Raw genomic sequence first — 288358 nt, forward strand, 5'->3', positions numbered from 1 at the left:
AACACATGGATGCTTTGTGCCGTTCAAATTTGTTATTTGATTTATCTGTCAGGAAACTATCTTGCTGAGTTGTGAATGAGTGGTGGATGATTTTGTCGAACTGTAAATCATAGAGTTAAATGTAGGCTTTCTGGAGCTATACTGCCTGGATGCAAATGACTGGCTCTGTACAACCTTGGATGAGTTACTTAACTTCTCTGAGCCTCAATTTCCTCATCTGTAGAACAGGTCTAGTGATAGTAATGCATACCTATAGTGCTTTTCTAAGGATTAAATGAGTTAGTTTAGCATAGTGCATGGCATAGTAAGGACTCAGTAAATATTACCTAATATTAATTTTTAATTCATGAATAACTCATATTATTTCCTATTCAAAAAATCAGTAGCCAAGAGAAAATAAAAAATGATGTAAATAGCTTTTAATAGATATTTGAATATGCTGTACGTTAGGAAATAAGTGAATTTAAATTATCTTAAAAGTTCCCCTTTGATGAAACTAATATATTTATGCAGAAAAATCATTGGTTCAACAAAATATTAGAAGTCACATCCAACAATGTATAAAAAGAATTATATACCATGACCCAGTGGGATTTATTCAAGGTATGAAACACTGGTTTAACATTTAAAAATCAATTTATGTAATTCATCACATCAGCAGGCCAAAAAAGAAAAAGGGCATAATAATATCAATAGAGGCTGAAAAAGCACTTGATGAAATCCAACACCCTTTCATGATAAAAACTTTCAGTTAAATTAGAAATAGAGGGGAACTTCCTCATTTTGATACATAAATAATATTTACAAACAACTCTACAACTCAAATCATACTTAATAGTGAGAAACTAAAAGGTTGTCCACTAAGACCAGGAACTAAACAAGGATGTCCCCTCTTAACACTCCGTTTGAGCATCATACTGGAAATCCTAATTAATGAAATTAGATAAGAAAAGGAAATAAAAGTATACTTACTGGGAAGGAAGAAATAAAACTGTATTTGTTTGAAGATGATATGATTGTCTATGAGGAAAATTCAAAAGAATCAACAAAAATCCTCCTGGAACTAACAAGGGATTATAGCAAGGTTGTGGGATACAATGTTAATATATGAAAGTCAACTGCTTTCCTACTTACCAGCAATTAGTAAGTGGAGGTTGAAATAAAAATGCAATACTAAAAAATACTTAGGTATATAGCTAAATCTAAAAAAATGCACAAAATCTATATGAGGAAAACTAAAAATATGATGAAAAAAATCAAAAAGGAACTAAATAAATGGAACACCATTCCATGTTCTTGGATAGGAAGACTTAATACCATCAACATGTCAGTTCTCCCTAACTTTGATCCATAAATTCAGTTAACTTTAAATCATAATCCCAGCAAGTTATTCTAAAGTTTATTTAAAGAGGCAAAAGACCCAGAATAACAACACAATATTGAGGGAGAAGACACTCAATAGTCTGACACTACTTGACTTCAAGATTTACTGTAAAGATAACAATAATTAAGACAGTGTGATAGTGACAAAAGAATAGGCAGATAGATCAATGCAGCAGAATGGAGATCCCAGAAATAGACTTATGTAAATAAAGCCAACCGATCTTTGACACAGGAGCAAAGGCAATACAATGGAGCAAAGATAGTCTTTTCAACAAATGGTGCACAAACAACTGGACTGCCACATTAAACAAGTGAGTCTAGACACAGACCTCACACAAACATGAAATCAAAATGGATTACAGACCTAAATGTAAAATGCAAAACTATAAACTCCTAGAAGACAATGTAGGAGAAAATCTAGATGACCTTGGATATGGTGATGACTTCTTATCTATAACACCAAAGACATGATCCATGAAAGAAAGAATTGATAAAGCTGAACTTCATTAAAATGAAAAATCACTTCTCTGTGAAAGACAATATCAAGGGAATGAAAAGACAAGCCACAGACTGGGAGAAAATATTTGCAAAACACATATCTGATAAAGGACTATTATCCAAAACACAGAGAACCCTTAAAACTCAACAATAAGAAAACAAACAACCCAACTAACAAATGGTCCAAAGACGTTAACAGATACCTCACCAAAGAAGATATACAGATGGCAAGTAAGCATGTGAAAAGATGCTCCACATCATATGTCATCAGGAGAATTCAAATTAGAACATCAATGAGATACCTTTACACACCTGTTAGAGTGGCTGAAATCCAGAACACTGACAACATCAAATGCTGGCGAGGATGTGGAGAAACAGGAACTCTTATTCATTGCTGTTGGGAATGCAAAATGGTACAGTCACTTTGGAAAAGGATTTTCTATTACAAGTTTGACAGTTTCCTACAAAAACTAAACATACTCTTACCATAAAATCCACAATCATGCTCCTTGATATTTACCCCAAAAAAGCTGAAAACGTATGTCCACACTAAAACCTGCACTTGGGTGTTTATGGTACCTTTTTTCATAATTGCCAAAACTTGGAAGCAAGCAAGATGTCCTTCAGTAGGTGAATGGATAAATAAGGTGTGGTACATCCAGACAGTGGAATATTATTCAGTGCTAAAATGAAAAGAACTGTCAAGCCATGGAAAGACATGGAGAAAACTTAAATTCATATTACTAAGTGAAGGAAGCTAATCTGAAAAGGCTACACACTGTGTGATTCCAACTATAACATAACATTCTGGAAAAGGCAAATATATGGAGACAGTAAAAAGATCAGTAATTGCTAAGGGTTAGGGGTCAGGCAGGAAAGAATAGGCAGAGCACAGATAATTCTTAAGACAATGAAAATACTCTGTATGAAGCTATAAAGGTAGACACATGTCATTATGCATGTATTTAAACTCATAGAATGTACAACACCAAGAATAAACCCTAATGTTAGCTATGGACTCTGAGTGATAATGATGTGTCAATGTAGGTTCATCACTTGTAACAAATAATGGGGGAGGCTGTGGAGGCAAGGTGTATATGGGAAATCTCTGTACCTTCTACTCAATTTTGCTATGCATCTAAAACTTCTCCAGAAGAGAGAGTCTATTAAAAGAAAAAAGATTATGGGCTCTCTGACTTCAGCTTTAAGATGAAATCACTGTAATTTTCTGAAAACTCTAATGGTGTCTGGCAATGTCCCATAAATGGCCAGTGCATAAAATTAAACTGATGATTAGGAAAACCATTTGGAAAATATTGTTAAAGCTTCCAATGGAGAAGTTTTTCCATAAAGGTGCATTTATCTTGCTCAAAAGAAAGTACTTGAGAGAGGCTTATCTTACAAACTGACTAGGTTTAAAATGTTAACACTCTGTGAAGAAATAATTGCATATGCCTCTTTAAAACTTGTTCTACTATATGTAAATCATTGTTTTAAGTTGTGCAGAGTGAATTAGGACTTGTTTTTTAAGAAAAGAAAGTCATTAATACTAGTCATCAGAATGTTACTACAAATCTTAATATTAGAGTAAAACATAATCATTAGCATTCAGCACAAACTTGTTTTCAAAATAGTTTCCAGTTTCAAAATTAAAGGAAGAAGTGAAAGCTAATGCTTTGTCACCAGGGGAGCCTTCCAACTTACTTAGGTTTTATTCTTTTTCTTTTTTGGGAATACAAGAAGAAAAGACCGAGGTACCATTTAGGACACAACCCTTGGGCAAAAAGGGTTTTCTATTACAAGTCTATATTGAAATTCAAGTGGGCTCAGAAAGTCAATGCTTGTTTTCTGAAAAGGCAGACAAAACGGTTCCTGGTGGCCTGCCCAGCATTCAGACTCTGGCCTCAGCCTCACAGCAGAGCAGCCTCAAATCTCAAGAGTACTACAGGTGCAAGACCAAGCTCTACTTAGCTGAATAGGTGTTGAAGAGGTTTGCAGCAATATGCATTACCACAGCCTGGACAAAGGGAGCAGGAAGAAGATGGTAACTATGCAGAGATTTCCAAGCAATTGAAAATAATAAAAATGTATATAAACTTTTTAAGTTCAGTGGTACCTAGTGTTGATATAGGAGTTAATAAGAAATCATTTAGGCAGATAGTAAGAGTATGGGAGTCCTCGATAAGGCTTTCCTTTTTAGTGAAAAGCAGCTCAAAATCATTTTCCAACAAAGAGCAGCCTGTAACGTTGGGCTGCAGACGTAAGACAAGCAAGCTGGGAGCTTTCACAGGTGAATGTCAGGCAGAAACTAAGGACTAGACACGTTCAAGATGGTGGCTCCATCTTCCCTTCTCTTTGTCAGCCACGTATACAGTAAGAAGCAGACAAGATGGTGCAGATCAACTGGAAAGCCCATTTGCATAATAAGATTAGGGTGGAGTGGCCAGCCTTCCTTGTGCTATGTTAACGTCATACCTGATCAAACCAATCTGTGAGCCCTATGTAAATCAGACACCACTTCCTCAGACCTGACTATAAAATTCGGGTGCATCTACCACCTGCTGGTCCTTTCCACTTGGAGACTGCTCTTTCTATAGAGAGAGCTATTTCTCTTTCTCTTCTGCCTGTTAAACCTCTGCTCCTAAACTCCTCGTGTGTGTCCGTGTCCTAAATTTTACTGGTGTATGATGATGAACCCCAGGGTATCTACCCAGACAATGGAGCTGCTTTAGTGTTAACATAATTTTTATTGTGTAGAAAATATGTCCTCCTATGGTTACATAAATTGTGTAACCATGAGATGCATGTAGCATTATAATCGCTATTTTATATATGTAAAAACTGAGACCCATATTAATTTTGCAAAGATCTGGCTGCTGTAGGATTTGAACATATTCTTTTTCTTACTGAGGTATCATTAACACACAGTAAACATTTCAAATCTTAAGTATGTAGCCCTGAAACTTTTTATAAATATAACTTTCTAACATTGTAACCATGAGTAAAACCATCACCTTGAAAGCAATAAAAACTGAGTTCATTTGCTAAAGATAGAACACTCATAATGAAAAGAAAATTATATTTTAATCATTTACCTAAGGACAATTATTTTTGTGCATAATTTCCATTGCCTTATGCATTAACAGAATGTATGCAGTAAACATTGCAAGCCACATTAGTAATGTGGATGAAGAAACTGATCAGGTGTGAAACTCTCTTTGTTCTTATCTCCTTATTAAAGATATTCATTAAGCTCCTTTTTCAGATCAAGTCCTTTTTTTTTTTTTGTCAAAGGATTTTGAGAGACCAAATTTGATGGATGTGAGTGGTTCCTAAATGGTACTTCATATTAATGTGACCAAAGATCTGAGCATACTGAACTTTAAGCAACAGAGAAAAAAACAGAACTAATTTGTTCAAAGAAATGCAGGTATTCACTAGGTGTATGGATTGACTAGGAGCTACTAGAAAGCTGAATTTTCTTTCATCACTTGAATGTTCTACCTCCAATGGAACAAAAGATTTTGGAAAAATTCAACAGTTTCCAGTGAAAACAAAGCCACAGTTTCAAAGATGATTCAAAGTTTCTGAGTGTCAATTATCTTCAATTTTTTGCAGGTGTATTTCTTGAGCTAGAAGCTGTCTGAATTCTCAGATATCCATCTTTGAAGGAAGAAAGGAAAATGAATCTTTAAATTCCTAGAATTTTACTTTTTGAAATGAGTGCATCAATCCTAGGAATATCCTTATGTTTTTGGAACATATGACCAGACTATAGACCTAAGTCCATGGCTTACATGTTCTCTTGCATGAAATTGCTGAAATCAAAGTAAAAGTTAATATGACTTATTAAAAAAACCTTGAGTCACAAATGAGATATTCTCTAATAGAACTCGTTTCTTTCTACCTGCCACTAGGCCTCAAAAGTATTAAACTTTTTTTTTTATTCTGGGTGACGTGGTCTCGCTCTGCTACCCAGGATGGAATGCAGTGGTGCAATCCTAGCTAACATAACCTCCAACTCCTGGGCTTGGGATCCTCCACATCAGCCTCCCAAATAGCTGGGACTACAGGTATGTGCTGCCAAGCCTGGCTAATTTTTTTTTCTTTCTCTCTCTCTTTTTTTTTTAAATTATACTTTAAGTTTTAGAGTACATGTGCACAATGTGCAGGTTTGTTACATATGTATACATGTGCCATGTTGGTGTGCTGCACCCAGTAACTTGTCATTTAACATTAGGTGTATCTCCTAATGCTGTCCCTCCCCCCTCCCCCCACCCCACAACAGGTCCCAGTGTGTGATGTTCCCCTTCCTGTGTCCAGGTGTTCTCATTGTTCAATTCCCACCTATGAGTGAGAACATGCGGTGTTTGGTTTTTTGTCGTTGCGATAGTTTGCTGAGAAGTCTCACTATGTTGCCCAGGCTGGTCTTGCAATCCTGGCCTCAAGTAATCCTCCTACCTCAGCCTCAGGAAGCAGTGAGATTGCAAGCATGAACCGCTGCACCTGGCCTAATGTTTTCAATAAACTTTATCAGTGTTAAATTATGAATAATATTGGTCCTATACGGTAAACTTTTGTATACATAAATTCAATTAAACTTTTGGAACCACTTTGCATTATTTATAAAATTCTATCATCAAGTAAATGAAAACATCCAAGAGGCTCTGCTGAAAAAGGATTTTTGGTTGGGTAGCTCACTGTGAAAGACATTTGTCTGTCTTCAGTGAGAAACTGTTTTTCCTTTGATAAGTTGCTTTATATATTCAATAAAATTTAAGTCATCACACATTATACAGTTCTTTGTCCACAAGAACCGGTATATGTTGTTCTAATTAAGAAACGCCACTGAAGAGCTTCGAGGAAGTTTCTGCATTTTAGCAACCTTGAAACAAGAATACCTACATTTAGTGAAACATGAGTACAATGCCCTGAGTTGGGGAAAACATCCTGTAACCTATAACATGAAGATTAATTTTGAGTAGTACAAGGGAAACGTAAAATTGGAACAAAGCAGTATCAGGAACTTGAGGAAAGAATCATTTAAGCAGCTGTAGCCAGTGATCAAAGAAACAAAACTCTCTAAAAGAACAATGAATAATGCATACTCAATCTCAAGCTAACTATAAGCATAAATTAGTTTGCAGATAAATCCCAGATTTTCAGTCTATGTGAACACAACAGAATAGCTGCTTCTAAAAATGAATCATTTATTTATTTTCCGTACTTAAAGACTCACAACCCAATGAATATCATATTACTAAAGTAAAATAAAATTTCTACAAATGCATTTTGAGAATATTTTTGTTTATATCTTTGTAGTTTTTAAAGGCAATTTTATATGAATCTTGGGTGAATAAATTGTTCACTATTGAATCTTTTTATAAATTTGCCCCTTTTTCCTTGAATAGTTTTTCTAAATGTCATAACCCTGCATTCATTTATTCTGTAAATGTTTACTGAGCACTTACTAAAAGCTAGTACCTATGTGTTAAGATTACAGTGATAAACCGCCGGGCACGGTGGCTCACACCTGTAATCCCAGCACTTTGGGAGGCCAAGGCAGGCAGATCATGAGGTCAGCAGATTGAGACCATCCTGGCGAACATGGTGAAACCCCATCTCTACTAAAAACATAAAAAATTGGCCGGGCGTGGTGGCAGGCGCCTGTAGTCCCAGCTACTTGGGAGGCCGAGGCAGGAGAATGGCGTGAATCCGGGAGGCGGAGCTTGCAGTGAGCCGAGATCGCGCCACTGCACTCCAGCCTGGGTGACAGAGCGAGACTCTGTCTCAAAAAAAAAAAAAAATTACAGTGATAAACCAAGTAAATTTTATTCTTGTAGTTATAGAATTTGGTTTGGTGTGGTTTTGTTTAACCTGCTCTGACAAATGCTGAAGGTTTTAGGAGATCCCTCAAGGGACAATTGGTAGAAGTAAATGAGATGGGAGGAGATGGGCTGCAGTTCCTGTTCTGTCTCTTCTCCAAACTTCAATCAATTGCCCATTTGCTTTTCACCCATTAGCTACTTTGGAAGATTTCAGTCGCATGAAAGATCCTGATGCCAACCCAGTGTAAAATTCACAATCTAGTTAGTCTAACTATTCCCAGTAAGTCCTACCTTCCCCAGTCTCTTTCATTTTTCACTTATTTATTCAATAAACATTCCACATTAGGGATTGTGTTGAATGTTACAATGGATTATAAGACATTGTCATTGCATTCTTGAAGTTTAAAAATCAAACAGTATTTTATGTGGTTTCAACTACCATATGACTAGGGATACTGGGGTGACCCCTGCCAGGTTACAGCTATTCTGTGAAACCACTTGCAAAATTTCTGTGCTACTGAATTAAAGAGCATACTCCTGGGCCAGTGGAGGGAATTTTGGGAACAGTAGTTGCTGTGCACACAGGAGAATTATGGAGTATTTCCTACCTTGCCAATCAGTGGTACTCAACTTTTGTCATGTAGTGCCATCTATTCACACATAATACATGCCAGGGATTTACTGAGATTTTGGCCATCGAGACGAAGATGAACTAAAATTAGTTTCCAGAGATGAGCATTTCCTTTTGTATTAGTCATAACTCCATCTTTTTCCCATGGTTGTGTGTCCAGAATTGGTGGGTTCTTGGGTTCTTGGTCTCACTGACTTCAGGAGTGAAGCTGCAGACCTTCGGGTGAGTGTTACAGCTCTTAAAAGCGGCAAGTCTGGAGTTGTCCATTCCTCCCGTCCGGAGTTGTTTGTCCCTCCCAGTGGGTTCGTGGTCTCGCTGGCTTCAGCAGTGAAGCTGCAGACCTTCGCGGTGTTATAGCTCATAAAGGCAGCGCAGTTATCAGCTGTAGCTATGTTTACATTAGGAAAATAGTTACCCGAAACAGATAAACTTACCTTTGGGAGTTTCCAACTCACTTGAAGAGTCTACTCTAGGAGATCTAAATTTAGCAATCACCTTAAGATAGTTTTCATTTCCCTAGTTCTTGATTTGTATAGATTACTGCATCTCCCACAAATTGATTCTATGTAGGTTTATTGCCTAAAATTGGCTTTCTCAAAAGTAACTGCTTTTACTAAGTTTACTTAAAAAACATTTGTTAAGTTACATGACAATAATCATTCTTTCAATTTTATCTTCACTTGTAGAATGACTCAGGATTAATAATAGAATTTAGGTATCTAATTGAAAAACCAATGTGTGAAATTCTGGTAAACAAGCAATAAAAATAGTAAAGTGGTAATGTTGATTTTGGTGATGGTGTTTGTGTGTTTGGAAGGACTGTATACAAAAGCAACATTTAAATTATTAATATTTTTGGTACATATCTTATTAAGGAAATAATTTTCAGTTGTTATAAAAGTAATCACTTAGATATAAAACAAAAATTATTTTTTAAAGAGTTCCACCTGTTATAGATTTTAAAAAGTCGTTGTTTAGCCAATGTTTTAAAGTCTATTTATTTGAATAAATGAATTATGAAGCTTTTGAAGTCTATCAATTGATATTGATATCAATGTATTAAAAGCTCTAGACATTCTATTGTCTTATCATACTCGGTTTTAATACCAATTTCTGATTGATATAGGACAGATGTCATTTTTATAACAATTTGTAGTTTAGGAAGCTATAGTCAATTATCTTTATAGGTATATATAACGTATCATTTCAATTCCAGAAAGTATCTTAGGCTCCAAGTTTAATTCATTTCTCAGTCTGTAGTAAAATAACCTACATTTGAATCTTGGCTTTTGCTCTTACTTAGTTAATATTATTGTGACTTCAAATAAGCTAAACTGTGGCTAATGTGTTCTCATCTATAAAATAGTTGACAAGAGTACCTATTTCATAGGCTTACTGTGAGGACTAAATGTATTAATTAGAATTAAGTCTAAATTTTTGAGTACCATGCCGGGTACATAGCAAGAGGGCATTAAAGATTAACTGTTATTATTATTTGATTATAGTGAATGTATTACTGAATAATGCTGGAGGCAGAGAGATTTAATTCCTAATCCTGGATTTAATTCCTAGTCCTGGAATTTTTTAGTTAATGATGTTGAGTACGTTAGTTAACTTGTTTGAGCTCAATCTTAACAGAAATCTAATAGAATTGTTGTGCTGAATAAGCTAGTTATTTAATTTAACTTAGTACATATTTTGTCATTATTAGATGTGTGATAAATGATAGGCCAAAAAAGATTGTAATTAATGACAGAGAAGTAAAGTAGTTGCAGATAACAACTGTAAAATACTGGACTGAAAAGACACTGAAAACCATTGAAAAGCAAACAGAAGCCTGCAACTGGAATGGCTTTGAACACTTGGCAATTGCAACGGTTTTGAATTGTGAATTTGCAGATTATGGGCCAAGAATGATGATCAATTATCACAGATATGGCTGTGAAAAATGGTGGTGAAAATAAACTGCAGCCTTACCAGCTAATGATGCTGAGATCAATATGGGACTAGGTAAGTAGCCAGAAATTTAAAGGAAAATCCTGACAGCATAAAATCCCCAGAAAAAGTAAGACACAAATTCAGAACATAAGCTGTGTAAATTCATGGTTCACTACTGAGCTACATATGTACAGAGAGGAGGCTTAATGAAAAAGCAAGCAGATGCTAAAGAGAAATCCAATTTAAAAAATATAGGTATACAGATTTGAGTGGGAAACTTTTCTTAACTGAATGCATTTCTTGGCTGTGCACAGCACAAATGGTAGAAAGCTGAATCTGGGTGGATTTGGAATATCATTATATAGAGTACAAAGCCAGGAGAGCTGTTTAAAATTAGAGAGGAATTAATAGAAGCACCAAACCAGAGAGTGACTGAGAATCATCTCTGCTCAAATCCTTGACTTACCACAGAACTTTGCAGGAACCTAAAGACTTACAGAGATCAGTAGTCCTAGCTACTCGGGAGGCTGAAGCAGGAGAATGGCGTGAACTCAGGAGGTGGAGCTTGCAGTGAGCTGAGATAGCGCCACTGCACTCCAGCCTGGGTGACAGGGTGAGACTGTCTCAAAACAAAAAACAAAACAAAACAAAAAACCAATAAACAAAAAACTGCTGCTATAAGACGCCATAGGCTACCTAACATAGGATGATGCAATATTTTTAGTTTGAATCTAGGCAAGTTAACTGTGTACTAGAATAACACCCCAATAATTCTCAGAAGAACAATACAGAATTATAAGTAGCTATAACATACTATATACAATGTCCAGTTTTCTACCAAAATTTCTAAGACATGCAAAACCAAAACCAAACCTAAACAAAAAACCCCAGGAAATTGTGGCCCATGCTTAGGGAAAAAAGGTAGTTGATAGAAACTGACTCTGAGTTGGCCCAGGTATTGAATTTACTAGAAAAAGACTTCTAAGCAGTGATTATACATTTTAAAATTAAAGAAAATATGGTCAAATATTTAAAAGAATTGTTTCTAAACAGAGAAACGGTAACTTCATCAAAATGCAAAATTTTAGAGCTGAAAAATACAGTAACTGATACTTTTTAAATGCTAGATAATCTTAACAGAAGATTGAAAGTAAAAGAAGACAAAAATTGTGAATTTGAAAAATGATTAATAGAATTTACACAATCCAGGAACAGAGAAAAGTAAAAAATATAAACAGAACATCATAAAGTTCTGGGACATTATGGAGCAGTCTAAGATAGGTGTAATTGGAATTCCAGAAGAAGAGAAAAGAAGGGAATTAGAAAAATACTTGACTAAACAATGCCCCAAACACCACAGTTTAAGCAAACATTAATCTACAGTTTCAAGAAACTCCACAAACTTGAAGATGGATAAACAGAGAATGTTACTCCTGGACACATAATAATCAAAATGCCAAAACAAAAATACTGAAAGCAGCCAGTCCAGAAAAAAAATGGGAGATACAAATAGGGAAATTACTGACAAGATAATGATTTCTAGGTGTAGTGGCTCATACCTGTAATCCTAGCTACTTGAGAGGCTGAGATGGGTGATTACTTGAGGCCAGGACTTTGAGAACAGCCGGGGCAACATAAAGTGATCCCTCCAAAAAAATAAAGAATATTAGCTGGCGTGGTGCATACCTGTAGTTCCAGCAACTCAGGAGGCTGAGGTGGGAGGATTTCTTGAGCACAGGAGTTCTAAGCTGCAGTGAACTATGATTATGCTACTGCACTCCAGCTTGGGCCCAGAGTGAGACCCTGTCTCTTAAAATAATAATAACAGCGACTGATTTCTTGGTATACTATGGAATCCAGAAGACATTGAAACAATAGATTCAAAGTGCAGAAGGAAAACAAAAAGCTGCCAAACAAGAACTATTGTTCAGTGAAGCTATTCCTCAAAAATAAAGACATCTAAACAATGAAATTTTCTACACACCAGCACTACAAGATATGCTAAAATGAAGTTCTTTAATTTGAAGTGAAATAATATGGGGATGCCAACTTGTATCTACAGGAAGAAATGAAGAGCACTAGAAAGAGGAAGTATGTTAAAAAATATATAACATATTTATATATATTTCTCTTAATTTTTAAAAATATATATGCCTGCTTAAGGGAAAATTATTATATTTTATTGATGGTTTTATATTGTATGTAGATGTAATATAGGTGTCAACATTTGTACTAAGAATGAAGGGTACATGGAAAAAAATGGAAGGATGGGGATAAATTTCTATTTGTCCACATGCCTTTCACTAGTTTCCTTATGTCCAAGCCAACTGCTATTTGTGAGCCAGCTGGTGACATTTAGGGTGTAAATACCAGGAGGCTAATTTTGGAGTCATTGCCTCATTTACATCAAATATTAATTAGCTAAAGTCAACTCCTCTCTCTTTGTACACACACATATATACAAATATATGTGTGCCTGCATTTTTGGTAGACTTTAAAACTTATGATGATTTCTTAAATTGTGGAGGAAATTTGTACATATATTTACAATGTTTATATGTATATATATACACACACATTTTCTGTATAATTTAAGAAATTATCACAATTTCTAAAATCTACCAAAAATGTGATAATGCTATTAAAGAAAATTTGAAACACTCAGCAAAAAAAAAAAAAAAAAAATCTGTGAAAGGCTGATAAGCCATTATCTAAATTGTAGTGATTGTAAATATATGACTGTATAAAAAAAACAAGTAAAAATCCTGACCATAATAGTGCGTGTGTATATATGACCTAAGGTTTAAAAAATTTTTAATTGACAATAATATTATATATATTTATGGGGTACAATGTGGTGTTTCAATACCTGCATACATTGTGGAATAATCAAATCAAGCTGATTGAGATATCCTCCACCTCCTGTACTTATTATTTCTTTGTAGTGAGAACATCTAAAATCTACTCTTGTAGCAAGTACATTGTTATTAACTATAGTCCCTATGCTGTGCAATGGATCATCAGAAGTTATTCTTCCTGTATAACTGAAACTTTATACCTGCTGACTAAAGTCTCCTCTTTCCCTGGTCAGCCCCTTCTCCCAGCCTGGTAACCATCATTCTGTTACCAGTAGAGGGTCTTGACTGCAAATTGTCCAAGTTCACGGCATTTTGAACAAAAAATTGGACAAAACGCACAGCAAAGCAAAGCAACAATGAAGCAACGAAAGAACGATAACAGAGATTTATTGAAAATGAAAGTACACTCCACATTGTGGGAGCCGCCGAACAGCCGGCTCAAGGGCCCAGATACAGAATACTGGCTAGAGGTTTCCCATTGGCAACGTGGTGTTTAATCTCATGTAAATGAAGTAGTTGCCGGCAATCAGTTTGATTGGTTGTAGACAGCAACCAAAGAGGCTGAAGTGAAGTTACAAAGTTAAACTCCTATGCAAACCTCTGATTGGTTGCTTTTTGCAACCAATCAGAGGTACTTTCAATTTCCCATCTGCCCCGCGGAAAAGGTGGGGGTTTGCAAAGGGAGTAGCTTCTGGTTCCTTTGTTACTTAGGTATGGAAAGTTAGGGTTTTCCTTTCACTTTAGTTCTAGGAAGTCAGCGTGAAACGCCTGAAGTTTCCTGCCTCCAGACTCCACTCTCCTACCTCAATTCTACTCCCTACTTTTATGAGCTCGACTCACATGTAAGTGGGATCATGCAGTATTTGTCTTTTTGTGCCTGGCTTATTTCACTTAGCGTAATGTCCTCTGGATTCATCCAGCTTGTTGCAAATGACAGAATTTCCTTTTTTAAAAAAGCCGATTTGTGTATATATATGTGTATATATATATGTATATACATGTATATGTGGATATATATATATAAACACATTTAAAAAATCAATTCATCTGTCAATTTGCAGTTCAGTTACAACCTAAAGTTATAAATGTGATAAGGGGTTTTTTAAAAAAACCTAGGGGTACTAGTGCAACAAATTTAAATATTTTTTTAAACTGAAATAGAACAATATTTAAATAAATATCAATTCTTAGGGATAATTAGTACTCTTTTCTTGCTAACTGTAACGTTTTCCAACAAATATTTAATATTGCCTTATATGAGAGGATACTGTGCCAGATTCTTGGGAGCAACACAACCTATAAATTGTGATTTTTGTTTTTAAGCTCATTAAATATATGGTGGAAAGAACATGCACTTAAAACAAAAAGGTTAAAAAATGTGTTTACTTAAGCATTTGTTTCAGTATGAAGTTCTTAGAGCACCTGCATTAAATTCACCTTGGGCATTTATTAAAAATGCAAGTTTCTTGTCTCCAATCTATACCAATTGAATCTCAGTCTCTGGGGGGATGGTTTTGGAATTGGAAATGGTTTAAAGCACCCCAGGTGATTCCAATGTTCACCAAAGTGCTAATACCCTTGGGGTCGAGCAGTGCGAAATGACCTCCAGCTGGGACTGTTTCATAGTCACGGTTGTACTTCACCCGGACCTTAATTGGTGGTTTGGATCTTCAGAGGTTGAGATGAGAGCAGGGGATATTACAAAAGGATGCAGGATATAAACAGTATGCCATCTTATCTTCTTTTGGAAGAGTGAGTGTTTTGGTTTGTCTCAGGTGTGTTGTTTAAAAACTACTGGAAAATTAAGTTGGTGTCATTTTTGAGACGTGTCCTTGGTTTCTTTCTATGGATAAAAAAGAAAAGTATTTTTTATACCTGTTAACAATAAACGCTCAGGTTAATGAAGTAATTTTAGAGCTACTTGAGCACCTTTGCTTTCGGGAGCTTCTTTCCCAGTGTATATATACCATAAATTTTGGCTACCTTTGCTTTTTCTTTGTTAAGATATTTAAAAGTAAATATTAAACATCCTACTTTTTATTCCAAATACTTCGCTATACAGATCTAAGAAGAATGCTTTCTTACATAACTTTAGTATCATTATCAAAACAACAAAATTAATACAATTGTCTCATATTGTCTAGTACCCAGCACATAATTCAAATTCCCCCACTTGTCCCATATTGCTTTATACAGCTGCTTCAAAAAAAAAAAAACAAGATCTAATTAAGCACCACTTTGCATTTGCTTTTGAAGTTGCTTTTAATCTAGAACACTACTTCCCTGCCCAAGTTTTAATCTGGAACACTACTCTTTCTCCCTTCTTCTTTTTTTTTTTTTTTTAAATCCCCTGTGTGGTAACTTTTGAATTACAACTAATAAAATCAAGATTTTACGTCTCCCCCACCCCCATTCATCCATTCATTTCATTCATCAGCTCATTCCCTTTTTAGATGATTATTTGTTGAGCCACTTCTGTGTGCCACACATTGCACTTAGAGCTGGACAAGCAAGAGGATAACACAGTGTCTTCTCTATGATACACCAGGAATTATTTTGAAGAAAACATTGTTCTTTGGATGAAAATACAAGTTCCAAGAATGTCATTAAAAAATACACGCAAAGATGCACACACATACCCACATGTTTAACAGATTGCAGCATGTTTTTAGACAGCATATAAAGGGGTTTTTGTTTATTAAAACCCCATTTCTGAGTTTATAATACACAGCCATAACATTTCAGCTACAGTCCTGTCCCAAGTGCTGGAAAGTGTCAGGAAGTTGAGAGATGTTCTTTTGCTCCTGGAGTCTTATCAAGCTTGAGGAGAACAGCTAATTGAGGAAAGCTAGCAGAGGGAGAACTTTATTTTTGCCCTTAAATTATCTTGTTTATATGTCAAAACATTTTTACTGATGTTGAAGAGTGCTCTGGAATACCCTGCAGCCCTCATCACATTGGGAGCTGTTCCTTTCCTCATCCATCTGGACCTTGGGGAGCTGCCTCAGGAATAAGCAATAGGAGGCCTTCCCGGGGAAGGCGCTGTCACTCATCACATAAGGACATTTCGGTTCATGACAAACTGCAAATACAACAGTGGTCCCATAAGATGATAATGCTATATTTTTGCTGTACCTTTTCTATGTTTATATATATTTAGAGATACAAATACTTATTCTGTTATAGTTGCCTGTAGTATTCAGTGTAGTATCATGCTATACATAATTGTAGTTTAGGATTGGTAGGCTATGCCATATAGCCTAGGCGTGTAACAGGCTATACCATCTAGGTTTGTGTGAATATACTCTGTGACGTCACACAGAAATGGAATTGCCAAATGATACATTTCTTAGAACACATTCCCCATTGTTAACCAATATATGACTATATTTTAACTAGAACTGAGAAAAGTATACCAGTCTCTGAGTTCACAGAATATGGAATGTAAGGCTCTTGGTATGCCAGCCCCATTTTTCTAGTTAAAATTTCAGAGAGGAAGAAACCACTTTGCAAAGAAAAAGAGAAATGAAGCTGATGTTGAAGAGAGTGATGGAGAGAGGATGATGGTATTTGAATTGTTCTTGGTTTCACTGTTTACTGAGGCTAATCCATGAGACACATAACTTCCTCAAGTTCTCTAAGCATAATTTCCTTTTTTAAAAAAGCCAGTCTCAACCGGGCATGGTGGCTCATGACTCAGCACTTTGGGAGGCCGAGGTGGGCAGATCACGAGGTCAGGGATTCGAGACCAGCCTGGCCAACATGGTGAAACCCTGCCTCTACTAAAAATACAAAAATTAGCCAGGCATGGTGGCAGGCCTTTAGTTACAGCTACTCAGGAGGCTGAGGCAGGAGAATTGCTTGAAACTGGAAGGTGGAGGTTGCAGTGAGCTGAGATCGCACCACTGCACTCCAGCCTGGGCGAAAGAGTGAAATTCTGTCTCAGAAAAGAAAAAAAAAAAAAGAAAAAAAGCCAGTCTCAGTTGGGTTTCTGTCCCTTACAAGTCAGGGCACAAATTATCTCATATCTACCTATTTTTTTCTAATTATTTGAATGTTAAATCCAAATTAATATAAAAGAAATATTAGAACAATAATAGCTAGAACTTACATAATGCTGTGCTATGTCAGGCACTATTCTTTGCACCTTACTTATGTTAACTTATTTAATCCTCAAAATGATGTTGTAAAGTAGGTGTTGGTATGATCTGCATTTTATAAATGAAACACAGATTAAGTATTTTTTCTAAGTTTATCTGTAAACGTTGGAACCAACATTCAAACACAAACAGTCTGGCTCTGCCATGCCATTACGACTATACTCTCTGCCACTGATTGGTATGTTTTTTTCTTCATATATTTCTGTCTGTGACTGCCACACCATGTCACAATTATTAAATGAGCAAATGAAACAGAAGTGCCTGTTTTGAAAGCAACAGCCCTGTTTCATTAGTTTATATGCTTGAGTTCAGCATTGGGCTTGTTCTTTGCATTACTAATTCTGTTTACATCTCAACCAACAAAAGTTTGATAAAGGCTCTGCACTGTGGGAGATCCAAACATAAATTAGGAACAAGAACTCACTCTGAAATCAGTGCCAAGTAGCTGTGTGAGTACCCTCAGAATTTTAAGGTAAGCCCATCAACTCGGAATTAGAGTTTAGTGGAAGAGCATGTTTTAAACAATTTAGAACATTTTTAAATCTGGAAATGATCAGTCCCATGCCGATATTTTCTAGATTAAGAAATTTTCTAAATTGTTTAAAAAATTTTAGCCTCTCAAAAAACTCATTGTTTCTCTCTCTCTCTCCCCCCCATCTCCCTCTCCATCTCTCTCCCTCTCTCCCTCCCTCCCTCTCTCTCTCTTTCTGTCTCTCTCTCACACACACACACACACACACACACACACACACACACACACACACACACACACAGTTATCCCCTCCTCAAATCTAACAACTGGGAATTGTCACAATTCATGCATCACCAGAAATTTGCTACAATGACCCTGCCTGCCGTCATCTGGTAAAATCTGCATAACTCCATCTATACCTTGTGGGCTGTCCTTTTGTGGCCTGGTGAATTTACACCATTATTATGTGATGCTCCCTAAGAAAACCATTCTACAATTTTTATAATGGCCATTGATTTAAAAATATATGAGCATAAAAGATTTGTTTCAAATGATTTTGTTCCTTGAATATTAAAGTTTTTACACTCCAGGTAGATAGTTACAATAATATAATGGATGATGTAATGGTTGAGAAGTTTTCTTTGGCAGTGATCTTCTAGGCGGGGTTTATTTGTGATGGTGGTGGTAGAAATCAAGTACCTGTTGAGTGAATTATTTTAGGAACTGTTAAGGGGTCTGTTTTGTCTGGGAATTCATTTCTTTAAAAGTCAACAAATTATTATTGCCATCTTGTTCTAAAATATCACATTCATAGTATAGTGAATTCTTATGTTTGGATAGTTTATAGAGTTGCGTTTTATTATAGAGTGTATAAGGTCAGGTGCAGTGGCTCACGCCCGTAATCCCAGCACTTTGGGAGGACAAGGTGGTCGGATCACCTGAGGTCAGGAGTTCGAGACCAGCCTGGCCAACATGGTGAAACCCCGACTCTACTAAAAATACAAAAATTAGCTGGGCGTGTTGGTGCATGACTGTAATCCCAGCTACTTGGGGGGCTGAGGTAGAAGAATTGCTTGAACCTGGGAGGCGGAGGTTGCAGTGAGCAAAGATCGCGCCGTTGCACTCCAGCCTGGGCAGCAAGAGTGAAACTCTGTCTCAAAAAAAAAAAAGAAAGTGTCTATGTAAAAAAAAAAAACAATCTGCTGAGATCTTTCTCTCAGTTAAGTCATATTAAGAGTAAGCGTTTTTATTATAAGGCTATGTAGTGAGAAGAGTTACTGACGGGAATGGGTTGTTTAGGAAAAAAAGGTTGAAAAACAGTATTTTAGGGAATAAGATAATTCCTAATGAGAAGTGGAAGATAAGGGCCTTGATGAAATTTAATTAAGGCAAGGTTTAGCCTGAAGTAGTAAAATATCATTAATACGTAAAAGAATCTATAATTTATCAATTGTATGGGAATCTAATTAAAGAAAGAATTTATGAACAAAAGGGATACAAAGGGGAATGACGATGCTTTTGAGGGTGGTGAACATATATGTTCACTACTTTGATTGTGTTGCTGGTTTCTCAGTAGAATAAATATGTCAAAGCATGTAATTCTACATTTTAAATGCATGCAGCTTATTGCATGCCCATTATACTTCAATAAAGTTGTTGAACTGTCAGAGAAGAGACAAGGAAAGTTAAAAAAAAAGAAAAAATAGTAAGCACTAATGTCCTAGTGCCTTCAAGTAAAATGCTCATCTGTGAGTCCTAACCAAGTAGCCAGAGGGTCTTCCCTCTGCCATCTAGTTTGTGAAATGTGCCTTGTTATACAAGGTAGACTTTTTATTGATTCCACATAGGGGAACATATGAAATGTAATGGGAGAAGAGGGGGATTTCTTAGACCATGGAACATGAGGACTGGGGCGGGGGAGGGGATCACTGGGAAACGAGTGAATCTCTAACTCAAGGGGGAAATAGTTTTAAGTTTTAGTGACGTTTCCAAGAGCGCACCATTATCAAATGGAAAAATAAATTGGCTTTGGAGAAGGGGTCATTGAGCAATTCTTGAAGGGCCTGTGGGCTTAAACATGTGTTGCTGTGAAAAAGGGCCTTGCAGCCAGAAGAGGCAGGTGACCAACATAAAAGCAAAAAAGGACAAGAAATGTATGGACAACAACATATTTAGTGAAAATAGACAACATGAAGAACAGCTGTGAGAAATACAATTAGAAACTTTTTTTAAAATGAAAGACTAATAGACTGAATGAACTTTTCCCTATGACCAAGATTCTACAGGGTGGATGATTGTTTTCTTACTTGACACAGATCATTTTCTATCCAAGGGTTCTTGTTATTTAATATGGAGGCATGGATCCATATGAGGAGTGTTATAAACTGAACATTTGTGGCCTCAAAATTCATAAATTGAAGTCCCAATCCTCCACATGATGATATTTGAAGGTGGGGCTTTTAGGAGCTAATTAGGATTAGATTAGGTCACTAAGGTGAGGCTATTATATAATAGAGTTGGTGCCCTTGTAAAGAGGAGGAGGCATAGAATTTCTCTCTCTCTCTGTTCTTTGCCAGGTGAGGATACAAGGAGAAGCCAGCCATTTGCAAACAGGAAGTGGCCCTCACCAGAAACTGGATCTACTGCCATCTTGGTTATAGTGGCAGATTTCAGAACTGTGAGGAATAAATGTTGTTTAAGCCACCTAGTCCTGTGATATTTTATTATAGCACCCCAAACTGACTAAGATAAGCAGTTTGTATTTTGACTTGAATAAACCAAGTTGCAACATACTATGAAATGCTAGCATAAATGTTTCATATAAGAAATTAAATATTCCTCCAAGTATACTTACATAACTCTAAATGTATTTTTAAAAGGCCTGGAAGTATTCACACCAGATTACTTCTAAGGAAGACAGTAATATTGGATAAGGTCACAGGATATCTATTAAAAAATGTTTTAACACAGGAAATATCTTTATATGTTAATTATGTATTTTAAAATAAGTTTCAACAAGATGCAAAAAAAGATACAATGAGAAACATTAAATATTTTAAGGCCTTGCAGCAATAAAGTAGAAATTAGGAGTGACTGGATTAAAACTATTATAAATTGAATTAGCTAATAAATGAAATTATAAAATAATGTTGGTGACCAAATTTTTATAGTGGTAGCAAGGTTTAAAACACAAATGTGTTAATAAAGAATTTAAATAAATCCACATATAGAAGACCTATCCTGGCTTATAAAGGAAAATAATATTTGGGTTGTATTCCTAAGTTTGGGGGTTACCAAAGAAAATGACATTATTTTCAGAGATAAAATACTAGATCACATGATACATGAGTATTCTCCAGGACAGGGTTATCCTTGTTCTTCCGTGTGACCTTCTTGGGCTTTTCTCTAAGTACTTGGGGGTGTGTCTTCTCAGCCCTAAAATAACAGGAGATTCAGTTTCACCATTGGACATTTTGGGCTTAGCTCTTTTGCTTTCTTTTCTCAAACCAGAATTCATGTTATCAGATTTTATTTATTTATTTATTTTTGAGACAGGGTCTCACTCTGTCACCCAGGCTGGAGTGCAGTGGTGCTGTCATAGCTCACTGCAGACTTGAATTCCTGGGCTCAAGCAGTCCTCCCACCTCAGCTTCCTGAGTAGCTGGGACTAAAGTTGTGACCCACTGCACCCAGCCCTTTTTGTGATTTTAGTGTATCTAGTCCTAATGGCTTCCACAGCTCTTCCACATATATAAAGGTATAATATTTGTTAACTTATCTGGCTTTTTCTAATTACTGAAGTGTTACCTTGCCATGACCTACTACATCCTTCATGGTGTGGATACTTTAAGTTGTGCACACTTAAAACCTCATTTTGATGTTGTGTGTTATTACCAATAATGTATCTGACATGAAGTATTTTGCAAGTGATTTTTATTTTCCTGCAACTCAGAACATAATCACACTGCCTATGAGTTGAATTTCCTCCCAGAGAATGTGCTGTTAGCATCCTGTTTCTTGTAGGGTTAGTTAGGCACATACTTTCTCTGGGACCTGCCTTTTCTCTTTTTGCCAGAGGCCTTACCGCATCTCTGTTGTTTTTATCTCTGGCTGAATCCATAGTCTCTGTTACCTACCTGGATCCTGTAGTCACTTGTCTGCGATCCTCATCCACTGCAGCCCTGAGAAAATAAAATCAATCCTGTCTTTGTTTCAGCATCTTCTGAAGATGATCCTGTCGTCTCGAAGCACTTGGAATATTTAAGTTGTCATTTTGGTCTATCTGTGTAGAAACTTTCTGGTTAATGTTTTGAAAATTATTCAAAGGGGCTTTAAGAATATGTTTCTTTTTTATTCAGCAATTCCCTTCCCTTTGCCCATAACTTTTGATTTAAATTTAGTGCCAGAAAAGAATTCTTCTCTGAAGGGTTAATATATTTCTTCCTATGCAACAATGGTATAAGAACAGGCATACGATTTACTATGTTCTATCTCTGTCTGTCTGTCTGTGTCTGTCTGTCTGTCTGTCTGTCTATCTATCTATCTATCTATCTATCTATCTATCTATGTGTTTGACCTTATTAAGAAAATGTGCAGAGCCAATTTAAATTCCAGTGGCAGCGATGATGTTATTTGTAGTCAAAATATTTGCATCTTCTTTTAATTTTTTGCCTGGACATTTTCTATTTTTCTTTGTTATATCTTTTGTTGCAATCTATTTTAAATTCTTTTAGAACGATGAGGGATATGTCATTTGACACATAAAAGTAAGTTTTTAGAAAAATAAAAATTACACTATTAATATGAATTTGGGCTTTGCATAATTAGCTTGCAGAGCACCAACCGTAATGCATCTCTTTAAATGCTAATCAGCTGAACATTTTCTTATGGCACATTTCATTATAATATTGAATTCTACTCTATAAACACAGTTTATAATTCCTGAGGTAAACTTTTATTTCTATAACAAAACAAATAGAGCCAACATTTATCATCTGTTTATCTATGAATGTATCATTTATTTGTCTTATTCTTTGAAATAATCTTGGGAAATAAAAAATATCCATAAGAAAACTGAATAGTGTATGTTGGGTTCAGGGCTCCACAGTTTGTTGCATTACACTTTAAATGAAGCCAAGATTATTTGCTATTTATACCTTTGTGGAGGGACAGAAATTGCTTCCTATCATCATTTGTTCAGAAACAGAAGACATCTGGTAGTAGATTGTGTTGAAATCATTTGGCTGGAAAAAAGAAAAAAACAAAAAAAGCATCCATTTAACAGCTTACCAGATGGTTGACAAAACACGCCTTTACTGATTTGTGAGACAATTTTTCTTAAATATTACACTGTTCTTGAGAACATAACGCTCAATGAACAGAGAGCTTCAGACAAAAAAAAAAAAAAAAAGCCATTCTGCAATAACTCAGTAGGTGTTACTGAACTTTTTAGCTCTCAGTGATTTCACTTCAGAGCACAGGTTTTCTGAGAGCAGGGCGAACAGAGTGCTGTGCATTTCAAATCTAAAATCTGTGAAATGTATTGTTATTCAATTTAAAGCATTAAAGCATTCCCAGTTTTCACATTTACCTGAAAGGGATTGTGATTTAAGATTATCCTTGATCATACAAAGTCCCCTCCAGAATCTTTTGAGATTGGCTGCAATATCCAAGTCCAACTTTGATGCTATCTTTTTATTCACATTGGATTAATTCAAAAAGGACAATCATTTCACAAATAAGAAGCTGCTATTTTCCTTTGTCTTGGCAGGAGCTAAAAATAAGTGCCCTGTTGTTTTTTTCTGGAAGCCTTGAATCTAGGCTTTGTTTGCTGAGTTTCTACCTGCTATATTTCAGCAGTCCTGGAAGCTTTGCTACAAAAGTCCTGCCTTACCACCTGCTGCATGATGCTAGAGTGGAGTCAGGGGATTTGGAGTCATAGCTGGGGTTGACTCTGTCAGCCAGTTACTGCTGTGTGCTCTGGGGAAATTACCTAGTCTCTCTAGATTTCAGCTTCTCATAGGATTGTTTTGAGGACTAAATGAGAAAACGTTGTGTTAAATATTAGTAATTGGTAGCAATAGTAATATGATAATTATTATCTGTACACTAAACCTTCTCTATTAAAGGGCATAAGTATTTCTATATAGGATCTTTATATACAACTTCTTCATCCTGTCTGAATTGCTTTCATGAACCCAGATATACGTGTCTGTCCTGTCCTATCTAAGTCAGTGTCTATCTAAGTCAGCTCAGGCTACCATAGCAATATACCATAGACTGGGTGGCTTAAACAACAGAAATTAGTTTTTTTTCACAGTTTGTAGACTAGAAGTCCAAGGCATGGACATGGTCAGTTTCTGGAGAGGCCTCTCTCCCTAGGTTGCTGACAGCTGCCTTCTTGCTTCGTCCTTATATGGCACAAGGAGAGACAGAGTGAGGAAGCTTTCTGGTATCTCTTCTTATAAGGGCACTAATCCCATCATGGGGGTCCCACCCTTAGGAGCTCATCTAAACCTAATTACCTTCCAAAGGCTCCATCCCAGTTCTCATCACATTGGGAATTAGGGCTTCAACTTACAGATTTTTGCAGGGATACAATTGCATCTACAGCTGTGTCTGAGCACAAGGACCTCTCTCCCTTTACCTTTGTAAGTTATTGGCACTCAGTGCAGTGCTTCCTACAGAAAATCTCATCAAAACTGTACTGATGCCTAAGTAGTGACCAGTTCAATCTTTGAACTGCATGGAGTCACACAATAACTCGGTGAATTGCAGACACTGCAAATCTGAAAAATCCTTAGGCCCCCAGGTCCTCAGAAATGGTAAAACTTTCTCTGGTGACACTTCAGGGGAAATGATTTGAGGAGGGCCTTCCAACTGGTATCATTCTTGGGTAAATGTCCACTCTAGGTGGTAGGGTATAGTGGTTAAAAGCACAGACTCCAAAGCTCAGATGGCCCGAGTTTAAATGTCAGCTTTGCCATTTTTAAGCTGTGTGACCTAGGGGCCTTAATTTTCCAATTTTCCAATCTGTAAAGATGGGAATTAATAGCAACTTTCTCACAGACTTGTCAAGATTATATGATACACACTCATTCACACACACACACACACACTTCTTCGAGCAATGCCTGGCACACAGTAAGTGTTATGTAAGTGTGAGCTGTTATTATTATTATTATTATTATATTTTATGCATTTTGTGAAACAGAGCTGTGGGTATGTGTCCTTGTTATCCATTTTCTTCTGTATCTCCAGAGTGGACCAGAGCCTGGAATGCTGATGCCAGTTAGATTCCAATTGATTAAGCATATTTTATTATTGAGTACCTTCTGTCTTCCAGTCTATTTGGACAAATGAAAGGGAGTTAGGATTCAGCCTCTAGACCTAGGATTAAAAGAAGTGTGTGGTCTTCTGTTTTGGTTGTGAGGGACCGAGGAGGGTATATACAAGCTATAAGCCTTTGATTTCAGTTTATCCTACCTTTATGAGCTTTGCCTTTTTCTTTTCTTTTTCGAGAATCTTTAGAGGCAGAACAGTTCTGCTTACTGAGAAAAATACACACTGTTATCATTTTATGTTATTAGTCAACACATTATGGTTGTGTACTTGCAAAAGGAAAATTTAGAGATGGGGAAAAATAGAAAGAATTTAACTTGGACTATTATAAAAGTCTGTGTTGTACTGACCTCAGCTCTGATTTTTCAATTAATACGTAGGAGGCTAATGAAAGAGAACTAAATGCTGATTGCCATTCTACGTGGTTATTCCTATATCCAGTTAGGGAGCTGCCCAGCAGAAACTGCACACTGTGCTATTATGTTTCTAATAACAATAACTACCTTTTGTTGAACACGTGTGTGATGTGCAGGACATTTTATATATATTGTCTTTGAAAAAGCCATTTTAGCTGCGCCAGCATATCTGCTTAGAATGTAGGGAGCAGATTTTACTCCACTTCTCTGGTACCTGTTGGACTATAGGGTTTAGTTGCTTCCTGGGGGGCACTGGAAGAAACCCTCCATTCTAGAATCTGTCTGTATCCATAAATTTATAGAAATGTAGAGGAGCTTTTTCCAAGGAAAGGGGCCCACACTGATGTAATCCTTTTGAAATTCAAAGTTATTTAACATTTTTAATGAACTCATGTAAACTTTATTGCAGCTTGATTGTAAGAAAGAGCAGTGAGGATCCTGAGAGTGAATTTATCCTTGGACTGGATGTGGCCAGTGGGCGAGGCTCTGCCCCACCAGCTTCAGGTAGAAAGGAAGCACTGGTTCTGAGGTGATGAGTGTCTTTGATAGTGAATCAAAGACCTTATCACACTTTGTACTCAGGCCAATTTTGTCATGAAATGCTCCTGTCTGAACCTGTCTTTTAGAGAAGGAGCATTTATCAAACCTTGAGGAATTACTATATCCTGAGGAAATTGCTAGGTGCTGCCTCCCAGCTGTTGGAGAAGTGACCAGGACCCCAGCTTCAGTGACTGTGACCACAGGCCACAGCGGCTATTGTTCTGATAAACCCACACCTCTGAGGCTTCCCAAATTTTAACAAATGATGACACTCGGCTTCTATTTTAGGGACAATGAAATGGGAGGCACCGAGAGATGTTCTTTGCCAAGCCTCATCTTCATGGCAGATGGTCACTGTAGCAACAGCCATGTCATTACACAGCACTAAGGTCACTTTGGGCCACAAATGACCTTGTTCCTAGATCACCAACCTCTCCTCTTGTTACTCTTGGCTCTTTTTTTTTTTTTTTTTTTTAACAGATTACAACTCAGAGCTCTCTCCTTTCTCTGTGGGAGCAATTGCTGGACCTCAGGATTGGACCCCCACAGCAAAATGGAGATGTGCTAATTCCCAGGTTGCAGGAAAATATGGTAGTTCATGGGAAGCCTGCTTCTGGAGTGGTCAGTATTTGAGCAAGAAGTTAAGTCCTCCACCCAGAATATCATACATCTCAGTTTCTGCTTTTTTTTTTTTTTTTTTAAGAGGGAGTTTCACTCTTATTGCTCAGGCTGGAGTACAATGGTGCAATCTCTGCAACCCCTGCCTCCTGGGTTCAAGTGATTCTCCTGATTCAGCCTCCTCAGTAGCTGGAATTATAGGCACCCACCACTACAGCTGGCTAATTTTTGTATTTTTAAGTAGAGACAGGGTTTCACCATGTTGGCCAGGCTGGTCTCAAACTCCTGACCTCAGGTGATCTACCACCTTGGCCTCCCAAAGTGCTGGCACTACAGGCGTGAGCCACCACGCCTGGTGATGCAGTTTCTGCTCTTTTTGCAGCTGTCAACAATAACCAGCATCAACCCTGGGATATGAACAAGTAACTCTGAAGATGCTGAAGCTTAAAGGGCTAAAAGAGTTGGAGCCTGAAGAAAAGAAGGTTTCTTTTCACTGGAACACACAAGTGCTCAGTGTTTCATTTGGAATATCATATGATACTGTTTCCCAAGTTTATGAAAACTAGATGTTTTGGCTGTATTTCTAAACTTTATAACTGTTACATAAAATGTGTACCTATTTTACCTATAGGGAAACTTAGATTAAGCAAGGTGAAATGATTTACCCTTTGCTGGTAAGTAGTAAAGCCAGACTTGAAATCAGCTGCTACAAACCCATGCTTTTGCTACCATACTGTCTGTTGTTTACCTGTTTTTTCCCTTCATACATACATTTGATATGTTAGAATAAGACATTGACAAAACAACCAAAAAAGAAAATGAGAATTTTCACACCTGCAACTTGAGATCCAAATCCCTGGCCCAGAAAACATTTTCATATTAAGCTAATTCTGTATTCTCTTATGTCATTTTCCTGTGAAATAGAACTGTAATCAGTAAAATTTAGAAATTAAATACTCCTTCCAGGAAATGCTGGAAGATAATATTTACAGAAAGCAGGAAACAACAAGATTATTTTATATCATATTACATTATAGATAGATAGCCAAAATGCCAATTTGTTACTTTAAAAATAAATATCCTTAAATGGCAATTTTTTACAATGCAGCATTACAACTCTTGGGGTCATTGGTAAGAATAAAGAGCTCTTAGGAGAACATCATGCAATGATATGGTTGGTAACAGAGACGTGTTATAGAGGGAATGAAAATGTTCTAAGAAAATTGACAGTAATATTTTACATTTGTACAACACAATTTTCAAATGTATACGTGATTTGAAAATAAATATATACTTGAAATATATATATTTGAAAATAAATTAAATGTGATTTATTATATTTAATTTGGTCAACAACCAGGTGCAGTAGTAGGACAAGTACTATAATGTTCGCCTTTTAAGATAGGGAAGTTGAGGTACAGCAAGGTCAGGTGCTTTTACTCAATGTCACTCATCAAGTTCATAATAAACTGGGATTAGAATTTGAACTTTCGGTCTTTTAGTCTCATGCTCTTTTCATAATATGGAATTTGTTACATTATTTTTTTCATGAAAAATATGAATGAGCCTCTGTAGGTTTCATTGTATTAGAATTTTGCAGAACATTTGACCATGCTGTTAATTTGGAAAGGGTTGTGGTAATCTTTAAGCAGGGAGTGCCATGATTCTTGAGTTCATCATTTGTATGCGTTGCAGTTTGGGGAGAGGGTCAGACATGTGATTATGTAGTGTCTTAGGAGGAATTTGGCTTGGCCTTAATTCTCAGTCGTGAAGCTACAGTAACTCAGGGATCTGCTGGAACAATGACATGGAATTTACTCATCAATGGGCCATTACAAATTAGACACACATAGCTGGGTGCAGTGGCATGCCTGTAGTTCCAGCTAGTTGGGAGGCTGAGGCAGGAGGATTACTTGATCCCAGGAGTTCAAGTCTGTAATAGGCTGTGATCACATCTGTGAATATCCATAGCACTCCAGCCTGGGCAACAAAGTGAGACCCCCACCTCTAAAAAAAAAAAAAATAGACAAGTAACTGATATTTTAGTGTATTTATTATAGGTTGACAGTATACTATATTTTTCCTTATTTTAATGATTGTTATAATTTAGTAAGATTTAAGTATCACACCTCATGTAAAGGAGAAAGAGCTTCTATTGAATTAATGCCAGAATAATTAGGATGTTGAAATTAAACTGGTACATAAGTGAATGATTGTCTTGGTAAGCACATGGCTCATATTGTCTATTGTTTAAATAATAGAGGGCTTTTCAAAGCTGATTTATTGAAAATACGCTGCAAAAATTGATTTAGGATACCACATAACATACAAATGTTTTCTCTGACTTTTGAGAAAAGCATTATTGAATGCATCATTTCTCCCAGTATGTCTGAGCATCCTGAAGCATTCTGTTAGCTCCAGTACACACAGAAGGAAGCAGTTGCTTTTGCCCCTTAGGGTTCCTCCATAGACAGTACACTTTGGTGTTTGTTTAAAAGAACCAAATTAGTTAAGAATCATGCAGATTTTGCCTCCTCTAGTTTGCCAATTTAACCACATACAACATAACTTGAGTTGTACATCTTGTATTCCATGGATTTTACAGCAAGACTTGTAGAATAAAAATGAAAAAGATACGTGAGGGAGAAACATTGAGCTGTTTCAGTCACTTTACTAATGGTTTTATGTGGGCAATTTCATTTAATTTTCAGAACAGTTCCATTATGGTCCTCATTTTCCCATACATTTGGAAGAACCAAGGTATGGAGACTAAAGAGCTTCCTCATGGTCACAGAGCTGGTCATTTTCTGAGCCAGGATTTGAACTAGGCAGCCTGACTCCAGAGGATGGCTTTGTGCCTAGGCCTGTGCAAGCCTAAGCCCTTCAACTGTACACTATCTGGATACTTTCTTGGAGTATGGAAAGAGAGGGTACACTGGGCCACAGTCTGAATATGAATTCTGGAGAATGTCATTTTAAAAGTTAGTGAAATTATCAGGCTGGGAATTTACTCTCTATTTTTCTTGTGGGGATTTAATCGACGATAGAAAACAACAACTTTATGAAGTTTTTCAACAGGAACTCTGACCATAACTCTATAGTAAACTTGTGAGAAAGGGCCATGGTGTAAGTTGACACTAGCTTGAATACATTTTGGATGGTTGTCTGGTTCTGAGGAATAAGCCCCATTTGTCAGTGTGTGCCTCAAAAGGTGCGCATAGCAGCTTGGTGTCCATGCTGCATCCATTCACAGGGAGGATAAGAAAACAATTTTGGGCCAGGCGTGGTGGCTCATGCCTGTAATCCCAGCACTTTGGGAGGCTGAGGCGGGCAGATCATGAGGTCAAGAGATGGAGACATTGGAAACTCTGTCTCTACTGAAAATACAAAAAATTAGCTGGGCGTGGTGGCGTGTGCCTGTAGTCCCAGCTACTCGGGAGGCTGAGGCAGGAGAATGGCATGAAACCTGGAGGCGGAGCTTGCAGTGAGCCGAGATCATGCCACTGCACTCCATCCTGGGCGACAGAGCGAGACTCCGTCTTGAAAAAAAAAAAAATTTTTTTGGAACAATATCAAGCATTGCCATGAATAGATTCTTCAATCTTTCCGAGCAGAAGTGAAGCTCAAAGAATAATTTAGCTCCCCTAATATTATGTCAAGACTGGTTCAATCTTGAACTGAGTTGGCTGGTAGGAATTAAAACCATGCAGTGTTTATGACAAAATGCATATTGTTGAGAGCTGACCCTTTTAGCACCTATTCGTGAGATCTAAATTTCTTGTGTGTGTTATTTATGTGGAGAGAATAAAAGGAGTAGAATAGGAGATGTAGATACTGTATTCTGATAAGTTCACTCTGTTCCGGCTCCTTGCAATGCCTGAAGCCGAGATTCCAAATGTGGTTGTTTATAATACAGCCTGACTGGGTACCAGGAAGCATTTTCAAATAGTAGTCTATTATTTCTTATTTCCTGAAAACAGATGCCTTATTTGAGACATATATTTAGATATCATTGTTATTTTATTTTCCTTCAAAGGAAATAATTAAAATTCAGTCTATTTTTGGATCTAGAGTGTCATTGTAATTCACATTCGCTAATTTTGGCAAGCAGTCTCTTACTGTTGTGATTTTCCATTTCCTTACTTGGTACTTTCTGACATGAGAAACAGAGGGAAAGTTTTGATATTAAGTAAATGTGTTCTTGAGTCACATGTACAGCAGCAAATAATCAGTGGAACTTTTAGATAAATGAAGGCTTCATAATTGGACTTGATCTACTACAACAGATGAAAAATGAAGCAATTTAAGGGCAAACACCAAAGGTGGGGCAACTTTTAGTCCATAACAAAGAACTTCTTCACATGTTTTGGGGAACATGTTGATATTTTGGGGAAGGCTGTCTGGTTTCTAGCTTATTACCTTATGGGCATGATAAAAAAAATCAGGGGAAAAACCAGATATTAATCACAAGTGACACTATTCATAGGTCATTTGGAATTATTTTCCATTATTGATTTGGAATTAGTGATGATATTTAGTTCAGCATTTTTATTACGTTACTTCCTCTGTTAAACAATTCTAACATTTGGCACAGTGTATTTAAAGATTAATTATAATAAGCTACAGGAAGCTGACATGATGATTAGTTTCAAGCTCGATTATATAATCTAGTATTGAATAATAGAAACTTGGGAAGTTAGTTTTATAAAAAAAGAATAAATAAAAATATTAAGCATTTGAAAATATTTAATTGGAAACCATAACAAATATTAATATTGAAAGCCTTCCATTAATTAAAACATTGTCATTATTTTAGAAATGTACCATTTTATAGAAGATTAATAAAAAGTATTAAAAATTGAGTTGTGATGTAGTTTTAAGATATTATGTACTCTAGGTCAAAATGTTCCTTTAAATCCTCGAGACAACATAAAGCTGATTCACAAAAATATTGTGTGCACTTTTGTGAAAAGGGTACTATTGTTAAAAAATATGAACTTTCTCTCTTCTGGCTGTTGTAACATTAAAATATAATTGAATTTTCTGGACACTTAATTTTCTTTATCTCAGATCCCTCGATTATTACTTTTTTTTTTTTTTTTTTTTTTTTGAGATGGAGTCTCGCTCCATCACCCAGGCTGGAGTGCAGTGGCGTGATCTCAACTCACTGCAAGCTCTGCCTTCCAGGTTTGCGCCATTCTCCTGCCTCAGCCTCCCGAGTAGCTGGGACTACAGGCGCCCGCCACCACGCCCAGCTAGTTTTTTTATATTTTTAGTAGAGACAAGGTTTCACTGTGTTAGCCAGGATGGTCTCCATCTCCTGACCGCATGATCCGCCCGCCTCGGCCTCCCAAAGTGCTGGGATTACAGGCATGAGCCACTGCGCCCATCTAGTTATTACTTATTTTTTATATTTTGTGTATTTACTATAGGTTTTTTGCTTTGTGGTTAATATGAGACTTAAAAATCATCTTGTTATAACAGGTTATTTGAAGCTGATAATACTTACCTGATTACATTAAAAAAAAAAACTCTATACTTTTACTCCACCCCCACCCCCACATTTAAATTTTTCAATTTTATAATTTATATGGTTGTATACTGTGTTACCCTTAACAAATTATTGCAGCTATTATTATTTTTAACATTTGTGTCTTTTATACTTTATACTAAAGACACAAGTGACTTACATACTTTCATTACAGTATCAGAGTATTCTGAATTTTATTGTGTACTTACTTTCACTAGTGAGTTCTGTACTTTCATGTGTTTTCATGTTACTTATTGGCATTCTTTTCTTTCGATTGAAGAATTCCTTTCAGCATTTCTTATAAGACAGGTTTGGTGGTGGTAGTGGTAAACTCCCTCAACTTCTGTTAGCCTGAGAAAGTCTGTATTTCTTCATTTCTGAAGGACAGTTTTCTGGGCACCAAATTCTTGGTTGGCAGTTTTTTCTTTAGCACTTTGAATATATCATCCCACTCTCGCCTGGCCTTTAACATCTCTGCGGAGAAACCCACTGCTAGCCCTATTGTTATCCCCTTATATGTTTTTACTTCCTTTCCCTTGGTGCTTTCAGTATCCTCTCATTGTCCTGATTTTGAACAGTTTGATTATTTTGGTGTAATCTTGTTTGGATTAAATCTGATTAGAGACCTTTGACCTTCATGTACCTGAATACTTATAACTTTTTCCAAATTTGGAAATTTTCTGCAATTATTTTTATAAAATAATTTTTTTACCCCTTTGTCCTTCTCTTCTTCACACACTCTTATAACTCAAACATTTGCTCTTTTAATGCTATCCCATGAATCCTATAAGCTTTCTTCATTCCTTTTCATATTTTCTCTCTGATTGCATATTTTCAAATAAATTGCCTTTTAGTTCACAGATTCTTTTCCAGCTTAATCAGTTCTGTAATTGATGCCTTCTATTTTTTTTAGTTCATTATTTATAATTTTTAGCTCCAGAATTATTGCTTTTTTTAAAAAAATTTTGATCTCTCTGCTAAATTTCTAATTTTGGTCATTTATTTTTTTTGATGTCATGAAATTGTTTCTCTGTATTTTTTGAGGTTCTCTGAATGCCCTTAAAACAATTATTTTAAATTTTTTTGTCAGATAGTTTACATATCTCCATTTACTTAGAGTCACCAAAGTCTTTTGATGGTGTTATATCTCCTTAGATTTTTATGTTTTTTGTTGCCTTACTTTGATGGCTGCACATCTGAAGAAGAAGAGACTTGTTTTAGTCTTTAAAGACTGACTTTGTGAGAGCTCTTACAAGTCGAGCCATCCTTGCATCTCTGGGATAAATCCCTCTTGCTCATGATGAATGATCTTTTAAATATGTTGTTGAGCTTGGTTTGCTAGTATTTTGTTGAAGATTTTTGTAACCAGATTCATCAGGGATATTAGTCTGTAGTTTTCTTTTTCCTGGTGTGTCTTTGATGGTTTTGGCATCAGGGTAATATAACCTCATAGAATGAGTTTGGAAGTATTCCCTCTTCCTTTATTTTTGAGAATAGTTTGAGTAGGATTGGTATTAGTTCTTTTTTAATCTTTTACCTGTTTAGAAAAAGAAAAGTTCAGCTCACTGCCAGTGTTCATTTAATTTTATTGTACATAAACATGCTTTCGGAGGCTGAAAACAATCTGACTAATTTTCAAGGTGAAAATAAAATATGTAACCTGTTCGTGGAGTTATTTGTAAACCGAACTAATATCAGAATAGTCTGAGTTGTCAGAATCATCTATTTCAGAATAATTAGATTCATCAAATAAATCTTCAGCCAACAACTGTTCAAGAATGATGTGAACATCATGCATAGGAATTCCACGTTTTCTAGGTTTTGACATTTTTAGCAGTCAAGAATTACTTTATTTTGTAAATGGAAATACCACTGCTAAAACCAGAATGCTATAAATAGAATGATGTTTTTTCTTTCCAAAGTTGATATGCTAGGTGTCACAAAAATAATAATGAAAGCAAGATATTTCATGGCAAAATTATTTCAGGGTAAACACTGTAGCTGCAGGTGCTGCTAATGAGTATTCTTTGGGCAAATGAATTAAATGGTTGGTAGAGTTTAGCAGTGAAGCCATCAGGTCCTGGGCTTTTCTTCACTGAGAGACTTTTTATTATGGCTTCAATCTTGTTTCTTGTTATTGGTCTGTTCAGGTTTGGGATTTCTTCATGCTTCAACCCTGGTTAGGTTTTATGTGTCTAGGAATTTATGCATTTCTTCTAGATTTTTCAACTTATTAGTATATAGTTGCTCATAGTAGGCAGAAATCCTTTGGATTTCTGTGTTATTGGTTTTAATGGCTTCTTTTTAAACTCTGATGTTATTCATTTGGGTCATCTCTTTTTTTTCTTAATCTGGCTAAAGGTTTGTCAATTTTGTTTATCTTTTATGAAAACAACTTTTCATTTCATTGATCTTTTGTATTGTTTTCTTTATATCAATTTCATTTATTTCTCCTCTGATCTTTAGTATTTATTTTCTTCTACTAATCTTGTTTTTGGTTTTATCTTGCTTTTCTAGTTCTTTAAGATGCATTGTTAGGCTATGTATTTGATGTTTTCCTTCTTTTTTTGCTGTAGGTGCTTATAAGTTTCTCTCTTAGTACTACTTTTGCTGTATCCTATAGGTTTTAGTATATTGCATTTCCATTATCATTTGTTTCAAGACATTTTTCAATTTCCTTCTTAATATCTTCATTGACCCACAGATCATTCAGGAACATATTGTTTAATTTCTGTGTGTTTGTATAGTTTCCTAAATTTCTCGTGTTATTGATTTGTAGTTTTATTCCATTTGTGGTCAGAGAAGAGGTTTGATATTATTTCAAATTTTTTGAATGCTTTAAGATATTTTTTGTGACTTAACATATGGCCTACTCTTGAGAATGACCCATGTGCTGAAGAGAAGAATGTGTAGCCTGCAGCTGATGGATGAAATGTTCGGTAAATATCAATTAAGCCCATTTGGTCTGTGGTGCAAATTAAGTTCAATATTTCTTTGTTAATTTTCTGTCTGGAAGATTTGTCCAATGCTGAAAATGAGGTGATGAAGTCACCAGCTGTTATTGTATTGGAGTCTCTCTCTCTTTCTCTGATAATATTTGCTTTATCTATCTGGGTGCTCCAGTGTTGGGTACATATATATATATATACACATATATATTTACAATTGTTATATCCTCTTGCTGAATTGACCCCTTTATCATTATATAATAACTTTCTTTGTCTCTCTTATAGTTTTTTGTCTTGAAATGTCTTTTGTCTGATATAAAGTGTAGTTACTCCTGCTCTTTTTTTGTGTGTGTTTGTTTCTGTTGGCATGGAATATCTATTTCTATCCCTTCATTTGCAGTCTATGTGTGTCTTTATAGGTGAAATGTGTTTCTTGTAGGCAACAGATCAGTGGGTCTTAGTTTTGTTTGTTTTTTTATTCATTCAGTCACTCTATGTCTTTTGAGAATTTTTTTTTTTTATTATTATACTTTAGGTTTTAGGGTACATGTGCACAATGTGCAGGTTTGTTACATATGTATACATGTGCCATGTTGATTTCCTGCCCCCATTAACTCGTCATTTAGCATTAGGTATATCTCCTAATGCTGTTGAGAATTTAGTTCATTTACATTCAACATTATTATTAAGTAAGGACTTACTCCTGCCATTTTGTTATTTATTTTCTGGTTGTTTTGTGGTCTTCCCTTTCTTCTTTTTTTCCTTCCTATCTTCCTTTAAGTGAAGGTGATTTTCTCTTGTGGTATGATTTAACTTTTTGCTTTCTATTTTTTGTGTATCTGTTTTATGTCTTTTTTTATTTGAGGTTACCATGAGGCTTGCAAATACTATCTTGTGATCCATTACTTTAAACTGATGAGAACTTAACACTAAGTGCATAGACAAACAAATGAAAAGAAAATTAATAAAAACTGTACATTTTGACTTTGTCCCCCCACTTTTAACTTTTTGTTGTTTCTATTTATAGTTTATTGTGCTGTTTGTGTTTTGAAAAGTTATTGTATTTATTATTTTTGATCGGTTCATTGTTTAGTCTTTCTACTTAAGAGTAGTTTATATACCACAATTACAGTGTTACAATATTCTGTGTACCATTACCAGTGAGTTGTGTACCTTCAGTTGATTCTTATTGATTATTAACATTTTTTTCCTTCTGATTGAAAAACTTCCTTTGGCATTTTTTTTGTAGGACAGGTCTAGTGTTGACGAAATCCCTCAATTTTTGTTTGGCAAAGTCTTTATTTATCCTCATATTTGAAGGATATTTTCAATGGATATATTATTTTAGAGTAAAAGTTTTTTTCCTTCAGCACTTTAAATTTTTCATGTGACTCTTCTGGCTCATAAGGTTTCCACTGAAACATCTGCTGCCAGAATTATTTGAGTGCCATTTTATGTTATTTGTTTATTTTTTCTTGCTGCTTTCAGGGTATTTTCTTTATCTTTGAATTTTTGGAGTTTGATTATTAAATGCATTGAGGTAGTCTTCTTTGGGTTAAATCTGCTTGGTGTTCTATAACGTTCTTGTACTTGGATATTTATATCTTTCTCTAGGTTTGGGGAGTTCTCTGTTATTATCCGTTTGAATAAACTTTCTACTCCTATATCTTTCTCTACCTCCTCTTTAAGGCCAATAACTCTTAGATTTGATTTTTTGAGTATTTTCTAGATCTTGTAGGTGTGCTTCATTGCTTTTTATTTTTTTCTTTTGTCTTCTCTGACTGTATTTTCAAACAGCCTGTCTTCAAGCTTACTAATTCTTCCTTCTGCTTCATCAATTCTGCTGTTAGGAGACTCTGATGCATTCTTTAGTATGTCATTTGCATTTTTCAATTCCAGAATTTCTGCTTGATTCTTTTTAATTATTTCAATCCCTTTGTTAAATTTATCTGATAAAATTCTGAATCCCTTCTCTGTGTTATCTTGAATTTCTTTGAGCTTCCTCAAAACAGCTATTTTCAATTCTGTTTGAAAGGTCACATATCTCTGTTTCTCCAGGATTGGTTCCTGGTGCCTTATTTAGTTCATTTGATGACATCATGTTTTCCTGGATGGTACTGATGCTTGTGGATGCTCTTCAGTGTCTGGGTATTGAAAGGTTAGGCATTTATTGTAGTCTTCACAGTCTGGGTCTATTTGTACCCATCCTTCTTGGGAAGGCTTTCCAGGCATTTGAAAGGACTTGGGTGTTGTGATCTATTCCATATCTGTATCAGTGGGTACTCCAAGTCCAGTAATGCTATGGTTCCTGCAGACTCATAGAGGTACCACTTTGTCAGTCTTGGATAAAGTTAGGAAGAATTCTCTGGACTCTTGTCCCCATCCATCCCTTGCTTTCTCCTGAAGAAACAAGGTCTCTCTCTCTGTTATGAGCCACCTGGAGCTGGGGTTGAAATGACACAAGCACTCCTGTGGCTACCAACACTGGGACTGTACTGGGTCATACCTAAAGCCAGCACAGCACTGTGCCTCACCTAAAGCCTGACATAACCACTCCCTGGCTACTGCCTATGTTTGCTGAAGGCCTTAAGCCTCTACAATCAGCAGGTGGTGAAGTCAGCTGGGCTCGTGTCCTTACCTTCAGGGTGGTGAGTTCTCCCAGGCTCCAGGTGGGTCCAGAGATGCCATATAGAAGCCAGGGACTAGAGTCAAAAACCTAAGATATCTACCTGCTTCTTCATTCTACCAAATAAGACGAAGTTCTTCCCACTCTTTCCTCTCCTTTCCATAGGCAGAGGAGCCTCTTGCCATGGTCACCACCACCGCAGACCAATGATAGGTATTGCTAGGCTATCGCCAACGTGCAGATGTGCACTTAAGGTCCAAGGCTCTTCAGTCAGCTTGTCATGAATGCTGCCAGGCCTGGGGCTTACCCTTCAGGGCAATGGGCTCCCTTCTCGCACAAGGGAAGTCCAGAAATGCCATCCAAGAGCCAAGGCCTGAAATTGGGAACCCTAAGAAACTGCATGGTGCTCTACCTCACTGTGGTTGAGATGGTACCTAAGGTGAAAGACCAAGTCTCTTTAAATTTTCCCTCTGCTTTTCTCAAGTAGAAGGAATCTCTCACAGTAGCCACCATACCTCAGAATGTGCTGGGTCTCACCTGAAGCCAGCACATCCCAGAGTCTCACCCCAGGCCCACGACATGCTACTTATGGTATTGCTGCTGGTTCTTCAGGGCTCAAGTGCTGTTTAGTCAGCAGGTAATGAATCCTGCCAGGACTAGGTCCTTTCCTTCAAGGCAATGGGTTCCTTCCTGGCCCAGGGTGTGTCTAGATATGTTATCCAAGAGGTAGGCTGCTCGACTCTGGTCTATTGCCATATTTTTCTGTGCTGAAGCTGATATCCAAGCTGCAAGACAAAGTCCTCTTTATTCTTCCCTCTCCTCTATTCAAGCAGAAAGAAAGAGACACCTTGTTGCTACAAGCTGTGCTGCTTAGGATTGGGGGAGGGATGGCACAAGCACTCCGTTAGCCTTCCTGGCTGCTTAAAACAAATGTCTCACTAGGTTGCATACCCCTGACATCCACTGGCTCTGAGCCCAGCATAGCACTAGGACTTGCCTCAGAATTGCAGTCCTTGTGGCCTAGACTTCCTTTTAAATTCATTTAGAACCCCAGAGCGCTTTAGCCCGCAGTGGTGAGGCTTGCCAAAACTCAAGTTCCGATCACCAGGATGAGCGGCAATTCCCCTCTGGCTAGGGCTGGTCTAAATGCTCTTCCCATGGGTGAGTTCTGCCTGAGTTTAGCTTAGTGTTGCTTTCTGCTGTGACAGGACAGCACTGAGTTCAATGCAAGGTCCCACACTCAATGCACTCTCCCTCCCCCAAATGCACAAATTTTCCATGCTACACGGCCACTGCTGGGGAATAGGGGCAGGATGTTGTTGGTGATTCGAGGCTGTCTTTCTTACCATCTTCAGTGGTTCTTTCAGTGATACAAAATTATCACAGCATCGGTGATCACAGCACCAATGATCTCAGGTGCTGTGAGATTGTTCACCTGATTTTTGGTTCTTAGGAAGGTGCTTTTGTGTGTGTGTAGATACTTGTTAAATTTACTGTTCCTGTGTATGTACGGGGTGGGGAGGCAATTGGTGAAGGCTTCTATTAGCCCATCTTGCTTTACCTTCTCTTTGTTTTTAATTTTTAAGAATAGAACTCAATTTATTGATAATGGAGTCAAGGAATTTTTAACTTTATTTTTTTCCTGCAGAATCAACTAAGTCAATAAAAAGAATTATAACTAGAGAATAAAATGACCTGAAAAATGGCCACAATTCCAAATTAGAAACCGTGAACTCTGATTATTGGTCATATATTGTGAAGATTATGTTGTGAGCCATCATATACTTGCTTGGACCTTGAGGAAGTTACGTATTTGTCCTAAAAAAGTAGTTACAATTCTGAAAAGAGCATTCAGTAATTTTCATGTAAGGAAAACTAGAATTGTTCCTAGAGTGACCCAATTTGACACCAAGGAATACCAAGTGAGGCAGATCCCAGGACAAATGACGTTTTATTACCTGGGAACTAGGCTTCTTGTTGAAAGTGAAATGGATGAAGGGGGTGCTAAAGAGGGTGTTTATTACACTAAGCCACACTATTTACTTGAGTGCTAAAAATTGAGGAAAGATGTGCCCCCAATGCAGAGAAAATAGCAGTTTTAGTGAGATGGTAAATATTGTTGGGGACAATGTATAATAATGGAGGCTGTCTTTTGATACATTTAGGCTGCTATAACAGAATACCATAGACTGGGTGGTTTCTAAACAACAGAAATGTATTATTCACAGTTCTAGAGGATGGAGAATCCTATATCAAGGTGCCAACGAATTCCATATGTGATGAGGGTCTGCTTCTTGGTTCATAAATGTCTTCTGTCTGTGGATGGAAACATGGTGGATGGAAAAGAGAACTCTTTGTAGTTCTTTGTATAAGAGCTGTCATCCCATTACATGAAGACTTCATCCTCATGACCTAATCACCTCCCAAAGACCTCACCCGCTAATATTATCACTGGGGGTTGGGATTTCAGTGTATGCATTTTGGGAGCACACATACTTTCAGTCTTAAATAGAGGCTATATAATGTCCCAGAACACTCATTGCCTATTACCTGTTCTAACCCCTCCTTCATATAGTTTAGAACAAATAGCAGACCCATTTATTAAAAAAGTAATAATTAGAAATGACTAGGACAGTACCTATGCATACAAATGCAAAAGAAGGAAATGAATATAATTAAAGCTAGATGAAGAATATATATTGCGAGGGGAGTTACCCAGAATAACAGAAAAAATAATTTTTGAATGATGTTAAGATAAAGAATTTTCTTGTATTTTAAACAAAGCAGAGAATACAATATCTCCAAAATAATATCATAAAGAAAACAGAATGAGGTAGAAGTAAGCTGGAAGAACTTATAAACAAAGTGGAATAAAAAAGAAAACATAATGGAGATGAAAAACATATTAGAAGCAATGAAAAGAACATATACACAGCTGAAAACAGAATCAGTAAAATGGTAAGTAGATTTAATGAAATGGAAAAAATAAGGATATAAAGATGATTATAGGGAGTCCAATCCATGCACACATTTCTATAAGAGATAGAATTTTAATTCAATGTTAATTATTTAATTCCAGTTTCTCATTTTAGGTTTTGATATACTGGATGATAGATTAGTTATCTGCTGCTATGTACCAAATTACACCAAACTTTAATGGCTTAAATAACATTTACCGTCTAGCAGCTTCTGTGGATTAGGAATTCAGGTGTAGTTTTGTTAAGTCCTTTGGCTCAGGGCCTCTCAGCCACAATCAAGGTGTTAGTTGGGGGCTGCAGTCATCTCAAGGCTCCAGTGGGGAAGGATCTGCTTCCAAGCTCAGTCACATGATGCTTGGCAGGATTCAGTTTCTCAAAAGTAATTGAACTTCCTGTTCATGGTACAAACTTTATGCCTTGTTTCTTCATGGCTTTGCCTGTTGAATCTCGAAGTCCAGATCATTGGAAAATGAAAAAACTCTTGTGTCTCTTAAGTGCCTTGCTCTTGAAACTAAAATATTTATCTTTCAAGAGAATTTTCCAGGCTGTAAGTTTAATATAAATTTACTTAGCAACTTGACTGACTTATCTTTTTAACAAGTGGAACAATCAATTATCTATATATATTTATACCTTTTCTTCTCTCTCTGTACATAAGAAAAATGTCCAGAGTGTTAATCAATAAACTTTCAGAAGATAATTTCTAAATGTTAAGATTTTAAGGGATTTAAGAATATTTTCTTTTGTACTACATTGTTTTATTTTTGGTTACTTATAATGAGCATATACAATTTTTATAGGGGTAATAATGTTATTATCCTTAGCTAAGAAAATCAAAATAAAACCGAAGGGACATGTGTACCAGAATATATTTATAGTATTCTTGATATGATAAAAACTCACACAAATAATAGCTGCATCATTACTATTTTTAAAATATCATATAAATATACACTTGAATTCATTAGAACTTTTGCTTTAATTAAGCAAGAATTTTATTTTTTTGGCTAAAACATATGAACACATATTTTTATCACAGATCATTTATTTCACTCAATCCATATAACATGATTGATTGAGTTTTAATTAAACCTCTGAGATGTGGTCCACACTCTGTAGTTTATTTTTGGTTCTATCTGATGAAGTTTTAAAAACTAACATTTATACAGGTGCCCACAATGACCACTTTCCCTTTGCTTAAGAATACAGAACTATTTAAAGTTACCTGATCTGTTAATGATAAAGAGAATGGTAGTTTAACGAATGTTTTGTGATTAGGAAGCCCAAGACAGAATTGAAGAATAAAAGGATAATAAGCAATGTACCTCCATCCTAAAAAATGCTCTCTGAGCCAAAATAACTCAAAGTTCCAACTTGTTAGCAAAATTCAGTAGGGCTGAGGAGTAAAAGAAACAAAATGTTATTCTGTTGCCCTTATAACAATTCTGCTATATTACAAGAATTTGAGTTTCCCAGGGAATCAAAACGCTTCTAAAGGGCTATGGTCACAAGTAGTCAATTTTTTTCCTTACTTGTTCCAAGTTATATAGCAAATGCTAAAATGATACGTACCCTTTGGATAAATGTAGAATGGCGATTCAGGCAACCACTTTTTTCTCCTTGCGAAAAATATTACTATCCAGGAAAGGATTGGAAACTTTTTCTTTAGATTATTAACCTGATTAACAGTTTTAAAAAAGAATTTCAAAATAAGGAATGACTGAAAAGAAGTATCTCTATTTGCCCACTGCACAGGTTTACCTATGTAACAAACCTACACATCCTGCACATGTACCCCTGAACTTAAAAGTTGAAGGAAAAAAAGAAATATTGTCATTTGCTTCTTTAATGAAGTATCATTTTAAAACTATCTTAATATTTAATTGGTACATAGTTTATTCTCGTGATTCTGAATTTTTCTCATGGTTAGGCTCTCATCATAAAGGGTATAGATAGAAGGAAAGTAGCAGTCATAATCTGATACTCTGTTGCTTTATTTGTTTCAAATGCTGAGAAGCTTAGTTTGTTGCAAAATGTTAGAAAATATAGGGCAGAGATTACTTCTTGATCTTTAATTTTGAGCAATCTTCAGATGATTAGTTTGTCATTGAGATATCTTTTTTGTCCACAAATTGCCTTTCTATTCTACTAATTTGTGAAATCAAAGTTTGACAGTTTAAGGTTTGGAAAATATTTAGAAGGTAAAATTTATCTTTTTAAAAAGTTAGTCATTCAATTTTTAAAATTACTTTCAATTGTTAATGTTTAAATCATGTTCAAAAGAATCCTATGGTTAAATTATTCATGAGTCACATTCTATTTAGATATTTGTTACACTGGATTCTAAGAATAGGTGGAATTTGTAGCATCATTCAAAGAAAATAGCGGCAGCCTCAGGGCTGAGAGGGCACAAGGGCTCCTTTGTGTGTTACTCAAAAGCACATCCTCTGGGCTCCCAAAGGCCAATAGATCCATGGCTTAGGGAGTAGGCTCAGGCTGGCTTTTAGCCCCCACTCACCAGATTGGCTTTGTGCCTATGTACAGAGAAAAACCTGTAGAACCCTTTGGAATGGCCCTGACCAGCTTCATTTAGAAATGGAGAAATGTGCGTCCCATGAATGTTCTTACTATTAGTTGACAGCTTAATTGGAAGGATCATCATCATTTGAACAAACTGCTTTAACTGCTAACCTGGTTTTATTTATACTGCTTTAATGACTGAGATAAATTAATGGTGTGGAAATTAAATCTGTTGCTTTATGCACAACTATTATAATTAAGAAAGGGAATTAACAGTCAATTCAGTGGTGCTAGGTTTGTTTGTTTTGTGTTTTCTTTAATAATTTATATCAACTAATGAATTTTGCAAAGTCAGTTGAGAATTTTGACAATGGTGTTTGCTGCTCATAAACATCTGTCCTGTGTAGCCAGGACATGGTGCTAATGAAGTTGTGGCCTCTGATTTGAACCTCATGAGTGAGTATGCCTCATTATTTTCAATGATCATAGACAGTGTCTAAGTCTAGTAGTTTGTCAAATCCTAATGGTAATTTAATATCATTCATTTGATAATTTATGTTTAATTTTATTTACAACTAATTTGTTATACTTTATATTTTGTTCACCGTAAGTAACATTGTTTAACATTCTTTCTATGGCATAGACTATAACAGGTTGTGCAATGAAGCAGTAGGTTTGTACTTATTTATTTAATTGAACAAGAAACCTGAAAGTTATGCATATATATTTTAAAAGGACATAGCAGGTCAGGTGCAGTGGTTCACGCCTGTAATCTCAGTAGTTTGGGAGTCTGAGGTGGGAGGATCACTTGAGGTCAGGAGTTCGAGACCAGCCTGGCCAACATGGCGAAAACTCGTCTCTACTAAAAATACAAAAATTAGCTGGATGTGGTGGTGTATGCCTGTAATCACAGCTATTTGGGAGGCTGAGGCATGAGAATCACTCAAACCTGGGAGGCAGAGGTTGCAGTGAGCTGAGATTGTGCTGCTGCACTCCAGCCTGGGCAACAGAGTGAGACCTGTCTAAAAAAGAAAAGATCATAGCAATAAAAAAATCTAATAATTATCATTGTATCATCAATTTAGGAAGATTTCGTGGGAATGTACTCTCAAAGTTCAAATTCAGATCTATGTAAAGTATAAATTTTAGTGGTCTGATGAGCTCAAACTGGAAACAAAGCATAAAACTATTCATAACTAAGAAAGTTACAAAAGGGGATGTTATTCAAGCTACTTCCAGTGTTTTAAAATGCCTACTAGAATGATGCATTTATCTACATTATGATGGCATAGATTAAATGAAATGTCAAGCTAATCTCACCTTGATGGAATGTACGGTCAAGTATACACATGCACGCGCGCGCACGCACACACACACACACACACACACATTTTCTACAGTATATGGGAAAATGATTTTTATTGTGTTTGTCAGATTAAGCAAACAAACACAATTAGCAACTTAAATACTTAGGGCCCAACGTAGGGAATAAATAACAAAGAAGTACATTGTGGCAAAATGATAGGGCTTTCCTGATACAGCCCATGTTTCAACATATACAATATCATAAGTCTCCTTTGTGGCTGTGTAAACTTCACCCAGTCAGAGGGTTAGATTTGCTTTTACAATGTATAGACCTATATAAATTAAATAGCCTATTTTTAAATTATGTTCTTATTTTCTAGATAGTTGTCTGTGTGTTAGTTTCACAATAGACATTTATTTTCTTCCAGTCTTGAGCCCAGAAGTCCAAGATCAAGGTGTTGGCAGGTTTGTTTTCTTCTGAGTCCTCTCTCCTTGGCTTGAAGATAGCTGCCTTCTTGCTGAGTCCTCGTCTAGTCTTCCTCTGTGTGCCACATCCCTGGTGTCTGTGTGTGTCCAAATTTCCACTTCTTCTAAAGTCACCAGTCAAACTGGATTAGGGCCCCACCTAATTTAACTTAATCACCTCTTTAATGACTGTCTCAGTTCAAGCAGTCAGGCAGAGCTAGAGATAGAGAGAGAAGAATTTAACCTTCTTTTGCCTTTTTCTTCTATTTGGGCTCTTGATGGGTTGGATGATGCCCACCCACATTGAAGGGGGGCATCTGCTTTACTCAGTCTACCAATTCAAATGTGAAATCCTAAAAAACCCATCCAATCCCTAGTAACTCAGAGTGTAGCTATCTCCAAATATAGTTATATCTCCAAATATAGTTATACTCTGAGGTACTAGGGATTGGGTGTTTTTTTTTTTTTTTTTTTTTTAGGATTTCAACATATGAAATTTGCAGGAATATAATTCAGTCTATAACATGCAGTAAATCTATTTTGATTTACTGAGTTAAAGAATTAGCATCAAAAAATATTTATACTGTGATATACACAATGGTTGTGGGGTGTGTGTGTGTGTGAGAGAGAGAGAGAGACAGAGAATGAGAAATGTTTTTTGACCTTTTGTGGAAAAGATAGACATAATAAAGATTTACTTCATTTAAGCCTTCACAGCACCTTGTTTGTATCTTTTTTATGGTGCAAAATCTGCCTGCCATAGTTTAGTGTTTAGTTTGTAAATTTTTGAGGCCAGACATTGTCTGACTCATTTTTTTCCTCCTAGTACTGGCCTGGTACAGAGGAAGCCATCAATGAATGTCTGTGAATTGAACTGGACCTCATATCATTTAAAATTGTATGTAAATAGGTACCATGGCAGAGGTGTAAATGAAGAGTAATGAAGAAAAGAGGAAAAGGACAATCGTTCTGACTCAAGAAATTGAGGAGAGTTTCTTAGATGACATTCTAGTTAGCTAGGATTTCAAAATGTGAGGATAAGAGAAAATGAATATATATATATAAACACACACACACACACACACACTCTTTATGTGTTCTCCTTAATCCCAGATCTATGTGTCTAGTTTCCAGCTGGACCTCCATAACATGAATATTCCCAGAAGCAGATCAAATGTCTCATATCCAGAATCAAAGTCCTCCTCTTCTCCCCATATCCACTCTTCCTCCTGTGTTTCACGTTTCATTTTATGGCACTATCATAGTCTCAACTGCACATGTCTGAAATCTCAGAATTCCAAATTCTCTGCTCTCCCTTCTTTCACTCTCCTCATCTAATCAGTTTCCAGTCTCATTACTTCTACTTCCACAGTGTTGCTTGCCTTCATTTTCTCACCATTTCCACTGTCACTTCCCTAATTCAGCCCTCACCATTTCCTGCCTCACTTCACCAAGTTTCCTACTATTCACCCACCTTGAGCGCAGGCCTCTTCCCCATTCCTTTATCCTTCATGATGTCATGGTTACATTCTATAAATTAAAATTTGGCTATTTCACTCTTCCCAAAACTTGCAATGGTCCCAACATCCAAAGCGTAAGATACAAATATCTTGTTTGAGTATTCAACTATCTTATTTTGGTATTCAAGAGCTTTCCCTATAGACTCAAAACAACTTCTCAGCTTTATCTAACAGTCTCCTGATTTTCCCTTGGTCTCTACTGTGAACTAATCATTATTCCTATTACACATGTTTTACCACCTGTATCAGATTCCTTCCTTCATCTTGCAAGGCATTACATTCATTCCCTATATCCATACATCTACTTTCTATCTATCTATCATCTATCTATCTATCTATCTATCTATCTATCATCTATCTATCTATCTGCCTACTTATCTACCTACCCACCTATCTATTATCTCTCTCTCTCTCTGTCTCTCTACTTTCTATCTACCTACCTACCTACCTACCTACCTGTCTATTATCTCTCTCTCTCTCTCTATATATATATATATATATATATGTACATACACATACGTCTGTGTGTTGAGTGAGATTTATTGCAAAGAATTCGCTCATGTGATTGTGGAGTCCGAGAGGTCCCATGATCTGCCATCTGCAAACTGGAGACTCAGGAAAGCCAAGAATGTAAATTCCAGTCTGGGTCTAAAGGCCTGAGAACTGGGAGCACTCATGGTGTAAGTCCCAGTCCAAGGGCAGGCAAAGACAAATGTCTCAGCTCAAGCAGGCAGGCAAAGAGAGAGAGAGAGAGAGAGAATGAATTTAATTTTCCTCTATCTTTTTGTTCTGTTTGGGCTCTGGATGGGTTGGATGTTGCCCACCCACATTGAGGAGAGCCATCTGCTTTACTCAGTTTACCAATTCAAATGTGAATCTCTTATGGAAAACACTCTCACAGACTCACCGAGAAATAATATTTAACCAGATATCTGGGCATCCTGTGGCTCGGTCAAGTTGACACAAAGTTAATCATCACACAAAGCAAGAGAAGTAGATTTAAAAGTAGAGGATGAAGATGTAACAATTGGAGATGAAACTGCTCAAAAAGAAGAAAGAAAAGTACTGAGGTTCAGATAAAATTGTTAGACAATTCAGCAGATTCCATGTGTGTAAACATACACATGAGTTTGTGGGACTATAGATGAGGTAGTTAATACAGAAGAGGTTAAAAAGGAGCAAACTGTGTAATTTCAAAGTACTAATTTGTGGCTTACTCAGACTGTTTCAGGTGTGAAAGAGAATAGATCCACCTGATATATTTTCAAAAATAAATTAAGTATATGTTTATTGCAGCAATATTCACATGAGCCAAGATATAAAATCTATCCAAGTGTTCATCAACAGATGAATGAATACAGAAAGCATAGTACATATGCAAATGGAATATTATTCAGCTATATAAAAAGGAGTGAAATCTTGCCATTTGCAGCAACATGGATGTAACAAGAGGTCATTATGTTAAGAGAAATAAGCTGGGCACAGAAAGACAAATGTTACAGGTTTTCACTTACATGTGGGAGTTTAAAAAGTGGATCTCATAAAGTTAAGAAATAGATTAGTGGTACCAGAGGCTAGAAATGATAGGGGTAGGAGGATGAAGAGAAGTTGGTTAATGTATACAAAATATCATTTTTATGAGTTAGATAGAATAAGTTCTAGTATTTGATAGTACAGTAGGGAGGTTATTGTTAACAATAATTTGTCATATGTTTCTAAATAGCTAGAAGAGAAAAGTCAGAATGTTCTCGACACAAAGAAAAGATAAATATTTGAGGCAATGGATATCTCAATTACCCTGATTTGATCATTATGCATTGTGTACATGTATAAAAATGTCATATATGCTCCCAAAATATGTACCAATATGTCAATAAAAGACATAAAGACATAAACAACAACAACAACCAAATAACAGGTAGTCAGTCATGCTGCATTTTACTGCAACAGCATCCTGTTAGTATCAATTAAAAATCAAATTGTTTAGGTTCATGGCATTCCAGAAATCTCCGTGTAAGGCCTAAATTCCATTATGTCAGTTTTGTAAAAATAAAAAGGCGGATAGACTACTGTGTTAATTTTATTGATGGATTTAGACTTTATTTAGACCTTGTGATATAGCTATTGCTAAAATATACCTAGAGATGGGGGAGAGTAGAATTACATATATTGCAATTGCAAAAACATTGCATATACAAAAAATTGCATATATAAAAAAAGATTTTTGCTAAAAATCTTAAGACAGGCCTTGTTTTTCTGCTTCTTCCATGGTCAATGACTACAGTAGCACTCTTTCACCTGTGGTTTTGCTTTTCATGATTTCACTTACCTGTGGTCGACTGTGGTCCAAAAATATTAAATGGAAAGATTCCAGAAATAACTTACAAGTTTCAAATTGTATGCCCTTAAGTGGCGTTTTGAAATTTTGTGTCATTCTGCTCTGTTCTCCCTGGGATGTAAATCATCCCTTTGTCCAGTATATCTATGCCATATATGCTAACCACCAAAGAGTCACTTGGTAACCATTTGGTCTATCAAATTGGACTGTCCTGGTATCCCAGTGCTTGTGTTCAAGTAGCCTTATTTTATTTCATAAGGGTCCCAAAGCACAAGAGTAGTGATGCTGACAATTCAAATATGCCAAAGATAAGCTGCAAAATGCTTCTTTTAAGAGAAAAGGTAAAAGTTCTCAATAAGCAAAGAAAACAAAATCATATACTGAGGTTGCTAAGATTACTAAGAACAAATCTTCTATCTGCGAAATAGTGATGAAAGCGAAAGAAATTCATGCTAGTTGTGCTATCGCACCTTAAACTACAAAAGTTTGCAGTGCATGCAGCCACAGTGCATGATACGTGCTTAGTTAAGATGGAACAGGCAGTAAATTTGTGGGTAGAAAATATGAACAGAAATGTGTTTTGATTGATTGACAGCAATTGGATTTGGTACTATGTTTTCAGGCATCTACTGGGGGTCTTGGAATGTATCACCTACTGTATTACTCAGCAATTATAAACTTTCAAATATGAGGGTAACATGTTTATCATTGAGACAGAAATCTATAAAGAGTGGAATTAAATCTGTTATTTAATAGAATTAATTATAACCAAACAGGCAAAACTTATTACTATTAGACTGGCATATGAAGAAATATGGGGATAATCTTGTTTTATAGAACCACAAAATAAGCATAAAATACAACGGCTGTGTTCCCTAAAGTGCAATTTGATTTGTGTCTTTATTGATTTATCTTCATTCTTAAGCAATGCTTTATGCTCCTTTTTGATGGGGCTTGCCTTAGAAAGTGCAAAGGATCTAGTCTGAGACCTGAGTTTAATTCCTGTGAAACACTTCAATTCTTTTTTTAAGACAGAGTCTCACTCTGTTGCCCAGGCTGGAGTGTGGTGGTGTGATCTTGGCTCACTGCAACCTCTGCCATGCGGGTTCAAGCGATTCTCCTGCCCCAGCCTCCCAAGTAGCTAGGATTACAGGTGCCCACCACTGCACCCAGCTAATTTTTGTATTTTTTAGTAGAGACAAGGTTTCACCATTTTGGCTGGGCTGGTCTTGAACTCTTGACCTCAAGTGATCCGCCTGCTTCAGCCTCCCAAAGTGCTGGGATTACAGCAATAAATCACCATGCCTGAACCACTTCGATTCTTTTAATTATTGTTTACTCCTTTATAAAGTAGATATAACAATAATACTCTCCTCAAGGAAGGCTATAAAGATGACATATATTCATGCATGAGAAAGACAATGTAAACTTGTAGGAGAACATTAAGTATTAGATTTATGCTATATGACACTTGCATTCAGTGCTTTGAAACCAAAGAAGAGAATTCTTTCTTTTTTATTAGAATACACTGAATTTCTGCTTTTTATCTTGTTTTGTCTATTACTCTATGATTATCCCTTTTAGCTAGTGAGTCAATTTTACTGATCTTTTTCAAGTTATGTAAATAGAAGTGGTTTGGAACTTGGAAAAGGTTGTGAAAGATACCATGATTACAAAAGTGCATTACAAAGTAACACACAGGAAGTATAGAATTTGAAAATGTAACAATTAACTAGTTTGTGATGGAAAGTTGCTATGCCTCCAATAATTTATACAGATATGATTTAATCTCCCAAATAAGATGGGGTTTCTCAATCTATATTTAGCATTTCTCTTCTTCCTGGCAGGGATTTTAGAAGATTGTCACTCTACTCACCCTATTTTTAAAAATAATATTAATACTTTATGTTCTAAAATGCCTTCCAGAACAGGAATCTCTCCAGGTAGAGGAAATATTTAACTGTAAATAGTAGATGTATTCATCCCTAGCCAAGTATGTACATTTTGGCTAAAGCATGCCCACATGTCTATTAAATGTTGTATTATGATAAATCCCTTATATGTGAATTCTAACATACTCCTTTATAAATATTTAGAGAAGAAAAATTGACCCAATATCCACTGGGTAAATTTCTACTGCAAACCCAATAATTATTGCATGATGATTCCTCTAGGCATATAGACTGTCAGACTAAATTTTTCTTGCTTTGAAAATTAGCTAGTATAGTTGGTTTTAGAAGGTGTTGAGAAAATTGAGTTTGTGAATTGGAGCTCAGGTAGGCCAGCTAGCTTCATAATATTTTAGGATTATATTTTTACAAGTGCCTGTCATTGCTTTCAGCAGGAACCAGGTGAGATATAGAGACAGATTAGCAAAATCATTCTCCCTCCTTTTTCTTGGGAAACTCGATATAGCATATTGAAAAGAGGTCACAGAAACTATCCTTGTACAATGAAATATTTTTCAGTATGCAAATTATAACATTTTCCATTAGAAGTTCAAATCACCACTTAAAGCATTTTTAGGGCTCTTTAACATCCTTCAATTTAGGACAAGTTGGACTTAAGGTGAAATTAAGTTCTATGTAACTCAGTTAATTTATTTTATATAGCTAAAATTATTTTACGTTATGCTCTTAAGGTGATGTTAGCTATGTAAGTTGTAGTACTTAATTAAATATATAAATTGTATAAAATATATACATTGATAAAACTGATAAATTAATAAAAATATAACCTCTATTTACATAGAACTAAGAATTAACTAAGAACCTCCCCTGAGCACTGTAATTGGAAAACATGTAATGCTGTGGTATAGGAAATACTTGCCCAATGAATCATCCATTTTCAAGTTAATCATTAATTTGGAAATTATGCTTTTCTCCATAGAAAACAGTATTAGCCTTATTTCCTTCAGAAAAAAACTGAATAAAACACTTTTTTTTTGTGGCACAGAGAATAGTTGCCTTACCCAGAGCTCAGAAAACCACATAAACAGAGGAAGAATGTAATCTTGGTTAGCATGTAAAGCATGCAGCTGACATTTTGCAAAGCTTGTTATTAGAACAACATTCCCTCCTCAGCTGTAAGGTGGTTGAGTATGCAGCTTAGAATTAGACAGGCTGCATCTGAATTACAGTTCACCATTTCCCAACTGTGTGAGTTTACAATTTACAAAATCCCCATAAGCTTGAGTTTTTTCAGCTACAAAAGGAAGTAAAAATATCTACCCTGCAAGGTTTTGTAAATAGGATATAAGATAGTAAATGCAGGATACTTAACATAGTGATTGGCAAATATTTTCATTATGAATAAATATTATTGCAATGTAATGATGGATCTCATACTTGAACTTTCAGCATGTGAAAAACTAGATTCTGAAAATAAGATCTGTGTACTCAAGAAATCAATGTTCATAGTAGATTAGGATTGCACAAAACCAGTGAATTACCCACCAAAGAAAAACAAGATGCTAAATAAAAGAGAAATTCACACTGGAACAGACTATTTTCTTAGCCATTAGTATGGCTAAGTGTTTTACTAGTTACTGTTTTACCAGCTAAAGTGTTTTACCAGTTCCACTGTGAGAAGGACATGGAAGTTTATTCAGATCCTCATTTTTAGCTACCGAATACTTATCATGAATGCTATGCATATGACCTATTTGTTTAATGCGTTCATATATATAGAAATATTTCTAAACATATCGATATGTACCTTATTAATACTTAGGATTATTTATTCTTTTCATTATCAATTAGAGTTTTGGGTATCTCATAAAATGCTGGAAAAGGGAATATTTGGGGTATTATTTAATATACAGATAACTGAACTAGGTGGACCCGACTGACCACTATAGGCAAGATTCTTTTGCAAAGAAGGAGAAAACTGATGACCAGTATGAGCAGTTCAAAAACCAAAGACTGGAGTCAGATATGCTTGAGTCGAATTCCACATTTTCCATTTAAGAGATTAGACAATATTCTTAAATTCTCTGAGACTTCATTTTTCTGTCTATAAACTGAATGTAATACTGCCTCTCTGATGATTATTGTAAGGTTATAAAAATTTTTGAAGGCCTCTTACATAGAACTGAACACAGTAGGCATATGATAAGTATTAAGTTCTTTTGTCCTTTCCTTTTCTTTTGAAAATGCCATATTATCTAAATGGAAATTTTCTCCTTTTGGGGCAGGGGGTGTATAGCTTTGCTGAAGCACTGTAAAATGTTTGATATAATCATAGAAAAAAGGAGAAGTAGAATTATTTCAGTTGGAAAACTAAAGGAGTGAGATAATCAATGGACATAATTTATATTTACAAAAATCCTGATAGTTAATAAAGATCTTTACACATATATGGACTTTCCTAATATATATAATTCAGTTTGGAAAGTGCTTTTTGTCCTGTTAAAAAACTTTTGAGATAAAATAAATATGAAGGTCATATCTTAATAAAGTATTGCTAAATTTTTATCTCAATTGTATTTTAGGGAAAACTAAAATCTTATAAACTAGACTCAGGTAGAATCTCTTTTAAATAGTTTAACCCACATTTATAAATATGCACAGATAATATCACTACATTTTCACTGTGCTTTACTAATCATTAATTTGTTATAACTCCTACTATGTTTATTGAGCCTTGCTGAGAACAGCCACTGTTCACCTAACTGTATTTTGCCAACATTTACTTATGATGTTCTTGATTTAATATGATAGGGTTTATTTTTAGGAACTAAAGAGAGTTAGAAAAAAAAAAAGAGTTAGTAGTTTACAGAAAAATCACCTGTATATACCCTTTGCCTATTACAAACAGGTTTATATCTGCTTTGTAAAAGAACACTCACACAAGAGTTGTTAAGAACCTTGTCTTTGGCTGGATGCGGTGGCTCATGCCTGTAATCCCAGCACTATGGGAGGCTGAGGCAGGTGGATCACTTGAGCCCAAGAGTTTGAGAGCAGCCTGGGCAACATGGCGAAACTCTGTCTACTAAAAATTAGCTGAGCGTGGTGGTATGTGCCTGTAGTCGCAGCTACTCAGGAGGCTGAGGTGGGAGGACTGCTTGAGCCCAGGAGACGAAATTGCAGCCCAGATTGCATCACTGCACTGCAGCCTGGGTGACACAGCAAGACACTCTCTTGAAAAAAAAAAAAAAAAAAAAGAACTCTGTTTTATGTGGTCTTTGGTCTTTCAAAAATTGCAGGATGGCTCATATTGACCCAGGTGAGCATTTTTTTTTTTTTTGCCAGTCTAATAACATGATTTCTGTGACTATTTTAAAGAATAGATGACTGTTTTAATACTCTGCTTCTGTTAACAGGAGCCATTAAGTTGTGAGAAATTTTAGTACTAGAGTTGTGTTGAATTTTTTTAGTTTTCTTCACAGCATAAAACTTCTCCTGAAAAGGAAGAAGTCAATATGGACATCATAATGGACAATTTCTTGGAAGGATGATTTAGCCTTATTATGAAGCTTATTAGGCTTATTATGAATTAAAACTTATTATTAAGTATTAATGTAAATTCTCATAGGGCCAGGCAGATAACATAAATGAGATAATTAGGAAGAATGAGAAAGTGTAATACCCTAGAGCTGTGAGGTCTATGGAAATCTGTAGCCCACATTTACGTGGACCAAATAAATCACTTCCGAGACCTTCATTTGCTTTTTGAAATTCTTGGTGCTGTCTTGTCTTAAAGCATGGGTCACATTTGAGTAGCACAGTGGAGAAGGTATCTTCTAAGACTGGGGACCACTATAGGTAAAATTAAGCAAGAAAAATATCCTGGTAAATGGGGACAGCTTTAGGGGGTCAGCCACACTGTAGGGCAGTCATATTCAACAAGGGGTGATTTTAAGAGCATGTGATACTTGTCAATGTCTGTAGACGTTTTGCTTATCACAACTGGGGAGAGAGGCTACTGGCATCTCGTGGATAGACACCAGCAGTGTGCTAAACACCTTATAATGCACAGGTCATCCCTTCACAACAGAGGATTATCCAGTCCAAAAGATCAGTAGTGCCCAGATTGAGAAACTCTGCTCTAGATGAATGTGTGTGTGGGGAAATAGGGGGAGGTAAAGTTAGATATTATATTCTGCAGTTTTTGGAGTTTTTTGAGACAGGGTCTCACTCTTTTGCCCAGGCTGGAGTGCAGTGGTACGATCTTGGCTAACCACAACCTTAACTTCCCTGGCTCAAGTGATTCTCCCCTCTTCAGCCCAAGTAGCTGGGAATACAGGCTCATGCCACCATGCCCAGATTTTTTTTTTTTTGAGATGAAGTCTTGCTCTGTCGCCCATGCTGGAGTGCCTTGGCTCAATCTCGGCACACTGCAACCTCCACCTCCTGGGTTCAAGTGACTCTCCTGCCTCAGCCTCCCAAGTAGCTGGGATTACAGGCATGTGCCACCATACTTGGCTAATTTTTTTTTTTTTTTTTTTGTATTTTTAGTAGAGACGTGGTTTCACCATATTGGCCAGGCTGGTCTTGAACTCCTGACCTCAAGTGATCCACCTGCCTCAGCCTCCCAAAATGCTGGGACTACAGGCGTGAGCCACTGTGCCTGGGTAATTTTTGTAATTTTTGTAGAGACAGGGTTTTGCTATGTTGCCCAGGCTGGTCTTGAACTCTTAAGTTCAAGTAATCTACCCACCTCAGCTTCCCAGAGTGCCGGCATTACAGGTGTGAGCCACCGTGCCTGGCCTGCAGTTTACTATTAAAACACCCAGCATAGAAGATGGTAATCAACTTAATCTATACTTTAAAGTCCATTAGTTAACATGTTAGGTACCTTAATCAGGAATATGCACTCCAGGGATGATTAGTTAGTACATGAAAATTTCTAAGTAGAGGCCCAAAGACCGGAGGCCTGGGCATTCAGAAGGTTTCAATATCTTTATTTTAATTAATATCAGTTGCCTTATTAATTAGTATAATGGGTGTTAGATATTACTTTTAATCTGTGAAATGAGGGCTGATCAGGCTAGAAATTTGTATAGGCTTGGGAACTGGTGCTTAAACAAGGCACAGCAATCTAGTAAGCCCAACAAACTACATCCTTTGGAAAGGCATCATAGGTTAGAATTCTGAATCTTTCCTGTGTTCTGTTGTTTATCAGAGGATATTGTTGTGAAACCCTGAACAGAAGGATAGTTAAATTTCTCTATTAGAATCTGCTTCAGGTGAATTTTCCACGCAGGCCACTATCTTAGTCCATTCAATTAAAGTACATTAGACTAAAATACTGTAAATTGGGTAGCTTATAAACAACAGAACTTATTTCTCACAGTTCTGGAGTCTGAGTGTACAAGATCAAGGAGCTGACAGATTTGGCATCTGGTGAGGGCCCCCTTTCTCACGGGTGGTGCCTTCTTCCTGTGTCCTCACGTGGTGGGAGGAGCAAGGAAGCTTTCTGGGGTCTCTTTTATATAGGCACCAATCTCACGTATGAGGGCTTTGCCTAAGGCCTTACTGACTCCCAAAAGGCCCCACTTCCTAATGCCATCACCTTAGGGGTTAGGATTTCAACATATGAATTTTGAGGGGCACAAACATTCAAACCACAGCAACCACTGTTGGGACACCTGAAAAGCTAAGAGAGATGAGCCTTCACGGAGCTTAAAGAACTGGTGGTATGGCAATTTAGGGGTCAAGTGACTATTTGCATAAGTAGCAGAGTCAGCTCTGAGTCTTGCTTTCACGTTGGTGTATTCTGAGTGGCCAGGCTGTGGGAGAGAAGACCCACAGGATACATCTTCTTCTAACCATTGGTTACAGCTGAAAGCTACCAAAATGAATCCAATACTTGTGAATTAACAATGTTCTTAGTTTAGTTTAGTTCATTCAGTTTACAAAAAACCTCGAAAGAGGGGTAGAAGAATGTGTATAAGCCAGGAAGTTGATATGATGGGAAGTTGGAGCAGGGAATACTTTATTACTTATGTTTAAGATTAAGAAGAGGGAAAACGAAGGGGTAAGAAAACCAGTGACAAAACTTTTAAAATAAAAGGTGTGAGGTGACAAAAGTCATGGTTCTGTTGGAGTCAGGAGCAATTGAGGAGAGACAAATTGGAGAGATGTGTTGAAGCAATGGTAATAACAATATAGCTAAAATTTATAGTTCTCTATTTTTTCGTTACTATGCTACACTCATTTCATGCATTTTCTCACCTAAATCTCAGAACAATTGTACAAGTTAGATACTATTGTTACCTCTATTTCATAGGTGAGAAAAATCAAGCACCAAAAATGTAAAGGGCTGACTTAGGGTCATAACGTTAGTAAGTGATGGGCCTAAGCATTCAAGACAGATTAGTGCAGGTTTACCCGGTGAGCCTTGTGTGATGGTGATTTCTAAAATGGGTATGCTGGAGATGAAGCCAGTTTTCATCAGGAAGGGAGAAGTATGCATGTGGACCTGCCTGATTTGAGATAGGAGAGGGAAGAATTTAGTAGGAGTTGTTGGCTCATGGAGGATCTGTGCTGAGGATCTGTCAAAGCTGAGCCACATAGACAGAGCCAAAACCATAATTCTATCAGTTAAACTGCCTTATTTTCCTAGACCTGTTTGAGTTTTCTTGGCAGATTTATTTAACTTTTACTACAATGATAATTCTTCAATAATTTAACTTTTACTACTACAAAAATTCTAGGTTACAACTCCTGATGATGTGGCTTGCCTGCACGGGCAGTGTAGGAGTCAGGCCCTTTAGTATCCAAAGGCTTGTATCAAGGAAATCACACAGGCATGATTTTTTTTTTTTTTTAAATAGATGGAGTTTTGCTCTTGTTGCCCAGGCTGGAGTGCAATGATGCAATCTTGGCTCACCACAACCTCCACCTCCCACGTTCAAGCAATTCTCCTGCCTCAGCCTCCTAAGTAGCTGGGATTACAGGCATGTGCCACCACACCTGGCTAATTTTGTATTTTAGGTGGAGACGGGGTTTCTCCATGTTGGTCAGGCTGGTCTTCAACTCCTGACCTCAGGTGATCCACCCACCTCAGCCTCCCAAAGTGTTGGGATTACAGGTGTGAGCCACTGCGCCCAGCCAGGCATAATTCTTAACATGAATCTCTGATATTCAAACCTACTAAGATGCAACATTTACAAAAACCAGGGCATAGATTTCTGCTGATTATAATCCTAGACAATTTGGGTTAAGTAGATTAATAATTTTTGATCATAACCTTGATAGCTTTTATTCCTTGATCTCACATTTGCCTTCACAAACTCAAGGGTGAGGCAGGGTCTTCCTGAAAATTTTTTGAAAGACTGCTGCAGTACCTCACTGGGTCTTAAAATTATCTGAGACACAATCTACAAATCCCTCCAAAGTCAATGAAAATGGGCTAAACTACCCCAACCCTACTTTTACCTTCAAGCCCTAACATTGGAAACCAGTGAATATTCTCAGGGATCCTTCCTGATGGTTTTAAAAAGAGGAGCTCCCCTGCACAAGTTCTCTCTTTTTGCCTGCCACCATCCATGTAATTTGTGACATGCTCCTCCTTGCCTTCTGCCATGATTGTGAGGCCTCTCCAGCCACGTGGAACTGTAAGTCCAATTAAACCTCTTTCTTTTGTAAATTGCCCAGTCTCAGGTAGTCATTATCAGCAGTGTGAAAATGGACTAATACAGTAAATTGGTACCAGGAGTGGGGAGCTGCTGAAAAGATACCTGAAACTGGAACAATAAGATCCAGGCTGAGGTGGTCTCAGATGGAGATGAGGAACTTGTTGGGAACTGGAGCAAATGTGACTCTTGTTATCTTTTAGCAAAGAGACTGGTGGCATTTTGCTCCTGCCCTAGAGATTTGTGGAACTTTGAACTTGAGAGAGATGATTTAGGGTATCTGGTGGATGAAATTTCTAAGCAGCAAAGTGTTCAAGAGATGACTTGGGTGCTGTTAAAGGCACTCTGTTTTATAAGTGGAGCAGAGCATAAAAGTTAGGAAAATTTGCAGCCTGACAGTGTGATACAAAAGAAAATCCCACTTTCTGAGGAGAAATTTAAGCCAGCTGCAGAAATTTGCATAAGTTACGAGGAGCCAAATGTTAATCCCCAAGACAATGGGGAAAATGTCTCCAGGACATGTCAGAGGTCTTCATGGCAGCCCCTCCCATCACAGACCCAGAAGTCTAGGAGAAAATGGTTTCATGGGCCAGGCCTCAGGTCCCCATGCTGTGTGCAGTCTAGGCACTTGATGCCCTGCATCCCAGCCACTCCAGCCGTGACTAAAAGGGGCCAAGGTACAGCCCTAGCTGTTGCTTCAGTGGGTGAAAGCCCCAAGCCTTGGCAGCTTCCATGTGGTGTTGAGCCTGTAGTTCCCTGCATAGAAGTCAATAACTGAGGTTTGGCCATCTTTGCCTAGATTTCAGAAGATATATGGAAATGCCTGTATGCCCAGGCAAAAGTTTGCTGCAGGGGTGGGCCCTCATGGAGAACCTCTGCTAGGGCAGTGCAGAAGGGAAATGTGGGGTCAGAACCCCACACAGAGTCCCTGTTGGGACACTGCCTAGTGTAGCTGCGAGAAGAGGGCCACTGTGCTCCAGACCCCAGAATGGTAGATCCACTGACAGCTTGCACTATGTGCCTGGAAAAGCTGCAGACCCTCAACGCCAGTTTGTGAAAGCAGCAGGGAGGGAGGCTGTACCCCACAAAACCACAGGGGTGGAGCTGCTCAAGACCATGGGAACCCACCTCTTGCATCAGTGTGACCTAGATGTGAGACATGGAGTCAAAGGAGATCATTTTAGAACTTTAAGGTTTGACTGTCCTGCTGGATTTCAGACTTGCACGGGGCCTGTAGCCCCTTTGTTTTGGCCAGTTTCTCCCATTTGGAATGGCAGTATTTACTCAATGCCTATACTACTCCCACTGTATCTAGGAAATAATTAATCTGCTTTTGATTTTACAGGCTCATAAGTGGAAGGTACTTGTCTTGGATGAGACTTTGGACTGTGGCCTTATGAGTTAATGCTGAAATGAGTTAAGATTTTGGGGAACTGGTGGGAAGACATGATTGGTTTTGAAACTTGAGGACATGAAATTTGGGAGGGGCCAGGGGTGGAAAGATATGGTTTGGCTGTGTCCCCACCCAAATCTCATCTTGAGTTCCCACATATTGTGGGAGGGACCTGGTGGGAGGTAATTGAATCATGGGGCAAGTCTTTTCTGTGCTGTTCTCGTGATAGTGAATAAGTCTCTTGAGATCTGATGGTTTTAGAAAGAGGAGTTCCCCTCCACAAGTTCTCTCTCTTTGCCTGCTGCCATCCATGTAAGATGTGACTTGCTTCTCCTTGCCTTCTGCCATGATTATGAGGCCTCCCTAGCTATGTGGAATTGTAAGTCCAATTAAACCTCTTTCTTTTGTAAATTGCCCAGTCTCAGGTATGTCTTTATCAGCAGCATTAAAATGAACTAATACAACCTCAAAATCATTCAGAATAGGTTCTATGACTCTATATACCCTTTTAAAATTTTCTTTCTTTGGATATTCTAAGACTTTGTAAAGACAATATTTTTGCTTGCTGCAGTAACTTTAAGAACCTCACCTTTTCTTGATCAGTAAATGCTTCTAGTTGTCTTCATGAGGACTTTCAAACTGAGCTAACACATATTTGTTGGTTGAATAGGTAAGAGATAACTTGATATTTCCCTTTAATAGATATGGACACTAAAACTCAGAAAAGTAAAGTACTTCACTAAAGTATGTAGATTGCAGGTTGAAATTCATTCAGTCTTTCTGCAAAGCACAATTTGTATGGTTCTTTTGAGATTTCTTTCTTTTTTTAAGATTGCCTTAATGTTGCTTGAGCCTGATTCAGCATGCATTAATTGGTGGGGGCTGGAGGGGTGAAGAAAAGGGATAAAGTGCATTTGTACTAGATGTGTTGTTGTGGGGTGGACTTAGACATGGTGGGGATGTGTGTGCCTATTTCACCAGATTATATGAGAAATATGAAATACAGAGAGATTGATGTATCTGAATGAGAATATGTAACTTAGACAATGATGAAGAGTCAGTAGAATGAAGACTCTAGTAAATGCATTCTCAAAAGGAGTGATACTGCCCCCAAGAAGTAAAAACTGGTTCTTGGAAAAGTAAAAAAACAAAAAAAAAAACCTTAGATGTTACAATGGTTTGTGGCCCTATGAAGGGCCATAGAACATAACCAGACATACAGTATATCCATGGTATTAACATTTCAAGGGGAAATGGCAATTAGGGAAAAAAACACTTAAAAAACTCCTTATGGGGACAATAAAAAAGTTGGAGAAACACTGCTATGGGGGTAATTTCCTGTAAATGGCTGTGATTTAAAACTCTTCACATTTTGTTCAAGGCTTTCAAATCTAATACTGCAAGTATTTTCAGTATTTCTGGTACAACCACTCATGGGCTCACGTAAAGGTATTTGGTTACTTAGAACAACAACCATGGTTTAAGGATATATTCTTAAGTAGAAAGATAACTATGTACATATGTAGCTAGGATTTATTTGTACCTTCATGGGTTTGGCTGTATATAAAACTGGGGGTTTGGGGTTGTGTGTGTCAAGTTTTCGGAGACAGAAAACTCTGTGAACTCACCTGACTTGATAATGGGTCTCCTAGTGTGATATTTACATGGAAATTCACTTGGTAAAGAGATTAACTTGGCTCTATCAACACACTTTGGCAGATTGCAGAGAAAGCTACAAATGGGGCAAGTCATTAGAGACCATGATTTCCTAGCCCTGGAACAAATAACAAGCCCTAATATTTACTGTACTCTATTACATTAGCAAGATGTACCAGTCAAAATTAATCAGTTAGAGCTGGTAGAAAGCAAATAATTAATGTGTCTCATTACATTATTTATCCTCTCAGCTGGCAGAAATACTTGATAATGGGTGTTGTGTGCTACATGACTTTGCATTTAATTTGAATTGTTATCAGAAAATGATCAGATACTTCAAACATTAGATGGCAAAAGACACTAACCTGGGCTTATTGACCCAGTGTCTACTCATTTCTTTCTAAATAATCAGAGCTTCCAGGAAATATTAAGTACTAAAGTAGATACTATCCACATAAACGTATTTACAGAAATAAAATTATCCTGAAAATTGGTCCTTGAAACACCTCAACATAGTCTAGGTGTGATATGGGTGTGAAGACTTAGTCCAGAACATAATGAAGCCCATAGTGATCTTGGTTTGTATGAGGTTATTTTATATTTTCTACACAACCCCAGGTATAGATGAACATCTAACATGATTATTTTTTAAAACATAAACTAAGAGGCCTATATTTGTTTCTCTTTCACTTTTCAGACTAAACAATATTGTGTTTGGTACCTGTCAGATGACAGTATTGAATGATCACATTCTCTAGGCAGCTGCAATTTTCCTTTTACAGAAAATAGAATGGGAACAATAGAAACAAAAATGTGTTTTTGTGAACATTTATTGAAGGCCATAATATGCTGGTTAGTTTGTTAGATACTTTACATATGTTACTGAGAACAATATAACTATAGCAACTGTGAACCCAAGAGTATCTGAGACAGTTCTCAATCAATTTAGAAAGTTTATTTTGCCAAAGTTAAGGACTTGCCTGTGGCACAGCCTCAGGAGGTCTTGATGACATGTGCCCAAGGTGGTCTGGATATGGGTTGGTTCTGTACATTTTAGGGGACCTGAGACATCAATTAATACATGTAAGATGTACATTGGTTTGGTTCAGAAAAACAGGGCAGCTTGAAGTGGGGGAATTACAGGTCATAGGTAGATTTAAAAATTTTCTTATTGGCAATTGGTTGAAAGATTTATTATCAATAGAAAGGATTATCTGGGTTATGATAAGAGGTTGTGGAAACCAATGTTTTATCATGCAGATGAAGCCTCTAGGTAGCAGGCTTCATAGAGAATAGATTGCAAATATTTCTTATCAGACTAAAAGAGTCTGTTCTATCAGTAATTCCAAAAGGGAAGAGGGTATAATGAGGCATGTGTAGCTCCCAGTTCCCATTGTGGCTTGAACTAGTTTTTTCAGGTTAACTTAGGAATGCCCTTGGCCAAGAGGGGTCCATTCAGATAGTTAGGGGGCCTTAGAATTTTATTTTTGGTTAACACAACTCTGTGAATTAATTTTAACCATGATTCCTACTTTTAATCCCTAGCCTTTCTCCTCATCAGTCCCAGTTCATTACATCCTTCACACTCCCTTTCTTTTCTAGTGATAAGAAAATGGAGGCTCACAGGCATTAATTTCCCTAAATTTGGCAAGTGTAAAAAAGTGTTACATTCCACATATACATGAGATTGTGCAACATTTTTCTTTCTGGGTTTGGCTTATTTCACTTAGCATATGTGGAATTTTTTTTTTTAAAGTTCAAATAGATGGAGATATAGAATAAAACAGTGGCTACCAGGAGCATGGGGAGGCAGAGATGAAATGGGAAGATATAGTTCAAAGGATACAAAGTAGGAGATATATAGAATGGACATGTCTAGAGATCATTAGTGCAATGTGAGAACTATAGTTAATAAAATTATAATAGAGACTTTTGTTAAATCAGTAGATTTTGGCTGCTCTAGTCACAAAAAAGTAACTATCTGAGATGATTAATTTGTTTCATTGTAGTAACTTTTATGATCTACTTATATCTTATACTATGTTATGAATCTCAAATATACACAATGAGATTTCCTTGAAAAAAGTTATAGAATACAAGTAAAAATCCAAATCTGGTTAACCAAAATCTATGCTCTTTTTACAGGGTTGTCCTAGTATTTTGGGGCTAAGGCTATTTTTTAAACATACACTTAGCTGGTCATTTTGCATACTTCCCAACAAAGTCTTGTTCTTGGGGAGATTGTATCTAATAGAGATTGACAGAAAATAAAAAAATAACGTGTTGGGAGTGATGAGTGTCTTGAAGAATAATAAGGCATGGAAGATAGAAAAAGGTGGCAGTAGCAATGTTGCTATATTATATAGGGTGATCAGAGAATGTCTCCCTAAGGCATGTGAGCAGAGAACTGAACTGAGAGCATTGCAGGCACAGGGATTGGCAAGTGCAAATGCCTTGTGGTAGAGAGGGAAGAAAATGATGAGTTTGGGGAGGTTCCAAGATGGCCGAATAGGAACAGCTCCAGTCTACAGCTCCCAGCTTGAGTGACGCAGAAGACTGGTGATTTCTGCATTTCCAACTGAGGTACCGGGATCATCTCGCTGGGGCTTGCCGGACAGTGGCTGCAGCCCACGGAGCAGGGAGGGGCATCACCTCACCTGAGAAGTGCAAGGGGCAAAGAATTCCCTTTCCTAGCCAAGGGAAGCCATGGCACATGGTACCTGGAAAATCGAGACACTCCTACCCTAATACTGCACTTTTCCAATGGTCTTAGCAAATGGCACACCAGGAGATTATATCCCGTGCCTGGCTTGGAGGGTCCCACGCCCATGGAGCCTCACTCACTGCTACCACAGCAGTATGAGATCTAACTGCAAGGTGGCAGTGAGGCTGGGGGAGGGGCGTCTGCCATTGCTGAGGCTTGAGTAGGTAAACAAAGTGGCCAGGAAGCTCGAACTGGGTGGAGCCCAACACAGCTCAAGGAGGCCTGCCTGCCTCTGTAGACTCCACCTCTGGGGCAGAGCATAGCTGAACAAAATGCAGCAGAAACTTCTGCAGACTTAAACGTCCCTGTCTGACAGCTTTGATGAGAGTAGTGGATCTCCCAGCATGGAGTTTGAGATCTGAGAATGGACAGACTGCCTCCTCAAGTGGGTCCCTGACCCCCGAGTAGCCTAATTGGGAGACATCTCCCAGTAGGGGCCGACTGGCACCTCATACAGCCAGGTGCCCCTCTGAGATGAAGCTTCCAGAGGAAGGATTAGGCAGCAACATTTGCCATTCTGCAATATTTGCTGTTCTGCAGCCTCCGCTGGTGATACCCAAGGAAAACAGGGTCTGGAGTGGACCTCCAGCAAACTCCAACAGACCTGCAGCTGAGGGTCTTGACTGTTAGAAGGAAAACTAACAAACAGAAAGGACTTCCACATGAAAACACGATCTGTATGTCACCATCATCAAAGATCAAAGGTAGATAAAACCACAAAGATGGGGAGAAAACAGAGCAGAAAAGCTGAAAATTCTAAAAATCAGAGCACCTCTTCTCCTCCAAAGGAATGCAGCTCCTCGCCAGCAACAGAACAAAGCTGGATGGAGAATGACTTTGACAAGCTGAGAGAAGTCTTCAGATGATCAGTAATAACAAACTTCTCTAAGCTAAAGGAGGATGTTCAAACCCATCACAAAGAAGCTAAAAACCTTGAAAAAAAATTAGATGAGTGGCTAACTAGAATAAACAGTGTAGGAAAGACCTTAAATGATCTGATGGAGCTGAAAACCATGGCATGAGAACTACATGATGCATGCACAAGCTTCAGTAGCCGATTTGATCATGTGGAAGAAAGGGTATCAGTGATTGAAGATCAAATCAATGAAATGAAGTGAGAAGAGAAGTTTAGAGAAAAAAGAGTAAAAAGAAACAAACAAAGCCTCCAAGAAATATGGGACAATGTGAACAGACCAAATCTACGTCTAATTGGTGTACATGAAAGTGATGCGGAGAATGGAACTAAGTTGGAAAACGGTCTTCAGGATATTATGCAGGAGAACTTCCCGAACCTAGCAAGGCAGGCCAACATTCAAATTCAGGAAATACAGATAATGACACAAAGATACTCCTCGAGAAGAGCAACTCCAAGACACATCATTGTCAGATTCACCAAAGTTGAAATGAAGGAAAAAATGTTAAGGGCAGCCAGAGAGAAATGTTGGGTTACCCATGAAGGGAATCCCATCAGACTAACAGCAGATCTCTCAGCAGAAACTCTACAAGCCAGAAGAGAGTGAGGGCCAATACTCAACATTCTTAAAGAAAAGAACTTTCAACTCAGAATTTCATATCCAGCCAAACTAAGCTTCATAAGTCACGGAGAAATGAAATCCTTTACAGACAAGCAAATGCTGAGAGATTTTGTCACCACCAGGCCTGCCTTACAAGAGCTCCTGAAGGAAGTAGAAAACATGGAAAGGAACAACCAGTACCAGCCACTGCAAAAACATGCCATATTGTAAAGACCATTGATGACAGGAAGAAAGTGCATCAACTAACCAGCAAAATAACCAGCTAACATCATAATGACAGGATCAAAGTCACACATAGCAATGTTAACCTTAAGTGTAAGTGGGCTAAATGCTCCAATTAAGAGACACAGACTGGCAAATTGGATAAAGAGTCAAGACCCATCAGTGTGCTGTATTCAGGAAACGCATCTCACATGCAGAGATACACGTAGGCTCAAAATAAAGGGATGAAAGAAGATCTACCAAGCAAATGGAAAACAAAAAAAAAAAGCAGGGGTGGCAATCCTAGTCTCTGTTAAAACAGATTTTAAACCAACATAGATCAGAAGAGACAAAGAAGGCCATTACATAATGGTAAAGGGATCAATTCAAGAAGAAGAGCTAACTATCCTAAATATATATGCACCCAATAGAGGAGCACCCAGATTCATAAAGCAAGCCCTTAGAGACCTACAGAGAGACTTAGACTCCCACACAATAATAATGGGAGACTTTAACACTCCACTGTCAACATTAGACAGATCAACAAGACAAAGTTAACAAGGATATCCAGGAATTGAACTGAGCTCTGCACAAAGTGGACCTAATAGACATCTGCAGAGCTCTCCACCCCAAATCAACAGAATATACATTCTTCTCAGCACCACATCACACTTATTCCAAAATTGACCACATAGTTGGAAGTGAAGCACTCCTCAGCAAATGTAAAAGAGCAGAAATTATAACAAACTCTCTCTCAGACCACAGTGCAATCAAACTAGAACTCAGGATTAAGAAACTCACTCAAAACCGCTCAACTACATGGAAACTGAACAACCTGCTCCTGAATGACTACTGGGTACATAACGAAATGAAGGCAGAAATAAAGATGTTCTTTGAAACCAATGAGAACAAAGACACAACATACCAGAATCTCTGGGACACATTTAAAGCAGTGTGTAGAGGGAAATTTATAGCACTAAATGCCCACAAGAGAAAGCAGGAAAGATCAAAAATTGACACCCTAACATCACAATTAAAAGAACAAGAGAAGCAAAAGCAAACACATTCAAAAGCTAGCAGAAGGCAAGAAATAACTAAGATCAGAGCAGAACTGAAAGAGAAAGAGAGACAAAAAACCCTTCAAAAAATCAATGAATCCAGGAACTTGTTTTTTGAAAAGATCAACAAAATTGATACACCCCTAGCAAGACTAATAAAGAAGAAAAGAGAGAAGAATCAAATAGACGCAATAAAAAATGATGAAGGGGATATCACCACCGATCCCACAGACGAGGTGGTACCATTCCTTCTGAAACTATTCCAATCAATAGAAAAAGAAGGAATTCTCCCTAACTCATTGTATGAGGCCAGCATCATCCTGATACCAAAGCATGGCAGAGACACAACAACAAAAAAGAGAATTTTAGACCAATATCCCTGATGAACATTGATGCAAAAATCCTCAATAAAATACTGGCAAACCGAATCCAGCAGCACATCAAAAAGCTTACCCACCACAATCAAGTTGGCTGCACTCCTGGGATGCAAGGCTGGTTCAACGTATGCAAATCAATAAACTTAATCCAGCATATAAACAGAAGCAAAGACAAAAACCACATGATTATCTCAATAGATGCAGAAAAGGCCTTTGACAAAATTCAACAACCCTTCATGCCAAAAACTCTCAATAAACTAGGGATTGATGGGATGTATCTCAAAATAATAACAGTTATTTGTGACAAACCCACAGCCAATATCATACTGAATGGGCAAAAACTGGAAGCATTCCCTTTGAAAACTGGCACAAGACAGGGATGCCCTCTCTCACCACTCCTATTCAACATAGTGTTGTAAGTTCTGGCCAGGGCAATCAGACAGGAGAAAGAAATAAGGGGTATTCAATTAGGAAAAGAGGAAGTCACATTGTTCCTGTTTGCAGATGACATGATTGTATATTTAGAAAACCCCATCGTCTCAGCCCGAAATCTCCTTAAGCTGAAAAGCAGCTTCAACAAAGTCTCAGGATACAAAATCAATGTGCCAAAATCACAAGCATTCCTATACCCCAATAAAAGACAAACAGAGTGCCAAGTCATGAGTGAACTCCCATTCACAATTGCTTCAAAGAGAATAAAATACCTAGGAATCCAACTTACAAGGCATGTGAAGGACCTCTTCAAGGAGAACCACAAACCACTGCTCAACGAAATAAAAGAGGACACAAACAAATGGAAGAACATTCCATGCACATGGATAGGAAGAATCAATATTGTGAAAATGGCCACACTGCCCAAGGCAATTTATAGATTCAATGCCATTGCCATCAAGCTACCAATGACTTTCTTCACAGAATTGGAAAAAACTACTTTAAAGTTCATATGGAACCAAAAAAGAGCCCACAGTGCCAATATAATCCTAAGCCAAAAGAACAAAGCTAGAGGCATCATGCTACCTGGCTTCAAACTATACTACAAGGCTACAGTAACCAAAACAGCATGGTACTGGTACCAAAACAGAGATATAGACTAATGGAACAGAACAGAGCCCTCAGATATAATACCACACACCTACAACCAACTGATCTTTGATGAACCTGACAAAACCAAGAAATGGGGAAAGGATTCCCTACTTAATAAATGGTGCTGGGAAAACTGGCTAGCCATAAGTAGAAAGCTGAAACTGGATCCCTTCCTTACACCTTATTTAAAAATTAATTCAAGATGGATTAAAGACTTAAATGTTAGACCTAAAACCATAAAAACCCTAGAAGAAAACTAGAAAATACCATTCAGGACATAGGCATGGGCAAAGACTTCATGACTAAAACACCAAAAGCAATGGCAACAAAAGCCAAAATTAAGAAATGGGATCTAATTAAACTAAAGAGCTTCTGCACAGCAAAAGAAACTACCATCAGAGTGAACAGGTAACCTACAGAATGGGAGGAAATTTTTGCAATCTACCCATCTGACAAATGGCTAATATCCAGGATCTACAAAGAACTTAAACAAATCTACAAGAAAAAATCAAACAACCCCATCAAAAAGTGAGCAAAGGATACGAACAGACACTTCTCAAAAGAAGACATTTATGCAGCCAATAGACACATGAAAAAATGTTCATCATCACTGGTCATCAGAGAAATGCAAATCAAAACCACAATGAGATACCATCTCACACCAGTTAGAATGGCTATCATTAAAAAGTCACGAAACAACAGGTGCTGGAGAGGATGTGGAGAAAGAGGAACACTTTTGCTCTGTTGGTGGGACTGTAACCTAGTTCAATAATTGTGGAAGACAGTGTGGCAATTCCTCAAGGATCTAGAACTAGAAATACCATTTGACCCAGCCATCCCATTACTCAGTATATACCCAAAGGATTATAAATCTTGCCCTTATAAAGACACATGCACATGTATGTTTATTGCGGCACTATTCACAATAGCAAAGATGGAACCAACCCAAATGTCCATCAATGACAGACTGGATTAAGAAAATGTGGCACATATACATCATGGAATACTATGCAGCCATAAAAAAGGATGAGGTCATGTCCTTTGTACGACACAGATGAAGCTGGAAACCATCATTCTGAGCAAACTATCGCAAGGACAGAAAACCAACCACCGCATGTTCTCACTCATAGGTGGGAATTGAACAATGAGAACAAATGGACTCAGGGTGGGAAACATCACACACTGGGGCCTGTCATGGGGATGGGGGACGGGCGGCGGGAAGGATAGCATTAGGAGATATACCTAATGTAAATGACAATTTAATGGGTGTAGCACACCAACATGGCACATGTATACATATGTAACAAACCTACAGGTTGTCCACATGTACCCTAGAACTTAAAGTATAATAATAAAAAAAAAAAGAAAATGATTAGTTCATGGAAGAAAAAGGAGGCCCCAGTGTTCAGAATAGAGGGAATGGGGATGGGTTGTTTTTGGTAGTGTTGGAGCAGGAGAGAGTGGTGGGAGATAAGACTAATTAGGTGGTGGTTGCAATGGGAAGTGAGGTGCTGATAGACCTAGTTGACTGTGGTAAGGATTTTTGATTTTTTTCCTTGAGTGAGATGGAAATCACTGGAAAATTTTGAAGGCTAATATAATCTGACACATTTTCAAATGAACACTCTGAATTGTGTATACCTGAGTATGCATGATGTTGGGGACGATTGGCAAGTAGGAAGTGGAAGGCCAGGTAGGAGCCTATTGCAGTGGTCCAGTCACAGTAAGACAGTGGCTCGGGGGTGGGTCAAGCTGTGAAAAGTGACAGGATTCAGGATGTATATCAAAGGAAGAGATGACAAGATTTACTGATTAATTGCATATGGGGCAAGACAGGAAGAGCAGAGTTCAGGAAAATTCCAAAGTTCATGGCCCAAATCACTGGCAGATAATGTTTCTTCAGATGAAAAAAACTGGAGAGAAATAGGTTTTGGCAAAGATCAAAAATTCATTTTTGTACACAGTAAGCTTAGCAATGACTTATTAGACATCCTATTTACAATTCCTCAACCATGCCATACTCCCTTCGTTTGTAAGAGTTCTTTGTTTTTCAGAAGCAGTAAATCAAGAGCAGATGGTACTGTACTTAAAGTACTTTATAATCTCTTTGTCCTTGTTTTATTTATGATTCATGTGTAGATGATTTTGCCAATTCCAGATTCTACTGGAAGATTTTTCAGAAACACTTACTCTGTCTTAGTGATTTACTCGATAATAATTCTTTCATACCATGTTGTACTTTTTAACTGCCTAGTTGTTTTTCAGGATCATTGCTAGCTCTGATATGCAGAAATCTTTGTCTAATGTTTATGAAATCATCATTATTTATTGTAGAGTTCTGATGCATTATATTTTCTTCTACTGTGATTTAGTTTTTCCCTTAAAATGTATATTACTTCATTAAAACCGTGAGCCAACTTCAACATCATCCACTTTTTTACTTTGTGAAACCTACGTCGGAAAGCCTTCTCTTTGCTCTTAGGTGACATAGTTACTTGAATGTAGATTCGTTATTGGTAAGGAATGCTTTTCCTAAAACAATGACATCAAGAAACAGATAATAAAATTTGTCTACCTGAGGATGTACTAGATTCCTACAAGTAAAAATTTAGTATGGAGGACCAAACTAAGTTCTGGGTTTTCCACTTGTAGCTGTGTGGCCTGGAATAAAGTACTTAACACCTCTAAAGTCTTAGTTTTATCAGCTATACATTAAAGGTAGTAATAGAACAGAATTTATTGGTTTGTTATGAGAATGAAATGTGATAATCCACATGAAGTGATTTGCACAGTGCTTGGTACATAGTAAATGCTTAATAAGTGATATAATTATTACTATATTGTTGTCATCACTAAAGGATACAATACCGTATCACATGGGCTTATAGCACTTACTCCTGGCAAACCATTGATGTGGTCTCTGGTGAATATAAAGATAAAAAACAGAGTCAGTTCTCTCCAAAAATTTAGAATCTATTTGCAGAATTAAGAGTACTATTCTTGAAAAGAATGTGATAATAAGAATATTATAAAGTAATTCAAGAAGGAAGAATTATGACAAAACAGCATGAGATTCATGGCCCGTGAACTGCATTGATAATGCTTGCTCCATGCATTCAGAGATGAAAGAGAGATGGTTTCCTAACTCAGAGTGATCAAGGAGGACTTTGAGAAAACATGATGGGATTTGAGATGGATATTTGGGGAGGAATAGAATTTATTTAAGCAAAGAGGGAGGAGGAGAAATTTCAGTTTGGGGAAATCTAATAAGGAATAGTACAGAATTGGAAGAGGCAAGTGTATTTATAGAAGCAGTTTTTATAAGAGTGCTAGGATCTCTATCAAAGCAAAGTAGATTTTTCTGATCAATTGTTTTCTAAAGTTCTGTTGGCAAAATAAAGTAGAAAAACTAGAAAGATAAATGAATAACTATGACCTAGAGGAAAAAAACTTAAAATTTACTTTGCAAAAGACAAAATGTTTAAAAAAATTTAGTAAAGACTACTTTGTAGTAATGTATCTCCTTATTATTAGAGATCTTTTAAAAATTAATTTTTCTAATGACACAAATTTTATGTGTGTTTTTTTAAGACAACCATTTTAAAGTACAGAAAACTTTTCTCTTGCAAACAAAAGGCTTTTAAGACCTTCCTCAGTTCTGTAAATTTTAAGACTTTATTTTGGAACTCAAAAGCCAAGACTTCGATCATTTGTTTTCTGGCCCATTTTTAAGTGCTCACTTGAGCTACTGTTTGCTCCAGACAAAATAGAAATGCAAGAAAAAAAACTTGATTAATATCACATATACTTTTTTCCTACAAATGCTTCCTATTTATAAGAATCAGATTGTCTGAATTACAAAAATAATAACAGATAAAATACTAGGTGATAATTTGTCCAATCCAGAAGTTTCCATATTTGGAATGTATGAAATTAGTTACACATATATTAATGATTAGAAGTTCTGTGTAGTGGTACAAATATTTGAAGACTGTGACTTTAAAGGGATGATAAATGATTAACTGTTGACTGGTCTTGTAATTAGTAATTTCTGAAGTGAATAAATTGAAAAAGGGCAGTGTAAACTGCACAGTGGAAAGAGGCCATGTGAATTTAAAGGGCTTGTAAATGTGTCTGAGTGAGAGAGACAGGAATGGAGAGAGGGAGGAACATTAGAGAGTGATCAAATAATGAGATTAGACTGGTAAACAAAACTAAGAGATTTGGAGAGACATATTCATCATGCTAGAGACATAGGAGTTCCTAAAGAGGTTTTAGCTCTAATCATATTTGGTAAACAATGTTATGGACGTGAGTTACCTTGGAGACAAGGAGTTTCCATCTTGCAGAAGGTAACTGAATCCAGGAAAGAATGAGGACAACTTCATGAGACATTTAGGATAGAACACATTGGACTTGGTTACTAATTGGTAATGGGGGCTGAAGGACAGGAGGGAATCTCAGGTGACTTCTAGGGTTCTGACTAAGGTGACTGGGTGACGTCATTTATTTAGCGACTAGTTATACATTAAGTGAGTTTTATACTATTTTTCAGGCCCTGTGATAGGTTCTGGGCACACACAGGTAATTGATAGTTTAGTATAAGAGACAGACAAGTGAGCATCCAATCATATTACAGTTGAGAAGTGATGCCATTCATTCTGATAAAGAATATATGATGGAAAGAAAGCAGAGATGTCAAATGAGGGAAAAAAATGTACTCAGCTCTAGACGTGAAAAACATTAAAGGAACATTAGGACCACAAGTGGGAATCAGGGCTTATACTGAGAGGCAGTGATGACTGGAGGAACAGGAATTATTAGCCTTAGGATCAGAAAGACCTGGGCTTGAATTGCTGCCTGGCTCCATCACTTCTTAGATTTGTAACTTCAGGGAAGTAACAATTACATTCAGGAAAGAAAACATCAAAGAATCTCATTGAAGAGAAATGAGATTCAGGTTACCTACCCTAAAGAGTTATTGAGGATGAGTGATGGTAACATATTACATATCTCAGCACAATAACTGGCAAAAAAAATAGCGTACAATAAATGGTGGTTCTGATATGTGGTAGTATTGCACAGTTTAGGTTGGAGTTCAGATAGGAGCTCTAGGCCAGGGAAACATAGATGATTGATGATGTTTCAGTGGGCAAGAGACTACTCTGAACAAGAGATGCTAGCAAGCAAGAGATGCCCTGATGATTTCTAAATGTCGTTTTGTTATCTGCATGATGATTCATTTCAGTGCTATCTGAAGTTTCCCTGCCTTTCGGTGATGACAGTAATCTCTTTTAAAATTAAGCCTTTATGATTTTTTTTCTTGGAATGTACATATCAATGCTGCTTGAATATTGCATAGAAAGAATTTTCTAACTTGCATATCCTTAAGATGATGACCGCAACCATCTTCATGATATCATTTGAATGTTGAAAATAGCTATTTAAAGATTTATCAAGAAAATCAGTATTAGTCATGCAAGTATCCACTCAATGTCAGAGGCTACCCTCTGTGCATGTGATTGAAAAAAACAGGTGCGATTAAAGCAAAAATCTCATTTGATTTATGGGAAAGGGTGACTTTTGGAGTCAGAAAGTTTAGTTTTAGTCTCAGCGTGGTTTCTTAGTTCTTTGAGTTTGGACAAGTTTTTAATCTCTCTGAATCTCAGTTTTTTCAAGATTAAAAAACGTACTTAATCATAACTTCTTTACATATTTATTGTGAAACTTAAATGAGATAAGAAAAGCAAAATGACTCTTCACTGTGCCTGGTACCTAGTAGCTTCCAAGTTTGTTCCTGCACATGAAACCTCAGAATCTTATTTTCTCTCTCTCACCTTTCAAAGAATAAGCATGTATAACACTTTTCACCAAACTTTTAAGCTAATAATAACATTAATTTGTGGCACCTCTAGATAGAAACTGCCAAACTGAGACATAAAAACTGTGCTAGCACATGCACTCCAATTTTAGATTGAGTTGCTTGGGATGTAACTTGCATATGAATCACCAAGGGGCTGGGGTGCTATCAGACAGCATTACAGCATAAAACAGACTATATTTACCTTAGCTGTCTTTTATTCTTTTCTCACCATAAGAGGCCTGTGAGAACTCAGTTACAAGTGCTGCCAGGGAAACATATCTAAGTGTCTAATAATATAGCAAAATGCATTATTAATTGGAAGCAGCAAGATGAGCTGTAATCCTGTCAAGCAGTCAAATTGCCAAGTAGATTTTCCCACCTCTTTCTTTACACGATTCCTTTTAAAGTATAAATTTCAAAGTAAGTATGTTTCTAGATCTGGCATATTCCTTTCTTGTATTGAAAAGTTTCCTTTCCTTATTAAGAATGAAAGTTCTCTAATGAAGGATATTTATCATTAAAAACATTGCTTATTTACCATCACAACACTCTCTGCATTGTGCTTATTTGTTCATTTATCTCCTCTCTTTTCTAATGTCTAAGCACATTGAGGGTTTGGGCCATATTTTATTTGCCTACTGCATATTGCCTGCAACTAGCCCTATACATCACACCTATTAAGTATTTAATGAAACGCTAAGGAAGCAATAAATAAATTTGAGCATAATAAATTGAGACACATTGGATCTGTGAATACTGTTTGACATCTAAGGCTGATACTCCTTTCAGCCTACTTTACTACATATTTCATTTTGTCTCTTGTATCCTAACGATTGTTTTCATCCATTTTGCTTCTTACAAGCCATTACTTTCTAAAATGTGCTCTCTTTCAATAACCATCTTTTTAGGATGACAATTATCTACCAGGTAATGTGGTCTGGGGATGCACGTCCATCAGCTTGCTGGATTGGTGCAGCACTCCCGCAGGGCAGGTTCTGTTTTCACCCTGTTACCAGATTTTTGTTTGTGTGCTTGAATCTTGCCACTCAGCCACTGGTCCATATAAATCAAAGGTCCTACTTGTTGGGTTTCATTACTCTCCTCCTCTATACATCAGGGATAAAAATGCCTTCCTACTAGGACTGTTTTGAGGCTCAAGTTAAATAATGTATATCAATATTCTTCATGAACTATGAAGACTTCATTGATTTGGGGAGGCACTCTGTCCTTAAACTGTTAAAATTTGAAAATGACCCTGGGAAAGTCCTTTTTATAAACATATTTGTTTATACTTAGATAAATTATGTAAGCCCAAAGTGGCTAGTTCTTCATTTTAAGCAAGATCATAGGACAAGGCACCAAGTGATAGGTGCCAGATACTGGGTAGTGTCTTTAGAAATTGGCAAATGCTGCTACCTCTGTGGCTGGCAGATAAAAATGACATCAGATGAGTAAGATGCTTCTTGTTAAAATTAAATAAAATAAGCTCATGATTTTCTACTTTATTTTCTCTAAATCCTTTGGCCATACATCCCAGATCCTTTCAGTATTTTTTTCTTTCACTTTTGGTGTTTCTAATGCTATTTATTGCTATTTGCTCACATCCATTCCTCCTCAAACTGAAGGTGAAGAAGCCAGTTGGGACTGACTGTCCACAGCCCTGACCCTGGATCTCCTCTGCTTACTTATTATCCAAGACAAAAGTGACATTCTGGGATGTTGCATGGTTTGGACCATGACCTCCAACCTCTTGAGAGGTGGTAGTTTGGCTCCTTTACCTTTGCCTCTTCTCCCTTTAATAAATATGTAACTGAGTACCCAATATGTGCTTTTCACTTCCTGGCTTAAGCAACCTATTTGCTAATTAAAGAGAAAGTGTTCCATTTTAGTACTGGAACTTGGGCATCATCACATCAGTTCCCAGTTAAATCTTCTGAGACCTACGCATCAATGATGTTTTGAACTAATTTGTGTAAGTTTATTAGCAGCAGTAACTGGAGACAGGTATAATAGCAAACATCCATATTAAATCAGTTTGTATAGGTAATGGCGTTTTAAATTTAAACACAGTTATTTATATTATATCATTATACATTTATTTTCCATTTAGTGTGTTTGTGGAAGGCAGTGCTTAATATAAGGGACTGGAATTATGAAAACTTTAGTTCTAGCTGAGAGTCATTAAAGAAGCTATTTATTCAAGTCCTTAGTTCATTTCCAAATCAGGCTATTAGTTTTTTTTTGCTATTGAGTTGTAGGATCTATCTATCTATCTATCTATCTATCTATCTATCTATCTATCTATATGATATTGAGTTGTAGGATATATGTATGTAGGATATATATATATATATATATATATTCAATCCCTTATGAGATATATGGTTTGTAAATATTTTCTCTCATTCTCTAGGTTACCTTTTCACTCTGTTGATTATTTGCTTTGCTTTGCAGAGATTTGTAGTTTTTTTTAGTTGAATTGTAAATATTATTAGGAGCTTACAATGGGAATTTAAGAGCCATTAATATGTTATGTTCTCTACTAAGATTGGATCCTTTGAGTTTCCACTTTCTATTGTGCACAGTTTCCTGATAAGATCTTATCTATTTTGGCTTTTGCTGCCTGTGCTTTTGGTGTCTTATCCATAAAATAATTGTCAGGACAATGTCAAGAAGATTTTCCCCTACGTTTTCTTCTTGGGGTTTTATAGTTTTAAGTCTTCTGTTTAAGTCTTTAATCCATTTTGAGTTGATTTTTGCGTATGGTAAAATATTAGGGTCCAATTTCATTATTTTGCATGTGGATATTAACCATTTGTTGAAGGGATCATTCTTTCTCCGTTGTGTGCCCTTGACAGCTTTGTCAAAGATCAGTTGACCATATATACATTGATTTCTTTTTGGGCTCCATATTCTGTTCCATTGTTCTAGATGTCTGTCTTTATTCCAGTATGATACTCTGAAGGAGACATGCAAATGACCAACAGGTATATGGAAAGATGCTCAGTGTTACTAATCATCAAGGAAATACAAATCAAAACCACTATAAAATCACCTCACATCTGTTAGGATGGCTAATATATACATAAAGAAGACAAGTGTTGTTGGGGATGTGAATAAATTGGAACCCTTGTATGTGTATACTGTTGGTGGGAATGATTATACGTGTATACTGTTGGCGGGAATGCTTGTACGTGTATACTGTTGGTCCTGCTGCTATGGAAAAGAGTATGGAAGTTCCTTAAAAATTAAAAACAGAACTATTATATGATCCAGCAATCCTCCTTCTGGACATTTATCCAAAAGAATTGAAATCAGGATCTCAAAGAGATATTAGCACTCCCACATTTTTGCAGCACTATTTACAAGAGCTAAGATGTGGAAACAACCTAAATGTCTATGTGGATAAATGGATAAAGGAAATGTGGTGTACACATACCATGGAATATTATTCATCCTTAATAAAAAAGAAAGTGGCTGGGTATGGTGGCTCATGCCTGTAATCCCAGCACTTTGGGAGGCTGAGGTGGGTGGTTCACTTGAGCTCAGGCATTTGAGACCAGCCTGGGCAACATGGTGAAACCCCATCTCTACAAAGAGTACAAAAATTAGCTGGGCATGGTGGTGCCTGCCTGTAGTCCCAGCAACCTGGGAGGCTGATGTGGGTGGGAGGATCGCTTGAGCCAGCGAGGTTGAGGCTGCAGTGAGCAGAGCCTACACCACTTCACTCCAGCCTGGGTGACAGAGTGAGTCTCTGTCTCAAAAACAAGAAGAATAAGTCCTGTAATATTTGACAACAAGGATGAATCTTGAGGACATTATGCTAAGTGAAATAAGCCAGTTACAGAAGAAGAAGAAATACTGCATGATTCTACTTATATGCTGTATCTAAAATAGTCAAACCTGTAGAAGCAAAGAATAGCAGAGTGGCTTCCAAAGGCTGTGGGGAGAGGGAAATAGGGAGTAGCTAATCAATAGGTATAAAATTTCGGTTATGCAAAAAGAATAATTTCTGAAGATCTACCATACAACATCGTACCTGTATTTAACAATACTGTATTGTACACGTAAAAAACCTGTTAAGAGACTAGTGCTCATGTTAAGTACACACACACACACACACACACACACATTATTTAACTTCTCAAAGCATGAGATTCCTCATTCTTGATCAGGGCTGTCAAGAGGAGAGGAGGATATGAACTACATAGAGAGGGCCCCCTGACTTCTTTCTCCAGTGAGTTCTCACTTACACCTGCCATTCTTTACTGTTTTATTTTATTTTCATTCTTTACAGCACTTATCATAATTGATGTGATTTTCTTTAGTTGAGTACCTTTTTTGTTACATAAAGGCAATTTAAACTCCAAGAGGGCAAACACGTGTTTTGCTTGGCTTGTTGGTGAATCCCCATCTCTGATAACCATGTCATCGTACAGCAGATGCTCAGTAACTATTTGTTGAATGAGTGAATGCTATATCAACACTTAGCTCAATACCTTTTACATGGTAAAATGTCATAAATGATCATTATAACTATAAATATCATGAAGAGTTTACAGTGAGAATTGAGGATTCATTATTATATTCTTTCATAAGCTTTTATTGAGTCCTTTGGATTTCCGCTTTATGTTCTGCACAGTTTCCTTGTAAGATCTCATCTGGCCGGTGCCTTGATCATGCCAACGGTTCCCAGTTCTGCATTTCTGGCCTTCACCTCTCTCTGGAATCCCACTTATGGCATGGCGGCACCTCACATGCAACATGCCCTCTGAATCCTGCTCATCCATCTGATCTCCTTTGCTCAGTTAATGGCACCTGTTCTTGCCCTGCTGCTTAAACTAGAAACTTTGGATCAACCTTGATCTCTCCCTTCTTGCTGAGCTCATAATTTCTCTTTCAAATTGTTTCTCTTTTCCTCATTTTCCTAGCTCAGACTATCATTTTCTCTCATTTGGGCTTTTGTGATAACTCATAATACAGTTAAATTATATTGAACACAGAGTCAAGACTTTATATGCACTTTTATATAAAGAAGCTATGAGGTAAGAGCAATTAATGCTATTTTTATATATTATTTTACTGATGAAGAAAAAGTTCAGTGAGATTAAGCAGTTTTCTTAAATTCTCATAGCTGTTAAGTGTTAAAGCCAGGCTTTGAACTTAGATCTATCTGATTTCAAAGCCTCTACCCTCTTTTAAATATTTCTAATTGTTACAAGATTCTCCCTTCTCCAGCTTTTGTTCCAATTTACACTGCTTTCCCCTTTCCTCTGAGTGATCTCTTAATTATTCAATTATTCTTCAGGAATCATCTCAAACATCACCTCTTCTCTTTCCAAATTCCACTGGGTAGAGTTAGATGCTTCTGCTGGGATTCCACAGCAGTCTTTACACAGGTCTACCTTGACTACTATTATTTTGTATTTTAATTATCAGCTTACATGCCCTTGAGAATAGAAACACCACCTAATTAATGTTTGTGTGTACAATATCTACACTCAGTAGGAGCTGGGTAGATTGTTATAAGGAATGCTTCTATAAATACTACTTAATGAGGAATTTAATACTTGCTCTTTTATTTTTATAGAAATCTTATTTTATTCTACAATGTATAATTATCAATTTAGAACACCTGATTGTTTAAACTAAGCCCTGTTTTGGTTTTCCATAAGCATCATAGGGAGATTTTTATAAGCAACCCCTTTCCATTTGTTCCCCAAGTCCTGTTCAGTACCTAATAACCTCCAGTTTCCCTACTATCTTTGTTCACTGAGCCTAGATATTTTCCTGTGCTCCCTAGATTCTTGTATTCTATTTTTCCAGGTTTTGCTTTCTGCTAGGCAACAGCTAAAGTGTTAGCACTAGTGTTTCACTTCTCATGATGTGGATTTTGATGCAATTTTTCACCTATGACAAGTGGTGAAAGTTGCAGCCCTACATATGGTGAAAATATTTTTGGGCAGTGGGGTGAAGAAAACAATAATTTTCTTCAAATTGCAACATTTTATGTCTTTGAAGAAAGCTTTATATATCTCTTTTTCATAGTACTTCTTCCAAAATTCATAAAAAGTTCTTTGCAATTGATGAAATCATGGCGTGACTGATGAATTATAAATAGAGAACTGTTCATATCTGCCAAGATGCTTGAATTCTGAATTGTACAAATCTCTATCACTATCTTATTTTGGAGAAGGTAAGATTTTATTTCTACGCAGGGACAATGAAGGCTTATCTTGCACATTTCTGGAGTCTGGAAGTATATATCAAAAATTTTTAAAAAATCATACGTATATTCAGGTTCCAATCTTGGTAGTCAAAGAATATGATTTTAACTCAAAAATATTAAAGTACTAAGGATAAAACAAATATGTCAAGATGCATTAATGTGAATATAGGCGTGTAGCCATTTGATAACTATCATTTAAAATTGTTTTAATGAAATAAAATATTTAATAATTAAAAAAATCCCCTGAGAAAAATTAGCAATATTTAGAGTATTATTAAGTTAAAATAATCTGAAACTATTTTAACTATTTGTAAAATGAAACACATACTTCCATACAGTATTCTTGGACAGACAGCACTTAAGTGCAGATACAATTTAAGTTTAACTTCTCTGTTTCTAAGTCAAATACTTCAGAAGAACTCTTATAATTAAGGGTAAATGCAAAATATAATAAATAGATCATTATTAAACTCCTCATGAAAACTTCACTTTTTGGAGAAATTATTCTTGAAAATGAGTCCAAGTTACAGAAAAGAAAATGATGAACACATTAGTAATGGGATGTAACAAAACATGGATAACACATGGCTTACTCAATCATCTCATCCTACTTTATTTTATAGATGAGGAAGCTGAAGCTTACTGGTCCTAAATGTACAAGAACATCAGGTGAATGAACAGATGCTAATCCAATTGCCTTGTACCTCAATCCAAAGCTTTTTGTTTCATGACACCACATGGCATCTTCTTTGTCCGCCATGATGTGGAGGTGCTGAGGGAGCAGGGCAGAAAGCCTGTATTTAGGAGGTAAAATCAGAATATTAAGCAAAACTGAAAACTCTAGACTTACTCTGTTTTGGAGTACAAATATCCATCTATTCAAGGGGAAAAATAAGTAGTAAAGAATGCTAATTATTCTGATATCATTTACTAGTTATGTCCATATTAGGCTGATTTCATATAATTTGAATGAGAAAGACCCACGGTGTTCTGAAAGTGCTTGAAGCATGTGTATTGTGGCCATGCATTTGTATTAGTTCGTTTTCATGCTACTGATAAAGACATATCTGAGACTGAGCAATTTACAAAAGAAATAGGTTTATTGGACTTACAGTTCCACTTGGCTGGGGAGGCCTCACAATCATGGTGGAAGGTGAAAGGCACGTCTCACATGGTGGCAGCAAGAGAGAGAGTGAGAGCCAAGCAAAACAGGTTTCCCTTTATCAAACCATCAGTTCTCATGAGACTTAGTCACTACCATGAGAACAGTATGGGGGAATCCGCCCCCATGATTCAATTATCTCCCACCAGGTCCCTCCCACAACATATGAGAATTATGGGAGTACAATTCAAGATGAGATTTGGGTGGGGACACAGAGCCAAACCATCTGTGTAACATTTCCTACTTGCCCATATATTTATGGGTGTGTGTGTGTGTGGATAGATAGATAGATAGATAGATAGATACTCATTCACTGATGGAGTGAGATGAGGAGAATTTGAAATGTGGAAATACTTTTTTTTCCGCTGATAGTGGCTAGAAATCATCAAGTTTAGATGTCTAGGACTTCAACCTGTATTTTTATACTGGCATTTTTAAGATAAAATAAATAAAATCAAGTGGCTTAGATAAAATTGGACTACTGTGGTAACATCTTCCGCAACTAACAACAGTTCACCTTAATCAATCATATACTTTTTAATGAAAATAATCTCTTTTACAGCTAATTCTCTATCTTGGAAATGAATCCCCCAATATTTATTGTGTGGAATATCACAAATAAAATTTCTCATATTTATATCAAGAATAATGGTAGTTTACTTTCAATATGGACAACATACCTATAATAATCCTTTTGCTTCTTAGTAGGAATTCTAGTTAATACTCATTTTCATATCATATAGTTTGTAAGCATTTCAAATTAGTAATGACATTTCAGTTGAATTTGAGACCCAAGAAACATTTTTCATAGTAGAACTAAATATCTTCAACAAAAATTTTCTACATTTAATTCTTTGGAAAAATAATTTTAAATATTTTAGGTATTTTATTTTTCATCAAAAGTATATTTATCCATTTTTACAGAACATTTATCCTGTGCTATGTGCTGAATAAAGAAAATGAAACAGATGTGAGTTTTTTCCTCTAAAATATTCTGACAAGTGCTAAGAATCTGCTATGATAGTGATGTTAAAAGCTGTCTTTCTGCAATTGATAGAAATATTAAATGGAAGTCAATTAAAAATTTAGAAGTTCAGCTTTTAGAAATTATTTTGAAAGAAAATTTGATAAGCACATTTATTCACCTATTCATTCAACTCACCTTTCTGACTTTGGAAAAGCAAACCAAGAACTCTTTTCATTGGAAAAGGAATTAGAAATTGTTAGAAAAATCAAGGGAAAATTTAATATATTTGTTAATAATGAAAACAACCAGAATTATCCCTGCTTTATTGATGAGATAACTGAGCCTTGCTTTAAAGCCTGCTCTCCCTTCAACTAGCGAACCATACTCACTAACTTATACGTTTTCCTGTCCCTATTTGGCTTGCATTGTCACACTGTTTCCAATATCAGCACTATTTAGTAGAATTAATCTTTTGTTTGTCCAGTCTTTCTATACATTGGATAGAAGATTTGCTCAGTTGTTAAAATTCAGATCATAAGGCTCTATTTTTTATACATGTATTATCCTGAAATTTTACATTTTTTGTGTGATCCAGGAATTACTTTTTAAAAGTTGGCAGTGCTAAGTTACAGAGTCAAGGAGATCTGACACCAGATTTATTCATTTCTCATTGATGATGAATTGACTGATTCATTTATTTACTCATTCACTCATTCATTTATCTATTTTTTTTGAGTGTCATACGTTTCATGTCCTCTACCTAGCAGTGAGGATGTGATGTAAAATAAGATATGACTGTAGTCTTAAGAAATTTATATTCTTCTGTTACCTTCTGGCCTCCGCAACAGTGAACAATATTACTCAGTGCTCCAAGAATCTTAATGATACCCTATTTTCTCCCATCCATTGTAAATCATACAGGTTCTAACACTTTATACATATTATCACTAAAGTTTAAATATAGTAAAGATACAAATACAAAGTTTATATACAGTGAAGTTTAAATACTGTAAAGAGTATTAATATTGCTCTGGCTTCCAAGACGGCCAAATTGGAACAGCTCTGGTCTACAGCTGCCGGCAGGATCAACGCAGAAGATGGGTGATTTCTGCATTTCCAACTGAGGTACCTGGTTCATCTCATTGGGACTGGTTGGACAGTAGGTGCAGCCCATGGAGGGTGAGCTGAAGCAGGGTGGGTTGTTGCCTCAGCTGGGAAGTGCAAGGGGTTGGGGGATTTCCCTTTCCTAGCCAGGGGAAGCTATGAGTAACTGTACTGGAGGAATGGTACACTCCTGCCCAAATACTGTGCTTTTCCCATGGTCTTAGCAACTGGCAGACCAGGAGATTCCCTCCCATGCCTGGCTTGGCAGGTCCCATGCTCATGGAGCCTTGCTTGCTGCTAGTGCAGTGGTCTGAGATCAACCTGGGACTCTGGAGCTTGGCGAGGGGAGGGGCATCCACCATTACTGAGGCTTGAGTAGACAGTTATATGCTCACAGTGTAAACAAAGCGGCAGGGAAGCTTGAACTGGGTGGAGCCCACTGCAGCTCAGCAAGGCTTACTGCCTCTATAGATTCCACCTCTGGGGGCAGGGCATAGCTGAACAAAAGGCAGCAGACAGCTTCTTCAGACTTAAACATCCTGCTGACAGCTCTGAAGAGAGAAGTGGCTCTCCCAGCATGGTGTTCAAGCTCCGATAATGGACAGACTGCCTCCTCAAGTCGGTCCCTGCCCTCCATGTAGCCTGACTGGGAGACACCACCCAGTAGGGGCTGAGAGACACCTCATACAGGCAGGTTCCCCTTTGGGACGAAGCTTCCAGAGGTAGGATCAGGCAGCAGTATTTGCTGTTCTGCAGCCTCTGCTGGTGATACCCAAGGAAAACGGTCTGGAGTGGACCTCTGGCAAACTCCAACAAACCTGCAGCTGAGGGGCCTGTCTGTCAGAAGGAAAACTAACAAACAGAAAGGAATAGCATCAACATCAACAAAAAGGACATCCATACCAAAACCCCATCCAGAGGTTATCAACATCAAAGACCAAAGGTAGATAAAACCACAAAGATGGGGAGAAACCAGAGCAGAAAGGCTGAAAGTTCCAAAAACCAGAAAGCCTCATCTCCTCCAAAGGAACACAACTCCTCACCAGCAAGGAATAAAGCTGGGTGGAGAATGAGTTTGATGAGTTGACAGAAGTAAGCTTCAGAAGGTTGGTAATAACAAACTTCTCCAAGCTAAAGAAGCATGTTCTAATCCATCACAAGGAAGCTAAAAACCTTGATAAAAGGTTAGATGAATGGCTAACTAGAATAAACAGTGTAGAGAAGAGCTTAAATGACCTGATGGAGCTGAAAACCACAGTATGAGAACTTCCAGAAGCATATACAAGCTTCAATAGCTGATTCAATCAAGTGGAAGAAAGGATATCAGTGATTGAATATCAAATTAATAAAATGAGAAGAAAAGATTAGAGAAAAAAGAGTGAAAAGAAACAAAGTGTGCAAGAAATTTGGGACTATGTGAAAAGACCAAATCTACGTTTGATTGGTGTACCTGAAAGTGATGGGGAGAATGGAACCAAGTTAGAAAACACTCTTCAGGATATCCAGGAGAATTTCCCCAACCTAGCAAGGCAGGCCAACATTCAAATTCAGGAAATACAGGGAACACCACAAAGATACTCCTCGAAAAGAGCAACCCCAAGACACATAATTGTCAGATTCATCAAGGCTGAAATGAAGGAAAAAATATTAAGGGCAGCCAGAGAGAAAGTTCAGGTTACTCACAAAGGGAAGCCCATCAGACTAACAGTGGATCTCTCAGCAGAAACTCTACAAGCCAGAAGAGAGTGGGGGCCAATATTCAACATTCTTTAAAAAAAGAATTTTCAACTCAGAACTTCATATCCAGCCAAACTAAGCTTCGTAAGTGAAGGAGAAATAAAATCCTTTACAGACAAGAAAATGCTGAGAGTTTTTGTCACCACCAGGCCTGCCTTACAAGAACTCCTGAAGGAAGCATTAAACATGGAAAGGAACAACCGGTAGCAGCCATTGCAAAAACATGCCAACTTGTAAAGATCATCGACCAGCTCCATCAGGTCATTTAAGCTCTTCTCTACACTGTTTATTCTAGTTAGCCATTCATCTAACCTTTTATCAAGGTTTTTAGCTTCCTTGTGATGGATTAGAACATGCTTCTTTAGCTTGGAGAAGTTTGTTATTACCAACCTTCTGAAGCTTACTTCTGTCAACTCATCAGGCAAAAAAACCAGCTAACTTAATAATGACAGGATCAAATTCACACATAACAATATTAACCTTAAATGTAAATGGGCTAAATGCCCCAATTAAAAGACACAGACTGGCAAATTGGATAGAGTCAGAACCCATTGGTGTGCTGTATTCAGGAGACCCATCTCACATGCAAAGATGACATAGGTTCAAAATAAAGGGATGGAGGAAGATCTATCAAGCAAATGGAAAGCAAAAAAAGCAGGGGTTGCAATCCTGGTCTCTGAGAAAACAGACTTTAAACCAACAAAGATCAAAAGAGACAAAGGAGGCCATTACATATAATGGTAAAGGGATCATTCAAGAAGAAGGGCTAACTATCCTAAATATATATGCACCCAATATAGGGGCACCCAGATTCATAAAGCAAGTTCTTACAGACCTACGAAGAGACTTATTCTCCCACACAATAATAATGGGAGACTTTAATACCCCACTGTCAATATTAGATCAATGAGACAGAAAATTAACAAGGATATCTAGGACTTGAGCTCAGCTCTGGACCAAGCGGACCTAATAGGCATCTACAGAACTCTCCACCCCAAATCAAAAGACTATACATTCTTCTCAGCACCACATCACACTTATTCAAAAATTGACCACATAATTGGAAGTAAAATATTCCTCAGCAAATGTAAAAGAACAGAAATCACAGCAAACTGTCTCTCAGACCACAGTGCAATCAAACTGGAACTCAGGATTAAAAAACTCACTCAAAACCAACCACCTACATGGAAACTGAACAACCTGCTCCTGAATGACTACTGGGTAAATAAAGAAATGAAGGCAGAAATAAAGATGTTCTTTGAAAGCAATGATAACAAAGACACAGCATACCAGAGTCTCTGGGACACATTTAAAGCAGTGTATGGAGGGAAATTTATAGCACTAAATGCCCACAACAGAAAGCAGGAAAGATAAAAAATTAACACCCTAACATCACAATTAAAAGAACTAGAGAAGCAAGAGCAAACACATTCAAAAGCTAGCAGAAGATAAGAAATAACCAAGATCAGAGCAGAACTGAAGGAGATAGAGACATAAAAAACCCTTCAAAAAATCAGTGAATCCAGAAGCTGGTTTTTTGAAAAGATCAACAAAATAGACCACTAGCAAGACTAATAAGAAAACAAAGAAGAATCAAATAGATGCAATAAAAAATGATAAAGGGGATATCACCACCAATCCCATAGAAATACAAACTACCATCAGAGAATACTATAAACACCTCTATGCAAATAGACTCGAAAATCTAGAAGAAATGGATACATTCCTGGACACATACACCCTCCCAAGACTAAACCAGGATGAAGTTGAATCCCTGAATAGACCAATAACAGGCTCTGAAATTGAGGCAATAATTAATAGCCTACCAACCAAAAAAAGTCCATGACCAGACGGATTCACAGCCAAATTCTACCAGAGGTACAAAGAGGAGCTGGTACCATTCCTTCTGAAACTATTCCAATCAATAGAAAAATAGGTAATCCTCCCTAATTCATTATATGAGGCCAGCATCATCCTGATACCAAAGCCTGGCAGAGGCACAACAAAAAAAAGAGAATTTTAGGCCAATATCCCTGATGAACATTGATGCGAAAATCCACAATAAAATACTGGCAAACCGAATCCAGCAGCACATCAAAAAGCTTATCCACCAAGATCAAGTTGGCTTCATCCCTGGGATGCAAGGCTGGTTCAACATATGCAAATCAATAAACGTAATCTACCACATAAACAGAATGAACGACAAAAACCACATGATTATCTCAATAGATGCAGTAAAGACCTTTGACAAAATTCAACAGCCTTTCATTCTAAAAACTCTCAATGAACTAGGTATTGATGGAACGTATCCAAAATAAATGACAGCTATTTGTGGCAAACCCATAGCCAATATCATACTGAATGGGAAAAAACTGGAAGCATTCCCTTTGAAAACCAGCACAAGACAAGGATGCCTTCTCTCCCCACTACTATTTAACACAGTGTTGCAAGTTCTGGCCAGGACAATCAGGCAAGAGAAAGAAATACAGGATATTTAATTAGGAAAAGAGGAAGTCAAATTGTCTCTGTTTGCAGATGACATGATTGTATGTTTAGAAAACCCTATCACCTCAGCCCAAAATCTCCTTAAGCTGATAAACAAATTCAGCAAAGTCTCAGGAAACAAAATCAATGTGCCAAAATCACAAGCATTCCTGTACACCAGTAACAGACAGAGAGCCAAATCATGAGTGAACTCCAATTCACAATTACTAAAAAGAGAATAAAATACCCAGGAATCCAACATACAAGGCATGTGAAGGACCTCTTCAAGGAGAACTACAAACCACTGCTCAATGAAATAAAAGAGGACACAAACAAATGGAAGAACAGTCCATGCACATGGATAGGAAGAATCAATATTGTGAAAATGGCCATACTGCCCAAGGCAATTTATAGATTCAATGCTATCCCCATCAAGCTTCCACTGACTTTCTTCACAGAATTGGGAAAAAACTCCTTTAAATTTCGTATGGAACCAAAAAAGAGCCCACACAGCCAAGACAATCCCAAGCAAAAAGAACAAAGCTGGAGGCATCATGCTACCTGACTTCAAACTATACTACAAGGCTACAGTAACCAAAACAGCATGGTACTGGTACCAAAACAGAGATATAGGCCAATGGAACAGAAAAGAGCCCTCAGAAATAACACCATACATCTACAACCATCTGAGCTTTGACAAACCTGACAAAAACAAGCAATGGGGAAAGGATTCCCTATTTAATAAATGGTGCTGGGAAAACTGGCTAGCCATATGTAGAAAGCTGAAACTGGGTCCCTTCCTTACACTATATACAAAAATTAACTCAAGATGGATTAAAGACTTAAATGTAAGACCTAAAACCATAAAAACCTTAGAAGAAAACCTAGGCAATACCATTCAGGACATAGTCATGGGCAAAGACTTCATAACTAAAACACAAAAGGCAATGGCAACAAAAGTCAAAATAGACAAATGGGATCTAATTAAACTAAAGAGCTTCTGCACAGCAAAAGAAACTATCAGCAGAGTGAACAGTCAACCTACAGAATGGGAGAAAATTTTTGCAATCTATCCGTCTGACAAAGGGCGAATATCCAGAATCTACAAAGAACTTAAACAAATTTACAAGAAAAAACAACCCCACCTAAAAGTGGGCAAAGGGTATGAACAGACACTTCTCAAAAGAAGACATTTATGCAGCCAATAGACACATGGAAAAATGCTCATCATCACTGGTCATCAGAGAAATGCAAATCAAAACCACAATTAGATACCATCTCACGCCAGTTAGAATGGCAAACATTAAAAGTCAGGAAACAACATATGCTCTAGAGGATGTGGAGAAATAACACTTTTACACCGTTGGTGGGAGTGTAAATTAGTTCAACCATTGTGGAAGACAGTGTGGCGATTCCTCAAGGATCTAGAAGTAGAAATACCATTTGACCCAGCCATCCCATTACTGGGTATATACCCAAAGGAATATAAATCATGCTGCTATAAAGACACATGCACACGTATGTTTATTGCGGCACTATTCACAATAGCAAAGACTTGGAACCAACCCAAATGTCCATCAATAATAGACTGGATAAAGAAAATGTGGCACATATATACCGTGGAATACTATGCAGCCATAGAAAAGGATGAGTTCATGTCGTTTGCAGGGACATGGATGAAGATGGAAACTGTCATTCTCAGCAAAGTACCACAAGGACAGAAAACCAAAAACCACATGTTCTCACTAAGTGGGAATTGATCAATGAGAACACATGGACACAGGGAGGGGAATAGCACACACCAGGGCCTGCTGGGGGGTGGGGCCTGGGGGAGGGATAGCATTAGGAGAAATACCTGATATAAATGATGAATTGATGGGTGCAGCAAACCAACATGGCACATATATACCTATGTAACAAACCTGCACTTTGTGCACATGTACCCTAGAACTTAAAGTATAATAATAAAAAAATTAATATTCTCATGAAACTTTTACATCTTATAATGATAGGATAGTCTACAAAGGCTTATTTCAACAGCTTTTGAGATATTGATATATAAAAATCGTGTATATTTAAGAGGTACAAGTTGCTGTTTTGATATATATATATATAGTGAAATGACCATCATAATTTAGTTAATTAACATATCTATCCCTCCACATAGTTACCATTTGTGTGTGTGTGCATGTGTGTGTTGAGAAGATTTAAAATCTATTCCCTTAGCAAATTTCAAGTATACGATACAGTATTGTTGACTATTGTCACCATGCTGTACATTAGATCTCCAAAACTCATTCATCGTGCATTACTGAAACTTTGTATCCCTTGACCAATATATCTTCATTTCCGTCTCCCTCCAGCCCTTGGCAACTGCCATCCTACTCTACTTTCATGAGTCTGACTCTTTAGATCCCACATACAATTCAGATCGTGGTGTTTTTTTTTTGTTTTTTTGTTTTTTTGTTTTTGTTTTTTTTTTTTTTTTTGAGATGGAGTCTCGCTCTTTCACCCAGGCTGGAGTGCAATGGTGTGATCTCGGTTCACTGCAACCTCCACCTCTCAGGTTCAAGCAATTCTCCTGCCCCAGCCTCCTGAGTAGCTGGGACTACAGGCACCCACCACCATGCCTGGCTAATTTTTGTATTTTTAATAGAGATGGGGTTTCACCATATTGGCCACGCTGGTCTCGAACTCCTGACCTTGTGATCTGCCTGCCTCGGCCTCCCAAAATGCTGGGATTACAGGCGTGAGCCACTGCACCCAGCCCAGATCATGGTGTCTTTTGTAAGGTCTTGCTTACTTGGTTTAGCAAAATGTCTTCCAGCTCCATCCATATTAGCACAAATGGCAGAATTTCCTTCTTTTTAAAGCTGAGTAATCCATTGAGTATGTGTGTATAACTTTTTCTTCATTCACTCATTTGTTGAAGGACATGTAGTTTGTGTCTAGTTCTTGGCTGTTATGAATAATGCTGCAGTGAACACGGGGGTATAGATATCTTTTTGAGATATTGTTTTCAATTCCTTTGGATAAATACAAAAAAATGGGATTACTGAATCATATGGTAGTTTAATTTTTTGAGGAACCTCCATACTGAGGTTCTTTTCTTGGAGGGCTACAATCTCTGAGGGCTTTTCTTGGAGCTAGAACACCAGCTTCAGCAGTGAATGGTGTGGGAAGGCCTAAGTTAAGGGAACAAGTGGGAAGGCCAGAGATAGTTCCCGATTTACAAACATCTGAACACATGATCTTAGAAGAGTGTTTTTGTGGCAAAATTCTGTTTTGAATATATGGCATTGCATTACATTTATGAAATCAGAGGAAAGGCAATGGAATATCACACAAAACCCCTCAGATACTGAAGACCTAAGTAATTTAAAAGTACTTTCTGGCCGGGTGCAGTGGCTCATGCCTGTAATCCCAGCACTTTGGGAGGCTGAGGTGGGCAGATCATGAGGTCAAGAGATCGAGATCATCCTGGCCAACATGGTGAAACCCTGTCTCTACTAAAAATAGGAAAATTAGCTGGGCATGGTGGCACGCACCTGTAGTCCCAGCTACTTGGGAGGCTGAGGCAGGAGAATCATTTGAACCCGGGAGGCAGAGGTTGCAGTGAGCCGAGATCGTGCCACTGCACTCCAGTTTGGTGACAGAGCAAACATCTGTCTCAAAAAAAAAAAAAAAAAAAAAGTACTGGCGGTAGTCAGGATTTTGAAGCTGGAAAGGAACTAAGGTATTATCTATTTCAATCACCTCATTTTAAAGGGGAGAAAACTGAGCAGCAGGGAGAATAAGTAATTTGTATAATTTTCTATAGTTTACCTAGACCTAAAGAAATTTATATAGCTAACCTGGGAAATCCAGAACTGAAACCCAACTTTCTTAACAATGAATTCAGTATTGTTTCCATTGTGCAGAATTAAGTGTATTTAAATTGTATCAGTGATGCTTCTTTGTTTATTCACTTTTTTTTTTTTTTTTTTTTTTTTTTTTTACTAGGCTTTTTTGGTTTCAGAGCTGGAGGCAAGGTGGTTTAGTGACTTAGCCCTCCTTAGCACCTATGCTATGATTGGCTGTGTAGTTACTCACATTGCTCATCTTTTAAAAGTGGACAGCTCTATGGAAAAACGCCTGTGATTTCATGAACTACAGAAGCATCTGACTCTAACTAAATTTACACTTCTAGGTAACAATAAAATGTAGTGACTCATGGAATAAATAATTCAGTGGTAAACCAATTAGTGAATCACTAGAAAGACAGAAAAAACTTTGCATCTGCAGAAGGGTAAAATAAGTCTATTTTAAGCCACTTTTCAAAACTAGGAGAAAATATGCATATTTTAAAATAGTTCCAAGAGGGAAAAATCATTTTTGAATGTTTTCTTCCTTCAGGAATACAAGACTTGAAATTTCTAATTTGTTCCCTTTTAATTACAAAATGGAACAGATCAACTTTTACACTTGTAAATATTACGATGAGCTTCTGATTATGGATGTTGAATCTGGATTGTTTTAATATTTTGAAGTCATAGGAAGGTAATATCCAATGAATGTGTTAAATTGTCTACACTTTCCAGGAAATCTATGGAAAATAAAAATATTATATATTCTCACTGTATAGCAAATTTAGGCCTTTTGAAATTTGTACTGAAAAATTATTTTGTCTTTGAAAAAAATAATGTAAGTCTTTAGTTGATGTTTGACTTTATTGATTTCCAAGACCACGATGAGTTCACATTGTAAGGAAAAAACATCTCAAAATATAGAAACCACATTTTATATCCTTATAGCAATGTAAATGCAAGAGCAAATGAAGAAATTAATACATTTTTTGTTAAAAAATCATCAGAAATGTTTTACATGTAGAAGATACATGTGATAAAGAAGTTTGTTTATGAACATAATTGTAGGAAAATTTTATAGATAAAATGTCTCTGAAGAACATCTTTTTGAGTTTCTCATGGTATAATACAATTGATTGTACTGTGAGAAGCATTCGTCTATAAATTCAAGTTATTTAGAGTACTCTATAGAACATATTCATGCTAGAAACACAATTCATATAACAACAATTTTTAAAGAACTAATTTGTAAATTATGACACCAAATTTCATTAACAAGGAAATATCCATTAATTGACTACTACAGTAAAAACTTCATAATGCTTGTATCATGAAGAAAGACCTTCCTTTTCCTTATGTATTTATTGAACTACATAGGTATGCTGTACATTTTGTTGTTCATGTTATAAGAATTCTAGATTCCATTGCTTTTGAGATATGTTTCTTTTTAGGAACTAAAAATCAACTTACAGTTTTTTTTTCTGTTTTATTTGTACTGTGTTCCTGATTTTGTGGGTTTCTAAATAAAAAGATCAAACCCACCTCTTTCAATATACCGTTTTCTATTTAAACTTTTGAGTTATATAGTCAGAAACTGTTGTTCGACTGCATAGTTTTCAAAAGTTTTTGGTACATTTCTGACTTAAGAAATCTGGGATAGGAATCCCTTTCCATATGCATATAGACTATTTTCTGAGCTTCTTCAAAACATGTTTCAGTGGGTTCCTGAATGTTCCTGATGATAGTCTCTCTTGTCGAGCTGTCAATGTTAATCTGAAAAGTGAAATTACATGTACAGCGTAAGTAAGCATAGTTGAAAAAAAGGCACCTATAATAGAAAGGTTTAATTTATTCCCTGCTCTCCTTTTCAGTGGAATAGGGTAATTTTCTTTGTAGTTTTATAGGCATCTAAGAAGATATATAAAAAATAAACATTTTGCTTTTTTAAAAGTAAATATCCAACTCCACATCCAAGAGGAACAAAAAAGAAAAATATGAGGCTCAAGGCCAGGGAAGTTTCCGAAACCCTTACTCAGGAAGATGCGGTGGTTTCTTCGTAGCAGTCTACAAATCAGGAAGTTTGTAAGACAAACGTCTTTTTAAAGAAAAGAGAAACTGATGCTTTTTAAAAATTTATCTCCCTTAATAGTCACAAATGTTGATTTAACTGAATATGCTCTGAAATGGGAAGAAAATGAAGAGAAGTGGATAAATAGAGGGGAGAAGTGGCTATTTCAATAAACCAAGTATTTTCCAGACAAGAGTTCTGGGGAATATGTCGACAATGTAGGCTTGCCCTGCACGATAGAAATCTCATGTACTGTCCTCTCTCTTTATTCCCTTAACAGACTTTTTATTTCTCATTGCCCAACAACACAGGATTCTCAAATGTCTCTTCATGGTATTTATAGTTCCTGCTGGGAAGGCCAATGCTTTTGCCACAGACTCCTTTTTTCTTTTTAAGTTTCCTAGAAATTAAGATAATTTAATGGGGAGAAGCTTTGGAGCCAGATAGATTTAATTTTGAATCTTAACTTTACCACTTAATGGCTGTGTGACACTGGACAAGTTCTCAGAGTCTCAGGTTTCTTATCTGTAAAATAAGGTTAGCGATACTGAATTTATAGCATTTTAGGAGATACTGGATGTAAAGTGCCCAGCACTTGTGGATGCTTGACAGATATTAGTGCCCTTGCAGGGATGAACTGATTTCCATTCCTGTCATTGTCAGGTAGTTACCTCTCTAGGCGACTGTGGCTGGATGTAAATCTTATAAAGCTTCTTTGCCCTAGAAATTCTGCTCCACCGTGAGGCAATTTTCTTATAGGTTTCACATGCCATCCAGAATTGAATATTCTCGTCGCTGTGCTCCATTTTTAAATATGCTGCATAGACTACTGGACCATCTAAAAGTAGAGGAGCAATCAGTTTATTTTCATGGGTCAAAATCACCAAAACAATCTAAGCAATACAGTTAAAAAAAAGCCTTATTAAAAACTCACAAATTATTTAACAAGTAAATATTTTATATCTATATATATCAATTTTCATGTCTATCACACACTTAGAGCTAACATCTGAAGCGTGCTTTGACAATGCTGATCACTGGTGAGGTCATCCCTTTATTCCGAATCGCTCAGAGCAAAATGCCCACCAGTGTGGATGAGTCTAGGATAGATAGGACAGGAGACATCAGAGAGCCCAGGAAAAGGACTTAAGCTGCTCAGGAGGACAGGGCTCTAATCATGAAGCTGACATGAAAAATCTAAGACCTCATGCCAAACTGTAGGGTAAGAGCAGGGTTTCAAATGTAAACTTGTAGGTCAAGGTCAGGTGAAAAATATCCAAGCCATGTAAGAGTGATACTCTAATTAGTTTGTACACCCTGGAGTGTTTCTCAATGTCCAATCAGAGCAGAACATAGATAGATGAAAAATTCGACTTCATATTCATGGTTTATGGTTCAAGCCAGAAATAAGGGACCAGACAAGGAATGAAAAATCAGACACGATGCTGGAAACTATCTCAGAATCTAGTACAGGACAGGGATTATGTGCAGCGTAACCATCACATGACACTTGATGCCAGAGATTCTTATCTTCAGCTCTGATCTTAAACTACCTTTCTGGAGTGCATAGATAAGGACAAGCCTAGGAGGAGCTTTTCCAATTGAGACACTACTTTGTAGGTACAAATATTTGAAGAAGAGGATTAGGTGAGCTCTCACAAATCTAACATATTAATTGGAATCTTTGGGAGGACCAAGTATTCTCAGTGTTCAAGATATTAATTTTTTTTGACTAGACTAGACTAGAAAGTCTCTTCACATATCCAAGGAATTGGATTGCTATATGATAAAACAACAATGTAACTTTCAATTGATAAATGTTAAAAGAAATGTTTGTGTAGACACACTGAGTAATAACCACCTAGAGACTGTTAGCATAGGATATTTTGTTTACAAAAAGATGTACATAATTTAATACACCTTGATGAATTTGGACATAAGTATACACCCAAGAAACCATCACCACAATCAATGCCATAAACATGTCTATCACCTCCAAAAGTATAGGATTTTGATTAACACTGTCTTGGTCAGTATCATTTACTATTATGAGAAATAATGGTAGCCAGATGGAATGGAAATGATGAGTAAGATCATATTTTCCTGGATCTTCATCTAAAAGATCAGATCAAATTTTCTAGCACTAGAAAGCCAGGCTCCTTGATAGCTTGGCTTTGTTAGCAGTGATATAGGAACAAAAATAAGGAAGTATTTTGTCTTCAAGCAAAAGAACTCAAATAGAAGATATCTCTTCTAGGGAGGCATTGGAGTTAGGGAAAGCTGAATATAAATATTGCATCCTAGGAATACTCAAAATTGGAACATGGACTATTATTATCACATGAGCAAATGCAGCCTTCAGGACATTGCATGGGATAGGATTCAACAAGGACATAACATGAGATGAGTTAAGAGGACAGATGAGATGGAGGCATTATATAAATGTAACATAGAAAATAATATAGATTAGATATTCCTATCCAATGTGAGGGGGATATATTTTAACTTAGATTTCAAACAGGAAGTTGATTTTCACACCGAAGTGACTCTAAGTTGTGTCTTGTCTTACCATAGGCACAGAAAGGTGGGAACAGAAAACACAGATGCAGGAATTGGTACTCCAATTCCTAAAGAGATAGCTGAATGGTGGCAAACCAAAAAACAAACAAACAAATGAACAAATAAAAAAAAACAGAATGAAAAGCTGTTTCTGGCTTAGCAAGTAAAGTTGGAAGCCAACGTTTATATGGTTTGTACTTAGCTATGGAACAGAAAGAAAATGAGATACCAGATAAAAACCTATGGATCATGGAATGAGAGTCAGTCATGCAGGCTACTTGGATGGGTTGAGTGGATGAGTAGGTAGAGGTAGGAAAATGATCTGGAAACTAATATTAGATTCCAAGCTAGTATTCTGAATTTGTGTTTATGTTTAGCTTAATTGTATAGTAAAATGTTTATAGGTTATCATTTTAGAACCAACTGTGTCTGTATCTGGCTTCTTTAACTTTCTTCCTGATGGATTGGAAGAAGTATCCCTGCTTCTTTTTGGGCTGGCCAAATGGTTCTACAATTCTTGTCATACCAAAGTCCTTTGCTAATGAAGCCATATATACATTGCCTTATCTGTCTATCTATCTGTCTGTCTATCTATCATCTATCTTTTTTCTGTCTTCACGATCTGTTTCCTCTATCTCTCCACACATAAATACACATATTATAGATCCCAAGTTGTATTATTCTGTATATACTGCATGGATATATGGTATTCTATATATACTGCATAGATATACAGTATTCTATATGTACTATTAAAAATATGGTATGTTTCAGATACTTGATGTGGCAGATTGTAGTATTGTTCCTCAGTTATTTCCTGATCTTTGTGTAAGGGGATTATATTTCCATGTCCTGTTTATATCAGCATTGGCCATTGAACTTGTGTTAGTCAATGAAATACATGAAAAAGTGCCATGGACACGTTCAAGCAGAAGGTTTACGAACTATCATGTGGTTCTATTTCCCATGTCCCACAGCCACCACAAGAAGGGCATATTCTAGAAAAGAGCTGCTCCTTTAGCCCAAAGGCTGGAATGAAGACATGGAATAGAGCTGGAGCTGACCCTAGCTGTTGTGTATCATGAAAAAGAAGTGAACCTTTATTACTGTAAATCTCTAGGATTTTATGTCACTTGTTACCGTGTGATGACTAGCAAATGCTGAACTGGACTACTTGAGCCTGTCTGACATTTCAGATATAATTCTAGTGTGCAGAATGAGTGGACTCATGTGATTGGCATACTTTACAGAATTCTGTCTTCATCAGGCTAACTTTTGTCTGAATATGCTGCAAGTTACTCAAGCTAGTGGCTGAAAATGCATTTGTGTAAAAGTGTTCCAGCAATCTTAGTAATTATTAAAGTCAGAACTGAATTGCTCTCTTTAGAATTTCAATTGATTCATACCACAAGTGAATTACAAGGTGGAAAAGCCTTTTCTAAATCAGGCAATGTAGGCTGTTCTGAAGTTTTAAATGATACTCATTCCTGAACATTCTGCTCAGAAGACTGCGATTCTGCCTGAACAGAGTGAATAAGTGATAAACAACAGAATTGCTCATTTAAATTGGGAGGATTGAAGAAATGGCTTATGTCATACATAGTGTATACTTTTTCCTTAAAAAGTGAGAGTGGTGCCTTTGGGAATCTCTAGCCTGTTCTTTTAAAACTAGTCACTAAAATTAGTATTTCTATGACACACAAGGTGACACATGCCAGTGTTCTTGATGCAGAAGGGAAATGTGGGCTTTCTCATGGCTGAGTCAGAACAGTGGCCCATCTATTCCAGAATTATTTTTTCTGTAAGACTGCAAGGCTTACACCAGGCAGGAAATCCCAAGGGTGCACTACGTAGCAGTATCATTAGAAATGCCTCTAAACCAATTTAAAATCCATTTTATTTTCAATCTTTACCACTGGGGATAAAGCATTTCATAATTCTACCATAATATGTGTGGAGTTTTACAGTGAAGCTTCAATTTTATTAAAATTCTCTGTTGTGGCTTCTATGCTGTTAATAATTTCTGATTTTTCTTCTACCTTTGTTATTAATATTAATATTACTAATAATATAAACGCAGCTTAAAGAGCTGTGGGTCGTTTTTTTTTTCAAATTTATGGTCCTTTAATAGTTTTTAAAAAAATTTTCTATTTAAATTAATATTTGTTATTTATGGCTGAAAATAAAATGTGTAAATATATTGTTGTCTTCAGAGGAAAATGTTCCATAATGGCATACAGTCAGCCCTCTGAATCCTTGAGTTCCATATCTATGGAATCAGTCCTCTGTGGATCAATAATTTTTTTTTAATTATACTTTAAGTTCTAGGGTACCTGTGCACAACATGCAGGTTTGTTACATATGTATACATGCGCCATGTTGGTGTGCTGCACCCATTAACTCGTCATTTACATTAGGTGTATCTCCTAATGCTATCCCTCACCGCTCCCTCTACCCCATGACAGGCCCTGGTGTGTGATGTTCCCCTTCCTGTGTCCAGGTGTTCTCATTGTTCAATTCTGTGGGTCATTTTTAATGCAGAAAACTTCTAGTAAAGTAATAACTACTGTTAACAATTTGGTATATTTCCTTTTATTCTTTTAATCCTTTGTTCATGAATAATTGCCTACCTAACTAGAATTCATTCATCTACACAAACACAGATACACACTGGAATGATCCTATGGGCATTATAATATGAAAGCAATTTGTATCATTCTTATTCTTTCATAGTTAATAGCACATAGCAAACACGTTCTCCTTTTCATTTTTAGTGATCATATAATAGTCTGTTGATGGGGTAGGCCATAACATATTTAGCTACTCTATTATTATTGTTTTAGATTGTTTCCCTTTTTCTTGGTTATAAGTTATCCCACATTGAATATTTTGGCTTATAAACTTTTTCACCTCTATTTTCTTAGGGAAAATAATTGATTTGAAATAGAATTTTTAGATTGAAGATGTAACATTTTTGGAGACTCTTGATACATATTGTAAAATTGCTTTCAGAAGGATTTCATTATTTTTCATTCCCATTGGCAGTGTCAGTGTTGACTTACTCCACCTTCTCCAATCTAATGGGGTGAAGTCAGTAACTTGTAATTGTTTAGATATGTATTTTTAAAATATAATGCTTAAACAGTTTTGCATTTTTACTGACCATTTCTTTTTTTCCTGTGTATTCCAAATCTTTTGTCTATTTTTTCTTTGCATTGCTAGTGTTTTCTTAAATTTTTCAGATCTCTTTATAAACTGAAGACACTATCTCTGTTACATTTATTGCGTTACCTTCTGTTCTCTTTTACGTATTATTTTTGTTTATGAATTTTGAGGTATATTTGTAAACCATTGAATCCGAAGAAGCCTCGATTCGTCTATCTGATCCTGCTTTCAATTTCCTCTGTACTTTTATTAGAGAAAAATCTTTAAAGCAAAAATCTATTATTTATCCCCCTCAACATTTCCCATTGCCCAAGTGACAAAGGCCACCCCTCTTTGCTGTGGTTTCCTTCCATTATCCTCCCATTCACCTGAGAACCCTTGGAGAATCAGGACTGCAGCTTATTCATCTTCATGTACCCCGTGCCTCAACACTGCTTGCTATATAGCAGGCACTGAATAAACATATGTCGATTTGGGCTTTTGGATCCCTCATGTTTCTGTTTTAAAATGACTCTCTATGGCTCTTGAAAAGTGAAGAAGCAGACTTTAGTTATTCAACATCTAGGAAGCACTAAAGACCACAGGTTTATATCTGAAATGCTATTGCTTTTTGGTTTTCTGAAAGCAATACCAAAAAAAAAGTACTAATTGGACAGTGATGTCTATTCCAGGCCAGGTTTTTTTTCCCCCTTTGCAAGGTGAAGAAGTGCATGAAAAGTTAAAAAAGACAAAAAGTGCTAAGTGGAAAGGGTAGAGGCAAGGCAGTGCAGGTAATATAAGGGTTGATGAAGGGAACCATGGCAACAGCAGTAGTTAGCAGAGATTAGAATAAGTGATAGTGTAGGAAACTGCCAATCACACTGTGCAGCAAAGGAGCTTGCACAGATGAAAAAAGCTGAGAGAATGACTCTGTCTTTGGGATCAGGATGTACAAAAGGGAGCAACAATAACCATCAGTAACTTCTACTGCCTGCTTTGTGCCATGATGCTGATGAAGATGCACCAGCCCACACAGATGGTTCATGATATGGAGCAGGCTTCATTGCCTTCAGCAGTATGACAACCCCACACTGTTTAACTGGCATTTCTAAGGTGGTCTGCATGGGATTGTGGTAATTTAGAAAGGGTGGAAAATAGTACATTCGAAGATGATTTTGATCAAAAGATTGAAGCAAACTCTGTGATTCAGAGCACTTGCTTATCCAGAATGGCTTAATATCTGCTCTGCGTGTGTGCTGGGGCAACCTGAACAAGCCAGAGAAAAATATACAACTGTGGTCTCACATTTGAAATCATAACTTCAGATTTTAAACAGACACTCAACACTGCCCAGTCATCCAATGAGCTTTCCATAGTATCGTGGTTCTCTAAATCTGCAGAAACTATTTTATGCCTCCTCCCCTGTTATGTTAAAACATACTAACACATCCTCTCCTGAGCAATCTACTGGCAACCTTGCCTCAAACTTCACTGAGAGCACAGATTAATCAGATGGGTATTCACTGTCTTCTCTCCAGAAATAACCAGAGTACTTCCATCTGTACTCCTCCTTTATAACCTCTCTCCTGAGAGGCAAGTGTCCCTGTTCCTTTTTGGGATGGCCAAACAATTTTTTTTCTGGTTCCCTCCTACTTTTGCTTTTTTCATCACTTTGCATTCCTCTATTGTTCTTATAAGTATCTCCACTCTCTTCTATGTCATCAGTTTCTTCCCCATGAATGGTTGCCATCATCCTACAAATATATTGCTGTATTTCCCAAATATAACTAGTAACAACTATTGACTCAAACTTTCGGTATTGACCTCATTCCCGCTTCCAGTCTCTGCTTTTTTCTCTGCAGAACTCCACAGCAAAACTTGTCAAGGATTCCTTATGCTGTGTATCGCTTCCTCTGGTTCTACCTGTCTCCACCATACCCATGAAACTGCTCTTGTCGAGGCACTGTTGACTTCCATATTGCCATGTCTAGTGGTCACTGTTCCTTCCTCACCTCGGCTGACTTCTCAGCAGTCTTTGACAATTCACAGCTTCCTTCCTGAAACACTCTCTTCTTTGGCTTCCACAAGAACACGCTATTTTTGTCATTCTTACCTCACTTTGTGCTCCTTTTCCATCCACTTTGCTGACCTCTCTGGTTACCTGGACTTGGAAGTAGCACACACCTAAGTTTCATCTCTGGGTGTGTTTTCCTCTATCTAACCCTCCCTCTCAGTGGTCTCATAGCCCTATGACTTTTGTTAGCATTTATATGCAAATTACCCCCAGCCTTGTCTTCCCCACTGAGTTCCCTAATTTTACCTGAGTTACTGTAGCAGACTTCTAGCTAGTCTCTCTACTTTAGTTCTATTTGAGTACATTATGTTTCATATAAATAACAAGGAAATCTTTGATATTTAAATATACAAATAAAAAATCTTTGATATTTAAAAAATTATTTGTGAATAATGTAGCATTAAATAGCATATCTAAAAGGTATCTAAGTTGCTAACATTCTTAATTTCTAATTAACTTTCGAATTTTGCCATAGTTCTGTTCTCAAACTGACGGTTTTCTTGGATCCCCTTTTCCCACTAAGATGTTGAGTTTAGTTGTGTTTTGATGACTATGACTTAATGGCTCCCCAAAACATCTCTAAACCAATTTCGGTTCATCTATTGAGACACAGGCTGATATGTTTCCTTTTCATGTGTGTGTCTGAGCTACATGTTCTTAGAAATAATGTTTTAATCTATGTAAAATATGCATCTGCATATCTCAGCTAGAGCATGCATTTTACTAATGTCCTTGGTTAATGTAAACACATTTTTATTCTCTGGCACATTTAATATTTGTATTTTTAGTTTTGTCTTACTGGTTGGATCATCCATAGAATGATTTGTTTTATTACTTATTATGTGATTGTTGAATTTTTACATGAACTTCATAGTAATATGATTTCTGGAAAGGTTCTTACCCTATTTTTGCTGGCTTTTATAAAGAGCAGTATGATGTTTTCCTATTCTCATCTTTGCTAGAGCCTTTGCTTATTCTCATGACACTAGAATTCTAAATTGCTGGTTCTAGCAAGGCAGATGACCACTTGAAATCCTTGCCAAATAATTAAGCCTATTCACTTTGTTTATGAGGCTTCCAGGACTGGCACAGAAACTTACATAATACAGCTTGGTGTTTTGAACTTTTCTCGCTAATATTTTTCTTGTGTTTATTCACGGGACATTTATTGCATGCTCATTGGGTACAAAGCACATTTTCAGTCTCTCAGAGGTTTGAAAGGTAAATGAGAGGCAAGCTGTGCTCTTAAGGAATTTATAATCTAGGGAGAAAGCCACTGTATAAACAACCCAATACGCAAACTAGCTACAATTAAAAGCAGAATAAATGTTGATACTAACAAAATAGAAGATAAAGGAAAAATTTCTAAGTAGTTTTCTGGAGAAAGTGGCACTTGAATTTGACTTTCAAAGATGAGCAGAGTAACTAGAGATGGAAAGGATTTTGAACAAAAGCCTGGAGCAGAAGAATCATAGATGTAGAAGCAGAAAATGAAGTGACCCACATTGCTGGAGGGCATGTTATGTGACAGGGCATAGCTAGAGACAAATTTTAGAAAATGTTTTAGGTTAGGGTGTAGAGAGCACTAAATACCAAGATTTTGGACTTGTTGGTAGGCAGCAGAGAAAAAAGAATGATATTCAAAGACGTGTACTTTATTACTATTAAAAGAAACTACCAATTATTGTGTGCTTAATCTATATTAGACATTGAGCTAGATGTTTTATATCTCACCTGCACAATAAACCTGAAAGGATAAGTGATATTCCCATTTTGTAGATGAAGAGTATGAAACTCCAGGCAAGAGATCAATCTAGCAAGGTGGCAAAATGTGTATTACACAGGATTGGGACAAAAATTTACAATATAGTTAACTGAATATACACTTTTGTCTGTTCATCCCATTTCAATGTTCTAAAATTGACCCAGAAGATATGTTTGTTTAAAATTCACATTCATGCTGGCAAATTGGATTATAAACTATGAGGAATACCTGAAAAGTGAAAGGCAGTGGTGATTGCATCAAAGAAAGAAACTATGGCCCCAAATGCCCATTGGAAAGGCATGCTACAAAAGATGAGAGCTCAGGTGGTGACCCAAGCCTATAGAGGTAGATCCAGCCCTAGGGATGGGGCAGAAGTAAGTGCCAGAATGGTTGATTAACGTGTTTCAGCAGGAGTAGCCAAGTATCTACACCTACTGCCATTACCCTCTGGGCTGGGCAGTGACAACTGAGTCCATACTAAAGAGGGTCTTGAGTCAGAAAGAGCAGGTAGTGCCTCAGGAGTATGGCAACCCCCATGAGGAACAGGAGGTACCTTGCCCAGAATAGCCACTGGTACACCCCACTAGTTAAAGCATGTAAGTAGCACAGCCAACTCTCCTTCATAGTCCATAGCTCTAAACAGATAAAACATTCACAGAGAGGCTAAAATGGGATCTTAAATAAAAAGATGGGTCTACAGGCAAAAATTAGCAAGCATTGAGGGGAACCAACTCCATTTAAAAAAAACTACCAAATTCAACAGGAGAATTTTCTGTGACTACACCCTACATTTTTTTTCTGTATCTGTCTTCTGGTTTTATCATTTTCTACAACGGGCCAGCTTTTCTGACTCCAAACGCAATTGACTATTCTCTTGAATGCACGTCCTCCTTTATTTTTCCTGCATTGAGCCCATGACTTTATCTCTGTCACATCCATTGCTAATATCTCTTATTTATACCATGTTAATGTCAATAATTACCTACAACTATATTCAGACCCATGTATAGTCCCACTTAAATCAGACACTGAAAAAGTTGAAACAAACTTTGGGGAGGAGTTTTAGAACAGCAAGACTCAAATTTATTCTTACTTTTGAAGGCAGCAACAACAGCGAGTTAAGTTTTTTTGTTTAATACTAACTTTAGAAGGCTATGGTATGCGTTACTATTTAAGCATATTTTCCAAGGGATTTTGTGTATATACTCGTGAAGAATATTCACAGTGACTAATCTTGTTTTAATTAACAACAGAGAAAATAATAGTGGTCGACACAACAAACTATTTTCAGGTTTTCTTTTTTTAACTGTGTCAGTTGCCAGTTAGAAGGCTGTGAGAAGAATAGCATACATTCATCATCTGGCACCCCCACCTTTACCTCTAAGAATGGAACTCGCTAGTTATTCAAAGATGACAGATACACAATACTCACATTTTGTAGCCATTAAATTTTCAAAAGACTGGGCCCACTGTAACACTTCCTCCAAAGTAAGGCTTTGAAAAGAAACAAAAAGCACTGATTGGGCTAAATATTCTCAAGGTTTTTGTTGAACTAAGTAAAATTATATTATCTTGAAAATGACACCAAAATATATTTACATTCCATTTGTCTGTGGTTTTGGTTGGAAAGCTATTTTCCTGTGATATTTTACATTTTATTTTTACTATTTAAAATTTTTAAATTATAAAAATTATGCAAATAGTATAGACTTGAAAATATAATTTAATAAATATTATACAGAACCATAGTCCTGTAATCTCCCTATTAATAAATTGCCACTATTAGTATTTTGATGTAGTTTTTTAAAGTCTTTTTGTTATGTTTGTATTTGTGTGTTTTTAATCAAGAAGTAATCACATTATGTGTGTGTGTACTTTATGCATTTTATGTCATAATTGTATTAATCATTTGTAGTGTTATAATTTATAATTACAAATGTATAATCATTGATAGTCATATTGTTTATGGTGATGGTGAAATATGCTACAAGGGGGGCATTCCATAGTTTACATAATTATTGTCAAACAGCATATTGATTTTCTCTCATTTTTCAACCATTAAAACTCAAATGTAGCCCAGCTGTGTTTAAGGCTTGCCATGGCAACATGATTAGAGTAATTCCAGGGCACTAGCAGTAGAATCAAAGTTGGTTAAAAGAGGCAGATTTTTATGGTTTTTGGTACAGACTGCCAAATTGCTTTTAATAGGGTTATGCACTGTTTGCTGCTGCCACCAGCCAAGTGTTTACCTATTTATCTCTTAGAATCTTAGAGTTAATCCACAAAACCTATTTGCATGCACTCACATAATACAGTTAGTAACCCTAAAGCTAGTATTTTCTCAGTCTCCTATTTGCTAGAATTTTTTCTTATCAGTTTTAATTTTTATTAAGGTGTATTATGTCAAGTTACATTTTACCTAAACAGTATAAACAAAGCCATTTACCATTTAGAAAATAGTTGTGAAAGATTCCAGAATTTGGTTCATTTTGGTGAGCTTCATGAGGTGAATTGGCAAATTACTGTATTCTCAAATACAAGTAACTTTATACACCATGGAATACTATGCAGCCATAAAAAGAAACAGTATCATGTCCTTTGCAGGGACATGAATGGAGCTGGAAGCCCGTATCCTCAGCAAACTAATGCAGGAACAGAAAACCAAATACTGCCTGTTCTCACTTATAAGTGGGAGCTGAATGATGGGAACATATGGACACATAGGGGAGAACGACACACACTGGGGCCTGTTGTAGGGTGGGGGTGTGGGAGGAGGGAGAGCATCAGGAATAATAGCTATTGGATGCTGGGCTTACTACCTAGGTGATAGGATGATCTGTGCAGCAAACCATCATGGCAGACATTTACCTATGTAACAAACCTGCACGTCCTGCGCATGTACCCATGAACTTACAATAAAAGTTGGAAATAAAACAGAAATAGCCAATGTGTTTATTGCCATTCAGTTTATGGTGCATTCTTAATTGTTCTGCTTTCAACAACTAGATAATTGAAGATGGCTATAGACACATGCAAGCACTGTCCATTGGCTATACCTAAAATTAGCAGGCTAAAAATTTGTGCTGCAGGAACAGCCATCAGCATTAGCAGGTTCTTAACACAATGAAGGAGGATTAGTTAAAGAGATTAAAAAATATCCTAGAACATGGAAAAATATTGGGAGTCCTTAAAAGGTCAGATATCTTTTGTTTTCTAAAAATTCAGATGGATCCTGCCAGTTCTGGATGGACTGCTTGCATCAGTACTGAGGCTTAACAGCGTACTGTGTTAAGATTGCTTTCAAAAAACATTTCCGTGAAACAGTATCGAGTCATTGTCCTTTCCTCTCGTTAAAACTTTAGAAAAAGTAACCTAAAATAACCTTTTCAATCTGGTGAAGTGGAAAGAGCTAGGCAAGGTTTACTGAATGCCTGTCCGTTCGAATCGTTCCCATTATATAGGGAAGAATAAAATCAACACGAGTGAAGAGTCATCAATGTGTTGGGTTAGCTCAAAATTAAGTGTCGATAATTGTTGGTAAGAGAGTTCTTTTGTCTCTAAGACTGATGAGATTTATGGGGAGAGATGATTGGAGTAATTATGGTTGGGGGTAAAAATGGGAAATACAATTTGTTTTTAATTGAACCCTATTTTTGCTTATAATTTTTTTCCGAGGTTCTCACAAGTTTAATGCTGGCCTATGGCTATCCGGGTGCCTTTATTAGGATTATTTGAAATACCTTTTTTCCTGATACAAGTTCTCCTTTGTGTCCTTTCCATTCTTCTGGGCGGATGGGCAGTGGATACCAAACAGATATGAAAGCATTTTAAGATACCATGATGTTGTAGACAAAGGAATGAAGAATGTTTGGAGTCTCTGACAGTCCTAGGTTCTAATCCCAGTGCTGTACTTAATTGTCCTTGGTCTTACTTAAAATCTTCAAACCCTAATTTTATTGTCTATATAATAGGGATAATAACGTCTATGGCACAATGTTATAATGAAAATTAAATTAGGTCATGAATGCCAAGCACTTATTAAATAACTGTTATCTGGCAGCTTTCCATGAATGTGATTTTTTATTTTTTTGGTCTTCCCCTTTTCTCCTGGTGAGTCTATAAGGCAGATAGAAGAAATGCGAGCTCTGACAGGGATCCTCTATGGGAATCATTAGAAGAAAGAAGAGCTGTCCCTTAATTAGCAGGTTATACCTTTGTCCTTGGATGCACCTGTGCAGTGCAGTAGCATTCACTGGTCATTTAAAATGCTGAGCTTTGGGTCTTACTATCTCCTCTGACCACCACTGCAGCATCCTCCTTGCCACACAGTAGCTTGTAAGCCTTTTTGGACATTTTGGTATTTTAGTGAAAGAGCATTCATGCCAGGGGCTCTGACCATACAGAAAGGTGTGGCCAGAACTGAGGGCCGAACATGGACTATGTTAGGCACTCATGGTTAATCTAACGGGGATTCTCAACTTTTGGGAATTCTTTCAGGTGAGGAAATCCAATGTAATGGTCTGTTACTTTTCTCGGGCGTTATTCTTTTCACTGTTCTCATCCAAATGGCTACATTTTGAGTTATAGAAAAGTGTGGAGAAAGGGACTTGGGAGCTTGGTTAACATTTGATTCCTCCTCCAGTCTCACCTTCTTTATCTAGGGATGAAGCTTTCTGGCACTTCGAATGTGGAGGGTTGGAACCAAGAAAATATTTTGGATTGAAGAATCTCATTTTAACACAAACAATATTCTTTGTTTTTTAAAAAGAACAGAGACTATTCATAATAGATTCTAAAGCATTTAACTTGCTGAATTCTCAAGTGTAAACCATGAATAATGAAAACAAGAATCTTAGTAACATATGACTGCTCTTCTGGTGAAATAACTCATGTGTAAATGCAAATTTTACTTTCTGAACAAAATATGTTACAATAGCAGTTTAATAAATATGTACCTATTTATCATCTGATAAATATGCTTTACAATTACCATAGAAACTTAAATGCTACTTACTTTGAAGGGGGCCTCTTAGATTCATCTCTGCACATCTTACAAATCCAACAATTCCGCCTGCTCATTTTTCTAAGGAAATACAGTATATATTTGTATAATTTAGCCATTTAAAATGATTATATGTTAGAGTCAGTTTCTAAGGAATATACAATATTATAAATCATAAAAAAAGATGGGTTCTTGAAGTTAATGGAATACAGTCACTGGGGGAGTTGGGAGGAGAGAGGAGAATAAAATGACTCATCTCTCATAAATATTTTATAAAAATACATGTGCTTAGATTTGTAAATGACTTTACTCAACTGGCCTATTTGTTAAACAATGAGGTTTAAAAAATACCAATCTCTGAAAAAGATCTTTTCATTTAGAGCTTACCGATAATGAATTTACCAACTCCCAAGGCTTCCCTTTTGGGACAATTTTTATTTTTATTTTTATTTTTTTGAGACAGGGTCTCACCCTGTCACCCAGCCTGGAGTGCAGTGGCATGATCATGGCTCACTGCGCCTTGACATCCCCGGTCTTAGGTGACCCTCCCACCTCAGCCTCTGGAGTAGCTGGCACTACAGGCATGCGCCACCATAACTGGCTAATTTTTGTTTATTTTTGGTAGAGAAGGGGTTTCACCACATTGCCCAGGTTGGTCTCAAACTCCTGGGCCCAAACAACCTGCCCACCTCAGCTTTCCGAACTGCTGGGATTGTAGGCATGAGCCACCGTGCCCAGCCACAATTCTTGTTTTTAGAAAGCTCTCTCAATGTATTAAAACAAAGCCTCATTTTAACTGGACAAGTAAAATAGTGTAAATAGCCAAATAAAAAATAAAGCACCTTCTGAGTGAATTTTAAGGGTGCTGCTTATCTGGTTTTATCTACTCTGGGCACAGTAACTTTGACTTTAAAATTCAGTTAGAGTTTATTCATCTCAGGCACCTTTACATAGCAATACATATCATAGAAGGTTTTTAACTCCGGACTTTAAAAAAACAACTAACAAATTTGTTGAGAGTTGTTAAATCCACATTTTAAAGCTGGAAATGGTTTGTTAAACATATATACATACATATATAATGAATTATTAAGGATAAACAGTGAATTTTTATATCAGTCTTTACGATTCATTCAACAGTCTGTTGAATACTTGTTATGTGCCAGGTTCTGGCTGCCTGTGATCAATATACATCTTGTCTCTCCTCTTCTGTCCTCACTGACAAGCAATTAAAATACATGTGATGGGCCAGGCACAATGGCTAATACTTGTAATCTCAGCACTTTGGGAGGCTGAAGGGGAGAGGATTGCTTGAGCCCAGGAGTTCTAGACTAGCCTGGGCAATATGGTGAGATTCTGTCTCTACAAAAAATAAAAAAATTAGCTGGTCATGTTGACTTATGCCTGTAGTCCCAACTACTTGGGATGCTGTAGTGGGACAATCACTTGAGCCCAGGAGATGGAGGCTGTAGCAAGCTGTGATTGCACCACTGTGCTGTAGCTGGGGCGACAGAGTGACACCCTATCTCAAAAACAGAAAACAAACACAAAAAAACCTGAAATGTGATGGGGACTTGGATACAGTAAGTACAGGGGTCGTAAATACACCTAGGAGAAGAACCTAACTAGACCTGAGGGGTTAGTGAAGGCAGCCAGTTAAGTATTACCTGAGCTGGAACCAGCAGGATATCCATGAGTGTGCTGAGTGAAGGAGGGGCAACTTGAGCAAAGATTAAGAGGCAATGAGTTATGTCCCATTGAGGAAATAAAAGGAATTTAGGCTCAGCACTGTGGCTCAGGCCTGTAATCCCAGCACTTTGCAAGGCTGAGGCAGGAGGCTCTCTTGAGCTCAGGAGTTTGAGACCAACCTGGGCAGCATAGAGAGACCCCGTCTCTCCAACAAAAAGAAAAAAAATTTAGCTGGGCATAGTGGTGTGCACTTGTAGTCCCAGCTACTCAGGAGGCTGAGGTGGGAGGATCACTTGAGCCCAGGGGGTTGAGGCTGCAGTGTGCCATGATCACACCATTGCACTCCAGTCTGGGTGACAAAGAAAGACCCTGTCTCAAAAAAAAAAAAAAAATAAAAAGAGGAATTATGTTCCACATGAATTTAGAGTGTGGCAGACAGAGTGAGACAGTGAGCTGAGAGGCTTAGAGAGTTAAGATTGAACCAATAATCATGTTTAAAAATGTTCACTGCAGCAAGAAAGTGGTGGGAGAATTTGTAATGCTAGGCAGAGGCCGAGCACGATGAACCATACAGGCCATGGATTTCACAGTAAGAAGCTGGGAAATCATTGCAGGATTTAAAATTCAGAATAGACATGTTAAGATTTGAAATGGGTTTATGAGTAGAATGAATTGCAGTGTGGCAAGAGTGTCATCAGGGAGGCAAGTTAGGGGGTGACTGCAGGAGTTCAGGTGAGGGATGATTAGGAAGGTGGCAGTGGAGATGGAGGGAAGGAGAGAGATTTTAGACATTTTGGAAGAACTATTAGAACTTGTTGACCCGTTGGATATGTAAGGTGAGACAGAAGAGAACAAGTTGAGGTGAGAGATTTGGCTTCAGGAAAAAGGTGGGCTATTTTCATAAAACACATAAGAGGAGCGCCCCGCCCCCCCCGACAAAAAAAATGACGAGATGGTCCAGGAAGAGAGTGTGAACTGTAAAAAGCAGACAGCCCAATATGAGTTTCTGAAGACAAATGTTTAAGAGAAAGGCTGTGTAAAAGGAGCTTGCATCAGAATAACACAGTATCACAGAAACCAAGGAATGAGTTTATCAAAAAGGAAAGAGTAGCCAATGGAGTGTTACAAGCTGGGAAGCAATTAAGACAGCAAAGGATCAGAAAATGTCAGATTTGTACACAAGATGCTCATTAATGACCTTGCTGAGAGTGGTTTCAGTGGAGCAGGGAGGAGAGAAACAAGAAGGAGGAAAGCAAGAGAAAATGAAGCCCAGGACAAATGAAAGGCTGCTTGTAATTTCTGTTTGCCCTCCCTCCCTGTCCTCCTTCCTCCCTCCCTGCTTTCCTCTTTCCCTTCCTCCCTCCCTTTTCCCTTCTCTGTCTCTCTCTCTTTCTCTCTTTCCTTCTTCCCTCCCTCCCTTCTTTCTTTCTTTTTTTGTTTTCTTTCTTTTCTTTCTTTCTTTCTTGCTTGCTTTCTCTCTCTCTCTCTCTTTTCCTTCCTTCCTTCCTTCCTTCCTTCCTTCCTTCCTTCCTTCCTTCCTTCCTTCCTCCCTCCCTCCCTCCCTCCCTCCCTCCCTCCCTCCCTTCCTTCTCTCTTTCTCTCTCTCTCTTTTTCTTTTTCTTTCTTTCTTGAAAGCTGTTGATAGAAAGACGTAATAATGACAGAGAGGCAGATTCTTGTCATTTGATGATTCTGTCCTGCATGTCTCTCTAGGAGGCATTGTTACAATAAAGTCAAGTTACAATGTGAGTGACATGCTCTAAAGCTGGCAAAAGGTACATAGACAGAGGTTGAAAACACAGAAGAAAGAAGGAAAACCAACAGAATTTCACGTTCCTGAAGAAAAACGAGGGGCTAGAATTCAGAATGTAGGAGTTGAGACATTGGAGAAGTGGAAATACAGGAAATAGTTACTATTCTCTTGTAACTAGTGAAAATATAGGTATAGATTCAAGTTCATTTGCAGGTTTGGAGATAAGAACATATGAGAAATGTGGTCTGATTAACTTCATTTTCTATGTAGGTCTCTACTATAAGTGAGGAGGACCAAGAAGCAATAAAGTTATTTGTATCTATAGGAAGGAAGAAAATAGAAGGGGAATAGATTAATTCACTTATTAGGACTCTTTTGATTGCAAATAGAGATTCACAATATTTAAGCAAAAGGGTGAGTTTATTAAAGGGATATGTTTGTTTGTATAGTTAGGTTCCAGATGACCTTAAATACCAGACTAAAGATGTTAGACTTTATTTTGTTAGTAGAAGTAATCCACTGAGGTCTTTAAACAGCAGTGTGATGAAAATAAAAACCTTTTTCTAGAAAGATAAATCTGACTGAAAATGATCAACACTGAAATTAATTGAGACTAAAAAACTGTTACATTGACTGGCTGTCAATAGCTGGTCCTGTGTGTAATTGGACCTTGAACTACATTAGTTCAAATTTCAAGCTACTTAGTTCGAGTTTCAAGATTACTCATCTCTATGATCACCTATAAAATGTAGTTACACAATGACTCGCAGCTTATCTTCTAAGTAGGAGGATAGGAAAAAATTTACTTCCTTCACATGTCTTCTCTGTGAGCATAATTAGTCATCCCTGTCTTGTACTGAGACTTGACCTCTCCCCTACCCTCTATTTTTAACAATAGTTTTTCTGTCCCACTGTCTTCTCACTTGATCTATTGGAGCTATGTGTACACATTTTCAGACCTTTTATTGTGGTGATTTCAAATGTATGTCTGTTAATGGGTTATCATATTTTCTTTTATAAATTTAATGAAATTGGCAAAAGCAGAATGGTCTTAGTATGCAACACTCACTAAGGTCTGAAGTATAGTGAAGGTAAAGTAATTTCTGGATGCACTAGAGTTTAGGGGCTTCCCACAGCTCCTGCGAGTTGACAGAGTATATTCAAATAGTTCTGGGGTCTGAAGCCAGACAGACATGTGCTTGAGGTCAGGCTATTATTAGCTGTGTGACCTTGCGCATATTAATTAAACCTCAGATTCTCATTTCCTTTTCCTTTTCTCCAAAATGGAACTGTAAAGATTAGAAAAATTGCATGTATGCAAAAATTTTCTGTTCCAGTATATTTGATTTTCCTTCAGCTACTTGCATGCTCTCACTCAGGAAATAGTTCCTAAGTTCTTTTGTATGTACCAGGAAACATATATTCTGTTAGACCACATTTCTTCCTCTTTTTAAATTTCATCTCAGCTCTCACAAGCTTTCCGCATTAACTTTATTCATTCTTCAACATGCCAACATATAATCTGCAAATCCTCCTTCTCTTCATTTTTGTTGTTCCTGTGTTTCTGTATTTCTATTGTCCACACATTATATTAATGGCTGAGCCCCAGCTTTAGAATTAGTTGGGACTACAACAGGGATTTACAGACATCTGGGTGTGTGTATCACACTGATGGGTTGGGGCTGCCAGAAGAGCTCAGGCATGGTTCAGTGTTACAGAAAAAAGGGACAAGAGGACAGCCCAGCCACAGCTGCCCTTTAAATGCAATTATTCAGGTTATTCTCTCTATGGAGATGCCTGGTCCAAAAGGAGAGAGAAGGCTGAGATCCAACCACACTCCCCTTGCCAGGTGTGAAGCCAAGTGGGGCTTCATCCATGTGGTGAAAAGGCTACTTTTTAATAATTCCAGTAAAGATTCTGTGTACACTAATAGTAGCCCTGTGCTCAGCTACATACTGATTCAGTGAGGGTTCTTTGGTCCAAGCAACTTATTAGTTAGGTGACATTGAAAAAGAAGCAATATATATAGATATAATGTTATTTATATTTCTGATTTATCTACTCCTACTAGACTTTAAGTTTCCTAAATTGTTACATTCGAATGTTATTTGATGATTACATATAAGTAGTTGTTTATATGTTGGTTAGCATTCTAAGTCAAACATTTACAGATTTATTAAATTATGGAATACAAATAGAATATAATGTCATAAAAGCATCAATGATTAAATTGCAGAAAACATTTAGTGACAGAATTGTGTATGACATGTGTTATGCATAGAATAAATAGATCCTGAGAGTTGTTATGCATAGAATAAATAGACTATAAGAAGTTCTCTGGTATTCCTGTCCTTTAGGAAATGGGACTGGAGACTGGACGCTGTCCCAGTGACTAGAGTTCCGCTCCTGTGCCCAGAGCCTGGTGCCTTCCCGCCTGTATTCTAAGATTTCTGGGACTGAAAGTCCATCCACATGTCTGTGTTTCTCTCTATTGATTACTACTGGATTCACACGTACCATGTACCACCATTTTGTTGGAATATCACAGAACCTCCCACCCCTATCCTTATAATGCTCTCTACATTGAAACAGAGATAAATTCAAAAATACTTAACCCAGCTTCAGGTACAAAAGGTCAGATTGACCACCTGAGTTTATTATCTCTTCCAACCCAAACACTAGTAATATTATAGTAAAGGAACATGTAAGGCTTGAACTGAAGGAAAAAGGAGATTAAACAAGGGGAAAAATAATGACAAAATATTCCAAAGTAATTTTGGAAGATGGAAGGCAGATGCTCAGAAGTAGAAATTAAAATTCTCATACCTCTAAAATGAGAAGAGAAAAGGCAGCCTTAGAATATCATCTGACAAAATAAGAAAATATAATTCACAGTCTGAGGACAAAGAATTTGCAAAATAACCAGTGGTTTGAAAAGAAGTATCTACAATCCTACATTCAACAATATTTATCATTAAATAATACACCTCAATGGACAGTTTAATAGCACCAATATAGAGTGGCAGAATGAAATCCTTTCACATTTACAGTTGAGAACTTCTAAGAAATATTCTTGGTAATTCCATAAAGGGAACGTTCTAATTTTTTACAGAAGTAAAGTTCTTTAGGATAAGGATTTGATTAAAACATCCTATTGATAAATTTATTTTGTTAGTTAAATCCAACCAAGGGCATCTTTAGTTGTACCCTTAAGGTTAGAGTTCAAGTAGTCAATACTGATAAAAATAAAAAATAACTTTAAATATTTTATAGAACTACAAATCTACTTTGGCAAAAAGATAATTCCCGGTGAAAAAGTGATCCAAATTGGCATGACGTAGAACTGATTTAAATTGTGGATAAACTCACCAAGCTTCAAATAAACAATGATCATTTTTTCTCAAGTTGGTGGTATAATATGTGGAAACATTCCAGTGACCTAAAAATAAAATAACAACAAAACCAAACAAAAACAAAAAGATTATTGTGCGCTTCCTGGAGAATGCATATTTGGCAAAGATTGCTATAAATGCTCTTAAGTTTTAAGTAAATACTTTTTCCACCTCAGAAATGCTGGATTATGGTTATTCCCATTTTAATTTATTAACTCTTTATCTAAAATTGTGTTAATATCATGGCTTATTATAAAATTTTCTTTACTGTTTTAATTTGTATTTTCCATTGCTTTTTATTTAAATAATCTATATTTATCTTAACATTGTGTATTAATTTGCTTTTCTTTTTTGTTTTTCAATACCCTCTTGGTAAAACTAGTGTGTACCTTTACAATCGAAACATAGAGTGTTTAGAACAAGTTTAGGTCTCCATCATGATTTTGCCTCCACTGTTTTCTCCTGATAATTATTTAAAAGAAATGCATTTCACTGGTAGAATCTAATTCTCAGAGTGATTATAAATGCATTGGTAATGGATTGAGCTGTATTAGTAGTATGCCAGAATTAGATTTGTTTCCTCCATTATTTAAATGATATCTTAAAGTATTATGAAAATAAATAAATTTTCTTAAAGCAATTCTATCTGTTTACATATATCTGCATTTAAATGTTTATTTTATGATATAGCATGTTACATAAAATTTAGTAAAATTTGGAGCAATTTATATTTTAGTGAGATTTTGTTTACCACAGCACACAAATTTCTTGTCCTTTAAAAAATTCAAGAAATTTGTGCATAGTTGTGCTTAAGCATAACATAAAAGAATAAAAATATTCTACAAAATCAAGATTAACAATGTTTCAGATAAACCTTACAATAATCCACACCTGGGTTCAGTACAGTTAACAAAGTGATGGAACTAATAATTTGGTAATGCGTGATTTTTGAAACAAATAATTCAGATATGTCTAATTTTATAATATGTTTTATCTAAACATATAAAATGAAAAATATTTAAAATGAAAATATACACAAAAACATATAAAATGAAATAATATACTTTAAAACTGTAGCATTTCCTCTGTTGCCCAACTTAGAAGATTCATTTATATAGGGAGTGACTCTAAGTTTTGTTTTAAATATAGAAAGCCAGGCAAAAAGAATATGTGTTTGTTAGTTTGTCTTTTTTTCTTAGAAAAACCTCTGCTAACACTCCCAGAAGTTCTACCATTGAAATCAGCATCCGCTAGTCATTTATAGCAAGCCAATAGTCTTGTATTTATCAACTATTTTATAGAATCTCATACTTACAAATATATCCTGTCGAGCAGTCCACCATGCTAAATTTGATCTCCTCTTTGTTATGATCCGTTTGAAATCAGGTTCTGAAATTTTATGAGACACCCAGCATTTTATTTTTCCCAGCGTAAAAGGATTTTACTGTCTCTATAATTACCTTCGATGGCACTCTGGCCTCAGTATGAATGTTCTGTTTTTACACACACGTATCTATGCAAAGAGTGGTTTTGTTGAATATGGAAAGTAGTGCTGTAGGACTCCAGTGCATTACTGATAAAGAGGTTTTATCTAACATTATCAGACCATCTGAAGTGATCAGATGATTAGAAGCAGCAGCTCCATGAAATCTTCAAAGTAATACTCAAACATTTTTCTCCCAAATAATTTTTCTAGTTTTAGAAAATGTATAGTCTAAAGTAAAATTCTCTTTTAAAAAAGAGAGAGAACTGAGTACAAACACATAGGACATCACTGCAAACACATGTTAGCAAATGGTTGAGAACTATTAAAATCAATCCATTTGTAATAGATTACTAGGGACTTTTAACAACTGAAGGATCTAAAGCAGTATCTTTTCTAGTTATACCTCTCTAGTTCCTTCAACTGGTCCTCTGCAGCAGTTCTGGACTCCGTTGTTCTACAGTTTGTTAACATGCCTTCAAAATCTGAATTGAACACAGTGCTTAAGATAAGGTCTAATGAATACAGAATATGGTAAGATTGTGAATGCCCTTGTCCTGGATTTACTCCAATTGTGTGTGTGTGTGTGTGGGGGGGGGAGTGGGGGGGTTTGGGGGGAGGGGGAGAGAGAGAGAGAGAGAGAAACAGAGAGGTGGGAGTAAAGAAATGCTAGAATAAAACTGCAGTAAAGAAGATCAAAATGTGGTTGATGGAGTGTTTCTTAAAATATTTAGGGGCCCAATGAGATAGAAGATTAACCTTACTTGTCTTTTATAATTTTGAGATTCAAACCCAAGAAAACTGAATTTGTCAAACCTGAGAGATCAGTTTGGGACTAGAAAAGGAAAGTACATTTTGGAAAGTCAGAAGCTGCGTAGATGTAGCAATGATGTAGGAAGTGAAGGGCAGGTTAGCCTTAGCTTGGGAGGATCTGGGTTGTTTGTGGATAGCACTCATTTTCTCTGGGTGCTAGTTGTGCGATTTCCTCCCCACCTCAGGACATTTGGGATGCTGGATCTCTTCAGGAAATCATCAGTGTCATAGTCAAGACTTTTCCTCACCCCAGATAATTCATTTTTTTGGGATTTAGGAATGTTTGCTGTTTCTCATGGTGTGGATGCAAGGAGCTGGCAAGAAGATTCTGGAAGTAACACCCTGTGCGAGTGTGTTTCAAAGCTTGCTTAATGGAGTCAAATATGGGAATCTCCCTACAGAATAAAACTTCAGTATCGACAGGGACTGAAAAACAAATAAATCATAGAGTGAAGAGTAACAGCATGAGTAGGTGGAAATTCCTGGAGGAATTCAAGAGCAATGTGTAGATACTTGTGGCAGATTTCTAAGCATGGTTTTGTTTCTCTGAAAAAGTGTAGTTCAAGTTCAGTTAATGAAATCAGAACAATATAATGCTTTGTACGGCACATAGGTGGATCAGACTAATTCAGAGCTGTCAGGTTAGGGCAGGTAACAGGATTATGTTTTCGCTGGTGTAGCTTGGGAATGCCCTTTCCATTGAAAGGCTGTCCTTCCGATGAACTGATCTGCTTACTCTAGAGCACTTTTACTATATTTCAATTTCAGCCAATGTAAGTCCAAAGTAACACAAGTTCAAATGTGCACAATGAAAAATATTTAATATTTTTATGTTGAAAGTTCAAAATGAACTTTACAAGAGCAGAAAAATGAAGTATTAGAAATTATAAATTCAGAATTTGCCATTTATATCTTCTACAAAAAGTGGAGAAATATAATTACTGGTTAATGTTCGTGATGACAGCTTAAGAAAGAAGCCTACTATTTTCAGTGCATCCTATTTATACTATATAGTTGTTGCCATTTGTTCAGAGGGTGGCTCTTTTCAATATATTCTAGAAGCAAGATAAACTCTTGGACACTGGGGTGAATTGTCCGGTGAAATGTATCCAGTAGGCAGTGGTTTGTGCCAGTGTTTGGCAGAAGACTGGCTTCTGCTCCTGCTTTCCATGGACGCTGATCTGTCCCTCTTAGCCTTTCAGCTCTGTCCTCTCTGCCTTCATTTTCTTCCATGCTTCTTTGCAGAGCATCCTCAGTCTGTCTTCATACACTCATTGTCCGCATCTTGGAGTGGACGACTCAGAGACTTGACCAGTCTCCCGTCCCTTCTGGTTTGCTGCCAGTTACAAACAATCTAACTTTGGTTTCTGATTTGTGTGAACCCAAAATATACTGACAACAAAAATTAGGAAGAGATTACTGAGCATTCAACACCATTGTTAGCACAAAATAAACCTCAGTAGCAATTAAAGTTAGTTACCAATTCTGTGTGCATTTATTCAGATGATTTGCTTTAAAGATGTCTTTAATTATAATCATGGTCCTGTTATGCTATAAAGTTTAGTCACTAACTCCCAATCATTCTTAGTTCCCTTTTGGTAGCTGCTTTAAATCCATTCTCTTGGCCCTTCCAGAAAGTCGGCAGTGCTCTCAGGTTTCAGATCTCCAGCATGTAATTGAAAAAACCAGTGGTCCTACTTGGTTTCTATTTTCTCCTGAGCACTTGGTGGATTATCTTGTCCTTCCTGACTAAATTCTGGGGAATTCACTCAAATCTTACTGTTTCCACCAGTGTATTTGGGGTAACATTAACATAGGAAAGTGTTCTTTTCCTGGAAAAAAAACAAAGGAGACACTCCACAGTTGTTTAATTTGCACTGTCTGTTAGCTCTTTTGTACTTTCACATTGTTTGATCAGTGAAATTCTCTAAGGATGGGGTTAAGGGCACGTCCCTTTGAAGAGGATTTGCACTGGCTCTGTCAGGCAGCCCAGGCACTTCTCTAACACAAGACTGCTTTGTTATTTTCTTAGCTTGGGTTTCCTGGACCACACAGGTAGGGTAAATTTAAATTACAGACCTAGTTTTATGCTGAAATAGACATGTTCCTGTCATCAGTTTTTGTAGGTGACTTATTTTTTTTCTGTCTGCTGTTTCACTGAAGGTATAGCAGTTCAAGAGCCCCCGGCTCATATTAGGACAACCTTTGATTTTGTTTTCTGGCTTGCAACAAATCTTAAAAGCCAGATCTCTAGGTTACTGAGATTAGCAAATGCTGAACTCAGCTAAACTTTAAATGCCAGTTTATCACTCTGATTTAGGATTCCCTCTGTTTTTTTTCTTGATTTCTCTTAGTTTTTGCAAGCTTGCCTATGCATTTAAATGGGGTTGTTACATATTTTTTTCTAGCATTTCTGGATGTCTGGTAGAGAGAAGATTTTCAAGATATGTCTCGTCTACTATGCTTTCCTTTTATATGAGATAATGTTATATACTCATTTTAGATAAAAGTAAATGCAATAAAATGTCAAGGAAATTGGAACTTTAGCATTTCCTTGTTATCACAGATGGAAAGCATCGTTTGCTTCTTTAGATGCGGAATGCTTTGAACATACAAGGCCCACTCATGTGCAATTGCAAAGCTGAGGCCTGTTTCCAATCACCTAATCAACTCACTATCTCTTATTCTTTAGATAAGCCTGTCCTGTTCTGCCATGTGCAAAGTATATAAATTTTCTACTATAGAAGTGCAGAACAAACATACTTGTGCCACATTTCCTGTTTTTTTTTCTTATCACATAAATTAAAATGGTTTTTCTGTAGATCACTATTGAAATACTTTTTGTCTTATTCTTAAAACAAATCTATCCTCAGGACTTACGTGGTGTCTGGTGACTCAGGGCAGTAGATGGCTAGGTAGTGAATCAGAGGCAGGGAAAATTTTAGAAGAAATAGGTACCTCAGTCAGCTGATAGGAGAGACTAAAAGAGCACAGAGCTCAGAATTAGTCTGCATTCCTTCTCCCTCCTTTACCAAAGGAGTCTCCCACTTTTCTCATTCATGCTTCAAATGCATATGTGGACATAGCATTTAGACTGGTGTAGTAGATGCTCAATAAATATTCAGAGAATGGATGGATATAGTCTTTTTTTCCCCCAACAGGATTTATCCAAGCTAAAAACTACCCTACTCTTCATTTTAACCAATTTTCACTTAGATAAAAATTATGGGGTGAAGTTTGGGAAGGATTATATTGTACAAGCTTCCCATATCTTATACTTTCCTAAGAAGTAGTTCTGCCTCTCTGACTGTAACCTTTTTATAACCTATAATTTGTGTAGTGGTTAATGAGATATATCTGGAGATGCTTTGTAAGTATAATTTACACAAATATATATTTTTATGAGGCATGCAAATTTAAACAATGGTGTCCTTGTGACTTACTCAAACAAGGAACTAGAATAAAATACAAGGCAAATGTTTTTCTTTAGGATTATGACACTATATCTTAAAACCTCTGAAAGATATGATAATGCAGATAAGATTAGATAAAACAAGTTTAGTTTTGTAGAAAAGGCAAAGAATTTTAAAAATTGCAATCCCAGAAGCTTCGGAAACCTACTTTGATTTGCTTTCCTCCATACAGAAAGTGTTGTTTAATACCCCCTCAAGTTTGAATATTTGAGGAGTTGCTTTAAGAACTGTAAAACTAGTGCATCAACTACATGCTTTTTGCAGATGTGGAAAATATTTTCTTAAAACATTTTTACACAAAGGAAAAGTAATTTTGCCCAAAGAAAATAACATCCAAAGGAAAACGAAGAGTGATTGGTGTTATAAGACATATAATCCTGGAGGCCTGGAACTACATAAGGCATCCTGAATGTACAGCGTGAGGCCAATAGAGATTATACAAATGGTTTTTATAGATGAAGCTGAGCAAAGGGGCAGAATGGGAAGAAGAACAACGGGGACCGAGACATGAGAAGGATGACTTTTGTTTGAAAAAGAAAATGTTCAGGGCATTAAAAACACATGCCATTTTTTTTTTACCCCATAACATTTTTAAATACTACAGAAAATAATATCTAATAAACCATGAAACTTGTTTTAACTCTTAAAAACTTCCAAACAAAGGAACTTAAGAAAAATGGCATTCTAGTTATATTTTCCCCCAGATCAGTGGGAATTTATTCCATCTTATTGCTTTTCCAAGGGAGTAGGCAGAAAGTAAATAGAAATGGGAAATTTGTATCGATTGTTTGCTTTCCTTATAACCTTTGCCGAAGAGCTTTGTGAAGGCAACTTTTCTAATAAGGAAGGTATTTTTATATTTAAATATTGGTTGTCTGTGTAGGAAGTGGAAGAGCTTGTTTCAGAGACTGCTTCTCCAACCCCATTTTAAAGTAGAAGTTCCATCATGGACATTTAGAGGTTAAAGGAAATTTAGATAATCTAGTTCAAAGCTTTCATGTAATTGAAGAAAGAAATTGATCTCTTGTGCGTTGCCCTGAGGCACACAGTAGCTGAGATACAGCTGAGGCAAAAACTCAGGCTGCCTAACTCCTGCGTTCTGTGTACTTTAAGGTCCTCATTCCCTTTCTGGCTTACTTCTGGTTGAAAATCAAATAATTGTGTGTCTCTTATGTTCTTATCTGAGTTTAGGTAGTAGCCTAAAGTTTTTAGGCCCATGTGTCTTTGTATCTATCTCCTCTTCTTCTTTCTCTACTAGAAAGACATGTGACAAGATGCTGTGGTTACATGAATTCTCCCTTACTCTTGCTTTATTTTATTCATTGCAATTTATTCCATGTTCAGTCTCTGGTCTTTTCTCTTGAGTGTTATTAACATGGTTTCTATTTGATTTGAGTAAATGGAATATTATGCTTCTGAATCTAATTTTTCTGCCTCAAATGATGCAATTTGAGCATCATTCTTTAAAGACACACAATATATGCTGCCTTCTTATAATGAAATATCTGAAAGAAAATATAGATTAAAGAATGATATTATCATTGGAAATGATTTATTTTACAAAAGAATTCCATAAGAATTCCTTTAGCTAATTCTTCTAGTTTAAATGTCTGAAATTCAGTTTATGCCCAGTATTCAAACACATGACATAAAGCAAAATACGTTGGCTTTATACATTTTATGAATTTGCTTTATGAATTTTATGCATATTGAATTTGATGATAATTAAAAAAACACCCAAGCTTTTCTAAACAAAGAACTCCAGCAGCTCAAAAACACTTGTTATATCTGATAACATAAACAATAATATACTTAATAATATATTTCTTTTTATTTTATTTCACTTTCTGCCAAGGCCTGGGGAAACATTCAGATTGCTTATGTGCATGTTTAGAAATACACTGGAAAATCAAACATGCCTAAGAAAAAGGGGTCAAAAAAGTATTGTGAAACAGTGGTAACTAAGGAATATTCCACTTAGATCTGTTCCAAGTCAAGCAGTGTTCTAAAGGGACCAAAGGGACCATGTGGCTTTATTTTTAGGCTGCAGTTCATTGACTCGGGCTGTCACTTCTGCTAATTGGCATAGCTGCTCTTAGCCTACAGATGTTTTATTGGGCCTAGATAATGGGAAATTAAACGTTTTATCTGTCATTCTGGAAAAAATAAACTGATTACTCTGTAGAGAAGACCTTGCCCAGGGTCAAGCTTTATTCTAAGGTGGACCACATGCAAAATTATTTGAAGATACTGAGATTCACACAGTCGACACACACAGGGATTACCTTGGCCAGTAGGTGATGGATTAGTCAATAAAAATGCAACAGAGATTTTGGAGGCCATACTTGAAATGGGAATGTGAGGATTAGAAGACCTTCCAGGTACAATCAGTCTAGTGGATTAATTAGTAGGTAGCTTGGTCTCTGAGAGGTTGAGACATGAGACTATCAAATGGCAACAGCCCATGATATAAACCAATGGAGCCAAGGGATTGGCAAAAAATCACTGGAGGTTGTTGTGGGGAGAGAGGAAACACTTCATGATTGATGAAGACACCATGGTGCACATGTTTAGAAGGGTTTAGAACCCAGGAATAACAGAGACTGGTCTAGCTTCATGTGCATGTGACATGTCCCACGGTAACACACGGCCACAATTTGGTTTTAGGGCTCTGTTGTCACTGTCTTAATATTCTTGAGTTTGAAGCAAAGGACCTTTCATTTTCATTTTGCATTAGGCATCACAAATTATTTAGCTAGTTTTGCTGGAAGGGGACATAAAGCTAAGGGATAGATACCAGAAGACAAATTTTGTGTACATTTTAATTTGGGTTGTGGAAAATTGTATTCTCTATTAAAGGGTTTAGAGGAGTGCATTCAAATAATACTCCTAACAGTTGGATAAACTGTCACGAGGGCATTTGGCTGTGAAGTTGCAATGAGTGGAGAGGCATTGACATTGTTGCTGATGGTGATGTTCCTGGGTGAATAAAGGACAGTGTTGAGATTCACAGGGTAGGAATAATGAGGTGGTGGTGGGGGAGGCAGAGTCAGGACTGGGGTCTCAGAAGCCTACTGCACAGCAGTAGCAGCTGGGTGAGAAATCTCTAACAAGAGTCATTAAAGTTGCTTGGGCAATTGCAGTTGATCTAATTAGGAGGCTTGATGAGTAAACAGAATTTAGAGAGTTGCACTGTCCTTGTTCACTGGCACTGAAGACAAAGTCACTTGGCTGTCAGTGTTCCAGATTAGTTATCAGAATGATTTTCCATACTAGCTTTCCTCTAACAACAAACAGCTTTAATGTGATAGTATCTGTCAAGTTCTCTCTGGGTCCCTAAGAGATAGGCTGTTTATCAGTTACTTCAGTAGCCTGTTCTTTCAACAGAAATAAGTCAATTTGGAGTCCTGTAGAGTTGCCTAGGAAGATATGGTTTGGAGTTTAGGAGTTCAAGTGTTCTGGTTGGTAGTTCTCTAGCGAAATAAATATAGTATCTCCTCCTCCCCAGAAAAGCTCTAATATATTACCTAGTTATACTTATTTCCTGACAAAATTAAGGATGGGTTCAGACACAGGACATTAGGTCTCTCAGATATTGCAGATGGGCACTGTTTAATCTAGAGGATTCATAAAAACGATAGTTTGTAAGCTCTGGGAGCATTGCAAACAATTTAGGTTGACTCCTTAAATTTTCAAATGACAAAATTGAAAGAGAGAAGGGTTGTGCATGGCCCAGGTTTCACAGCCAAGTATGTAGAGACATATCTAGTGACCATATCTGTCAGCTGCTGGGTCAGGGTTTTTGTCTGCTATCACACAGGTTTGTTATGGCTATATTTGAAGAGTTCTGTTTCATTTTGTGTTTATAGATGCACCCAACACTATTATGAAGTATTTATTAATCAAAGTAATAATAACAATAACTACCGTTTACATAGAGCATGAAATGGGCACAATGAGCTAGGAAGTTTACCTAATCTTTTTAACATCCTTGAGAGGCAGATTCTATTATCTTCATTTTTCAGAAGAGGAAATTGAGACTTAATGTCACATGGCTCTGAATTAGATAAACTTTAGGAAGTCTTCAACCTTCCAGTAGTTTTTGGCAACTATTCATCTCTGAGCAGACTCCAGAACATTAGTGAATGCTGTCCCATTTTACCTCACTGAGCAAAAACTAGAGCACTAATTATAAAGGTATTTATCTTACAACATTAAGGTTTTGTTGTAAGGAGTCATTATGAACACAATCATAGCTATATTGGGTCCTATATTGGTACATTAGAGATAATTTATAATTATTTATATATATATGTATGCTACAGCTGTGAATAAGCAGAGGAAAATGAGTGAACTAAAGTGAGAGATTTCTTGTATTACTTAAATTAATGATATTTAATTTTATCTTTTTTTCCAGTTGATGGCATAGAAGACTTAATTTCCTCCTCATGATTAATCTCTCAGTTGGAGGGTATACTCACTCTTACAAAGAATCCAGGTGAGAGGAATGGGGAATTAATAAAAACTAGGAGAGTACCATTTTTATAGAAATATAATAGTGACATATATATCTGCTAACTATCTGGGAGACATACCCAAGCAAAATATTTTGATTATAAGAAAGGACAATATTTGAAATCAACTTAAGCAGAGCTGACTGGAAATGGAAGGACACCTAAAGGAATTAAAAGGTTTTTCTAGGTTACACTTGCCCAAGTCATGTAGCATTCAGGCTAAAGGTAAGCAAAAGTTAGAACATATACATTCACCCCTCTGCAGGGAGCAGAGAAGAGCAGAGTGGAAATCCAAGGAGTGTGGTAGATGTCGGTTGGGGGAAGTGCTGTAGCCTGGTATCCCCTTTATCCTGCAGCTCTTTGCCAACCCTGCTCAGAGACAGAGAGCAGCATATCCCCTGAAATGAACTCAGGGCCCTATTGTCAACTGCTGTCATTTACGTTAAGCAGCAAAGCCATTAGACTTAATTTACCTAAACTCTTCCCCTATAGCATTCTTCCTGTATAACATTCATGGTCTGCTAAGGTTGCTGTAAGCAAAGCAAAGTATAAAATAGCACGCAAGTTCCTGTTTGACAAGTGAAATACCAGTTTCTTATCTCTCCCCAGGGACCTCTTATAACGAGAAATTGGCCTTGTGAGTTTTGAAACTTTTCCATTCACAACCCTGTATGTCTTTTATTATTTTGTCTTTTAAAATTAGCATGCTATTTTAAAAAATATAGAAACCAGGCTTTAGAAGCACAACAAGGGCATCTGCTTTGCAGAAACTACTCATTAGTCCCTGTCTCTTCACCTTGAATTTTCAGTTGCTGCCAAAGTAGAAAAACATGCAAATGCATAACCTGTGTATTGAGTATGTTTTTATCTTGAGGCTTTCCTATATATCTAAAGGATAAATATTTGTTTGTAGATTTGATTGCTGTTTCTCTACAAGACTGTGCTTGTGGATTCTAGAATGTGGTATAGCCTAGAAGGCATGATAATTCTGTAAGGTGATTATATGGTAGCTGGTACCTTGCATTGTTCCTTCATCACTGAATCATCCAATAGATTTTATTGTTAATAATGACCACAGTTTGTACATACTGAGTTTTTGAATTTAGGTGGCGATTTGAAATTATTGGAAGAATGAGTCTTCTGATTTTATAGATGCCCCTCATTTGTACCCTAAAGACACTCTTGTCTTTATTTTTGCATTACTGTGCTTGTCACCAGGTACTACATTTGCATGCTGAATTGTCTGTCTCCTTCACTGGACTCTAAGCAATTTGAGAATAGGCCTTGTGTCTGTCTTGTTCATTACTGGGTCCTTGGAACAAATTAGTGCATGGCCCTCGGTGGGTACTTAATAAATATTTGTTTAATTGAATCAATACTTTTAATGTAACTTTTTAATGTACCTTTAATATGACAGGCATCGTAAAGAGTGCGTTAAACACATTTTCTCATGTAATCTTCACAACAACCATATGAAGTTGTCATTTTGGTCTTTATATTAGAAAAAAGGAACCTAAACTTCAGATGGGGTAAGCAGCATACTTAGGTCTTCCATCTGAGCTGTGTAGTTTGGGATTGGGACTATGTGACTTCAAAGCACTTATCTTATTTCCTATACCACACTGCTTTGTGTATCAGAGGTAGAGTGATATAAAAATCACCCCAGATACTGATGGGAACTTGCAAAACATGAGAGATGGAGAAGTTTGTAGATATGTTGGCAAAGGATGTTGGCAGAGAGTTAGCCCCTTCAAAATTTTCATAGAGAAATTCTCTTCATTGACTACAAATATTTCTTGCTCTTTAAATAAACCAGAAAAACCTTGTTAGTTCATTATTTCTGCAGTTTGAATTGATATGATATACTTCAATGTTGTAGTTATAAGTAAGGATGGCATAACCATTACTATTTGATTTAATTGACATTATCAAGCAAGTACTTTCTGAGAATGATTTTGAGTGGGATTGAGGATTGGGGCAGAACAGTGAACACAAGTAGTATAATACATCTCTTATTTTCACAAGCTTACAGTATAGTTGGTAATAAGAGTAATCAAATTACTAGAAAGAGAACATAATAAATGTAATCAAAGTTGTAAAATCTATACAGGATATAAAAGGAATAAGAAATTAGATTTGTTTGTGGATATCAGAAGTATATTACTGACGAGGTAGCATTGTAAAGGTCCTTGGAAAATAGGCAGCATTTAACAGTTTTATGTGCTGTCCATTTGAAGATGAATAAAGACATGGTCTCTTTCCTTAAGAAAGCCAAGACTCTTTACAATTTGGCATGTTTTTGCAGTGGCTGGTACTGGTTGTTCCTTTCCATGTTTAGTGCTTCCTTCAGGAGCCCTTGTAGGGCAGGCCTGGTGATGCTAGGAAGAAACTGCATCAACTAACGAGCAAAATAACCAGCTGACATCATAATGACAGGATCAAATTCACACATAACAATATTAAACTTAAATGTAAATGAGCTAAATGCTCCAATTAAAAGACACAGACTGGCAAACAGGATAAAGAGTCAAGACCCATCAGTGTGCTATATTCAGGAGACCCATCTCACTTGCAGAGACACACATAGGCTCAAAATAAAGGGATGGAGGAAGATCTACCAAGCAAATGGAAACCAAAAAAGGCAGAGGTTGCAATCCTAGTCTCTGAGAAAACAGACTTTAAACCAACAAAGATCAAAAGAGACAAAGAAGGCCATTATGTAATGATAAAGGGATCAATTCAACAACAAGAGCTAACTATCCTAAATATATTTGCACCCAATACAGGAACATCCAGATTCATAAAGCAAGTCCTTAGAGACCTACAAAGAGACTTAGACTCCCACAAAATAATAATGGGAGACTTTAACACCCCGTGTGTCAACATTAGACAGATCAACAAGACAGAAAGTTAACAAGGATATCCAGGAATTGAACTGAGCTCTGCACCAAGCAGACCTAATAGACATCTGCAGAGCTCTCCACCCCAAATCAACAGTATATACATTTTTCTCAGCACCACATCACACGTATTCCAAAATTGACCACATAGTTGGAAGTAAAGCTCTCCTCAGCAAATGTAAAAGAATAGAAATTATAACAAACTGTCTCTCAGACCACAGTGCAATCAAACTAGAACTCAGGATTAAGAAACTCACTCAAAACTGCTCAACTACATGGAAACTGAACAACCTGCTCCTGAATGACTACTGGGTACATAACAAAATGAAGGCAGAAATAAAGATGTTCTTTGAAACCAATGAGAACAAAGACACAACATACTAGAATCTCTGGGACACATTTAAAGCAGTGTGTAGAGGGAAATTTATAGCACTAAATGCCCACAAGAGAAAGCAGGAAAGACCAAAAATTGACACCCTAACATCACAATTAAAAGAACTAGAGAAACAAGAGCAAACATATTCAAAAGCTAGCAGAAGGCAAGAAATAACTAAGATCAGAGCAGAACTGAAGGAAATAGAGACACAAAAAAACCCTTCAAAAAATCAATGAATCCAGGAGCTCATTTTTTGAAAAGATCAACAAAAGTGATAGACCGCTAGCAAGACTAATAAAGAAGAAAAGAGAGAAGAATCAAATAGATGCAATAAAAAATGATAAAGGGGATGTCACCACCGATCCCACAGAAATACAAACTACCATTAGAGAATACTATAAACACCTCCACGCAAATAAACTAGAAAATCTAGAAGAAATGGATAAATTCCTGGACACATACACCCTCCCAAGACTTAACCAGGAAGAAGTTGAATCCCTGAATAGACCAATAACAAGCTCTGAAATTGAGGCAATAGTTAATAGCCTACCAACCAAAAAAAGTCCAGGACCAGATGGATTCACAGCCGAATTCTACCAGAGGTACAAGGAGGAGCTAGTACCATTCCTTCTCAAACTATTCTAATCAATAGAAAAAGAGGTAATCCTCCCTAACTAATTCTTTAAAATTTTATTTTATTATTATTATACTTTAAGTTTTAGGGTAAATGTGCACAACGTGCAGGTTTGTTACATAGGCATACATGTGCCATGTTAACTCCCATTAACTCTAAATTTAGCATTAGGTATATCTACTAATGTTATCCCTCCCCTCTCCTCCCACGCCAGAAAAGTCCCTGGTGTGTGATGTTCCCCTTCCTGTCTCCATGTGTTCTCTTTGTTCAATTCCCACCTATGAGTGAGAACATGTGGTGTTTGGTTTTTTGTCCTTGCAATAGTTTGCTGAGAATGATGGTTTCCAGCTTCATCCATGTCCCTACAAAGGACATGAACTCATCATTTTTTATGGCTGCATAGTATTCCATGGTGTATATGTGCCACATTTTCTTAATCCAGTCTATCATTGATGGACATTTGGGTTGGTTTCAAGTCTTTGCTATTGTGATTAGTGCCACAATAAACATACATGTGCATGTGTCTTTATAGCAGCATGATTTATAATCCTTTGGGTATATACCCAGTAATGGGATGGCTGGATCAAATGGTATTTCTAGTTCTACATCAATGAGGAATCACCACACCGACTTCCACAATGATTGAACTAGTTTACAGTCCCACCAACAGTGTAGAAGTGTTCCCATTTCTCCACATCCTCTCTAGCACCTGTTGTTTCCTGACTTTTTAATGATCGCCATTCTAACTGGTGTGAGATGGTATCTCATTGTGGTTTTGATTTGCATTTCTCTGATGGCCAGTGATAATGAGCATTTTTTCATGTGTTTTTTGGCTGCATAAATGTCTTCTTTTGAGAAGTGTCTGTTCATATCCTTCGCCCACTTTTTGATGGGGTTGTTTGTTTTTTTCTTGTAAATTTGTTTGAGTTCATTGTAGATTCTGCATATTACCCATTGTCAGATGAGTAGGTTGCAAACATTTTCTCCCATTCTGTAGGTTGCCTGTTCACTCTGATGGTAGTTTCTTTTGCTGTACAGAAGCTCTTTAGTTTAATTAGATCCCATTTGTCAATTTTGGCTTTTGTTGCCATTACTTTTGGTGTTTTAGACATGAAGTCCTTGCCCATGCCTATGTCCTGAATGGTATTGCCTAGGTTTTCTTCTAGGGTTTTTATGGTTTTAGGTCTAATATGTAAATCTTTAATCCATCTTGAATTAATTTTTGTATAAGGTGTAAGGAAGGGATCCAGTTTCAGCTTTCTACATATGGCTAGCCAGTTTTCCCAGCACCATTTATTAAATAGGGAATCCTTTCCCCATTGCTTGTTTTTGTCAGGTTTGTCAAAGATCAGATAGTTGTAGACATGCGGCATTATTTCTGAGGGCTCTGTTCTGTTCCATTGGTCTATGTCTCTGTTTTGGTACCAGTACCTTGCTGTTTTGGTTACTGTAGCCTTGTAGTATAGTTTGAAGTCAGGTAGCATGATGCCTCCAGCTTTGTTCTTTTTGCTTAGGATTGTCTTGGCTATGTGGGCTCTTTTTTGGTTCCATACGAAATTTAAAGGAGTTTTTTCCAATTCTGTGAAGAAAGTCATTGGTAGCTTGATGTGGATGGCATTGAATCTACAAATTACCTTGGGCAGTATGGCCATTTTCACCATATTGATTCTTTCTACCCATGAGCATGGAATGTTCTTCCATTTGTTTGTATCCTCTTTTATTTCATTGAGCAGTGGTTTGTAGTTCTCCTTGAAGAGGTCCTTCACATCCCTTGTAAGTGGGATTCCTAGGTATTTTATTCTCTTTGAAGCAATTGTGAATGGGAGTTCACTCATGATTTGGCTGTTTATCTGTTATTGGTGTATAAGAATATTTGTGATTTTTGCACATTGATTTTGTATCCTGAGACTTTGCTGAAGTTGCTTATCAGCTTAAGGAGACTTTGGGCTGAGATGATGGGGCTTTCTAGATATACAATCATGTCATCTGCAAACAGGGACAATTTGACTTCCTCTTTTCCTAACTGAATACCCTTTATTTCCTTCTCCTGCCTGATTGCCCTGGCCAGAACTTCCAACACTATGTTGAATAGGAGTGGTGAGAGACGGCATCCCTGTCTTGTGCCAGTTTTCAAAGGGAATGCTTCCAGTTTTTGTCAATTCAGTATGATATTGGCTGTGGGTTTGTCACAAATAGCTGTTATTATTTTGAGATACATCCCATCAATCCCTAGTTTATTGAGAGTTTTTATCGTGAAGGGCTGTTGAATTTTGCCAAAGGCCTTTTCTGCATCTATTGAGATAATCATGTGGTTTTTGTCTTTGGTTCTGTTTATATGCTGGATTACGTTTACTGATTTTCGTATGTTGAACCAGCCTTGCATCCCAGGGATGAAGCCCACTTGATCGTGGTGGATAAGCTTTTTGATGTGTTGCTGGATTCGGTTTGCCAGTATTTTATTGAGGATTTTTGCCTCGATGTTCATCAAGGATATTGGTCTAAAATTCTCTTTCTTTGTTGTGTCTCTTCCAGGCTTTGGTATCAGGATGATGCCGGCTGCATAAAATGAGAATCCTCCCTAACTCATTTTATGAGGACAGCATCATCCTGATACCAAAGCATGGCAGAGACACAACAAAAAAAGAGAATTTTAGACCAGCATCCCTGATGAACATCAATGCAAAAATCCACAATAAACTACTGGCAAACTGAATCCAGCAGCATATCAAAAAGCTTATCCACCATGATCAAGTGGGCTTCATCCCTGGGATGCAAGGCTGGTTCAACATACGCAAATCAATAAACATAATCCATCATATAAACAGAACCAAAGACAGAAACCACATGATTATCTCAATAGATGCAGAAAAGACCTTTGGCAAAATTCAACAGCCCTTCATCCTAAAAACTCTCAATAAATTAGGTATTGATGGAATGTATCTCAAAATAATAAGAGTTTATTATGACAAACCCACAGCCAATATAATACTGAATGGACAAAAACTGGAAGCATTCCCTTTGAAAACTGGCACAAGACAGGGATGCCGTCTCTCACCACTCCTATTCAACATAGTGTTGGAAGTTCTGGCCAGGGCAATCAGGCAGGAGAAATAAATAAAGGGTATTCAGTTAGGAAAAGAGGAAGTCAAATTGTCCCTGTTTGCAGATGACATGATTGTATATTTAGAAAATCCCATTGTCTCAGCCCAAAATCTCCTTAAGCTGATAAGCAAATTCAGCAGTCTCAGGATACAAAATCAATGTGCAAAAATCACAAGCATTCTTATACACCAATAACAGACAAACAGAGAGCCAAATCATGAGTGAACTCTCATTCACAATGGCTTCAAAGAGAATAAAATACCTAGGAATCCCACTTACAAGGGATGTGAAGGACCTCTTCAAGGAGAACTACAAACCACTGTTCAACAAAGTAAAAGAGGACACAAACAAATGGAAGAACATTCCATGCTCATGGATAGGAAGAATCAATATTGTGAAAATGGCTATACTGCCCACCGCAGTTTATAGATTCAATGCCATCCCCATCAAGCTACAAATAACTTCTTCACAGAATTGGAAAAAATTACTTTAAAGTTCATATGGAACCAAAAAAGAGCCCACATTGCCAAGACAATCTTAAGCCAAAAGAACAAAGCTGGAGGCATCATGCTACCAGACTTCAAACTATACTACAAGGCTACAGTAACCAAAATAGCATGGTACTGGTACCAAAACAGGGATATAGACCAATGGAGCAGAACAGAGGCCTCAGAAATAATACCACATATCTACAACCATCTGTTCTTTGATGAACATGGCAAAAACAAGAAATGGGGAAAGGATTCCCTATTTAATAAATGCTGCTGGGAAAACTGGCTAGCCATATGTAGAAAGCTGAAACTGGATCCCTTCCTTACATCTTATACAAAAATTAATTCAAGATAGATTAAAGACTTAAATGTTAGACCTAAAACCATAATAATCCTAGAAAAAAACCTAGGCAATACCATTCAGGACATAGGCATGGGCAAGGACTTCATGTCTAAAACACGAAAAGCAATGGCAACAAAAGCCAAAATTGACAAATGGGATCTAATTAAACTAAAGAGCTTCTGCACAGCAAAAGAAACTACCATCAGAGTGAACAGGCAACCTACAGAATGGGAGAAAATTTTTGCAACCTACTCATCTGGCAAAGGGTAATATCCACAATCTACAATGAACTCCAACAAATTTACAAGAAGAAAACAACCCCATCAAAAAGTGGGCAAAGTATATGAATAGACACTTCTCAAAAGAAGACATTTATGCAGCCAAAAAACACATGAAAAAAATGCTCATCATCACTGGCTATCAGAGAAATGCAAATCAAAACCACAATGAGATACCATCTCACACCAGTTAGAATGGCGATCATTAAAAAGTCAGGAAACAACAGGTGCTAGAGAGGATGTAGAGAAATAGGAACACTTCTACACTGTTGGTGGAACTGTAAACTAGTTCAACCACTGTGGAAGTCGGTGTGGTGATTCCTCAGGGATGTAGAACCAGAAATACCATTTGACCCAGCCATCCCATTACTGGGTATATACCCAAAGGATTATAAATCATGCTGCTATAAAGACACATGCACACGTATGTTTATTGAGGCACTATTCACAATAGCAAAGACTTGAAACCAACCCAAATGTCCATCAATGATAGACTGGATTAAGAAAATGTGGCACATATACACCATGGAATACTATGCAGCCATAAAAAGGATGAGTTCATGTCCTTTGTAGGGACATGGATGAAGCTGGAAACCATCATTCTCAGCAAACTATTGCAAGGACAAAAAACCAAACACCGCATGTCTAGGTGGGAATTGAACAATGAGAACACTTGGACACAGGAAGGGGAGCATCATACACTGAGGCCTGTTGTGGGGTGGAGGGAGAGGGGAGGGATAGCCTTAGGAGATATTCCTAATGTAAATGACGAGTGAATGGGTGCAGCACACCAACACGGCACATGTATACCTATGTAACAAACCTGCACATTGTGCACATGTACCCTAGAACTTAAAAGTATAATAAAAAAATTTGCAAGGTAATATTCAGAAGGTCAGATAGGACTTTGCGTTTTGCTAGAGGAGTAGTAAAAACTTCTAATATAGGTAGCCAGCAGTCCATGAGCCTGGGGATTTAAAGTGTGTTTATCTGGTCCTATAAATGGATTAAAAGTTTGTTCCAAGATAGGATCCAAAAGGGCTTGCAAGGATCCATAGGAAACTACCTCAACTAATTTAAGTTTCTGTTCAGTTGACATAGTTTTCATGGGGAGTCAGAATGCTTTGAGTATATACTCCATGAGGTTTGGAAAGGGAAAGCATTCTTCCCTGAAAAGTGGAGTGGATTGTTGTAATACACACCAATATTGGCAAAGACAAATCAGCCAGCATTTGTGTTGGGTTATATTGAAATCACGTCAGAGACTGTGAATAATTAAAACCACTCTGTAGGGAAGTTTGTTTTTCCTTCTTGCAATGCACATATGACTCTGGCACAGAAAATGTTTTACTAGTTAATTTTGCTTCATTTCCCATTTAAGATTTGTCACAGTAAATAATCCTTTCTCAAGTGGCAATATCCTGAACATAAAAGACAGTAAATGCTGTCTGGATATTAGGCAATCAGTCCCATAGTGGGTTCAATCAGTTTTTCCTTAGATGAGAACTATAAAACACAATAAAGTAACAGACATAATTAAAGAGTAGGAATGTTTCTATGGTGAGGATGTCCAGAGATCGTTTTGCTAATAGAAAGAAAATGGGATGTTAAAGATGTTAATTAGCTGTGCTGTGGCAACAGCTTTTTCCACAGTGCTAAGCTTCTCTATTTGCCTTACATGTTTACAGCTTCATGATGTTGGCTATGAAAATACAAACAGTATCAATATATATTTTAATTAAAAATTATCAATGTCTTTGTCAGGTTTGTCAAAGATCAGATAGTTGTAGCTATGCGGCATCATTTCTGAGGGCTCTGTTCTGTTCCATTGATCTATGTCTCTGTTGTGGTACCAGTACCATGCTGTTTTGGTTACTGTAGCCTTGTAGTATAGTTTGAAGTCAGGTAGCGTGATGCCTCCAGCTTTGTTCTTTTGGCTTAGGATTGACTTGGCGATGCGGGCTCTTTTTTGGTTCCATATGAACTTTAAAGTAGTTTTTTCCAATTCTGTGAAGAAAGTCATTGGTAGCTTGATGGGGATGGCATTGAATCTATAAATTACCTTGGGCAGTATGGCCATTTTCACGATATTGATTCTTCCAACCCATGAGCATGGAATGTTCTTCCATTTGTTTGTATCCTCTTTTATTTCATTGAGCAGTGGTTTGTAGTTCTCCTTGAAGAGGTCCTTCACATCCCTTGTAAGTTGGATTCCTAGGTATTTTATTCTCTTTGAAGCAATTGTGAATGGGAGTTCACTCATGATTTGGCTCTCTGTTTGTCTGTTATTGGTGTACAAGAATGCTTGTGATTTTTGTACATTAATTTTGTATCCTGAGACTTTGCTGAAGTTGCTAATCAGCTTAAGGAGATTTTGGGCTGAGACAATGGGGAAAGGATTCCCTATTTAATAAATGGTGCTGGGAAAACTGGCTAGCCATATGTAGAAAGCTGCAACTGGATCCCTTCCTTACACCTTATACAAAAATTAATTCAAGATGGATTAAAGACTTATATGGTAGACCTAAAACCATTAAAATCCTACAAGAAAACCTAGGCAATACCATTCAGGACATAGGCGTGGGCAAGGACTTCATGTCTAAAACACCAAAAGCAATGGCAACAAAAGCCAAAATCGACAAATGGGATCTCATTAAACTAAAGAGCTTCTGCACAGCAAAAGAAACTATCATCAGAGTGAACAGGCAACCTACACAATGGGAGAAAATTTTTGCAACCTACTCATCTGACAAAGGGCTAATATCCAGAATCTACAATGAACTCAAACAAATTTACAAGAAAAAAACAAACAACCCCATCAAAAAGTGGGCAGAGGACATGAACAGACACTTCTCAAAAGAAGACATTTATGCAGCCAAAAAACACATGAAGAAATGCTCCTCATCACTGGCCATCAGAGAAATGCAAATCAAAACCACAATGAGATACCATCTCACACCAGTTAGAATGGCCATCATTAAAAAATCAGGAAACAACAGGTGCTGGAGAGGATGTGGAGAAATAGGAACACTTTTACACTGTTGGTGGGACTGTAAACTAGTTCAACCATTGTGGAAGTCAGTGTGGCGATTCCTCAGGGATCTAGAACTAGAAATACCATTTGACCCAGCCATCCCATTACTGGGTATATACCCAAAGGACTATAAATCATGCTGCTATAAAGACACATGCACACGTATGTTTATTGCGGCACTATTCACAATAGCAAAGAGTTGGAACCAACCCAAATGTCCAACAACGATAGACTGGATTAAGAAAATGTGGCACATATACACCATGGAATACTATGCAGCCATAAAAAATGATGAGTTCGTGTCCTTTGTAGGGACATGGATGAAACTGGAAAACATCATTCTCAGTAAACTATCGCAAGGACAAAAAACCAAACACCGCATGTTCTCACTCATAGGTGGGAATTGAACAATGAGAACTCATGGACACAGGAAGGGGAACATCACGCTCCGGGGACTGTTGTGGGGTGGGGGGAGGGGGGAGGGACAGCATTAGGAGATACACCTAATGCTAAATGACGAGTTAATGGGTGCAGGAAATCAACATGGCACATGGATACATATGTAACAAACCTGCACATTGTGCACATGTACCCTAAAACCCTAAAGTATAATAAAAAAAAAAAAGTTGCTATAAACATTAAAAAAAAAAAAATTATCAATGTCATTTTTAATAGCTTTCATGAGGAGTTATTTACATACCATAAAATCATTCATCCTTCTTGTAAAAATTGAGATTTTGTGTGTAAATATATAGTATTTGTGCAACCACCACCACAATCCAATTTTAGAACATATCACTCTTGTAAGATCCCACATATCCACTTCCACTCTCCACCCTCCCTGAGTCCCAGGCAACCACTAGTCTATTTTCTGTCTCTATAGATTTGCCTTCAACATACAAATATAGGATGGAGGGCATAATTCAACCCATAATATAATAATAATAAGAACAATTATAATAAATACTCATTTGGCATAGAATATACTAAGCACTGATCTGTAAGCCTACAAATCTATAAAATAGATACTGTGATTATCCCTGCATTATAGATGTTTTAAAATTGGGGCATAGAAAGGTCATACAGCTAGGAAATAGTGGATTGTGGATTGGGTGTTAGAATTCAGGCCATCTGGCTTCAATGTGTACACTCTTATACCCCAAAGTATACTGTACCACTCCCTAGGCTTCACAATCTGCCCAAATAGCCTTTACATTATAATGAAATGGAAAAACTCTTTGATGATGGACAGTTGACAGCCCTAGTCTGTTAGGATGGCATTATAAAGGAAATTATATTCCTCCTTAACATGGAAATAAAGATTCAGAATGGTCCTTGATTTCTGCTGAAGAGAGAATACATTATGTGAGATGAACTGACTTATAACATAACACTTTTATTAGGTTGAACCATATGAAATTGTGTTTTTATAAGGTAAAAATGATAGCATATGGATAACTTTATGTGGTTCTATCTTTACTCCTGTTTAAGCCAACTTTTGTTGGCTTCCACGACTTGTCTTTTCTTGGTAGATCAAGTAGGCAAATCACTTTATTTCTCTGAAAATTTCTTTACCTTTCCACACTCTACCACTCCCACCTATCCCAAACATCTGGGCAGCCAGACCTGCAGCTTCCACTGCTTCAGGGAAGGATGATACACAGCGTGCAGGGGGCAACTACAACAACAAAATAGGATTACTGGCTTTCAAAGTTCAAATGCCTAAATCAGAATATAAAATATAAATTTTGAGGGCAAGTAGAAATTTTTCCACCTCTGTTCCCAGGTTAAAGATTTTTAGTATCAGAGAAGGAAAGAAAAAAGTCTGAGTAGCAGCAAGAAGCTTCTTTCCTGAGAAGATGAGAGCCAGTTACTAAGCAATGGAATGTATTAGTTATTACTAATCCTTATAATAATTTTCCTCAAGAAACTAATATTTGTTACTTAGTTATAACACAGGGTGGCTATGCCTTCCTGTCCCAGGCCAATCCTGGAAGTGGAGAAGGGTGAGGGATGACAGAAATGTGTCCTATTTTTTGGTTATTGCCATGGATCACATCAAGATGCACAGTCCTCCCGGAACTACACGGCTTAAGTTACATTGTGGTTTATTTCATAGTAAGTCTAAACTTACTGACAGAACATACATCCACTTTAAAAAAATAAAGATTTTTGCACACTTAAATTTGTTAAATTTCACACTTTATTTTTTTTTTATTATACTTCAAGTTTTAGGGTACATGTGCACAACATGCAGGTTAGTTACCTATGTATACATGTGCCATGTTGGTGTGTTGTACCCATTAACTCGTCATTTAACATTAGGTATATCTCCTAATGCTATCCCTCCCACCTCCCCCCACTCCACAACAGGCCCCGGTGAAATTTCACACATTTATTACTTGACAGATTATGGTTTTAAATTTTTAAATCTTAAAATTCAGCTGTTCTCTTTTTTTTACATAAAATAAATGTTCCAGGTTTTTATAGACATAGTGCTAAGGACTGAGGTTTCAATATTTATAAGAAAGATTCTATTTATAATATATTTTATTGTAAGCTATAAGGTACTTTATGAAGCACTTAGATAAATATTAACAATATTAGGAATTAAAGTATTTTCAGATCACTTTGACTTTATGTGTTAAAAAAGTCATGTACTATGTGAAACAGCAGATTATACAGATAAATAAGACACAGTCTGTATGCTTATTTGCATTTTGCTTATTTTTTATGACTTTAATCTCTATTTGCAACAATTTAGGCAGGTTTACAGATTAAATAAGTTCTGAATATACATGCTGATAGAGGTGAATATAGCGAACAAGACAAAGATAGAAAGTTTTACTTGGGCAAGCTTGAGTTAAAGAGTTGCCAGGCAAACAAATCCCAAATAAGCAACATGAATCATGGTCAATTATGACATATGGAAGCCCTTGATGTAGAGATAACCAATTTTGGTGTTAGAAAGAGATGGATCTGTATTCCCAACTGAGTCATCAAACTATGTGCATGATTATGAACAAGTTACTTTATATTATAAATGGTAGTTTTCTGAGGAAAATTATTATAAGGATTAGTAATACTAATACATCTCAAGTGCTTAATAATTGATAAATTTTATTAATATTATTTTGTTGCTGATAATATTTTCCCATGATAATGCCAATTCACTATATATACCTTTAAAAGATTAGTGATCATGGCCATTATTCAGCAACAGTGTTTTCACTTATAATGGAAAGCAATATTTTATCTGTAGTTACCCTTAGCTTATGTACACAGTTGCTGTCAACTCAAGGAGATTGTAAATGAATGGGAAAGAAGGTGACTATTTTTATTTCCAGCAATTTTTTGAACCAACCAAGTAAATGAAAATGCTTCCATTACAAAACACAGAGATTTTCTGGCTAAAATAGTTTTAAAATTATTTTAAATTCATGGCTGCTCTTACTAGTAAGAAAGGAAAATTCTCAATTTCCTATACAAAGTGGGAATTGAAAATCTTAATGGTAGGATGAAAAACTGGAATTGTGACTCAACCTGGCAAATAATCTTTTTTGTTTCTTTCCTCGTTAAGGAAAAAGAAGGAAGCTAGTACCTGGGATATGATGCCTGTACATGTGGGAAGTTTGTATTGAGATCCACCAACCCTCTAATCTGTGGTTTTCAGAGGGATAACCATCAGAAATAGGTTGAACTAGAAAATATCTTTCCAGTGTCATAGGAGACAACAAGAAAGCTTAGCTCTCTTGGCCCTGGGCTGCAGATGAAAAAAATGAAGCCTTCCATGAAAATTTGTAATCATGGTAATGGGATTTAAATTCACCCTATCCATGAGCTCCTAAAATTCTCAAGTGAGGAATCAATGTAAAAAGTAGTTTGGGTTGGTAATATCATTGGGGCACCTAGCAGAAGGCAGACTATATATCCCTGGAATGACATCTGTTAACACAGGCCACACAAGACTCCTATGGATAAATCTATGCTGAAGATGAGCTTAATATCCAAAATTTACAAACACACAAGCAAACAAACCCTAATGAAAAAATACCAGATTAAAAAAGAAGTGAGATTAGATTCCTAAGGCCTTCAGCTAATAGAATTGCTGAATAGAAACTATAAAACAAAAATATTTAAACTGAATAATCTATTTTAAAAAAAGATTCTCAATTTTGAAAACAACAAAACCATATTTCAAAAGATTAGGCAGATGTGGAAAAAAAAAAACAGATGACTTCTGGAGGTAAGAAATATAATCACTAAAAAACAAACTAGTGGACAGATTAAACAACAGATTAGCTAAAAGAAGAATTTGTGAACTAATAGATGGACCTAAGAACATGATTCAAAAAATAGCATGATGATATAACAAGATTAAGTATGTAAGGTAATTTGGTGAGAATTTTCATATCTAATAAAAGATTAATAAGATTCACTATGTTTAAATCCTGAGCAGAAATCAATCTATCTATCTATCTATCTATCTATCTATCTATCCATCCATCCATCCGTTTATCTATCTATACATCTATCTTTATATCAGTACCTCCACATGTTGATACAGCATGATAAAAATGTAGAATTTTGCCAAAGTAAAAGAGAAAAAAATCAATAGTAATTAGACTTAAATAAAAGATTGCTTTGAAATAATAATTGCAGATACTTCAGCAGCAAAAACAGAAACAAGAAAATAATGGAAAATTTTCTTCAAATATTAAGAGAAAACAACTACACATTCTGTATATATTTAAAGTTTTATACATACTATTTGATTCTCAATGAAAGATTCAAATGCATATACTAAAGAAAGAAAAAAATTAGAGCTACAGGGAGATTGAGATGCAAAAAAGAAATGATGAACAGAGAAAATGGTACACGTGGAATTTTACATACACAACTATTGTTTGTATGCACAATAGTAATAATTTCAGGCCAGGCGCGGCGGCTCACGCCTGTAATCCCAGCACTTTGGAAGGCCGAGGCGGGTGGATCACGAGGTCAGGAGATCGAGACCACGGTGAAACCCCGTCCCTACTAAAAATACAAAAAATTAGCCGGGCTCGGTGGCGGGCGCCTGTAGTCCCAGCTACTCCGGAGGCTGAGGCAGGAGAATGGCGTGAACCCGGGAGGCGGAGCTTGCAGTGAGCCGAGATGGCGCCTCAAAAAAAAAATAATAATAATTTCAGTGATATGAAAAAAAGTGGAACTAAAATGCTGCCAACAATAATGAGAAGGTTAAGAGGGGCTTGATGAGAGTTAAAGTGTCCTTGTAGTGGGAATAAAGTAGGTATTTTAAAAATAAACTTTATACTTTGCTATGTGTATATTCATGCCATAGTTTTGTGGGTTTTAAGGGTAAGGAAATCCCGCCACTCAATAACACAAAAACCCAATTAAAAAGAATTGTATAGACATATTTTCAAAGAAGACAAAAACATGTAACAGGTATATGAAAAGCTACTCAGTGTCACTAATCATCAGGGAAATGCAAGTCAAAACCACAATGACATGTCATCTCACACCTGTTAAGAGGCTACTGTCAAAGAACCAAAGACTAGTGTTGGTGAGGATGTAGAAAAATCAGAACCCTTGTACACTGTTGATGGGAATGCCAAGTGATCTAGCAACTATGGCAAACAGTAAGGAGTTTCCTCAAAAAATTAAAAAAAACTACCATGAGATCTAGCAGATTTTGTGTTTAACCAAAAAAATTGAAATCAGGATTTTACAGAGATATTAGCATTTCCATGTTTATTTCAGCATTATTCACAATAGCCTATATATAAAAATAACCTAAACAGCTGAGTAAATGGATAAAGCAAATGTGGTATATACATACAATGGAATGTTATTTAGCCTTAAAAAAGAAGGAAATCCTGCAATATGCAACAAAATGGATGAATCTTAAGGAAATTATGTTAAGTGGAGTAAGCCAGTCACAGGACAAACACTGCATGATTCCACTTCTATGAGAAATAATCTATCTAAAATAGTCAAACTTCTAAAAGCAGAGAATGGTGTGATGGTTTTCAGAGAGTGAGAGAAGTAAGAAATGGGGAGTTGCTAATCAATGGGTATAAAGTTTCAGTTATGCAAGATGAAGAAATTTACAGATCTGCTGTACAACATTGTGCCTATAGCTAACAGGACACTGTATTGTACTGTGCACTTAAAAATCTGTTAAGAGGGTGGATTTCATGTTAAGTGTTTACACCACAATAAAATGTAAAAAATATAATTTAATCTTCAAAAGATGTCTTAAAAATTCCTCATGCATTTAGAAACTAAAACAAAATAAAACAAAAACACACTCTAAACAATGAATGGATCAAACAGGGAATCAAAATAGGAACTGGAAAATGTGAATAAAAGATAAATAAACATGTCATGTATCAGAATTTGTGGGAGAATGCTTAAGTGATTTTTTTTTTTTTTTTAACAGACAGGCTGCAGCATAGTGGTGTGATCATAGATCACTGTAAACTTGAACTCCTGGGCTCAAGCAATCCTCCTACCTCAGCCTCCAGAGTAGCTAGGGCATGTACCACCATGACTTTTTTTTTTTTTCTTTGACAGAGTCTTGCTCTGTCCCCCAGGCTGGAGTGCAGTGGCGTGATCTCAGCTCACTGCAAGCTCTGTCTCCCAGGTTCACGCCATTCTCCTGCCTCAGCCTCCCAAGTAGCTGGGACTACAGGTGCCTGCCACCATGCCTGGCTAATTTTTTTTTGTATATTTAGTAAAGACGGGGTTTCACCATGTTAGTCAGGATGGTCTCGATCTCCTGACTTCGTGACCCACCCGCCTTGCCCTCCCAAAGTGCTGGGATTACAGGTGTGAGCCACCGGGCTGGCCCACCATGACTTCTTTTTTTTTAAAGTTTTGTACAGATAGCCTCTGGCTATGTCGCCCAGGCTGGTCTTGTCCTCCTGGCCTCAAGCAATCCCCCCAGCTTGGCCTCCTAAAGTGCTAGGATTGCAGGCATTAATGACTGTGCCAGGCCTAAAATGATTTTTTTAAGGATAAATTATATGACATTAAATGCTTATATTTTAAAAAGAAAGAAAACTGTAAAATAATGAGCTATGCCATCAACAAAGAAGATAGGGAAACAGTACCAAAAAAACATATAAATCAGAGGGAAAGGAATAGTACACAGGTAAAAGCACAAATTAATGAAATAAAAGCAATTGTCATAATTTAATAGAAAGTGAATACAAAAAGGGTTAAGAAACAAATTTGTTTCTACATAAAAATAAGGAAGTGTTTCTGACAAAAGTGATATAGTAAAAATAGAGAGATGACCTTTAACAATATTAGGGATAAGAAAAGGTCATGGCTACAGATCTACAGTTCTAATAGATATGAAACAGAATCACAGGAGAATACTATGACCAAAAAATAAATGGTCATATTTCTACAAAAATGTCACTTAGCTGACTAAAAAATAATTAGAAAATCTGAATAGATCTTTAACTATTATGGGAATTAAATGAAAGTTTGAATATTTTCATCTCCTGGTGCGTCAGCATACCTCCTCCTATGCCCGTGTCTCCATCCACACTCACAAAACCACAAATCCAGCTCCAGTTAATTTTACAGGAACCTTAATCAACTATGCAAAGAACAGGAAATCCAAATATGACATAAACTTTTCCAAAGAGTAGAAAATGAGTATATCTCTAAACACATTGTATGAAACTAGTAAAACCTCTATATCAAAACCAAAGAAAGACAACATGAGAAAGGAAAATTATAGGCTCATCTTTAATATGTAAAAGAATACGTTAGAACTAAATTGGGCTTGTTTTAGAATCAAGGAAGTTTTACTATTATAAAATAGTGTATTTCATCGCATTAATAGATAAAAGCCATGTGATTATCCCAGTAAGTGCAGAAAAAGTATTTGATAAATATGCAATACTGATTTACAATAAAGAAGACTAGGAATAAAGGAGAAATCCCTTAATCCTATGAAGAGTTTCTACCAAAAACTTACAGCAAATGTCATATTAAGAATAAAACCTTTGAAGTATTATCCTATTACTGTCATTGTTTCTATTAAATGTTTGCTGGAGGCCACACCTAGTGCAAAGTGCAAACAAGTGTAACTATTATCAGTGAAGAGACAAAATTATTATTGTCATAGGGAAGGCCTATCGGCTTACTAAGAAAATCTAAAAAGATCATATAGGCAAATTATTTGACACTAAAGAAAGTTTAATTATGCTGTTGAAATACAAGATTAACATGTAAAAATAATCTGCTTTTCTTTATATAGCATAAGCAAAGATAAAATATAGCTTAAAGCATAGCATTTAAAATTGTGAAAAAAATTATATAGAACCTAGGAATAAATTTAACAAGAGATTTGCAAGAGTTTCTAGAGAAAACTTAGTATTTTCATGAAACAGAGAACCTAAATAAAGAAGGAGCTATATTATGTTCATGGAGGAAAATATTATAAATATAACTCTGTCTTCATTAGCCTATACATTCAATGTAATTCCAAGCAAAATTACAGTAGAGCTATTTCCTTTGACTTTGACAAGTTCTTGCTATAATTCATACCTCAAAAAAGAGTCAAAAATAATTAAGGCGTTTTTCAAGATGGTGGAGAGAACAGATATCCAGGTTTACTCTAAAATTGTAGAAATTAAAACAGTATAATATCTGTGCAAGTGAAGACAAATAGAAAAATGTACAGCACAGAACAGCCCTACTCATATGGAAAAATAAAATACTACAGAGATGAAAATCAGAGCACAAAAATATGGATTATTCAATAGTTTGATGCTGGGATGATTGGTTATCTATATAGAAAAAAAAGCCCATGACCTTAGATACCAGCCTTACATTATACCCAAAACAATGGGTTAAAGGTAAAAATATTAAAGATTTAATTAAAAAATTAGTACAGAACCTGTTATGACCCCGAGCTACAGAAAGATTTCTTAAAGAAAAACAAAGGTATAAAACTTAAAGAAAAAGATTGGTAAATTTTACTACATTGAAATTAACAACTTCTGTACAAACAAATTGCAGAAGAATATATACTTATATAAACATTTATATAATGTTTTAAAACATGTAAACCCGTACATGTATTGCTCCTGGTTATATGTGATAAAAATATAAAGACATGCAGGTGGATTATAAACTCTAAATATAGATAGTGATTTCTGATAGAGATGGAGGCAGGGGATAGGTATATGGGGTCTTAATTGTCTGTGCAGTATTCCATTTTTACTAAATAAAATATGACAAAATGTTAAGATTACAAAAATAAGTGATAGATCCATGGGTGTTTTACATATTGACTTACAATTTTCTCTATGCTTGAAATATTTAATAATCAACTTTTTTTAAAAAAAGAAAAAAAATGAAAACAACTATAAAAAGAGAAAGATGGTAAGACAAAGATGGTAAGAATTTGCGTGTGTGTGTGTGTGTGTGTGTGTGTGTGTGTGTTGGGGGTGCCTAGTGCAGAGAGGGAGGGATAACTGTAAAATGAGTTCAAACGTTCAAACTATCATGACTAGAGCTCTTCAGATGTAGACAGTGGAAGTCTGTGAGAAGACTTAATAGAGTTATGCAAAATTATAAATTTCTAGAATAAAGTGAAAAAGAGATGCTTATCGAATATTAAGGAAAGATGCTAGTGGTTCCTTTTTCATTTTAGTGAAGCAACTTGAGGAAACATTCAAAATTAGTATCATTTTGTTCAGTAGCTAATGAAATTACCAAACATTTCAAGATTGAGACTATAAATGAATTAAATATTAAGTACATATTATGAATTTATGATCTAAAAGAAAATATATGTGTCAGAAAAGCTGATATATGTTAAACCTTGAGTTCAGAATGGAGCATTTCATACTCTGTTGTGTTAGGCACAGGTGCCTAGATGAGGAAGGCCATGTGACTGACAGCAATTTGTAGAGTCTCACATAAGAAGTTGCTCAAAGGCCTGTAAATTCTGACCTTCTCATGTTACTAATTATAGAATTGAGGCACAGAGACATTGCACAATTTGCTCAAGGACACAACTAATTTGAGGCACAATCAGGACTATAAATCTATGATTTCCGTTCCAGGAATTTTATGTTAAGTGATTCTGCCTTATATTTTTATAAATTTAGAGAGTTAACTGATTAAAATGCCTACATTCACTTTGAACTTGCATAATGTTATTTTCTTCCTTTTTAGGTATGATTGATAGCTAATATATTATCTGAAGATTTAAGTACAATTTTTAAAAAGTGGTCTTAATGACAGTTAACTTTTTTCAGAGTTTCTTTGTGACAGTAAAGAGAAATTTTATGTACTTATTTTATTTTAAAAATGTGCCAAAATCCACAAAAGGAAACATTATCACTGTATTTATTTAAAAAAAAATTAAAAATCATTTACATTGGTCAAATTGGGGATTTCAAAATATGCCCATTAGCCACTAGGTGTCATCATAGGCCATTGTAATTAAAAGCCAGTATGTAATTTCCTTGAAAAGTTAATAGCAAAATTTTTGCTGAAATATTGACCCTTTTATAGATCTAGATACATCACTCTATATTAAAATATTTAATAAATATACTAGGGATAAAAATATATTTAAATAAATATAAATCAAATGCTTTTATATTTGTATTGAATATAGTAATAGTCTATATTTAAGCACTAGGTGGAAAGATTAATCAGAAATAGATTTCACATAGTTATCATCATAGCCCATGAATAAGAACTTATGATTATAGTACTGAGGATTTTAGTGACGTAAACACTATGTTTAATCAATGTTAACTAATGACAACATTTGTCTTACCTTGGGATTCCACTTGCATGTTGCTTTGTCACGAAAGAGAAGGTTGGGGGTAGACACAAGATCAGCCGCTATTGGTTCTGTTTCAGGGTGGAGGAGGAACAACAGAGGCAGTAGTTCTGCAGGCTTGAAGGACATTATTGGGCCTGGCTGACTGGAAGCAAATCAGGCACCTATTTACCCCTTTACGCCAGTTTGTGATACTATGCTTCCAACTCATATAAAGGTTTGTTTTCTTCAAATAAGATGTGAACTTGCTGGTTCTTGGCTGGACATGAAGGTGTTAGTGAGTTTTTAGAATGGTTCCGTCATGTTCCCCATGGACTTTGAGTATATAGTCACTTGTTTCAGAAAAGGAAACAAGGACAGAAAAAGAGGTTTTGGGTTCTCTTCATCTCTACCATGGCATTTTTTGGTTCCTGTTTGTCATTCAATTTGATTTCTCAGTATTGAAACTTCTTGAAGAATCCCCTACCTTATAATATGGAGCCCATCTCCCATTACATAAAAAATTACAAATGTTTCAGCCTTTCTTTTAGCTATGACATGGGCACATGCCATAGTATCTGCCAATCAGATGTGTCTGTGGCAGGATGTGAATCGAAAGTTAGTTACATGAAAAAGAGGAACTGCAGAATGCTGCCGGCGAGAGTGGTGAGGCGGTGACAGCTACAACACACGTCAGTGCTATGGGATCCAGTAGCAGCAGATGGCGCTTGGTGTCTGGGGTTTTGGCCCTGAAAGCAGCAGTGTGTGTGCCCAGCGGTGGTGGTGATGCCAATTTGTGGGACAGTTTCGCAGCAGGATTTGGGAGGAGGTTTCCAACTTCTGGGCCTCCTAGAGATGATGAGAACTATCCAATAGTCTTCTAATACATAAATTCCTTCCATGCTTAATTACATGTTTGTCTTGCATTATTTTTGCTGTAATATTAAAGAATTCCTAACTTATATACTTCCCATTTCCAAAGCAGAAAAACACTGATGCCTACATTGTGATAAAATAAGGCCTATAATTCTTTCTTACTTTCCAAATTATCCGTAAATTTCCCTCTTTTCTGCCAATGATGAGCTGGATAAAATGGCGGTGGCAGTTGTGGTGGAGGTGGTGGTGGTGGGGGTGTGTGCAATGTATGGTTTATGAGAGTGTGTACGTTTGACAACAGGGAAGATTTCTGCCATTAGAGAGATGTCAAAGACCCAGGTGCTGCCCTTGATATTTATTTTGGGTTTGTTTAAGTGTTCTGTCTTTTCTTCATCCCTTAGAGCAGCATACACAAGTTCTAGCACCAGTAGCCAGGGAATGTCACATGTTTTATGTAGAACAGTGGATGAACACAAATAAGGGCTCTGAGTACTTGCCCATCAGCAGTAATAGGTTGCAAATGCCAGCAGATCTGTTGGAGACCTACTCTCTACATTAAAAGCACCTGAACCTCAGACTTTGAATTCAAATATCTCATTATATATATATTTTTACTATGATGTACATACGCATTGTATTATTGTTGGAAACTGGGTGTTTTTTTTTTTTTTTTAGAGCATTTTGGTTAGGAGCACTGGGGCCTGACAGAAATGAGTTAAATTCCAGTGTTGTCGTTTAGTTGCTGGGTGACTTCCAGCATGAGTTACTTAAACTTATGTGAAAATGAATTTTTAATTACAAAAATAAAATACAAAACTATTTTCTTTATGAAATGTAAACAATTGCAGATAAAGCTAAATAAAGCTTGTGACACTTCTTTAGTGCCCCAGTGTCTGATGGTCCCCAGAGGCAAACACTATCTCCCTTTTCCTCATCTGTAAAATAACTATAATGATACCTATAATACCTACTTGACAGGCTGTGGTGAGGCTCTCTGACTCAGCAAACCAAATTAGAATGCCTTCCCTGATCTTCCAGATGAGCTCAGATAGCCTTGCTTTATGATCCCATGATAGACACTCTGTACTTCTTGATAGCAAATTTACAACGGTTATTTATTTTTTTAATTACAGTAGAGTATTATTTACCTAGCACATTCAGGATTTGGTGTATACATGATTGATGATATATCCAGAGTTTAGATAACCTTAATCCCAAAGCACAGAAGAGTAGGGAATAAAAAGGATGTCTTGGCCTGTAATATATGTATTCCATGCCAAATGTATGTTTGTGTGAGTGTGTGTGTGTGTGTGTGTATACACATATATTTGCATTATTGTTGCCCTCAACAGTTGAGGAAATATGAATTTCAATTCGCTAACCTATGTATCTAAAAAATTAAAATTTCTCATCTCCCCTTACCTAATTTCAAAACCTGGTTGTTCTGGGGTTTCCATATAACTGTGGTATTAAGGCAGGAACAGATCACCTGGTCCTGGGTTGCCATCCTCTGTTTATGCTGGAGTCCCTCCACACCACCTTCTTGTTCTGTTGGTTGAGCTACTCTGATGGCCTTGTCATCTCTGATCCTGTAGAGTCTCCAGTTGCTGGCCCAGTTGGGTCATTGCTGAATGCTCCTTGTCTCTGACGAAAACCCTTTTGAGTCCAGTCCTCTAGCAATTTCCATGCTCTTCCGTGGCTCGAGCAGTGGAGCCTTCTACAGCTTCCAAAGTCCAGCTGTCTAGAGACCCCGTGTAGTTCTTTCTCTGCTATGCCTGCATTGTGATGGGGTGGAGAATCTCTGCCAAATATGCTGCTTTTTCAGCTCTACCCAGCACTTATTTATTTATTTATTTTGAGGCAAGATCTCTGTCACCCAGGCTGGAGTGCAGTGGCACGATCTTGTCTCATTACAGCCTTGACCTCCTGGGCTCAAGCAATCCTCCCCCTTCAGCCTCCCAGAGAGCTGGAACTACAGGTGTGCACCACCGTGCCTGGATAATTTTTTGTGTTTTTTGTAGAGACAGAGTTTTGCCATGTTGCCAAGCGTTCAGCACTTTCTGTCAGCACCTGGATTCTTAGAACTACCTGGCTGTTTTGTTATATTCCTCCCCTGCGATAAATCCCATTTCGTAGGTTGGGCACTTTGTACTTGTTTTCGATTGTCCTTGAAATGCTCTTCTCATAAAAACACGAAGCTCACCTCTCCAGTTCCTTCAGGTTCCAGCATTGTCTCATCACAAGGACTTTCCCTGAACACACTTACGTAAACCTTCTCTATCTCCATATTCTCTATGCCTTTAACCCCTATTATTTTTATTTTAGTATTTATTGCTGATTGATTTCTATTTCTTTTTGCCTCACTTCCTCTCTATTTTTATTATTATCACTATTATTATCTGTTTCCCCAAGATAATACAAATAATTAAGTTGCTGAAGTTCATAGGACTTGAATGTAGCTCTGTTTGTCTTCAAGTAGATGCTCTATCTGGGACAATACATTGCATGTGTTAAACCCCTTGAATACTCTAAAACACTGTCAAAAACTCCCACAATAGTAATGACTTTTTAACCAATACAACTGACCAAATATTCATCAGTCCTTGTCATATTTTCTTCATTAATACTGTAAGTAACTAAAGTGGCAAAGTACATGCATCCATTAGAGACACAGTCTAGGTAGGAATTCCAGTATGAGAAATACTGGCCTCCCTGCTTGAGACTGAGTCTAGGGTAGGCAGAATGCCCACCACCCAGATAGACAAGCAATACAGAGATCTCCACTAAGAGGCTTCTGGTCCATGCCAGTTTGCAGCTCCTTCCTTCCTTCCTTCCTTCCTTCCTTCCTTCCTTCCTTCCTCCCTCCCTCCCTCCCTCCCTCCCTCCCTCCCTCCCTCCCTCTTCTTTCTTTCCTTCCTTTCTTCCTTCCTTCCTTTCTTTCTTTTTTTCTTTCTTTCTTTTCTTTCTTTCTTCTTTCTTTCTTTTTCTTTCTTTCTTTCTTTCTTTTCTTTCCTTCCTTCCTTCCTTCCTTCCTCCCTCCCTCCCTCCCTCCCTCCCTCTTCTTTCTATTTCCTTCCTTCCTTCCTTCTTTCCTTCCTTCCTTCCTCCCTCCCTCCCTCCCTCCCTCTTCTTTCTTTCTTTCCTTCCTTTCTTTCTTTCGTTCTTTCTTTCTTTCTTTCTTTTTCTTTCTTTCTTTTCTTTCCTTCCTTCCTTCCTCCCTCCCTCCCTCCCTCTTCTTTCTATTTCCTTCCTTCCTTCCTTCCTTCCTTCCTTCCTTCCTTCCTTCCTTCCTTCCTCTTTCTTTCTTTCTTTCTTTCTTTCTTTCTTTCTTTCTTTCTTTCTTTCTTTTTCTTTCTTTCTTTCTCTCTCTCTTCCCCCTCCCTCCTCCTCCCTCCCTCCTTCCCTCCTCTCTCTTTCTCTCTGTCTCTTTCTCCTCCTCCCTCCCTTCCTCCTTCCATCTGTCCCTCTCTCTTTCTTTCTGTATTTCATGTAAGATAGGATCTTTCTATATTGCTCAGGCTAGTCTCAAACTCCTGGCCTCAAGTAGTCCTTCTGCCTCCGCATCCTGAGTAGCTGGGATTATAGGCATGTACTGCCATGCCCAACTATGAATTCCAATAGTAGCATTCAATACTATTGTTTAGTTTTTAGTGTTTTTATTTAAAAATTCAATTAAAGTTGAAAATAATAGCAATTAATTTTCATTCCATAAACTTTCTTTGGAAACACTTTTATTAGATTAATGTTAGGCCAAGAACAGCTGGCTAGCCAATTTTTATAACAAAACTTAATAGACTTAAGGAAACAGTGGTCTATGCCTGTCTCGATGTTGTAAGGTGACCTGAGTGTTTTCAAGATTACCAAAGTATTATAGAAATTCATGTTAAAATGATAAAGAGAAAAACAAAAACACACAAAAAACACATTGCAATCAAGCACGTCACACATGTCTAGAAAAGAATGATGACTCTTTGTGTGAAGTTAGATGTCATTAAAAAGCATAGACCATGATTTAAAATAGTTGCTGTGGTCAGACATGTGATACCACAAAGCGGAAGAAGTCTAATCTTGAGCCACATGTATTTTTTAAAATCCATCCTAGTGCCCATTTATTTATAGAAACAAGCTTGGCCATTCATTAGTAACCAAGGCAGAAAGAAGTCATCTGATATTTATGCACAAATTTAGCTATTTCCATTTGAATGAATATAATCTTGAAAGATTTAGTTTTTAAAGGTTCTATTTATTCATAATAATTAAATTTTATGTAAAACATTACTTGCAAAACATTTTGATATAAGTTTTTTAACACAATTTTTATAATATCTTGAGGAAGACAGGGAATTTATTATTGTTATCTGTGTAAGTGAGTAAATAAACTAAAGAAGTTAAATGACTTGTCCTAGGTCACCTATTTTTTTCTTGGTGGAGCCCAGATTCAATTTAGTCCTCTACTCACAAAGACTATAGACTTGGAATAAAGTTAGAAACCATCAAAAAGCATTATCCAGGTCTATTTCTTTGCATACAATCTATACATCATTGAAATGAAATTTATCTCAAGAATCTGTTGTCAGCATGATTTGGTATTTCCTGGAATTTTACAATTATAAAACTAGATTCTAGAGATCTAGTCTGGCTATCTCCTTTTATTTTGTATTGTAAACATAGTTCCTTTCTGTTAATCCATCAAAATTTTTTTAATAGTTTATATTTTTAATACAAAATACTAAATATAGTTTGTTGCAAATTTGGGCATACAATGCTAAATACTTTTGCACTTTAAAAAATGTACAAGAAATTGACAACATCACATATTAGAACAAGCATTGTAACCTCTTGAGAGAGAATATAGCCTAAAGCGTTCATCCAAAACCTCCTTACATTATATGATTTACATTAGACTTTTTCCAATATGTCTTTAGGTCTTCTTAGTATAGATTCTCCAGAAATACCTCAATAGCAGAATAAAATTTATGTGGGAAGATGATTGAAAGCTTGTGACTAAATTTTTCTACATTGTTGGCATCATGTAAATGCTCTATCTGTGTATCTATCTCTATCTATCTGGGGTTAAATTTATAGTCCAATACTTTGTAATTTGTTTTATAAAAATCTCACATAACTTTCCTGTTTTGAAGTCTCCTGAGTATTAAAATATAATTAATATTCGAATCAAATATATGTTTTGTAACTACCTAGTTGTTAGCAACAATTGCATTATATACCTGAAGCTGAGGGAGTAGAGAAGGATAAAACATTATATAGTGCAGATTCGAGCTATTATATTGTTCAGAGATGATGCACTAGTTAAAAACTAGAATATTCTTGAAGTGGGACTTGAACTGGGATTTGAAGGATCAATTTGGCTTTGGAGAAAAGAGGTATAGCATTCTAAAAATGGAAGACAGCAAACAAAACAAAAATAAACAAACAAAACACATGAGAATAGAATAAATAACTCTGCGGAGTCTACAATGAGGAGGCTGGGTTTGTCTGTTTACAAGATGAGCCAGACGGCAGAACTTCAGGAGCTACAATCAACGGGCTCCAGTCCAGGTCATCTGTAGGACATGAAATCAAGGTCATCTGAAAAGCGAACACATTGGGCAGCGTGTGAAACCAGGATGGTTGACTGTTGGAAGAAAGGAAAGTAGTGGGTAATCAAGGGGCCAAAACAAGTACAAGCCAAGTTGGAAAAAGGCCACCTGTCAGTGGAGCTTGAAGCAGCAGTCAATAAACAGACAATCAGGAGGGCGACAAATTAGTGGAGTTCAGTTAGTGAAGGCCTAGTATCAGTGCCTGGGTACTCAGTAAATTAAGTCAGTATGAGATACTAATTAAGTCTGAGTAATTATTACAGTAAATTATTATGAGATACTAGTAAGAAGAAAAAAAATGAAAGTTACTCAATTATGAGGCTGGAATATAAGCAAGCAGCAAGACCAGAGCAACATACTGCCAGTGAAATTATCCACAGAAGAATGTTCATATTCCCCTGTTTCAAGTACAGTGTTGTTCAGAGCCTAGAGACTGGGCTGAATATGTGAATGGGGATACTGAGGCTTCAAAGATAGGGGACATATATGGATTAGGAGTCAAACATGCCACTCCTCATGATTTAACTTGAGAGTATATGTTAGATTATGGTGGGGAGTTGAATATGAAAACCTTAGACAGTGGAAGAAAGTGTTCAGGTTTGATGTGGTTGCTATTCAGTAGGTCCTTGAGCAGAAGAGCAACCACGTTAGGTCAGTTCTTAATGCAAATGGTTCTGGCTATAACATGCAAGATAGCTTGAAAAAGAGAGAAACCAGATATACATGAAGTAGATGAGAGTATTTTGTAGCAAATATTAGTGTGAAATTATGGAGCACTTAATTTCATTTGCCAGGCAGTTTCAGAGAAGATAAAAGGATGAGACTTTCAATGCAGTGAGTTGAAAAATGAATACGAAGTGAGTAAATGAAATCAGCAAGGGTAGACTCTTGTTTTCAAGAGAGTGTCTGCGTGCAAGGAGAAATAAATACGAAAGTAGTTAGAAACTCAGGGTATCAATTTTTTTTTTAAGAGGGAAGATATTGTTTTTATACAAACTCTTGGAAGGAAAACACTTTTTTGTATTTAGGACTAAGGAGAATGTTACTTCTGAGCAATTCTATGTTTTTATGTTAGAAACACTTTTGATTTTGAAATTAATCAGGTTTTTCCATTTTGCCTTGACTGTCTAAAAATTTAAAGTTAACTTTGCTTCAGCTGAAGGAAATTTATAGATCTTCATGGGTTGGATTTTAAACCTCATTCTTGATTCCATTTTAGGCCTTTGTCTTATTTTTCTCCCATTTGCCAGTTGCTCCTATTTTGATTCCTTCCTTCCTTCCTTCCTTCCTTCCTTCCTTCCTTCCTTCCTTCCTTCCTTCCTTCCTTCCTTCCTTCCTTCCTTCCTTCCATTTCTTTTTTTTGTAGCCTTATAATTCACTTATATTACCTTCTAGAATGAGATGGGGATATAAATAGATTTGTTGTACCCCTATAACAAATACATGGTAAGATCTTAATTAGTGTTTATTGAATAAATGAAGCCAAGAATATAAAGAAGAATCTTATGACACTTTGTAGAATGACACGACAGGATTTAATAATAGACCAGAAAAAGGCAATGAGAACAAGAGTTAGTGAAAGTTTTTGGCTTTAATCGGGAATTCTTATGGGGCTATCTAGAACAAAAGTGGGTATTAAAAAGGTAATGCAGATTTAATGAAAAAAATAGTTTAGATTTGAAAAAACTTTTTACTTGGCTATCATCTGTAAAAAGCTTTAACTTTTCAAATCTATCAGAAGTTGCCACTGGTGTTGATTTGTGTCAGATGATTCATGTCTGCGTCATTACCTTGGGGCTGCTATACATAGAACTGTGCTCACATTCATGCCGGACATAAGGACTATTTTCTCTAAAATTACAGGTAGATTTAAAAAACTCTGGTTCTGTATTATCAGCATGATCACTTCCTTCAATTCTAGTCCTTTCCAGGGTGTGTATGACACTAACATTGAGGTTAATGTGTGGGAAGGTAGGGGCATCTTGAGAGTGAAATGAGAGTATCAAGAATAAACACTGTTCTTATTAATATGAAATATAAACTGAAAAAGTTAGCAAGAAAAAATTCAAATCTTATATTTAGTTTCAAACAATGAGGAGAGCATCCTTCAAATAAACTCATGTGAAAGTGAATAGGACCTTAATGCAATATAATCCAAACAATATTATGTGATTAAATAGGAAAGAGATAGAAGCATAAACAGCATTTGTTGGCAGTGAGGTGGGATTAAAGGAGGTAATAGTTTCACTGTATTCTGCTGGAGTCCTCTGTTCTCAATCTTTGTAATACCTTGAAGGGGATTTTGGCTAAGTTACATTCTGGAGACAATGACTTCATCAGAGCAGGCTTTGGGACCAGTCAGGTCACAAGTGGCCACAAAATATGGGGTTTTTGATTCTGGAAAAGAGATCTGTTAAATATATAATATAAAAAGGGTGTCATGTGAAAAAATGCTTTGATTTATTCTGCAAATCTCTAGGAAATTTACTTAAACTGTTATGCACTGAATCAAGAAATATTTATTAAGCATCGATTGCTAGGCAGTATGTTAGGTGCTGGAGAAAGAGGGAGGAACAAGACAGGTGCATTCTCTGAGGTGAAGGGTGAGATAATAATACTTAAAAAGACAGGCAAATGCTGAGAGGGGAGTTATGTGGGATACTGTGGGTGCATACAGCAATGCAACCAAATGGTAGAAGTTATAGAGGGTCAGATTTCTAAATAATTATTATTTTACATAAATATATACCCAGTACATAAATGAAGTGAGCTTCCCAACTGCTAGTCCCCATGTCCCATTAAGGAGTGTCTTGTTACTAGATATTTTCTAGTAACTGCCAGATGGCTTTTTGTGTAGAATTTCGTAGAGATTATGTTTTCGTCAGGTGAAAGATTGAAGGACAGACTCTCTTTAGGTATTTTCCAACTCCAAAAATTTGTCTACAATCATAAAATGTTCAGTTATGAATTTTTAATCTATTGGAGTAATTTAAAGTTTCTTAACACACGAAATAATTAAGCAATCACTAGCCTTAGTTACTTCCTTTTATTCAGTGACTAATCTTATTTATAAAAAGTTTTCTTTTTCCTGTGGGTGGAAGTAAAAATAAGAGTGTTTGAGAAGGAAACATGAGTGATTAACACCCGTAAGAAGCTTATTACCATCTTTGGGTTATAAATAAACTTGAGGGAAAAAATGCATCATTATGTCTCTTTTTTTTCCCCTGAAGTTTACTAAGGGTGGGATCCCCTTCTTACCTCTTGAATAACCACAGAAAAAAAGGAAAAGAGTCATACTGTTTATCCTTATGTCATTTAGTGACAAAATTAATGATTGTCATTTTTGGGTGCTGATTTGTGATCCTATCTCTCAAAGCTGCTCTAATGGTTAGTTATCTTTTCATCTGGATCATCCTGCGATGCTTTCAAAATGCTGTCTGGTCCATTAAACGCCACTGGAAAAAATCATGAAAATTTCTTTTAGATTATTTTAAACAAAAATTATATTTTAGTAATCAAAATATAGAAAAGAGGTTAAAACCTTAAAAGCACCAGACTGCACCCCCAGGGAACCAAACTCTAGTTTCCTTTTGTTTTGGGTAAGCTATGTGGGTTTGAGCAACCTTTATTTTCCAAGGTGTGTAATCACAGGGCTTGGAAGGATCCTGTCTAAAAGTTTCTCCACATTCTACCATTTAGAGGTGGGTGAAGTGCTCTGGACAGGAGAGCTTTCCTTTAATACTGGGTGACAGCAATGATCTCGAGTGGTTTGTATCAATCTCAATAAACTATCTATGAACATTCATTAAAAAATGTAAGAAAACCTTGTTTTCAAATTCTGCTAGTTATTAGTAACAATATCAGATATTTGTATTGCATTTTATATCTTTCTCATCCATGTCCAAAACATTCTTATTTGGTAGAAATAACAGAATAATCCATAAATAAAAGTAAATGAAACCAGTTCCATCATATAAAAAGACACCAAAGTTCATCCAGAGTCACTGTGAAGCCCAAGGTTATATGGCTAATGTGAGGTGGAAGCGAATTTCTGATTTCAATTTCTGTACCCCTTTTCAAATGAACAGCTCTATACAAGTGTTATTTATTGTTGCACTGATGTTACCTGTATATAAGAGAGATGTTCTGCCTGATTCTCATCATTGTGCTCTGCAGTAGCCTTCAGTCAGAAAATATCACTTCATCACACCACCTGCCCATTTTCTGTTGGAACTTAGCATACCAAATTTGCAGAGAACTGTTAAAGGCAGTTTGAAGGTACTTGGGCAATGCCATTTCCTTAGGGATTTGAACATTTTGATTCTGTTCAGGTCCCACAGGACATTGGGCCCTCCTGTTGGGTGGTTCTGTTTATACCCCAGAGAGGTTGCCCTCCCGATTCATCCATCTGCAGGAGCACAAGGCCCAGGGGTGATCCATACCTGCCATTCAGCTGTATCAGCACAAAACTCTGGGCTGGTTTCTTCTTTTGGTTTATGTGACTATAATTTCCAATCAACCAGCTACAGAATCAAGTCATGCATGCAGCATAATTTATCATGGATTAGGCAGGGAAGCCTGGACATCAGAATATAAGATATAAGGGAAGAATTTAGCAATTTATAGTGTCAAGAAACTCTCAATATCTCTGTGGCCTCTGGAGACAGACAGAATAGCTTTAAATCTTGCTTTCTGACTTCATAGTAGTGTGAACCTGAACAAATTACCTAACCTCGAAAAGCCTTAATTAACCCATTTGGACAATGTTGAAAATAAAAGCATGCATTTTAAAGGGTTATGGGTGAGGATTAAATGATAAAGCATAGGCAGAATCTGGCACATGGTAAACGACAAATGGACCGGCCACTCGCTTACAATCCCCTGTGCCTCTCATGTAGTGACCAGCATCCTGGAGAGAGAAACTGTCTCTGAAAGTCAGAGTACAGAGATGGCTGTGAATAAGTATGAGTTATCATAGAGGAAAAAAGATTGTCTTTGTAATTTTTACAGAGACAACCTAAGTATTAGCTATTGTTTTGGGAATTGCATTTACCCCTTTGAAAATAATAATCCTAATGTATGGAGATAAATTATAGGTAGTAGATTATGGTCTATCTCTAAAACTGATGGGTTGTCTTCACATTACCAGTAACTACTTAGGGCCCTTGAAGAGGTTATTTTGCTTTTCTAAATTTTGTAAAATGAGACCTAAATGATCTTCAGTATTTCCTCCTGGTCTAAGAGTCTGTGGTTCTTATGAGTCTGTATACATCTATTACTGGTACCTATATTTATATTTTTTTCCTGGAAATTCCTCTTTATAGTGTTTCCATAACATACTGGAGATTTTCCCTTGGAAAAACTAATGGTTTGAGCACATTCTGAAAGTCACAAGAAGGGAAGTGGCTTTGAACTGGTAACTTTGCTAATGGAAATTGTCATCTCAGAGGTTGTGTGGCTTTAAAATGTGAAGTACTGTATCAAATCTAATTACCATTTATTGTTAACTTTCCAAATGCTAGGCATTGAGCTGCTAGGTGTACTCACAGTACTTTGTCACACGATCACACACACATACACACGCAGGCTGACAGTCAGGTATTGTTCTCATTTTATAGTTGGGAACACTGAGGTTCAGATATGTGAAGCAACTTGTCCAAAGTCACATAGCTGGTGGTGATGCTAGGCTTTAGGCTTGGGTCTTTCTGACAACTCTGGCCACGTCCTTATCTCCATATTGTCTCTACAAAAGGGTTTAAGTAGATAATAGTTAAGAAGGCAGACTAAATGTTCTGGGAAATAGACTGCTAATTTGTGAGTTTGACATAAATCAGGATAATCTTTTTTTTCTCTTTTTTCACTTTTCTATAAATGTGTTATTTATTGTTGCAGTTATGTTACCTATATGTAAAAGAGATGCTCTACCTAATTCTCATCATTGGACTCTGCAGTAGCCTTGATTAAGAAAAGATCACTCATCACCCTTTACCCATATTCTGTTTGAACTTAGCATACCAGATTTGCAGAGAACTGCTAAAGGCAGCAGCCTTTTAATGATACTTGGGCAATGCCATCCCTAGGCAACTGTGTCAGTCACTAGGTCAGGTAAGCCACAGCACAATTCCATGAGGAGAGGACTTAATGTATGTACCACTGTGCTCCCAAAACTTAGCACAGTGCTGGAACATAGGAGGCATCTAGTCAATAGGTGTTGAATAACTAACACTCAGGATACAAATTTATTCATTGTTTTAAATCCAGCAACCATTTATTGTGTACTTACTGTGAGTAAGGCATTCTAAAATGAAGATGTGTTCTTTGCCTTCTAGGAGATTATAATTTAGGGGGAGGGGAAGCAAGACATGTATTTTAATACTAAATGAAGTAGCATATTTTTCTCCAAGATGATTATTGTTCCATACAATTCTAAGATGTGGGCTGGGTAGTAATCAAATTATCTTTAGCGTCTTTTCATATTGCTTGACTTCATGTTTTAATTGGCTTTTATTTATTTTCTCAGCTCAAGAATATATTTTTATGTGTGTGTTATCTAAAAAACTTAACAATTAAATTATTTTGCTAGGATAAACATCTCTCTCACATCTGTTCTTGTTAATATTATGCAAGCCTATTGTCAATAGCATTTGTCCACTCTATCAGTCAGAGTTCTCCATACGAACAGAACTAGTAGGATACAAACATTATATAATATATGTGATTATATATGTGTGGTTACATATATATTTATGAAATAAATATATTCAAGGAATTCGCTCCTGTGATTGTGGGGGTTTGCAAGTCCGAATCTGTAGGGCAAGCAGGCACATTGTAAATTCTCAGGCAGAAGATGATGCTGCAGTCTTCAGCCTGAATTTCTTCTTCCTGAGGGTAACCTCAATTTTGCTGTTAAGGACTTTCAACTGATTGGATGAGTAAGCCTCACCCATATTATTGAGGATGATCTCCTTTATTTAAACTGATTGTAGATGTTAGCCATATCTACAAAATACCTTTTTAAAACAATGCCTAGATTCCCGTTTGGCTGGGTAACTGTGTGCCATAGTCTAGCTAAGCTTACACCTAAAACTAGCCACCATGATCACCACTTATAATATGAAGAAAGTTTCCAAAATAATACAATTGACAGTTAAAAATTTTTTTTTTGCAAACAATAAAGACTTCTTTTATGGATTGTTATGTTTAACTTCCAGATTAAATTTTGAGGGCCTGAAATATCCAACAGGAATCATAGAGTTCTGAGAGATTTAAAGTGATGCTTTGATTTCCATGAAGTCAGAAGTTGTGTTCTATTATGAAAACCACTTCTAGGAAATCTATACTTCATAAGACACAATAGAGAAAGCCACTTTTGTTGAGATTTAATTCCCACTTCTTTCTGCCACTTCACAATCACTCATTGAAGAAAGAGAACAAATATTCTTGTCGCAAATGGGATTGAAGTCTAGCCTCTGTCATTCATCACTTGAAACAGTTTCTTGTAAACAAACAGAAACATCTTCAACTTTTCTTAGATACATTTTCTAAGTGTCTTTAAAAGTAAGGAAAACACAGATTGGATATCTGAAGTCAAGGAGAGTTCTGAGTTCAGTTTAGTAAAATTTCTATGCATCAATCTATATGTTTCTCTGGAACCATCTTTTAATAATTGTATTTCAGTTCATATTAGAGAATTTGTTCTTAGGAACTATGTGTAATTCATTTCTGTTGAGGCTTTCTTCTTGCTTACGTCCTAGGTAAAAATAACCCTGAAACTTCAATTCATAGCCCGTGTAAATAAAAAACCATACCTAGTGTTCTGTGAATTCTGGGAGGAGGGAGAGCTGGAGAGCTTATATTTCATGGTTTCCACTGCTTCCTAAGTTTCTTTTTCCTGTTTCATTAGAAGCTTTGCTTAATCGTTAGCACCTCGACATAGATAAGCTTAGTCTCTTCCTCACTTTATTAGCAACAATTAAAAAATGTGTCTCCATCCACACAAAACATTTTTTAGATAAATAAGTAGATGTTATGAAGGGAAATATACCCAACTGTGTGTATGTGTGTTGGAAATTGGATGAAATAAACAGCTTTACAGTATAACAAGGGAAATAACCTCAAATGAAGCAATAGACATGCCCATGCCCCACCACTGCACCACCTCCTCCCTCCTCCCTACCCCTCCTGCTCCCTAGCCCTCCTCCTCCCTACCGTGCCTCCTCCCTACCCCTCCTCCTCCCTACCTCTCTTGCTCCCTACCTCCTCCTCCTCCCTACCCCTCCTCCTCCCTACCCCTCTTGCTCCCTACCTCCTCCTCCTCCCTACCCCTCCTCCTCCCTACCCCTCCTGCTCCCTACCCCTATCGAGTTTTCTGGCCCCTTTCTCTCCTTTATTCTTTTTTTCGTTTCTCAATTTGTAGCTATCAATTTCATTCAAGAACAACTTTGTACCCTTTCTTATGCAGAACGTCTTCTCTTTTCCACCCATACTTTTTCTGTCCCCTGTGATTCTAATCTGCTCTGAGGAAAAACTCTATCGGATATACGATAGTTATGGTAAGAGAACAATAAGATTAAACACAAAGTCTCATTAAAAGGGCATACCTTTATTGCAAATGATGAAAATAATGCAACCCAAAATAAGACTTTCATCCAGAAAAACATATAATATCTGAGTAAAGATTGCAATGTTTTCTATTCCATGGAAAACTGCTACCGAACCAAAGGAGAATGTTTTTTCCCTTTCTCCTCTCTTTTAGCTACCCATAAGGACTGTTCAGTTTTTGTCTTCCTTTCACATTTCCAACCCAAGTATTATAGTGAACGCTGTTGTTAAAGGTTATTGATGAGTTGAGTGATATTATCATTCATTTTGCAAACATGCATATTTGCCAGGAATGATAGGGAGTTGAGATGCAAAAATGAATATGACATTTTGCCCTCAAAGATATTACAGTCCATTGCAGTATCATTTAAATAAATTATACAAACCTATGTTAGCAGTGCTATGATAAGCCTGTGTTTGGGGACAGCGGGGGTGCAAAAGAAGATCTAGACCATTTTTCACTGCGGTGTTTAGGTGTAGGTCACACAAGTCATTTTGAAAAACAGGTAATGATTAAATGCTCTGAAGGTGGACAATTTAATGCTGTGGAAATGAAAAATGCTTTTCTAATGAATCAAAGTAGGTATTGATTAAAGGTAAGGGCAAGTAGAGAGAAAGGTGAGAAATGATAGAAGAGCAGAATAAAGATGAGGGAAACGTAAAAGGGAAGAGAAATTTTGCTCAATTCACTTAGTCAATGCAACACATTCAAATTACTGGCAGCAATTTTCTCAGAAATGTCTAGTAGAGTTTCGCTTTTTTTCCAGCTTTGAGGATAATAGCTCATCAAATTACACTGATAGACTATGAGATAATTGGAAATATCTAAGTGGTGTATCAGTGTATTGGCTATTAGTGACTGTTACGAGGAGTTGGAATAAAGCAATTTACTTGATGCTGGTATGCAGAAGACTCACTAGCTAGATATACAGTGAGGCTCTATTAGTTATTGTTCAGAAATTCATATAGTGTTATTGACATGTTCACCTTGAGAACATTGGTAAGTCATAGCTTTGCTATGGATGTGTAATTCTGAACACAGTAAACTGTTCTGTTCTAGTGTAGTTAATGAAAACAGGCAACAGTCTGAAGCATTGCATTACTGAATATTACTAGAGCATTGTATTTCCAAAGTATTACTGAAATAGTTACCAAGTTATAATTTTCTGTACTAGTTTTAGTCAGTGCTATGATTTGAATGTGTCTTCCCAAAATCATGCGTTGGAGACTTAATCTCCAAAGCAACAGTTTTGGGAAGTGGGGCCTAATGAGAGGTAATTAGGCCATGAGGGCTGAGTGAATGAATTAATACAGATATTGCAAAAGTAGATTTGTTATAAAAGGGGGAGTTTGACCCTTCTTTATTTTCTCTCTCCCTTGTCCTTGCCCTCTCTTGGCCTTTCTGCCTTCTGCCATGGGATGATGCAGGACGAAAGCCCTCATCAGATGCTGACAACATGATCTTGGACTTCCCAGCCTCCACACTGGTAAGAAACAAATTTCTGTTCATTATAAATTACCCAGTCTCAGCTATTCTGTTATAGTTACATAAATGGACCAAGAGAGTCAGGGAGACAGCATGGGACAGTTTATGAAACTTTTGCATCTGAGGCAGGCTCCTGTGCTCTGTCTACTCATTTTTATTTTTACCTTTGTGACTTATTACTTGGGTGTCCCAGAATAAACCATTTAATCTCTTTGCACTGGGGCTTCATAATCTACAAATGGGAAGAGTAGGTTAGACAACTTCTGATCTCCTTTCTAGATATGACATTCTAGGATTCCAGATAGTGGAATACAATAGTGTGGATTTTTGTTTCCCTCTCCTAGAGTGGATGAGAAATCACTTAGTTAGGCAGAAAGCCCATTTATAATGCTTTCTTGCCTCATATTTCCTCTCAGACACTATTGGAGTAGAACAGATATTTAATAGGTCTTTGTTGACTGAGTAATATCCTTCTTATGGTCAGGAGCCCTCAGAGACTTTTGTAAATATTCTCAATTTAGACTTCAGAGCATAAAAGGAAGATGCTTCATTTTACCAGTGACATTCTTTTTATGATACAACTAAAAGCATGGATTTAGCTTTTGCTTTATGTGAGTAAAGCAAAGTTGTTAAAGTCAGGCATCTTCCTGGAATAAATGTGAACTGCTGTAATTAGAAACTGTTTCTGTCATAATTATGTTCTAGAGGCTGAGGCGTGGGTTCATTTTAATAAATGGAAAAGGAAAGTAACCCAGGCCAAGGAGATTCATCTTTGGAAAAGAGCCTAGCAGAAATACAACATCATCCTACCTCAGAAACTGGATAAATGAATGCCCATATGAGAGAAACAGAAACCACAGCTCATAGAAAAAGACTCTTGAACCATAAGAAGAATGTGAAAGAAAGGGGCTGAATTCTGACCACAGGAGGAGTCACACAAAAATCTCCCTTTGTGTGGTTCCCAGTGAGCTTGTCTGAAAGGGAAATGAGTGGTGAAAGGCTTTTAGTTTTAAGTTTTAGTCAAAAGGATGATCTATTCTGTTGCATTATGGCCCATGCAGAAAAGAAGGAAAATCAAAGTAATGCTGAGGAGGCCACTTAAAGGGGGGAAAAATAATAACTTTCAGTTAGTATTTTTGTTTGTTTCAAAAATAGACAACATTTGGCATAAGGTCACTTGTATATCGCTGAGGATGATAGATGATGTGGAGATATAAAGTATGAAAATGAAAATAGTTATTTAAAAAAGCTTAATAATTTGGGGGACATGTTTAGAAAACTCTAAGTCAGTATCTTCCTACCCTTTTCATATCATGGTTCATATTAAAAAATAAAAAAATAAAATGTGTTCATATCGCTGTGGTGCATACTGTCAAGGGTGATAGGCCAGCCCTGGGATTTGGGGTACCTCATGCCCAACCTGACCAGGCCTGGGGGCTGTGGGAGTAAATAGTTTTGCTCACCTGAAACTTATTTTTGGAACACCTGTGAATCCTGTAAGCCATCTAATACTTTTTTAGTAGGATATATGGAGAAAGAGACCAGACCTTCTGGGTAGTATGGAGGATTATCATTATTATTTCTCAAGTCACTGCAAAATATTGGCAAATATCATTCTAAACTTATAAAATTGTAATGGACATGATTTTAGTAGAACTGAGTTAGTGTTAGCTGTTCAAGTTTGTCAGGCTATGGTCACAGCTACCAGTCATGCACACGAGAATAACTGATTATCAAACATAGGCTAAAACATTATTTTTTTTGAGATGGAGTCTCGCTCTGTTGCCCAGTCTGGAGTGCAGTGGCACAGTCTCAGCTCGCTGCTACTTCCACCTCCCAGATTCAAGCCATATCCTGCCTCAGCCTCCCGAGTAGCTGGGACTATAGGTGTGTGCCACTATGCCTGGCTATATTTTGTATTTTTAGTAAAGACGGGGTTTCACCATATTGGCCAGGCTGGTCTCGAACTCCTGACCTTGTGATCCACCTGCCTCGGCCTCCCAAAGTGCTGGGATCACAGGCATGAGCCACCGCACCCGGCCTCATAGGCTAAAACATTCTATTAATTATAGGCTTTTCTGGAGCTGCTTTTACTGGAGTAGTAATAGATTTTTAAAACTCAGTCATCAATATAGGTCCTATTGTCTATCTCTTTCTTAAGTTTTCCTTAGTTAATAGCACGTAAGAAATCAACCAGCTTTATTGTTATCTGAAAATTTTCAGCCTCATCTTGAGTGTTTTAATGAAAAATGTTTAAATCACCATCTGCCATGTATTCTAATTAAATGATGTTCTGCCTTGTGGCTATTTTTTGCAATTAGTCCTTGAGATACAGGTTGTTTTGTTTTCTAATATGCAGGGGAAACACAATAATAATAAATATGGTACCGTGTTATCTAGAGTAAAGGTTGTAGCAAAGAGACTTCAAAGGCAATGGTGAAACATCTCCTGCCAGTAATAGGGCAGGTAGACATCTTCTACTTCCCAAGGTCATCCAGGGACCCAGGCTAGAAGGGCAGCTCTGCCCTCCTCTGGGGCACTGGCATCGTCTGCATGCTTAAAGCTGGGTGAGTGCATATCTAGGTTCCAGCTGCCAGCCGTATATTGAGTTTAGTGAGATGTCAGACTAAAAATGAAGTTACACACACACACACACACACACACACACACACGTGTGTTTTATAAAGCCCAGGTGGCCTAGGCACACACACAGATAGAAAAAAAGCAGAGAAAAGGAAAACAGTTGTCCATATGTGCTATTCCATTCACCAGGTTGATTTTGTCCTTCTTGCCTTTGAGTTTTCATGATGGGGCATTTGCTGGACTTGATTCTTTACTCCTTTTTGGTTCTTCGTCTCCTGTTTTTGATTCCCCTGTTTCATTTCCTGTTCTTTCTCCTTTCCTCACTGTCACTTCAGGAACCAGAGGTTTCCCCTCACCTTTGAGATAAGGCAGTTTTAGGATCTGACAACTTTGCCACAAATCTCTGACCAGAAGTTAAAAGGATGCTTCAAGCGCTCTGTTTCTACAGTTTTACATCTCACATCTCAGATGGCTCCTCGGTGGCAGCGTGCACTTCCCGGCTCATCACTTTCCCCTTTTAGGTATTTCCCATGATCCTGGCCCAGTCTCTGTCTTGCTCATGGGTGATTTTAGCATCCCTTTTGCCTCTTTGCATTGATTCTCCCAGAACTGATCCTTAGCCTATCCACAGATACCCAGGGGAAGTGGATCTCTTCTCGCTGTCAGTAATGACCCACTGCTCAGCTACTTTCTGGTAACTCTCTCTTGCCTCAAATCAGCATCAGTTATATTTCTCCTTAGCCTAACTCCAGAATAGACAATCCTCTGGCCATTCCTTTTCTTTCTTTCTTTTTTTCCACTTTGTTTTTATACTCTTTCTTTAATTCTCTTGAGAAGTCAAGTAAACCTTCTCCATTTGATGATTCACCTGCCGCTGCAGGGTCTTTGTCAAAAGCCTCATTTTGCAATTCAATATTTTGGAAAGAGAATTCTGTGTTCTTTATTTTTAGAGTTGATTACTACTAAACAGACATCCTTCCCTGAAGTCACAGTTTCAAAATTGTGGAAATACTTAGGGAGTGAGTCTGCAAATAAATAAGTCATCATTCTAATCTATGAAGCTTGAAAGATACATTTAGCAAATTGTATCCAGCATAACCCAGGGACATTGAATATTTTAAAAACATTTGAAAAGATAATTAAGGATATCAAGCAAGATGAATCAAATTCTCAAAATGGTTAGCTGGTATAAAACTCCATGTCCTTTAGAGGCTTTTCGATGTTCACTGAGATATTATCTCATCTATTTGGATAACTGGTAACACTCTTACCTCAAATCAGCATCAGTTATATTTCTCCTTAGCCCAACTCCAAATAAAGCATCCAAACAAATAATATTTGTCATAATGCAATAAAAAACAATGGATTTAAGGTAAAAAGTACATTTTCTGCTAGTTGGGTAATTGCTTTACCTTGCTCAACCTTGATTTACTGTCTATAAAATAGGAATAGTAACACCTCTTTCTATCTAATAGTGCTGTTCTGGAATCAAAGAAAGGATATCTATTAGAGTTGTGAATACTGTATGGGCTTTTTCTCTTCTTATGCTATACTTAGCTGTGCACATGCCATCTCTGGATCAAACCATAGTCTTATTGACTGCAGAATATGTGGCTGACTGATCACAGCACCCAACCCAGTGCCCTTTTTGCAGAATAGCCTGAATAAATACTTTTTTTATAAATAATGAACAAATCTCCATTTTAGATAATTTTGCCTTATTTAATTTTAACTCTTTTGTTATATAATATGCTAAGTTTATAACCTGATAAACTCATGTTTTGGAAGTAGATGCATATTAGATCTTAGATATATGATGTATTCATCAGAGATCTCAAATGATTCTAGCAGGAGCTTTGGAACTGGAATGGCTCTTCAGAACTGACCCAGTTGAGGCAAGGGGGCTAGATCTTTGGACTGTGATTTGACCACTCATTGACTACAGGCTGCTATCAAAAAGGAGATGTAAACCTGGTAAGGCAGCGTCCACAAGCCAAAGGCAATTCCTGGAATACAACTAATCAGTGAGCTGTTAGCAGTCAAAATTCCCAGATGCTTGGAGGTAGAGCACCTCAGTTCTAAAGGGAGATTGTGTACTGCAGTATACAATACCATCCACCCTTTGTATCTTCTAGATATTATTGCTTTATATAGCGAGTTCAGATCCATCTGGAAACAGCTGCTGTTGGGTTCTGGAAGAACTCTTTTTCTGGGGAAATCTTATGAGAGGTCAGTGGAATGAAGTACTTCACCAACACCACCACTGTGTTTAATCTCGAGGCCACAACTGTTACTCATTATCTTTCTCTTCTGTTCCCCATTCCAGTTTCCTGTCACACTCAGCCAAGCCTTCTGCCTCCTTCTTCTTCTTAGGAAGAAGCATGATTTTACTTTTCTTCCTCTGCACATGGGAAGCCCCTCAAATGGGAACTCTGCTCCAGTCTAACATTACCTGCCACTGGATAGTGAGTTGGTCTAATTCTACATTAAGTGAGCAAGCCCCTTTGACCCTTTCCCAATGCTGTGTTCTTTGACCTACATGTATCAGTAATTTTATTTTTTTGGCTTCCACCTTAATCTTTTAATCTTATTTCTCAAATAATGAGAACCTGGGTAGGAAGAAGGACATTATTCCATGGGAGACCATCCAAGACCACCCTTCTTCCATAAGGAATTAGGCTGCTGTAAATGTTTGCTAATGGTGTTGGTGATATTTAATGGGGCAAACACCTCTTCCAATTCGTCTTTCCAGCTGTAGACTGATCTGATTTTCAATTCAGTGGGCTTGGTTCTATCAGTGTTGAATCCTAACTCCATGGGGGAAGAATGTCTTACCATCTCTTGAATGATACACTGTTCCCATGTGTTCTGGAAGCTTCACAGAATGTTCAGGGAGTTTGCCCTCTTAGTGTTTGTCATACATTTTATTGCTCTCTTCTCTCCCTCAGACTCTGGACCTGCATCAAAGTACAATATGAGTGTCAGGCATCAGCCATAATTAAAGTAGTATTTCTGCTAGCTCTGTCCAACTGTTTGTATGTCAAATTTGTGCATCACAAAACTTTCTCCTCATAGAATGAATTATTTCATGGTAGTTATGTGGTCCTTTAGGGAAACTGGCCCTGTGAGTTCATGCCTCTATTTTTTCTGGTATGTACTAAATTCACACCTCTTGCCTGAATCCCAGGTAACCACAGGTATGCTTTTTAGAGCTGTACATTATATTTTCTTAGAATTCTGACTAATACTTGATGATTGGCCCATTTTAACCTCAAAGCATTTATGTCTGTATGCGATGTAGCCCTAAATTGAGTCAAAGGAAATGAATGGAAAATACACGTTGCGTGGCCAACTTGATTTCATGAAGTTTTTTTATCCGTTGTAAAATTTTCCATCACTTATTCTTTTTCTGCTTCTTGGCCCTCACCTCCCTTTTTCTTGTTGTTTTTGGCATTTCGTCTCCCAAGCTGTGCCTGAAATAAGCTTTTCACATATTGTTCTCATCTATAGCTTATATCTTCTTTTCCAATCAGCTCTATCTCAAAGAACATCACAGGGTTAGAGAGATAACCTCTGTCTAATGTGGGAACTAAGTCAGACTGCATTGTGATGGAGAAATTGCCCTGTTTTTTTTTTGTTTTTTTTTCCAGGATGGATCCATATCTCTTTAGAAATGAAATAAGGAACTATTTCTTTTTGAAAGAAATTTAAATTTATATCAATGTCTTTGTATTCATCAGGATAAAATTTCCTAGGGACTCTAACAAATAATTCCCACATCTCAATGGCTTTTATGATCACTCATAAAAATGCCAGTATGAGATGCGTGGCTTTTCTTGGTAATTCCTTCATGTGCCTTTGCAATGTCAAGTTCTTTTGCTTCCAGCAGTCCTCCTTCTAGAAGGAAGAGGGTGGAGAAGAGAGAACAATTAGGATGTCTTATTGCGAGGCCTAGAACTGGTGGCTATCCATTCTGCTCTCATTTCACCAAATGGAACTCAGTTTTATGGCTTTTATAATTCAAGGTAAAACATCAAGTTACAATTTGAGATAACATAGCAAATTTAAGGTAAAAGAGCTGATGGAAAATAAATATCCAGTCAAATATTAACTGTATAGAAACATCCATAGAAGTTTCTATATTTGTCATCTACTTTAACAAGGACTGGGAAATGTAGTCTTCCTTGTGCCAGGGAGAGGGCCTAAGACTGGTGAACAGATAGTCTCTACCACATCTCCTAAAACAAACAAAAAGAATAATTTTGGGACAATAACTATAGCTAAAGTAAAAAGATATGGATGTGAGCAAAGTTATATTAGTAATTAGTAGGACTGACTTATTCCAGCTCTTCTGGGCCCCAATAATACCAGAGTTTATATTTATTTGTGAGTTACAGAGAATGCAATTCATCCAATGTTCAAGAAGTTCACAAAATAATTTGGTATACTTTGAATTCAATTTACTGTGTTGTGTACCTCTTACTTCTCTGAAGCCATAAACTTCCTCCAGGACAGAACAAACTACTCTCTCCTCTGAGCTCTCATAACATGTTTTTCCTGTCTGTCAAGGGAAGGCTGAGATAAACCCCAAGAATTCCACAGGAGCAGAAGGAGAAGGGGCAGGATGTTCATGGTTCTTTAGCTTTACAGCATCCCATGAGGAGGCAGGTGTAGCTTGCCCTCACTGCTCCCCAATACCTCCCCTTGTTGTTTTTTTAAATAGGATCTTTGGAAGGGAATAGACAGCACCCAGCTGATTTGGTGACAGCAGAGAGAGGGCTTGCAAGAGGAGAAAAACTTGATGTGACTTGATGCCTAGGGAGGTTGCATACGGTGCTGATATGCAAAGTGTCTCCCACTATGGGGAGGAAAAGCCACCATTCCCATTTGACTTTTTCCTAGGGATCTGAAGAGAACCCCTAGGCAGATCATCTATCAGACAATCTTATTTGTCTCTCCTTTATACCTCTTTTATAATGCTTATAGTCTATTTTACTACAATCCATTTGCACCCTTCTTCCCAAGAGCATAGTGAATTTATTTTTGCTTTATTATTTATCATTTCAGTGGCTCTAGCACCTAGCGAGGCTTATGGCACATAGCAGGTGTCATTACTGATGAATATGTTAATTTATCGATTATTAATTAGACTCTTTTCCAGACTACTTTAGCACTTCTTACTACCCCCATAGAAAATATAAATTGTAATCAGTCTAGTCAAAATTATGGCAAAGAAACATTATAGGAAGTATCTTATTTAGCTCTTCCTATGGGAACGTGTTCTACCTATTAATTCTTCATAGTGGGTCATTTGTCTCATTAACTGACAGATTTAAGAAAAAAGCACTAGACTAGGAGTACAATCTGTTTTTATAGCTAATTCATGCTGAGGGTTACAAGGCAGGGGATAAAAGATGAAACCAGAGCAGAATGTGTTGATCTTACTGACTTAAACCAAGCCTACTGAATTTTTCACTTTCTAGGTTTGACTAGAATAGCAGTACATAGTTTAGGGGGATGGGAGAATATCTGAAATTTACATCATTCTGATTATTTTTCTCTATGTAAAAATAAAGGATAAAAAATCTTCACTCATTTTGAGGAGTTAAGGCAAAGATGATTGAACTGAAAAATGTCCCGAAAGAGTGACTGGCTACCTTAAGTCTTCAGTCCTATTTTTCTCTCTATTGACAAGAAGTGAACACTACAATCATCCCATCAGTCACATAGACCCACCTCCCACAGGAGGAGGGAGAATTCCTGCCCCACTGTTGATTTCAACACAGGCCTCCACGCTCTCTACTGCTGTGGGTCGCCATGATGGTTTTGTTTGTGTTTGACAGCTTTTTTTTTTCTCATCTCTTGGCCTGAATCCTAGATTTTGGTTTTGTTTCCTGTCTGTAAAAGGTGCTTTGACCTTAGAGCTATTACTTGCTGCAATTCTTTTGAGTTTCTTGATCCTTGTTTTTTGTTCTCAGCCTGGATGAGATTTAAATTTGAAAGAAATTTAAATTTATATCAATGTCTTTGTATTCATCAGGATAAAATTTCCTCTGCAAGCCTCTGCTTTTGTCCAAGTTAAAAGTGAGATTTGAGAGAAAACATGTTGAATGTTTCATGTACATGGTAATTGGAATAAACCATTGTCTACTGAAAATACTGCATAATTTATTTTGCATGTGGAAACTCTTGAAAGTGTATGCCTTAATCTTCCTCCAGTGCTACTACCTTCTATTTCCAAATTGTTTAATGAGCATTTGTAATGGAAGGACCTCATCGACAGTATGTTAGAGCAAAGGACATTGCTGTAATTTTGGGAGCGCAGCCCAGTCATCTCAGATGTATCCTATATTGCTCTCTACTAATTATTCATCGAAGCAAATTGCTCACCAAGCATTGCCTATTCGCCCTGTCCTTCCCATTGCCTTGATTACTGCCCTATTTCAGGCTCATATTCTCGTTTGCTGGGCTGCAAAACCAGCCTCATATTTGGGTTTCCTTCCTCAATTATGTCTTCTTTTGCAAGTGTCTTTCATAGTAAATCTAGAATTACCCTTTTTAAAACACAAATAAATCATTTCCCTTCCATGAAGAATCATGACATAATGGGGAGTCTTTGGAAAGATACAAACCTAGGTTCGAATCTTAGATCTGCCATTCGCTAGTTATATGTTGTTAGATACTTTTTTCCACTTGTTTCTGCATTTGTGGATCAATAAAATGAGCCTAACAATACTCACCTCAAAGAAGTTTAATGTGGATTAAACAGATAATACATGTATCCAGCACAGTGCCTGCCCCATAGTAGACATTCAGAAACAATTAAGACTTTATTCTTTTGCTTAAAACGTCAGTGGTTACCTATCCTGTAAAAGATAAAAATTCACTCTTTTTGGAGTAGACTATATCTTCTCTCTGAATCTTCCCTAAACTACCTTTTTAGCTTTCCCTCTTATACTTTCTCTTTCCCTATATATTCCAGCCAAACTAAATAAATCACTATTGTTGAACTACAGTTTTTTTTTTTTCCCTGATTTCCAGACTTTTTAAGACTATTCCCTGCATCTGGAATGTTCTTACCTTGTTTTTCCCCTGGTTGGGTTATATTTGTCCTTCAAGATCCACCCTAACATCCCTTCCCTGTAAAAAAAAAAGGAAAAAAAAAAAGAACAAAACAAACCAGCTACTATTATGACAAGTAAAAGTAAAAATGCAAGTTAAACATAGAACAAAAGCAAATCCAGTACTTTTCCTGGATGAACAAAGCCCCTGTCTGTTATAATGTATTATTTGAATAGCTTTTTTACTAAAAAAATCTTCCAGGAAGTCTTAGAGTTTTTATTTGAGAAGTGAGGAGGCTGGTTTTTCTTTCATTCGAGTGACATAGAGAGTGTTCATTTGAAATGCTCCCTAAAATATTTGAAGTGGTCATACTCAGCTAGGTGGCTCCTAGCTGACATCTGACCCTGCTTATGAGTTTGACAGGAGAGGGAGGGAAGAGGATGTAAACATTAAATTCTAAAACATAATAAACATGACCAACAAAGTTTTCTAAATTAAAACAATTTGCTTACAATACACTGTTTCTTCCTATGTAAATAAATCAGCTCCCTTATCCTGCAAGCTTGACTCCTTTCTCAATCACCAAGTGTACCATGTAGACCTTCCCTAAATGGGGGCAATATTCCAAGTTAAGGCATGGTTCCCATAGGTTTCTAAATGTGGTTCTTTTAGACTTAGATTGATATCCCCAGCCTAATATATCAGTTATGGAAGTTATGGAAGTTCTATAGTAAGTTTATATAGCCAACTCTAAATTACAGCAAAATGCTTTTTGGATTAAAATTTTAATTTGAGAAGTTAAAATATTAAAAGTATGACAGTTCAGTCATTCAAATTATCAAATGAGATACATTAAGATGCTTCACCAATGCTTTTTCCTTTTCTTTTCTCTTCTCTTCTTCTCCCTCTCTCCCTTCCTCCTGTGCTCCCCTCCTCTCTCCCTCTATCTTCCCATCTCCCTTTTCCTTTCCCTTTCTCCCTCTTTCTGTCTTTTTCTTTTTGTCCTGTTTTCATATTCAAAGTAAAGGAGCCACTGAGGAGTATATACTAAGTCAAACGTTTACTGTAGAGAAACATCCATAGACGGTTTTGTATTTCGTCTCTATTTTTGGTAGGAAGGTTTCATTTAGTTTAGGCATGTAGTAAGATATAAAATTTTGCTATTGGGATGATACAGCTTTAGCTTCAAGATGCTGTTCTCAACAAAAAGGATAGAGTTATTTCTGTAGCTGACTGTTGATTTTTGTTTTATAGATGTTTTCATCCTAGTCTTGCAAAAATTCTATAGCTATATAAAATAATTTATATTGATGGCATTTTAAACGACCTTTTACTATATTTTTTCCCCTCACAAATTTTATAGTTTTTTATTTTCAACAATAGATTGTCAAAGATTCCTACTAGTATAATACAGCCCATGTTTGCACACAGAAGCAAAGAAACTTGAACTTCATTCCATGTAAGTTAAATGGGTAAATATGTAATTTTTATGAGATGCCATTACCCACATTTTCATCTTCATAGATTCATAGCTTTCTGGGATAGGCATATTGGAAAGTACTGCAAAATAAGCTTGAGAAAAGTAAATTTTAAAAAACATTTTTGGCTTTTAGCCATGCTATTGTTTACTGCCATTACTTTAGTATTACAAAAGAACATAGCCTGTGAACTGAAAATTAGATTGTCCAGTTGGATCAAATTTTTTAAATAGTAGATATCACTAGCTCTAATTATATTCTGTGAATGATCTAATGAAACAGTCACATCATAACAAAAAGTGACAATAGGCCAGGCGTAGAGGCTCGTAATCCCAGAATGTTGGGAGGCAGGTGGATTACTTGAGGTCAGGAGTTTGAGACCAGCCTGGCCAACATGGTGAAACCCCATCTCTACTAAAAATACAAAAATTAGCCAGGCGTGGTAGTGGGCACCTGTAGTCCCAGCTACTTGGGAGGCTGAGACAGGAGAATCACTTGAACCCGGAATGTGGAGGTTGCAGTGAGCTGAGATCACACCTTTACACTCCAGCCTGGGTGACAGAGTGAGACTCCATCTCCAAAAAAAAAAAAAAAAAAAAGACAATAAAAATAAAATTATCTTTTCAAGTATTTTACATTATTTTGAATCTATGCAACCAGGATGACTTTTTTTTTTTTTTGGTCAAAATGAAGAGGCTGCTTATTTTGATCTTCTGTCCAAAATCGGATGGTTTTTGGCATTTTGTCAAGAGAAGAACCAGCAGCATTTATTGTATGACTGCTGAGTGTGTTAGACAGTTGCACTGCTTGCTCCTCACAGTCTTGAAGGCCTGGACTGTAATTAATGTGGCAGTCCTTGGAAACTACTTGGGAAGCTGAGGCAGGGGTATCACTTGAGCCTGGGAGGTTGAGGCTGCAGTGAGCCATGATCACGCCATTGTACTCCAGCCTAGGCAAACTTGTCTCAAAAAACCAAACCAAAACACAAAACAAACAAAACCTTGAAGAATTGCTTTAACTTTGAAAACTGGAATGGATTAGGAAAGGGCATTTTAGAGAGTAGAGCAAAACCAAAGGCTGGGGATAGCGAAGGCTTGGAATTATGTAAGATAAGGTGAATAATCCAGTGTGACTTCAAGGTAGGAAGGATACCCAGAGTTGAGTAATGAGAGTTATATCATGAAGGTTACACGGGGAGGGTTTTGAAGCCCAGAGGGAGACATTTGTACTTCATTTTATATGTCATGGGAAATGACGTGGCCAAATCTGTGTTTCAGAAGATGATGTTTGTAGCTGTTCAGAGGATACATTAAAGAAAAGAGACTGGGAAGACAAAGAACATGTCATGTGAATTGGCAAACTATGGGAGCTTGTACTAGGACAGGAGTAATAAAAAAGAGCAAGCGATGTTCTAACCACAGACACTGATTGTAGAAGAATGATTGGCAGAATTTAGTGATGGAATGAGTTGAGAGAGAGATAACTGATGATGATGATGCTTATTATCATTATTATTATTATCACTGGACTCCCAAGTTTCTCTTACTTAAAGCAGGAATAAAGCATAAAGTAGAACCAATTTAAACTGTCCCATGACAACTCAAGAATAATTCTGTTTGTACCTGATCTGCATATTGCCCCTTACCATTGCTGTGTGCCTGATGACTGGGCCAGTCCATAGTGAGATTATCCATACATTAACCATATTTCATTGTGATATGTGAGTGACTGATTATTGAATAAATATAAAGCACAGGTGCACAGGGAGATAAGAGCTGTACAGGCTATTCAGGAATATGCATCATCTTGATGATTTTTCTGCTTTCTGTAGGTGAGCCCTACTTTGGAGTCTTTTTTCCTGCTTAGGTGACACTTAGGACTGTTGCAGACTTTAGTGATTTAGGAAATGCCTTCTGGTCAGTGGGTGGCAGTGTTACATAGAGGAAGGAGAATAGGTTGTAGTAGGAAGACTTCTGGGCAATCCTTGGTAGTGTGACTGTCCCTTAATTCCCAGGTTCTGAACCCTGGATTATAAAATCATCTTCGGAATCACTTGGGGCTTTCTTTTAAACATAGATTCCCATATCCTACCCTTTGGAGATTTGGTTCAGTCATTCTGGTATGGGACCCCAAAACGGGGATATGTGTGTGTTTTTTTAACATTCTAGATAATTTTGAGAGTTACCTAAAATTAGGAACTAGTGACTTAAACTTTCTGAGTCTCAGCTTTCATAGGATTGCTATGAATGTTAAATGAGAAAATATGTCTAGATTCTATGAACTTTAACTCACAATAAAATATATGCTGTTAATTAGATTACTTCTTGAAATAACTTTTCCATCTCTTTTTAAAAGACTTCAATTTCTTATTGAACATGAAATCATATTTGTTTGATTTTGTGCCTTGTGATAGCAGGGAGAAAAATTATGAATTCTGTCCAAACTAATACATAAAATATAGTATTCATTAGATAATAGTTTTAGATATTAAAGAGATGGTAGAAAGAAGAATCTTATTTGAATTATTTATTTTTAAAATCTGAAGAATAAATGCAAGTTTTTAAAAGTAGCAAGGACATGTAAACAGAAATTGCTTCTATATATTTTAATACAAAATCCACATTTATTATTAGCACCAATGATTTAACTTACAAATATATTCTGACTCCCTGGTTTTAAGAGCAGTAGCTTAAGTTAAATACACAGTTAATCTCTTCCAAAGTCAAAAACAATAAAACAAAATAACACCAACAAGCAATAGTAGCAATGGCAATTTGAAAACATATACTTTAAGTTAATGGGACTTCAATAGCTCAGTACAAACTATATAATAATATGTAGCATAGATGTCAGTTGACCTTGATTCTTACAGTCTGTTGTAATCAGTTTCATAGCCTTTAGTCACAGTTTCTGTGTAACTAGAGTTACCTGGCCTTCCCAGTTCCGAGGGGCTTTCTAATACAGAGCTCCACTGTTTTTTATGACAGTACCACAGTATCTTCTTCCTTCTACGGTCTCTCTGTTTTTGTCTTGCTTACGCTTCTTCAACTCTGCGCCTGGATAACTTTCATGTTGATCCATTCTGAGTCATTTGTTCTTCTTGGCCTGTCAAGACACCCAAAAAAGGCCAAGCTGTTCACCCAGGGAGCCACACTGGCACATTCCTTCTGCACTTGATACTATCTTTTAATTCCCTTCAGCCAGGGACCAGTCACTTTAGGCTATTAGCCTGCAGGTCATTTAGAAGATTTAAGTAAATATCTGATTTGAGGAACCTGGGATAAGAGTCCTTTTCCATAAGAGTATATATGACTTTTTGTGCTTCATCAAAACACGTGGGGGTTGGTGCTTTAATCTTCTTGGCTGTAGATTCTCGAGTGCGGAAGTCAATATTGATCTAAAAAAGAAAACCTTGTTAGCTAATATATACTTCTTATTTGCTGCAAATTTTATGATGTTACTGTGTTTTTTGAAGCACCTCAGAAAGTAATTTTAAGGCATCATTTAAATCAATTCAAATATCTCTTAAATGCCTTTCCAAAATCAGCTCTATACTAGGTGTGAAGGAGATAAGAAATATTACAAAAATGTCTTTGTTCCAAATTTCCTCATAGTATAGTTGGGAGAGGCAAAAGAAGCAGACATGAAAAATTTAAGTATCCACATAAGATGATCCATGTATCACAAAGAGTGATGTGGGCATTTAAGATTTACAGGAGGAGAAGGCTCTTTTTGTTGCTATTTTCTGCTTGGACCAAGAATATTTATCTGGTAATACTGTTAATTGGAAATACTTTTGCTGCTGTGATTATATACATTATGCTAATCTGCATTTTCTTATCCAAAACGAGAGCGCTCATTAAGGACTCCCTGACATGCAGTTCTGGTCAGTAACAATACCCTTAACCCTTCCCTCACCTTCATCATGGCAGCTGGTTTTGTAAAATCAATCTCTTCATTCTACTGTGCTGAAACCTTCACCAGTATAGAAAATTAGATTCTCATTGCACTGAACTATATTTATATACCTAAGTATGTAGAAGTAAAATTATATACCCCAAAAGGATTTTATCTTGTTGCATATATTGAATGTTATTTCTGCATATAGGGTCTTTTATGGAGAAACTGATGATGATAAGTTTAATACTCACTTGTTTAGCAGCATCTGAATGCACAAATGCTTTATATATCTCTTCTGCTTTGCAGGGCAAAAGATCAGACTCTGTTTTCTTATAGTCTTCACAAGCCAGCCAGAACTCAATATTCTCCTCACTGAATTCAGACTTTAGGAAACTTCCAAAGACATTTTGACCAGCTAAAAAGAAAGGAGGGATGGGTGGGGAGATAATTAAATTAAATGAACCAACAAATGAATAATTTGAAGAAGAAATTTGTAAGAAAAATACAATTGCATCCTATTCATACAAAGGTAAGAGACAGCTACTGCTGAAATAGCTGTATTATAGATTGTAGAGATGAGAAGTCATTTGAAATTTCTTCATTCATAGAAGAGGAATCTGGGGCCAGACAAACCATTCACAGTCACATTGCTACTTGATGGTGGCTACCGAACTATATTTTGCTTCTATCTGCTGTTTGAATTGAAACTCTGCTCCACTGAATATAAAACCATCTTTTATATATGCCAAATCTTAGCCAGATTAGAGAGTGTTTTAGGGAAGCAAACACTGACAAAAGGCATTAACATCACAATAATTAGTAAATATAATTTTCCCATCTAATTTTATATTAGCGAGAAAATGTTAGGCCTATATATGATCTGTAGGCCTGATGTACTAATTATGTTTGCTAGCGTTTACTGAGACTTTTATATTGCACCATTTATGGTCCATCTCTATGCCATTTATTTGTTTAGCTGAATTATAAACAAAGTCAGCTGAGCTAGAGTGAACAACGTGATTCCCAAATGAAGCTCCTTAGGGTGTGTGGGGAGAAAAGAATAATCTCACTCTTTAGAGATAGAGACCACACTGCTCATCTACACCTCTGAAAAAGGTCCTAATCTCAGTAGAATTGTAATGCCCAAGACAAGGGGATGGCAAGCTGATTTCATTCTTTATCTTCTCTCATCAGAAAATAGTCCACAAGACTATATGTGCTTAAAAATCCTTCTATCATATTTATGTCATAAAAACTATCATGTTATAATAATGCAATTATTTATGTTATATATCTCAGCCACCTTCAAGGCAGTAAGAGACTGTCTTTGATTTTGAATCCTTGGTACCTCTACAATGTCCTCCACATAAGGATGAGATGAATGATGAATGTATGAAAGATAATTTAATAAATTGAATGAATGAATCATACTTGTTACATCCAAGTGTAGAAAAATACATTCTTTAGGCAGATTTCAAAATGGCAATGTACATGTTAAAATATTTGGCTTACTTTTAAAATTTTTACATATCAGAATCCCAGCACAATGTTTAATTTTATCTCCATAATGATCTATGAAAATACCTAATTGTCTTGGCAAATTTGTCTAAAAGGAGTTGGCAGAATTGAGTGCTAAGTCAGCATTATTAAGAGGCATACTATGCTGAAGTTATCAGTAACTACTGACAAACTAGAATACAACTTTTTGCATACTATCCTACCCAGAATACTGTATTTAGTGAAGCCATTCAATTTTTTAGAGTATTGAGCTAAACCCAGAAGCATTCAATAGTTGTACTTACTTGGGTTGGCAAGAAGTTTTTCCAGAGATTGAGACCATTGCATTACTTCAGCAGTAGAAAGTCTGCAGGGGACAAAATGTATATACATCAGTCCATTTTTAAAATGTAAGCACAAATGAAATAAGAATGGCTGTCACACTTTGATAACTTCACAAACTAAAACTGTAGTTCTAATAAATATGTTAAAATTTATTCACAAAATGCAAAACTTCCCTTAGAGTTACTATAGTTATGAAAAAAAAACCTGCCAATAAAGTTTGAAAAAAATTCAAATAGATAAAGTCCTATATGTGTGTGCACACATTTGTATTCAATTTACATTGGTACTGATACAGTCTGATTTTATTTGGCATGTTACTTAAAAGAAATGAAGTCTACTGTGCGCAGTATTGAACCCTTGCTGGGATATAGAGATATTGCATAGGCTTCTCTTGTAAATGATAATGATAGTTTAGCGTATTAGTGTACTTACACATCCTTGGACTTGGAAGATTTCATTCCAGATTCCAGATGTGGAATCATAGATCTCAGGTATGCTTTCATATCCATTCCACTACAAAAGACATAAAAGTGAATATTCATATTTCTTCATAATTCATTTTATTTTTAAAAAGACATAGAATAAATTTCTCTAAGGAATAAGGCAGTACTAAAAATGGTTGATACAACATTTTGCTATCTTTGGATAGAGCCCATTTTTATAAGCCCACGTAGAGAAAAACTCCTACCCAATTTAATACCATATCAAGATTTATTTTTTAATACAGCTGAATATTACTTATTACTCACAACAGGCAATTAACTCCTCTGATCTGGCTAAACTAAATGCTCACATTCTCTTCCATTCATTCTCAATCCTTCTGCCATTAAAGATAACTTGTTAAAATTCACAAAGTGAGACTCTGAACAAACTTACAAAGTCTTTGGCCTCCTTTTTTGCATTTTGTTGTCTAGAAGTGAATGAGTGGTTCCTTTCAATTCCTTTGGGTTAGCAGAGAAGAACATTCCTGGCATTTTGTCTAACTTTGGAGTGGAGATGGCTGCTGCGCACATGGTGCTCTTAGCAAATATGCGCTAGTCAACGTCTCTGCTGCTTTATATAGTAGATTGCAGACAGGCACTTGCTGTTTAAAGGAGTCTGTTTATCAAGTGATGTTACCACAGACACTGGAAGTTCCCCCTTTCTTGGTGTGCTGTGACGTGTATCTTGAAAAAAAAAAAAAAAAGCATACAGTGGTGTCTTGTGGTTGAAACTTAACCAAACGAGAACAGGTCACTTGATTAGAAAGAAAGAAAATTAAACATACAGAGGTACACACACATATGTCACATGTCTAAAGCATTAACAGCATCAGTCTTTGGTTCTGGAGGATATTTGTTTATTTTTAAAAAGTTGCATGTTTCAATAAACTGTTTCATTTGGCGTATTAATTTATCACATAGAAACTCACATAGAAATTCATCACATAGAGTTGTATCTTACTCGATGCTTTGGATAGTCCTTGACTGTAAAATTCATCTGATCAAAATATTTTAAGAGTTCTTTTCTTTTCTGCAGGAAGCAGTGCAAAGTAAACAAATAATTTTTGTTTAATTATTCTGCACATATCTGATAGGAGGGAAAGTTATAAGAGGCTATCTTCACATTTTCCCACTCCAATTCTCATCCCTTATTTCCATGGCAGGAAATTTCCATGTTAATATTTTCCAAGGCGTGTGCTAGACATCGACTGGCAATACATAGGATGATTTTAAGGGGTACATGGCTTTTAATATTATTTTCATATTTATTAAGAATATAACTAGTATATCGAACTTTGATTTTTGCATATTTTGCATATTAGGAAAAAATAAAGTTTAATTAAAACAAATCATAAATAAATGTTTAATTGTATACAAATATGACATAATTTGTAAACATACTGATACTAAGGTCACAGTATCAGAGGAAAAACTGCTCAAGGTAAAATAAAAGTCTATTTGGATAGACCAATAATGTGTACTTCTTAGGTAATGACCTTTCACATTTTGGCAGTATCTCTGGAGAGATAACAGTTTTAGCTTTAATTGAGATTAAAGTTTAAAAGACAAACAAAACTCAAGGAACTAGATGACTAATCATTTATAAAGATAGAGAAGTTAGTAAAATATAAGCTTTCAAGGGTTTATATAACAAGTGTGGCTTATTTATAGAGTACCCAGTTTAACTTAAGCCTCCTTGGATTTTACCCCTGAAAGGACAATACTTTCCTTTAAAAGGACAAAAAAGCATTTACTTAGTGAAGCTTCTGATGGTATTAGGTAAAGCTGATAAAAGGGAGGGGAGTATTAATTTTTCTGTTCTGGTTCTATCGTCAGGATAAAGAATATTTGAAGAAAACACATTTACAATATTATAAAATTCACTTATACACAGTCATTAACTTCACTATATGAGCTCATTATATTTTATGTAACAAGCATCATTTTATGTTGGGAAGATAACATAAGGCATTAAGAAAGATAACTAGTGAGATGAGCTGGCCACTTTGGAAGTGACCCTAATGAAACCGATGAAGCTCAAAGACAGATGACATAAAGGCATTTGGTTGTATACTTCCTGTGGCTCAGTCCATACTTAATTTCCTGTTAAAATCTTCAACATTGCTCATGTTTGTTGATCTAGTATCCTCTCACTCCTCTAGATAATGGTGAGTAAGTTATGTTAAAGTAAAATGATTTAAAAATTATTTTTAACAGCCCACTATTATTATCACCCAAATATACTGACAGTTTCCAAAGAACAAGAGCAGCAGCAAAAGTTATAGGGCCAAGTAAGTTTGGGAAATGTTGGGCTCCTAACTTGTTAAAGAACTAAACCCTCTTTAGATAGGGAAAATAGTTTTTTGAAATAGTGTTTTGTTTTGACACTACATTAAGAAACTCTGGTCTGAGATCAAAATAAGTTTTTGCCTGGAGTGTATTTAGGAACTGCTCTGATGCTCCCAACATTTTGCTGCCCCATCCCAATACACATTTTGAAGCGCAAGCATTTACGAGTGCATGCTTCCACACTTGAATAGAAATATAAACTCTTGAAAGAGGGAGTCCTTTCAAAACTCCTGTATCACAATTGGCTGATGAGGTCACCTTAGTTATGCAGTAAAGCAGCTGCTCTCTCAGAGGCTGTTCGCTCATCCATCCAAAGTCTGTGTGTTCCAGAGCCAGGCAAATTTGGTCAAGTTGTATCAGCAAGTGCTGACAAGTGCATGGCAGAGCATTGAAAGTTCTCTATTAATTTTAAAGAGAGTGCCACTATCTGGCCCCTGTTTGTAAACTTCACTGAGAAAAGATAAACTGTCAAATTGTAACTTTATTGAATCAATGACTTTGGTTGAAATAGTAGAGGATTTCAAAAACGTCAGTAGAAGAAACAGTGGGTCTCACAATCTGGGTTTCAGTTTTCCCTTTTTGAAACTGTGCTAAAACGTCTAGGTTGGAGTTTCTAGGAAAAGGAATACTTCATGTAGTCTTAGTGTTATCTTTTTTTTTTAAAGAAAAATTAATGGGCTTCATTTTTAGGGAAGTTTTAGGTTTACAGTAAAATTGAGTGGAAAGTACAGAGTTCCCACATACTCCCCACCTTTCACCTTGCCTCCAGCTCCACCACCAGCACCATCCCTTGTTAGTGTGAAATATTTGTTACAATTGATGAACCTACAGCGACACAGCATTATCATCTAAAATCTATAGTTTACAATAGAGTTCACTCTTGGTGCTGTACATTCCATGAGTTTGACAAATGTATCATTATATGTATCCGTCATTATAGGACCATACAAAATACTATTCCTTCCCTAAAAATCCCAGTGTTATATTTTAAAATACCTAGGAGATTGGTTCAGTAAGACATTTCAGATTATGGCTGTTGATATTGATAGGAAAAATAAGGAAAATTTTAATCTTTGCTGAACTGATTTGAATTGAAACATTTGGTTTCAATTACTCCAATTACTGGAATACTAATAGGGAGTGCTTTCCTTAAACCTGATGTTGTTTCAACTTTTAAAATGTTGCTAAAATCTTGTTGTGGATATTAGAATTGTGAGACAAGGGGTAATGATGAGTATAATATTCTATTTTAAAATAAAAATGTATCCATACTGGAAAAGTCAGTGACGTGGAAAGATAGCTTGATCCATTGAAACAAAATGTTTTGATTCAACAAACTTTAATTGCATCCCTACAGTGTATCACACATAAAGTACTGCGGATACAAAGATGAATGAATCTCTGTCTTAAGTGGTTCACTGTGTAGTGGGGCTGACAGATATTTGTGAGAGGTGCCATCAGAGAGGAATGTACAGAGAAAAGAACAGAGAGGAGTAATTACCTCTGGAAGTATGGGAAAGGAAGCAAAGTACTGCTGTCTTTACTATAAAATCAACATGTGTCTATTCTTTGCTTGTTTCTGCATTTGTATTTAGCATCCCTTGGAAAGTTCAAATGGCTGCAATGGAGAAACTGGTCTTTAGCAAGAGACCAGTTTTATGTTGAAGGATCATGGAAAAATGGATCCCATATGGACTCACAAAGCTTTGCAAACTTTCAAAAGGACTCTGAATGACTTTGTTGAATTAACATAACCACTCAGAGCTTTCTGGGTCTTCAAGGTTTATAGGTAAAGCTACTAAAAGCGTTTCAGCTAAATTTCATAGCGTTTATGTGAAAATTTGAAAAAGCTGCAACAAAAGTGATTTTAGAAGGATTTTTCTCTGTGTGTGTATAGAGGGTTGGTGAAAACTTTATATCATGTAGGAATGAAAAGATTAAACATTTTAGATTTGCTTATGATTTTGTTATGAAGAAATATGATGGGTTTTAATAAGAGCAAATATATGCAACACATTAAACTTCAATGATCTCAGTAAGTGCAACTGAGCAAGATAAGAATCTAGTTTCTTTTTCTCACTCTGCTCTTATCTTTCAGTCAACACTGACTGCCTCCTTTCTATAATTTGAGAATTTACAAGAAAATAGTATGTGGGACCTTCAGTGAACTGAGCTTATGAGATTCAATAAGCCTCATTCACCCTAAATCTAATTTTACCAGTTAAGTTCTTGATAATAGGCCCATGTTCCAAGACATTCTTGAAAGCACGGAGGAAATCTTTTGATAATATTATCTCTGGTATATTTATTCCATATTGGATTTATTTTCATTTAGTGTCACACTATCACTTATAATCCTTTCAACAAGAGAGAGTAGTTATGTCTGACTCTAGACTGTGCTTTGCAAATAAAATTTCGTAAGTATGGAAGGAGGTGCCTTATTCCCAAACCCAAATAAATGGAGAGCTATGCTAAATGAACACTGACGCATTATTTGGAGTTGGGATAGAATGTTCTGTTACATAACAATGACATAAATGCAAAAATGATGGAAGTGCTCAAATATCTGCATGTAGAGGATTTGGAAAGGAAGGTGATATAGTTTGGATCTGTGTTCTCTCTAAATTTCATGTTGAATTGTAATTCCCAATGTTTGAGATGGGGCTTGGTGGGAGGTGATTGGATCATGGGGGAGAATCCCTCATAGCTTGGTGCTGTCTTCACAATGGTGAGCAAGTTCTCTCGAGACCTGATTGTTTAAAAGAGTGCGGCCCCTGTCCCCCACAACTATCTCTCTTGCTCCTGCCATGTGAGACACCTGTTCCTCCTTCATCTTTTGCCATGATTGGAAGCTTCCTGAGGCCTCCCCAGAAGCAGATGACAGCTGTATGCTTCTTGTGCAAGCTACAGAACCGTGAGCCAATGAAACCACTTTTCTTTAAATAAATTACTTAGTCTTAGGTATTTCTTTATAGCAATACAAGAATGGCCTAGTACAGAAAATTGGTACTGAGAAGGGGGGAACTGTTATAAAGTTACTTGAAATGTGGAAGCGGCTTTGGAACTGGGTAACAAGCAGAGGTTGGAAGAGTTTGGAGGGCTCAGAAAAAGACGAGAAGATGATGGAAAATTTAGAATTTATTAGAGACTGGTTAAATGGTCATGATCAAAATGCTGATAGTGATATGGACAATGAAGTCCAGGCTGAGGAGGTCTCAGATGGCAATGAGGATCTTACCGGAAACTGGAGCAAAGTTCATGGATGTTATGCCTTAGCAAACAGCCTGGTTGCACTGTGCCCCTGCCCTAGGGACCTGTGGTAGTTTGAATTTCAGAGTGATGATTTAGAGTATCTGGCAGAAGAAATTTCTAAGCAGCAAAATGTTCAAGATGGGGCCTGGCTGCTTCTAACAACCTACCCTTATATGTAAAAGCAAAGAAATGACTTAAAGTTGGAAGTTCTATTTAAAAGGGAAGCAGAGAAAAAAAGTTTGGAAAATTTCCAGCCTAGCCATGTGACAGAATGAAAAAGCTTTTGTGGGAGAGGAATTCAAGCAGGCTGTGGAGCAACCATTTACTAGAGATTCTTGGAAAAGGGAGCCAAGTGCTAATATCCCAGACAATGGGGAAAAGGCCTCAAAGGCATTTCGAGGCCTTCAAGGGCAGTCCCTCCCATCACAGGCCTAGAGGCCTAGGAGAATGGTTTTGTGGGCTTGGCCCAGGGCTCCACTGCTAGGTACAGCCTCAGGACACTGCTGTCTGCATCCTGGTAGCTCTGGCTCCAGACTCAGCTTAAAGGGTCTCAGATACAGCTAGGGCTGCTGCCTCAGAGGATGCAAGCTCCAAAACTTGGCAGCTTCCATGTGTTGTTAAGCTTGTGGGCACAGAGAGTGCAAGAGTGAATGAGGCTTGGCAGCCTCCACCTAGATTTCAGAGGGTGTGCAAGAAAGCCTGGGTAGCCAGGCAGAAGCCTGCTTCAGGGGCAGAGTCCTCACAGAGAACCTCTACTAGGGCAATGTGGAGAGAAAATGTGGCTTTGGAGCCCCTATACACAGTCCCCACTGGGGCACTGATGGGTGGAGCTGTGAGGAGGGGCCCACCATCCTCCAGATCCCAGAATGGTAGAGCCACTGGCAGCTTCTACTCTGTGCCTGGAAAAGCCACAGGCTCTCAGTTCCAACATGTGAGAGCAGCTACTTGGGCTGCACCCTAAAAATCCACAGGGCATTGGGAGTCTACCCCTTGCTCCATTGTGCCTTCCATGTGGGGCATGGAGTCAAAGGAGATAATTTTGGAGCTTTAAGATTTAAAGACTGCCCTGCTGGGTTCTAGACTTTCATGGCGCATGTAGCCCCCTCTTTTGGCTGATTTTTCCCTTTTGGAATGAGAATGTTTACCTAATGCTTGTACCCCCATTGTGTCTTAGAAGTAAGTAACTTTTTTTTTATTTTATAGGCTCATAAGGGGAAGGGACTTGCCTTGTCTCGGATGAGACTTTGGACTTTGAATTTCTGAGTTAATGCTGAAATGTGTTAAGACTTTGGGGGACTGTTGGGAAGGGACACTTGTATTTTGCAATGTGAGAAGAAACTGAGGCTTGAGGGGCAAGGGGCAGAATTGATATAGTTTGGATATGTGTCCCCTCTAAATCTCTTGTTGAATTGTAATCTCCAGTGTTGGAGGTGGGACCTGGTAGGAGGTGATTGGCTCATGGTGTGTCTAGAATTGGTGGGTTCTTGGTCTCACTGACTTCAAGAATGAAGCCATGGACCCTCGCGGTGAGTGTTACAGCTCTTAAGGTGGCGCGTCTGGAGTTGTTCGTTCCTTCTGATGTTCGGATGTGTTCGGAGTTTCTTCCTTCTGGAAGTTTGTGGTCTCGCTGGCTCAGGAGTGAAGCTGCAGACCTTCGACCTTCGTGGTGAGTGTTACAGCTCTTAAGGCGGCATGTCTGGTGTTGTTCATTCCTCCTGGTGGGCTCGTGGTCTTGCTGGCTTCAGGAGTGAATCTGCAGACCTTCGCGGTGACTGTTACAGCTCATAAAAGCAGTGTGGACCCAAAGAGTGAGCAGTAGCAAGATTTATTGCAAAGAGCGAAAGAACAAAGCTTCCACAGTGTGGAAGGGGACCCGAGCGTGTTGCCACTGCTGGCTCGGGCAGCCTGCTTTTATTCTCTTATCTGGCCCCACCCACGTCCTGCTGATTGGTAGAGCTGAGTGGTCTGTTCTGACAGGGTGCTGATTGGTGCTTTTACCATCCCTGAGCTAGACATAAAAGTTCTCCACGTCCCCATCAGATCAGTTAGATACAGAGTGTCGACACAAAGGCTCTCCAAGGCCCCACCAGAGCAGCCAGACACAGAGTGTCGATTGGTGCATCCACAAACCTTGAGCTAGACACAGGGTGCTGATTGGTGTGTTTACAAACCTTGAGCTAGATACAGAGTGCCGATTGGTGTATTTACAATCCCTGAGCTAGACGTAAAGGTTCTCCAAGTCCCCACCAGAGTAGCTAGATACAGAGTGTTGATTGGTGCATTCACAGACCCTGAGCTAGACACAGGGTGCTGATTGGTGTATTTACAATCCCTGAGCTAGACATAAAGGTTCTCCACATCTCCACCAGACTCAGGAGCCCAGCTGGCTTCACCCAGTGGATCCCGCACCGGGGCTGCAGGTGGAGCTGCCTGCCAGTCCCACGCCGTGCGCTCGCACTCCTCAGCCCTTGGGTGGTCGATGGGACTGGGTGCCCTGGAGCAGGGGGTGGCACTCGTCGGGGAGGCTGGGGCTGCACAGGAGCCCATAGAGGGGGTGGGAGGCTCAGGCATGGTGGGCTGCAGGTCCTGAGCGCTGCCCCGCAGGAAGGTAGCTAAGGTCTGGTCAGAAATCGAGTGCAGCGCCGGTGGGCTGGCACTGCTGGGGGACCCAGTACACCCTCTGCAGCTGCTGGCCCGGGTGCTAAGTTCCTCATTGCCCGGGGCCGGCAGGGCCTGCCAGCTGCTCTGAGTGCAGGGCCCGCCAAGCCCACGCCCACCCGGCACTCCAGCTGGCCCGCAAGCGCTGCATGCAGCCGCGGTTCCTGCTTGCGCCTCTCCCTCCACACCTCCCCGCAAGCTGAGGGAGCCGGCTCCCGCCTTGGCCAGCCCAGAAAGGGGCTCCCACAGTGCAGCAGTGGGCTGAAGGGCTCCTCAAGTGCCACCAAAGTGGGAGCCCAGGCAGAGGAGGCACCGAGAGCAAGCGAGGGCTGTGAGGACTGCCAGCACGCTGTCACCTCTCAATGGGAGAGGATCTTCATGATGGTGAATGAGTTCTCTCAAGATCTGGTTGTTTAAAAGAGTGTGGCACCTTTCTCCCCACAACTCTCTCTCTCTTGCTCCTGCTGGCACCATGTGGGACACTTGCTCTCCTGTCACCTCCTGCCATGATTGGAAGCTTCCTGAGGCCTACTCAGAAGTAGATGCCAGTGCTATGCTTCCTGTATAGCCTGCAGAACCATGAGCCAATTAAATTTCTTTTTCAAAAAAATAAATTACTTAGTACCAGGTATTTCTTTATAGCAATGCAAGAATGGCCTAATACAGAGGTATGTTTTAAATATTAGAGAGCAACTTCAATAAATGACTGTTAACTTTCCAAGTTTCTAATAACACTATTCCAGTGATTTTATTTGCTTTTGCTCTTACTAAACATGGAGGTGGCTAACAATAGAGACTTATTTGCTTTGCTTTTCCTCATTAATTATATAAGTTTCTTAGAAAAATCTCTCAAGCTTTCCTGACATGTTCTGTTCTTTCCAAAACCATGCCAGTTATTGCTGACAAACACATTAACTCCACTTTCTTCATGTCCTTTCTAATGCTTTGCTTTTGTGTCTATTTACATGTATCTATATATATAAAGTGTATACATTTATATAATATGTGTATATAATATATATACCTATATATTTTATTAGTATTATTTTACTAAATATTGGTGTCAGACTTACCAGACATTTGTTTCTAGTAATAATCTTCCTACTTGAGAAAGTAGCTCTAAGTCAACAGGTAGTGTCCATGCTCAGCAGTATACTACTATTATTGTGAGTACAAATGGTCTGTGGTGTTCCACTGTTTTCTGTGTCTGTTCTGTTTTTTTTTATTAAGCCTTGTCTGCCATCTTATTTTTATTCTATTTTAAAAAATAAATGAAAGGCTTTGATTCTGTTGAATCCCAGTGACATGTTCATCTTGCTGCTTTGAAATCTCACATTTCAAAGGACTGTGAGTCAGTTCTCACAGCTATACCTTTTCCTGCTGTGTGAGTTTGATCAAATCAGCTAACTTCTTTTCAGTTTTCTTTGTGTAGAAGTCAAAGGCGATCATCAGCAACTTGCAGCTATGGTAGTGGCATGGGAAGATTTCCTTTTGAAATTCTATACTGATCAAAACTAGCCCCAGAGAAATTAAGATTTAGACAGAATTTGCCATAGCTAGGATGTTTTCCATTTTTCTTATGATGTTAGAGCTCTTTGCCTAGACTTCTTCCTAAAATTTAGTAAATTTGGCAATCCACCTATTCCGAATGCAGGGCCCCTCTTACCACTGCAACTCTGCATTCACTGGGCCAGTCTTCCAGATTACTTCTTTCCCTATCAATATTTACTTGTCTTGGATTTCGTTTTTTATTTAGTTAGTTGATTTCTATAAATTAATATGTTAATCAAATGTATAAATGTATGTTCAGATGTTAATATCACAGACTATTCCTTCCAACTCCAATTTAATTTTCCTGCTTTTTCTTAGATACTCATAGCTGGATATTGATCCCTCCCAACTGCAGATCTTATCCAGCTCCCTCCTGTTTTGGAGGCGTATTGAGTTGTCTGTTGTTTTAGATAGGATTTTCATAGTTGCAAGTGTTAGCAGCCCCATATTGACTATTAATTAGCTTAGGTAAATAGGAAGATAACTGGAATACCCTCAGGTACCTTAAGTAATAAATGGAAATGTTGAACAACTAACCCCTCAAAGATCAGCTAAGACTGAACTAGGGGGTAGGGGACTTAGAATGCTTGTAAATTGTGGATTTGCTATAGACCAGAGTCAGCTACAAACTGGGGAAACATGACTGTCAGCAACTTGTGAAGCTTATATTTTGCACTTCTAAAGGCAGCAGAATCCTGAAGTGTAAACAATCTCTTCTTACCCATGTTTTTTCCTCCTGTGTGTTTTGTCTTGCCTATTTTTTTTATTGTGTTATGAAAACAGAAAACCAGGGCAATATATTTGGTAGGAACTCAAAGATACAACAAACTCATAATCTTGTTTTATGTTTTGTTTCAGATGCTATGGAAGATCAGAAAATATAAATTTATGAACTGCTATAAACTGTTATTTTCTTTGTGAAGATCGGATAACTTTTGTCTTCTCTTTGTAGTCACTGCAACATTTTAAGTTCTATTTCATCTGAAGTTGATATTTCATTTGTGACTTTGTGGCTTATCCCCATACTGGTTCTCTTAAGACCAGGCTCTTAGTTGCAACAGGAAGATCTTAACTTACCAAAAACAGTGTATAGAAATATTAAGAGCCCTATTTTGTGTGGGAGTTTGTTCCATTTTTCTAGCCTGGGGTTTTTTTTTCTCACATTTTGCTTAGGCAAGGTTGAGGCGTCTCTGTTGCCCCATGTGAAAGAGTGAGCAATACAGACAAAGTGTGGCAATTAGTAATGCTTGCACTAAATGAGAGCAGGAGGTTGATATGTTCACGAAAGCAGGGAAGTGAGGCCAGAATGGGATAAGGATTGGAGATGTCATGGTGGGGCTGAGAATGTCTGGACAATCTCTGAAACTGATCTGTCCCTCTCCTGACTTCATTGTTCACTGTAGAACAACTGTTCATTGATTCTCAACAAGAGTGAAACCACTGCAGAATACAGCAGTTGTATCAGGAATTACGTGACCCTCTTCAATCCTGGAAATCACATTCTTTAACCTTGTAGATGGTCATGTTTCATAATTTATCTTTCATATTTTTAGATGAATCATTATACACCATTCATGGAAAATTAAAAGCTGCTGAGAAGACCTAAAAATTATCAGTCCATTAGGATTTTCCCCCTTTATACAGAATTTCCCTTGATTTGGGGCAGTTTCCAAGACAGTAGAATAACACCATAGAAAATGTCACAATTTCACTTCTCTTTTATGAGAAAATGTGTGTGTTTTACACAAAAGATCACTTCGGAAGTAATCATGAAATAGATTTGAAACATTGAGGCTTTCTCTCTCTTTGTCTCTCTCTCTCTGCCTCTTTCTCTCTCTCTTCTTTTTGGCAGAAACCATACCCAGCTTTCAAATCAAATATCAGTGGGTCTAGAGAACTAAGGCCTGGGAAGCTGTGGATAGCTCTAAAACCATTTGATTGCACAACTGCTATGAGATGAGGGTATGACAAAGGTGTTTGTAATCTCATAGAAAGTTGAATAAAAGTACCTATGATTACATCAAATTAAAGTCTATTTTAGCCATGCCTAATCCAATATAACACTCGATATTAACCAATGGTTAACCAATAATTAACCAATGGTTGAAACTATGCCCAGCACTATGTAGTAAGAAGGACATTATCCAGGCTTTTTTCTTTCACAGAAACACTGTTCAATCTCCTCTTTCTACTTCTTTAATATGCCTTTTCTGCCAAAACCCTTGTATTTTTGTACCTGAACTATTTTTCTTCTTTCCTCTTCCTTCCCTCCCCCACCCTCCCTCCTTCCCTCCCTCCCTCCCTCCCCTCCCTCCCTCCCTCCCTTCCTTCCTTCCTTCTTTCCTTCCTTCCTTCCTCCCTCCCTCCCTCCCCCGCTCCTCTTTCTTTCTTCCTTCTGCGGCTCTCCCTCCCTCTCTTTCCTTCCTTTCCTAGACAATTTCACTGTGAAACCTTTACCTTTGTTAACAGTCTACCTTTGTGAAATTAGAAGAAAAAATAGATCACCTCAATGAGTAGTTAAACTCTTGGGGCTTCTGAGGACTGTCTCCCATGGTCAAGTACAATCTATAATCTTTCAGTCATAATCTACAAACAAAGCAATATTTTTCTGAACAAATGTTTCACATTATTTTAACAGATCAGAACAAGGAATGACTTTGTTGAGACATATTTAAGGGAAATTGAAACTAAGGTTAGTTTTTATATGCTAAGAATTAGAGTTCAGTAGGAAAAAACTAAGGTGTTTTCAAAACATTTTTAAAGTATATTTTTGAGCAGGGGTCATTTTTGGATAAAAATTCAATACCCCAACAGGAGAGGCCTCTCCAAACAGGTTCCAGATGCTAATGTCATTGTCTCTTTATTAAGTTAATAGACATGAAAAAATACTTGTTTTTAAACATGTATTTTTGGAAGACCTCTCAATTTTACCCAAAGTAAAAAATCAAAATTCTTATAATGGTCTGTGGGACCTGACATGATTTAATTCCTGACTCCTCTGGCCTATGCATTGTTTACTCTTCTCTCCCCTCATTCACCTCCAGCCCCACTGGCCCCCCTGGCTGCTTCTCAACCTGTCAGGCTCATTCTTGCCTTTGGGATATTCCTTTTGCCTGGAATATCCCCAGATATCTACTTGGCCAGTTCCTTCACTTCCTTCACGTTTTTGGTCAGATGCTGTCTTGTCAATGAGGCCTTCTGTAACGACTGTAATTAGAATTGCAATTGGCCCTCTCCTTATTCTGTTACCATCTATCTTCATCTGCTTTCCCCCTCATTCTACTTAATAACTTCTAACCCACTGTTTAATTCAATATATTATGTTTATGTTAGTTTTCTGCCTCTTCCCCATTACAGTGAAGAATCTATGAGGACAACGATCTTTCTCTGTTTTGCTCAAATGTCTGGAATAGTACCTGGCCTATAGAAGGTACTAAAAAATCATGTTGAATAAAGGGGTTAAGGGCTGGGGCTTACATTAATTTGTTCAACGATTCAACAAACATTTAGTAAATGCTTATTGTCTGCTAGTCACTCTGCTAGATAAAAGAATCCAGAGGTGAGTCTTATTTTGAAGAGAGAAAAATGAATGAAAAAACCAAAACAACAACAACAAAAAACATGTATTATGTACAATTCTGGGCATTCTGGGAGGACATAAGGTGGTGCGTAACCCAGTACAGGAAGGGTCATAAAGGATTCATTAATTTTATTTACTCAACAAATAATACTTCCTATGTGCTAATTATGCTTCCAGGCACTTTAAAAGAGGGCATGTTCAACCAGCTTGTGTTCTTTGCCCTTTGCCCTTTCCCCTACTTCCCTCTGTCTGAGCAGCCATCTTGCCTACCATGTGGTTTCAAAAGGGCAAATGCCAGAGGCCAAGGCTAGCTGAACAGAAATATAGAAAGATTTGAGTTCCTGATGAAATCATGAAGCCATAGTTCCAGCTTGATTGGCTGATCTTCAGACTTCTTGTACATGAGAAAAGAAAGGATCAAACTTTTACCACTATGATTTGACTTACCATCTTTGAGAGGTATTGTTTGGCACCCAGCAATAAAAGGAAGGAAATCAGCATATCTTAAATTATCTCCACTCTTCTCTGTCCAGTTTTAGTTAGTTGGAGCATCATTTCTGTAGGATTGGAATATGAAGGGTTGAGGCAATGAAAAGCCTGCCCAGTTTTTTTTCTAATTTCTTCCTCCAGCAATTGTGCACGCAGGCTTCTTTCCACAAAGTCAGCAAGGGGCAGCCGAGTGGAGTGATGGAGATTTCATTCAGCTTTTTAAGGCAAGGCCTCTACCCTCCTGTGCAGCAAAAGCACAAAGCAGTTATCCTACATAGAAATCTCTCGGCGTGTTTGGAACTATTTTGTTTTATTTTATTTTTAGAGACAGGATCTGGCCCTGTCACTCAGGCTGAAGTGCACTGGGCACGATCACAGCTGACTATAGCCCTGAACTCCTGGGCTCAAGGGATCCTCCTACCTCAGCCTTCTGAGTAGCTAGGATTACAGGCACATGCTACCATTCCTTGTTATTATTATTATTTTTTAGACTTGTATTGATATGGTTTTGATTGTTGCCCAGGCTGGTCTTGAACTCCTGGCCACAGGTGATCCTCCTGCTTCCTTCATCTCCCACAGTTCTGGGAATACAGGCATGAGCAACCACACCAAGGTAGGACTAGTCTAGATTCTAATACAACATCAACCCATGTGCCCCACAAAGGCTCTGCTGATACCTATTTTCCCTTGTAGAGTTTTATCTGCATAGTCTAAAACCCCACTTTCTGCCTGTGCCTGCATGTGGCTAATGTTTCCAGAAAAGAAAATGTCAGTGATCTAAGCCCACCTATGGAGGGATCTTCCCTTTTTGAATTTTAATTCATCTAATTTTCTTTGCTTCTCTAGCTGTCTGATGTCCTCAACAATATGACATTTTGGTAATTAGTTTGTTTTAATTTTCCAAGTCCTACCACTTCCTCTTATATCCTTCTCAGAAACAGTATTCTGAACTGATAGATTTAGTGAAAGTTTGGATATATTCTGGGATTCTAAACTGAAGTGATTTTCTCTTGAAAGAAAATCACTTCCCCTGGAAGAAGGATATGCAGGCAGCACTCTGTTGTAGCTCTGACAGGCAATAGAGTCTTTACTATTATACTGTTATTTTGAAAAAAGCACTGCTTACTGTTTCCATATTACTTGCAGTGTTTTTTAGAAGATGTGGAAACAATACAGTCATGCTTAAATAGAACAAATGTAAAAAAGAAGGCAAGCAAAGATTACAGAAAAGTCAGCCTGGGTGTCATGTTGAGCTTACCTTTCCATCCACATGCTAAGGACCCAGGTCACATGTGTCTGGCTATTACAATTCACTTTTTTCTCATACACCCCTACCAGATCCAGAGAAAATGGATCATATTGAGCAGTCTGACTAGGAAGACGATAGAACTTCATTTTTAGAGCAATCTTATGAGGTATGCATAATTACTCACATCTTAGATAAGGAAATGGAGGCTCAAAGGGATAAAGAAACTTACCTAAGATCACATAGCAAATACATGGTGGTTAATAGAGAACAGAGAATTTTCCTCGCCGATGATCAGGCTCTGCCTGCTTTTGTTTCTCTGAACCGCAGTATAGCCCTGTCTTGAGAAACTGTCTTTCTTCCCTTTGCTAGTGGTCTAATCCATTGTGTCTGCTCCTAGCTCTGACTTCATCCCCCCAGCTCTCTGGAGGCCTGGTTGTGCCTTCCCTCCTGCAAGGCCTTATTGGAGGAAAAAGTCTCCATTTCCCTTAGTTCCACTTTCATTTGTACCCTTTTCCTCTTTAAAGGAAAGCAAGTAGAAAAAAATCACCATTAACATTTCAAGAACAAAAGAAACCCAAATCTCCTACCTGAAGCATTTTTTTCCTTTTTGTTTTGTGTGATAGGACATTTTATATTCCAGTAGTTAAGATTTCTCTTTTAATCTATACAATTTTAGGTTTTCATATCTTGTGGCTCTGTCTCTAATTTTCTTTTTAATTATGGCAAATGGGACACACAGATACACACACGCTCTGTCCTCTCTTTTGGAGTTTTGTCACCTCAAGTCATTCAAAACAGAAAGATGGATATCTCTTATAGGAACTATATTGATTAGAGTGCTATGATATCCTGGGCTTGTAACATAATCAAAAATGAGCCTTGACTCACTCTATAAAATTGGGAAAATATTACCTGACCTTTTTTTCCCTCAGTGATAAAATTAGGAGAAATGGTATCTATGTGGAATTCAACTTTTAAGAGGAACATTTTATGAAAATAGCCTGTTGCTAGAATGTGTTATTTATGAATATGCTTATTAAATATATATTTATAAAATGATTATATATATTATTTATGTTTCAGCTTCTTTTAAAAACTAAAACCAAAACTTTCCAGAATTAGATATACTAGTCCTTGTACATTAGTTCTGTTCTTCCTCCAACTGTGCAAAAACTCTTCATATTGCTTCATATTGACGAAGATAAAGAGAAATGCTGCAGTGTGGGTTGACCAGAAGCCAACTCAGAGAAAGAGATTTGTGTGCAGGAAGTTTATTGGGCATGCATTTTGAGTTCAATACCTGTGGGGGATGAAGGTCGGTGAAATAGGACAGAGAGAGAAATTGGGCTGAGCTGCAGTCACAAGGGCCTCAGTCAATCCTGCGGTCATCATTGAACCTAGGCCTGCCCTTCAGACTTTATCCACCTTGAATCAAGGCGACTGTGCCTTTAAATCATTTGCTGACTAGTTATGGGATGCAAGCTGCCCCAACAAAGGTGCTGGGACCTTAGGGGAGGTAGGTCCTTTCAGCTGTGCTTAGCTAAGAGGTGTTGGTTGACAACAGTTTCAGCAACTGGGGAATGAATGCTGCAGTCCTGAAGTGAGGGAATCTGGGTGGCACAGCAGAGCAATCACTACGATTAAGACATTAATCAACAGTGCAGATTACATTCTTCATTATGTTTATATTTATTTCTATTAGATGACTCCTGAAATTGCCTTTTTTTTTTTTTTGAGGTAGAGTCTCGCTCTGTCACCCAGGCTGGAGTGCAGTGCCATGATCTCGGCTCACTGCAACCTCCACCTCCTGGGTTCAAGTGATTCTCCTGTCTCAGCCTCCTGAGTAGCTGGGATTACAGGCACGCTATCACGCCTGGCTAATATTCTTTTGTATTTTTAGTAGAGATGGGGTTTCACCATGTTGATCAGGCTGGTCTCAAACTCCTGACATTGTCATCCGCCTGCTTTGGGCTTCCAAAGTGCTGGGATTACAGGCGTGAGCCACTGCGCGCGGCCGGAATTGCCAGTTTTATAGTAAAAATTTGTTGAATATTGACAATTTATATGGTACACAATCTAATTATGTAATTTATTTTCAGGAGTTTGTGTGAAAGCATACAGCAATAGAAAAATAGTGAGTAGAGAATGTAGGAGCAGATAGAATAGGTGGTTTTACTAGTTTCTATTGATGCTATCATAGAGCAGTCCATATTTCCAAAAACAAATTTTATCTTTTTAAAGAAGAAGCTTTCAGTTTTCTTGATTTTCTATTTCCTATTTTATTGGTTTCTGCTCTGATTTTTATTTCATTTTTTCTGCTAAGTTTAGGTTTTATTTGCTTTTCTTTTTCTGCTTTCTTGAGGTGAAAGCTGAGATAATTGAATTAAGACATTTCTTGTTTTCTAGCATAGATATTTAGTGCTATGAATTCCCTTTAAGTACTACTTAAGCAACATCCCATAAATTTTGATATGTTGTGTTTTCATTTTTACTTAGTTCAAAATACACCTTAACTTCCTTTTTGATTTCTTTGACCCATAGATTACTTAGTAATGTGTTATTTAGTTTCCATATACTTGGAGATTTTTTCAAAGATCTTTTTGTTTCTGAGTTTCAATTTAATCCTATTAAGATACAGAGAACATACTCTGTATGGCTTGGATCTCAATATATTTAAAACGTATTGATACACTTTACGGCCCAAAATATGTTCTGTTTTCCTAAATGATCTATGTGCACTTGGAAGGGGTGTGCAGGCCTATCTTCTCTAATTGCACTTCACTTTATTCCACTTCATAGATAGTCTAGTTTTTACAAACTGAAGGTTTGTGGCAACCCTGCATTAAGCAAGTCTATCTGTGCCTTTTTTGAACTGCATGTGTTTACTTCATGTCTCTGTGTCCCGTTTTGGTAATGTTCAAAATATTTTAACATTTCATTATTATTATATCTGTTATGGTGATCTGTGACCAGTGATGTTTGATTTTACTATCATCGTTGTTTTGGAATGCTACTAACCTCACCCATATCAGATAGTGAACTTAATTGATAAATGTTATTTGTGTTTTGGCTGCTGTACTGCTGGCCATTCCCCATCTCTCTCTCTTTCTTCAGGCCTTCCTATTTCCTGACACACAACAATGTTAAAATTAGGCCAGTTAATAACCCCAAAATGGCCTCTAAATATTCAACTGAAGGGAAGAGTCACATGAGTCTCACCTTAAATTAAAAGTTAGAAACGACTGGGCTTAGTGAGGAAGGAATCATGAGATGCAGCAATTCAGTCATATATTCAGGCTCCAATTCTATTTCTAGTTCTCTTGCTATTTGCACCACATCCGCAGTGACTCAACTTCTTCCAAACGCCTGTTATTACTGGTCTTTTGACCTCCTCTCATGAATCACAGATGTTCTCAATGGCATCTGGAATAGTGAATCCTTTCCACAAGGTTTTCAATTTACTTTGCCCAGATCCACCAGAGGAATCACTGTCTAGCTGAGATCCAGAGGAGTCACTTTCAGCTGAGGTAAGCTGAAAGCTAGGCCTCTTGCCCCAGTGAGCTAAGTTATAAATGCAAAGGAAAAGTTCTCGAAGGAAATTAAAAGTGCTGCTCCAGTGAACACACAAATGATAAGAAGGCGTAAACCAGCCTCACTGCTGATGTGGAGAAAGTTTTAGTGGTCTGGAGAGAAGATCAAAGCAGCCACAACATTTCTTTAAACCAAACCCTAATCCAGAGCAAGGCCCTAACTCTTCAAATCTATGAAGGCCAAGAGGTGCAGCTACAGAGGAAAAGTTGGAATCTAGCAGAGGTTGGTTCATGACATTTAAGGAAAGAAGCCATCTCTTTAACATAAAAGTGCAAGGTGAAGCAGCAAGTGCTAGTGTAAAACCTTCAGCAAGTTATCCAGAGGATCTACTGAAGATCATTTAAGAGAATGGCTACGCTAAATAATAGATATTTAGTGTAGACAGAACAGCCTTATATTGGAAGAAGATGCCATCTAGGACTTTCCTACCTAGTGAGGGTAAGTCAATGTCTGGCTTCAAAGCTTCAAAGGACAGGCTGACTCTTTTGTCAGGGACTAACGCAGATGGTGACTTTAAGTTAAAGCCAATGCTCATTTACCATTTTGAAAACCCTAGGGCTCTTAAGAATTATATTAAATATACTCTGACTGTGCTCTAGAAATGGAAAAACAAAGCCTGGATGATAGTTCATCTGTTTACAGCATGGCTTACTGAATAATTTAAGCCAACCATTGAGACCTAGTTCTTAGAAAAAAGATTTTTATCAAAATATTACTGCTCCTTCACAATGTACCTAGTCACCCAAGAGCTCTGTTGGACATGTACAAGGAGATTAATGCTGTTTACATGCCTGCTAACACAACATTTATTCTATACCCCATGGACCAAGTAGTAATTCCAATTTTCAAGTCCTATTATTTAAGAAATATATTTCACAGGACTTACAGCTGCCAGAGATAGTGATTCCTCTGGTGGATCTGGACAAAGTAAATTGAAAACGTTGTGGGAAGGATTCACCATTCTAGATGCCATTGAGAACATTTGTGATTCATAAGAGGAGGTTAAAATATCAGTAATAACAGGATTTTGGAAGAAGTTGAGTCACTGTAGAAGTGGTGGAAATTCCAAGAGAACTAGAATTAGAATTGGAACCTGAAGGTGTGACTGAATTGCTCCATCTCATGATAAAACTTGAATGAACAAGGAGTTGCTTCTTATGGATGTGCAAAGAAAGTGGTTTCTTGAGGTAGAATCTACTCCTAGTGAAGATGTTGTGAACGCTGCTGAAATAACAACAAAGGATTTAGAATATAACATAAGCTTAGTTGATAAAGCAGGAGCAGGATTTGAGATGATTGACTTGTAAAAGAAGTTCTACAGTGATAAAATGCTATCAAGCAGCATCACGTGCTACAAGGAAATCTTTCATGGAAGGAAGAGTCAATCAATGCAGCAAACTTCACTTTTGTCTTATTTTAAGAAATTGCTGCAGCCACCTCAACCTTTAGTAACCACCACCCTGATCAGCCAGCAGCCATCAGCATCAAGGCAGGACCCTCCATCAGCAAAAAGATGATGACTCACTGAAGGCTCAAATGATTGCTAGCATTTTTTAGCAATAAAGTCTTTAAATCAGAGTATGTACATTGCTTTTGAGACATAATGCCATCACACGGTTAATAGGCTCCAATATAGTATAAACTTAACTTTTGCAATGCACTGGAAGACAACAAATTTCGTGAGACTCTTTTTATTGTGATACAATCTTTATTGTTATATTCTGGTACTGAACCTGTAATATCTCCGAGGCATGCGTGTATAGTCTACTGTTGTTATATGGAATGTTCTATAAATGACAACTCCAGTTGGTTGATAATGTTAAGTCTTTTATATTTTACTAATTAACTATTTAATTACTCATCCAATTACTTAAAGAAGATATTGAAATTTCCAACTATAATTGTAAATTTGTATCTTACAGTTTTATCAGTTTTTGCCTCCTTTATCTTGAAGCTCTCTTATTAGTGGCATATGTATTTTAATTTTAGGCCCTTTGGATCAAATCATCTCTATCATTATGAAATGACCTTCTTCATCCCTGTAATATTCTCTGCTCCGAAATCTGCTTTGTCTGACATTAATATAGCCAGAGCTGTTTTCTTTTTTTTTTTTTTTTTGAGACGGAGTCTCGCTCTGTCGCCCAGGCTGGAGTGCAGTGGCGCAATCTCGGCTCACTGCAAGCTCCCCCTCCCGGGTTCACGCCATTCTCCTGACTCAGCCTCTCCGAGTAGCTGGGACTACAGGCGCCCACCACCACGCCCGGCTAATTTTTTGTATTTTTTAGTAGAGACGGGGTTTCACCATGGTCTCGATCTCCTGACCTTATGATCCGCCCGCCTTGGCCCTTTTCTTTAGATTGGTATTAACATGATATTTTTCCTGTATCATCTTATTTGTACCCATTTTATGTATTTATTTTTAAAATGTGTTTCTTGCAGGCCTTACGTAGTTGGACCTAGCTTTTTAGTACAATCTGATGAGCTCTGCTTTTTATTTGGGGTGCTTAAATTATTTATATTTAATTCAGTTATTAATATGGTTGTAATTAAATCTACCATTTTGCTTTTTGTTTTCTGTTTGTCTCATCTATTTTTTGTTCTCTTTTTCTGGCTTATTTTGGATTAATTCTGCCTTTTTTGTGATTTCAACATCACTTCTTTTGTTGGCTTCTTAGCTGTAATTCTTTTTTTAAAAAAAATCAGTGTTGACTTTAGGGTTTATAGTTAACATCTTTAACATATGAGTGTCTGCCTTCAAGTGATATTATATCACTTTATGGTCTTATACATTTAATCAAATTTACAAATTTTTTTACCAATTATTTCTTCAAATATTCTTCCTATTGCCTCCCCCCTTCTCTCCTTTAGAGACTTCAGTCACATATATATTTGGTTGCTTAAATTTACTCCACAGATCACTGCTCGTTGGTTTTTTAAAAAATTTTCTTTCTCTCTTTCCCTCCCTCCCTCCCTCCCTCCCTCCCTTCCTCTCTCTCTCTTTCTTTCTTTCTTTCTTTCTTTCTTTCTTTCTTTCTTTCTTTCTGTCTGTCTGTCTGTCTGTCTGTCTGTCTGTCTTTCTTTCTTTCTTTCTTTCTTTCTCTTTCTTTCTTTTTTCTTTTCTTTTCTTTATTTTCTTTCTTTCTTTATTTTTTTGAGTGATTTTTCCCTCTGTGTTCCATTTGGGTGGTTTCTTTTGCTGTGTCTTCAAGTTCTGTAACATTTTCTTCTGCAGTGTCCAATGTGACATTTATCTTATCCAGTGCATTTTTTATTTTAGACATTGTAGTTTTCATCTTTAGAAGTTTGATTGTGTCTTTTTATATCTTCCATTACTTTACTTACCATGCTCAATCTTTTTTTCTAACTTCTTGAGCATATGAGATGTAGTTATAATAACTGTTTTAATATTCTTGTCTACTAATTATATTATCTGTATTATTTCTTCAGAAGTTTCAGTTGATTGATTATCCTCTTCATTATAGGTCGTATGTTCTAGGCTTCTTTGCATGCCTGACAATTTTTGATTGAATGGCAGAAATTGTGTATTTTATCTTTTCAAATACTAGGTACTTCGCATTCCTGTAAATATTCTTGTCCTTATTTCTGAGATAAGGTTCAGTTACTAGAAAATATTTTTATTTTTTTCAAATCAAGTTTTGTGAAGTGGGATCAATGCAATATGTTGTCAAAAGTTAATTTTGCCAGTAGCGAGGCAAAGCCCTTCTTAGTACTCTCTCTAATACTTTTTAAATTTTAGGTTTTTCACTCTGGCTTTGGGACTAATCCTATCCCTGTGTGATGTCTAAGCATTGTTCCTTCTGATTCTTTCCATTTTTTTCCTTGGCCCCTGCTAGTTTTATCACAAACAAATGCTAATCAGTATTCAATTGAATACTGAAGTGGAAACCTCTACAAACTCTACAGTCATTTATCTCTGTGCATGTTCTTTTCTCATATTTTTTCCTGCAGATTCTATCTGCTTTAGTTTCCTTGAACTCCCAGCTTTTGCCTCTTCAACTTACAGAGACTGCTGGACCCTCCCTGGGTTTCTTTACCCAACACAGTAGGCTAGACACTCTCTCCAGGCAGTAAGTTGTATAATCATAGGCTCACTTTGGTCGTTTCCTATCTCACAGGGATCACTATTCTTTATTATCTAAAATCTTGTGAGTCCTGGAAAGTAAGTCTTTGAAAAGAGAAATCTTCAGCTTGGTGACAGCTTACATTCAGTGACCATAATTTTTGTGTCATTTTGATGTTGATATAATTATTTTCTAGCCATAGGTTTTTTCTGCTTTGATATTACATGTTGACAGCTCATTCATATCAAAATTTATTCTTCATTTATATGTTTATTTGACTATAAACTGACTTGCAGAGCACTAGTATGCTGCTCTTATTGCATTTATTCATGAATATAATATGATTGTATAGATTATCAAATAACTTCAATTTGTAGTTTTAAAGTTACAGTATTAGACTTGGTCTTTAGAGTGATGGCATTTGAGGCTGAAAAGAAGTAATTGAAATAAACAGATTGGCTCATAGCTGGTCAACTGTCTAGTCTAGCGTCAACCAATGCGTCACTGTCAGAGCAAGAGACAGCTCTTGGGAGCATGACTTCCAACCACTTGTCCTAACCTCTAGACCACACTTTCCATTGTTCAAAACCCTAAAAATGATTAAGGAAGTACTGCTTGCTTTGTTAGCATACTTATGTCAAATGATAACTTTCAAGTTTGGTTGTGTCATAGACAGATCTAGAAATTCATTAATATTATTAACATATACCAATTTCCCCTTCTTACCATGGTTGGAAATAACACATTATATATTGCAGTGGTTTGACCAATAAAAAGAAAAGAATCTTACTGTAGTACAGGCGTCTGAAAATAAAAATAACTTTCAAGAGACTGATTTAATATAGTGACCCTTCGAGGGGTGATCTAGGAGGAATAAACTAGGGGAAGTAAAGTGATCTAGAACAGGCTGATTATCAGGAGACTTCATGCTATGCTCATGCAGGCACAACTCTCTGTGCCAATTTTTCATTTGTCATACATGCCAGTGATTAAAATCAACCTGGGAAGCATTTATGGCCAATGTTTTCCTTCAGACTTGGTGTAGAAGCATTTTTTTTTTTTTTTGAGATGGAGTCTCACTTTGTTGCTCAGGCTGGAGTGCAGTGGCACGATCTCAGCTCACTGCAACCTCTGCCTCCCAGGTTCAAGCAATTCTCCTGCCTCAGCCTCCCAAGTAGCTGGGACTACAGGCGCGCACCACCACGCCCAGCTATTTTTTTTTTTTTGTATTCTTAGAGAGATGGGGTTTCACCATGTTCGTCAGGTTGGTCTCCATCTCCTGACCTTGTGATCCACCAGCCTCGGCCTCCCAAAGTGCTGGGATTACAGGCATGAGCCACCGTGCCCTGTCCTGGTGTAGAAGCATTTTTACATTACTGATAAAGGTGATAATCATAGCTAATAATAAATACACTAAGATAACAAATATAAAACCATCTTAGATGTTGTAGATTACTTGGTCTAATCTTTACCATAATCCTTTGAGACAAATTTCACTGTCCCCATTTAACAAATTTGACAACTGAGTTTAAAAGAGATAAATTTCTCTAACTAAAAGTGTCAAAACTTGGAATAGAACTTAAGCTCGACTTCAAATTCATGCTTGTTTCATTGTTTTAAGCTGCTTCTCAAAGTTGCTGCTTTATATGACTAAAGCTATCATTACTTCAAGGTGCCTTTTCCTTTAAGTGTATTGAGCATGTTGCACCTGGAAGACCTCCTTTCCACACAGAGAGAACTTTTCTCATTCAAATCAAGTTATTCCCCTATTTAGGTAGTCACGAGAGTTACCCTTGTGGCTTCTTTTTTGCATTTGTGTCTTTCCCAAGTTGAAATCTGATTTGGAACTTCTCTTACCTTTATGGAGCTCACAGCTCATAATCAAAGCTCTTTCCTGGTAAATTATCTTCCAGGGCTATACATTTTTTGTTTGTTTTGTTTTGTTATTTCTCCCTCCATCAACTTAATCAATTGCTTTCTTTCCCTAGGCCGTTCTTCTCACAGAAATTTTTATCAGTGTATGAAGACTGTAGCTTTTAACAGCATATTAAGGCCTTTATCTCATTTTCAAGTATGATTCAGAAGGTAGTCTTTTCAGTTCAAACTTAGGATGACAATGTATCATCCTATGAGATTTTTGGGACTTGGCTTGTGAGTTGAATGCCTCATTGAATATCCCTGTTCAAAAATCACTCTAATTTTTGGATTTCAAAGTCATCTATTATATGATTATTTCAAGTGTATTTTGTAAATTTTGGTGTGGAGAATTGGGTAATAGTTTACGGAACTATGTAAGGGTTTTTCAGGTTAGAATGTTTCAAGATCACTTAGTAATACAACATTTTGTGCCAAAGTGAAAAACGTGAAAAGAGACTTTGAAGGCAGTAAGCTGGATGAGAAGTTATGTGACCGACTTTAATAATATAATTCCAATGCAGTTTGTAAGAACCCTACATACCATGGGGGTTTCCATTAGAAAAATACTAAAATTTACTTCTGTGAAATCTAGGGGCTTTCTGATGTTCAGCTGCCACATATGTGGACTGAAAAATTAAATCTTGTTTCATAAGCATCCTGTGTCAGTTTCTTTGCAGTGCAGGAAATAGGTTCAGAAAAGATAAGAAAGATAGACAAAATAGCTATGCAGGATGCCCTGCGTACCAGTTCATACCAATGTGGCCATTTCCAGGAATCAGTGGTTGATTATTTTTCACGTGATATACTTAAAACACCGTGACGGGAGGATATCCACATTCAGTCAAGTTCTCAAGCATGTTTGCCGATATGGTCATAGGTTCTTGTATTTATTTTTAATGCTGACAGGTGGGCCCAGGCAACTGTATGGTATCTATGCTTTCTCTCTGTTTCTCTTTTCATATGTCATTCAGAAAACAGCTTAAAATGATCAACTTCATCTACGTTTCCCTCTTGACATATGATGCTTCTCCTAAAGAATATCAAAATATCTTTACTAGACAGGTACATAGGTTCAAACATGTATATTATAATATGTGTATCACAGATCCTTAGAAAATACACATTTTTCACGTGTCAATTCATCGTTAATACAACATTATGAGATGGGTATTATTAATTTAGAATGAAATGTCTAGTCTCAGAGATTTTTAAAAACTTAACTTCACAAATCTAATAAGAGATACATATATTAAGAATTCACTATGTACTATCTTTTCTGTGTATTCATCAATCCTCACAATGACCATAGGAGGAAGGAACTGCTTAATTAACTCCATTTGACAGATGAGGCAACTGCAGGTTTGAAAGGTTAAGTAATTTGCCTGAGTTTACACAATTAGCAAGCTTTAGGGCTAGGATTTTTAGCCCTGGTTGTCTGATTTGATCCCCAGTGACTGTCCAGTTTACCTATTTTCTTTCCCTGGTCACTGGCTCCATCATGACAGAACCACAGAACATACCCAGGGCTTCCAATGGGGTATCCATTCTAAAATGTGCTAAAATTTATAAGTATCAGAATTTAATTTATATAAAATCATCAACAAATTGATGGCTAGGGATAGCAATAATTTCCACAACTAGAATTCTTTTTTCACTTTATTTATTTATTTATTTATTTATTTATTTATTTATTTATTTATTTTTTACCCATAAGAGTAAAACCGTAGAAACATCTGCCCCTACAATATATCCTTGAGTAAAAGTGATAGAAAATGTTTTATTTTATTATTTATTTATTTATTTTGAGACGGAGCCTTGTTCTGTTGCCCCAGGGTGGAGTGCAATGGTGTGATCTCGGCTCACTGCAACCTCGGCCTCCTGGGTTCAAGTGATTCTCCTGCCTCAGCTTCCCAAGCAGCTGGGATTACCAGCGCCTGCCACCGCACCCGGCTAATTTTTGTATTTTTAGTAGAGACGGGGTTTCACCATGCTGGCCAGACTGGTCTCAAACTCCCAACCTCAGGCGATCCGCCCACCTTGCCCTCCCAAAGTGCTAGGATTACAGGCGTGAGCCACCGTGCCTGGCCTAGAAAATGTTTTAGTAACTTGGCACAGCAACTAATGTGTGGAAGAGCCTCTTATCAGTTAAAAGGGTGCCCCCAAGAGTGATCAGTTGTTACTAAAAGTATTAACCATAAACAATATAAAACCTCTGTAGGGTATTTCCCTTAACTATTTGAAACATCTACCTTATGTGCATGGCAAAGCCTTAGTTTTGAGTCAACCAAAAAAACCCTGCTGGAGAAGTGGTGGTGAGTTTTTCTGGAGTACTACCCCCTGGGCCTTCCTGTCCTGTAAACTGAGATAAATTCCCCTGCAGTGAACTTCAGAGCTGTGCTTATGAGCAAATGTGCATAGTAACCAACTGCTTTGTCCTCAGAGGTCAATTCTTCTCTTGAACTTCCCCAAGTGACATCTGATATGGGGGAAGTCTTCCAGTTTCTCAAGTTCTCTTTCAGAGCGGTGGTGACTTATAGCACCCTTTCTCTTTGTCGAAATAAATGGCTCTAAAACTTTGAAAAATGCTGGCAGGAAAGCTAGTAACCACAATTAGTCATAAACTGCATTGATATAGACAGATCCTTGCTCTTACTTCCATTGGAGCATTCTCTACTCAGAGTAGAAGGCTTAGCTCAATGCTCAAACAGCCTCAAGTCAAGGCTCACACAGTTCTTGAAAATGACACTGTGGCTGCAGACACAAGGCTGCATCCTAACTGTATGATTAATGCTTGGAAGTTATGTCTTTTTACCAGGGAGGAAATGCTACTTACTGCAAACCTTAACCTTGAAAATTCAGACTGAAAAATTCCAACATAAGTCATAGATACAATTATTAATTAAATGAAAATTGATGTGTAAATTCCCTTCATCTCTCTGGATGACCTTTTTCTAGTGCTCTTGACTACACTGTCTCCAGTGAACCTCCTGGGTAGTTGCATAATTAAAACATGTATTCCCTATATATTTTAATCAGTTACTGGGATGGTTAAAGGGAGATACTTTAGGGCACAGCTATCACTTCCAAGCTATATTAGCCCCTTATAATGCTTACTCTAAACAGTTGCTAATGTTTTGACCTTTGCAGCTCATCTGAAAAGCAAATTTGGCCGGATATGTTGGCTCATGCCTGTAATCCTAAAACTTTCGGAGGCTGAGGTGGGAGGATCATTTGAGGCTATGAGTTTGAGATCAGCATAAGCAACATAGTGAGATCCCTGTCTCTACAAATAACAATAATAATAACTTTTAAAAAAACTATAAAATTTTGAAAAGTGGATTTACTTGGCTGTTTGTTATTAAAGTGAGTTCAAATTGAGAATTTAAGTGGAAGCTAAATTAGCATATGAATGATAAGTACTGATTGAAGGCTACTGGAGGAAGAATAAAGATCAGGAGAAAGTACAATTGGTTAAAGCTCTGTAGGCGAATCTCAGTTCTGAAAATGGCACTGGCATGGGTGTCCATGCTTAAAGCTCAAGAAAAAAACACAACTTACTCTCAGAGGGCTCTCTGCCTGTCCTCACAGCAGCTGTCTGTTGGCTTAAAAGAGGCTCACGATTTCTAAGTAATTATAAGTAGGGCAGCAACAGAAGCAGGTTAGAGGTTTTTTTTTTTTGCTTATTTCTTTCTTTCTTTTTTCCTTTTAGTTAAAACCTTTAGTTACTAAGAAGCAACCATGAAGACTTCTGAGGAATAATGTGGGGAAAGACAAAATTTTATGTAAAGACCAGTTCAAGTGAAAGGAAGAATCTGTTACTTTAACTTCTCTAGTAAATTCTTAAGGGTTGGAATGTAACTTTCATCATCTATTCAATTTAGGGAATTTGATTAGTACATCATGCACACTATTGAAAGCAATGCAGAGTTATTATTGTTTTTACTATTTACCCAGTAGAGAAAGTGCTGCATGCTAATTGCACAATTATGTTTAAGACACAGCAGAATAAAATTAGTGCTATTAGACCAGTACAGAAAGTGATATAACATTGAAAAGATGCAGAACTCACAATAGAGGTGTCAAGTTCAACTCCCAGAGGCTACCTTGCTTCCAGTATTCACTGACACAAAATTGTCTGGTCAGTCTTTCATTATAGATGGAATTAAATGAGAGTAGTATTACTACATTCTTTCATCTACTATTGTAGTTTAAATAAAAACGCTTTCAGTTAGTATATAAAAAACTGTCCTTTGGAAAGCCTGAAGTAGTATACCTGTAATCTGTAGGAGGAAATGAAATTCAAGTTCAATTAGGGGGTGACTTTTAAAAACTTTCTATTTTGATATAATTTTAGACTTATGGAAACCTTGAAAAGACAGTACAGAGCTTTTGTATAACTTTCACTCACTTGCCTTAATTTTGACATCTTCTATAATGATTTTTATAATTAGTAAAACTAGGAACTTAACGTTAGTTAATACTATTAACCAAGTTACAGACTTTACTCAAACTTCCTCAATTTTTCTACTAGGGTTCTTTTCTGGTTTACCCTTCAGATTGGCAAAATACTGAAAATATCTGATAGACCAAATATTGATAAGGATGTCCAATTGGAATGCTCACACACTGGTACCAACACTGAGGCAAATAATTTAGTAATATTTAGAACTATGCCGTTCAATAGTGTAGACACTAGCCACATGTGGCTATTGAGCACTTGAAATGTGTTGAAGTATGAGCCAGGCATGGTGCCTCATGCCTCTAATCCCAGCACTTTGGGAGGCTGAGGCGGTGGATTGCCTGAGGTCAGGAGTTCGAGACCAGCCTGGCCAACATAGTGAGACCCTGTCTCTACTAAAAATACAAAAAATTAGCTGGATGTGGTGGTGGGCACCTGTAATCCCAGCTACTACTAGTAGGGAGGCTGAGGCAGGAGAATCGCTTGAACTCAGGAGGCAGAGGTTGCAGTGAGCCGAGATCATGCCATTGCACTCCATCCTGGGCAACAAGAGTGAAACTCTGTCTCAACAACAACAACAACAACAACAACAACAACAACAAAAAGAAATGTGTTGAACTAAGCTGGGCTATAAGTATAAAATATACATTAATTTTCAAAGAATTAATACAAAAATGTAAGCTATCACATTGATAATTTTTATTTTGCTTATATTTTAAAATAATATTTTGAATATATTGTATTAAATAAAATGTATTAAACATGTATTTTTTTTTAACATGGGAACTAGAGAATTTAAAATTATATTTGGGGATCACATTATATTTCTATTAGACAGCACTGGCCTTGAATGTAGAAAGAATACTTACCCTGAGACTCAGATATATCATGTTAGCTGCACCCTGGAGAAATTCTCATACTTTTGTATGAGGAAACATATGCAAGGCTTTCATTTTATTCATTTTTCTAATAATAAGAAATTAGAAACAACTGACATGTTTATCACTAGGGGAATGCATTATAATCCATTTACAGAATAAAAAAAGTAGTAGTAAAAACTAGTATAAATTTAATGATCAACTTAGGTAATCACTGCAAACAAAATGATTAAGAAAGCCAAACTGCACAAGGTTAAGAAAACATTATATCATTTTAATGCGAATCTTAATTAAAAATATCATTAATTATTATGGATATAGACATAAAAGATTAATATAAAAACATGAATAGGAGTTGAAGTTGATTGCATTTTTGGCCCTAATTTTTTATTCCTTACTGTATTCATCCCCTTTGACTTGTAACTTATTTGCCCTCTCATTACATGTGGGCTGCACCTTTCCCCCTCTTGACTTTGGATTCGGCCATGTGACTTGCTTTGGCCAAAAGCATGAGATGGAAGTGGTAGTGTGACAGTTTTGAGCCTAGGCCTCAAGAGACTGGTATTTCTCCTTGCTTTTTTGTGCCTCTGCATTATTGGGAAAAAAAATATATACCTAGGCTAGTCCTAAGGCAAGATACATGGAACAGAGTGAAATGGCCCCAGCCAAGCCAAAACTTAACTGGCTGTCTTCCAACTAGCCCTCATATGCATGAATGGGTTCTGCTGAGGTCTGCAGATCTTTCGTTCAGATCCATGAAAATAAAAGATTGTAGTTTTAAATCACTGAGTTTTGGGTAGTTTGTTATACAGCATTTTTCATAGCAATAGCTGATAGGTGACATGCATAACAACTATGGTATAATATTTCTGTCTGGGATGGAGGAAAGTAGATGTATATTCAAATATTTTTTATTTTAAAATTGTCTTATATAAATATGAAAAAAATTAGCATTTATTGAATTTGGATAATAAATATGATTTTGTTATAATTCAAGATTTTTATGTTTGAAAGTGCAGTTTTTAAAAGGTAAAATATTTTAAAAAGTAAAACTAGAGTTCTAATTGCCCACTTTTATATTTATTTCATTTATGATTTCATGCCAAAATTAATTTTCTGATTTTTTGGTTCATGTTCATTACTAGCTTGCTTAAGATAACTGTGGTTCATGCTTTATGTTTATGTACAATCATCTCTTCTAGTTTAGCTTATGTCCCATAGTTTTTATTTTTTTAATAAAATACTCTTATTAATGGTTGCATTAAAATAAAATGGAATGGATTTGGTGAACCTTTAATTTGTATTTCCAGTTTCTGTCCTGATCTTATCTATTACAGTGTGAATCACATAGCAGTAAACAGACTTCTAATTTCAACACATGGTTAAATCTGATAAGTGATGAGTGATAACTCGGCTCTCTTTTTCCTATGTTTTTTTCAGAAGTAATGAGACATACACAGCTAGAGACAGCTCAATTCTCTGCTTGTGGATAAGAGGAGCATTTGAAGCTTTTGTCCCAGCTAGTGTCTTTTTGCACCAGCCATTTGTGCTGTGCTCATGGTGGTATTGTGATATGTGAGATAAAAAGGGCTGAACAAACTTATGTTGGTGGAGTCATGGGGAAATGCGGGAAATGAAAAGTCGATTGCACACGAAGCATTGCCAGGAAATAGAATTTGAGCACTCCTGCCAAAGGATGCGTAGAAGGCAATCTGAATATTCTTGCAAAACTGTTTTTTTTTTTAAATTTATCATACGCTGTTATTATATATCTATTCATTTATTTTTTTTTTAATTTGGCAACAAAACCCTTCCCACAGCCATAAGCTAAAAAAGTTTACATTTAATTAAAAATAAAGTACATATTTCTGTTACTCAAGGAAATTGATGATAGGCATGAATTTGCACAGAACATTTCTCAACATTTTCCATCCACTATGGGGTGTGTAGTACTGTTACTGACCACATGAAAAAGAGAAGACACAAATGTACCAAAGAAGTACCAGCATCTACTTCAAAAGTGAGTCATTGTTTTATGAAGACTGCAGAGATTAGGTACATCAGTATTTCATGCATTAATGAAAGTCTCTGTGATATTAGTTAAATGGAGCCTGGAAACCATAAACTGCTAAGACTCATTAGAAGCCACCTTAACATGTTGAAATCATGTTTCATGCTTACTGGTGAGTGGTTTCAAGTTCCCTAATGCATGCAGTTACCCAGTATTCTGAGTCCTCAGGCAATCCTCACATACAGGTCCTTCCTTAGCCTGCATCTGCTCCTTTCTGCCTTGGATACCATCTGAGCTCATGATTTTGATACAAACCGCAGATACGATTTTCAATAGGGATTGCATCCAGAAAGGCATTCAGCTTATCCCATCTTCTGTGCCCTCTTATTTTTGACTATCGTACAATATTTTTGTGCATCTACACTTTCTTCAGATCGCCTTTACTTTAAAAAGAGGAAGTGATAAGAGTGAAGTTGTTAGTATTCTCAGTGAAATATTCTTTAAAAGTGGGGATAATCCCATCAGTTATTTTAGCTAAATTTCTTGGAATAGAAAATTTCCTCAGTAATAAAGAATCTGACTTGAGATCTAACAGAAATGAAGGAAATATTTATGTCCAGAAAGAATTTGCACCATTGGAACTACACTTACAGTTCCAAAACCCTACCTTCCTTCTTCTATTATAAACTTGTAAGGTATTAAGTTTTGTAATACTATTTTTCCAAATAATTACCATTATAATCCCAATATTGTAGCCAAAAAAATTAATGTCCCTCAAAGAATTCACATATTTTGATACAGATTCTGTTTTTTAATGTGTGTGCTATTTCTATGAGGTTACAAGTCGAAAAAAATTACCATTTTATTTTAAAGGTGGAGAAATTTTCCAAGCTTCTCTAGGAGTGGATGCAGTGGAGATTAAATGAGACAACTCATTTACCGTATGTAGCTCTTGATTCCAGGTTGTTTGCATTTTTCATTCACAGTCTATAGCTCCTGATTCCAAGCTGTTTGCATTTCCTCATTAGAAATGATTAGGAATGATGAGAAAAATGGTAATAAGGTTACTGTTGCTGGAAATTTTCAAGTTGTCCATGGAGGTACTTTCTTTTTAGGAAAGAACATACAGTGTATCACAGTTCTTGCATGAACCCCTTTAGAGGAAAAAAAAGTTCAAAGGGGATGTCCAGAGGCAATCGCTCTGGGACTACAGTGAATTGATACTTAGTCAACAGGGGAATTTCTCAAGCTTTCTTAAAGCTTAACCCACAACCGCACCTGTCAGCAGTTTCTTCCAAGTGAGAAACATTTACAAGTATATTACGCTTAAAATGTGAAGAATCTTCGAGTCCCTCTTAAACAACTGTTTTTATCCCTTCAAGAGAACTGAATCTAAATGATGGGACTCTGCATGTTTGGCAAATTACTCATTTCCTGAAAATGCAAAACCTAAGTAACAGAAATGAGGATAGCAACACGCTGTGCAGTGTAAGTGTGTTTCAAAGGATTCAAGCTCCTCTGAAATATTTCTGTTTAATCGAAGGCCAAAGAGAGTAGATCTCTTACAGTATTTCTCTACTCCAGGCAATTTCTCTTTTAAAGCATCAGTTGGAATTTCCTTTTTTCACCAATTGACAAAAGCAATTTTTTTTTTTTTTTTTTGAGATGAAGTCTTGCTCTGTCACCCAGGCTGGAGTGCATTGGCGCGATTTAGTCTCACTGCACCCTCCGCCTCCCGGGTGCAAGCGATTCTCCTGCCTCAGCCTCCCGAGTAGCTGGGATTACAGGCACCTGCCATTATGCCCGGCTAATTTTTGCATTTTTATAGAGATGGGGTTTCACCGTGTTGGCCAGGCTGGTCTTGAACACCTGACCTCAAGTGACCCACCCACCTCTGCCTTCCAAAGTGATGGGATTACAGGTGTGAGCCACTGTGCCCGGCCAAAGAATGATTCTATTAATGTTAGTTTATTTTGTAGTTTATAGTTCCTACACTAAATTGTAGTTTGTGCAGATGAATTTTGGAGACATGTTGTTCATTAGTGTTTACTTTGAAACTATATGTGGACTAGAAAGTTCTAATATTTATGGGATTGGTTCATAATACTGAGTAATACTTGAAGTATTTAGTCTGTCAGACTTTAGGTAAAATCACAGGTTAAATATTCTGGGGAAAGAACACTCTCTCTCCATTAAAATATATATAGAAAATGTGGTTTCATAATAAATCATTATGATATTTAATGATCTATATTATTTAAAATGAACCAATGTTAAATTTTTATAGAAATAATAAATTATTCTTATAATCTAATTGGCTATCAGTTGACCTACAAAAGTTGAAGAAAAAGAACAGAAAGAATAAGTCTCTCTTGTCGAAGATAAATAAAGCCAGACATTACAGTAGTGAAAACAGATTTTATTCAGAAACTACTGACAACAGGAGAAAGAACTGATCCCAGTGCTTTACGAGGCCGAGGCAGGAGGATTGCTTGAGGCCAGGAGTTTGAGCTCAGCCTGGGCAACGTAGCAAGATCCTGTCTCTAAAAAAGTTAAAAAAAAAAAAAAAAGAAGAAGAAAGAGCTGAACTCCATTCTGATTTGTGCAGAAGTGACTGAGTGTTTTAAAGGGAAAATGAGGGAGTAGGGACAGGAAGCAAGTGAAGTCGTAGGAGCTGCATATATATCTCAAAGAGAAAGAGACAAGATTCACAATTATAATCCTTTTTTAATAGGTGCACTAAGAAGGAGATGTCAGGGTATTAGCCAGAACAAACAGGAAATGCTTTTGACACCCATGAGCTTTTTAAGGCAGAAATTCATGAGATGGTTGGGTCATACCAGGGGTGCGAACTTAGGCTGCTTAGAAACCATACTAGCTACTGTGGGTCAGGTCTCTCAGTGCAAGGATTGAAATTCAGTTGTTATGTGCTGAGACTTCTTTTCCTCTCTTTTCTCTCCTCTCCTTCCCTCTGTTCCCTCTTATTTTGTCAGAAGGCACTAATGGAAACATTAGCTGTTTTAAGCAAGAAGGATTTTAAAAATACGGGACATGATGTACTTAAACAATTATTGAAATGTTAAAGGAGAGGATAGTAGGCTGGGAGTTCATGACTGACCCCAGATTGACTCCACTAGGAAGCTACCGCCTCTGAAGTCTTCACTAAAGCTGTAAGTTTAGGAACAATTCCTGGAGCTGCTATGCAGGTGTTAGAATGCTGGAATTAAGAAGTGGGGCACTACTACCATTGCAACTGCCTTCCAACACTAGTAACACCCGAAAGTGGATTCCCATAGCTACAAGCTAGGCATTGACTCTTGACACCCAAGAACCTGTGGAATAGATGCCGACAGTTTACTGTAGAAACACCTCATGTTTCCACAACTTTGCATGCAAACAGAAAAAAGAAGATAGCTTTGACCTTGCTGCTTGCTTCCAAATCTTCTAATAAACAGAAACTAACTTGCATCAGAATACTAGCTACTCAAGTATCTTCATGTCTTTCCATTTTCCTCCCCTTCTTTTCTCCTCTTCATCTTTTAAATGTGTGAATACATGCTTGTTCCATGAAAAGTGCTAAACATTGCTGAGCTTTAAAAACTATACATGAAGGCCGGGCGCGGTGGCTCACGCTTGTAATCCCAGCACTTTGGGAGGCCGAGGCGGGCGGGTCACGAGGTCAGGAGATCGAGACCACGGTGAAACCCCGTCTCTACTAAAAATACAAAAAATTAGCCGGGCGTGGTGGCGGGCGCCTGTAGTCCCAGCTACTCGGAGAGGCTGAGGCAGGAGAATGGCATGAACCCGGGAGGCGGAGCTTGCAGTGAGCCGAGATTGTGCCACTGCACTCCAGCCTGGGTGACAGAGCAAGACTCCGTCTCAAAAAAAAAACAAAACAAAACAAAAAAACAAAAAAAAAAAACTATACATGAAATAGGTAAACTCCATGCTTTTATGTAGTCACAGTCTACACAGGGCAAAAAAGAGGATTTACTTGTTGTAAATAAATAAATTTAAGTGCTATACTAAAACTGTGCAGGCAGGGTTTTGGAAGCATGAAAGAATTTATCTCTAGATGGAATCAGAGAAGTGGTCATAAACATGGCCCTTATATTGTCTATGAAAAGATGAATATGAGGTTGTCCAATAAGGAGTGTGTTGGGGGCATCCTCTTAGATAGAGGACACAGTCTATTTAAAAATATAGGTTTAAGAAAGTTTGGTGGGCTATGACTGGGTGCAGTGGCTCACTCGTGTAATCCCAGTGCCTTGGGAGGCTGAGACAGGAGGATCACATGAAGCCAGGAGTTCAAGACCAACCTGCTCAATGTAGCAAGACCCTACTTCTAAAACAATTTTTTAAAAATTAGCTGGGCGTGGTGGCATGCGCGTATAATCCTAGCTACTTGGGAAGCTGAGGCAGGAGGATTGCTTGGGCCCAGGAGTTCCAGGTTACAGTGAACCCTATGCCACTGCACTGCAGTAGCCTGGACAAATAGAGTGAGACCCTATCACAAGAAAAATAAAAAATAAAGAATAAAAAAGTTTGGTGAGCTAAAGGAATAGCAAAATGTTCAGTACAGTTCTATTATAAGGATAAGTAGCTCCAATTCTAGAAAACAGTGGAATATAAGAACTTACCTCTAAGTATAAGGCCATGACCCCTGAAAGAACAATAATAGCTAAATAAATTGCTACTTTGTCTTTCTCCAACATTACTTTATAGTTTGCTATAGGAATTAGATCTAGGCCAATGAGAGTCAATATCTGCTTTCTTGATAAACATTTTCCCTCTAAGCTTCCAACACAGTATTTATTTATTAAGCTTAAAATAACACAGAATGTCTTCATTATTATGCAAATAAATATTTCATTTTCGGATTTATTTAACAAATATCAAGTGCCAGTTTTGTCCTGGGAATAGTACTTAGTACAGAAGAAAAGCTGATGACTGTGTCTATGACAAGGAATCTTTAGTGAGGAAACAGATGTGCAGACAACTTCAATATAAATCAGATAACTGGTTTGAAGGAGTAATGTACAGAATGCTACAGGAACTCAGAAAACAGCTTTCCTATGTCACCTAGAGACAGCAGGGGCCTCATGGAGGAAGCAGAATTTAAGCTGAGAAGCAAAGGCTGAGTCAGAATATTCTAGATAGTTTAATATGTGAGAGTGGAAGGATATTCTAGGAAAAGGAAATAACATTTCATATAACAACTGTTCTCAGTGAGGAGAACATGGGAACGAGATGAGACAGGAACATAGAACCAGTTGGACACTGACCTGAAAGGGATTTGCAGGTATGAGATCTGTGTGGTAGAAACTACAAGTACTGCAAGAAGTCAGAGAAGGGAGGTTTCTTGAGGTACAGAGATGCCAGCTCTGTGCAGGGAGTAGAATTTGACTAGGACTTGTACTTGGAAAGACTGAAGGGAACATTGCTCCAGGTTTGGTGAGCAATGTGGACCACTGTCCAGAGGTTGTATCAGTGTGGTCCCCCTGTTGGAAAGTGAAATGTATAAACCTGTCTTTAGTAGAGGCACATTTTCGAGATGGTAAAATTAAAGCTGGACGTGTTACTGGGACATGTTATCAAAAGCTAAAAGTTCTGGGGGGTACTTAAGGCAGTAAGACAGAAAAGTGCAGCAGAAAATGCTGTAGCTGGGAGTCAGTGGATTCAAGAACTGGTGGGGTCTATCATTGGTTCTGTAATGTTGGAAATATCCCCCAGTCCTCAAGCTTCTGGAGCTATAATATATAAAATGAGGATTGTTAAACCTCATAATCTGTAAGGCCACTCCACTTCTAGGTTGCCACGTGTTTAATAAATAGGGACGTGTTGAAATTTTTAGTGGGTTTTATTGTGGTGCTGTTGTTATTTGGCCTTAAGAAGGCAGTATTAAGTTTAGGGAACTGGGATTTAGATTCAAGGGTTTTGAGTTCAAGTTTTGTTTCTGCCTCTTGCTAGCTTCATGACATTGATCAAGAAAGTCATTTAGTTTTCCTGAGACCATTTCTTTGAAGCTGGGATGATGTTTACTTTGCTTAAAACATATGTTTGAGGATCAAATGTGATGACTATATAAAATATTGTGTGTTCTATAAGGTGCTACAGGAAATATTTTAAAAGACATAAAGTGGTAGACTATTGTGGTAATCTTATGTGAGGAGATATAATTTGGAGATAAGTAGTACCTATGAGAATAGACAGCTACAAACATATAAGACATTTTGAATGAAGTATAGATAGAAAACAGATAGTGACTTACCTTACAGGTTGATGAAAACGAGAGATGGAGAGAGTGAAGATGGCAACAGTGACTAAGGAGTGCCGACCACATTTATTTAAAATCTCTGTGCTGGACACTGTAGAAATTCTATTTTAATGTGAATGGATAGTGTAATAAAGTAAGTTTTTGTGGTCTGGTTCAAAAGTAGGACAAAATGAAAATTTTACTTGCAAATTTCAAGAAGCAAATGGAAAGAGAACCAGGCCTTAGAAAAATATTTGCATTTCTGTATTGCCCACTAATATTTTTATATAACACATTTTAAGTAATAAAAATCTGATAATTTATTGGTCTACTCTGGAAAGGAAAAAAAGATAAGCTATAAAGCAGTCTAATTTTATCAAACCATTTTTTGATACCTTATAAGTAAAGTCAGAAAACTAGAAGAGAAAAGGGAATGCTTCTAGAAACTCTAGTGAGGTCTGCATCAAATCCAAAGACGTGTTTTTGCTCCAGGTTTCCTGCAATTGCTACCATAAAGGGAGCATTTCAGACCCAGTGCTCTGTAATGTGGTTTCTTTCCTCTGGATATTCCTCCAATCCTTCATGAATAGCTGGAGGAATGCAGACCTCTGGAGTCTGTATTTTATAGGTTGCTATGTAACTGTCTAAATATTACGAACAGCGCAGTGGTATATGACATATGACATCCCAATGCCATGAAATTAGGGCAGCTAGAAATCATTTCCATACCCTTGAAATGTAAGCTTCTAGTTTAAAAGAGTGGCATGAATGTTTTTCATAAATAAATTATCCTTTATCACACTAAGTTAGATCCTGGGTGGAGATATGAAGTCTGGGACTTCAAAAGAGCTTTAGTTCAGAGAGAGGCCTGTAGACCCTTAGAAGCAAATACACAAGCAGGCCAGGGGAGGCCTAGTGAGGGGAAGGAGGAATATAAAACTTGGTAGTTTTCGGGATATAAATTGTAATGTTGATGTTACAAAGAGAACTGCTTTAAAATCTCACTCCAAAGGTGTGCTTGGAGGTAAACAAGCTAACATAACTTCGAGATCAGGCAAGTCACTTAGAGCAAAAACGGGGCTTCCTCTTTCAACACCCTTTTATTTTTGTGCTGTGAGACCCCCAGACTCTCAGCTACTCAGGGTTTGATGCTTGATCTTTTCTCAGATTCCAATAATTGTTTATGAAACCTGATTCAAATTTTAAGTCAGAAGTTACCCACCATAAAACACACCTCCCCCTCCTCCCTGGTTCTACTTAAGTTTCATTTAAATAAGAAATATAGCTCTCTGGGTACAATTTTTTGAATAACAGTTCTGTGAATGCTATTTGCTTCTGCAGGTTATGCCAAAGGCAGCTTCCTCTCTGAATGAATGTTTTTAATGTGCAAATTCAAAATACAACAAGCCTACGTCATAAGCTGCACTAAGTGAACAGGAACTAAGTGCAGCTGGGCTTTGTGGCTTTTCTTGTTTTCTTTCCTTTTTTCTCCCCTTCTTCAGACAGTTGCTACTGAATAGTTTTTTTTTTTTTTTTTTTTTTTTAATGAAAGAGGATGAAACATTTCTCACAAATCCTTTTGCCTGCACCAAGAAATTCAAATTAAGCAACTGAAAATGTAAAAGGAACAAATAAGTTTTACTTTGCAAGATGTAGGGGAACCCATCTGTCTGAGTATCTGGTTCAGTTTCATTAAGAGTTGCAAGTATCCACTTCATGTTGCCTCTCTATTTTCTTATCTGCCCTGCCTGGGAGGAGAGGAAAATCACCTTCTCATTTTTCTTTCTTGGTTTCTTATTTAAATAGCATAAAATATATTTTAAAAATACATTTTTGTTTATGTAAGGTTTTTTAGATATGCCACCACCTGAATATCCCTGTGTAGAAAAAAGTATAAACTCCCACTAACAGTGGAAAAGCATCCCTATTTCTCCACATCCTCTCCAGCACCTGTTGTTTCCTGACTTTTTAATGATCACCATTCTAACTGGCGTGAGATAGTATCTCATTGTGGTTTTGATTTGCATTTTTCTAATGACCAGTGATGATGAGCATTTTTTCATATGTCTGTTGGCTGCATAAATGTCTTCTTTTGAGAAGTGTCTGTTCATATCCTTTACCCACTTTTTGATGGGGTTGTTTGTTTTTTTCTTGTAAATTTGTTTAAGTTCTTTGTAGATTCTGGATATTAGCCCTTTGTCAGATGGATAGATTGCAAAAATTTTCTCCCAATCTTTAGGTTGCCTGTTCACTCTGCTGATAGTTTCCTTTGATATGCAGAAGCTCTTTAGTTTAATTAGATCTCATTTGTCAATTTTGGCTTTTGTTGCCATTGATTTTGGTGTTTTAGACATGAAGTCTTTGCCCATGCCTATGTCCTGGATGGTATTGCTCAGGTTTTCTTCTAGGATTTTTATGGTACTAGGTCTTACGTTTAAGTCTTTGATCTATCTTCAGTTGATTTTTGTATAAGGTGTAAGGAATGGGTCCATTTTTGGTTTTCTGCATATGGCTAGCCAGTTTTCCCAACACCATTTATTAAACAGAGAATCCTTTCCCCACTGCTTGTTTTTGTCAGGTTTGTCAAAGATCAGGTGGTTGTAGATGTGTGGTGTTATTGTGGTGTTATTTCTGAGGCCTTTGTTCCATTCCATTGGTCTATATATCTGTTTTGGTACAAGTACCATGCTGTTTTGGTTACTGTAGCCTTGTAGTATAGTTTGAAGTCAGGTAGTGTGATGCCTCCAGCTTTGTTCTTCTTGCCCAGGATTGTCTTGGCTATGCGGGCTCTTTTTTGGAAGGATCTAGAACTAGAAATACCATTTGACCCAACTATTGCATTACTGGATATATACCCAAATGATTATAAATCATTCTACTATAAAGACACATGTACATGTATGTTTATTGCAGAACTATTCAGAATAGCAAAGACTTGGAACTAACCCAAATGTCCACCAATAATAGACTGGATAAAGAAAATGTGGTACATATACACCATGGAATACTATGCAGCCATAAAAAAGGATGAGTTCATGTCCTTTGCAGGGACATGGATGAAGCTGGAAACCGTCATTCTCAACAAACTTGTGATAACAAGAACAGAAAACCAAACACTGCCTGTTCTCACTCATAAGTGGGAGTTGAACAATGAGAACACACGGGTGTAGGGCAGGGAACATCACACACTGGGGCCTGTCAAGAGGTGGGGGCTAGCAGAGGGATAACATTATGAGAAATACCTAATGTAGATGATGGATTGATGGGTGCAGCAAATCACCATGGCATGCGTATACCTTTGTAACAAAACTGTACGTTCTGTACATGTACCCCAGAACTTAAAGTATAATAATAAAAATAAATAAATAAATTGAGGTGGGCAAAGTGAACAAAAAAGAAAAAAATGTAGAATAAGTAGGGGAAGTTTAAAAATATCTGTTAAATGTCTCAGGTTTTACATCATCAAACCTTCCAATGTTCCTTTCTTTTTGAGGCTCTTGGTGTACAGTGGAAGAAAGTCAGCAAGACAGGATTAAAGTTCAAATACAGTCAAGAGTAAACATAATACACTCATAGAACAAATCAAATTCTGTGACTTCCTTGGTATTATCTTTTATATATTTTTTGAAATAAGTGGCTCATTCATCTAGTCTTGAAAGTGAGTTTTGCTATTGAGTTTCTCTTCATATATTCCATGTAAGAGATGCTTTATATGCATGAAGCCTGTGCGACTGAGTTTTTCTTCAAGCATCAAGAAAGAGATGGGAGTGTAATGGACCAATATGAAAAAATGCTTGGTTTTATTTATGTTCCATTCAGAAGTTTCTAACCGTTGCTTTTCCCCTATGAAATGGAAATCTACACAATCAACATATAACTTTAAAAAATGCCTGACATGAAAGATAATTGTATTAAAAGATACTAGTATTAGAAGTGCGCACAAAGGTAAAAGCTGTTATCTGTTAACAGATTAAAAACCAACAGAGTTCTCCAGTACCGATCTGTAATCTTTCTGCCCGTTGCCCAGCTTAATGAGACACAGACTCTACTGAGTGGACGAAAATCACCTGATACTTGCTGTTGCTGAATTTCTGAAGGAAATCGATTAGTCAACTGTGTCATCTATGAGTAGCGTGAATATGACACAGACGTAACTGATATTTTCTATGCTTCATCAAATGATAGTGTACGTGGTTTCATTTAACAATTTTGGGGAGATATGATGTCTTACATTATCTGTTTGGCAAAACTCTGTTGTCTTCCTTTGGTTGAAGACTTCAAATGGTTGCTCGAGATGATTGAATAATAAAATATATTATGAAAATGAATTTAATTCTCTCTTACATTCTGTAAAATAATAGATTCTTTATGAATGGTTCTCAACTAGGGCACCCCCAGGGGAGATGTCACAACTTCAGAAGACACTTTTTATTTTAATGACTCGGGGTGGTGAGGTAGGAAAGTGCTATTGGCATCTAGTGATTAGAGACCAGGGATAATGATAAACATGCCACAGTGCACTGGATAGCCTCCCACAACAAAATCTCATACAGCCTCAATGTCAATAGCACTGGGGTTGAAAAACTCTATTTTATATGAATAATCAGAATAAATAAATTACCTCATATGTATATGATATAATTCTAAAGTGTTTTACTTCTTTTAAGATTAGAAAACTAAATGCTTTCTTCATTTTTTTTAAAAAAAGAAGTTTATTAAAAAATTAGTCATGTTATACCTGGTTTGAAACTACAGGACATACTTGTATATTTAAAGACATGAAAAGGAGACATAATTCTTCTTCTGTTTGTGTGTGAGGATCAATTTACCTTTCTCCACCCATTCATAAACCCCCAAAGAGAGGTCATCTTCAAACTCAAGAATAAGTTGAAAGCAAATTACAGGAAAAAAGTTCTAGTTCACATTTAAGTTGTAAGCACTGTGTACATTATTATAAATCATATTATGCTGAGTTATTAAATAGTAACATATCTGGGTTTTCCTCTTCTTGTTGGAGTATGAGAGTGGGGTGAGGTATATAATGTCATTGCATGGTTAGGTATCACTGCACTTCTCATTATAACAAGCAATGGAAATCTGTATTTGTTTTGAATTTTAATCACGAAAACTCTCTTCCTATCAATCTCTCTCATTGTGACAGATGGCAGGAAAAAGAGGACCTGGCAGAAGACTGGAAAGAATATAAGAAAGCAGTTCACTCAGCTTAGAGAAATAGACTGGACTATATTACTTGGCCTTAGCCAATGGGCCATATTGAAATAAACCTAGTTTCAAAGAAAACAGCTGACAAATATCTTGGTGCCTAACTGGAACTAGTATATATGTGTACATCCAGCTGTTACCAAACTGAGGGTAAAAATGGCATCATAAATCAGTAAACTAAATTACAGTGACCCTGACCCTCTATCACGCTAAAACTTTCCAAGGAAGTAATTACTGAATAGCAATCCTCTCCTTGCAAAACATTTCCAAATTTATTTCTGGGCTCTTCAGAGGGGTGACTCACATGCATTCACCATGGGGCCCCTCATTCCCTCCTCTTTCCTATACTGCTCCCTCTGGCTGGTGTTTACTACCTCATGCGCCTGGAAGGCACCTCTCCTGGGCCTCTCGGTTGACCAGGATCCTGCTAAGGAAGCACTCTCTGCCAGATTCTCTCAGAGCTGCCACTGTCAGATACGCTGGCCTTGTGGATCAGTTCTGAATAGAGCTAGGAAAACATTCTTCTCTTTAATTTCTTTTAGATAGTCAGACCCTTACACAGCGTTGTTTGTACCTAGAGATTCCTAATGTCTTTGCAAAGGCAGCCCCTCTGTTTCATGTTTTAGCAACTCCTAAAACTAACAAAAAAAAAACCCCAACTCTTTGACCAGATGCAGGCAGAAGTCCAGACACATTGCTAGTCCTTCTCACCCCTGGATAACTGTTCATTTTCCCCTACTGACAAAAATAATATGTAGCCTTAGCTCAACCTACTAGTTTACATTCCTAAACCAGAATGTTTATTATTATCCAGAATATTTATCTGCATTTAGATTAATGATATCATAGATTTAATAGATGGATATTTTCTTTACATTTATGTAACAGAAAGGCCAGTCTGGAGATGGCGAAAAATCAATGGTCTGTTCCAAAATCAAATAGAAAAGTCTCCTGCTGGTAGAGAAATCTAATTGTGATATTTACAAACAGATCTCCTCAAATTCTTCTTAGTCACATTTTAAACACCTTGGTGTTCAGTTACAGCGAAGGCATACTGTTAATAGAGAAAAAATGACTTTTTAATAAAAGAGGAATGGAGTAAGATGTAAATTTCAGTACAAGTGTCATTAGCCAAGAGCAATGGGGTATAAAAGAATTTCGATTAGCCTAGAACTTCTGAAGAATCTAGATTTGTTGAGAACTCTGCTTTTTGCTGCACTGAAGAAGAAAGGCTTTCCTGATTACTTTTATATGTTCAGCCTGACCACTCCCCTGAACACTGGACTCATGTGTCCAACTGCCAACTCACTGTCTCTACTTGATTGTCTAAATGTCTCAAACTCTTGTGTTGAGAATTGAACTCCTGACCCTGCCCCTCCACCACTGCCCCTTTCGGATTCTCTCCCGTACTTTCTTATCTAAGTCCATGGCAACACCAGTTTTTCAGGTCCTCAGGTCAAAAACCTTGGAGTCATTCTTTATTCCTCTTGAAATTTCTCTTCTCCCTTAATAAAACCTATCACCAATCTTGTGAGTTCCAGAGTCTGTAACTTCTCACCATTTGAGCCAAACTACCATCATCTTTCACCTGGATTATTGCTGTAGTTTTCCAAGTGGTCTCCTGCTTCCACTCTGGGCTCCTAAACTAATTTCAACACAGATCCTATTCTTGAAATTGCTCAAATCTTTCCAATTATGTCTCATTTATCTCAGAGTGAAAGTCAAATTTCTTACAAGAGTTTAGAAGGCCCTTCAAAATATGTTCTCCTACTTTCTTACCTGTTTGACCTGACCTTATCTCCTACCAAAGCCTGTTTTTTTGGTGTGTGACCTGTGCAGCCACTCAGGGCCCTGTGCTGAGAATGTTTGGGTTTATGCATGATTTGAGGTTCTGCTTTAGTTGCCGTGAAATTCTTAAGAAATTTTAACAAAGGCAAACTGAATCCAGCAGCACATCAAAAAGCTTATCCACAATGATCAAGTTGGCTTCGTCCCTGGGATGCAAGTCTGGTACAACATACACAAATCAATAAATGTAATCCATCACATAAACAGAACCAATGACGAAAACCACATGATTATCTCAATAGATGCAGAAAAGGCTTTTGACAAAATTCAACAGCGCTTCATGCTAAAAACTCCTAATAAACTAGGTATTGATGGAACGTATCTCAACATAATAAGAGCTATTTATGACAAAGCACAGCCAATATCATACTGAATGGGCAAAAACTGGAAGCATTCCCTTTGAAAATCGGCACAAGACAAGGATGCATTCTCTCACCACTCCTATTCAACATAGTATTATTAGAAGTTCTGGCCAGGGCACTCAGGCAAGAGAAAGAAATACAGGGTACTGAATTAGGAAAAAGGAAGTCAAATTGTCCCTGTTTGCAGACGACATGATTGTATATTTAGAAAACCCCATCGTCTCAGCCCAAAATCTCCTTAAGCTGATAAGCAACTTCAGCAAAGTCTCAGGATACAAAACCACTGTGCCAAAATCACAAGCATTCCTATACACCAATAACAGACAAACAGAGAGCCAAATCGTAAGTGAACTCCTATTCACAATTGCTTCCAAGAGAATAAAATACCTAGGAATCCAACTTACAAGGGATGTGAAGGACCTCTTCAAGGAGAACTACAAACCACTGCTCAACGAAATAAAAGAGGATACAAACAAATGGAAGAACATTCCATGCTCATGGATAGGAAGAATCAATTTTGTGAAAATGGCCATACTGCCCAAAGTAACTTATAGATTCAGTGCTATCTCCATCAAGCTACCACTGACTTTCTTCACAGAATTGGAAAAAACTACTTTAAATTAAAACTACCAAAAAAGAGCCCGCATAGCCAAGACAATCCTAAGCAAAAAGAACAAAGCTGGAGGCATCATGCTACCTGACTTCAAACTATACTACAAGCTTACAGTAACCAAAACAGCATGGTACTGGTACCAAAACAGAGATATAGACCAATGGAACAGAACAGAGGCCTCAGAAATAACACCACACTTGTACAACCATCTGATCTTTGACAAACCTGACAAAAACAAGCAATGGGGAAAGGATTCCCTATTTAATAAATGGTGTTGGGAAAACTGGCTAGCCATATGCAGAAAACTGAAACAGGATCTCTTCCTTACACCTTACACACAAGTTAACTAAAGATGGATTAAAGACTTAAATATAAGACCTAAAACCATAAAAACCTTAGAAGAAAACCTAGGCAATACCATTCAGGACATAGGCATGGGCAAAGACTTCATGTCTAAAACACCAAAAGCAATGGTAACAAATGCCAAAGTTGACAAATGGGATCTAATTAAACTAAAGAGCTTCTGCACAGCAAAAGAAACTATCAGCAGAGTGAACAGGCAACCTACAGATTGGGAGAAAATTTTTGCATTCTATCCCTCTGACAAAGAGCTAATATCCAGAGTCTGGAAAAACTTAAACAAATTTACAAGAACAAAACAAAAAATCCCATCAAAAAATGGATGAAGGATATGAACAGACACTTCTCAAAAGAAGACATTTATGCAGTCAACAGACATATGAAAAAATGCTCATCATCACTGGTCATTAGAGAAATGCAGATCAAAACCACAATGTGATATCTTCTCACACAAGTTAGAATGGCGATAATGAAAAAGCCAGGAAACAGCAGATGCTGGAGAGAATGTGGAGAAATAGGAACGCTTTTACACTGTCTGTGGGAGTGTAAATTAGTTCAACCATTGTGGAAGACATGGCAATTCCTCAAGGATCTAGAACTAGAAATACCATTTGACCCAGCAATCCCATTACTGGGTATATACCCAAAGGATTATAAATTATTCTACTATAAAGACACATGCACATGTATGTTTATTGCAGCACTGTTCACAATAGCAAAGTCTTGGAACTAACGCAAATGCTCATCAATGATAGACTGGATAAGGAAAATGTGGCACATATACACCATGGAATACTATGCAGCCGTTAAAAAGGATGAGTTCATGTCCTTTGCAGGGACATGGATGAAACTGGAAACCGTCATTCTCAGCAAACTATCACAAGGACAGAAAACCAAACACCGCATGTTCTCACTCATAAGTGGGAGTTGAAGAATGAGAACAAATGAACACAGGGAGGGGAACATCACACACCAGGGCATGTCGGGGGTGGGGGGCTAGGGGAGGGATAGCATTAGGAGAAATACCTAATGCAAATGACAAGTTGATGGGTGCAGCAAACCAACACGGCACGTGTATACCTATGTAACGAGCCTGCACGTTGTGCACATGTACCCCAGAACTTAAAGTATAATAAAAAAGAGAAATAAATTTTAACAAGCGTCCCCACACATTTTTATTTTGTACTGCAAATTGCATAGCCAGCTGATCCTGTCATCTATTCTTCTCATTTCTACTTTTAAGCTGACCTCGTCACACTGCTGCAAACACGCCAGGTGCCCTCCCTCCTCAGAGTCTTTGTACTTGCCATTCCCTCTGCAGAGCACAGATGACTCACAACTGCGTCTTCTCCAAGTCTTTGTCCTAAAGTTAACTTTTCAGAGACTCACTATGACCACGTGATTCATATTGCCAACTCTCCCCAGTCTCCTTACTATGATGCATTTTTTTTTCTCGTTGTACTTATGATCTTATTAAATCTTAAATTCTTTTCTTAGGTATTATGTTAATTGTGTACTATCTATATTTCTCTCTCTTGAATATAGTAAACTTCACAAACTCAAGAATATCTGTTTATTCACTGTTGCAAACTAAGTACTTGACACATAGTAGTTCTTAACAAATATTTGTTGAATGAATGAATAAATATTGTAGATTGATAGCAGAATTCAAGATATAATCTCTATAATTAATCATATGGAATATGGAATAACATGCTATATATAGTTTTATTATAGAATGTGACACATTTTATTCACAGAGAATAGTTTTGTTGAGTCCATATGCTATGCGTTTCACTCTAATTAAAAAAGTAACATGTCAAGATCTTCTAAAACATGCAAAGATTTTAATTTATATAAAGATAGTCAACTTTAGGCCAATATTGAAGCATGAAATATTTTGTGAGAAGGGACATCAGTGTCTTTGCAACATAAAGAAAAAAATCTGGTGTTTGGGATTCCTCATTAAAAAACACACAATATTTACCCCTCCATTCCACATCCCCATTAAAAAACAACCAACTTTAAGTACACAAAGAACTTACTGGTTAGTAAAACTGAAACCTCCTGATATAATGTCTGTGTCTGGACAGCACTGAAGGCAGAAGTGAAGAGCCAAATCTGATTTCGTTTTACTATTTCATTTCCTTTAAGTGAGGCTCAGAGTACGTGACTTTCCTCATCTCTTCACAGATTATGCTGCAGATCTAGACTTTTTATACATCAGCACATCTTGTCCTGTCTTCGGCCCTTGTACAGAAGTTTGTCTGTAACCAGATATAAGGTTATTAGGAGGGATCAGTCCTTTCTCTCTGGGCATTCCTTTTGTTTTTTCCTTGAATTATCTTATGAGTTTTATTCTTTTAACTTTTACTATCAGGTAATAATCTTGTTTCTCATTTTACTGAGAATATAGAAACAATTAGAAGAGAATTCCTGAAAACTCCCACTACCTCATCCATTCAACCTTTGGCCTCCGTGCCCACATATTCTACTTTCTCTCTTATTCTCAAGGATGAATTATCCATGCTGGAGTCTTGGGCAGCTCCCCAACCTCTGGAAGATATCACTCCAGCAATTCTCCTCCCTCTGGAATTTTCCCCTTGCTATCATGCTCTTTCCCATCAGCATGTAAATATGCTATGACTTCTCCCATTAAAAAAAGTGTGATCTCTTTATCTCATTATCTGCCTCAGCTACTGCACCATTTTTTCTTTCTTTATAGTATGAGTCAATTATGCTTACTATCTCCAATAGTGAATAAAATAGATTCATTAAAGCTTTTGTTTTCTGCATTCCACAGAAACTGCCCTTGTCTATGTCATTAAAACCAAGATCTATCATCAAACCCCTCTTACCTGACCTATGAGTAGAATCAGACAAAATTGACTATTACTTCCTCCTTGGCAAGTTCTTTTGCGTGTCTTCCAGGACAAACCTGGTTTATTGTTGACTTCCCTGGCTTTTCCTTTTCATTTTCCATTCCTGGTTCTTCTTTGTAACCTCACTTCTTAACTTTGGAATGCCCAAGGCTCAGACCTCAAATCCCTCCTCTTTTCTCATTCTCAATGAATGAGTGATCTTTCATTCTTACGGTTTTGGTACCATTTGTATGCTGAAAATTCCCTAAATTTAAATATTTATCTGAATCCCTACCTTTAATTCAGGATATAGTTATCTTTACTTGAATGTTTAATTGGCCTCTCAAAATTAGGATGTCTGTATTTTCCATCACTCTTAACTGGCTTTTGGTAAATTCGTTCTACTCTGTGTATTTATAGGAACTTCGTTTTTTCCAGGTGCTCAGGCTACAATCTTTACAGTCAATCTTTATGCCTCTCACATCTAGTCTGTGGTACATCCTGTTAATTTTAATCATTGAAATATATTCAGAGTATCTGATTCTTTCTTGCCATTTCCTCTGGTACTAACCTTCTCTAAGTAAGACTGATTATCCTTTGTTTGGATTATAGCAATGACCTCTTAGCTAATCATCCTTTTTAAGTTTTCCATTCCATCTCACACCTTTAGTCTATCCTAAACACAGCTACCAGAGTGATCCTTTAAAAAAAAAAGTGTTGATTATTCGTTCCTTTGCTCAAAATCCTCTATTGACTTTCTATTTAACTTAGAGCAAAGCCAAAGTCCTACAGGCTATAAGTGGTCTGACCTGTAATTCCTCTAACTGTATTTTCTTTTTGTGTGTTTTACTTCACTTACAAATCTTCCTTTACTGTGGTAGGCACCGTTTCCCCCCTCCCCCAAATTGTGACCTCCACCTGGAGGAATATTCCTTGAATACCTGAATAACTTGCTCTTACTTATTTTAGATTTTACTAAAATCTTAGCTTCTCAATGATGCTTTCACTGACCATGATATTTAAATCGCAACCTCTGAAAACCCTTTATCCTCCTTTTCTGATTTATTTTTATTCACAGCAGTTATAACCATATAAATTCTATATATTGTTGCCAGTTTTTACTGCCTGTCTCCTCACACTAGAATGTAACTCCCAGCAGGTATTTTTGTCTTTTTGTTCATTACTATTTTCCTGGTGCCTAGAACAGTGCCTGCCACATACTAGTGCTCAAGAAATACTTGTTTAATAAATGATGGATATAGTTTTTACATACTTGTTTATATGCATATATAATTAGTCTTCAATAAGTAAAGGGAAAAGTTATAGCTCTTACTTTAGTCCACTGAGAGAAGCTAGGTAAAAAAGAAATCACAGAGATTCAGTGAGATATAATTATTTTTGTTTTAAAAAATGAAATATTGTTTTATTATATATTTTTATATATTATATATATATATACACATACAACTTATTCAGTTCTGCATATAATTTTTCTACTACTCTCCCAACTTAATTCTTTTTTGTTTGTTTGTTTATTTATCACTGTGACTAGAAGGCAAGTTCCGTAACCACATCACGTGACATCTTGACGCTAATAGTTATTTTCAGCTCTAAAAGTTTGCGTGGGTCAGTAGCAGTTCTCTGGTACTGGCTACTCACAGGTTCCCAAGCTGAAGAGGAGGAATCTTCTGATTCTGCTACCATTCAGCCTATGGAATATGAGTGAAAGAGTAATAAGAAGGTAGAGAGTACCTGATGTTACATCACAACCCTCTTTTCCATGACTGAGTTTTCCCAAATTTTGCAAATATCCTAATTTCCGGCATGTCTAATTATCCTTTCCAAAACTTGAAAATGACAAATAAGAAATAAAACTTAGAAGAATACATGCATGACCCTTGTATCTTTTGTAACCTCTTGTCATGTATCTTTGTTAGCATTATGTCTATATATATTTGTGTGTATGGATGTGTATCTCTGGGCACGTGCCTAGTTTTAAAATATATTTGAAGCTGCTCAAGAGAAGGAAACTATTCCTGAGAAATCCCCAATATTTTGTCATGGAAGCTGAGCATTTGACTTTACTCATGACTCCCTTGGCCAGAAGTAAATGGCATAGAGCTCTTGTGAAAGTGAGTAAAAGCGAAAGCTTTTTTGTTCCTGGAATCCAGTGGGAGTCTTAACTTGATATTCATGGATAGCTTCCTTTAGGAAACCTATATTCTATTTCAGGTGTGTGAGTTAGCCTGGGTTTATTCTCTTATCATTCAGTGAGCCTCTCCTCTGAGAAATGATTATTCCTGGATCTAGTCACTGAATGGTTTAGTGAGTAGACCTCATACTGTCTTCTGGAAACTCTAGAGAGAGGCAATAAATGACCATAGCAAGTTCTCTTTTTTCCTGTGGAATCTTTGTAGGTTGGTCATGTGAAGGTGAATCAAATGATTGGAACTTGATCTTTTCCTACCACGATTTTGTGACCTCAGGCTGATTACCACATGAGTGGTACTCATTTGCTTTTTCATTGTGTGGGTTCTTTGTATTGTTTGCAGTGTTAAGCTCTTTGACATTATGTACCTTCAGATTTATTGATAATATTTTATTAACTTGCAGTTCAATATGAACTTGTTAATATCCAGGTTTAGTTATTATTTTTGTAAGTTACACTTGCATTTAGTTGTAAATGATATGTTTGTTGCTTATACCAACAGAAATGGACAATAGAACTTTGCTATTAGTACCAGGCAGGTCTGTAGAGATTAAACTGAAGGCTGTGTAAAATCAAGATAATTCATTGAGATTGACTAAGTCCATATAAACTTGTAGTTTACTAACAAATAACTTACACATATTTAATTAGTAACTTTTGTATTCAGAATCTTCGTATTCAAAAATTATTTACTGGTTCCCATCATCTTTTGGGAATTGCTCTAGACACTGGGAATACAGCAGAGAATGAAACAAATCAAGTCCCTGACTTTATGAAACTTATATTCTAGTGGTGATGGTGGTGAAGACAATAAGCACATAAATAAATGATATAATGCCTGATAGTGATATATGAGCCATGAGAGAGAGAAAAGAAGTAGAGGACAATGCTGGAGAATAAGGAAGGGAAATCAGGAAAAGCCTCTTAGAATTCTGATCTGACATTTTAACAGAGAACTGAGAAAAGTCATAATGCAAGTTATAACAATATCTCAGGGAAGTGCATCTGGACAAAAAGAACAGCAAGGGCTGGGTGCAGTGGCTCATTCCTGTAATCCCAGCACTTTGGGAGGCCAAAGTGGGTGGATCACCTGAGGTCAGGAGTTTAAGACCAGCCTGGCCAACATGTTGAAGCCCCGTCTCTACTAAAATACAAAAAAACTAGCCAGGCATGGTGTCGGGCGCCTGTAATCCCAAATCCCAGCTACTTGGGAGGCTGAGGCAGGAGAATCACTTGAACCTGGGAGGTGGAGGTTGCAGTGAGCTGAGACCACACCATTGAACTCCAGCCTGGGCAACAGGAACGGAACTCTGCCTCAAAAAAAAAAAAAAAAAAAAAAAAAGACAGCAAACATAAAGGCTCTGTGGCAGTAGTGTAATGTGTGGTGATGAAAAGATTGATAGGGTTAAAAGTATCAGCTGTTACTAGGCCAGATAAAGGAGGATCTCATAGACCAACCTAATGAGCTTGGGTTTTATTTTGAGTGAGATGGGAAACCAGCAGATGTTTCCAAGGAGGCAAATGATAGAATTTCGTTTATATTTTCAAAAGAATTCCTGCTTTCTTTGGAGAATAGATTAATGGGAGAACAGGGTAGAAAAATGGAAGCAGAGAAACCAGATAGGAGACTATTGCAGGAATCCAGGGGAAAACTGATGGCTCTTGGTCTAGGATTCAGACACAGTAAAATTCGGACATAGAGTGGCCAGGGCTTGCTGAAGGAGATGACGTAGGTTGAGAGAGAAAGGGGGGAGCGAAGGATGCCTTTAGGCTTTTGGGTAGAGCAACAGATGAATAATGGTGGCATTAAGTAACAAGGTGAAGACTGTGGGAGGAGGCATAGGTTTGGATAGGTGGTTGGGAACCAAGAGGTTATTTTGAGAAATGTTAAATTTGCAAAGCCCACTAAAGATCCAAGGGGAGATATTGAAAAGATAGTTGGATACAGCAGTCTGGATTTTAGGAGAGAGGGGAAGGCCGGGATATAAACTTGGAGGACATCAGCACATAAATAGGACTTGGTGAGAACACCTATGAAGAAGGAGCAATATTGAAAGGTTGGGAAGAAGGGGAGGATCCAGCAAAAAGGAGGGGAAAGGAAGAGGGAGATTACCTAAAGAGTGAGATCTCTTGGAACCAAGTGAAGAAAGTACATATTTTCATAAGGAGGGGGCCTATGTGTTAAATGCAGCTGATAGATTAAGAAAAAGAATGACAATTAATCACTGGAATTTGAAGCATGAAGGTCCTTGGATAATCATTAGCAAGGTGTGGAAACATATTTCAGTCTCTAGAAGATTCTTCTTTTTTTTCACCTCAGATCTCCATTGTCTGGTAATACTTTTCTGTCTTTCTTAGTAGTCAAAATTCTGTGGTCATCTAATTTGCAGTAATTAACTCTTTGTAGAAAGCCTTTTGTTTTCCTTTTTAAGCTATATGGAAGGGCCTTTCCTTCTTGGTCATTACTTAAAATTCGGAATTTAGACTGTTCATCTATTATTGTACTTTCAAACATATTTTACTGCTCACTCTCCCTGACGTGTGTGTTAGAAATTTTAAGGCAGCTTTTGAAAATAAAATTCAATTTATTTTTCCCTAGGAATGTCCTAATGATGTCCTACTTCACATGTTCTTATTAAACCCACTTGCCAATGTTGCTCCAACTATGTGCTTATTTTCTGGGATCTTAATGTTTCAGAAGTAATGATTTCTCTAGTAGGGATAGATTGGTCTCTAGGTCTATCAAAAGTGTTCTAGGTAAATTTGTGATGAAAATAGTATTTTCTAGGGAAGATTTATTTATCCTCCTCTTCCTTCTCAGTATTTCTGTTAGATGTTTGCCTGTGTAGTCATTGGTTATTCGGCGGGAAAAATTGACTTTACAATTCTTTAAATGTTGAAGAGGAAAACATCTTTAGAAAGGGCAGAAGGTCAATGAGGTTGTGTTATGGGAAACCACACTTTTTACCAACACCTTCTCACTGGCTGCCTGGAACATAGAAAAAGGAGGAATTGGGAAAATTCTATGTTTTAGTTGAGAGTTGGTAGAACTTTTAATGTGGATTTTGGAATTTGTAGTTTATATTGTGTTTCTGTCTGGGAACTGGGAGGGCACTGAAGGCAGAACAAAACTATCCATTCACTTGGCGGGAATTTTTGAGACGTGAGAACTCTTTTCAGTATATGACAAAAATAGCCACTGCTGTGAGCATGAGTTCTACCAGAAGTGCCAGTGCCAGAGCATACTGGCCATTCTGATTTCATCAGCTCAGGTGGCATTTTGAGCACTTACTCTGTATCCAGCACTGTACAAGGCCCTCTTTATAAATATTCTCATATAATATTCCCAACAAGCCCATTAAATAGATATGACTATTACATTCAATAGAAGAAAATTGGAAAACAGATAGTATTTATGTAATTTTATCAAATGCACATAGGAAGTAAATGATAAAGCCAAAACCTTCCAAATTCAAAGCCCATGTTCCTTCCACTCTAACATGCTGACAATTTAAGTGACAGACAGACAGATACACAGCTAAGCAGTATACAGTGTGATAAACATGGCTCATTGTTGTGAACCAGTGGCAGGAACAAGTAATTATCCATTGAAAAGGCCAAAAACAGTCACAGATGTCTATTTTCTGCTGTGTCTTAACACATAAGGATGAGAGATAGTGACATTCCCAACTTTTGGAGAAACACAAGAAAAGGCATAGAATTATCAGTGATAACTTTTGTGATCGTATGCAGAAGATCTCAATGGCTAATAAACCAGTTGTTCAAAAGTTTTCCAAAGCAGAATTTCAAGCCACTTTGTGTTTAAATATTCATTCATGCTCTTTCAAATTGGGCATAGGCTGGTGGTGATGGGAGGTTGTGGTGGCATACATACCCAGAAGCTTCCATGAGCAATCATATAACAATCATTTTTCCCATTTTATCACCTACCATAATTGCCTTAGATGCTTGTTACAAAGCATATTCCAGAGCCCCTCCCAGATATTGTGATTTAATAATTATGGGGCAGAGCCTCGTAATCATGTAAGGCATGTTGGGGATGTGTGTTAGGAAAGCTCCTCAAAATTCTGTGCTGTCAAGTCACTTAGAGGAGCAAGAATCAAAATATAGAGAAAAAGAGGGAAGGCAGTGGGGCAAGTTATTCTCTCTTCAATCCCACACTTGCTTCTGAGCATCTCTTTTGTCAGTATTTGTTGCCCTTAGAATATAACATCAGAAAGTAATATTATTTGGAAGGCCTTAAATCAAGTCCGGCAAAATTAAACAACGCAACAAAGAGTTAAGTGCATGCAGGTCAGGAAATCATAAAATTCAGTCCAAACCAAGTCCCATCAACCCTAGAGATTAAAACACGAAAGAAGGATTAGGCATCCAGGTAAAAAACCCTGCTTAGCAAAGTACCTCACTCTGGGCAGCAATTTGGGAAACAGGGATGGATAATGACAGTTAAGTTTGTATGTTGTTTTATCCTAAACCAAAGTCTTTTTGGTGCAGGTTGGAGCATATATCCTTTCCAAGGCTGTAACTGTTACAGGGGTGGGCAATTCTGATTTCATAATTGAAGGCTTTTTTATGTTTGGCTGGAGTGGGAGAACGAGGCCTGAAAAAACGAGTTGAATTCCTAGATTATGAATTTGTAGTGACTCAGATCACCTTTCCTGGATTGATTTTCACAGGAGGAGAGAGTTGAAGATACAGTCCTGGCATTCCTATGCTCTGTCCATGTGTGTTTAGCACTATCCTTTACATTTCCTAGGACATCCATAGTTGAAGAAGTTGGACAGGACTCTGCTGCACAAATATTTCCCCAATCATGACTAGAACTTCTAAAATGTCACTTGGTCTCTCAGCAAAGTATCCCAACTAATGCTTCTTCATGCATTTCATAGAATTCACAGGGTTCTGGCCTCACTTTTGCCTTACAGTGTGTACCCGAGGAGAACATCTAGTTGCTGCAGCTGAGAAGCTGCTATTTTCATTGATCTCTAGTGCCTGGACTACTAAGCCATTTATGGGTTCCATTTGTTTGGGCATGTATCCTGACAAGATACTGTGTTAATTATAATTTCAAGTGTATATGTCTTATCACCTATCAGCTATATTTTGAGTACCCTGTGGTCAAAAAACATGAGTATCTCTTTTGATATTGTATGTAACACCTAGTTTAGTGCCTAATCCAGCATTTTTCCCATTTTATCGCCTACCATAATTGCCTGAGATGCTTGTTACAAAGCATATTCCAGAGCCCCTCCCAAGATACTGTGATTTAGGAATTATAGGGTGGAGCCTCATAATTTTTTTTTAATCAATTATCTCTATGGATCATTACTATACTTTGAAAAATACTAGAGTCAGTAGTAAGAGTTCAAAAAACACATATTGACTGATTATTGATGTTCAGGGAATAAGTGAAGAACAAAGAAAATTAGGAAGTGTGACTTTTTTTTTTTCTGTAATAACTACTGGCTCTCTTGGTTGTGCACATTGTTGAATATTTCTTCTGAAATGGCCAAGTTAAAAATCTTCCTTAGTGTAAAGTCACTCATTCACACATTTAACCCATCTCTCCACCCCACCCCCATGCTTGATTCACTCTTTCCTGTCCTTCCAGTTTTGGCATAAATGTCACTTCCTCAGAGACTCTGCTGAACTTCTCTAAGCCTGTTAAATGGACCCTCCCTTAACTCAGATTTTATTGTTGTAGCACCTATTACAGTTGTAAATTTTGTGAATACACATATACAAATACACACACACAAACTCACTTATTGTCTGTATGCTTTTTCCATGTAGGCAGGAACTCTGTCTATTTAATCACCAATGCACATTTGGTGTCTGATATCGTTCCTAGTATTTTATTATTAGTTTTGGCAAATGTTTAATAAAGGAAGGGATGATACACTTGGAAACCCATATGTTCATATGGATAGGACTTTAAAATTGATTCTGAAAAAACAACAAAACCTTTGAAAATTCATGCTGCTTTATAGTTTATTCTGGTATATGCTATTTTATTTGGTTAGTGTACTGGTGGGGTAGATAACATTATCTTTAAGGTGCAGATGAAAGTGCTGAGATTTAGAAAACTAAGTGTCTATCTCCAGGTGTCCTAGGTAATAAATGGCAGTGCCCACACGTCTTCTCATGGTGAGTGTTGTGTGTGTTCTTCTGTATTACATTAGATGTGCAAGGTAATTAAACCCAAACTATAGCAAGATTGTCTGTGTTTCTGTAATAAGGAAAGGATCTCATAATTATTATTTCACAAATGCACAGTTTTGGAACTATGTCTTGGGAAAATATATATATACATATATATAGTGTATATATGTAGACATAGTTTTATATGTATATATAGCCTATATATATAGACATAGTTAACTGTATATATATGTATATACACAGTTTGAATATCCCTTATCCTAAATGTTTGGGGCCAGGAATGTTTTGAATTGCAGATTTCTTCTGATTTTGCAATATTTGCATACAGATAATGAGGTATCTTGGAGATGGGACCCAAGTCTAAATATGAAATTTATTATTTTTCATATATACCATATACACAACCTGAAGATAATTTTATACAATACTTTAAGTAATTTTGTGCATAAAACAAAGTTTTGATATTACCCTTGTGGTTGCACTTGTGTGGGGAAACTGGGCATGTGTGAAAAGGATGTATTTAATGAAAGAGGGCAGAGTGGGTATCTTTTTTCCTTGAGGAAACTGAATTAACTGTGTTGGGCCCTTGTGTTTTCACACTGACCTGTTAGATGAGCTCGGGGTGAAATTTTCCACTTGCAGCATCATGCAGGTGCTCAAGAAGGCTTGGGTTTTGAAACATTTTGGATTTTGGAATTTTGGATTAGTGATGCTCAACCTGCACTTCAAAGTGTATTTCTGTTGACAGCAGGCTTCACTGCAGACCCTCAGACAGCAGCAGTTGGGGAAGGTTCTTTTGAGGGAGAAACAGCATCCCTTCTCCCATATACTCAGGATTATGTGGACAGAGTTTAATCTTGGGGTTGAAAAGTATAACAATACTTGAAGAGAATTAATATTCCTTTTGGCATGTAGGCCCACAGAAGTACTTCTTATTGGTTCTTCCCTAAGACTGTTAACTAGGTCTATACTTTCAGCGGTGATGTGGGTTTTCTCATATTCATCTCTGGCGTGTGTGGACAAAACCACCAATGTATTCCCTACAGTTGACAGAACACTATGCAGACAGAATTGCGACTTGTTTGTCACAATATTCTACGCATATAATATATGCATATGATCAGTTTTGAAACCTAGAATAGTTTTATACATTGTTTATGATGGCCTCTTAGAGAACATTCTAATTATGATAATGTTTGTATATTTTTATGGCCTTAAATAAGAATCCTTCTTTAAAAATGAAAACACAAAACAAAGCCTGTGTTAGTCTTTCTGTTTAGAATTTTGTTTTGTGAATTTTACTTTTTGGAAAGTTTTTTGTTTGGCCATGGGTGTGAGAAAATGGGTAGGTATATTTTAGGGTATTTTGATTTACTAAAGTAGCCTACTTTTTTTTTTTTTTTTAAAAAGTTTGCAAATTAATTCTGTAAAGCAAGTTACCTTATTACTTATGGATTTCACTTCTCTTCAGATGGTTCAATGTTACAGAACTTTACAGCATAATAAAGGTACTGTGGGTCATGTGGTAAAATCATGTAATTTGGGGCTGGGTGCTGTGGCTCATGCCTGTAATCCCAGCGCTTTGGGAGGCAGGCAGATTGCTTGAGCCCAGAACTTTGAGACCAGCCTGGGCAACAGAGCAAGACCCCGTCTCTATAAAAAATAAAAATTAAAAAAAAGTAATTTAATGTTGAACCCAAGAAAAATGATTCTGCTGCCCTCCTGCATTTTTAGCAGATAAGAGTAAGAACCCCAAAGACAACTTAATAAATTCAGGACCAGGCCAGAGATGTCAAACCACCCCCAAACTGGACCTTAAGCTTGGATAATTTATGGAATGTGGTTGCACAAATATAAACTCTAGTGTGTGGCCTACTCTGGTTTCTGATAGGATATGCAGCAACCATGTCAGAGCTGTTAAATAGATTGTATTAAACTAATTGTTAAAAGGGGAAGTTTGATTTGTCGTAATCATATTCAGGTTAAGAGGAGGACTGCAACCAGATATCTGGGCTATTTATTTATGTGACCTTATAATACCTATATAATAAATCTATATAATCTATATAATAAATCTATATAATAAATTTATATACTATAATAAATATATCATATAAATATATAATATCTATATAATCAATGAAGTGCCAGGTCACTCAGTTCTCCAACTATACCATTTTCAAACTTGGCAAAATGAATCTTGGTCTTACTCTAGCCAAAAGAAGCAATGCCCAAGGCTGAAAATACATACATAGTAAAATATATAAAATAAATACCTAATATAAACATGTAATGAAAAATGAAAAGTACATACATAATGAAATCAAATACGTTCTCACTGACATTGACCCATCTTGACTTAGTATTTGGGGAACATACATGGAAGCTCTATGGTGCATAAAGGCCACACCACTAACTTGAAACTAGTCAGCTGAGAGTCATTCTCAGCTTGTGAGGTGGTGGGTGGTTAAGTACACTGAAACTCTGAAAATGAATAATGCATGACATAGCACTATTTACTGAATATAAATATTATTTATATTCTCAAATCTATGCCAAGTAGCCAGATGTTACAAGAAATCACAGAGGAAAATAGAAGGAAAATATGAATTTTGAAAAGTAGGAAACAACCTGAAAACCAGAAAATTCCAAAAGAGTGAAAATGCTATATACTATTAATGCAAGGGATCATACACTTGGAAATCCATATGTTCATATGTTCATATGGATAGAATTTTATAATTGATTCTGAAAAAACAACAAAGCCCTTGAAAATTCAAGCAAAAACTTCTACACAAGGCTCGGTCAACACAATAAATCTGTTTTTAATATAAAGTGGAATATAATCTACACTAATAGAAAGTTAGTTTCTCCCAGGCTGGACATGGTGGCGTACGCCTGTAATCTCAGAACTTTGGGGGGCCGAGGCAGGCAGATCACAAGGTCAAGAGTTCAAGACCAGCCTGGCCACTATGGTGAAACTCCGTTTCTACTAAAAATACAAAAATTAGCTGGGCGTGTTGGCACGCACCTGTAGTCCCAGCTACGCGGGAGGCTGAGGCAGAAGAATCACTTGAACCCGGGAGGCAGAGGTTGCAGTGAGCTGAGATTGCTCCACTGCACTCCAGCCTGGGTGACAGAGCGAGACTCCGTCTCAAAAAATAAAATGAAATAAAATAAAATAAAGTTAGTTTCTTCTAATCCTTCTAAAGAAATATTGAACATTCTATTTAAAGAATATATATATTTGAAGCAATGTCAAGTTGTTAGCCTGATGAAGGTCTTACATCTCTCTCAACATACCTAGTCCTAACTATGACTCCTGGCCCTTTTCCTTCATGCAACCTCCAGGTTCATCACATGACTCAGCTAAGAGAAAATATCCAGTGGCTCATCGTTACCTGTGGGAGGAGGTCTGAACTCCTTGGCTTTGCATTCATGTTCTTGTTTGTCTCACTTCAACCTTCATTCCCTCCAAGTCCTCGCTGTCCTCCCAGGGTTCCTCTGCTACAGCCGGGGGAGTCTGACCCCTGTTTCCTAAATTTCTCTGAAGCTTATCTACACCTATGTTTTTGCTCCACTCTTCTTTCTCCTTTATACACCAATTATTCTCCTGTTTTATCCAAATTAGTCCCTTCTGCAAGACTCACATCAAGTACGATTTCTTTCTAGATGGTTCTAACTCAGTTACTGTTATCTAACTGCACACATATCTCTGATTATTGGCATTAGTCATTTGGAAATTTATTGTATGCTGCTTTGTTTTATTAGTTCTCTTTTTCACCTGCCTTGTGCTTACTTCCCCAATTGGACTGCAAATTCTTTAAGGATTAGAAGGCTAATTTACCTACTTTCCGTCTCTATAGCATCTAAAACAGTAATCTGCAAATATTAGGTATTCAGAATATAATTCAATCTAGAATCATTTGGGAAGTTTAATTTTTAAAGAAGTCTGGATCATTTTTCTCAAAACTATCATATAATGCTAAATTTTCATTTCAGATTCTGAGAGATTCTTCTCTTTTAAGCCCAGCATTTATGACTTTCAAATTTTAATAATAGAACGCCCAAAGTTAGTCAACAGAAGCGTCCTAAATTAACGTGGGTGACCTAAGTTCCTTTGCTGTATTTTGTACACGTCTTATATATTGCATCAAGAAAAGCAAATGATTGCTGAAATGAGTAATAAGGAGCTTCACTGATTAGTCAATCTTATTCCAGAAGCAAAAACTTCCACGCAAGGCTCATTTACATGTGCACACTGCAAAAGGAAGTTTTGGGCAAAATGTCTGCAGACTCTGTTCAACATTCGTGTCCCACTTAACCACATGATCCTTATAAAACCACCTATATCCGTTCTCATACACAGTGTCTAGCCGTTGTGTTAATCACTACTGACAGCTGCACTTTTTTTTTTTTAAACTTCTGAGCTCTTTTGTGGCAATGTGGCGGGTTGTAAGTAAAGCAAATGCCACTTTAAAGGTAATCATGCTCGGTACAACTTTTACATATCATCACAAAGAGTTATTTGTTTACATATTCAGGTCTTGCTCGACACTAGGAGTTCTTCGAAGGCAGGGACTATTTGTTATTTATTTCTTCATCATCTCCAGCACAGGGCCTGGCAGGTGCTTAGTGACTGTTTATTGAATGAGTGTTTGCAGAAAAAATAAAGAAATCAAGAGATGGAGAAATAAAGAAATCGGAGAGGTGGAGAAATTAATAGTAGTCCCACAACCAATGAATTAATTGATAAATGTTTACTAATCTCCTACTTTTGAGCCCTGAACTTCAAAGAGAGTGAAGGGAAATATGATAGAACAGACTCATTCAGGATCACTTTTTACTCAATTTAAAATGCAAGCAAGTGAAAACAGAAACTGGGAGGAAAAAGGGTTCTCCTCTATTCTCCCCTAATTCCTTTATTGAGAGGAGAACTTGCATGGATGTTCTTGGATTATCCAAAGCTTGTTTCCTCCATTCTAGATATTATCATGAAAGTCACGAACTGGTGGTTTATTTAGCCTTCTTAATGTTAAAAAAATGGAAAATTTTACACTGATACTCAGATTTACACTGATACTCTGTTCTTGAAAAATATCTAGCAACCGTAGGTCAAAATTTCTGCATAGCAATAATTTTTTGAAACTAAACAGTGGCTGCAACCTTTAAAGAGGGTACATGGGTGGTATCTCCAGGTTGCCATTGTATCCATTTTTGAGGCACATGGAACTTTACAATCACTATCTGCAGTAAAAACCTGGGTGCTGAAAAATTCTTTTTTTTTTTTTTTTTTTTTTGAGACGGAGTCTCGCTCTGTCGCCCAGGCTGGAGTGCAGTGGCGCGATCTCGGCTCACTGCAAGCTCCGCCTCCTGGGTTCACGCCATTCTCCTGCCTCAGCCTCTCCGAGTAGCTGGGACTACAGGCGCCCGCCACGACGCCCGGCTAATTTTTTTTTTTGTATTTTTAGTAGAGACGGGGTTTCACCGTGGTCTCGATCTCCTGACCTCGTGATTCGCCCGCCTCGGCCTCCCAAAGTGCTGGGATTACAAGCGTGAGCCACCGCGCCCGGCCGGAAAAAATTCTTGATTGAGTTTAGAATGGAAGGGATTCTGGAGGGTGGGTGAAACATGAACTAACTTAATTTAGCTATACACATTATCTAGATAGAGTGAAAAATACATTGAACTTGGGATCATTTTTTAGTATATTTGCCACTGCTTAGCTGTGTTTATATCTTTAAACACTTGGACCTTATTCTCTTCATTTTTTAAAAAAGGCCGCTACAGCCACTTTCAGCTTTACCATTTTCGATTTTATTTTTTAGTTACCTATCCAACGTAAGTGGATTATAAGACAGGAGAGAAACCTATAGGGAAAAAGGAAGGAGAAGAAGAAGGAGCACACAGAAGAAGTAAACTGATGTTAATTTAGTCCCTACTTCATAGCTACTGTTTTACATTGTCTCTTGTAACCATCACCAACCCATCATGAGGTAGTTTTATTATTCCTGGTTTATAAATGAAACACAAGGATTTGGAGTTTCAGAACACACTGTAGAGGCAGAATGTGTGTCCTGGCTTCTTTGGCCCTAAACAGCGGATACTTTCAACAGGACTTGTTGATTTTAGTGCCTTTCCTTTCATAGAAAATTAGACTTGTGGGCCAACTATGGTGGCTCATACCCATAATCCCAGCACTTTGGGAAGCTGAGGTAGGTGGATCGCTTGACCTTAGGAGTTTGAGACCAGCCTGCGCAACATGGCAAAACCTCGTCTCTACAAAAAATGCAAAACTTAGCTGGGCATGGTGGTGCACAGGCCTGAAGTCCCAGCCACTAGGGAGGCTGAGATGGGAGGATTGCTTGGGCCCAGGAGGTCGAGGCTGCAGTGAACTGTGATTGCACCACTGCACTCCAGCCTGGGAGACAGAGCAAGACCCTGTCTTAAAAAAAAAAAATTGGATTGGCTATATGATAGCTTCACGTCAACTCTGAATCATGGGGTTAGATTTAGAATGCTATAAAAATTTAAACAATATAATAAATATAAAGCATCTGGCATGAAACCAAGTATATAACAGATGCTTAATAAATATAAATCTTACTCCTTTTTGATTGCCTTAGAAATCATTGCACTGGCCGGGTGCACTGGTTCACGCCTATAATCCCAGCACTTTGGGAAGTTGAAGCAGGTGGATCACCTGAGGTCAGGAGTTTGAGACCAGCCTGGCCAACATGGTGAAACCCCATCTCTACTAAAAATACAAAAATTAGCCAGGTGCGGTGGTGCACACCTGTAATCCCAGCTACTTGGGAGGCTGAGGTGGGAGAATCACTTGAACCTGGGAGGCGGAGGTTGCAGTGAGCCGAGATAGTGCCATGCACTCCAGCATGAGTGACAGAGTGAGACTGTCTCAAAAAAAAAATTGCATTTGTATATTTGATGAATTCATAACCTTAGACACTTAGTGGTTAAAAGAGTTAATAGCAATAAAATATGAACTCTTTACAGTGGCAAATATATATCTATATCTAGTGGTATGTATCTGTCTATGTATGTATCTATAGACATATATATCTTTGAGTTTTAAGACTTGAGCTGGGACCATAGTCTATTTAATTCAAATAATATGGGAGATATTTCACAATCACTGACTGGAATCTTCCTAGCATAGTATATGTATCAGCAGAAATCACTATAACAAAGAGAATCTAATGTAAATCTTGGCGTACTGGTTACTAAATGTAGTTTTATAAAGGGCAATCTAATAAATGTCTTTGGTTTCCAAGGTGCTAACAACAGATTGGAATAATAAACCCTTCTGTTCTCAGAAACCAGAAATGTCTTTAGGAATCCTGGCAAAGGAAAAAAAAAATCTCTGTAAGCTGATCAAGCCCAAATATTTGCAAAAGAAAATTAACTCACATAACACTGGCCCAGATCTCATTATTTAGAACCATTTTTGAGGTCATGAGGCATATATTTTGCTTTACACTCATAAACATGTAGCCAAAGTGAATTAATTATGAATAATTTTAAAATGATCAAAGTTTGTTGGTTAATAATAATGAATCAACTTGAGTTGATGGTGAGTTCTGGGATGAAATGAAAGGGAAAGGACCAGGTAGAGATGAGGAGTACTTTGACTGATTTGATTACACACACTCAACAGTGTGTAATCCTACTTCCATACTGAGAGGGCCTGTGCCGGCCCCAAGAGCCAAGCTTCCTGCCTACCTGTGGAAGTCAGGAAAGCAGTGGTATGCTGAAGAGCAGCCAACAGCTTACTTTACAGTACAAGCATCCTGTGTAGGGTAAAATGAAAAACAAGAGATGTCTTGTTTTTTTTTTTTTTTTTTTTTTTTGCCTGATTCTATTTTATTTTTGGTCCAAATCACACTAAGAAGGAGTCTTAAGATTTTGAAGGGATAAATATCAAGAAAATTGATTCTTTTCTGTAACTTCAAATTATTTAAAGTTAGACAGCATCTTTCTGACAATACTTTATATATCTGTATCAATGCTTAGGGAGAAATGAATGTGGTTTTATTTTTGTATTTCATTTAACTTGAAACTAAAATGAAGCTAGCTATTGCTTGCCCGCCTGCCCGCCTGCCCGCCTGCCTGCCTGCCTGCCTGCCTGCCTTCCCAGTGAAGCCCCATCATTAATGCAAATCCACCCTCTCCTCTCCCCTACTTCTCTACATCCACAGAGCTGTCTTTTCCCTGTTTTGAAAATATGTACATTAGCTGAACTAGAGAGCTAAGGTATTTTACTATTCAAAGAAGAGTATTTCTTACATATATGGATATCACAAGGCTTTTGAACTATTTTTGACTCCTATAATTTCTATAACTCTTTACAAGTCTGATGTAGACACCAATTGGAGAACTTGAGAATTAAGTTTAATGTAAAGGATATCAAAGAGATAAAAGATTATAGAATTTCAACAGTGAAGTGTCAGATTCATTCTTGTGTGGCAGTGTGTGATTGCTGTCATTTCTGCCACCCACAAGTATTATAACTGAGATAGAGAAAAAAGGGCAGTCCTTTCTCAAGTTCAGATAAGGAAGTTGATCCTGACCCAAGACAGCACATTGATGAATGCTGTTTAGAGTGAATGCTAATGGCTTTTTGTGGACTAACCATTAGGAAGTACAGTTGTTCCCCTTATCTCCTCCATTCTTGTTATTCAAACAAAACATAAGTTGAGAAAGTAGGAATGTAAAAGGTGGAAGATTAATGTTCTTTACTTTGCAAAAGACGAGATTTTACTTAAAGTACTAGGTTACAGATGAGTAATGTGGAATAAGGGAGAAGCCCTGACAGGACTAAGGGGCTATTGAACTCCCTCTTTGTGGCAAATGACCTGAAGGCCGGCAGTGCTTCCTCTGAGTACTATGATCATTCTTCTGTAGCTTCGGAAATGACGAAAGCCCCAGCTGTGGGAAGTGGTTTCTCTTCCTTTTCCCTGTGGGTGGCTCTGGGGTGGGAGCAGCTGGAAATCCAAGGTTAGAGTCACTTGAGCTGTGCACTTCCCCAAATGTGTATTTCCTCCATGTATAACACCATGGATGGGGTGGAGGAGAAGTTATTTCCTATGTTAGTTCTAGGATTTAAGAAAGAGGTTCAGAAATAATATTCACAAATTAGAGATGGAAGAAGGGAACACAAATCTGTTGAGTACTTCATTTGTGCCAAATACTATGCTATTATTATAGTGTCTTATTTATTTATCAGATAAGAAATCTGAGAAATGAGATAAGGAAACTGAGGCATGGAGAGTTTATGAAACATGTCTGAGATTGCACAGCAGAATTGAATTTTGAACTAATAACTGTCAGTTCCTCAGGCTGGAGCTCTCTCCACGTCATTACTCTGAACAGCAGGAGGCAGAAAAAGCTGAAAAGCAAAGCCATTACAGATGACCATCTCTCTGGGTTAAAAGATTAGGCAACAAACAAATAAATCTTGTTTATATTGTTTCACTTTGTATAATAGTTTTCTTAGAAACAAGGAGCCAGGCCTTCTCAGTCAGGCTGCTTCTGTCTTTCGCTTTTTGGATACATTCATAAAGAGTATCTAGGAATATTTAAAAAGTTCTGGAATAATACAGCTATCCCAGGCATAGTTTTGCTACCTAAGGCTGTGAGGTGACTTCCAGTGTGGAAAAATGCCTGAGATGATTTTACACACACACACACACACACACACACACATACATGCGTGCACGCGTGCACACACACACACACAATTATATATAAATTATTTAGTAACCTACAGTCTGGTCCAGGGACCACACTTGGAATATCACTGGCCAAGAAATTCAGCAGGACAATGGAAGAATCTAGACCAATTCTAAACATTTTATTTTTTGATATTCAGTCTTTAATAGATACAGGGATAAGGCTAGAATTTATTCTTTTTCTTTGATAATTTTTAAGTTTCAATTAAATTCAGTTCAACTCAGGGAGTATTTCCGTGCATCTTCTTTGTTCCAAACATAGTGCCACACACTCAGTGAAATTTAATCTTAATGCATTGAAAGAAATAGATGCTAAAGGCTCTTATATTGTTCTAAACTGTAACTTTAAAACAAATCAGCAAACAAATCTTAATCATAATATAAAAGAAGGAAGAAAACATTAAATGTAATCTAATACAACTTTATTTATGGATGAAGAAACTTCTCAAATAAATAACCTGCCCAAATTCACACAACTAATTGTGGACATGGCATGGATTGTAATTTAATATTTTTAATAAACAACTCAGAACCAAATTCTGTCCTGGATTTTAAAAAAAAAATTCTGGGAAATATGCTGACATTTACCTTTCAATCCCTACTTTTACTAGTTCTTATTACCTCATATATAAATGATCATGTTTGTTTCTTGCTATTCTACTTGCCAGATCTCTACTGCCCCCAGCTCATCTTGCACCTGGGAGCCAGAATAATCTTAAATTAATTTTTCTTGGCTGGGCGCGGTGGCTCATGCCTGTAATCCCAGCACTTTGGGAGGCTGAGGTGGGTGGATCACAAGGTCAGGAATTTGAGACCAGCCTAACCAATATGGTGAAACCCTGTCTCTACTTAAAATACAAACAAATGAGCCAGGCATGATGGCACATGCCTGTAATCCCAGCTACTCGGGAGGCTGAGGCAGGAGAATTGCTTGAACCCGGGAGGTGGAGGTTGCAGTCAGCCGAAATGACGCCATTGCACTCTGGCCTGGGCAACAGAGCAAGACTCTGTCACAAAATAATAATAATAATAATAATAATAATAATAATTTTTCTCCTTCCATGTTCATCTTAGATTCCCAGGCTTTCCTGGATACAATTAAAGCTTTTTTGGCTAGCGCTGGAGGACTTCTAAAATCTGTTTATACTTTTCAGTCCCCACTATTTCTTTTATTGTTCCCCAAAATGAACCTTCTGCTCCAGACCTGCCATTCTCATGCACACACAAAACATATGAATTCCTAACCTTCACTCACATGGATTCACCCATTTAGAATGTCTTCTTTCCCCCTCCATCTATATGGCAAATCAGAATAGTGTGTCAGTGTTGAGTTTGGGCTCTCATAAAAGCCAAATCATAATGAAATTACAGCTATGTCCTTTGAACAACTTATTAACCTTTCCAGACATTCTTTCTTTGATTTCCTCTTATAGCACATAGGAAACAGGACAGTAGCAGCAACTTATCATAGATTTTTGGTGGACATTAATTGAGATATCACATGTAAGGCACTATGCCTGGCACCTGGCATGTAATGAACACAACGAATGTCAGCAATTATTATTTTTATTAAAACACTATTAATCAGTCACATTTCTGTCACATTGTTCAATTTGCTTTTCCCAAATCCCTCTTAAATTTGAAATTGTACTCATACCATTTAGCTTCTAATGATTTATTTCTCTCTGTTTTTAAAAAATACATTAAAGTTTCCCAGACTTTTTCTCCTAACTGGGCTGTAAAAAATTTGACAGTAGAGTTGAGGATCCAAACACTTCTCACATTCACTGCAACCATCCTGGTCCAAGCCCCTATCATGTCTTCACCTAATTGCAATGATAACTTTATAACTATTCTCTCCACTTCACCAGTGACACCAGCCAGAATAATCTCCTACCATAATCAATAATTTCATTTCTCTGGTCACGACCTTGTAATGGCTTCTTACCTTAGTAAGATGAAGACAACGTCATTATAAGACGCTGTGCAGCTTCACCCTCCTTGCCTGTGTCTTTGTCTCCTGTCATCCTCCTCTCACTCTTCCCTCCAGGCACACTGCTCGCCTGGCTGTTTCTCAAACACAGCGGGCCTCACCCCCGTCAGAACTGCTACTGATATTGTTCTACCTGAAATGCCGTTCCTCCAAATAGTTACATGTCATTGTTCCTCACCCCATCTCTCAGGTCTTTGCTCAAATGAGACCTTTTCAGTGGGGCTGTCTCTGGTCATCTAAATTGAAATTACAATTCCCCCCACCAACCCATAATTTCTATCTCTTTTCCCTGCTTGTACTTGTCCTTAGTATTTATCAACATGTATCATGCTACATATTTTGTATTTATTGCCTGTCACCTTATGATATGTATTTATGAACACATTTTTACTGGTATGACAGATAAAGCAATCAAATATTTAATGAATGTAATACTTTATAAAAATTCTTACCTTAGTAAGAGTGAAGACAACATCATTATAAGATGCTGTGCACCTTTGCCCTCCTTGCCTCTATGACTTTATCTCCTATCACCTTTGTCTCCTATCATCAAATACTTGATGTTATGTAATACTTTATAAAAATTCTTTCATAATTGTTAAAGCAAACTAAATATGGCCTGAGAAGGACTCCATACTTCTATATTTGAGTCCTTGTGGAGCAAGTGTAGCCTAACCTAGTGGGTAGACAAGACTGAAACCCTAATTCAGGAGTATGGGCCTATTAACCGTGGCTGAGTCTTGGCCAGTCCCAGCAGCCATACTTCAACTAGTCATTCACTGCTGAGTGTTCAAGCTGTATTCAAATAAGGTAAATGCCAACCTGTAATCACTCCAGCTGTTCTGTACCTCACCTCTGATTTCTATACGTCACTTTTCTTTTTTTTTTTGTCTATAAATTTGTTCTGACCACGAGGCATACCTGGAGTCCTTCTGAATCTGCCGTGATTCTGGGAGCTGCCTGATTCACGAATCGTTCATTGTTCAATTAAACTCCTTTAAATTTAATTTGGCTGAAGTTTTTCTTTTAACATTATTAAGCATAGGACTAGAAATGTTGTGGATACTCATCATGGTTGCAGTGTCTCTTCGTACGTGAATTTAGAGTTTTTTTTTTTTACTTCTGTAAGCCTGTTTTCACCTGGTGCATTTTAATTTCTTTCTTTCTTTTTTTTTTTTTTTTTTTTTTTTTGACGAGTCTTGCTCTCTCACCCAGGCTGGAGTGCAGTGGTGCAACCTCCATTCACTGCAAGCTCTGCTTCCCGGTTCACGCCATTCTCCTGCCTCAGCCTCCCGAGTAGCTGGGACTATAGGTGCCTGCCACCAGGCCCAGCTAATTGTTTGTATTTTTAGTACAGATGGGGTTTCACCGTGTTAGCCAGGATGGTCTTGATCTCTTGACCTCGTAATCCACCCACCTCGGTCTCCCAAAGTGATGGGATTACAGGCGTGAGCCATCGCGCTCGGCCAATTTCTTATATACATAGTTGGTACTTAACTCTTCTTATATATATTATTATTTCATTTGGTATTTAAAACACTCATAGGAGGTTATTAGTTGTGTTGTGTAGATGATAAAGAGAAGGAAATGTATCTCAGAGCACTCTTCAATTATTCTATCCTTTAGATTTTAAATAGCCCTTATTGTCCATATTATATTTAAGGCACCTGATTATTTTGCATCTCACATTGTTCTCTGTTTTAGTCTTCTATGCCATATTTCTTTATAAACATTATTCACTCATTTATGGATACGTAGCATTCATGTACTAAGAGAGTATTAGGTGCAAAGTAAGGGCTCAATAAATATGTGTTGAATCAATCACAGAGAGTCATCATATCTTAAATCTAATATACTTTTTATTTTAGTTGGAGCAACAGGTCTGTGATCTTAGGGAGAAAGAGACACTCACTTATATAGTCCTCTCCTACTAAATCCTTTCAAAATAAGTACCACTCAATTTCGTGCATAAGAATATATATGTATCTATATGCAAGAATATCATATATATTTATATTACTGGAATTCACTAAATATAGTGGAATGGCATCCACTGGGTTGAGGATGAAATAGTACATTTAAAAGAAATTCCTGTAATTTTTTCCCCTTGTTTAGAAATTAAAATCAAAGCAGACATTTTAATTAGGGATAATTGAAATATAGAATCAATAAACCATAGAATCAAGCTTTATATTGATTTTTTAAGTCATTCAGAGAGATAGCGTTTATGCCTAAGAATTTAGAGGATAAAACCAAAGTCTTTTAAAAGATTCCTGATTTTGTGTACTTGCAATTTCTACATTTCTTCTTTATCCTCATCATCTCTTCCCCCTCCTCCTTTGCTTTCTTCATTTTCTTTTTCCTCCTCCTCCACCATCTCCCTGTCTTCCTCTTGCTCTATATATTCCCTTTTTAAATTGTATTTTATAATAATTTTGAGAAAAAATTTCACAATGAATCAAATGCTTCCAGAGAGCTGAAATCAAACTTATGGATTTACTCAATGGTTTTATTCAATGGTATAGAATAGGATAACTCAGTGGAGGGTCGGGGGGAGTCTGGGGAGTGGCTGGGGAAGGGAGCCTGAAGTGAGTTAACTTATTTTCCCTGGGCAAAGCCAAAACAACACACCCAATTTATTCATCAATCCAATTGTCAAGTATATATATCCAGGCTGTCTTAGCTTTTTGGGAGACACAGAAAAGTATTAAAACATGATCTTAGCCTGTGAGGAATTTATAGTACAGCTGGGAAATGGATATTTAAGTGAGCTAAGTAGTTAACAACGCATGATACACATGAATATAATTAATGTGTTACATTTTAACTGTAATCTGTACCAAAATAACAAAGAGATTAATTATAACTTTCACTCCAGTTAAAGTTTCCTGTTTGTTGTAAATATTGACTGAGTTACATTGAACCTGATTGGGATGAACTGATCACCAACCTGAAGTTGGATGTCTAATAAGAGTAGTCGCACACTGCCTGCGTGACCTGAGGGGTCCCCCTAATGGTTAAACAAGACTCTGAAAGATGGCCAGGAAAAGGAATGTAGACAATGGTTAGGAGGTTAGAGTTGATGTTAAGTCACTCCTAAACATCTACATATACATATGTTTTATGCATTGTAGCTACCTCTACAATGAATAAAAAACTTAACATTTGAAAAATATATATTTGAAATATATTTGAAATAAATATATATACACAATTGAAATTTAAGGTAATATGTAATTTTTTCATATTGTTTTTTAAAGATACAATTTACACAGAATGAAATGCATAGATCCTGACTATTCAAGACTCTGAATTTTGACAAAGGTACATATCCATGAAAACACCACTGAAAACAAGATATAGCACAATTCCGTCCTTCCAGGAAGGTCCCTTTTGTCTGTTTTCAGTCAATATCTATCCTCATTCATCTACCCCAGACAGCCATTTTCTTATTTCTATCACCATAGATGAGTTTTGCCTGTTCTTGGCCTTCATATAAATAGGATGATGGCGTATGCATCCTTTTCTGTCTGGCTTTTTTTTTTTCCACGCAGTATAGCATTCCTGAGCATTATCCATGTTGTATGTATGTATCAATATTTTGGTCCTTTTTATGATAGTAGTTTTCCATGTATGACTATAACATGTAGAATTCTCCAGAGAAATAGAACCAATAAGATTTAATTTAAGAAATTGGTTCAGTCAGTTGTAGGGGCTTGGAAAGTATAAATCCATAGGGTAGGTCAGCAGACTGTAAACTCAAGTAACAGTTGATGCCCCTGTCTTCAGTCTGCAATATGCAGGGCAGACTAGTGAGCTGGAAACTCAGGCAGGATTTCTATGTTACAGTCTTGAGGCAGAATTCCTTTTTCTCCAGGACATCTCAACCTTTGCTTTTAAGCTATTCAAGGATTGGCTGAAGGTGATGCACATTAGAGAAGATTGTGCATCTTAGAGAAGTGATGCATATTAGAGAATATAGAGAAGATTGCCTCCTTTACTCAAAGTCAACTAATTATATATGTTAACCACATCTATAAAATACCTTCATGGCAACATCTAGCCTGGTGTTTGACTAAACACCTGGGCATGGTAGTCTAGTTAACTTGTCACATAAAATTTAACCATCACGATGACTGCCCATTCCGAAGTTAGTAGTTGCTTGGGTTGTGTTATGGGCTGAATCATGTCCCCAGAAAATTCTTATTTTTAAGTCCTAACTCCCAGTACCTTAGAATGTGACAGTATTTGTGAGCCGTGACAGCGTGCTGGCAGCCTTCACAGCCCTCGCTCGCTCCCAGCGCCTCCTCGGCCTTGGTGCCCACTCTGGCCACGCCTGAGGAGCCCTTCAGCCCGCTGCTGCACTGTGGGAGACCCTTTCTGGGCTGGCCAAGGCCAGAGCCAGCTCCCTCAGCTTGCAGGGAGGTGTGGAGGGAGAGGGAGAGGTGTGGGCGGGAACCAGGGCTGCGCCCGACGCTTGTGGGCCAGCGTGAGTCCCGGGTGGGCGTGGGCTCGGTGGGCCCGCACTTGGAGCAGCCGGCCGGCCCTGCTGGCCTGGGGCAGTGAGGGGCTTAGCACCTGGGACAGCAGCTGCTGTGCTGGACTTCTCGCTGGGCCTTAGCTGCCCCCTCACGGGGCAGGGCTTGGGACCTGCAGCCCACCATGCCTGAGCCTCCCCCACCACTGTGGGCTCCTGCGCAGCCCAAGCGTCCCCAACAGTGCCGCTCCCTACTCCACAGCGCCAGTCCCTAGCCCATGGGCTAAGGAGTGCGGGAGCATGGCAGGACTGGCAGGCAGCTTCACCTGTGGCCCCAGTGCGGGATCCACTGGGTGAAGCCAGCTGGGCTCCTGAGGCTGGTAGGGACTTGGAAAACCTTTATGTCTAGCTAAGGGATTGTAAATACACCAATCAGCACTCTGTATCTAGCTGAAGGTTTGTAAACACACCAATCAGCACTCTGTGTCTAGCTCAGGGTTTGTGAATGCACCATTTGACACTCTGTATCTAGTTAATCTGGTGGGGACTTGGAGAACGTTTATGTCTAGCTAAGGGATTGTAAACGCACCAATCAGCACTCTGTGTCTAGCTCAGGGTTTGTAAATACACCAATTGACACTCTGTATCTAGCTAATCTAGTGGGGACTTGGAGAACTTTTGTATCTAGCCCAGGGATTGTAAACGGACCAATCAGCTCTCTGTAAAACAGACCAATTGGCGCTCTGTAAAATGGACCAATCAGCAGGATGTGGGTGGGGCCAGATAAGAGAGTAAAAGCAGGCTGCCCTAGCCAGCAGTGGCAACCCACTGGGGTCCCCTTCTGCACTGTGGAAGCTTTCTTCTTTTGCTCTTTGCAATAAATCTTACTACTGCTCACTCTTTGGGTCCACACTGCTTTTATGAGCTCTAACACTCACCGCGAAGGTCTGCAGCTTCACTCCTGAAGGCAGCGAGACCACGAACCCACTGGGAGGAATGAACAGCTCACTGTCTTAAGAGCTGTACTACTCACCGCGAAGGTCTGCAGCTTCACTCCTGAAACCGGCAAAACCACGAACCAGAAGGAAGAAACTCCGAACACATCCAAACAACAGAAGGAACAAACTCCAGACACACCCCCTTTAAGAACTGTAACACTCACTGCGAGGGTCCACGGCTTCATTCTTGAAGTCAGTGAGACCAAGAACCCACCAATTCCGGACACATTTGGAGATAGGGTCTATAAAGAGATAATTTGGTTAAAATAAAGTCATTAGGGTAGGCCCTAATATAATACTGATCATTGCATGCACACACTAGGGGAATGCCATGTAAACATACAGGGAAAAGATAGCCATCTGCAACTCAAGGAGAAAGGGCTTCGGAAGTAACCAGCTCTGCTCACATCTCGATCTGGGACTTGTAGTTTTCAAAATTGTGAGGAAACAAATTTCTGTTGTTCATGGATCCTAGTCTGTGGTACATTGTTATGACTGTCCTAGAAAACGGATACAAGTTGTTTCCAGTTTTTGGCCATAATGAATTAAGCTTCTATGAATATACACATTTGGTTAATGAACAAACTTTTTTTTTTTAGAATGAAATTGCTCTCTCATAGAGTAGGTGTTTGCTTTTATAATCCACTATGAAATAGTTATCTAAAGCAGTTCTACTATTTTACAATTCCAGCAGCAATATATGAGAAGCACAGGTGCTCTCCATCCTCAGCAATATTTGATTTTACCCATCGCAGTGGGTTTGAAATGTAGATCACTGTGGTTTTAATTTGCATTTACCTGATGAATAATGATGATAAACAACTTTTCATATGCTCATTTTTACTAATACCTCCTTTAGGAAGAAGATGCATTTTTGTATGAATACATTTTTCCATTATTTTTTGCAAAAGCTTGACAGTTTCAGCTCTTGTGATTAGGTCTGTGATTCATCTTAATATACAATATCTGGTCAAGTATTTGCTCATTTAAAAAAGTTTTAGATTTAGAGGAGCTCTTTGTGTATTGTGGATATACATCTTTTGCTAGTCATATGTGTTGCTGTTTTTGCCTTGCCTATTTATTTTCTACATGGTAACTTTTGATGAAAAAAAACTTTTATGAAGTGTATATTTATGAAATACATATATTTTTTCTTTGATGCTTTTCATATCCTGTTTAAGAAATTTTTGCCAAAGTATATTAGTTTTATAGAGGTGCTGTAACAAAGCACTGTAAACTGGCTGGTTTACCAAAACAAAACTATTCTCTTATAGTTCTGCAGGCTGCAAGTCTGAAATCCAGGAGTTTTCAGGGTTAGTTTATTTTGGAAGTTCTGAGGGAGAATCCATTTCATGTGCTTCTCATAACATCAGTGGTTATTGGGAATCGTTCGCATTCCGCTGTAATTTCTGCCTCTGTCTTCGTGAGACATTCTCCCCTGGGTGTGTCTGTGTCCATTCTCTTCATCTTGTAATGATCCCAATCATATTGGATTAGGGCCTGCCGTACTCTAGTATGACCTCATTTTAACTTAACTAATTATATCTGAAAAGACTCTATTTCCATCTAAGGTAATATTTATAAATATTTGGGGTTAGGACTTGAACATGTCCTTTTCAGAGACACATTTTAACACACAAACTTAAGGTTACAAAAATATTTTTTTCATTTTTCATAAAAGCTTGATAGTTCCAGCCCTTATGAATAGGTCTATGATTCATCTTAATATACAAACATTTGTATTGAATGTGATTGTGATAGAAATCAAAGTTTAATATTTTTCAAACATTTGTCCAGTAGCTGGAGGACTATTTGTTCTTATGCCCATATTAATCTGTCATGATCACAGTACTTTGTATTAAGAACTATTTGTCCTTATGCCAATATTAAACTTTGTTCTTATGCCAGTATTAAACTGTCATGATCAGAGAACCTTTTTATTAAGTTTTGAAATTGAGTAGTATAAGTCCCCAACTTTGTTCTTGTGTTTTAAGATCAATCAGACTAGTCTAGATCCTTTGTACTTCATATAAATTTTATAATCACTTTCATAATTTCTTCTAAAAAGCATACAGAGATTTTGATTGGGATTGTGTTGAATAGGTTAGAGTAGAAAAAATGTATTAATAGGAAATTTTCTATGTTACATATATAAAATATCTATTTAATTAGGTCTTTATTTTTTCTCAGCAAGGTATTATTTTCAGTATACAGATCTTTTCTATTCTTGTTAGATTTATTAATAGATATTTGATTTTTTATTTATTATAAACAGTATTTTATTACATTTTATTATAAACAGTACTACTGTCTATAATAGCATGGAAAAAATCAAATATCTACCAATAAATCTAACACAAAATATAAAAGATCTCTACACAGAAATAATACTGTTTACTGCCAATATATGTCTATTTCCTCCTTTTTTTACTGCTATTGACAACTTGTATTTTCTGTCTTTTTCATGGTCAATCTTGAGAGAGGTCAATCAATTTTATCAGTGTTTTCAAAGAACCACTTTTTGACTCTATGTAATTATTGTTAGTTTTCTATTTAATTGGTCTGATTTAATTTTTATTATTTCCTTTCTTCTACTTTGGTTTTAATAGGGTCTTTTTTCCTAGCTTATATAGATGAAAGGTTAAATAATTGATTTTAAATTTTTTAAAAATTCTGGTATCCATTTAAAGCTAAACATTTCTCCTAAGTACGTTTTTAGCTGAATCCCATAAATTTCAACATATTATATTTTTTATTATCAGGTCTAAAATATTTTCTAATTTCTGCATGATTTATTTATAATCTCTGTTATAGGATTGTTGTTTCATTTTTAAATATTTGGAGGCCTTTTTAGACTTACTGTTATTGATTTATATTTTAATTCCATTGTGCTCAAAAAAACATTCTATAAGTCTTTTAAGTTTTTAGGATTTACTGAAATTTATTTTATAGTATTTCACATGGTCTCTCTTGATGAAAGTTCCATGTGCACTTGAAAAGAAAGTGTTTTATAAATGTCAGTTAAATCAAGTTGGTTGAGAGTATGGTTTAGACTATGTTGATACTTATTTTTAAAAGTCTACTTGTTCTTTTGTGTACAAAAAGATTTTATAATCCCCAACTATAGTTGTTGGTCTATTAGTACCTCTATTTCCATGATTTTTGTTTCACGTGTTTTGAATTTTGTCATTAGATCCATATGCATTTATGATTGTTAAACCTTCATGATGCATGGTCTGTTTTGTTATTACCAAATATCTCTTTTTAATATCTATCTCATTCCTTGCTTGCATTTCTCATCTGATATTAATATAGCCACACCGAATTTCATGTGCTCACCCTTTGCTTAGCACATATATATTTTTTCCTTTAAGCTTTCACTTTTTATATTTATATTTAAGCTATAAGACTGAGTGTGGTGGTCGATGCCTGTAATCTCAAAACTTTGGGAGGCCAAGATGGGAGGATCACTTGAGACCAGGAGTTTGAGACCTGGTGGGATCTTGGCTCCCTGCAACCTCTGGCCCCCAGGTTCCAGCGATTCTCCTGCTTCAGCCTCCCTAGTAGCTGGGATTACAGGCATGCACCACCATGCCTGGCTATTTTTTAAAATATTTAGTAGAGATGGGGTTTCACCACATTGGCCAGGCTCGTCTCAAATGCCTGATTTCAAGTGATCCACCCACCTCCGCCCCTCACAGTGCTGGGATTATAGGCATGAGCCACCGAGCCTGGCCTCCATACTATTTTCTATAGAGGTTGAACTAATTTATATTCCCACCAACAGTATATAAGCATTCCCTTATCCCCGCATCTACACCATCTTTTGTTTTTTGACTTTTTAGTAGAAGACATTCTGACTGATGTAAGATGATATTTTAATGTGTTTTTAATTTGCATTTCTCTGGTGATTAGTGATATTGAGCATTTTTTCATGAGTTTGTTGGCCATTTGTATTTTTTCTTTTGAGAAATGTCTGTTCATGTCCTTTGCCCAGTTTTTAACAGGGTGGTTTGCTTTTTTCTTGAGTTATTTGAGTTCCTTGTGAATTCTGGATATTAGTCCTTTGCCAGGGACATAATTTGCAAATATTTTCCCCCGTTCTATAGGTAGTCTATTTATTTTGTTGGTTATTTCTTTTGCTATCCAGAAGCTTTTTAGTTTAGTTAAGTCCCATGTATCTATTTTTGTTTTTCTTGCATTTGTTTTTGGGGTCTTTGTCATAAATTCTTTGCATAGGCTAATGCCCTGAAGAGATTTTCCTAAAATTCCTAACATTTCTTAAACTTAATACCTCATAAATTCTTAACTCAATCTTTTGATTTGGTATTACATGTAGAGTAATATTAAAGATGTACATAATTATTAAAAACTTATTTTGGGACATTTTAAACATGTACTAAAGTTGATAATATAATAAATTCCTATCTACCCATCACCCAGCTCAACAATTATCAACATTTTCCCATTCTTATTTATCTATACCCTATCTTATGTATGAGTTTTCTCTAGATTATTATAAACCACATAACAGATATTGCATAATTTCACCTATAAATATTACAATATACATCTTTAATAGATAATTATAAAAAAGGCTTAGCTTAGCAGTATTTCATCATGAATAACAACATTTTACAAATAATGTCACATCATCCGATAACTGGCCCAATGTTCTATTTTCTTCATTTATCTAAAAACATGTCTTTTTACAGTTTTTGGAATCAAGATCCAAACACAGACCACATATTGTATTTAGTTAATATGTCTCTAAATGCCTTTTTAAAATAATGCCATATATTTGTTGAAGATACTAGTTTATTATTTTTCTACCTCTAGGTATGGTGGTTGTATCTCTATCACCCATATTTCCTGTAAGTTGACAATTTATAGACTTGATTAGATTCAGTTTCAACTTTGGAAAAAATACTTTATAGGTGGTGCTATACATAGCATCTTTCATTGCATCAGGGGCATGTAGGGGGCATATTATTGAGTTTCACTTTTAGTGATGTTAAGATTGATCAGTAGGTTAATGTGTTGCTTGGTAAATAGTGATGAGAGGCCCCATAATTTCATTACAGTTTGCCAATGGTGATTTACTAATTCTATAATCTTTTTACATTTATTAGCTAGAATTCTTCCATGGAGAAGATTTTCATTAGGTATTTGGTTACTGTTGCAGATTGATTTTCCTGAAAGGCAGACATTGAGACGGAGAGAAGTGGAGGGCATTTAGTAGGCATTGCTTTTGGGATCAATATTTTTTGGAAGAGAGTTCAAGATGTTCAGGTACACCAACCTAGCTCTCCCTACCTCATGTGTCAAGATCATACTTTTTCCCAGACAGAAACCTGATGTTGGTGTTGCAGACCTGCCTTGGTTGGAAGTTTAACCTTTTTTGGAATTTTGCTACTTTTATAGGCCTCGTCATCAGCTTTTTCTGTACAGTCTGCCTTCCCACCTTAGGAGAAAAGACATGACTCCCCTTCCTCCATTCTCTGTCTGTCTCTGACCAAGGTGACCTATGACTTTTACACTTAACTTATATTTGTAAATTAATCACTCTTAGTTTTTATCTTTCTTCCCAGAGTGTTACTTGAGCTCACTCAAGTCTCCTTATAATTACTACTCTCCCATGTTTCACAATTTCTGACACACTGCACTAGCTAATGCATTTCTCTTCAGCAGTGCACCAACCTAGTGAAAATATTACCATTTGCATTGCTATCTTGTGCCGGTGGCTATTTGTGCTCCACCTGCCATCAGGGGTAGGCTTCTCATTGCCAGCTCTGGAGCAGGTTAATTCAGCTCTAAAACCCTATTTTAGGTTTTGCTTTCTTGAACCACACATGACAATAACTGCTTGCAACAGGTTAGATTTCTTGGGAAGCAAACTGTCATGGAGGTTAGCATCCAGGATGCTGACTAGGGAGTGCCCTTGGGAACAGGAGTGGGCAGCAGGAGGAATTGACCTGTGATACAATTTCAGCAATGGCTTCAGCTGATCCCACAGAGAGTTTGGTGCTCTGGTAGACTTCTGAGTCATCTTCAGTTGAGAAAACAGGATTTTATGCTGAACAATTACCTTGGGAAAACAGCATGAAATACACTACACACAGGAAAGACAGAACAATCCATAATGCTTTCTCTTTTTAAAATCAGTATTTGAAATTTTCTAGTAATTATCAAAGGTGACCAATGAGTGTGTATGTGCGTGCGTGTGTGTTTTGTTTTTGTATAATTAGTAACTTATGGATATATATGACCTTTCCAATCAGTTCCCTGAGAACAGAATTAAAGTTTAGAGACCTGAATCTGGGCCCCAGAGGTGGTCATTACTACTGGTTTGCCACTGCTTCTGTAGCTTTTCAGTGAAGAGGTAGTTATGTAATATATATCTAAAAAAAAAAATTCAAGTTATATATTTTAAAAATAAATTCAAGGTCTACATATTTTAGAAAAAGGAAAAATCATGTGTTCATGTTGATATTTATATTTAAATCTATAATTACATGTCTTAATTTATGTTGTTTTACCTTGATAATTCTATACCTCTATTATTTTGCTTTTATACCTTTTCTCCCCAAATTTTCTTGTATTGAAACTCTTGGTTCCTAATTACATGTACATACTTATTTATTTAATTTATCTTATACTATATACGTATAGTAATTTCAAAATAACAATACAAACATTATTATCATTAATAATAATGTTACTGAATAAAGCTTGTGATTTCTTTGTGGAGATTTTTATAGTTGGGATATATTTCACTAGTGATAGTAAAAAAACCTGCGTTTTAAAGTCACTCGAAATAATTTTTCTCTGTGTGGTTTTGTCAACAATTTGATATGCAATTAGATCCCTTTGCTTCAAAAAATTTTGAGCAACTGCTAAGCCTTTATTTTTGAAATAATCACAGTTTTTGATTACATAGAGTATAAAGCATTTACAGGGTTCCAAAGTGTGTGTGTATATGTATATATGTATACACACATGTATACATGTCTATGTAAATACACTCACACACACACACACACATACACACACACATATTCAGAGACATCCATTTTCTGTGCCTGTGTCTTTTGCCATAAGTAACCATCCTAATAATTTTTATTTTATCATTCTATGGTTTCAAAGTAAAAGGAAATTTATATTTATAGTCTTTATTTGAAAGTATTTCTTTGAATTCAAAAATCAGAAAAACTTTCAAACATTGTCTTATTTTGCTTGACCTGGACTTGAAATTAGACAACTATATCAGATAGAAGATTGCTTCATTTTGCAGTATTTTAGAGCCAGAGAGTAGGACAGCTTCTAATCAGAGACAGCAAGTACTATAAATCCTGAAGGAAATGTAAGCAGCATCTTATAAATGGAATATCAACTCATATTCATGTAGTGATTTTCATCTTACACAGTAATTTTGAGAGGTGACAGCATGCTGGCAGTCCTCACAGCCCTCGCTCGCTCTCGACACCTCCTCTGCCTGGGCTCCCACTTTGGTGGCACCTGAAGAGCCCTTCAGCCCACCGCTGCACTGTGGGAGCCCCTTTCTGGGCTGGCCAAGGTGGGAGCCGGCTCCCTCAGCTTGCAGGGAGTGTGGAGGGAGAGGCGCGAGCGGGAGCCGGGGCTGCGCGCTGGGCCGGCTGGAGTTCCGGGTGGGCGTGGGCTTGGCAAGCCTCGCCACTCAGAGCAGCCGGCCGGCCCTGCCGGCCCTGGGCAGTGAGGGGCTTAGCACCCAGGCCAGCGGCTGCAGGGGGTGTACTGGGTCCCCCAGCAGTGCCGACCCACTGGCACTGCGCTCGATTTCTCACTGGACCTTAGATGCCTTCTCGCGGGGCAGGGCTCGGGACCTGCAGCCCGCCATGCCTGAGCCTCCCACCCCCTCCATGGGCTCCTGTGCGGCCGGAGCCTCCCTGACGAGCGCCACCCCCTGCTCCACAGCGCCCAGTCCCATCAACCACCCAAGGGCTGAGGAGTGCGAGCACGCGGCACGGGACTGGCAGGCGGCTCCACCTGCAGCCCTGGTGCAGGATCCACTGGGTGAAGCCAGCTGGGCTCCTGAGTCTGGTGGAGATGTGGAGAACCTTTATGTCTAGCTCAGGGATTGTAAATACACCAATCAGCACCCTGTGTCTAGCTCAGGGTCTGTGAATGCACCAATTGACACTCTGTGTCTGGCTGCTCTGGTGGGGCCTTGGAGAACCTTTGTGTGGATACTCTGTATCTAACTGATCTCATGGGGACATGGAGGACTTTTATGGCTAGCTCAGGGATGGTAAACGCACCAATCAGCGCCCTGTCAAAACAGACCACTGGGCTCTACCAATCAGCAGGACGTGGGTGGGGCCAGATAAGAGAATAAAAACAGGCTGCCCGAGCCAGCAGTGGCAACCGGCTTGGGTTCCCTTTCCCACTGTGGAAGCTTTGTTCTTTCGCTCTTTGCAATAAATCTTGCTACTGCTCACTCTTTGGGTCTACACTGCTTTTATGAGCTGTAACACTCACTGCGAAGGTCTGCAGCTTCACTCTTGAAGCCGGCGAGACACGAGCCCAGCGGGAGGAACAAACAACTCCAGACATGCCGCCTTAAGAGCTGTAACACTCACCGCGAAGGTCTGCAGCTTCACTCCTGAGCCAGCGAGACCACGAACCCACCAGAAGGAAGAAACTCCGAACACATCCGAACATCAGAAGGAACAAATTCCGGACACGCTGCCTTTAGAACTGTAACACTCACCGCGAGGGTCCGTGGCCTCATTCTTGAAGTCAGTGAGACCAAGAACCCACCAATTCTGGACACAATTTCACTATGCATTTGTTAATTTAATTTTCACAATAGCCTTATAAGTTTATCTCCATTTTACAAATTTAAAAATGAGACATGGGATAAAAATGCCTTTCCCTAGGCCTTCCCAAGTTCACACAGCTAATCTTGACAGAGGTAAGAGAAGAATTCAGGTCTTCTGCCTCTAACTCCACATCATATGATACTGCCTCTCAAATTACTTGCAAATACGTATGGAATTCCTGTGTGTCTTAAACCATATTTTCTGTAGTTGCCATAAGTTACTCCAAATGAGTGTTAGAACTAGAAAATTTTCTATTCCCTTTTAGGAGAGTCATGATACAAATTGACATTAATTAGTCTCTAAAACTTTATGTATTATTGGAATATGTTTAATTTTGTATTTCTTAATGCTTCCCAATTTTAGAAGACCACAGAACATCCCTCTACCCACTCCCACCAAATCTGGACTAAACCTGAAAAGATATCAAAGGAACATGGCTTTTTATTAAGTGTGAGTTAATCCACGAACGATAGCTTCAATCAGCAGTAATTTTCTTAACATAATTCATGCCTGAGTATTATATACAGTTTAGCTGGACATCTATGGCACACCATAAGCCAAATTTTGAAGATTATTCATGTTAGAATTGGATTCAGTCGATCCTTAGTGACTTTAACAATCAGGCCTTAATTTAAACACACACACATATTGTTACTGACAGTATAGAAATACTGACTCGTAGAAAAATTCACCCATATTTAGTTAGCAGACTAACAGGAGCAGCAGCAGCAGCAGCAGCTGGTCATGCTTCTGTGTGTTGCTAGCAACAAGAAACCATGACAGCAAGGCCCAAAACAGGAACCTTCTGCATTTTCTCATCTGTGATGAGGCACACTGATGCTGGGGATTAATGAGCCTGAAGATATAAAGCAGTGTTTACCATTGGAAAATGTCTCCTACACTAAAAGCAATGGTAAGCATCAATGCAAACAGAGTCCCGCTATAAAGCCTTGGTTTCTCTGGAAATTTATGTACAAAGTAATACAAATAAATACTACAGTTACTTGAAATAACGTGATATTCTTTATTGTCTTAATTTTTGTCATTTTTATTATGATTATTTTAAGTCAATTTGACATATTTTTAGAAAATAGAGAAAACTGTTTTGAAGAAAGAGTAGGCACTTAGTAAACTGGATTTTTTTTTTCTTTCTTAAATTCTAAAAATTTCCTTAAGAATTAAAAACTTTTAAGAAGTAGTTTTATAGAGAGGAAGAGAAAATCTCTGGAGTTATATGACACTCAGAGGATAAGGGGTAAATTGAAAACATGTGTCATGGATGAATTCTTATAAACAATGGGGCAATTAATTATAGGATTGATTTTTTTCCTAAGGTAATTTAAATTTAGTCATCCATCAAGGACCATCAAATTATTGTTTACTGAGTGCACAGGATCCTGATGAGCTCTGTGGGAAGTGAAATCCAGATGTGGGGAATTCTAGGTCCATAGTTGCTGCTCTCAGTGGGATGGCAGGCCAGCAGGATCACAAGGCATATGGTAATTATAACATTAGTATCAATACAAGGGTAACTACCAAGTCATTCATTAGGTTAAAGCACTGAGTGCATGTGTTTGCTTGCTAGGGCTGCCATAACAAAGTATACCACAGACTGGGTGGCTTACACAATAGAAATTTATTTCCTCACAATTCTGGAGGCTAGAAGCCTCAGATGAAGGTGTTAGCAAGGTTGATTTCTTAGGAGGCCTCTCTCCTTGTCTTCACCTTGTGTATTCACGTGGTCCTCCCTCTACACATGTTTATGCCCTAATTTTCTCTTCTGATTGGACATTAGTCATATTAGGGCCCACTTTGCTTATTTATTTTTAATTGTCATTGCTTTAAAGACTCTATTTCTAAATGCATTCACATTCTGAGTTTTATAACTTCAACATGTGAATTTTGAGGGGACCTAACTCAGTTCGTAATAGTGTATTTAAAAAACTAAAATACATTTGAAGAGGGAGATATGATGCAGCTTGAGGGAGTATAGTATCAATTCAAACATCACCCCTTACCGTAAAATATCTATGCTATGAATAGGCCAGCAGGCATGCAGGCTAGCAGGATGACAAGACATATGACATTGGCATGTTTGAAGGCCCAGACCAGTTTTCCAGAATAACAATTTGAATAGTATTCTATACAAATATGAATAGCATTTTATTCAAATATGAATATGAATAGAATACTATTCATATTGTTATTTGAATAGTATGAAAATATGAATATGAATAGAATACTATTCGTAGTATAGAATATTTTATGGTAAGGGGAGATATTTGAATTGAGCAGTGAACAAATGGAAGCCTTGAAAAGTTAGAGAAAAAGTGGAAAGAGGTTTTTCTAAAGGGAAGGCTGTATCATCAGAGGCCAGGGGAAATAAAGCCCCTGATGGTTTCAGGAGATGGGTAATACCACAGTTTGCCTACAGGGGACATAGAAGGGAAGTAGGAGGTGAGAAACTGGTATCAGTTGCCCCTTCTGGGATATACCAGGAAAGACACACTTTCATCTGTACAGCATTCTTGTTCAGAATACATAAACTTTATCTGATCATCTAAAATATCCAAATTGTTATTCTGGAAAACAACTGGTCTGGGCCTTCAAATATGCCAATGCTATGAAAAACAAAAGAGGCTGGGAAACTGTTCCAGGATAAAGGAGACTAAAGAGGCAACTAATTGCAGTGTGTGATTAGTGATTGAATCTTAGGCAAACTTAATTAAAAGAGGCTGGGTGCAGTGGCTCATGCCTACAATCTCAGCACTTTGGGAGGCCGATGCGGACAGATCACTTGAGATCAGGAGTTCGAGACCAGCCTGGCCAACATGGCAAAAGCCCGTCTCTACTAAAAATACAAATATTAGCCAAGTGTGGTGGTGTGTGCCTGTAAAACCAGCTACTAGACAGGCTGAGGCAGGAGAATCACTTGAACCCAGGAGGTGGAAGTTGCAGAGAGCTGAGGTCGCACCATTGCATTCCAGCCTGGGCAACAGAATGAGACTCTGTCTAAAAAAAAAAAAAAAAGGAAAGAAGCGAAAGATACAAAGGACATTATTGGCATAATTGGGAAAATTTGAAAATGAACTCTATATTACATTGTATGTTGTTTCCTCAATGAGATCATTGTATTATTGTTATATAGGAAAATGCCTTTTTTCTTAGGAGATATACACTTTGGTATTTAGGGATGAACTGCAAATAATTGTTAAATAATAAATAATAAATAACTGCAAATAATTGTTAAAGGGTTCAACACACACACACAAACACATACACACCATAAGAAAATCAAATATAGGAAAGACTTGGAACCAACCCAAATGTCCATCAATGATAGACTGGATTAAGAAAATGTGGCACATATACACCATGGAATACTATGCAGGCATAAAAAGGATGAGTTCATGTCCTTTGTAGGGACATGGATAAAGCTGGAAACCATCATTCACAGCAAACTATTGTAAGGACAAAAAACCAAACACCATATGTTCTCACTCGTAGGTGGGAATTGAACAATGAGAACACATGGACACAGGAAGGGGAACATCACACACTGGGCCCTGTCGTGGGGTGGGGGGAGGGGGGAGGGATAGCATTAGAAGATACACCTAATGTAAATGATGAGTTAATGGGTGCAGCACACCAACATGGCACATGTATACATATGTAACAAACCTGCACGTTGTGCACATGTACCCTAAAACTTAAAGTATAATAAAAATAAAAATAAAATTAAAAAAGGTTAACATTGAGGAATCCAGAGAAAGAGTCTATGGATGTTATATTATTTTTGCATCTTTTCTGTTGATTTCAAAACTTTCAAAATAAAATGTGAAAGGAAAATGAATTTTATGCTAACATTTGGATGCTCACAACTTTAAATTTTACAATTTCTTGTATTTATTTGATCCTCATTGAACATCTTTTAGTAAATCACCTTATAGTCACTTCACTCTAAGTTTGTGGTGATTATTTTTGTGGAAGTATTGCTTTATGATCATCATTAATAAATATGTTAATATAGTGTGATCTCATCATTTACCCTAAAAATGATTACTGAGTTTGGATAACTACATGCCAATTTATTTTCCTCTTAGGTAACAGTGTTGTGTAGCACAGTAGTCTTCTAAAATGGTCTCAGTATGTACCACCATTATAAAATATTTTCTTGCAAACTTATTTTTTAAGTTCTCATGAAATTGTGGTAGAATTTGTCATGAAGTAAAATTCAGTAAATATTCATTACATATATATGATATGTCTATAACTCCACCAGGCATAGTTCCTGCCCTCAAGGAATTTATGCAATTACCAATATACAACTGGTCAGTTCACTCTAGGAAATATAAGGCAATAATGGGATGACATTTTTCATCTGCCTTAGGAATGAGTAATATGGTGTAATTTTCTGGTAACAGCGAGATTTGGAGAAAGACACTTCGATAAATTGCATTGAGGCCAAACATTTGAGTTGTTCCTAAGGAATTTGGCTTCCAGAAACTTCTAGCAGTAGATAATTCTTTTAATTTAGAATGTAGTAAGTGTTTTAACCTTTAATAATTCTATAAGAAAAGTTTTGGCCAAATCAGTTCTTTGGTAACCTACTTTCTGCTGACATCTAGAAGGAATTCTTTTTTTAAATAAGCTTTCCACCTACTAAGTTGATTAATACCTGGTCAGACAGATATTTGTTTATTCTAGAGGAGTTAGTGGACATGCACTGACTCACTCACCCACTCATATTCTTACCTAATGTGACCTTGAGCATATGTTTTCAAGAGCACTGGTTGGGTCAGTGCCAGGCTAAACCATGGAATAAAACCAAATAAAATGTTGCACAATCTTAAGGGCTTGGCTGGTGAAACACCATACTCCAAATAATAAGTCTACTATTTTCTGTGAGAATTATTACAGTTTATTTAATCTAGTTTTACTTTCATGGGGACAGGGGAGAATTAGCATTAATAGAAAATTCATCTTGCCATTCAATAGGGTACAAATAATGCAGCCATAAAATTGAAGCAAAATTGGCACTAACGTAAATCAAATCACTGTTTAACTTTCAATGCAAACCTGTTAACCAAAGAGAATTGATCAGAAAGCAGACATAGTGGAATTATTTCTTAAAAATATTGTGGTGGCAGGCGCCTGTAGTCCCAGCTACTCAGGAGGCTGAGGCAGGAGAATCGCTTGAACCTGGGGAGTGGAGGTTTCAGTGAGTTGAGATTATGCCACTGCACTCCAGCCTGGGTGACAGAGCGAGACTCCGTCTCAAAAATACATATATATATATATATATATATACACACACACACACACACACATACATACATATATATATGTATGTATGTATATATGTATATATATATGTATATATTTAGAACCGTGACCATTCCTAAATTAGAACACAGAGAAAGATAAATAATACTTATAGTTGTGAGGAGAAACTTCATAGACCGCATAAGTTTTCAGAAGCAGATTAACTGATGGGTCAAGTGTATTCTGTTGACTGCAGAGGAAGGGCTAGACCAGATGTAGCCCTGGCATGGAGAGTCCCAAAGCTAGAGTGGTAGTGAAATGGGAGAGTTCCCTGATCCCCCTCACAGTACTTGCAACATGGGTGTGGCTCTCCTGTTCCATTGCCACCACTGTTCACTGCTTAAACCCCTGAGAAGAGGGGGAGCATGCAGATGGGCGTGTGTAGGAGCCGGGGTGAGTGCTTTGGGCTCCAGTTCCGTGGGTGGGTGCCTCCAGCTATTTTTGCCTTGCCATCTGCAGATGGCTTAAGTGTTACCAGCTCAATGGTCCCTCTGCCTTTGCAGAAGGGCAGAGGGCCAATGTGACAGCTTTCTGTATCTCAAGCTTTTGCCCAGTATCCCAGGAGAATTGAGTCTTCACAAGCCATGAATGTGGGGTTTTATTGAGTGGTGGAGGTGGCTCTCAGCAGGATGGATGGGGAGCTAGAAGGGGGATGGAGTGGAAAAATGACCTTCCCCGGGAGTTTGGCCATCCAGTAGCTGAGCTCCTCTTTGACCATCCCCAGCCAAACTCTTCTCAGTGTTGAGAAATGCCTTCTCTTTGCTTTCTCTGCTGTGCTGTTACACTGTTTGTCTTTTTATCTCCTTGTCTCTTTGTCTGCTTGTCTGCTTCTGGAGCCTGGGGTTCGGAGTTTTTATGGGTACAGGATAGAGGGGCATGGCAGGCCAAAAGGCAGCTTTTTGTGTACAAAGACAGAAATGACTGTTCCCATAGGGCTGTGGGTCTCCAGGCTTGAGGGTGAAGCCTTTGCTGGGGAACTGCCCTCTTCTACTCAGTATTTCCCTATCTCCTGTCCATATCAGTAGCAAGTGCATCAAACGTGTTTTGAAGTGAAACATTACACACCAAAGAAGAGGATAGATATGGAAGACTAGAAAAGGCACAGTCTAAGGACATAGAAGGATGATTTTAATCTAAATAATATTGAAAAATTACTAAATAATTTAATTTCAGAATGAAGATGCTGTGACTTCAGGTGGAAAAATTATAATTTATTATTTTCAACTCAGTTTTTATACTTATGTGTACCAATTATATAACTGATCTGTCCTGCTTCACCAACAACTTCTACAAAACAAGGTTATATTTATCAAGATATGCTATATAAACACATTAATATCAGACAAAATAGACTTTAAGGCAATACATATCACTAGAGATTAAGTAGACTACTTCATAATTACAAGAAGTTTAATTTAGCAAGTGGCAATATAAATTCTAATTTGGAACGGACAAACTATATGACATATATGTGTATAAAAATGAGCAGAACTAGACTGAGAAATAATTAAATGCACAGTGATATGGGAAGATTTCAAAGCAGCTTCCCCTAGTGGTAATACAAACTTTGAAACTGCAAAATTCATATCCCTCTGTCACACATAAACCATCTATAAATTTCAGTGCATTTAAAATAACAGTGTGTTCTCTGACCACAGTAAAAATAAAGTAAACCAGACCACAAAAAGAAAACCAAACTGGAAACAGCCTGTATACTTGAAAATTAAAAAGTGTGTTTATATAAAAACTATGAGAGAAGAAATCACAATGAAAATTAGGAATATCATGAAATACATAATAAAGTACAACATGTAGGATTTGTGGGACTGTATTAAAGATGAGTTCAAGGAGAAATTTAAATTGAAAATCCTATATGTCTATATTTTACAGGAAAGTCTAAAAATCAATCAGCTAAGCCTCCATTTCATGGTGTTGAATGTAGGAAAAAAAAGAGCAAATTCAATCCAAAGGCTATAATAGAAACAAAAACATGAAGTCCTTGCCCACGCCTATGTCCTGAATGGTATTGCCTAGGTTTTCTTGTAGGATTTTAATGGTTTTAGGTCTAACATATAAGTCTTTAATCCATCTTGAATTAATTTTTGTATAAGGTGTAAGGAAGGGATCCAGTTTCAGCTTTCTACATGTGGCTAGCCAGTTTTCCCAGCACCATTTATTAAATAGGGAATCCTTTCCCCATTTCTTGTTTTTGTCAGGTTTGTCAAAGATCAGATAGTTGTAGCTATGCGGCATCATTTCTGAGGGCTCTGTTCTGTTCCATTGATCTATGTCTCTGTTGTGGTACCAGTACCATGCTGTTTTGGTTACTGTAGCCTTGTAGTATAGTTTAAAGTCAGGTAGCGTGATGCCTCCAGCTTTGTTCTTTTGGCTTAGGATTGACTTGGCGATGCGGGCTCTTTTTTGGTTCCATATGAACTTTAAAGTAGTTTTTTTCCAATTCTGTGAAGAAAGTCATTGGTAGCTTGATGGGGATGGCATTGAATCTATAAATTACCTTGGGCAGTATGGCCATTTTCACGATATTGATTCTTCCAACCCATGAGCATGGAATGTTCTTCCATTTGTTTGTATCCTCTTTTATTTCATTGAGCAGTGGTTTGTAGTTCTCCTTGAAGAGCCAAAATCGACAAATGGGATCTCATTAAAGAGCTTCTGCACAGCAAAAGAAACTATCATCAGAGTGAACAGGCAACCTACACAATGGGAGAAAATTTTTGCAACCTACTCATCTGACAAAGGGCTAATATCCAGAATCTACAATGAACTCAAACAAATTTACAAGAAAAAAACAAACAACCCCATCAAAAAGTGGGCAAAGGACATGAACAGACACTTCTCAAAAGAAGACATTTATGCAGCCAAAAAACACATGAAGAAATGCTCCTCATCACTGGCCATCAGAGAAATGCAAATCAAAACCACAGTGAGATACCATCTCACACCAGTTAGAATGGCCATCATTAAAAAATCAGGAAACAACAGGTGCTGGAGAGGATGTGGAGAAATAGGAACACTTTTACACTGTTGGTGGGACTGTAAACTAGTTCAACCACTGTGGAAGACGGTGTGGTGATTCCTCAGGGATGTAGAACCAGAAATACCATTTGACCCAGCCATCTCATTACTGGGTATATACCCAAAGGACTATAAATCATGCTGCTATAAAGACACATGCACACGTATGTTTATTGCGGCACTATTCACAATAGCAAAGAGTTGGAACCAACCCAAATGTCCAACAACGATAGACTGGATTAAGAAAATGTGGCACATATACACCATGGAATACTATGCAGCCATAAAAAATGATGAGTTCGTGTCCTTTGTAGGGACATGGATGAAACTGGAAAACATCATTCTCAGTAAACTATCGCAAGGACAAAAAACCAAACACCGCATGTTCTCACTCATAGGTGGGAATTGAACAATGAGAACTCATGGACACAGGAAGGGGAACATCACGCTCCGGGGACTGTTGTGGGGTGGGGGGAGGGGGGAGGGACAGAATTAGGAGATACACCTAATGCTAAATGACGAGTTAATGGGTGCAGGAAATCAACATGGCACATGGATACATATGTAACAAACCTGCACATTGTGCACATGTACCCTAAAACCCTAAAGTATAATTAAAAAAAAAAAAAAAAAAAAAGAAACAAAAACAAGACAGCAGAAAAAAAGGAGAACAAACACATAAACAAAGGCATCCTCAAAGTTGCTAAATTTAAAATATTAATAAAATTGATAAACCTTTAACAAATATTATGTATAATTATAAATAAGTTCTCCATCTATTTCAATAAAAAGGCTAGGAGACTGCTGTCATTAATTCTTCATATACTGGAGGATATGTAGCAATGCAGTAGGAAAAAGAAATAAAAGTAAAAATATAGCAAAGTAAGAAAATTGATATTATTTGCAGAACAGAGGATCATATATACAGAAAATTCAAGAGATTCTACACATAGTTAATATCAATTAATAAAAGAATTTAGCAAGTTAGATAACTTCAGCCATGTACAGAAATTGTATTTATATGTAACAGTAACAGAGTTAGAAATTAAAATTAGGACATTATTTAAAATAGTATAAAAATATTTACACACCTAACTCTAAATATGTTCAAGAAGTCTGCATAGAAAAGTGTAAAATATCATTTAAAAGAATTAAAATAAGACTCAAATAAACAAAGAAACAGAGGGACGTACTATATTCATAGGTTGTAAGACCCAATATTGTAAAGAGGGCAGTTCTATGAAAATCATTTATTGCCATTCAATCAAAATTCCAACAGGTTCTTACTGTTTTGGGAATATTGCTTGTTAGGTTGTGTGCATATATGTGCATGTGTGTGTGTGTCAGCAAAAACAGTCTTCATTTCAAAGTCTGGAATCAATTATTTTACAAGTTTCAAACATTTTTCTAGTATCTTGAAAGTTTGTCGGCCCAAAGCACTGTGCCTACAACAACTAATTGGTAAAATGACCCATTTGGAGTTTGGGTCTTTGTATTCCCAGATTCATGATCCTCTTACTATGCTACCTTCTCTCTCTGTTCTAATGAATATATTATTTAATTATCTTGTTAATTTAAAAAATTAATGTATGTGTTGTTGAATGATTTTACTTTAAAATTTACATTAAGTATGAGGTAGAAAATTGTGCTTACTAATTTTATATAACTATAAAGTTAAAATAAACATAAAGTTTTAACTGATGTTTGTGTCCTTACATAGTAAGTATCTTTGTTCTTCTATTTTCATGTTTGAAAAATACGATTTCTACCCATATTCAGAAAGCTCATCAGGAATTTACTGCTTTAGCTGGTACTGATTATTCACTGTATTTGTCTGCCCTCTAGTGATTGTAGAACAAAGTCTAAGGAAAAATTACCAGAGGTAAGTGTCAGTCGATTAGTTTTGCAGAAACTCTCATTATTCAGTTTTAACCTGGCTTCTTGTGTAACACATTTCTAAATTTAGAAATCTACTACACGTCAATAACATAGACATTGGCATACAACAGTTTGATGCTGTTATAGTGTTATACTATGTGTGGATTAAGCTAAACGACTAATAATTTATATGTTGAAAAAATGAAAATGAATAAAAGGAACATATAATTATACACAAAATTTATTGGGCACCTACTCACTATGCTAAGCTCTTTTCATACATTATGTCATTTTATCTGTACAGCAGTTCCTCAAGAAGGTCCCTGTTTCATAGATAAGAAAATTCAGGCTTAGTGTGGTTAAGCAACTTAAGGTCAAATACTAGATAATAATATTAATAGCTATATATATCAAGCATTTTTTAGTGCCAGAAAAAGGTGCTCTGTTAAGCACTTTTTATGTCTTTATTAGTCAATGCTCAGAACAGGAAACAGAAACCACTCTAGACACTAAAAACAGAAGTGGGTTAATACTGCAAGTGAGATCCTGACAATCAGTGGGAGGGCCAGAGAAGTCGGTTTTTGAGTGGATATTGTGGAATGACTGCCAAAACAATGTGGAACTGACTCATCAGGAGTGCCCGCTCTGAGGTCATCACTGCAGTGGTGTCACAAATCTCAAAACACTGAAAAATCTGAAATATGCCTGGAAACTCTGTTGCACAGAAACCTGTTCCTACCACATTGCTAGCCAGCAGGAACAGCCAAGTGTTCACGTCCAACTTCTCCCTCTGGTTGGCAGACACAATTCACACCCAGAGCCCTTGCTGCCAAGGAGTCTGCTAAATGTAGCGTTTATCTCCTCAGCTCGTATGTACACAAAAAGAACATGGAAACAGGTGGGGTTGGTTGCTGGGGGCCAGTCAACCACACCCAGCATAATGCGTTTTCCGATTAAGTCCTCATAGAGATTGATAGGATTGTTTCTCCATTTCATAGAGGAAGAAATAGATGCACCGGCAAGTTAAATAATCTGCTAAATAAACAGGATAGGAACCTATGTCTCTCTTATTCCAAAGTGCAGCACATCTCACTATCTCAATATGACTACACTATTATCATTAATTCATTAATTCTGTGTTAATGTTGAACATCTCTCCCTCAACCCCAACCAACACGCACACACACTTTTTTTTTCACATGCTTCTTATCAGGATACAACCTAGATTCCAAGAAAAGTGAATTGAGGGTGCTGCTCTCCAGTTGTCTCCTGAGTGAGCTGTCCTCCTAGGCTTGGGATAAAAATACGCAGAATCAATGTACAGCCCTCCTGCATCTCATATTCTTGAGGGAATAATAAATATATTCTCTAATACATATGATTTGGCCTGAAAAAGGGAGCTAATGGCATTGCTAGCACTGGAATGTGACTGTAGCCGGCATACTTGGAGAAATCAAGGTGTATGATCTCCTCAGAGCAGAGAAACATCATGTGGTGGTAAGGAAAGATGCCAAAACAGTAGATGCTATTCTTGTCTGTGCAGCTTGACTCACATAGCACCCCTCCCAACGGGCACATGCCACTGGCCCTGCATGCCACCTGCTCACCAGACACTGTCCTTCCACTTCAGAAGGATACCTGATCCACATCAGGCCGTCTGACTTCTTACCTTGGGAATGAGAACCTTGACAGAGGAAGCCTCAGAACTGAAGGTAGTCAGATAGAAACATTTAGATGGCAGTCCTTAGGGCAGTCATATGCTTTAAAGGAAATGCCATGATGCCTGCAGAGATTCCCAGAGGTGCCCTGGTTCTTGTCTTTTCTGAGATGCAATTGTTCACAACATTTTCCATCTTGAAACTGAAGCTTCGTTATCTGGGGTACATACCCGCAGTTCATTGTCTCACACCAAAAAAATTTAGGACATAGACACACATGAGGATTTTAGGAGCGAAGGTTTAATAGGCGGAAGAAAGAAAGAATAGTTCTCTTTCCAGTGAGAGAGAGGGGCTTCCGAGGGGAAAAGGCCAAACCGTGGCAGAGTTTGCTGGATTTATAGGCAGGTTTGAGGAGGAGGTGTCTGATGTACGTAGGGCCCACAGACTGGTTTGATCAGGTGTGACATTTATGAAGTGGGCAGGGAAGGCTGGTCACCTCGCCCTAACTTTGTTATGCAAATGGCCTTTCCATTTTGACCAGCGCCATCTTGGCTGCTCCTTACTGTACGTTGGCTGGCAAAAAGAAGAGAAGATGGAGCCGCCAGTTTGAACACGAATGGCACAACTGCTGGCATCTATGACTGCAGCTCGATTTTACAGGCTGATTTTTGTTAGAAAAGAAAATGATCTGGGGCTGCTTTTCATTAAAAGCAAAACCTTACCAAAGACTCCAGTACCCTCACTATTTGTCTAAGTAATTTCTTCTTAACTCCTATATCAGAACCACTCTGGATTCTTCCTAGAAAACGTCTCTTCTTGTTTAAGTTACAGCCAGTTTTTAGTACCTGTTACCAAAGGTGGGAGACTATGCTGGTAAAGGAGGTGGAGATGAAGTGGTTACTTTTTTTTCCTGATGGTTTGCAGATGTGCTTTTCTGAGGAGTCCAATGAAAGGTTATTTTATCATTATACTTCTGAAGAGCTCACCCTCGCAGTTGGAATAACATAACAATTGTCCAGGTATCACAATCTACTTTTTAATATTTTCTAGCTGCCTGTGACAAAATTTAGGCCAGTTTCCTTCTCTGTGCCACCAGAGCTGAGCATATTACTCTAGAAAGAGTATGCGAGCAACGCAGAGCTGCTTAAAATGCGGTGGTGAAGGTGAAAACGGGGATATAATTCTTTCTTTTACTGGGAGCTGGAACAACAAAAAGCAACCAGTAATCTAGGAAGAGTAAGAACCCAGGAATGGAGTGAGTACTTTCTTACTTTGTGCTCAGATTCTGTGGATAAGCAGAAGTAGTTGTATGGATTTATTATTATTATTATTATTATTTACATGGCTGGTTGGAAACATTGGCCCTGTCCCTTGTTCTCATCCAAGTATGTATCAGAAGCACCTGGGAAGCTTTTTCAAAAAAAACTCTTACACTGGTGTTACGTCTTTGATGGTTGTGATTTAGTGCGTCTGACTGGATCAGAGTGGGGCTCAAAAAGGCATATTTTGATAATTCTTCCACATGATTCTAGTATTCACCCTAGTTGTTGATCGTTAGCCTAAAATGGATAGTGCTGTGTTCTCTTCATGAGCGAGCAGCCAGAAAACAGGGTTGTGATAAGAAAGTTGAAAAAGATGATGCCATGAGTTAGTAATGTTGATATCTTGAATTAGTAGTAGCTGATTTGAATTTTAGGAATTTGAGATTTAAGTGTCAGAATCAGGGATATAATATTAGGGAAAGTGATTTTTGCTTCTTTGAAAGGAAGCTGGCTTTTTTTTTTTTTTTGGAGCGTTTATAAAGGAGCTAAAGTGCCCTCAAGTGGCCAATCTCTCAATTACATCTTAGTGAAAAAATTTTCTATGAAAAAGATGAGCAGAGAAGAAAAATAACCTTGGAACCCAAGATTTTTAATTTAAGATATTGGTAGTTGTGGCCTGAAAAGGAAATATGGATACAGCGAGGTGTGACTGTTATCTGAAATCACCTGCAAAAATTGGTGGTGAATTTTTTTCCCATATCCATACTTCCCGTGTGCTAGGGATATGTATCACCTTAGAAGATCCACATTTTTCTTTTAACTAGGTTTCTTATTGTAATCTAGACTATATTGTTACGTGGATTCACCTCCTTAGATTTACTTCCCATCAAAATGCACAAGGATTAGATCTTCTGGGTTGATACTGAAAAATAAGAGTCTTTATTTGTTTATAATGAAGATTATTCATTAATTTATCCAACGACTATTAATTCAGCAGGTTTTTTTGTGCTATAGTACAGCTATGGGCATTTGGGTAACACTGGTCAACTAGACCACAAAGACCTCTGACGTCAGTGATACGTATGGGGTGTATGTGGAGCATGTTTAGAGAGAAAACAGTGCCCAATTACTGCCCAGCCTAACTCATCATCACTCCTCAATAATAAACAAAATCAATATATATCATTTTAAATGTTTTGAAGGAAATAACACTTGGAGAATATAGAATCTGGTGTGTGTGCTGGCAACTTTAGGTAGAATTGACACAGATAGACTGAGGTGGCTTGAGTTGATATATGAAAGAAGAAAGGTAGACTGTAGGAAAAATAGGGGAAAGAGCAATTCAGGTAGAGGAAAAAATCAGGGACAAAGATTCTGAGGAGAAAAAGAACTGATCATGTTTACAAGAAGAAAAAAGAAACCAGAAATGCCCAGCACAGAGAAATGGGGCAAATGGATCAAGCTGAGGTAGACACGAAGAAGAGCTTGCCCATTGTATTTTATTCCAAGTTCTTTAGGAAGCCATTGAAGGCTTTTAAGCAGTGAGGTATGAAATGAGTCAATCAATCAGATAACATTTTTTTTTTTAAAGTCACTCATATACTGAGGGCAGTGTTGATTGGGGTGAAACAAGAAAAGAAAGAGATCAGTTAGAAGGATATTGCACTAGTCCAGGCAAGACTAGATGCCAGCTTGAACTAGAATGGTAGAAATGGGGATGTCAAGAAATGGATATTTATCCAATATAAATATTTGAAGGAATGGATATTTGAGAAGTGGATATGTATCCAAGATAATATTTGAAGGAAAAATGGACAGGTCTTGTTCATGAATTAAATCTAAGGGATAAGGGAAAGAGGGAATGACGATGACTGCAGTATTTAGGTAGAGCGTGGTGCTGTTTATTGCTATAGGTAAAACAGAAAGAGATGAGGTGGGAAAGTGAGAGTTCCCTTTTGGACTTGTTACTTTTAAGATGCATGCAGTGTATACACTAAAATGTCAACAGACAGCTAGCTCTAAGAGTTTAGAGCTCAGAACCGATTAAGAACTAGAGCTATACATTTGGCAATCAAAATCTATTCATATCATGTTATTTAACGCTATGGAAACTAATGAGATTATCTAGAAAGAGCTTAGAAAAACAAAAATAACCTGAATTGAGCCTGGGGAATTCTAACTTTTTGAAATCTGGTGAATACAGTGAAGTCATCGAAGTAGATTGAAGTGAGATATGGTAAAAAACAAACAAATGAACAAACAAACAAACAAACAACAACGAAAGCCAGAAAGTGTGATCTCTCAGAAGTAAAGGATAAAGTTTCAAGGAATGAGTGGCCACTTACGTGGATGCTACTGGATATGAAGTAAGAGAATTGAAAAAGGCCCACTGAATTTGCCAACATGGAATTTTTTTGAGATTTTGACAAGAACAATCAATCTCAGAGGAGCAGTGTGGAGGAAAGGCAGACTGGAAGGTGTTTGAAAACACATTGGAACATCGTCAAGAAGATAGATCAAGTACAAACTTCCGAGAATTTTGCCCTAATGGGCAGCAAAGAAATAGGTGATAACTTGACATTTTTCAAGTAATCTTTTCCCAAAAGGGAGTTACAAAAGATTGTTTTCATAGTCAGTGGACCAGCATTTCAATAAAGAAAAATATCAACAAAAAATTGATGATGCAGGAATGAAGTCATTGAGAAAGTTAAACTAGGTGATAAGCAGAGTCAAGTGGGATAGCAAGCCTTTAAACAGAAACAGGACACCTTTTACACACAGAAGAGACATAAGCAGAAGAGACAGAGATTTGGGGTGTATATGCAGATCTTTTACATAAGCAGAAGAGACAGAGATTTGGGGTGTATATGCAGATCTTTTACATAAGCAGAAGAGACAGAGATTTGGGGTGTATATGCAGATCATATTCATCTTTAGCTGATGTCACTTGACTATCTTTAAAAATCTTGTATTTTGAATTATAAGAGATCACATTCTTTGCCAAAATTTCTTTATGCTATCCAAAATTTGGGAAACATTGGGCTAAACAATTTTTTTAAACTGTGGGACTCTTCAGACCCTTTAATTTGTGCATAAATAGCATTTTCCCTTCTCTAGATCAATCAAGAATGTTACTTCTTTTAAATGAAGAATTTAAGGAAGGCAGAACAAGATGACCAAATAGAACTCTCCAGAAATTCCCCCCTCCATACCCCTCGTAAAGGAACACCACACTGCACAACTATCCATGCAAGAAAGCAACTTTATAAGGACAAAAATCAGATGAGTGATTATAGTGCTTGGTTTTAACGTTGTATCAAAATAACAGACATTGAAGTGAGTGGGAAAGACAGTCTTGCATTGCCAATACCACCTCTCCCCAACCCCAGCAGTGCCATGGAGAGAGTATATTGAGTGCTTGGGGGAGGGAAAGTGAAGTGATTGTGGGAATTTGCACTGGAACTTAGTTCTACCCTTTCACAGTGTGATACATATTACACACGGCAAAATTCTGCCAGTGCCCATGGAGGGAACATTTAAAACAGCCTCAGCCAGAAGGGAAACTTCTGCCCCAGGAGTAGGGGCCTGAGCTCCAGCTAGCTTCACTACTGGCTGACTAAAGTGGCATGGGGTCTTGAATACATTTGAAAGGCAGTCAGACTACAAAGGCTGCAGTCCTTGGACAAGTACTGGTGCTGTGCTGAGCTCAGAGCCAGTGACTTGAGGTGCACACATCCCAGTAAAACAACAGCTAGGGTGACGAGGAGAGTTTTTGTATCACCTCACCCCCAATGCTAGGCAGCACAACATGGAAAAAGAGCTTCCTTCAGTTTGGGAGAAAGTAAGGGAGGAGAACAAGATACTCTGCCTGGTAATACAGAAAATTATCTTGTATCTTACCTGAGCCCATTAAGGTGGTACAAGTCTGCAAGATTTGGAGTATTATCAGGTTTGAGGTGCACCCAGTACAATATGGGTGCAGTGACCAAAGACTTAGATCACAATACTCAATTTCCTTTGAATACCTGGAGAACCTTCTCAAGAAGGATGGATACAAACAAGCCCAGACACTGATGAACGTCCAGAAGTATCAAGACCATCCAGAAAACATGACCTCAATACATGAACTAAATTAGGAAGCAGTGAGCAATCCCAGAGTGACAGAGATATGTGATCTTTCAGACAGAGAATTCAAAGTAGCTATTTTGAGGAAGCTCAGTGAACTCAGTATAATACAGGAAAGGAATTCAGAGTTCTATCAGAGAAATTTAACAAAGAGATTGAAATATTTTTTGAAAATCAAGCAAAAATTCTAGAACTGAAAAATTCAGCTGAGAAACTAAAAAATGCATCATAGTTTATCAACAGCAGAATTAAGCAGAAGAAAGAATTAGTGAGTTTTAAGACAGGCTGTATGAAGATATACAGAGAAGAAGAAAGAAAAAAGGGAAATGACATGAAGCATATCGATTAGATCTTGAAAATATCCTCAAAAAACAAATCTAAGGGTTATAGATTTTAAAGACAAGGTAGAGAAAGAGATTGGGGTAGAAAGTTTATTCAAAGAAACAATAACACAGAACTTTCCAAACCTAAAGAAAGATATCAATATTCAGATATAAGAAGGGCATAGAACAACAAGGAGATTTAACCCAAATAAGACTATGATAAGGTATTTAATAATCTAACTCCCAAAGGTCAAGGATAAATAAAGGATCTAAAAACAGCAAGAGAAAGGAAACAACATATAAAGGAGTTCCAATATGTGTGGCAACAGACTTCACAGTGGAAACCTGATGAGCCAGGAGAGATTGGCATGATATGTTCAAAGTGATGAAGGAAAATAATCTTTATCTTTTATCAAATAATATTTTATCCAGTGAAAATAGCCTTCAAGCATGAAGAAGAAATAAACACTTTCATAGACAAACAAAAGCTGAGGGATTTTGTCAATACCAGACCTGTCCTATAAGAAATTATAAAGAGGGCTCTTCAATCTGAAAGAGAAGGACATTAATGAGCAATAAGAAATCATCTAAAGGTACAAAAACTCACTGGTAACAGTAAGTATACAGACAAATACAAATATTCTAACACTGTAATTGTGGTGTGTAAACCACTCATATCTTGAGCAAGAAGACTAAAGACAAACTTATCAAAAATAATATCTACAACAACTTTTTAAATGATAGTATGAAAAGATGTAAATAGAAACAAATAAAGGTAAAAAGTGGGAGGGGAGATAGCATTAAACTGTAGAGTTTCTACTAGTTTTCTCTTTGCTTCTCTGTTTGTTATCATTTTGTAATCAGAGTTATGTTGTCATCAGTTTAAAATAAGATGGTTCAATATATGCAAATCAATCGTTGTGATACATCATACCAACAGAATGAAGAACAAAAAGCATATCATCATTTCATTAGATGTTGAAAAATCATTCAGTAAAACTCAACATTCCTTCATGATAAAAACTCTCAAAGAACTGGGTATAGAAAGAACATACCTCAAAACAATAAAAGTCATATAGACAGACCCACAGTTAGCATCATACTGAACAGGAAAGCCCAAAAGCCTTTTCTCTAAGATGTGGAACAGGACAAGAATGCTCACTTTCACCACTGTTATTTAACATAGTACTGGAAGTTCTAGCTAGAGCAATTAGACAAAAGCAAGAAATGTAAGACATCCAAGTTGGAAAGTCAAATTATTCTTGTTGCAAACAATATAATCTTATGTTTAGAAAAACCCAAAGACTCCATCAAAAAGTTATCAGCACTGATAAATTCAAATACAGCACTGATAAACAAATAATCAAATGCTACTGATTATTGTATGTTAATTTTGTTGATCAACATACAATAATCAGTAACATTGTAATATGCCAACAGTGAACACTCTGAAAAAGAAACTAAGGAAGTAATCCCACTGACAATATCTACAAATAAAATTAATACCTAGGAATAAACTTAACCAGAGAAATGAAAGATACCTACAATGGAAACTGTATAACATTGATGAAAGAAATTGAAGAGAACGTGAAAATTGAAAAGATATTCCATGTTCATGGATTGGAATAATCGACTTTGTTAAAATGTTCATAGTACCCAAAGCAAACTACAGATTCAGTGCAATCCCTATCAAAATACCAATGACATTCATCATAGAAATAGAAAAAAATCCTAAAATTTATATGGAAACATAAAAGATCCAAAATAGCTACAGTCATCCTGAGCAAAAAGCACATTACTTCCTGTTGTAATCAAATTATACTGCAGCATTATAATAACCAAAGCAGCGTAACATATAAAAACAGACACAAAATCTAGTGGAAAAGAATAGAGAATCCACAAATAAATTCAGACATCTACAGAGAACTCTTTTTTTGATAAAGGTGCTAAGAACATACATCAGTGAAAGGATAGTCTTTTCAATAAATGATGCTGGGAAAACTGGATATCCATATGCAGAGAAACGAAACTAGATCTCTATCTCTTGCTGTATATAAAAATCAAATCAAAATGGATTAAACATTTAAATCTAAGACCTTAAACTGAAGGAAAACATTGGGGAAACTCTCAAAGACATTGATCTGGGTAAAGATTTCTTGAGTAATACCTTAAAAGCACAGGAAACTAAAGCGAAAATGGCCAAATAGGATCATAAAAATCTGAAAAGCCTCTGCACAGCAAAGGAAACAACAAAGTGAAGAGACAAACCACAGAATGGTAGAAAATATTTGCAAACTACCCATCAGACAAGGGATTAAAACCAAAATATACAAGGAGTTCAAACAACTCAATAGAAAAAGAACAACTAATCAAATTTTCAAATGGGCAAAAGATCTGAATAGACATTTCTCAAAAGAAGACATACAAATGACCAACAGTATATAAAAAATGCTCAACATCATTAATCATCAGGGAAATACAAATTAAAACTACAATGAGATTTCATCTCACCCAGTTAAAATAGCTATTACCCAAAAGACAGGCAATAATAAATGCTGGCAAGGATGTGAAGAAAGGGGAACACTTGTAAACTGTTGGTGGGAATGTAAATTAGTGCAGTCACATAAAAAACAGTATAAAGCTATTTATAAGAACTAAAGCTTATAAAACTCCTTAAAGAACTAAAAATAAAGCTACCATATGATCCAGCAGTCACACTGCTAGGTATATATCCAAAGAAAGGAAATCAGTATATCAAAGAGATTTCTGTACTCCCACGTTTATTGCAGTATTATTCACAATAGCCAAGATTTAGAATCCACTTAAGTGTCCATCAATAGGTGAATGGATAAGAAAATTTAGTATGCATATATACATTGGAATATTATTCAGCAATTAAAAAGAATGAAAACATGTCATTTGCAACAACATGGATTGAACTGAAGGACATCATGTTAAATGAAGCCAGGCACAGAAAGACAAATTTCACATCTTCATTCATTTGTGGGAGCTAAAAATTAAAACAACTGAACTCACTGGGATAAAGAATTGAATGATAATTACCAGAAACTGGGAAGGGTAGTGGAGACAAGGGGTGGGGGGAAAGTGGGAATGATTGATGGGTACAAAAATATAGTCAGGTAGAATGAATAAGATCTAGTATTTGACAGCATAACAACGTTACTATAGTTAACAACTATTTATTGTGTATTTTAAAATAACTAAAAGAGTAAAATTGGAATGTCCCTAACACAAAGAAGTGATAAATGCTTGAGGTGATGGATACCTTAACTACCTTTATGTGATTATTATACATTGCATGCCTGTATCAAAACAACACATGTATCTCTTAAATATATACATCTATTATGTACCTGTAATAGTTAAAAATTAAAAATAAAAAAAACTAAGAATTGAATTACTTAAATAGTAGATGTGCAACTTGAGGTCTTGTTTTTAGATCCAAGGTAGAACCTCGCAAATTGATCTGCACATAGTAAAGAACCCAACAAATATTTGTTGAATTAATTAAACTTTTAAAAGGATCTGCCTTACATTGGCAAGGACTTCATGACTAAAACACCAAAAACAATGGCAACAAAAGCCAAAATAGACAAATGGGATCTAATTAAACAGAGAGCTTCTGCGTGGCAAAAAAAATTACCATTAGAGTGAACAGGCAACCTACAGAATGGGAGAAAATTTTTGCAATCTACCTATCTGACAAAGGGCTGATATCCAGAATCTACAAAGAACTCAAACAAATGTACAAGAAAAAAACAAACAACCCCATCAAAAAATGGCAAAGAATATGAACAGACACTTCTCAAAAGAAGACATTTATGCAGCCAACAGACACATGAAAAAAAATACTCATCATCACTGGTCATCAGAGAAATGTAAATCAGAACCACAATGAGATACCATCTCACGCCAGTTAGAATGACAATCATTAAAAAGTCAGGAAACAACAGATGCTGGAGAGGATGTGGAGAAATAGGAATGCTTTGACACTGTTAGAGGGAGTGTAAATTAGTTCAACCATTATGCAAGACAGTGTGGTGATTCTTCAAGGATCTAGAACTAGAAATAGCATTTGATCCAGCAATCCCATTACTGGGTATGTACCTAAAGGATTATAAATCATGCTGCTATAAAGACACATGCACACGTATGTTTATTGCGGCACTATTCACAATAGCAAAGACTTGGAACCAACCCAAATGTCCATCAATGATAGACTGGATTAAGAAAATGTGGTACATATACACCATGTAATACTATGCAGCCATTAAAAAGGATGAGTTCATGTCCTTTGCAGGGACATGGATGAAGCTGGAAACCATCATTCTCAGCAAACTATCACAAGGATAGAAAGCCAAACACCACATGTTCTCACTCATAGATGGGAATCGAACAATGAGATCACTTGGGGGCGGGGAACATCACACACTGGGGCCTGTTGTGGGGTGGGGGGCTGGGGGAGGGATAGCAATAGGAGAAATACCTAATGTAAATGATGAGTTGTTGGGTGCAGCAAGCCAACATGGCACATGTATACCTATGTAACAAACCTGCACGTTGTGTACATATACCCTAAAACTTAAAGTATAATTAAAAAAAAGAAAAAGAAAAAAAGATGCAAAACCACTTCTGTGAACTTACATATCACCATGGTGGGAACAACTTTTCTTTATAACTTTAAGGATACTGAAAAACAAGAGGACCTGCCTTAATTAAACTTAGCACAGAAAATTACTTATATTTCTTTCATTTCAGAAAATCCAGGAAGGCTCAATCACCCCAAGTAATATTCTCGAGAAGATCAGTAATATTTGAAATGCTACTTTAGAAAATCACTTATTTATTCATCAAATCTAGATGCACGATTTATTAGGTACAAGTCACTCTGCTTGGTGCTGGGAATACAAAAAATAGTGGTTTACAGTCTGGTGCAGGGAGTCAGGTGTGCAAATAGCAATCACTTATTTTGTTGTATTTATTTTTTGACCAATAATCATCTGCCTTTTGTTTAGTGAATTCGTCTCCTCATCCTTCTTCTATTTCTTTCTTTATTTTCCTAAGTATTGCTCATTTTGGACAACCGGTTAATTTTGAAGAAGAGTTGGGAGAGGTA

At 37.1% G+C, this 288358-nt stretch overlaps 2 protein-coding genes and 1 long non-coding RNA gene across 8 annotated transcripts; 1 reads left to right on the plus strand and 2 right to left on the minus strand.

Annotated features, from left to right (window-relative positions):
* The first annotated feature begins 10241 nt into the window (after positions 1-10241).
* Positions 10242-164203, plus strand: LOC129458317 (uncharacterized). Its single transcript, XR_010114732.1, has 4 exons — positions 10242-10350; positions 13881-13978; positions 125584-125664; positions 164151-164203. It is a non-coding gene; the product is annotated as an uncharacterized lncRNA (long non-coding RNA).
* Positions 92797-148256, minus strand: RGS13 (regulator of G protein signaling 13). 2 transcript variants are annotated; one of them, XM_055234018.2, is made up of 8 exons: positions 147661-148256; positions 116713-116786; positions 115375-115444; positions 114832-114871; positions 108576-108644; positions 104994-105055; positions 94691-94857; positions 92797-93724 (listed from the first exon to the last, which is right to left on the minus strand). In XM_055234018.2, exons 5-8 carry the CDS (start codon positions 108638-108640, stop codon positions 93539-93541), a joined length of 480 nt encoding a protein of 159 aa, XP_055089993.1. In that variant the 5' UTR covers positions 108641-108644; positions 114832-114871; positions 115375-115444; positions 116713-116786; positions 147661-148256; the 3' UTR covers positions 92797-93538. The 2 variants fall into 2 exon arrangements, with proteins under 2 accessions (XP_055089993.1, XP_055089994.1); XM_055234019.2 differs by lacking the exon at positions 114832-114871.
* Positions 164204-177842: 13639 nt separating the features above from the next.
* Positions 177843-220099, minus strand: RGS1 (regulator of G protein signaling 1). Of its 5 annotated transcripts, none has more exons than XM_063613750.1 (8): positions 219893-220028; positions 214480-214628; positions 195393-195675; positions 181950-182239; positions 181506-181586; positions 181034-181095; positions 179483-179646; positions 177843-178728 (listed from the first exon to the last, which is right to left on the minus strand). In XM_063613750.1, the coding sequence occupies exons 4-8, from the start codon at positions 182084-182086 to the stop codon at positions 178543-178545; spliced, it is 630 nt and encodes a 209-aa protein (XP_063469820.1). In that variant the 5' UTR covers positions 182087-182239; positions 195393-195675; positions 214480-214628; positions 219893-220028; the 3' UTR covers positions 177843-178542. The 5 variants fall into 5 exon arrangements, with proteins under 5 accessions (XP_063469820.1, XP_063469819.1, XP_063469817.1 ...); XM_063613749.1 differs by having other exon boundaries at positions 214480-214641; positions 219893-220025; XM_063613747.1 differs by lacking the exon at positions 214480-214628 and having other exon boundaries at positions 219893-220099.
* Between the last annotated feature and the right edge of the window lie 68259 nt (positions 220100-288358).

Source organism: Symphalangus syndactylus, chromosome 19, assembly GCF_028878055.3.
Source record: "Symphalangus syndactylus isolate Jambi chromosome 19, NHGRI_mSymSyn1-v2.1_pri, whole genome shotgun sequence".
Taxonomy (NCBI): domain Eukaryota; kingdom Metazoa; phylum Chordata; class Mammalia; order Primates; family Hylobatidae; genus Symphalangus; species Symphalangus syndactylus.

Excerpts from the sequence above, each read along its gene's own strand:
- RGS13 (XM_055234019.2), bottom strand. The coding sequence starts at position 108,640 with ATGAGCAGGCGGAATTGTTGGATTTGTAAGATGTGCAGAGATGAATCT. Across the intron at positions 105,056-108,575 it reads TCTAAGAGGCCCCCTTCAAA|CCTTACTTTGGAGGAAGTGT; the intron begins GTAAGTAGCATT and ends TTCTTTTCAAAG. Across the intron at positions 93,725-94,690 it reads AGCCACAGTCGCCTAGAGAG|ATTAACATTGACAGCTCGAC; the intron begins GTAACTACCTGA and ends TTCACTTTTCAG.
- RGS1 (XM_063613747.1), bottom strand. The coding sequence starts at position 182,086 with ATGTGCGCAGCAGCCATCTCCACTCCAAAGTTAGACAAAATGCCAGGA. Across the intron at positions 181,587-181,949 it reads AAAAGGAGGCCAAAGACTTT|TGGAATGGATATGAAAGCAT; the intron begins GTAAGTTTGTTC and ends TGTCTTTTGTAG. Across the intron at positions 179,647-181,033 it reads AAAACTTCTTGCCAACCCAA|CTGGTCAAAATGTCTTTGGA; the intron begins GTAAGTACAACT and ends CTTTCTTTTTAG.